We start from the raw sequence: 244851 nt of genomic DNA on the forward strand, positions 1-244851 counted from the left end.
GATTGCTGTGTAAAGAGGCCATTACAGGAATCTCAGACAAACCTATTCTATCAATAGGACGTACGTGTTCATCTCACTGATTGTTACTCTTTTGAAGGAGTCATGAATCACACCTGCTGTATAATAGTACTGTTAATATTTTCAAAGAATTAAAAAAACAACAGGGTGTGTACAAAACATATATCGATTACTTTTTCTAGTAGTGATATAAAGCAGCATTGTAAATGTCAATAGAACTACACAGTCAGTGTGCAGATCCTTGTAATGCATCGTGACTATACAATCTTTTATTTCTGGCTTCAGGAACATGCCTCTAACATACTGTAGCTGAATTCAAATGATGTTTATACCATCAGAAACAGCTTTTGTTTTCTTATACAGTACAGTATATCTGGAAAAAGGTGGATATTTTTTAATTGGTCAGATTTTCTTACTCCCTTTATTAAAGCATTTAATGAAAATTTAAACAGCACATTTCCACTGTGCTAAATAGATGTGCTAGATATTACTTTCTGAATGGTTCATATTGCTTTGATATGTTCAAAATCTTTATTCACATATAAAAAAGCATATCTTAAACAGAACATATTCAACTATTGACCTTATGAAAATAAGCCTAGCTTTTGGCACAAATTGTTGTCTTTGATATGTGAATTTTGCAGAGTGTAATGACCATGGCTGGACAAACAAATTGCAATTTTTATTGTTTCACATTCATATAAATGCTTCTACACACACATAATATATTATTTATTCTTGCTTTATAAAGAAAGTATCATTTTCTGTAAAATCTTTTTTTTTTAATTAGCAAAGTAAAGTTGGTCTACTTTAATCCAAGTGGCAAATTAAAGATGTTACTTTTAGCATGCCCTTTGTATTTACAATAATATGAAATGATAAATAGAAAAAATCTTATATTCTGTTTACTGGCATTTTGGTGAATAAAACACATTTTGTATTAAACTACTCACATTCTTTGACCCTTTTCATAAGTTGACATTTCTTCTTTGCAATATTCCGTTTTTTTACATTTTGAACAGTTAACACTTTTATCTAGACCAGCTTTTAATTCAGTTTAATTATTGAAGTAGATTTGGTGTATTAATATGTTTACTTGTTTTTGCTTAAGCTTTGTTTTATAGCACAATTCCTCAAGATGCTGTGCCATTCAAGGTGCAATATAAAATATTTTTTAAATTAAATTTTAGGAACAGCTCTCTCAAACTGTATGCTTCCCATATTCAGAGAAGGCACAAAGGGGAAATGTTGCTATTGTATTAAAAGGTGTCCTACAAGTTCAGAGAGGTTCCTTCTTAAAATAAATAAAATCATGGAAAAAAAAAACTTATTACAAATTACATGTCTTATTGGTTGTCTTTTGCAAAAAAAAAACATAGATTTTTTATTTATTTGTTGTTTGTTTATAAATAAATTATAACCTGATTGTAATGTTGATTTGTAACTCTATACACCAAGTATAGGCTGTGTCTCTCCGTTTTCATATTATGTTGATATAGCTCTACATGAACATAATCTGCCTGATGAATATTTTCCAAACACTCACATAAGAAGGGTACAGACAGTTTTGGTCCCAAATGGTTTGAGAATTATTTAGAAAATATACATTCAAACTTTCAATAAGATACGAAGGCTCACTTATGGAAAAAAAAAAATGAAAAAAACTTCATTTGACAAAGGTGATTGATTATGTACATGGAGTTTTTTTTATGGTTGTAAAGCAAAGCACTTTGTATTAGCATGTATAATAACCTGCCAACAAGTCCCATGAAACTTTGTTTTATTTACATTATTTTCCAAGCTGGCCAAATCTGGTTCCAAAAGGAACATTCCAGTGATGAGATATTTTTCAATCAGGCTATAAATATTCTGTTGCAATTTCAACAGTTTCCAGGACACACAGGACAGCACCCACAACTGCTGACATTTAACACAGCCTGCAACTTTTTCTATGCACACCAGGCAGTAGCAAAACTATATACATATTGACCAGGTTTGAAAGGCGAGCGAGTCCAGAAATATACCACTGGTGCCCAAATCTGAACAGCTCTAATTAGTTGAAAGCCCAAGTTTGTGTAAGGCCACTACCAAATGAACACCACCTAAACCTAAATACTTTGAAGTCATACACTGAGCATGTTTCAAATTATATAAAGTAATAGTTGTAAGTAGCTTCATCAGGTGTATTTAATACATTTTCCCCCTTTCTTTATTTTAACTCGGCTGTTGAATCCATGTAAACATAGGAAACACAGTAGGCTTGTTTTTGTATTGATGGTGCCATACAGTATGTCGGAGATTCAAGGAATCTGGTACAGTGTGTTGTTTTCTGTCACCTTCCTACATTTCACAAGGAGGAAGAACTCTGGCTGTAGTCCCTCAGCACCAGTTTGTCATACTTGGGGGAGGAGGGGATGCAAAGGGCCGATTCAGACACAGGGGAGGTTGGCGACGCACTCCCTGAGTCGATGGAGTCCCGGAATGGAGAGGGAGGGGTGAGTGCCACCAGCTCCTCGAGGTCTGTTTTCATTGCCGAGGACTCTGAGGTGCCGTCCTTGATGCTGGTGGAGGACGTCTTGCTGGCTGCCTGCGAGCGTCCGTTCACCTCGATGGCAGGAAGGGGCTGCACCTCCGCAAACGTGGTCATGGTGGTCGGGAGCTGAATCTCCCGCGGAATCAAGTAGGGAGGGCAGATAGTCGATGAGCTGGCAGCAGTGCCAGGAGGAGAGGTGGACAGCATCATGTTGTTGAGCTCGCTGATGTTGGCTGTGAAGCGGTTGACCACACTGCTGATCTGGTCCATTAGCGAGCCCTGGGAGGAGCTGCTCCGCTGGGGCTGCTCGGACAAATAGGAGGGAACCTCTTCCTCTTTCCGGCCCAACGATGAAGCCCTCTGGCTCACGGTGCTGATGGGCGAAGGCGTCTGAGGCCGGTACTGGACTGGGTAGTGCTCCTCAGCCTCGGAGACTTCGTAGAGCATTTTGGCACCAGTCTCTTGCATGATGTCACTACTGTAGCGGCTCTCCGAGGCCTTAGAAAAGGGCTTAATGACCGCAGTCTGGTTGGCATTCTCCCTCTTCTTGATGTGGATAGAAAGACGTTTCCAGAGATGTTGTCCTTTTGTGCTTTTTTCATTCTGGGCCCAGGTCACTGATTTGCCATTCGAGCTGCATTTAAATAATAGAAAGATAAAGACTAATAAATCATGCAACAAAAGAACTTAACTGAAGAGGCATGAGATTTGTTACACAATGATAGATTAACAACTTGTATTAGGCAGGAACACATAAAAAAGACGTCAAATCTATTAATATTTTCTTATACATTTTTTCTAGCATGGATGAAATACAATAACAGAAGGTTACTGAAAAGCCAAGATGGTGTATGCTGACAGTATACAGTACACAGTTGCTCAGCCCTCTACAGGTTTTACTGTGTGACTAATTAGGCAAGCATGATTGGGGTTAAATCCTAATGAATGTACAGTAGTAGAGAGACGAAATATCCGTAAAGTGTTTGATGTGACTTGCCTAACTGAGGAAATGGCTGCCCAACCGCCCCCCCACCACACACTATTACAAGGATTGAGCTGGGGAGTCTCCTGCAAGGGTCTATTTGGCAAGGTGGGGGTGGTGCGAGAATGATACGCTATGGAAAGACCTGGGTACGAGACTTATAGATGGAGTCTTGCAAATGTGTGAGATTAGGATCTAATCTTCCTCCCAAACTTCTATTATAAACTCTGTTACAGTTTTACAGACAAGAAAACTTTTGAGGCATTCAGTGTTGAATTCAAGGCATTCTCGAAGTAGAGAGGCAGAATATTTTGGAGAGAAAATGCAGAAGAAAATAATGCATATTAAATATTTATGTTTAATATGTTTAACTACATCTCAGAAAATATATTTAAGTTTAAATTACTCTAACTGATTAAGTATGTCAGAACGGTTTAAAATAAGACGACAACAAAGCATGTTTAAGCTGCTTAAAATTCAAAACTGGGCCTTTTTATCTGCAAAGCTGATCATCAGGTTGACTAAGGCTTGTTAATCAGGAATTTAAAATTTGAAATCAAAATTCCCAATAGAAAACAAAATAAGCCATAGCCTTGTATTTGTTCTAGGAATTGATTCACATATTTGCAGGCTGATTAGTTAAAGGTCTATTGAGAGTTTTCAAACTAAGAGTCAATAATTGTATTGATTAAGTTACAGTATAAGCAGACGTGTGTTGTCGGTTCCAAGGTAGTCTGTGCAGGAATTTGTTCTGTATCATTTAAATTAAATATTTCTGTGTAAAAATCAGTGATGGGTAGTAAGATAAATTATATTATCTTTAATTCTGTGTTGACATAAACTTTGAACTTTGCATCACGAGAAGCTGAATATTATGTCAATACCTGCTGTATGTCTATACTTAGAGTTAGATAGCTTGGGAAATATTGAGCTGAAGTAGCTTACAACTCTAAGGGTGAACTTTTGTTCTTTAATTAGAGGTTCATACACTGTGTGAAAACAAATGATGAGCTCTTTTACTTTTATGTAACTATTCTAGAAATTGAGAAGAATGAAATATTACAAGAAACAGTGGTAGTTGTCACGGATGTCGGAAGGGACAAACTGTGGAGAGACAGGAGAGCGAAAAAGACCCTATGCGAAGCGGCAGAACGGGGGGTTAGCCCGGGCTCAGCAGTGCAAAGAGTTCAGGAATGCCGTATAGAAACCTATGCCCTCAGGTAGCGGACGTGGGGCGACCTGGTGCTAGGCGGGTCACAGGACATCCGAATGTCAATGCTGAGCGAGGGCAGAGTTCAAGACCCGGAAATATATAGCCCAAGGGAAAGAGAGGGACCGGAAGGACAGCAGACCGGAAACTAGGGACAGGACAGAGAAGGAGCGCCCTCTGGCTACAGAGGGTGTGACACAGGAGAGCGGAAAAAGACCCATATGCGTAGCGGCGAGACGGGAAAAAGGCCCGGGTTCGTAGTGCAAAGAGTTCAGGAGTGCCATATAGAAACCTACTGTATGCCCTCAGGTCACGGACGGAGCAGCAACCTGGTGCTAGGTGGGTCTCAGGACATCCGAACGTCAATGCTGAGCGAAGCAGAATAAGAGACCCGGAAATATATAGCTCCAGAAAGAGAGACACCGGAAGGAGAGCAAAGTACAGGAAACTAGGGACAGGACAGAGAAGGAGTGCCCTCTGGCTGCAGAGGGCGTGACAGTAGGTTCCTTGATTTTTATGCTGAAAGGCTTTTTAATTTGAGTAAAATTCCTACATTCTCAGTAGATGCCCCCAAGCAACTGAGACCAAATTCAACTTGCCACAAAAGTAAAAGCTAAGAGTTATAATATTTACCAAAACTGATTCATTAGAACAGTGTCTTTGCAAATTAACCTCCAAATAGTTTACCAAGTCACAGAAACTTTTCTCAGGGGTCTATGACACATTCAATAATCAAATCTTGCTCTCAGACATTGGAAGGCTCATCTGCAAAAGTTTACTTCACAATTTCTATGGAATCAGATTCAAAACCCATAAAACAATTGTGATACCTCATTTATCATTAGGTTTGAGCTATACAAAGACATCTCCAAACTGAGCTTGAGTGAGAGCTAACCAGAGAATGGAATGATTTCTGCTAAGTTTAGAAATGCAATTAGGTCATTGCAATGCAATCACAACTAAAGAGACATGCCCGCAGTTTTGAGACTTGACTTCTTTGTTTGATCTTGTCTACACTAGAGGGGTACACAAAGATATGGTTACTTTTAATCTAAAATGAAATTTGAATGAAATTCCTTGTAAATGGATCTCCATTACAGTTTTATGGCTTGCAATTGAAAAATAAAACATTAAAATACATCTACAGTATGTCATACATCTGGTTTCTTCTGCTTGGAGTATAGAAATTATTTTTGTCTGTCATAAAACTGCAACTCAGGATATTGTATGCAGAATCACTTTATTTGTTCCTGCTATGAAAAATGCAAAACTCAGAAAAGGACATATTATACAAAAGGATTTGGCATACAGGATGAAATATTCCATTTTGAAGGTGTACTTTGCATTGGTAAGAAAAGAACATATGAGATGAGAAGAATTTGTGAGGGCTTGCTAAAATGTAATACTGGTGCTTGTCTGCCCAAGCGGACAGAAAAGGCAGACCTACAGTACCTCTCACCTCCATGTTTAATTATTGAGTGATAATTTGCACAATTATAACTGGATAACAGATTACTTCCAAAAGATACAGTAGATACAGTAATATCCTGTTAGAATCAATGAGAAATAATCAAAGTAAAAGAACCATTTGAACTTGAGGCAGAGAAAATGTACGGATTCAGTTAGTCTTAGCATTAGCAACGTCTCAGTAAACAGTTATCAGATCATAGCTGGTACAGTAGATTTGGTTATGATGTGCATAATTCCAATCTGTCCCCAGTAAGACAGTAGATTGACCTAAATTAAATGAGTTACTATAGAAGAGGCTTTTACACCTTTCTCCCAAGAAGCAATTAAGCTTTGGGGAAATATTCATGATTTAGCTGTTATCTAGTAAAGTATAACAAAAAATGAACACCATTCTCTGATATTTATTCATGTTCATGAAACACTTAAGTAGTGAGTTTATTTTACAATCTCACAAAAATCCCTTTTTTCTCACTGTCATCTCTGGGCTTTTTCAAAGGTAACATATCTGATTCTGTGACAGGTTTAGTTTTGTTTAGCTCAGTGCATGTAATTGAAAATGACCGGTATCTTTTGAAAGGTCTAATAAAAAAAGCCAACACTTCAGGGTACAACTCCAACTCAGGCTCACAGCTTGGAAGATATTAAGCGTGACAGCTGCTCAAAGGTTCTCAAAGTCAGTTTAAAACTTTATCCCCTCCATACAGTATACAGACAAGACAGCAGTGCACATTACAATACTTTAGATTTTAAAAAAAATAATGTCATAAATTTCTTATTTTCAAATTCAGTCATTCTGAAATCTTGAAAATTAGTTTAGAAATTATATGCTGACAGATAATAGATTTAGAGATATTTTTGATGAGTTTACCATAACATCTGATTAAATATCTCCAGCCACATTAGAAGTTTAGGCTGCTGACTTCAAGTATTCCTTAGGGTGTTTTTTTTTTTTTCAGAAAAAGTAGATGGAATAGTTGTTCTGCAAAGTGTCACACTACATTAACTGATCTATGCAGTATTTGTTTTTTCCTTTAGGGAATTAAGCTCCCCAGGAAGTTAATTCATTCCCCTTGCTAGCTTTTCATCTGTGGTGAACTTGGGTCACGTCCGTCAGAAATAAAACAGCTTGTTTGGTTTAAATTACCCCTCTGCTGAACATAAGTCATAATAATCACTTGTATACTGTGTATTTGGCAATATGTTAAGTATTGTAACTGCTGATGGAAACTGTAATGGTCCATAAACTATACAGTAGTTGGTTACTAATACAGTTGGCATTATACAGATGATCATTACAACTGCAAACACGTTACAAGAAATCAATTCAGTGTATTCAGAAATCAAACCAATGCAGTTGGTATGAGTTTTGTTCTACATAAGAATTTTGAAAACATTTAAATTCCAAAAGAAAATACTCTTATCTTCCAGTTTATGTAGATTTTTTAGCCTTGTATAGATTTATTTCTTTGTCCACAAGATAGTTGTCTACTAAAAATGTTTCTGCTTGCCATCTTCATAAAGCGATAAAGCTCTAAAAAGCAATAGCACTAAAAAAGTCACTTTCTGCTTCATTGTTGCTTTACTATAAGGCTTGAGTCCACAAGAAAATATTCAATTTAAACAACTACACAGTGTACTGTATACACATCTTAAATAACCTGCCTTCTCTATTTCTTGGAGGTAAAAAAATGTATTTAACAACTAATTAAACATATTACTTTATAATATAATGTAGTGCTCATGGTACCCAGGAGTAAGTATATTTACCAAACCTGTTTTTGCATTTTTATTTGGAAGTACAGTATGAACATAAACAATATAAGTCATAAAATATACAAGGATAACACTTTCAAAAATTCCAATCACACAGCAGTTTCTCTTTAAAGATTTCAAGAGTATTTTTAAAGAAGGTCAATGTTGCTTATCTTCACTGTTAAGGCTAATAATGGCTTGGCAGGAATGAACTAGTACACTTAATATGCCCCCATATTTCCATATTCATTCAGATTGAATACTCATCTAAGGTCGGTTTATAGCACAGCTCACATATGTTTAATCCTCCAATTATAATTCTAAAAAGTAACAGACTTTTCCAATGTATTTTATTTCACGGTCATTTTTGACGTGAATAGAATAAGTGTTAGAATGTGATACAGAAGCGTACTGCATATTATGAAAGTATTTGCCTACAAGCTGAATGTTTCTGCTGCAGCACATAAAGTCAAGTAAATATGATAGCCAGTGGCAAAGATACTGTATGATCACTGATCATGTGTCTGTCAGATGGGTTTTGGGAAGAATATTTTAGCTAGGGAGAAAGTCAAGTAAACTTTGCTTGCCACACCAATATTTGTGCTGTCTTCAACTGACAATTGTGAAATTATTCATGTTTCCTTCTGTACTACATTGATAATTTCTTATTATCGAGTCTCACTCGGGTATGGTACTGTGAGAGTGTGGTAGGTTCAGACTATTTCCATGAGAGACATGTCTGAACCATTCTCTAGAATGGTTGCCTGAATGGTTGATGCAAGACAATTGGTCGGGTAACAATTTAAAAAGCAGGAAGTGGGGGCTTTCTGGCCTGATCTACAGTATCTGACATCTGGGGACAGGGGGAAGATCCTTTGTTGTGCTAACTCACCCAGAGTAGAACCGATAAGAAAACATCTGACCCTTAGTTGAGTCTGTAATTTTTGTGACCTTTTCACAAAGTTTGGAAGAAATGTGTTATACTTTCGCAGATACTTTGTTTGGAGCTGGTAGGAAGCTTAGCTGTCTGGCTACTGTTAGAAAGAGGCCTGGAAAATCTGCTTAGAAGGTTAAAAAAAGAACTTTGTGCATTGTTAATAAAACACTTTCTCTTTACATTTCTGCTGCTTTATGTGTTTGTCGACCTACCGATCGATGTTCCCTGTTTAAACACTGTGCCAGTCTTTACAAAAGACCATTTCACTAGACACATTTCATTTGTACAATAAACAGAAAAGGTTCGCCATTAATATTGACCTGCAATCATGAAACAGTTCAGTTCAAGCACCAACTTCAGACAACTTTAGGTTGCCTCAGATAAGTGTTAACCTACATATTAAATATGTGCAATTTAAATACTTACTGTATGTGCAAATGATCACAAATTAAACACTACTGTCAAGTTTTAATATCTTTTCTGATGGCTGGAATCATAATGGACTGAAAGGATAACTATTATAAAGCCTACTTTATGACATAAACAACATGGTTTTACTTTAAAACCATGTTGTTTATGTCAACAATGAGTTATTTTTGTTTCTGCGAAGATCAGTCAAATTACCTTTCCATTAAAAGAATTAAAAAGAATTAAACAAACAAATAAATATGGAACATGTAGAAGTTAATATTAAAAAATTGGGAAAAAATAGTATAACACCGTGTTTCAGCTTTGGTGCTTTCTTTGAGTATATGGAATAATGTGTATTTAACTCTTTTCTTCTACTTTTCAGCATGGAATTAACCTTTGCTGATGATGATGCAGCTCCCCACAGAAACAAAATACTATGAACATGCAAAATGCATTATCTTACCTTTGGTTTAAACTAAGGTCTCTTAAGAAGAGTGAATGGAAAGATAAATGAAAAGTAAATCACAAATCAAGCAAAAGCTCAAACATTCCTTTAACAGATATGAAGCCTGGATTGCACCGATAATTTCTTTTCAGAGTCTAACAGAAAATGATAGAATGTACAAGAGGGACCGTTCTTACCTTAAGGTCTCCCCAGAGGAGCCCCTCCTCTTCCACAGGTTGACCAGGCTGCTGGAACGGCTGGCTGCAGAGGAGGACTTTCCATCGCCCACATGCATACGCACCACGGTGGAGGTGGTGAAAGCACTGCGCACGTTCCTCTCCGGTTTGGCCAGGATGATGTACACCTTCGGGACGAACATGCAGCCCAGCGCCACAGTGGCACTCAGGCTGACGGAGAAGCACATGGTGATGATTTTGTAATTGCTGCCAAAATAAATGGGCACAAAGGCCAGCCAGATGATGCAGGTGGTGTACATAGTGAAAGCGATGTACTTTGCCTCGTTAAAATTGGCGGGCACGTTCCGAGTTTTGAAGGCGTAGAAGGTGCAGCTCAGGATCAGCAGCCCATTGTAGCCCAGGGGAGCTACCACCCCAAGATTGGTGGTATTGCAGATCAAGTTGACCTCTTTGATACTGGGGTAGTCGTGGATGACTTTTGGAGGCTCCATGATAAAAAGAGCAACAATAATGCTCAGCTGAATGCAGATTAAGATGAATGCAATAACTAGCTGAGCACAAGCACTCATGAACCTTGGCTTCTTGGTGCAGATTTTCTTCTTGCTACCGGCTAGAATTCTGGCAATGCGGTTGGTTTTAGTTACCAGTGCAGAGTAACTCATAGCAGGTGAAAGTCCAATTCCAACTCTTTGAAGGTAGCAGTATATGACGTGGGGTTTGGCAATGAGGCAGAAAGTACATAGGTATCCCAAACAGATTCCTGCTAAAATAATGTAACACAGTTCTCTGCTGGAGGACTTCACCACCGGTGTGTCACGGTACATGATGAAGATAAAGGTCACAAAAAAAGTAGCTAGGAGACCCAGGCAGGAAAAAACAACAGCAGCGATTGGCTCAGGATCGCCCCATCTGAGATACTCTACTGGAATGGGATCACACCCTGCAGGCCAGGAGAAAATAAGCACGTCTTTGATTAGTTTTTCAGCTCTTTGTAAATTAGTTTTTAATGCAGCCTTCCAGGCTTTAGATAAGAGCAATTAATTTAAAGGACAACTCTAATTATACTGTCAGTGAAAGTGCATGATAATAAACTACTAGGAACTAGTTAAAATGATCAAATGAAGACTTATCATTAAAAAAATAAATATCAATACAAATGTTTCACTAAACTACTGATCATGTCAAAACCATCATTCTTTAGAAGTCTTCTTTCTTCATAGTGCTACTGACCACACAGATATATTATGTGAGCTTCCCTCCAACATAAATCTAGACTGACTTGAGAAAAGAGTTATTATTTTTTATGTTTTAAGAAAGATATAAACGATCACAAATCTGTATCAGTATTCTGTATCACAATCTGCAGTACATTATTCCTACAGAAAATATTCCACAGGAAAAAAACACCCCTTGTTTCAGTCACTCTAAAGTGTTATTTACAATAGGTCATTAATATTATCATATCATCAAACGTGACCACAAAAAAACTGGAAATTATGACAGTTTTACATTGAAAACACAGTTTTCTCTAATTTCAAAACCACTCATTATCTCATTAGAATGCTGCAGTCTAAAAAAACCCCCGAAATATTACAATTTCCTTAACAGTGTAGCCGTAAATGAAGCAGTAATGTCACAATTGTGAGAATCTCCTGTCTGATTGTCACATGTAAATTATCTTCCAACAATGTTTCTTGTCTGTAATCCTGTACAATGATATGTTTGTAATGAAAGCACTAAATCAAAGGTCCTGTGGTGTTTTTCATTTGCTTGCTGCTGACATTTATCCTACATTTAATTACAAACTCATTTACATGCACCTTGTAGTTGAAGAACTAATAACAGGTTAATGCTCTACTGCTTTTAATTCTTCCTTCTGTGTATGTTAATTGAAATAGGCTTGTATTTACTATTAGATAAAACCATGAACACAGAAAAGGCAGTTTGCAGAAATCAGAATCGCAATCACCTTGTTTACATGTTCTTTAAAGGCATAGAATTAGTCCTTATGAGGAAAAATGTTTTATACTATAAACTCAGTGGAATGTCACAGATAAATTGGACTTCCATTAAAACATGCTAAGTGCACCCATAACATTGTAAAGGTATTTTTTTCATAAACTCAAATCTGCTTTAACTAATAAAAAAGTCTCACAAAGGTCTGACCCACACAATACCAATTAGTGAAAATGCAGTATCATTCAGCCATAGATTATACTACAAAATAATTAAAGAAACACAGTACATTCATAAATTAACTATACAGTTGCAATTGTCTTTAAATATTAAATAAATTGGGTGAAAGCACATGTTTTTCAGTGTACTAAATTTTAAATGAAAAATTTTAGCTCCAAAACTAAAGTTAAGATGGTCAGATCAAAAGTTGTAACCAAACATTATAGAATCTAATACTTTTGCAAGATCAATGCCTTTGATTAGTTCACACTCATGTTTTTTGATATGTCAAAGTCCGATGCCCGGAGGGTTTTAGATATTGATTACGGATCAGTTGACTCCCCAGCTAGGGTTAGGGTTAACACTCACACTGTACTTTGACAAATTTTATGGTCAGCTCTGGATTTTGGAGTCGAAGTCAGCTTTAGGACAGGTGATTTTTTGCTCCTATCTGAAATTTGTATTGATCGGAACCTCTTTGGTACTTGGATGGCACGGTGCACCGCTCCGTAATTGTATGCGAAAACTGAGTCGGACACATCAAAGTTGCAACCAAACACTGTAGAATCTAATAAATTTGATTGTTTCACACTCATGCCTGGAAAGCTTCAGATATTGATTGCGGAACGGCTCAGTTGGCACCCCAGCTAGGGTTGGGGTTAGCATTCACACGCTTCTTAGACAATTTTTATGCTCAGCACTGGATTTTGGGGCCAAAGTCAGCTTTAAGACAGGTGATTTTTTGCTCCTATCTGAAAATGTTTTTGTCGGAAGCTTTTCAGTGCCTGGATGGCACCTTTTACTGCACGGTAACTTAATTTCAAAACTGAGAGGGTTGTATCAAAAGTTGTAACCAAACATTATAGAATTGAATACTTTTGCAAGACCTTTTTATCAATGCCTTTGATAGTTTGATTATTTCACAGTCATACTGTACCTTTTGGTTGGGGGAATATGTCAAAATCCGATGCCTGGAGGGCTTGATATACAGTATTTATTACGGAACTGCTCAGTTGACATCTCAGCTAGGGTTAGGGTTAACACTCGCACTCTACTTAAACAATTTTTAAGCTCAGCATTGAATTTTGGGGCTGAAGTCAGCTTTAGGATGAGTGATTTTTGCTCCTATCTGAAAATGTTTTGGTCGGAAACTTTTCGGTCACTGGATGGCACGGTGCACCGCTCCGTAATTGTATCCCAAAAATGAGTTGGTTGGATCAAACGTTGCAACCAAACATTATAGAATCTAATAGTTTTGCAAGAGCTTTTATCAATGCCTTTGATTATTTCACAATCATGCCTTTTGGTTGGGGGAATATGTCAAAATAGATTGCACATCTAGAAGACAATCCTGTCTTCTTAAAGCATCTCCTAAACAACATTTCAACAGAAAATAATATGCAGTCTTGCTAAACATTTATTTCATATTGCTGCAAATCCCTAAACATTAAAATTTAATCAGTTGCTCAATGTATAACAATCATATGATAGATGAAAGTAACACTGCAGTCTATTGCTTTGCCAAATGAATTGGGCTGTTATAAAATGATGATGAAAGACATAATGAGTTGACACAGATTGTATGAGATGTTTAAAAAGCAATATTGTCCTCAGTTGTTTTCTGTTTATTTTGCTAGTTGTGGCTTGCCAGGCCATCTTGTTCAGAACATTAAAAAAATGAATATTTGTATTATTTTGAACACAAAACAAAACAACAAAAAGTGACAAACATAAAAGGGGGAGTTCAGACAAAATGCGGAGAAAAGAAGTGAATTTTGAATAAAAAAACATTTGATCAGTCTGTTTGCACTAACCAAATGTACAGTAATCTCGCAATATTAAATTAGCAAATTAAGGAAAATGAGAAATCTACTCATCAAATCCTGCTGTTCATCAAATTACATGACATTGTTAACATTTTCCAGATTTGATCTGGTTGTTACTCATTTGCTTTATAACTATGTATAGTCAACGAACCGAATGACCCGAGCAATCGTTCAACCAGAACTGGTGCAGGGGAAGGAGGCCAAAGCCTCTCTTTTAGTGATCAGTAATGAGATGAGGAGCCCAGCCTCCCTGTTTAAGGGCTAACCCCCAGATGAAGTCAATTTAGATTTACCAGTGAAACCTGTAAATGTGAACCTCCCAGGTGGGAGAAAACCCATGCATACATGTGACGTTCCACAGCACTGAACCCAGGATGCTGAAGCACTTGCTAACTTGTAACCACTGCATACCTTTCCACACTGACCCCTGGGAAATACAAAAGCAAACTGTGAGAGTGGAGATGAAGAAAAGAAATCCATTTTATCCACTCATCTCTATACAATAATCAGGATTCTCCAAATTGATTAACCGATAATTTTTTTGAAAGCAGTGCAATTTAAAGGACTTTGCAATCAAATCTGCATGCAAAATCCTATAGAGTTGAATATTTAAAAAGTATTCTTTTTCTCTTTAAATCCTGTTTAAAACCCTTCCTTGAAAAACATTGATTTTGTATGGACTGCCGGGTCTGAAAAAAACCTTATTCAAACGATGAAAAATTAAAACCCATTGTCAGTTGTCACGGTTATTAATTTCATTGTCTACAATGAGAATAGATTGCTTTATCAGAATGTGAGTGTAATAAAAGTGTTAAATGTCCTGCCCATGATATTCGCACAATGTTTAAGATCCTCATTTTCTTCTTGAAATTTCTCAAATGGGATAGAAATAAGTTTATTCTTATTGGAACACCAACCCAGATAATGATGTCTCAGTAAGTGACATTAGCATTTCCCCTCTCATTAGACCATCTAGTGAACAGTTACTAATGTTTCTAAAAGTGCTGGAACTTATATTATTTTTTATTGGATCTTATGCAAGGTTACACTAAGAACATCAAATTTCTCTTTTTCACAAGCATCAGTGCACACACAGCATTAGAACTGCAATAGTATGAACAACACTGTATTCTTTTTCTGTATTTTGAATAGAAATAATATGTGCAAACTGCATTCGCACCCCGTTGCTTTCAATCAAGCTAATGCCATACCCCCGGCGAAAGTTACATCCCTTCATGCTATATATGCAAATGAAAAGTAGTAACACATTCTCAAAACAGCACTTTAGAAGAACCTTATGTAAAACTGACATAAAATAAAACAAGTATATGGTAAACATTAAGCAGTAGAAAATCTTTTGAATGAGATTCCAGGGTTCCTTACAGGTTGGCACAGCAGTGTGAATGGGTACATAAGGGCTTGTTTTGATAAGAGTTTTCTGGTTACAAAATAAATGTCTTTCATCTCACTGTCCATCTGCCATGATAATACTGTACTTGACACACTTAACCCAGGTTTTTCTAGGGTACATTACAATAAATGTTTAATAAAGGTACCCTGAGCAACACAGTATTTCAATTTTTTGGTAAAAAGGGTGAAAGTTCTCAAGCTGCTGGTGTATAGAATGGGCTAAATGATGAAAAGTCTTTATACAACACATCCGCTGTCCCACTGGACCTCCATGTGTCCTACAGTACAAGAAATCAAGCTGAAAAGGTCTGAAGAATCCCATATACAGTACACCCCTTTCAGGAGGATAACCTTTAAACCATGAAAAGAGTCCGGCTCTTATCTAGCCTGTTTTGTACACCTCTGACTGATATGAACATTGTGCGGCAGGGGTAATGACAATGTTGTGTGCCTCACATCATTTTTCCAATTGTAATGTTAGAGTCTTTAATACAAGACATTTCATATTAGGAGATTTATTTTATTAAGAAATCTGAAAACAAACTAATGCTTTCCACACACTTGTGGTGGCAATCTCAGAGGATTGAAATAAGGTTAGGAATTACAGTGTTTGCTTTGCCACAGACACGCTGTTTCCATCTTAATTGGATTAAATAGTATTCACTCCTGGGCTTTAAATTTAGATAATCAATTCATGTTTTATTAAATAAAACTCCCTGCTTGCAATTAGCACTCAAATGACAATCCACCTATTGGGGGATATCCACACTGCACTTACTACACATCTCTTTTGTGAAGATTACTGCTTCATGCAAGGTAAGGAGATACAGTATATAGAGAAAAAACAATAAAAAAATGAAGAAAAAATCTCACAATACAGAAAGGATCAAGAAAAGTGAAATAACAAAGTGCAAGCACAGGAGAGAAGGATATTAGAAAGTCCAGAAAATTACAATGTAGGCTAAAATAAATCATGAAATTTATGAATGATTTTTTTCAGTATTATCACAGCAAAGGATGAAATGCCAGAATACGATGAAAAGGAAAATATCAATGTATTAACATTTCACACAGGTATTTACAGTACCAAGATAAAAAAGTAAGATATTTCAATTTAAGAACAAAACAAACTTCCCTATTAAATAATATTAGCATACTGTAGAAGAGGCAGAAGTGTTCCAGTTAAGAAAATCTCCAGGACAGATGGTATTATATCAATTATACTAAAGGGAAGCAGTGATGTTATTCACTGGCCATTATCCAAACACTTCCTGCAGTCAATCAGGATGTGAGTAATATCCATTGACAAGATTGCTAATGTAGCACTCATCTATTTATAGGGTTGTCAAACCAACTAATTACAGTATATACTAATAAACCTGACTATTTTGTATCTATTTAAAGTCATGGAAATAATAATCAGAACCAAACTAAAGGTAAGATAACTCTAAGGGATAGTCAGTTTGGATTTGGGAAATGTACATCTTGCTCAATTAATTTGTCAAAGTCATTTTAACAAGCAACAAAATTAATGAACACAAACAATATGACATGATATATTCAGATTTTCAGAGGGCTTTTGAAAAAGCACAACACAAAACATGAAAATTCTGAAACTGCAAATAGTAGGCATACAAGGAAACTATGAATTAGAAACTTTTAATGACTGTAAACAGAGTAGACAAAAGGAGTAAATGCTCAAATTGTGGTGGTTAACTAAGTACCACATACAGTAGAACTATATTAGGACCACTGCTCTTTCTAATTTACATCAGTGACCTAAATTCCCATGTAGTTAGTAAACTAGTCATGTTTGTAGATGATTCCAAATTTGGAGAATTATCAAATACTGCAGAAACAACTGACATTTAGCATTGGAGAGTGGGCAAACTTCTGGCAGATGATATTTAATGTAAACAAGAGAAGGATGTTATATGGAAGAATAATAAACATAAACTATGAATGTAAAATGCAAAACTGAGTTTGAAGAAGATGGCTATGAAAAAGACAAATATCAATGGTGACATAATTTTCTTCTTTGACACAATGGGGATGCAATAAAAAGGTAAACAAGACACAAAGCTCAAAAATGTAGAATTTAAACAAAGGGATGTTGTGTTAAAATTGTACAATGTATAAGTAAGACCTCGTGCAGAACATTGTGTACCATATTGTCACAATGTTACAAAAAACAAATTGCTTCAGCAGTTTCAGTACGGATTTCATTTCATTACCTTCCTGAACCTAAAGGGATGTCCTTTACTGACAAGCTAAAAGAACTGAATGTATTAAGTCTTGAACAGCAAAAACTAGAAAGCAACCTGATTCAAGTCCTGTATGTACAGTATATTTGACCAAGCATCGACAAAGTCAAACTGCTGGAGTTCTTCAACAGTGTGACATGAACTAGAGGATGTAAATGGAAACTCAGGGAAGTACATTTAAAAGTGAGAACAGGATTCTCTTTTTTTTACACAAAGGATTGCAGGAGTCTGAAAGAAGCTATCTAGCCTTGCTAGAGAAGCCAACATAATACCCTAACATCTTTCAAGAGATGTCTGAATGAGATTCACAACCAAACTATTAGTGTCCAGCACATGAAAAAGTAATGTCGTCTTCTTTTGTGCAACTTTCTTTTCCAAGGCATCAGCATTTCAAATCAAATCAAATCAAAGTTTATTTATCAAATGCACAACAATACGGTGTGCAGCAGTATTTGCTGGCAATGAAATGTCTTTTTCTGCGAGCTCACAAAAATTACAAGAAACAGAAAAATCACGAAAATTCACAAAAATCACAAAAATTCACAAAAACACAAAAATCACAAAATTGAGGTTACATTTTTGAAATTGAATAAAACTCAATGTGAGTAGAGCTGTTATGTATCCTTGGTGTGTGCAATATATACATGTAGTGCAGTTATGCTGAATATAGTGAGAATTGTGTGTCCATGTAGCCGTTACAGGTGATTTCCTAAGGAGCTACAGGTTGGCTATTTAGTAGTCTTATTGCCTGGAGGTAGAAGCTGATCCGTAGTCTGTTGGACTTGGACCGAATGCTTTGGTACCGTTTACCGGACGGTAGGAGGGAAAACAGTTTGTGACTGGGATGACTGGGGCCCTTGAGAATGGACCTGGCCTTCTTCAGACATCTAGCTGAGTAGATCTCCTGGATGCTTGGTAGCTCACAGCTGGTGATAAGCTGCGCTGACTTCACCACCCTCTGCAATACTTTGCGATCCAGTGCGGAGCAGCTCCCATACCAGGCAGTGATGCAACCAGTCAGGATGCTCTCAATAGTGCGGTCAATTTAAGGGTCAATTTAATTTAAGGGTCACCCAACTCACAAAAAGTCATATCCATATGTCTATAAATAGTTGCTTGTTGCTAGTTGTTTGATATACTTAAAAATTAACAAAGCCATCCACAAACAAATCTCTGAGTACCACTCACTTTAAAATCTGTGTAAATCTAATCTTAATCAGTCTTCATTTGAACCTTCAGCCAACCACCAGCTTTGCTCCTTTACAGATTGAGAGTTCTCTGATCCCACCATTTTATTTCTCTGAGCAAAGCTCTGGGCTACTTAAATGCGTCAGGTTATGTTCAAGTTCTCCAGAATGTCGGTCTTGTTTGGTAAAAGCTTAGTGGGGGTCTCTCTGGAATGGCAGATGATCAAACATATGTTAATTGAGCTTCTTTCCACATAGCAGCTGTGATTTTAACCTGTGAACTACAGATTATTTGATCCTTACTAGTCATATGCCACTTAACTAGGAGTTTTAACAGAAACCTACTGTATTTATGTTTCAGTACAATAAAGGAATCAAGGTGATCGCATTACCTGAGAAATATTTTCGATGTTCTGTTTTAAAAGAATCATCAGCTTTAGGTACTGTATATGCCGCTAGGAAACAATATCGGCTTTTAAAGGCTTACTTTTAATAATAATTCCTGGCATGTATAGAATGTTTTTCATTACAAAGTGTTCCACACACACACAAGGGGATTCACTTCCTCTACCAATGAGGTGCAACACCCGCCTGGGTGATACTCAGCAGCCATATGCCCAGCTGCACAACAGATTAGGCAAGTGAGAAATTGCTTTATCAATGCAAATAAGGGAGACATTTACAACAAATAGGCAAGGTTTACCCAGGACACTAAGGCTAACACCACTAGTCTTTTGAAATGTGCCATGGGATCCTTAATGACACAGTATTTAGATCCCCGGTTTAAACATTTCATCTGAAGGACAGTCACCATACTTTGACACAGGCTTAAAAACTGTGGTCCAGAAGAAAGACTGCCACCTATTGTTCCATCAGCACCACTTAGTGCAACAACTTGGATTTCCCTGGAGGTCTCCCATCCCAGTACTGACCAGGCCCATCCTTGCATGGCATTTGAGATCAGGTTATAATTTGGTAGCAATGCTGTTTCCAACACCAAAAGTACAGTCTCAGTTATACAGAAGAATTAATTCCAATTAAACGCTCATGTTTTAACCTATATCTGAGAAGACTTCAATCACAAGTTTCCTACATTCTTGTTAAGTGGTTGTATTGTGTATAATAAAGCCCTTGACTGCTCAATGCATTACCTGTGAGATCGTAAGTGGGCCAGGAGCCTAGCTCGCATGCCCTACAGGTGTATTCATCAAAGACAAATTCATTGTCTTTACAGGGTGTACAGGTCCAGCAGCAGCTCACTTCACCCTTGCGGATCACCTAGGGGGGAAATCAAAGGCAGCTTGAGACAGCAGTGTAGCACCATGCCTTTGCCTCATTATCAGCTCACTGACTTTGCTGTGTACAGTATGTAAGAAAGAGACCAAAGCAGAAGAGCTACAGAACATACCAGTTTCTCCACCACTGGGGCAATACTGTAGAAATAAGTATTACAGGAGTCTAATAACAATAAAAGCTAGTGTTTAAACAGCATTTATATAAACAAACTTTAAATAAAGTTTAGCATGCAAAAAACTGAGAGGAAATGCATTGTGGCAATTACTCAACTTTTACAAGCCACACATGAATAAATATGCATCACCTTACCTTTATTTGACCCTTATCACAAGGCTCACTGCAGACAGACTTCATAATTGTATTTTTATTTGCCCAGATTTCAGCATCATCTATTTTCAGTCCACTATTGTCCCAGCTCCCCACATTGATGTAGTCATAGTAGTCCTTTCCCATTTTCTTAAAATTCATTATCTCATACCTATGATATGAAAGTGTGACATTAGTTTTCCTTGAAGATAATGGAGATTGATACACAAAAGATGCTATGCAAAAGATGTAGGATATTAAATTATCTTTTAACGTGCTGGTAGGTTGATACACCATCTGAATTCTTAAGACAAGAATCTGACTTATTACTCTTTACAGTATATAAAAATCATAAAGGTTATTCATACAGAAATGATAAATGTCCTTAATTTTATTAGCACATTGATTTAGATATTTAAATATTGGCATTAAATTTCCTTATAATTCATTTGAAAATCCTTTTTGCATACTTAAAAACAATATGCTAATGATATCAAAACAAGACAAGCAATGTCTGCTAGCTCAGCAAAGTGACATTCACCTTCCTGGTGAATCTCCATTCTCATCAAACAAGATGCCTTCCCCAGAGACCCCTGTGAAATTGGTTTTCATCAGGAAGTCCAACAGTTTTCTGCCATCTATGGGTTTCATGGCATCACAGAGACCAGCATAACCAGGACACAGGGCCTGCTGCATATTGTGCAGACCATAAGCCATGGAGTAGATAGCATTGATGACAAAACCCATTTTGGTGTCTTGGACGTAGTGTTGTCTTAAAGACTCTTTCTCTGTGGAGAGAAGAATAAAAACACAGCATTAGAAAGATTCCAAATGTCAGAAGACATGATGTAAAATAGATGTCTTTAGCAACACTTGAATTAACTTGCTTGTTTTACTTTCGATAGCATGAAAAAAAACTGATGAGAACACCAACAGACATTTGTTTAATTATGAATAAATTCATGTTTAAAACAATGGAGGGATAAATAAATTAGAAAGGATCCATGTTCCTCTATGGTGAATAAATATTAGCTGAAATATTAAAAAATATTTTTTCCACACATAAATGAAGATGAAAAATAGATATGACAGTAATACATTTAACATAATTATAAAACAGCTTCTTCTATCAAACACTCATAAAGTATAACAGACAAGGAAGGAAATCTAATCTTATTCAGGCTTTTGTACCAGTAGTACAGTGCATTCAATTTTCTCAATGACAGTCCAGGGAATTACCGTGTACGAATACTACACTATGTATTACTGATGAAAAAGAAAAACACAACATCTGCAAAGTTACTGATAATTTGTTCAGTATAAATTAGCCTGGAGGAACCTTTCACAATTCTGAAGGATCAAAATAGTTCCTGCATAATTTTCTATGATGTGGATTTCTAACTGTGTTTCTAACTGTGGATTTTTAAAACAATCTCTCTCCATATATAAATATTGCACATTTTTTAATTTACATCTATGTTCTTCTTTAGGAGTAGTTCAGGAGTATCTTTTTTTTAAAAAAATGTGGGGGCTCTCCTGGCTATAAAAGCAAATTGCAGCATTTCATCCCTGAAGATTCAGAGATGGTATTGCAGTCGCTAATTTTACATTAGTCACAGAAAAATACACAAATAACAATCGCAAGCAAACTTTCATGAGTGTATTTTCTTCAACAATCCATACTTTGTGGTACTGTATTTATTGAACTTAGAATTATAGTTTTACTGACAGAAATTATTTTCTTATTGCACAAAGGTTTGTGGGGGTCTGGAAAAAGCTAGCTTAGATTTTCTGTTCTTGGAAGAAATAGATGAATGAGATCCTTCGATTAATTAGCTACTAATGACCAAAAAAAGCTTGATGGGCCAAAATACCTTCACTTGTTTGTAGCTTTTTTATGTTCTTAAGTGTCTGATGGCAGATAGTCTAAAAATTAAGTTTTCTTGGGACTTAAAAATACAGTACCTGTATATAGGATAGTTGGTAGAAAAGGAATAAATAATGTGTAGAATAAAATGTTTGTCCCTGCTACAAGTTTATGTAAACCATTTCTCTAACACAACATATGTGAAAATAATGTGAACAGACACTTAAAAATGAGATATTTTCGTTTATTTAATTTTTTTTAATCTTTCAAAGACACTTGTTTTAATCTGCTGTAAGTGGAAATGTATCAGTAAAGTGTTTCCAAAGCACGGTTTCCGCAAAGGGTAAAATGAGTTCTTGTTCCTGGGCATGTTCCTGAATAATGTAACCACTAGCAAACATCATAACACGAAAAACATTTATTGTGCAATTATTTAGGCAAAAAAGTAGTTCCATTTGAATCTACTGTATGTGAGCTACCATGTGATTGCTCAAGATGATCACAGTATAAATGGATTTGCATCATAGGCTCTATTACAACAACCTGTTACCTAGATCCATTAAAAAAATGCAATATTCATATTTTTTACTTTAAAAAAGTTTCAATTACTATAATGCACTTTGTGTAGTGTTTTTAAATTAAATAAAACAAAAACATGTTCAATCTATTATTCAATTTCGGAAATTACATTTCTTTTCAAAGAGTGTCATCTGTGCAATAGCCTTTGAACCAGTGTTCATAGGTAACTTTGTAAATGAATGGTATAAGAGACACTGCATTCAGAAATAAAAGGTTTTATGTTACAATGAATGTTGGAAATATTTCTGAATAAATCAATTTGCAAAATGAGCCACCTCTATAATGGGACTTGGGGATGCTTGTAGCTCGATAACACAGTAACCTAAATGAGATGCGTCTCGTTTCAGACAATGATAAAACACAGAAGCCTCAGAAGGCTTACCTTCCATAATTAACATGAAAATAGAAAAGCAGGAGGGTTTATTGAACAGGTTTCTTGTTGGTGTTTTTAATGAAATTTAAAAATGCAAAAGCATAACAGCCCACGGGACTGAATGACCAGATGTCCTGCCTCACTAACATTTCAAACACATTCTGTCTTTAGAGATGCCGGATGCTTCCCTGAGGTTTATACGCTGTACAGAAAGTGATGTAAGACACCAGAGTCTGCCAGCTTACTGGTACAGGTGCGGTTGTATTTGGTATTCTCCTGTGGGTGACCCTTGAGGCGACACTGAAACCGATGCTGCCAGAATTCGGGAAACCAGGGGTTCCGAAGGTTTATGTCTGGCTTCAGCTTCAGGTAATAGTCATCGAACCACTTGACATCCGCAGACTGCAGCTTGATGGTTATGCCCCCAGAAGCCTCCCTGCTGTATCCATCGGTGACGTCATAGCGGTCAGCCCAGCCATCGCTGCAGGGGAAACAAGGAGGAAATCATACTCTGGAACAGTCCATTTCATAAGAAAAACACTGGACATGGCCAAGGCAAGAGGCTTAATAACATTATAAGGCAATACTGAAATAGATAAGTTTGGAAATCAGAGTAAGTGTAACTCAGGCTACATTAAAGGAGCATTTTCTCTCTTTCCAAAATCACTATTTTTTTATTTTTTATGGTGATTGAGTTACAATAACAAAGCCTGTGTCCTGTCTTAAAGCAGTGATGGAAAACAGTATGAGAGAGCATTTAATTTAAAATTCGGATGTGTATATTTTAATTTATATAACATAAATAATTGCTTTTAGAATGTCATAATCTTTGATTATGAGTGAAAACATTAGACAAAGGCGGCAGAATCATCTCGTAATTCAAGAACAAAACAACAACCACAGGAAAATAATTTATGCTACTTCAGAAATTTCATTTGCTTAACATTCTCACAGCAGACTGTAAGTCTCCATTAAAATTATAATCGTTTTCTGTCTTAATTATAAATGACTTCATAAGGCTGGAAAAAACTAATCTATATAATATTAAATGTCTTATAAATATAAATAGCATGTTTTAACTTATTTAACCTAGCAATGACATTGCAAGAGAAGATTTTAAACTGCCCTTTAAAAGGTTACAGCTATGTTTGCTCATAAAAGGGATGACATGTCAAAAGTTTTGTACTAGTCACATCAGTGGAAGACAAGGATAAAATCTCTTTGAACCAGTTACAGTATCAAACATATCTTTTTTAGTTCTTTGTTGTACTATAAACTGCTCGACCTGCAGATAATTTTGTCACTAAACTAAGTTTTCTTCTGGGTGTTATTTCATTCATCTTTTCAAGTCTCAATCATTTTAAACTCGTGAAGTCTTGAGATAAAAAAAAACAAGGAAAGGAAAAAAGGTAGTTCAGAAAACCCCCTAAAGATCTTCAAGTGCAGTTATAAAATCACTTTAAAGGACGGAAACAAAAAATGCCGCAAAAGTGATGAGCACTGTGAGTCATGATGATGCATGCTACATCAAAATGTCTTCTGTGTGTTGCCTTCTTTCATACCCCAGGGAAACAGGAAATCTTTGGTGGCATCTAGAAAGTTCGGGTGCTTCCATAAGAATTTTTGTTATATAATTTAGTATAACTAAATTTCATGCTCTTCAAATTTATGAGCACTTCACTTAAGAAAGGTATATTTATGAATTTACATGTAGATATAAGGCTGTCTAAGATATAAGATGTAATAATTTCATTGATAAGTTGAGAAAAGATTCATATTTTATAGGCAATCCATTAGATTTCTGAAAATTCTGTGTATTTTAAATCTTTGTGGCCACTTATAATGTAGTACTCTTTCTAGGTATAATATTTCCTGGTGTCATGTTGCTCTGGTGTAACACCCATAATTATTAAGAGAAAAGGAAAGATTTTAAGAAGGCAGATTAAAAAACCCCAAACGAATTGTTTTTGCTTTTCTCTGCATTTAAAATAAAAACTGGAAATGAACTGACGAATGATGAAGCTACACAAATTCACACAGGCTGAAATAAGAATAATACTTCATGATCACAAAGACAGAAAACAAAGTAAGAAAGTAAGCAGCAAGAGAACCGCTGAAAATCTAACTTTCTTCAAAATGTTGAAAATAAATTAATTTTCATTCCAAGGAATCTCATATTTTTATCATAAACCTCATGTGTCCATGACTATGATATCTAAGAAGACTTCACCAGCCAAGGGCAAAGCATGCAAAACCTGATCTATATTATTGTGAAATGATAGGACTTTTATTGGAACAATCCACTTTCTTAAAACAGCATTTGATTTGCTTATAAGAGTACAGATCCTAAATAAACTGTGAACACAAAATATATTTCTGTAATCCCTAGGGGGCCTGAATATGGCAGCAGAAGAACTTTAACAGAGAAAGCAGATGAAACACAACATGAATTATTAATTATTAAATATTACCCCTTTAAAAACTGTTCTATTTCATTTTGAGGTGTAAATTATATTAATGAAGAAATTTCACTATTATTGTTGTATTATTGCATTTTAAATAAAACAAACACTCCTGCCTAAAGGTAAGCAAGACCTCTATAGATCAATGCAAGATGCATGATTACTGTACCTTCTGTAGTAAAACAGATGCTGTTTTCTCAATATGCTTGGTTCCAGAGTCATCCTAAATGTAATATTGTTGGCAAACTATTACTCATGTACAGGATGTGGCTTTGTGCTGAGCAACATCTCTAAAAGTTTCATATCCATGAACAGAAACGTCTAATACATTTTGATCATAAAGCTACCATACAGCATATACACAAACAATGGCACTGTAAATATACCTGAATGGCATTATACTATATCAGGAATATTAGTTATATTAGTCAGAAATGGTGTTATTGTAAAGGGTATAGTTGGATAAAAGGAAGCAATGGAATGTGATTTCCAACATTTACAGTAGGCTGATAGCTGTCTTCACACAAAAGCAGGCTTATCCTTTTAAGTTTCTTCATAATTCCCCTGTGCATTAAATAGGATAGCAAGTGAACATTGTATCACCACCTCACTTTGATTCTTATAGGAAAGCTTCTACTCTCCTTTGGGACTTTCAAGGCCTATGCCTGTTTGATAACCTAATCTTTATCTGTTCCCTTGTCATAACACTGTGGATACCAACTGAAGACGTAACTGAAGTGATTTAATCTGCTGCATAAATACAGTGTATTATATAACCATAATACAGGTTGTGTCTCCAACTTTTACTTCATTCATTAATTTAAATGAAAATTAAGACCTTTAATGTTTGATACTGAAGTTTGTTCTGTTACATTTTATTTCCAAAACAGTGAATTTGTGCTTTTAATGAACCTTTGTCTTGAGAGAGATTATGATTATGATTATTTTATTATTACATTTCAAAAGTCCACTTCAGAATTTACATATGCATAAACATAAATTCAATGACTTGTAGTGATTGCTTTTGAAGTAAGTTGTGCAGTTGTGCCATGGTCATCTTTATATAAGTACATATACTGTAGATTGCACACACTATTCATATACACATACAGCACTTGCTAGCATGATTCATACCCCAAAAGAAATATGAAGGAAAAATATTGCATAACAGAAAGACATACAGATGTGTCCTGCTGAAAAAAAAATCCTACTGTGATCTTAATGGCATTACACATAGCAAAGTCATGTTTGTCATCAATAATTAATGTAAGGTCTGGAAAACATGATATAAACATGAAACTACAGTAAATACCCCTGTAGCATGCTTTAAGGTTCAGGCAGTTTTGCGGGGGGAATTTCGATCATTCCTTCAGGCAGAATTGCTCGAGGTCCTTCAGAACATTTGGTTTCTGTTTGTGAACTGCCTTCTTGAGCTCAAACCACAGATGTTCCTTTGAATTGATGTCTAAAGATGTACTGTAGCTTTGCAAAATCACATTGCCCCTTTTTTGTGGTTTGCTCTCAAAAAAAGAGGCTTTTTCTTCTTTGCAACCTGTTCATGAACGACACATTGATGCAGGCGACTTAGAATGGTAGTTTTTGACACTTATCTTGAAGTTGCCAGTTTGTGTTGGAAATCTCCAACTGTTGCCTGAGAATCAACTGTTGCCTCCAGAACCATTTGTTTTGCAGTCCATGTTGGTAAGACTTGGATCCTTTTGGTGGCAGGTCTGCCACTTTACCAGTAGTTTCGTAATCATGGGCAGTGAAAAGTGGTAAACTCAGCCTTTTGTACATTCTTTTATACTTATCTTTCACTTTGTGGAGGAAAATGACCATTTGCATGCAGTCTTCACAGAGCTGTCTGACCTTAACCGTGATGACACATGCTACTTCAAAATGTCATCTGTGTGTTTCCCCCCAAGGAAACATTTGGTGGCCAACATATAGTTCTAGATGAACTATAGTTCTTTGATTCATTTCCAAACAGCAGTATTTTATTGCAGATTTATTTTTGTTTGATTTTATTCAAAGGAATACTTACATGTTTGAATAAATGCACCTCTATCTGTATGCTGAAATTTGATTAATTATTAATCAATGCTATTGTGATTTCAGTACAGTACATTTTAGAATAGTTTTAAGCAAATTAAATTAATAAATAAATAAATTAACTAAAATTCTATTAAAACACAGTATCAAAGTATTTCATTGAGGTGTAAATACATACTGTATGGAAGGCATGGTCTTCTGAAACATTACAATTCAGTACAATTTTAAAGCTATGAATTCTCTCATAACAGAAGATCAGTCTACTGACATAGTGGAATTCTGTGCACACCAGATATACCGTATACTGTACATACTGATACACAAAATGTTTGGCAATGCATTGACCCATTTATGATATTAATCTTGTTTTTGTAATTAAACAAGATGAAGACTATCAAGAGTAGCTTCATGTGTCCCCCAGTGTAAAAAATTCTAGAATCTGATCATGACAACTGCAGTAGTATATCCTCAGTATGGAATTCTTGTCTTAAAATATGGAATTTGAGTGATCCTTGAGTAAATAATGTATACTGCTTTTAAAAAATTAAATTATATTCCTTGCAATGGTAGGGTAATAGGAAAAATGTTAAGTAATGGTTGAGGATAGTTTGATGAAAAGGTTAGAAAATGGGTGGCTGGATGGTTCAGGATAGTAAGTTGAGTTTCTATGCATTATGTGTCACAAACCGCACGCAGGCATGCAGACACTGTCGCACACACTAATTAACTTCACACACTTTATCTATTTAAACTTCCACTCTGCAACTTGTCCTTGCTCACTATTGAGATTTCCTCAGCCTGAGCTGTGAATCTAGTTAGCGATTTATCATTTGTTCTTGTGACCCCCTGGATTTCTGACCTACCTGCTTCTGATCCCCGACCTCGCTTTAGCCTAACAATTTGATTAATGTTCGCCTAGGAAATCTGTTTTCTCTCTCACTCTCCACACACTTTTCCTACTTTTTCCCTTGGAGCACGTTACATTATGATTTTGATACTTAATTGATAGTGTTTGAATTTTGAGCACAGTTTGTAAAGCTAGAAATTTGTATAACTTAGCAGTTTCTTTCTCATGCCTATAGAATATTGACACTCTCCAAAGACCTATAGACATATGCACTATAGTCCACTCCTGCTCTGACAGAGATGGTTCAGTCACATCTTCATACAATGCGTACAGCAGAAAGAACATCTTACCTTGACCTGATAATAGCAACCAGTTGACAATACAAATAAAATATTAAATTACTGCAGCATAGCTTGAGTTAAAATGGCTTGTAATTTATAATACATTTATGATACCTAGCAATCCATCCTTTAAATATATACTTCTAAAGCCTATAACTAAAAGAGACTAAATGAATTTTAAAAGAGTAAAATCAGCAGTGATTGTCTTCCCACAGAACACTGAAATATCCAAAGTCTTTGAGATATCTGGGCATTTAATTAAATGTTCATAGGCCATATGGCCACTTGGTAATAGTGCAAAATTAAATATTTCACTTTGTTGGAGAGGGAAAAAATGAAGCCCACCATTGCTTTTGATTTCTTTGCTGAAGTGTTCTAGAAAAAAAAAAATCTCAAAGCGAGACTGACAGTATTTCTTCAAACAAATATAGAATTAAACAGATGTGGAACTCTTCATTCCATAACGTTTTGTGGATTCCTGTCTATAGTATTCTAAATTTCTTTCTGCCAGTGTTTTGAGAAACAGAGTTGCAATGTCTTTTATTAAATAAATTAAAAGTGTCACCTCTTCAAAGCTGTTTTGTTGACATTGACTTCCTTGGAGATATAACATAACCTGAAACTGATTTTTTTTTCTCAAAACGGAGCTAAAAATACGTATAAAAAACACCTTTCCCGGGAGGGAAGTGTTGTCAATCCACTGAGCGTAGTATTCACTTGGTCGAAAAAATGATTTATTGGATTTACAAAACAAACCTACAGTACACAATTTAAGTTCTCTTAAGCCTGGTATTTGGCAACGGGATAAAATAGTTAACTCATAAATATGTTAATCTTCTAATCCTCGTAGAGACTAATGAAGATATGAGTGCAATAGAACTGGAGAAGAAACTTGTCAAAACTATTTTGATCTACCTTGTTAAGACATGATGCTGATAAGCCATAGAACAACTGATTCTGCTACCAATTTTTGCTTCTCTTTGGAAGGATGGTCCTGATTTGTTTGCCCTAATGCATTTTTGCAGGTGGTGCTAGCGTATACTTTTAGAAAGGTTTGGGAAGAAATAATAACAAAAAGAGCATAATTTATCCTAATATTAGTTTAATAGTTTGATTAATGTTATTAGTTTTCCTAATCGGAAAGCCAATAATTGTATTAATAATGAACTTGAACTACACAGCAGCAGTAATAGGTCTCAAGTAATCATAGATATAGATTTTTGTTACTTGCTTATTCAGCCCAGACTTTTTTTCCTGCTGCCTTACCATGTCTTCCTCATTTTTGATTTTATACAACTCTCTGCAGGGGTGCAAGGACTTAAATAATAAACAGACCTTTTATAATTCATCTACACACACGACTGGGCACTGGCATTAATCTGGGTCACTGCCCACATTATTACTTGGAGGCCTGCAGCTTCCCAAACACATGCAGTCCAGTTAGTGCCAGAAATATCACACTGATAGCACTTTCTCTGCATCTCTTGCTGTAGAGGTAAAACCATACGTGGGTTGTCTAACATGTAGTGGATCACAGATGGCGTTTGAGCATGCTTGAGCGGGTTCACCAGCACAGAGAGGCCTTGTTCTGTTCTCAATAGTTTAACAGGTTATAACCTTAGAAACGACAGATGTCTGCATCATAGCTGATGAGTGATGACAGGTTTTCGTTCTATAGTGACAACAAGCCATCACAAAGCATATTTAGATCACATTCCTCAGGACTCTAACATTAAGACTTATAGTAATGAAACAAATCCCAAATTCAAATAATGTCAAGAACATGGATACAGTACAGTATTCATGTTTACTAATGAGCTGATATATTTTGTATATGCTGCATATTGTACTGGTTTATGTAATCATAGATTCTGCAAATACATTCATTTATTTTTTTTCTAAGTTTTATTTTTTTTTTAATCAATGATTTTATGCACCAGCATTAAATAATGTCCCATAACAGCACACAATATTTTAAAATCCTGACTGACATATCAGATGACTATAACTCAACTTAACTTATAGGATATAATCAGTCCCATGGTTTGTGGGAAAAAAAAAATCAAACTCAGTCATTAGAGGCAAAGATTCCAGATCCAGGACACTGCACATTATTGTTCCGGAACATCAGACTTTACACAGCTCTATCACATAACTGTAAATTTAAAAAATATATACAGTCAGATTGTCTATTAAAGTGATCCAAAAGCAACTACAAACTGAAACTTAAGGATTTCTATATTCATAATAAAAATGTATTTTTTTATCAGAAATTGCTCATTATCTTGCATATGTACAGTATATATAAATAAAAACATTTTTTTCTTAGAATGAAGCATGGTAGCAATTTTGCAGATAAAGGTACTGATTCTAAACCACAAATTTTGGAAGCACAGCACTACAGTATATTGTTCCCCTACTGGTGCATCAAAAGTTTTTTTTTAAGGAGGTACCTGCTTGTGTTCTTTGGCAATGCCCAGCAGGGCTTAACATCTGATAGCTGTAGGATTAAAATTGGTTTTGTTTGAAATAGATCATTAAAACATGGGATCTGAATATGCAATAGTAATCTCAAGAGAACAAGAAATATATGAATTACAAAAAAGTGAGATCCTTACTAGACAGAAGACTGAAACTGTATAAAAATGCAACCAATAATTATTACATATTTCAAACTACTGTAATTCCTGAAATTAAAATTTCATGATATTATTTCTTATTTATCGGATTGTGGAATCTTCTATACTTTGAAGAAAAAATACATAAGCTTTCTAAGAAATAGAGAGATAAAATATTAAAGATAGGCTGAGTTTCCATCAGCAGTGACAATATGTCATATAATATAGGTCAACAAATTCGGTGCTAGATTTCTAGACAGGCATGAAGGAGATTATTCTGAAAAGAAATACAGTAAGAATATATTTGAATAAATGGTAATATTTTAATGTCAAAGACTGGAACTCTTATCGGGGTAATATCTAATTATCATGATATACAGTACCTTTCTCATGATAATTAGAGTTCTGTTAGAAATGAGCCCTCTGCACAGTGTTTTAGGTAGCCATTTGCAGAAACCTTGAGGATAAAGTGACATACTGCTTGGCAAAGCATGGTTTCCTTGTTGAATTTGGCCAATATCTTTGTCTTGGCATCAGTTTAGATCCAGATGATGCTTTCAGTTTCTGTTTACTTCTACAGAAAATAACTGCCTTCTGCCACTGAAGATCAGCATTGATTTAAGTTTGACCTTTTTTTTTGCTCAACATGCAGTATGACAGACATCAGTGTGATAGACTGAGAGAAAGCTGTTCATAATTTTATGGCACACACACACAACATCATCATTTTTAAAATCATTGGTTTCCAAAATACAAAAAAAAAGACTTTTACATGTTTATTGACCATAAATTCAGTATTCAAGATCTTACTTTGCCTTTCATTGATGATTACAGTGTCTTTTAATTGATGATTATAAGACTTTCCTTATTTACAGTATATTAGAAAGCTTTTTGACATATGGAACGCAAATATAAATATAAGACCAAAGAATTGGATAGTTTTATTCCTTGGCATTAAACAATACGTTTGGTCATTGGTGCTGCTCATCACTGATTTTATAGAACAGAGAAGTACCTACACAGCACATTAGCATATAATGATCATTCTCATAGTGAGTTAAAAATGTCATGCATCTTAGATTCCTGTCGTGAATAATAGTGTGGAATAAGCATTTATAAGGCCATTGTCTGCCATTCTTTTTAAATCAAATGTGTCTATTGCACTATTAAACTAGAAAAAAGCTACAGTAATCTACAAGCAACACTTTCAAAACAACTTCAGTGCCAGTTATTGATTAACAATTCACATACTGCAATCAAACAACAATGGGGCTAATGGAGTTTGATTTGTAGGAGTTCCCAGATTCAAAATTAATACATACACCGAGATCATACATCATTGTAAATAAAAAATGTCTTGAAGGATACAAAAATGAACTTTTTTTTTTTCAAGTACTTTCGCTCTCTGATCCATCACTGCACAGTGGTCCTTTCTTTGTTTAAGTGCATATTGGGTTTAATAAAACGAGACTGATTCTCTATATAACTGATAATGCACCTGATTAAGGGGACATGGCATCATCTACATTTAAAGGGTTTCAAACTGTTAGTTCTCGGTACATCGTGCTTTGGAGGGAGGCCATCAGTTTCTGAGGCTATTTGCTGAACAGAGACAAAACTGCAGGCCGTCTCCATCAGCCCTGTATTTTTTTAATTCTAATCCCGTATTCTTCATGGGCTCTCCTTGGTTCTACTCATGCTCCTCAGACCTGTTCTCCTCTTTCAATATTTGAGTCCTCTTGACCTCTGTAGTGGTGCTAATCAGTATCAACAGTAAGAGTCTTCTACGAGATATGCACCTCTGGCCACAGAAACTAATTTCCTACTAGTTAAGATCTGGAATCAGATAAAAATGACAGACGGCCACTCATAGGTTAAGAAACAATGTTTCACGCTTGATCCAGTGTGTCAGTTCATGAAATGATATGTTAAACTGTTTCAAATGGTAAACATTTTAACCTTTTTTCAGTTTTCAAATAAACTACATAGGTGTTTTGAATGTGAAACATTGTCTTACCAGAATCAGTTACGGACATATAACATGAAGACAGTAGGCGTGGGAGTGTATACAGTTTGTGATAACTGTCTTAAATTATGTGACACAAGTAATGGTACTGTAGAACAGTTACTGCTTCAGGATGGACATCCATATGGTATTATGAATAACTGATTTTGACCACTTTATTTCATCCACATTATTACATCTGTGTCATACAGTATGTGGCTAGACATGTATTACACACTGGGAAGTCTTTTAATGCCAGCACTGAGTTTCCTCTGAAATGAGGTTAGTACAGAATTAACAATGTCATTGAAATCAAAACAATTTGTTAAGAAAGAAACAAAACAAAAGCATTTAAATGTATAAATTGGTGCTGATCCTAATTATTTTTAAGATGACTGTGATGTATGTATCTACTGTAGTAAATTCATTTTTCCTCAGGACAAGTGAGTCTTTCAAGGGAAAGAATTCATAAGAGGGAACTAAATGGAGTCAAATGTCCTGATCTGATCTCTAAATAAAAACTACTGTTTATAACCCTGTTGAATGTTTTTTTCCTTGATGTTTTAAAACAGTGCTGATGAGCAGAAAACGTTTTCATATCTGAATTTTCTGTGTATATTTTTGTCACATGACATCCTTTCAAACCCGCCATTAGAATTATAATAAAAATAATCCTTACACTTATACAGGTCTTTTCTGGACATTAAATCTCTTTATAGGTAACAGGGACTCCTCTTACTACCAATGAGGGGACCCTGTTGAGGATGTCACTATCTTCATACCAGTGTGTAGTGCCCACCTGGATAACGCGACGGTAGACAAAATGTGCCTGTACACTCACCGCGCATCAGCTATCAGTGGGAAGGAGAACAGAGTGATGAAGCCAATTCATAGATGGGATTAATAGGCGATAATTGGTAAAGGCCAGGGGGGGAATTTGGCCAGGGCACTGGGGTTAACACCCCTACAAGAGTTTGTTTATTAGTTCAGAACACTTAAAATCTGATTATGAAATTATGAAACAAAGTGACCTGCTTTTCACTTTACATCTTAGCCACTGAGGGGTTTTCTTCATTCCCTCAAACACAATTTACAACTCATGCTGCTCACTAATCCCTGAACCAATTTAACTCACATTTCAGTTCTGTAGATTCCCAACTGATACTGTATGTGTGAGTATGATTGATCATTTATTTTCACCAGCTGTTGAATGATACATACTAACTACAGTATTTTTTCAACTGAAGATGCAAGTAGTTTATAATAATTACAACTACAATATTTAAAACAATAATGGTTTATAATGATAAAATGAATCCTATACACCAGAGGGTAGTAAATAACTTATGCTAAATTATGATCTATTGACTGCTATTTGCCTTTTAAAAGAGTATCTCACTACATAAAAACAGAAAACACAGAGCACTGTTCTTTCTTATACTAAAGTGTGACTTCAGTATAGAAAGCAATTCAGACATTTTTTAGCATTAAAAAGGTGAATATATTATATTTTTGCTGTAGTTTTACTTTACTCCACTCTAAGCTTGCCTTGACTCTTTCATGAAAAGCATTCATTAAACAGCTTTTATGACAACCCAGACATATCATTAGCTGTTACTACAGTGTCTTGAAAATCATCAAACTTTAAGATTTGGTTATAATCTTTTCATCATCACCAATTGGAACTGGCTTTTCAAGTATTAGAAAATAGGGTAATTATGTACAAGGGAATGGAGGCCTTGGATACTGTCAAATCTTATTATAACACCAACACTCAGCAGGGCTGGAAAAACAACAAGTAAATAATGATGTTTCAGATTCCGTCTTCCAATTTTTTACACTGTGCTCCTGTTACTGTTTGAAACAGGTCACAATTAGTTATCTATCACATATTTTGCAAAATGGTTGACATTATAAGATAAACATGCCAATATTCTTTGACTGTGCCAAGAGCAAACAGTTTGTTAACAATCTCTTGCAATGAACAATAATGAAAAATGTCTTTAAGCAGTTTACCAAAAGGTCTGAATGTTTATCTCACATGCGGTGCTCTCAGCAAGTTCTCAAAGTAAAGAGAACCAATAAAGAGTTTAAAACAACTGGACTGATTCATTTCTTATTTATTTTCCAGCAATCAATAGGTAGAGAATATGAGCTACTCATGTTACTAGAAGATACAAAAGTATCTTAAGATGTAAAGGTGTAACATATTTAGACATATTTAGACATTTGATCTTCACCTAGTCCTCACCAAGTCTACTAAGAGTAGATTTAACCAACATTTGATAAATAACATACATAAATTCTACTTTGTCAATAAAATCAGCCAGCATTCAGTGTCTTTTTGTGAAAAGTAGTTCTACCATCTCTATTAAGAGTTGATATAGAAACAGCACCTGAATGAAAAGCAAGACAAGTCAAAACTGTCCATAATGCAAAACATCATGTTTGACAAAAGCCATACTGCCTTTGACCACAGGAACTTCATACCAACTATCAGGCAGGTAAGGTTATGATGGTCCAGTCTGTTTTGCTGCCTCAGGACCTAGGTGCCTTGCTATAATTGAGTCTACCATAAATTCTACGTATACCAGATTGTTCTTGAGGAACACGTGAGACCATCTGTTTTAGAGCTTAAGCTGAACTGAAAGTGAATTGTGCAGCAAGACAAATATCCAAAACACACAAGCAAATCTACAAAAGAATGGTGGAAAAAAAGAAGAAATTCAGGATTTTAGAATGGCCAGGTCAAAGTCCAGACATAAACCCCATAGAAATGAAAGACCTAAAGAATTAGAATTGAAGCAGTTTTTTAATAAGAGTGGGCCAGAATTCCTCCCAGGAGATAAGAGAGACTGATGAAATCTTACAAAAGATTAATTTAAGTTACAGCTGCTAAAAAGGGTGCCAGAAGTTACTGAATCAAGGGGTTAACTTACTTTTTCAAATAGATATTGAATGCTGGGTTAGTTATTTCTAAATGAATAATGATAAGGTAGACTTTTTGTGTGTTATTGTCAAATGTGATTAGCTTCATCTACTATTAGTACTTGATGAGGACTATGAGAAAGTCAAATTTGTCTAAACCATAAAATCGTAAGGGGTATACTTATTTTTTTAATGCCACGTACTGTATGTAATAATTATATTTCCTTACACTTACATAATGACACCCACTCAAAGCCATTTACTGGTAATGGGGAATCTCCTCTACCACCAATGTGTAGCACCCACCTGGATGATGCAATGACAGCCAAAGTTCACCAGTGGGAAGCAGAACTGAGTGATGAAGCCAATTCACAGATGAGAATTATTAGGAGGCCATAAGTAGTAAAGACCAGGGGTAAATCACAGAAAGTTGGGACCTCAGTTTTACCTCTCATCCGAAGAAAAGTGCCTTTTTTACAGCACAGTCTCCTTATCTCTATTCTGTTTCATTAGAACCCACAGAGACTGCAGGGTGAGCTCATTTGATCACTTAAATTGATTATTTAATCAAATAAAATTGCAGTAGATAGCTCCTTCGGAAGTGAATTTTCATACACTGAATGTTCTAACCTTACTTATCTATAATGTGTTCTGAAATAGGAAAACTGTTAATGTTGTACTCATCCACGAAAGGGAAATACTTTTAATGCATATACAGTGCCTTCTAAAATACATATCCCCAATTCGAATTATAATTTCATTTCCAATTCCAGTTTCGATGTTAATTTTTGTGGAATTACAAGTAATGTATCATTCATTCAAATTAAGTAGTTATTTTGAAAATAACTTCTCAAATTGTCCACTTTAATGAGAAAATTAAGATAATAAGATAAATGCCAGCAATAACTTCATAAAATAATTAAAAATTGAAATATATTGATTGGACAAGTATTCATCCTTTGCAGTGGCAAACCATAATTAGTGTGGGTGCAACTACTTTGACAAAATTATTTTCACAAGTCACGCTATAAGTTGAATGGCTCTGTCCGTGTCCAGTAACAGTGTTTCACATAATTACAGAAAATAAAACCTATCACTGTAAGACCCTTCAGTCAGGTAGGGAATTTCAAGAAAAGATAAAAACCATAAAGACCAAAGAGCATTCAAATAAACTCAGGGATAAAGTTGTAGAAAGGCACTGATCAGGAGAAGGGCCTAAAAATGTCAAAGATCATTAATATCTTGGTGAAGTTGATTATTAAAAGGTGGAAGGCACCCAGACACCGCCTAGATCAGGCTATCCCTCTAAACTGAAATTAGTCCTTAGTAAATATCACTTAGTACCTGCTATGGAGAATGTATTAATTTTATCTTCAAGTATTGCAGGTTATAAGGGGTTTACATATAAATATATTGCAATCTATGCTGAAGTGTTTCATATCTCTGAACTAAACTGTAATATTAGGATTTTTTTATCACATTCAGATGAGTGCTGTTATAAGCTTTCTAGGATTCTACTGCTAAAGGGGACATTTTCTGAAAATTATATCTTTGAGAAATGTCTATATTTTAGTCTTCTTCCTCAAAGGCTTAAAAAACATTATTGGCAGTGACAGATAGCAATAGGGTGCTTAGAAAAGTCCTATCTATTTTGTGTCATAAAATCCATTTTTAGGAAGACCTTTTCTAAATGAACTTTGTTTTTGAGTCCTACATCAAGGCATGCAAGGAGTACATTCAAATGATATCGAAGAACCTACTACCTTTTGTATTTCTCAAGATGTTTTTTACTTCTATTAATCATAAAATATTATTAGCATAATCATTTATGTTCTATACTAATTCATGAAATTCAGCGTATCTTAAACCAAAATAGTCAGTGATCAGTACTTTAGAATCCAAATAAGGAAAACACACTTACAAATGCAAAAAAGAAAAAAACCCTCAAACAATTCAGTTCTACAACTCAAGATATAAGAAGATGCAATTCAACATTAAACAATTTTAGCCCTGAAACACAGAAGGGCATGTCTGTTATTTTAAACAAGTATTTGAAGAGCAAAATACATGAATATGTGGAGGTACAAACTAGAACATGGACATGGAACACTCTGAGCAGGTGTTTGATGACAGATTGACCCTTCATAAATTGAAGCACAAAACTGTTTTGTCTCTCTCACAAGACAGACTTTATGGCAATAATAACTTTTATGTTTGGAAAGATCAAGAACACAGCTATAATCTTTCCACTTTGTAGACCACTGTTGCTTTGCATGTCTCTCTGTGAGCATTTTTACTGACTTAAACAGTTTGTCTATGATTGTTCTGTTTTTTCTCCTGGAGCTTTCAGCAAAGTATCTAGGATTTCTGTAGCCTTTCTTCCATATTTAACTGTCAAGAGATTAGTGAAATCGAAAATGGCGCTGCTCTGTCTCAGTCTGAAACATCCTTCAGGGAGATTTAACTTTATACAAGCACCTCACTAAGGTAATGGTAAAACTATTAGATACAATGCAATCACAGCTTTTTTATTCAATAGGTTTTGATTACATTTTGTAGAGGACAATTGCATATGAATATTTTCAGATTTTAATGCATTAATACTCCACAGTAGCATGTCAGTAAAGTTCATTTTGTATTCTGCAGAGTAAAAGAGCACGTTTATCAATATTAAATGTTCAAGAAGGTAGGCAAATGGTTCTGAGTTACCATAGAAATAATTCAATTGTACCACCACTGTGAATAACGATGCTTTTTTGAGTACTCTTAAAAACCCGAGTTTTGTCATAATGCTACGTTCTACCACATGCTTCATTATTCTTCAAATCTGAAGTATGACCTATGTTAAAACACTTGCCCACCTCATAGAAAACTGTTATATAATACACAGAGTAGGCGTTTAATGCTACAGTTGGAAAAAAAATGGTTGATTATTCAGTCTGAGAATAAATGTAGTTCACATATGGTCAGTGCCTGTCTTTTAGTGACAGGATACAAGATGTTTCTATGATAAGGATTGGAAAAACATGTTACAGTACATTAACATTACTGAAACACTTTACATGAGTTAACTATCCCTCTTTTGTGAGTGATTCCAGTCTTTTGATAATGAATCTCCATTATGCCCATAAAACACTTGATAGTTTTATGTAAGTTTTTCATCAAATTGCTGAGACTATTGTTAATTCTAAAAATTGTTATTTTGATACAGTACAATGATCTTCAATTGTTTTGGCATCTTCCTTCACAACATTTAATTAATCCCATGTGAGGATTGGAATCAAATTCTACAATATGTCCCAATATTACAATAAGTAAACCAAGAAGAAGTATTAAATTAGTCGAAGAACAGAGAATAGAACAATTCCTTTGATACATCCATTTTTCTTTCATTCTCATTTTTAATTATTAAATGCTCAAACAATTGAATAGTTTTAAAGATCTGGATATCAGGTCTGGATCTGGATATTATCTGCATTTTAAATATATTATTGACAGAAACAATGAAATTAACTATAATATACAGTATAGGTTTGTACCAATTACAAGCCAATATTTTACGCTGACAAAACAATAATTAGTAAGCTGTTACATTGTTTAAATAAAACTGTAACTTTTCAAGCAGTATAAGTGTTCATGTACTTCTATACTGTGAAACAAAGATTGTAAAATTGTTATTCCTTATTTTCTTTTTTAAAAAACAAGTTAGTTACCTGCATTGAAAAAGTTCTGTCAGTAAACCAATGAAGTTTTGTAAATATTTACTGTATACAGTATATTAAAACTAATGGAATGGTTTATAGACTTTCACTAAATATATACTGTACAGTAGCTGAACCAGCAATTGCTACTGTAACTAACTGAACTCAGACATAGCCTCAGAAGAAGGATTGGGTCATCTGGGACACAGGGGAACATCTGCTGCCCTTTATAAGCCTTCCTAGACAACTTTCTTTCCAGTCTGTCAAGAGCAGTTGACAGACACATTTATTTCCTGGTGGTAGGCATTTTTCTGTTAAATTGCTACGTTTGATGTACTCTAATTATAGCTTTCTTTGAGCAGCTGGTCAAAGAATAAATGCTTCCAACGCTGCTCTTTCAAAAACCTTTTCTGTGATTCTTTATAAGATAGTCCTTTGTTTCTACTTACCTCACGAGCTAAGAATGTATCAATATGATGGCAGGGCTTGAGAAATTTACCTGATACCACACAAAACCTTCCTTTCCATCCTTAGGGGTGAGAAGGGGGTGGTAGGTGGGGCACTATTATAGATGGGCACAAGAAAAGTGACTTAGCAGTATTATCAACTATTATTGTCTTAACTACCACTAATAATGATCAGTAATACTGTATGTTTTCAACTATGTGACCATATTGAGATAGCAGCTGTTTGCCTTACAGGTGTTAGTATTCTGAAATATTCTCCTGCGTGCCAGGTGCCAGGTTCAGATCCCATGAAGCTACTTTCCCTAAAGGCAACAAGACTGACTGCAATGTTCTGCAGGCTGAGAATGTCAAAATGAAATAACCTATCCTGACAGAATTCTGGGACTTAGGCCTTCAGGAAAAACACAAACAACTTAACAGAGATAAACTGCCGAGGTTCTGGCTAAATATTGAAGTATTTGTTTATTTTTAATTCTGAAGGTGCTCTATTTCTTTTTTTAAATCTTTGATAATGGGTCTATCACAGTGTGAATGACTGTCCTGCAGGGAAAAAAAAGTTTTCTTTACATTCCTGTTTTGAATGCCATTTTGAATTTTTGGATGCAGATGCTGAAGGCTTGTTGGTGTAACTATGCTACTGTGTGTCAAATGCCAGTATTTCAGGGATGATACCAAATACATGCAAACCACTTTTCATAGTAGTCTTCTCATACATGTTTCAAAATTGAATTAAGTTTAAAATTTAATCTGTGACATTTGATTCAATCTGCACAAAGTAGTGTTAAAATGAGTAACAAAAATATATTCCCAATAAGCAGAAGTACTGTGGAAAAGAAAAAAAATCTACATTCAAAAAGTCCTTAGAATCCGCTATATTTCTACAGTGATGTGAGAGAGGAAGGGGACATGACCTTGACAATATGGCCAAGACAAAACTCATTTAGAAGATGTCGTAACTGCCAACAAGACACACACAGAGAGTAATACTTCTAAGCTGATTACACAGCAGGACTGACTGACAGGGTCAAGAACTGTGAATGTATGTACTCTACATGTCAATTCTTTCCATCAAATAAAAAAAAACCACAGACATTCAGGATTTAGGCATGCAGAACTGCAAATAGACCGTTTTCCTGACACTTAAAACCATTACATTGTGTCAATCCTAATCTCATTCACCTGTTGCATTATCCTAATGCACTATGTGAATAACATTTTGCTTCACAGAAAATTGTACACTCCTGTTCAGATAACAGCTCTGCACATAATCAAGATAATAGCTGCTGTCACTTTCAAAGCAATACATTTGTAATGGAAAACCAGATGCTGGTATCCGTTTACTTTACCAGTTACTTTTTACCTCACCTGTGGGTGACCTCTTAGTAACCATGCTGAAAATTCAGATTTCATTGCAGTACTGCGATAAGGAGTGCTGCAACACTCTCACAAAAGACAACACAAAGTGTAGCGAATATGCACCCTTTAAAGAATTTAAGGGAAAACTAAATCTAAGGCTTTTCTTTTCATATTTACTGGTATATAATAACACTAAAAAGGTCAGTGTTGTATAACTGATATATTATAAATGAGATTTATCTCTGCTTAATACTATACTTCCCATAACGAAGTTTTACTTAATTTTCATCAAATAAAGGCAGGCATATCAACTTGTATTCACCTAAGGGAAAGGGTTGATGTAAAGGTGAATTTGGCAAAAAAGCTCAAATTAAAGTGTACAGATGGAAGTCACACTGAAATCATTACAGGGCTCTGTCAGTCTTAAAATGACTTTTGTACTTTTGTCTTGACATTTACTTGTGAGGGTGAAACACCAACAAAGTTGTATCGATTAAATTAAGAGATAACCTGCAAAAAAATAAGAAAGTGTTTGAAAATCAATGTCACATTGATCTGTGATGGACACTGAACTATTTCAATAGGAAAAAATGTGAACAGTAATGCATCACTGAAAAGATCAAAAACGCTTTACAGTCTGAGATTTAAGTGGATGGCCTAATTGCTGCAGAACATGCAACAGCTCGAGCTCGAATTACAAAATCAGCTTCACAGATCACATAGGATCAGGACATGAAAAGAGGAAAAAAATCACAGCTCTTTACTGATCTTGCATTTTTTCTTAACATGGGTACATATGCCATTTTAATAGATGAGCTAATTGTACAGTATAAACCACTTCATTTTGGATATCCAGGAAAGCACCTAAAATGTAAATGTTTTTAAATAAATGGAGAAGTTTGGGTCAAATTTAAATTCTAATGTTGCACTACCGCTTCCCCGAGCATAAAAGCTGCCTGAGTAAACTCCATGCCAGCATGCTCAGCCCTTCGTCCACCCTAGCGAAACTTTTGCAGTAGTTCTCTGGCTTTAACCTACTAAGGCGGGGATGGGGAGTGATGTGATGGCGCTGATCCTTGTTCAAGGCTGTCATGTCCTCAACCAGGCAGAGCCAAAGTACTGATAACTCCATCCTTTATTCATCACTATTAAAATTAGACCCAATAACTGATCACTGGATTGCACCCATTCTCATTAGATAATCTTCAGAATGAGGTAAAAGAATCAAAAGCAAAGATGCATTTCTAAAAGTATCCTGGTACATTTTAAATAATTTAAAGTAGGGTTTTAAGCATTTTGTTCATGACAAAGGTTAAAATATGAGAGGTTACAAACAAGAGGAATTTAATTTCTATCTTGTGCCAAACAATGTATTTTGAGCTTCATATTTTACAATATAAGGTGAAATATAATGTGCAAATATATATTTCTCTGTATGTACCTCATTAAAATATCAGATTGTGTACCGTTTGTTCCACACAAGTACTTTGTGTATTGATTTTAAGTGTCGTTTATCTGAGGGATAAGAGAAATGAAAAGAGTGGATTGGATAGACAAGCATTTATAAACATCACAATCCTTTCAAGCACAAAGAAACCACAGAGGTTTCATTCACTTCTGATTGCATTGACAGAATACATGAATAAAGTCAACACTTCTCATTTTAAAGACACATTTCAAAAACTTTATCCTTTGTGTAGAAGCCGGGGGTTGTCATCCATCTAGCTGCCAGTATTCAGCCAGACGCAGATGTATCCATTCGGAGCAAGTATTTCTATGTCATGTTTGTTTCATGAGGAGCTGCACAGTAATTTGCTTTAAATTGCAGTCATTTTGCAATTCTAGGCCCATGCCTCTTAGGGAAGGGGAAACTCTGAAATGCCTTGGACTCCAGATTATTAAAACCAATTTAGAGAGGCTGCATGATGAAATTAGATTTGATTTTTTTTCTTTTCTTTGTTTGTGTAATAGGAAAACACAGAAATACCACCGGACTGATTGAAGGATCATCTGACAAGTGGCTTCTTGGAAAGGATTTATTATGTGTTTTCATAAAAATTGTATTGATTTTTTTTCTTTAAAGCCAAATTAGCAGTTCACCCTTTTTTTTCTCCTCACTGGTTCAAAGACGATTGTCATAAACTGTTGATAGGCAGGAAAATAAAAGGAACACTTGGTTTAGATCCTTAGATGATGCAAGCACACTTTCCCTGAATTTTTAACATGTATAGATTTGTTGAAGCAGTGCATTATATTGCATGCGTCCACAAGACAGTTTGGATTCCGGTCCAGCCAAAGAATCATTGGGATGAAAAAAGTACAGGCAACCAAATGGACAAGAAAGGGCTTTCTTATGATTCTGGTCTTTCTTATGGGCCTTTACTCTTACTGCCCTTTTATACTTTTAGTATAGCGCTGTCATAGTCCACTCATCTTATACCTAGACATGCCAAGAATAACAAATAAAAAATTTGCATGATGCAGGAATTAAAACAATTGTTTTGCCTTACTGGCATTAAAAGCCCCATGTGACAAAAAAGACTGGAAATTAGATGAAATGCCAGCTGCAATTTGCTGATAGGCCAATAACAGTTCATAATTACTGGTGCTATTCAAATCACTGTCTCCATCTGCCTCCGTCTCTCTGAGGTCTTGGTAAGTCTGTTCTATTTCAGGTAATGTCTTGCACCCACACACAAGGGCAGATATTGCACTACGACAGTAAGGTCAGTTGCAGCAGCAGCTGTAGATTTAATTTTCAAGTATGGCTCTCATTTTCTCCAAGACACACTTCATTACCTTGCAATTCTTCTTTTTTGGGAGAAAAAAAGGAGCCACAAGTTATGCTTCAGTTGGTTTTGACGTCTTGGTGTTACTTATACCAGACAAAGTGGAAAACAATGGATGTCACTACTTGACTGTCAAATTACAGCTCAGGGAATAATTAGCAGTGCAACAGGAGACAGAATCAGATGGATGCTTTATTCTGCTGTAATGATACATGTTCAAGGTTAAAAACCAATGGGATGGAACATATAGATAGTGCACATTCTTCAGAATCCTGTCACCATAGTCTGTACTGCTAAGAATATACAGTACTTTCAATGCAGTGTGCATTTCAGTGAAGTAATTATCCTTGTTTTATGTTGACAGTCACTTACTGGGAAGAAAATAAAGGTTAAAATACAATTTTTATTCAAATGTAAATGTAAAATTAACAAATCTTTCTGAGCGCATTCTATAAAGAACGTGACACAGAGAAGGAAACATTGGTCAGTTTTGCTTGCTTAGACTTAAAATTTCAAATGGAAATTGTAGGAAGGAGGGCAAGGAATCTTTGTAGATTTGATCAGAAAATCATCTTATTTAAGTGAACTAACAGTTTACTACTAGTAATAAAAGCCTAGTAGCAGTAATAAAAGAAAATCATGCAAAAATTGCATTCTCAACATACTACAGTCTTATGTAATATACATGAGTCTACAGACTTCTTGCCATATGAAAGGAAAAGCAACAGTATAAGAAGTCATATAGAATTCTACATATGGAAAGAGAGTTCTCAGAAATATCTACTATGTTGTCACTGAACATAATATTTAATTTTTTTTAAATTCTGAAAATATGGGGGATCTATGTTGAAACACTATGACTCGTGCATTTGCACATAAATACAAAATGCTGATATTGTTGGATTGGAAAAATAAAGCAGAGCAATAAAACCTGGCCAGTAGGCCCACCAGAAGGTGCATAATTCTTGTAATGCCATCAGTTTAATAGAAGAATCTGTAGCTAATGTTTCTTTTAACTTTCCTGCACACTCCAAACCCACAATACAGTACATCTTATCTCTTCATACATTCTGAAGATTGTCTCTGATGCTTCTTGGTTCTTGTCATATGAAAAAGCACAAATTCATTACCATTTTTAGAAACATGCACAATAGAAGGGTTAGATATCACTCAATATCTTGTTTTAAATATTTGAGTAATGTTTAAATATTACTTCATTCTTGGACATCTCAATCAATTACCTTTGATATCCATTTCGATAATATGTTTACTGTAGGTACACATTAGCTCAGAAAATCTCTGCTTTATGATGTTTAAAACCTTTTGTAAAAGTGCAGACTTCTTTATGCCATTAAAGGTGCTTGTAATAACCAGGAATTGGAAAGTCTTTGGCCACATAAGACCTGTATTTTATTATTGTAAAAAACTGACTAGGACAAAATATTGCTGTAAAAAAGGTAAAGCTGAAAGACAATATACTGTATGTGCAATGAAGCAGATTCTGCAAACTGTTTTGAGATCTGGGATTTTAAAATACAGCATCCTGTTCTTGCAGTCAGATTAATAACAATTATGGCTTTTTAACTGTCACAATAAATTACAGTGAAACAGAATAAACTTCTATCAAGGATGTAAGTAATCAGATGCACACTAGAAAGAATGGTGAAAACTCTAACAGCTACAGTACAACACTGTGACCTGGGGCAATCAGCAAGCATGCTGAAGTGAGGGAGATAACATATATTAATCCTGGTAGCAGCTGTAGCTTCATTCAGATTTAATGAACCGTAAATGAATAACTACAAATTGACATCAAGCAGCATTGAAACCGCTAGCCAGCAGGTTTTTTACTGGCACATCTAGGGTTTTTGTGTGATGTCATCAAATACAAAATAAATAAGCACATGCAGACCAGTCACCAGAACATAAGAAATACTGCAAACGAGAGGAGGCTGTTCAGTCTATCTGGCACGTTTGCTAGTTACCAGCTTATTGATCTAAGGATCTCATCTAGCCATTTCCTGAAGGAGGCCAAAGTATCTGCTTCAACCTCATGGCTGGTAGTTCTACCAGCCATGAAACTACAATCTATTGTAGATTAATGTGTTCAAATATTATTTTTATTTTTTAAAATACAATTTCTTTTTAATGTTCATACCTCCTCAAGAAACAACATACAGTAACTGAATGTTAGGCCATTCTTTGTATTTGTAAAGAAACACAAATTCTACCTTTATCCAATATGATTGTTGAAGGAAAAATCGGATCAGCAATCCGCACATAGCAGGCTCAAGAGATTAATTGAACAAAAGAACCATTACATAGCAGGAAACGGAGACAGGTTTAACTAATTAAAGCCTGCAAACAAATTGAAAGAAACTGGAGACCTGGGCTGATACTTGAGGTCCAATATGTTTATGATTCTCACAGACTTAATCCGGATCAAATACTGTATATCAAATGAATAAACATAATGATTCTCACCCATTATGCAGACAGGCCTTAGTATCCGTACAGGAGTAACAACTACATAAAATATATTGTTTTCAAGAAATAACAAAGTTTAAAGTAATATAAACTATGAGCCTTTGTCAGAAAATTAATATACTGTATCAGCAGTTTACACACAACACAAATCCCATAATTCCACAAGTGTGCATAAGTACGAAAAGTTTGCAGATTCTAGAGTTGCCATATAATTATGTAACCTTTCTCCCCCTCTGTGCTAAAAATACTTATCATTTGGATTTTGAAAGACAAATGTGAAGATTTATAGTATTATAAAATTGCGGCTAAAAATTACAATTAATAATTACAATATTAGTGTAGCATTATACAGTATATACAGCAATATACAGTATGATTCATTTTAAACTGTGAACGAGCAAATGTTTGAACTTGGTATGCCATGCACAGGTGACATTGTAGTCTCTAATTCCATTTTTCCAAATTTAAGAGGGAACGTCAGACCGTTTAGTTTAGGGAATTCTGCCTGTTTTTTGTAAGTGTCATTTTAGCTTCCTAATAATTATGCATTCTATTCTCTCTGTGGGTCCTTATTGTGGTTACATGTTGTGTTGTTTTGGTTTTATTTTCTCATTTTAATGTATTCAAAATCTATCATGTAAGCACATTTAATCAATGTCTCATTTATTTATGTCACTTGTAAGAGAAATTAAAATCTTAAATGTGCCTCTCTGACAATAACTTACAGATGAATATGCAGAAACAAAGAAGCTATAGTTTTAAAATGCAATTATAGAGTTTATAATATGCAGACTCATTATATTAACACTTGTGGCTGTTTTGTGTGAAAGCTTTGTTGTGCTGTCTAGGTTGAATAATTCATTAATTTTAGGCAATAACAGCTACAAAATACCATAGAAACTGAAAGCGTTGTACTTACATTGTATTAATTTGTCAAAAAAGGAACGACGTAACTATCCCAATCGGAGAGGAAATGTCACCATTCCCAAGCGTTAACATCTGTCACTCTAATATTTGTAGTGCTTTGTCCATAAATGATCTAGTGGTTTTCCAATTAAAAAGTGGGGTTAAAATAGAAAAATTCAAGAGAGCCATATTGCAGAAGCATAGTATGGAGTTGAGCTGTACAGACTATTAAATAAAGCCTGAGGTAAAAAAACCTGGTCTCTTCCTTCAAACCAATCTCAGACTCATTGAATGATATACTGTCATACCATTGGTGAAAGAAAGTGAGCATTTTATCAAAGTGTTTTGAACACCTTTGGCATGGTACAAATGCATTGTACTTGTTCTTTTCTATTAAACTTGAGAGTCCCTATGTGTATTAGGTGTTGGGATCAGAAATGGTTTGTGCTCTTATTGAAGAAGAAAATGCAAATTTTGTAGCTAGATGCCTCATCTTTAGGATTTAAGCAATGGTGGCTGATTGAAATCACATTAGAACACAATTATTTTTTTACATTTGGCTATATCTGACTCCCTTGATTTTCTGCCTACAAAAAAGGCTCTGCTAGCCCATGAAGTGGAGTACATTATGATGGTGTTTGCACAGTCGTGGGTGTATACAGTCACAGTCCCTAAAGGGTAAAGTCCATATAATAAAATTAAAAAGTGAAGCCTGCCAGCAGCTTCCAGTGAAGTTGACATGGATAAGCAATGGCAGAGCAGGGGCTGTCTCAGAAGTGGAGATTGATGGTCTATCTTTCCTTTTTTCCCTTTGCTGCAGGGAGCCTGCTCTGGAGACACAGTTCAATCAATTAAGTGACAGCTATGCCATATGAAGGGAAGAATAGTTTATTAGGGACATAAGGAAAAAAATGAAAGAGAAGTTCTGAGAGTGTACAGGAGAATAGCATTAATATTCTAAAGATGATTAATGGATTAACATAATTTTTACACTGGGCATGCTTCGTGATACATTTACACCATTCTTATATATATATTTTAAGATTGTTTAGCACATATGATTATTTTGATTACATTAACTTGGATTTTATACCAAGACTCTCGGTATCACATATCAAATTTATAGTATGATTATTACTAAAAGTCACCATTTGTCTCCTGCTAAACCTGAGATACTCTAGCAAAAGGTAGAGCTCTAAACATTTTTTTAGATTTTACTAGCACAACATAGGAGGTTCCTTTCTTAAGGACCTAGTAGAAAAACCATGAAATCAGAAATTTACATCACTGCCCTTGATTGACATTTTATTGTATCCTGCTTAGAATCTATTTGTATGGGCAAATTAACCATGACAGGTATCTCCCATGATACATTTTGCACATTATACTCCTTAACTGTTTGTTTTGTTTTAATCAAATTTGTTTTAATATGATCCACAATTTCAATTTTTCAAGTGCTAAAAGTGTAAATCCAATATAGAAACAAAATAAAATGTAAAACCCTATCATTTAAAGTCATACTACTTTTACTAAAAATGAATGCTGATCTCTGTGCCAACATATGAACCATAATCTTTGTATTACGTCCAAACTGCTTTGTGATAATTTAATTTAGAACTGCTATTCAGACAATTTGGGGTGAAAAGTTTCATTTTGTTTCTATGGATTCCTATTTGAGAACCACTTGACTAATTGATGTGCCAAAACAATGAAAGTATTTTCATATCACTGTCATACACTGGAATCTGTCTGAAACAGCCCAGGGCAGTTTCAGACTATATAACATTTGGCATCTTGACAAATCTGCCAGATTCCCTACGAGCAGAAACCTATCCCTTTAGATCAGATTTTCTAGACCATGACACAATTTCTCTAAAAATACAGTTTAACATTAATCAAACAGAAAAATATTCTCCAGAATAATTAAGCTGCTTGTATTAGATAAAGTCTGCAGTATTCAGGAAAAAAATGAATATCTATTGACTAATCAGCAATGTTATTATTACAGCTACTTTAATTTCAGACAAGGAACAGACATATTCTGTTTCATTAAGTGACTGGGCTTGATTTTGACCATACTTGCACAAACTTATATTCAGAAGATAAATGGATTGCTCGGTACCAGAAGGACCAAAGGGCAGAGTCACTATATGTAAACATTCTGGTTTTCATTATGCTGCACATTGAATAAATGCTTCTTGGAGAACAATTCAAAGAGACGGCTCTGCACAGATTTATGATTATTTGTCCTAGGACACTGGTCGATTAATGCTCATTTAGCAAAAAAACCCAACAAAGAGCGACAATATGAATTACAGTCTTGAGTGATAGCCTCGTTCTCTCTGGTAGTATATTAAAAGGTGATTATAGTGAAAAAGATATGTGGTCGGGCAGAGTCCTCTGCAATAATATCCTATTGCTAGCAGTGTAATGCAAGTTAGTAACAGCACAGTATGATGAAACTAGAGACAAAGCAATGATAAGACAAGGATAGGCAAGAGCCTTCATTATATCTACAATATACTGTACACATACTGTACATACTGTATTCGTTTTTAGTAGAAATATCTAGCTTCTTGCTAACTCACTAGCATGTTTCATTTTCGTATTCCACCCTCCTCCCTATCTTCACCCGCACGGCTCTTCATTCCTCATTTAAGCAGGGGGTTTCCAAAGCCATTCCCTTCCGACAGCCGAGTTACCCCAAAAGCTCACTATTGAAATGGAGCCTCTCCTCCGCCTTGATTAGGGCTCGACCAAACTACTGAATCTGTATTTGTTCCAATACAAGTTGTAATATGCAATAATTTAACATTACACATATTTGCAAATGTTGCAGACTTAACGCATTTCTCTTTTGTAGTGGCTCACAGTTTTCCTTCCTTGAAAGAATTTCATTGACAACAGACTGACTTGACAAAATCCTCTATAATACATTGAGCAATGGTATTTGTTCTGTCATTAAAATTCAAGGACATGGGCCATCATATGCTCATGTGCTCTTTAATGTGCTATATTCACCATTCTGAGGAGACAAAAACTTATTTTGTTGATAAGATTTGTTTATAATATTAAAAGGGCACCTAATGGTTTGTAAATGGAATGTCAAATTGAACATGTCCTATTTGTAAGGAGTAGTAGATATTTTTAGAATTAGAGATCTAGAAAACCGAAATCAAATGTTTAGGCACATGATGGCTTTTATTTACAGATCTCTACATTTTTCTGCAGTGCCACAAGCATTTCAGATTCAATGCACGCTTATACACTGCCTTACTTTTGTGAATTTTAAACTGTGCAAAATGAATAGAACCCATTGACATATATGTTGCCATAGCAACACATAGCATGATTGCTCGTATGCAGTAGTTGTTGGAAGGTTGTTGTTGAAATTATGCGCCACGTTCTAAAAGTATACTTTCTGCAGCTTTCTACTTCTGTGCTTCGATGAGGCTTAGTAGCATGATTAAAATTATGGAGCTTATGACAGATCAAGGTCCGCGTTTGAATTTGAAATCTGTAGCAGGAAAATCTGGGTCACAATTAGAACAAAACAACCTGACCACTGAAAATGCTGACAGGAATTAAAGGCTTCATGAGCAGAATCTACTTCTAGTCAGCCTAATACTGGCTAAATAGTTACAGTATTGCAATTTTTTTTAGAAACAAATGAATTTAGTCTAATATATATATATTACCTATATCCTTGGTCACCAGTGTTGGAACCTGATATCTACAAGCATTAGGAATAAACAATCTCAGACCACCACTTGTATCTCTCTTAAAAATGCTTGCCCCCTCCATCCATTTTCGCTTTATCCAAGGTGAGATACACACTGGACGAGATGTCAGTCCTTTGTAGGGCACACACAGACACACACTCACATCAGGGCCAATTTTACGGTAGCTATTAAACCTGCAAGTATGCCTTTGGACTGTGGGAGGAAACCAGAGCACCCAGAGGAAACCCACACAAACAGGGAGAGAACATACAGTACAAGCTTCACTCAGGAAATGCTTGATATATCATTGTTATTTCTGTCCACTGTATTCCATTGCTATTTTATTACTGTTTCCTATACCTTTAGAATCTACATTTTTTAAATTCTTTTTTGATATTACCTTTTAATAAAAAGGTAGTATTGGGGCTCATCAGCATGGTATAGCCATACTTTGACCAGTAAAGTGGGTTTATATGGATCGTACTGTACATGAAACATAATCCAGGATTATAGAATTTGTGTACGTAGTTATGAATTATGGGTTGTGTGAATTTTTAATTATCTCTGACCCTTTTTCAACATTGAAAATCACAATATTCTTAATAGACTTCTAATTCTTCTTTGTGTTGTATGACGGATGTTTCATCTGTATTAGGGCCCAAAAGTGCAGTACAGGCAGAGAGACAAACAGAGAAAGGAATACAGTAGATGCTGTAGAATATCTGAACCAGAGGATGTGACTGTCATTGAAAATGTAGTTTCAGTGCAACAGCTATTATTTATTATTTATTTATTATTTATTCATTTCAAATGAACTTAAAAGAGAGGTGCCTAATATTTTTCAATAAAGGTTGTATAAAGACAAATAGCAACGTGTTTCAATATAAAAAATGCAGTTTATAGTGAATTTAAATTCAAATTAGAAAGTGGATAGTATTTTAGTATACAGTAGATAGTAAAAGTGGACAAATACATTTCATAAAAGCACATGGCACATTTGAAAACTAAATCTAGGAGAAAAAAATATGACAAATGTGTACTAAGGGAAGCTGTAAGCCTGAGTTCTCCCTGTAGAGTCACCCATAATTCCAAAGCTTTTTATCTCAAAATGATTAAAGGGATAAAGAACATTCTCCCTAAGTGATGCAATAATCCTCCCTCATCTGGCCTACATTTTAACTATTTCTGAACTTGCGTTATGCTTCTGCTTTTTATAAGAGGTCATATATTATTATTTCATAGAATATATTTTAATTGGTGATATGTACATAGACATTCATATTGTAATCCTACACTACATGTTATATTATGTTTTAAAGAGTCAAGTTCTGTACATTGCTCAACTCCATACACATTACACTCCATCACAGCATATCCAAGTTTTAAATCAGGGGCTGTACGGCGATTTCCACAATATCAGAAAATATAAAAAACCAGAAGAAAAGATAAACAAAAAATAGACGTCAGACTGCAGAGTAATGCAGACTCACTGTAATACCACAAACAACTTGAATGGGGGGATTTTAAAGCACTTAGTAACCTTTAAAGAACTCCGCACAGCTGTGTCTGGAGTGCTTTGATCTCATATGTTGTTTTATGGCTACAGTATGTCAATACCCCTACACATATTTCATATGTTGTCAAAAACTAGGTAAACGTGAATTTTCTAAAGATGTAAGGAACTGGTCACCAGTGTTTTTTAAATGTTCTTAGAACTCAGTAGGAGGCTGTAGTGGTGCATGCGGCTCATAGTATTGCAATAAGTAATATCTAAGCAATAAGACAGTTAGTAATATAAGTCAATAATACCTGTGATAAACAATTGAACTTACTGTGTGGATACATTAAAAGACAAGGTGCCGTTTTAGTGATGTTTATTGAATTAAAATGAGAAGTAATAAGAAAGTCTATTAATTTATATAACCTATCTTGCCCTTGGAAGTCTTTAGTTTGAGCATTCAGTTTTTGAATTAAAAAATTTAGTTAAAAAAATGTGTATGCATTATTTTCTTCATAGGAACGATCTGAATACTTTTCCAAAGCACTTTCCAGTAAATCTTCAGATGAACTGGAGAAATACAGGCATAAAACATGGTTTAATCTGTTTTTTTTTTAAATCAAATCATTCTAAAATGTACAGTGTGCTTTAATGTCTATTTCTCACTGTCTTACCCAGGGTAGTATGTTATTGTAAGTTTACGCAGTGTATTTGAGGCTGTTCTAAAAGTATATTGAAATAAGCCAGAACTTGATTTCATTTTTTCAAGTGTGTGGTTCATGCAGTTATTAACATACAATACAGCATAACGTTCAGTGATGTAACTGACACATTGTGCTCATACATATGATGCACATGATTAGTGCATCACATTTACTTTCAAAGGACTGCCTTTCAAAGTGAATAAATACATAATGTAAAGCTTTGTGTGACTTCATATGGCTTCAGAACATACTGCACCACATACTGCATGATGGCAAAAAAATATTTAAAAAGTAGAGAAAAACAGTAATACAGGCTGAGATAAAACTAGAGAAGTAAAGTTTAAACTACTTTAAGTATCAGGATTCAGATATATTTTTGTTCCATGACTTTTGGGGGGATATGAGCAGAGATTCATGCAGACTGACATGTTATGCTCTCTTGGTAGTCTAACTGACACTCATACCCAAGGAAACTGAACCATTTCCACAGAGCTATGGGGCCCTGCAGTTTAAATAAGTCTCCTATTGTGAAAGTAATTTTAAAGAGCTGTAGGTGAATACTTGTCATTTTCTCAGTCAGTCAAACCAACAAGGATGGCTTATCTGTGAAAGTCAGAAAGAAATGTGCAAACAGTTATTGTAAACAATAAGCAGATTTGCAACATATGCCAGAAGGAAGAACTACACCCATAATTCTGTGCAGACAAACGAAACATTAAATCAGTAGAGACAATACACTCCATGATACAGAAAATGCATTCAGGTGCAACACTTCCTCAGTAATGCAGTAACAAATAACCTGCATAATTCCTTATGCTGTTTCACAACTTTCAACTACGAGTTCCATTTTCATTTAATGAACTCTGCCTTGTATTACCTAAATCTAAAAACAAAATATTAAAGATTTCATACTAATTTGAGATAAATTACATTAAAATTATTAAGTACGAAATGTAAGTTTAATTATTTTTTATGTTTTTAAGACTTTTTGCATTCTTGGTTTCCTCATAAAAGAAACCTTCTAAGAACTTTCATCATAAACATTCAGTAAGATCAAAACATACATATATTACATGCAATATTACTAGTACAAGCAAACTATTTCAATCAATAAAACTCAGATAATAGCACTGACATTTTATTTAGCCTCTAAATGCCTCTTACAGTATAAGATTTATGTATTTGTTATTGTGTTTATTACAAAGTACATTAATAAAGGTTCAGGTCTAGTCTTTAATGTATTATCATATTATTTGGCATATGCACTGCACATTTCCATGGAAACCAGCTCCAGATTTGCAATATTTCCTGGAGTAGAGCTACAGCTCTATTTGCTTATTGTGTGATTTAAATAACCATTTAAATTCATGATGTCAGTGTTCCGAAACATTCTTAATCCCCTCCTCCACTCAGCCTTCTTAAAGTTACACCATATCCCCTTTCTCCTTCAATAACCCTTCTTTTTGAACAAAATGACATATGAATTGAAGGTCCATGAGGCCAGAGGGCAAGACTCCTACTTTTCAATACTTTTCCATGGCAGTTATGAGATCATGTCAAGGATCTTTGAAAACTGTCTTTGAAACTTTTTCAAGTTTTTTGAAGAAATTCTGAAGACTGTCAAAATAAATTAAAAATGCCATTCTGCGCAGACCATAGTTAAACGTTATTCAGTTTATTGATACAGTATATACATAACAGAAGCCTGTCAGAGCAGCTCTAAAATAACACTGTCTAAAATCAGGTCCTATACAGTATATGAACATATAAATTCCATGGATATACAGTATATTTAATCAAACGTATTCCTAGTAACAATTCTTAGTGACAGACCTAATGTTACTATTTAACAGATGTTTGGGACGAGGTCAAATTATAATCTTGCACGTCCACTTTCCTATGTATAAATACTCACTGGATGCTCCAAACTCTGCAGGCATCTATTCTTGCATCCAGTCCCTCTACCCTTCCAGTCCCTCAGTGCTGACCTTCAGCTGGCACTGTCATTTCCTTAGCCAGGCAACAAAGTATTCGGTACTTGATTCCTTTGTATTCCACGGCCTGTTTTGTCATTTTTAGAATTTGACCAGCCTGTTCAAATATACACTGCTGTCCTGAAGCTTTGCATCTACAAAGAACTTGCCTAATAAGCCAAAAACAATGCATGGTTACAAAACTCAAAGCTCCCATTTGCTGCTGTGGCAAAGACTTAAGCAAACAAAATACTCTCAGATACCAATGTTCGAAGATACAAAGTTGGGATACAAGTGTATCTCAGATACAAAGCTCGAAGAGTAAAGCACATATTTCTTAACAAAACTGTAATGAGTCTAGGAAACAAACATCAGTAACAATTAGGCGAGGAAGGAAGGACAAAAAAACTCTTTCTGCTGTGGTATGGTACTCCACAAGTCTTTTAATGTAGTTGCTACTCATCAGAACTCTGTATTTGCTCTTTATGCCCTACAGGGATTTTGGGAACATAATCAATAACATCAGGTTTCCAGCTTGCTGTTTCAATTAAGGAAAAACAAAATTTTCTCTGCTTTCACTGCCATTGAAAAGCATTTCTTTCTTGCCAGCTTTCACAGCCTCTTTTCTACTCAATTCCAGCTGCAAAAGGCAGCATGTTGCCAGTAGAAAAAAAAGGCTTTGAGTATTTTATCCACGTTATCTGCTGCCTTCAGCTATTACCTCCAGAGATTCTGTAGCTTTGCTAACATCTATAAATTCAGTCATAGCTGATCAATGTAGTATGCAAGCTGCTTTATCATTTTAATAGATATGGGAAGAGCCAGACATTACTCTAAGTTTACAAATCAGTGGTGGTTGTTGGTTGCTATCAAGATTAAAAAAAAGAAAGGGGTGTCAGTCACAATAGGCCCTTGATGGTAATATTGATGGCTTGATAAAGCACTGAGATCCTTTTACCATAAATGTGATTTAATTCCAAAGAAGCACACATTTGTTTTCCTGTTAATTAAGTTAAGATTTGTATCTATACAAGACTCTGATATGGACACAGAAAGAAGTATTGATGTACAACAAAACATAAAAAATATACTTAAAATAGGTTTAAATGATGTCTGGAAATGTCAGCTGTTAAATATATATATAAAACTTCATGGTTCTGTTGAGATAGCATGGATGCCTGCATTTATTATTCAACACAGCTAAAGTACCATGTAAGTACAGTTCATAGAGTACAATATATACAACACATGTAAAACCAGCACAGCACAAACCTTGTCAGTTTGATTTCACAATTAAAGCCAGGTAAATGGTTTACCGTGTTGTACAATACTTCTTGATTTAGTTGAACATGCCTGTTGAAAACCATTGGACTAGGTTTTTTCTATTCGTGCCTAAATACCCTGGACATTTCTTTCATACAAAACAATATATGCTGATATTTTGAAGCAATTTGTTTCATATACAGAGCTGGGGATTACAGGAGGCTCTAATAGAAGGAGGGGAATCTGTTATGCCATGGGCCAGTGGCAGCTTGCAGCATTCCCATGAGGAATCACGGTGATCCTGTGGCTCAAGGACATGGTTGGGTCACCTTTCTGTCTGTCCCTTTTCGACACTAATCAAACACCCAATCACTAAATTTACTCACTCCCTATTTATTCCATGTGCTCCTTCAGTGATCTTTCCCTGGCAGTATTGCCCTGACCACACTCCTCTTCAGATGTGCTAAGGCACCCCTTTTTGGATAGCGGATCCCAGATCTGGTCTAAGCTACAACCTAGCAGCCAACTACTGCCTCAGCCCACTGCAATCACAACAGCTTCTATGGTCTGCTAGAAGACTGCAGCCAGTCCCCCCACCAGCCTGTTGCAATCACTTCAGCTTCATCAGTCTGCAACGGCTTCTATAGCCTCACCGCTCCACTACAAGCTGGCAGCAAGTAATTGTACCCGCCTGTTGCGATTTTACAGCTTCACTAGCTCTGCCATGACTTCTGTGGCCTCACCAGTCCTCTACAAGAGAGCAGCCAGTCCTGCTGCCATGACCACAGCCACTTCACTCTGCTACAAACCAGCATCCAGTCAGAACATCAGCCTCCTGTAGTTGTTTACGACGTTACCAGCCTGCTGTGGTTTCTGCCATCTCACCAGCTCTGCTGCGACTGCTACAGTTTCACCGGCTCGTTATATAGACCATCTCTGCTGCCACTTCACAACCACTCCAGTCTGCTAGAAGTCAGCATCGAGCCACCGCATCAGCCTGCTGTGGTCTTAGCAGCTCTACCAGCCTGCAGCGGGTTCCGAATTTCCTCTGCTGCTACAATCTGGCATCGCTTTACCTGAATCCTTTTCTTCCCTGGAAACCCGGTCCCGATCCTTAGTGGGCACGCTGCTCGGCCCAGTACATGGAGCACCTTCTGGAGTCTGTGCTGATGAGTGCAATTGCCTTGGTCCCTGCTCCTGAGAGCCCGGCTTCTGATAGACTGATATACTGCCCTGACCACAAGTGCCCTGTCCTGTCCAGCTCTAGATGCAGGCTCTCCAGTCCTCACACCAGCCTGCCACCGCTTGCACTGTCTCTCCATCGTTGCTGCAACTTCTACAGCCACTTCAGTCCACTGCAAGCTGGCAGCTCCCCATCAGCCCACAGCGATAACAGCTGTCAACCTTTGCTGTGACTTCAACAGATACCCCTGTCTGCTACAAGCCAGTCCCCAGTTCTGCACTGCTCAGTCCAGTCCGGGATGTTTGGACCGGTCTCTGAAGTATAGACCCCCTTGAGTCGACCGCCTCTACGATCCATGTTTTGCTTGCCCGGCTCCAGATGCTGATCCCTTCAACAACGTCAATCTACTCCTAGTGAGCAGCCCATCTCTGATTTGACTGTTGCCATCACTACCAGTTCTCAGCCAGTCTCAGCTATGGCTTCAACTACCACTCATCCCTGCACTCTTGCCATTCTCTGGATAGTTTAGACTCCTCCACCTTCAGGCTTCATCAAAAACCACCCAAACCATTCGATCCCTAACACGTGGATTCTGACCTGATCACCAACACTGTTGTGTCTTGAGCACAGCCGAGTCATAACAGAATCATGTTAACTTGTGTCAGTCACAAACAGGCAAACATTTAAACATTTATTGCCTCGATTAATCACTTGCAGGTGCTAAGCTATAAATTGTCCACCTCAATGAGGGGTGTTAGTGACAGAGCAAAAAAACGATTAAGACATTTCGATTATGTGACAAAACTGAACAATAAAAAGATAAATATATTTTTATTGCTGATATTAAAATGCTCCCACTCTCTTTTGTCATTTGTAAACTGCAAAGCAAGTTATATAATTTATACTGACAATCATATATCTCAACATTCCAAAAAAAACTACTTAAGCAAAACATGGACTGCATATCAAATTTGTCAATCCTGTGTCTTCAGCTCAATTTAAATTCTAAAACTATTTTCAGTTTTATTTGGGAAATGAATCCTGGGATTTTTACAGAGACTCAAACAGACTGAGCTATTACCCATACAGTAAATGGCCACAAATATTCTCATTTTATTCTCAATATTTCAAAGGATATTGCAAAGAGCTGTTTTCAATTCAGACCGTTAACATTAAAGGAAAAGCAAATTTAAAATTGCTCAGTTTCTTGTGTAAAAAACATTTCAATCGATTTAAAATTGACTTAGTTATTGGTCTCAAACAAGAATGTTTAGAACTCCAGCGAAGGAAAACAGTTTAATTACACTTTCAAAATAGAACATTTTAATCCCACAATTGTTTTTAGAACATATTGCCAAGCAGCATGGATTTAAAGAATGTGAAAGAGATTGCTGCTCATTTTGCCAGGGATACAATGAGGAATAAACAGCTTACTAGTTTGTTGGTTCCATTTTATAAAGTTTTTAATTTTCATGTTTTGTAATCACCAGGTTTGCAGCTTGGATGTCAGAATACTACAAGATCACACGCCACATTTAATAACTTGCTTGAGACACAAAATAGGAAAGTTCTTTAATTTTTGAATGGCTACCCTGTGCCTCCTTTTGGACCTATCTGAAATAATATTTACTGGATAGCAGACCCAGGATGCTATGAGCAAACCGTAAAAAAGATAGATTTGTTCTTCTGCTTTATTTCTGTCCTTGTTAAGATGAAAGATGGTAGTGTTGTGGAATAGCACATTTTCCATTCGCTTTTCAGTAGCTCTTTATTAGCAGCTGTCTGTACTCCTTGCAAAATAAGGGTAAAAAATAGCCCTGTCCAGGACAGCCCTATAATTTATTCTGATACTTCAACTTCTCTTTTAAAGCCTTATGGGCAGCAGCTGCTCTCCAATTTAGTATTAGCAGCACGAAGATTAAAATATAATAGTAACAAGATCAATGGCATACAGTGTCAGAGCTTTGTATTTTTATGGCTCCAGTTTGGCATGCCATGATTACAATGTACTTGAGCTAATGAAGTCAAGGAAAATGTGTGAAGGACAGAATAACAACACAGAAAAGAACTCTATAACCATATTACCATTCAACTCTAAAGTACTAATCATTTCATCATATTCTTCTTTCTACAAATTGTTACTAATATATGGTATTTTCCCTCTACAAAAAAAGAGGTTTCTAAATCAGTGGCATATTATTATTTTTCGCAGAGGTGCCTAGCAAGTCCTAGAGATCATGATTCTGTGGCAAGCTATGGATAACCTACTGTAGTTAATTGAAGTCCACAGCCTTTGCACAAACAGTAGTCCATTTGTATGTCACCAACTGGGAAATCCAGGTCAGAGGAGGCTAGTAACATGGCCAGGACTCAAACTGGCAAAGTGAAAATTACATTTCTTAATAAAGGAAATACATTTACCAGAATGAAAAAACAGATGAAAATAAGTAATTTTTTTATACTTAAAGATTAAGAAATGGAAAAAAGTGTATACTCAGTTCCAGCAATGAAGTAGTTGGGCATCATGAAATTTTAAAAAGCATAAGCTTTATGTTTTAAATAATGTACTACATACCTATACATCTATTTTCTAACCACGTCTTCCAATTCAGGGTCACGGGGGAACCAGAGCCTATCCCAGAAAGCAATGGGTACAAGGCAGGGTACATCCTAGATGGGATGCCAGTCAATTTCAGGGCAGAAACACAGATGCACACACTCACACCAGTTTTCCCAGAAGCCCATTAATCTACTAGTACGTTCTTGATGTCTGGGAGGAAACTGGAGCACCCAGAGGAAACCCACACAAACAAGGGTGGAACATGCAAATTTCATGCAGATAGCACCCCAGATCTGGAATTGAACCCAGGGCCCCAGTACTTCTAGGAAGCAATGCTAACCACTGTGCCACTATGCCGCCCCTACAACCCATTGTTGGCTAAACAAGAAGTAAAGAAAATAACAGAAACAGGACAACATCAGATGGGTGTGCTTTATATATAGTACTATTCCTTAAAATTTATTCTTAAACAGGAAACAAAATTTTACTTCACCCTAGCTGATTTTTGGACATTAGAAACACAAATTGGACATTATCTGCAGGCTCTTTTCCATCTTATGTATGGTCATGTTCTGTAAGAAAAATGCTACTAATTTAAAAGATGAGCAACATAATCAGGAAACCTATAAAATGAGTAACAGCCTGCATTTAAAAAAAAATGATTTTAAAAAATGATCTAATCTGGGAATTTACTAATACTAATATTAATCATAAAGATGATGATGATGACGACCATGATGATGATGAATGACAGCTATTGCTATTATTACATCTAAATAATAAAGTACATAAATAAACATCTTAATATTACATTTGGTGGTATTACCATTATTTTTATACTGTATATTGTTATCATCCTTGCATTGTGTAGTATGTACAGTATAGGTTGAAGAAAATCTACAAAAAAGGTACCTGTGTTGTACCCCTGGGATCTGCAGAGGCTTAATGTACTGAAGTGGCTGGTCAACCATTCAGTCACTATGATGAAAAAATGTATGTCTTCTCTCGCTTGGGACGATGGACAATGATGATGATGATGGTGATGACAGAAGAGAGAGGACATGGATGAGCTACCTCCTTGCAGAATTTCATGGGTGAAGACACTAAAGTGGAATAAGAGTATTTTTTAAGATCAAGATATGTTATCTGCTCAATATAACTAACAAATGGCAAATGTCTGATTAATTCCATTCTTCCACTGCACTACTGTAGTTGCCCTCTGTGGGCACTGTGGCCACTGGTATTACCCTGGAGAAAGTCTTACAGAATCTTGAATTTAAAGCTTCTTCACATACTGTATTGTACCATCATCTGTCACTGTTCTGGTGTCAAAACCACACCCCGTAACAAATCAAGTCCTAGATCAATCTTTGTCAAAGCATCTCAGTAAACCTGTTACTTCAACTCCTCATAGAAATGCTGTTGCAAGAGATGCAATTTAATCTGTCCTGCAGCCACAGGATTTCTACATTATGCATTGTATGAGGCAAGGTGTTAACCATGTAATATACTGTCAATGTTGTGTATGGTTCTTGGACAACGGTTTTTAAATAAAAACATTGGTATCTCCTTTTTGCTACTAACATAACTGCAATTGTGAAAAAAAAATTGTGTAAAAATGTAGCTTGTAGTTGTAGCCTATTGGTTTCTTTTCATTTCTATGTCCCTGTACGAAGAGAAACTTCAACACAAGTCTCACGAGGCCGCCTTATCTTGTAAGTAAACACAAAGAGGGAAAAATGGAAAAAAAAACAAAGACTAACATTATTCTGATATCAGGATGCATGCATTTAATTTACTCTTAGCTTTCTAGAGGGAGCCCACTTTGAGGCAACCTAAGCCTGAAATGTAGCCTGAATACTAAGTATGAGCAAATATAAGTAGTATGTTGACAGAAGGAGATGGGAACCATAGTGTTTCTTTCAGAGCCCACAGGAGTCAGAAAAGCTGTTGTTTCCTGCTATAATTGTGTGACCAGGATTTTGTGTTTTTTATACATTAGTGCTATGACTGGCTCATTAACACTTATTCTAAGAAACTTTTAAATGTTTACACTGTTCTTTCTGAAATAGAAGGTCACACATCAAGTCTAAAAACCACCTAGGATTTTCATTTCAATTCCACATTCTTTTGCTTTAATGATAGATTTATTTTTATCGAGAATTACATAATTGGACAAGGTGGCTTTCGAACTGCAGCTCAGAAGAAAAGGCCCAAAGCAAGAAGCAAGAAATTGTATTTTTTGCAGCCGGAGTTCTGTAACCCTCCCACAAAAACAAGGAGTGGAGTGCATTCTATACTAAAATCACATACTGTATCGTCTGGGTGTGTGAAACACATTAACATGACCTTTGTGATTACAAAAAATGCAAAGCATTTGCTTCAAGAACTGAAAAGCAATGAAAAAATAAGCAGTTTGTGTACTGACCTTCCAACAAGCAGGAACTCCCCCACTAGGTTCTGTCTCCTCATGGCCATGAGAATTCCCCTGACTGTCATCCCCTCACAGAAACAGGCCACGACTCGGGCCTTGGGCAGGTGGCTTCTCAGCTTCAGCAGCAGCTTGTCAAAGTTGTGCTCCCCAGCATTGCTATAGATCTTGTAGGAGTGAGCAATGCAGATCCCTTCTTTGGCAGCCATGTCCTTAAAAGCCCCCATTCCACTCTCCCCATAGTTGCCTGCAAAGGCACATACAGTGAATTAGAAATACTGCACTGTTTTTATCCTGTCTAGTAAGAAAATTGTATAATAAGAGCTTTTATTGTGATATTTTAAAACATCATTAACTAATTTGAACTTTAAAAGTAGACTCTAACAGACAAGATGTGAATGAGAATGCTTGCAAAAGAAAAACAGAATACATTTTATGTACACTTGATTTGAGACACTGCAAATGTGATACACCTGAAGTTCTTGACGGAACAAGAAACATTTCTGATCGTCGGAGACTGAATGAGGAATTGTATCAGAAAAGAAAAGCAATTGGTAACCACAGCAGGTGATCAATCCTCATTCAAATTAGTTTTCATAGATTGCAAAATGTAATTTCTTTAGAAAAGTAATATTTCACGAAAAAAGACTACATCACTCTGTAGTTCTTTTAGACTATGCACTGTAATTTCTGCACTCCTCACAATATTTATTGGAGCCTTCCAGATAAACTTGTAAAACTAAATCAACTTTCAGCTATGACTTACTAACATATTTACTTGAATAGACTTTGGTTTTAATAAATATTCTTACTGAAAAAATATAGTAACAAGAGTGTTGGAGCCAACAGCATGTATTGTGTCTTAATGCCCTAGTACTGTACAGCATATATGCAATTAACAATCTTATTTATGATTTTTTATTCCGTTACATCTATTTCTAACTGATGTTGAACAGAAGTACAGTAGGAACAGTGGGTAAGACTTGCTAGAATTCTGTATTAAAAGACTGTTACTCATCTAATCTCCTAGATTATCACTCTATTCCATGATGCTTCTTTTTTACAATACCCTGAACAACAATAAAATAGTACCCTGGTTTATTTCAAAAGGGTCCCTCATGTCATACACTTCAATTTGAAATAGGATTAGGACAGGATTAATAAAAAGTCCCCCTGGCTAAACAGATGTTTAAGGTTTCATGAAAACTAGATTTTTTATCTTTGGTACATTCACATATATGTAGAGATTTAGATTTAGATGTTTACTAATACCTTTACCATTAGAGATGATTTGATGTAATGTATGTGTTGTGTAATTTTTAATTTTTGCTGTTATTCCTTTGGATTTCAGAACCGAAATGCCATTTATGTAAGTGTAAAATTTCCAGCTACAAATTTTGTCACCTCCGGTAAGTAGATGAAGGTGATTTTTTATATTCCTGCCAATTTGCTAATATTTTTCCCATTAAAACAAGGTAGTTTAAAAATATAGTTTTACCATATTTAACTTGCACATCAAAGAAACATTATTCCAAGAGACTGAATGAATATTTATTTTCTTCTTTAAAAAATAGTTACTAATCTTTATGTAACTAATTTGGAGTGTTTTGATAAGCAAATTCAGTTAATCACTGATAAATATATACATGAGATACTGTAGCATCAATGACACAGTAAGACATAAACGTCTTTAATATATCATGTTAAAACTGTGAGAACTGAAAAAAAGTCAAGATTAAAGCAAGACTCCAATCAATATTCATCAAGAAATACCTTCCTGTGGTTATCATTAACCTCTAAAAATAAAGAGTAAGATAACAGCCCATCTTTGAGAGGCTTGTTTTCTCTATAAAAATGTGACAATTATTGTTTTTTTTTTGCTATTCTTTGATGTGATGTTCCCTGGTAACAAGCTTGAAAGGACTGACAAAATATGCAGCAGGTCAGCTCTAATTACAGTGTTCTCCGGTTATTAAATTAAAACAATGTTTGCTGAAACACTGACAAGGTGGTTCGCGTTATTGGTTATTAACAGGGAACAGTATTTCAGAGTAGATTTTTGAGGTGGTAAACAAATGGTTTCCATCAGACTAGAAATGTGCAAATTCAGTTTTTAATATAAAATATTTAATCATAATTAACATACAGTATGCATAGGTTTACATCACAAATACACCTATTATACGCCATATAAATTCCCCCATTTTCAGGGAATTAATTAATTGCAGCTGAAGATGAAAGCAAACACTTTGGTTAAGTCCAACAACCTTGCTAAGAAAATGGCAAGAATTTTTCAAGCAATATTGGTTCAGCTTTCCTCAACTTAAGCCACAAGTTATATAAAGTAGCAGTCATTTTAGACCAGAAATATGTGGCTTCTGTTATTTAAGTCGAACCATCAATATGGTGATAAAACAATTTCTCTGATTTTCACAGAGCTGGTGCCTAAGACTACAGATGGTGTGAAGCATTCAGTGAAATATTAGATCTTCAAATGCACTAATAAAACCTGAAGAGGAGAAACACACGGCTCAGCACTGCTCTTGATGTGGCAGAATGGCCCCTCATTATTACAAAGTGCACTTAATTCTCTTCAAATCTACCAGACACCCACACGTTGCTGTCACAAATACAAAAGGTGAAGCTCTCCCATACATACCATCCCTGTAACCCTACAAAGGTGCTTTCTCACAGCATAGAACATCAGCATCCCCATTACTCAATATTACTGTCACATTTTAAATAATATCATTATGTGTGGGGTACAATTAATTTAAAAATCAATATTGTATTACTAGCTATTTTTGGAGGCTTTGACTACAGTGGTATTAAGGTATTCATTTTGATTAACTGCGCTTCTCCCTATTTAACAAAAAATCTGTACCTAGGAAGTCTGTTGGAAACAGTCAGCAGGATCTTGTCTTAGAAACATCAAGTGTCTTGGACTCAGAGAGAAACAGAACTTGAGCCTTTGACTGCATTTGTCCATATTCCATTCTACACAATGGCCTTCTATTAATGTTGTAAGAATAGTTCACATATTGTTACAGGCTGCGGTAGGTGACAATGGAATCTACAATGAATGAATGGAATCTAGCTACAGTAGTATCAATGTTTCCTCTTCCTAGAGCATCAAACCAGGGGATGTTTATTTAGTTGTACTGGGTGTAAGACACATGATCTGCAGATTTTAGAAAACTTGGATTTCCTGAGTGAAAAATCCCTTGGTTAAAGACCGCCTCTTCTGCTTTGTGGGTGCATTTTTGAAAAGGGAGCTACAGTAGGGTACCCATTTATTTTGTGGCATCCGGATTTGTAGAGAGAGAATTCTAACCACAGGCTATATCATATTCAGTTTAGAAGGCAGCTTTACCTTTGTAACCTGTGTGTTGTATGTCTATGTTGTGTTAAGTGAGGCGTGTATTGCCATTGTTATTGTTAATAAATATTTGTGCCTGAATTATTACTCTTTTCACCAAAGCTGTGCCAGAGAACGAAGAACTCTTATGCCTCTAACTATAACAGCTTGGGTATATTATTGGTAATATTCTTACAAGATGATTATTGATGATTATTTTATTCATTGGCAAAGCTGTGCTATCAATTCATATTGTTCACCATTTTTGTAAATTCCCATTTGTAACAATATTTAGAGTATTTCTTGAAGTGATCATCTCAACTTCATTTTATGGTGATATTTATAAATGAAAAGATCCTCAGGCAATTTTAACACTGAATATCTTGATCACTCCTACAAATTATTAATCATTGATATGACATTAAGGAAACTGCTCTTTTTTAGCAGTAAATATTTTTCTACTTCTCTTTAAACTCCAAAACAGAACTAAAAAGGTCTCAAAATATTTTTTCCCTCATCCCCTCATCTCCTCTTTCAATCAGCAGTTCTATTGCAAACTCCTCCCTAAAACTGCAAAAGAGACTCCAAGAACTTGATTCAGGACATAAAAAAACAGTAAAAATTAAAATTTAACTCACAAAAATTAATACCATCTTTCAACTACAGTATAGAAACACCAGCCAAGCAAATGCATACAGTTCTAATGCAAAATGAAAGCATAAATTAATTGAATTCAGTTGGGTGACACGGTGGAACATTGGCATTTCTGGGTCCTTCAATTCCTGATTTGGGGTGCTATCTGCGTGGAGTTGCGTGGAGTTTGTGCATTCTCTCTATGTTCACATGGATTTCGTCTGGGTGATCCGGTTTTGTCCCACAAAGACATACTGGTAGGTTAACTGGCTTCTGAGAAAATTGACCCTTGTATGGATGTGTGCATGTCTGTGTCTGTATAATGGACTGGTGGCCTATCCAGGGTTTACCTGCCTTGTGCTCCCTGCCTGCCAGGATGGACTCCAGCTCCCCTGCAACCCTGAACTGGATAAAGCTGTTAGAAGATTGATAGATTAATTTAATTCAATAGTCTAGTGATGGGGCTATAAGGAGAATTGACAAAATACTCAAAATGCTAGTCAAGTCCTGACAGTCCCAGGAGCAGACGGCATCCTGGCATATAGAGCTTGCACAAAGGACTATATGGGGGTTAAATATGTTTTCTCTGCAGAATATTAAATTGGATTCATTAATGATTAGGGCTTCTGGAAGCACAAATTATATTAATATCCCTGAAGATTTCAAGATTGCAAAATCTGGACTTCTTCCAAACAGTAATAGCTTTTAGGAGTTAGGAGTTTATGGGAAGCCTTCAGGAGGTGAACATAAATTGTATGACCAATTTTTTCAGCCGACCTAAAGTTGATGAAGAAGTTCCACTGTTACAAGTGTTACAATGAGCAATGTGTGAAGACAAAAAAGAATAAAGCAACAGGTTAATTAAGCAATATTTGCAAATCTAAATGTAATTATCTATGGAAATATCAATCCCCTTATCTATCCATTGTGATAATGAAAAGGGCCATACCAGCCATTTTAACAGGAAAAAGAAGTTCAAGTAGGTAGCTGTGTCGGCATGCGTAGGCTACAAAGGAACAGGAAAAGCTTAATTCCATGCTGTCCACACCTGAAGAAGGCTGCACAGTCAAAACGATGTGTCTCTTGCCTTTTCCTTTCAGCATGGAATAAGCCTTTACCTGTTCCATTTTACTTGGGAATGAATAGATATACAGTACTGCTCTACTATCAAGGGCATTGCTCATAAGAATATTCTATTTATGAACTGTGCTATGCATACTGTATATGTTAGCGTTACAGTATGTAGACTAACTACAATCTCCACAAAGATGTATTCATTTGTCATATGTATATAAATTGCATTTCAGAAAGAAATTAAGCGAACTTTTTCTTGAAATCTCAGCCACCTGACCAGTTTCAGGAAGCCAATTGGTCAGGTAACTCTTTAAAAAACAGGAAATGGAAGCTTCTGGAAGAACTAAGAAGTTAGTCTGGGGGAGTCGCTGCTGGAGAGGGTCTGGAGGCAAAACCTCTGTGTGCATCACTCTCCAGGAGAGAAGGACTGACCAAGAAACTTGTGAGTCTTAAAGGTTGTGTGAAGAGCCTTGGAGCAAGAGACTCTAGTGTTGAAAGTATAGAAGAGTCTGAGAGACTGTTTGTTTGATGGCAAGTAAGCAGTGTAGGTACTGTACCTAGCCATCATAGTAGGAACCTGCAAGAAGTTTAGGCAGGAGCTCAAAGAAGAGCTTACTGTAGGTTTTGTGTTTTATGCTCATTGGGTTTTGTGTTTTGTTCCCTGCACTCCAAATAAACTTCACTTGGGTGTTTTAAAAACTTATACAGTATCTGCATTTTGTGGTGTGTTTGTTGGTCCAGACCCACCTACTGTATATTCTATGATCCTGGTACATCACAAATGAGAGTTGTTTTCAAGGAGATTAATTCTTGTGTAGAGCAACAAAAGAACTTATGATAACTTTTTTTGCACTTTGGAGAAACTAACAAAGAAAAGCATTTAAGATAATACACTAAACCTCTTAGCGCAATGAGGTATACTTTTAGTTCAATAAATAAACCTTGGTTTGTAATAACATGAAAGCTTTCTACATGGAACAGAATTCACCCAAGCACAAGGGCGTTTCTCTTTTCATTTATTTTACCAATGTTTGGACCATTTTCCTTTAGAATGCATTTGTTAAGCTATTGAGAACAGTTCTAAAATACCAGTAAAGACATATCATGGTTCTCCAGTTTCTAGAAGAACAAAAGCACAAAATATTTCTGGTATTTTTTTATTTTTTCAAAAATTAAATGAACTTTGTTGTAGTGGCAAAGATATGCCCTATAATAAAACAAATACCTCTGAGCTTATAAATTCCAGCTTCAATGTACATTAGTATTCAAGAATAGTTTGACTTCTATTTTCAGTGCTACTTGCACAAGGGTGAAATGTTGCACAGCTGAAGAAGGCTGTGTCTACAAAGCTAGAGCAGGCAGGACTGGCACAACTCAAAAATGGAAAGAGTTCTCATTTGTCATTTTGTGCAAGTTCTGTTCAAGTACATTTGAGATTTTATTTTCTGTCTAACATAACTGTGACAAAACAAAACATCTATTAAACAGTTATACTGTTCTTTGACATTACCTTAAAATCCATTTAGATACTTTTTACTTAATTTTAAAATTATGTAATGAAAGAGAAATTATATGTAAATTACTCTCTTTCCTAAGGTATATTTAAAGTAGGTTTTATTTTTATTAATTCAGTAACTTGCAGATACAGTATGATTTGCTCTTTAAAGACAAGTCTTTACTACAAATTGAAGACCACAATGATCTAATGAAAAAAATCTGGCATTACTAAAGTGTTTAGACAGTTCATATTGGCTTCAGATTTTACAAGCTTTAACACAAACTCTGAAAACCTGTATCTGGCTGTGATGATTTTTAATGCAGATTATTAGTGACAGATAAGAGCATTTTCTTTCCAAAGAATGCTCCTGTACTGACACAAGTGTTCTCCTTAATTACAGCAAATACATAAGTAGGCATTCAGTTTCATCATTTATGCAGGGTACAGTAATTCAACTGGTGGTGTTACAATATAAAAAGAGAACTGAAACTACCTGTGATACAACACAACCACATTTACCAGAAGTACCTTTCTTTCCTTTGTATAGACAGCTATGAAATGAGGCTAACAAAGTCTCAGAAATCTGGTGTTTAAATAGTTTTCCTATATATTGAGACATGGAAATCCCATGCCTTCTACATGCACAACTGTGAAAAAGATTGATTTATGTACAGTGCATGTTAATGAAATGTTTTATGTTAGGATTGTTCCTTATGATCTATACAATTATCTGCACAATATCCTAATTTAAATCGAATATATATATATATGCAGTACTGTATATGTTTGTCAATTAAAAACGCATTAAAGAATAATCTAAATTTCTGCAATTAACACAGAGTTCCAGAAAATCTGACGGACCACAAGAAACATTTTAGGCCCAAACTGCTCATGGTCTGGAAAGCCACTAAACTAAAACTGACAAAGTGAAATACCCTAAAATTACATATTACTATACTACAATAATATGTCACACGTAACCTGGATTAAGAAGGTGCAGGCATTGTTCTGTATCATGCTCTTTACATTAATGAGTTCATGCTCACTAAAACAGTATGTATGGCCTCTGTTAAATTCAGACTAATACCCCTGGAAATCACAATGGATTAATGTTTAAAAACAGGTGAAAAGTCAACATTCAGTGAACAGAATGGCCACAAAATTCTGGTGTTAAAATTAAACCCCCAACATTGTGTATGAGGCCATGCTTACCAGCTATGTGCAAATTCCTCTAATTAGGCTCACAGTGTGATCTGCACATGACAGATGGTATCTTCAGCCCTCTCTTCCCTAAGAGGACACTTCTCTGGAATTGCATTAAAGGAAATCTTGTGCCAATCTGCTCTCTATCACTTTGACAGAACTGATCATCAAAATTAAAATGTCAGAAACCAAATGCATTTTCAAGAAAGCCCAGTACTTAGAAACTTCAATGGAGTGAGCAGTATTAATTGCAGCAGAGTCAGTTTGGTGGAAAGATTTGAAAACAACAATGGTGTGATTACATGGGTGGCCATTTAACAGTTCCAATCCAAAGTCATATGAAATACTTCACAATGCTATATTACTAACCATGGCAACAGCATCATGCTGCAAATGGCAAACCATCAATGACAGTATAAGGGTAAAGATAAAATGATGTTAATGGTAATGGATAACAGCATGACCATAAAGCAATCCCTTCTACAATTTTGTTCTCCTATTACTAATCATTATGTGAAATCTCTGTTCTTACAAGAGCAAAGGGAATGAGAAAATTGGCATCTTATTATAAACATTATTTGTAAATAAAACAAAAGCCAATTTAAACTTAGTAAAGTAACATAGCTAACTAAGAATACATTAAGTAAAGGTACAGTAGCTTTGGAGAACTGTCATGGGAACTCCAGTTCTATCATACTAGGTATGATAAAAAATAAATTGTGCTTTCAGATATGTTCAAATTAAAGACAACAGCAGATACTGTAGATAAGTGAAAAGCACAATCACAATCTAATACATGTGAAAACACAATTTTAAAATCTAAAAATGTGCATGTTTTCGATATATAAGATACTTTACTGTATATACTGTATTGTAAAGGGTTTTCTACTTGGCATATTGATTAGGAACCTGATCTAGAATATAACGAATTTAATTTATGATTTCAACTATGATCCTCTACAGTATTGCATGTGAACATACAAAAAGCCAGATTGATAAGAAGGACCTCTTGAAACTGGCTCAATTTAGTCCATTCAAAATGGATCTGATTATACTGTCAGTGTGCTTTCTTTTAAATTGATACACAACTGAATACTGGAAATGTCCATCTTTTTTCTGAACTGTATAGCTGATGCAGTATATACTGATGTGCCACTTAAGCATTTGTACAGCTGGGAGCACTTAAGGTTGAATCTCTGTAAGTGACCACCAAAAAGAATCCTTTGCTTAGAATTGAGAGGTAATTGACATCCATACATTTCTTCACATAACTATGGTAACAAACCCAAGAAACACAGTATAGGCATAGAATTTGAAGAGGCAATGCCAGATATGCCATGCAAACTGAAGTTAGGTAATAGAAGAATCATTGCAATGATAGGAAAAACAGCACATGAATGTTTTACGTTTGAACTTGAGAAACTTAGTAAGTTAAGCCTGTCATTGTTCTGTATCACTGTAGGCTCTTACCCAATAGGAGCAAACCCACCAGGTGTGAAATCCCTTGACAAACCCCTTGGGAAAGCGGAAAGTTAGAGGAACCAATTAAACCTTACCTGCATGTTGTTGGAAGGTACAGTATAAAGCAAACCCACTCTTATACAAGGGAAACACACAAAGTTCACATATCCAGCCACCCCAAGCCATAATCAGACCTAGGACCCAGGAGCTATGAGGTACAGTAGAAGTGTTCACTACCATCATAGAGTTTTGGCACCTGTGACACATACTTTTTTTTTTGGAACAGGATTTGATAACACATCCATATGGTATTTCTTTTAAGAGCAATAATGATCCTTGTAACATGAAATAAGAGAGATTGCAATTTAGATTCAGTCTGAAAAATGAAGCTAAATATGCAGAGTCTGAATCTCTGTCATTAAAGAGAGTGATGATGTTGGTAATCTCATATCCAGAGATGAGCAGAAAGTGACCTACTTTTTCAGACTGCACAGAATTTATGCTGAATACTACCTTAGCGATCCAAAAGAGCACAATGCTTTGCTGGTTAATATTTTTTTTAATGGATGAACGTATTTATTTTGATATCAAAACCTGTACAGAATTATACAGTATAATGAAAAGATCCTTTTTTAAAAAAAAAATTAAGGGCTTAAAGCTGTACAACCTATAGAAGCAAATGTAACCTAAACACTGAAAACCTCAGCTTGGGTTTTATAATAATGTGCTGAAATATTTTTTTTCTGAGATTGGAAAAGATTGATAGATTGAGAAATGGGAATCATTTGAATGAATGGCAAGATTGCAATGCACAAGACACTAAAAGAAGTAGACTCTAGTGGTTCTAGGTCACAATGATGCCCACACAACTGTTTGGTAGAGGGCAGATAAATTGAACACGTAAAAAACAAGAACTGAAAGGTTAAAGAAACAGTTGCCTGTGACATTTGAAATGACACAATTGCCACCAAAGTCAGGCACATACAGTATAAGTAACAACAATTTATTGGAAATGGAAGACCTCAACTTTAACTAGGACCTATAACTTGGCCTATTAGGCCATTTTATATTACACTCCAGCGTAAACGTTTGTAAATTGGGAAACTTTGTACAAGTCCCCATTATATATATGCCACTTCAGACATTAGTATGTTATTCCCAGACCGACAATGAATTTTAATCATTGTGATTGATTACCACTAATGGCAGAATAATATTTCTCCACTCTCTCATTACCAGATTTGTAAAATATTTATCCTCCAACCAAAAAGATATTGCTTCTCTTCCTGTGATGACACTATCTGTTCACAGCTTTCTTCCATAACCTCACCATTCACCATTTGCACCAGCTCTCTTTTATTAGCTTGTTTTGACGAAAACTTTGAAGTGAACAATGGTGCAAAAGCAACATACTGTATCATACGAACACACACTGTAACATATGACACTCACACTTCAACCCCATATTCTCAGGGTCTTTCCCTGGAGAAGTCTTCTTGGGCATTAACATCATGGGCACCATTTTGCTTCCACTGATTCTCACTCTGGTGTAATGTTGACAGACATCTCCCTGACAATTTTTCATCTGACCAGGGAACTGACAGATATCTTCTTGCCAATTTATCACTTGACTGGCGATCCCTGCAGCTTTACTTGGTCCCACAAACTGAGGCAGAATACTCAGAACACCACTGCAATTTCCAGAGCTAGGAAATTTAATTCACAGCTGCAGTCTTAATCTGTATATTGCCAACACCTGTTTGCACCTCACTGAGCTGATTTTGAAGAGTCCTTTTGGAAAAACCGTCACGCTGCTGGCCCTCCCCGCCTTGAGAATATCTCAGGAAGATGCCTTCTTTTGTGTACAACCTTGCCAGAATAATCTCTAGATGAGCAGCACTCTTATTGCAGCTGCAGGGATTGAAGCAGAACTGGAAAAAAAGAATGCCATATAAACTCCCTTGTATCTTGTTTACTCTCCTTGGTTTTTTTCTTTGTATGAATGTGCAAACAGTTCAGTGAGATCACATTCAACTGACCTCAGTTCTGAATTCAAGCACTCAAAAAACCGTAGATGCATCTGTCGCCAAACTATAGCCTATGCCTTTTCTAGTACATTTGTGCAGCAACTGGAAATTCATTGAACATAAAAGTGTTCCATTCTCTCTTAAGAGCAAATAGAAAATATTAACACCTATCCCTTTATACTTCGTCATAATTTCTCCAACAGGTTGAAAAATAATGCTACACAATCCTCTACAATTATTGAGCCCAAGTGTCGTTTTCTCAGAAGAGACAAAAGATTTTACCTTGATGAATATGGGAAGGTTCTATTAGAAAAAAATAAATCATGCCTGTCACCCTGCAGCTTTTCACTAATAGCATCACCTTTATCAATTACCTAGCTATTTATGTTTGCAGCGTTAGATTGTGATTTTCTTTCTTAACTTTGTCAATGTCAGCTGTAAACTAATCACATTAATCTGAAACTATACAATAAATCTAAAACCACACCATATATTAAACCTAGGCAAAGTCTTGCCACAGCCATGTTCCAGATCCCTGTTCCAGCTAATTCTTTATGTGCTCATTTGTCTGATTGTCATCTATAACTAATGGCACAACTGAAACACATTTAAGCTATTAAGAAACAGTTCAACGTACTTTAGTGGCTTGTCCTGCAAATGCCTTCAAATAAGGCAGTAAATAAATCTTTTTAAGGAGCATGCATGTTAAAAAAGGACCACAATTCAAACATCTTTCAAATTTAAATCAAATTATTAAATTCTAGCATTTTTGGTTTATAATCCCTATATACACTATAAACCATGATAATTTGTAAGATTAGAAGAGTCATAAAATTAAGAGTATATTTTGAACAATCTTTTAGAAAGGACAGTTTTCTAAAACAAAGCCTTATTCTGAAGTACTAGCATACATTAATAAAGAATATTAGGGATACAAGTAACTTGGATGTGTTTTATTGTACAGATTAACGGCAAATGAATTTCACTTAAAATTCCTTTAACCCTGTAGAGCTGCTCCACTCACACTTTACCATGGCAACTGAGCTTAAACCCCGGAGAATGCACCATATACTGTACTGCCATTAATCTCCCCGAAAGAGAATGTTTAGAGTTTGGCTTGCCAGACACATTTTATGTGTTTGCTTTGTGTTTTTACAAGTATTCTTAACTGTCCAGTAAGCATTGCAAGAGCGAGAACAAAATTATTATGTTTAAGGAAATCACTAAATACTGCTCTTTGGTCATAAAGCTTTGTGATAACGGAATGAAATGATTTACCTGGACTCTTTTAAAATCAGATGACAGCCTGAACTTCAAGGTGAAAGAAATCTGAAATCAAGTATTAGGTATGGAATTTGGATTTTTTTTAGATCTAATCAGTCATATATTGGGTGTGTTTTTAACTGTATACTGTATAGCTGAATGAAAATATAGATTTAAAATACAACATTATGGGCATAAAGAACAGGCTTGTAATAGTCATTTAATTTCTGACTATAAACTATAGGAATAGACAATAGCATTAGTCTTTTAATGTCTTTTATGGTATAAGGTCATTGAATAACAAGCTGGAATTCATAGGAAGTTGCACAGGCACAGTATAGAAACTCATATAATTGACTTCATACTGGTATACATAAATTCAATAGTTAAGAAGGAACTGATTCCTAATAAAATAAATTCTTTTTTTCTTCTGAATGTGAATAATAATATTTTAGGTGAGGTGTACTGTACATATACATTCTCGTATCAAATGAGAAGGAATAAACTAAGATCAATAATATATTTTAACTGTGTTTTTTTCAGCATCATTATTCAAAACGTCAAACAAGCTATAGTGCCCCATTTCAAACCATCTGTATGCTGGGGGCAGTTCTGTGTTCTGTGTCTTAAAATAAGTAAATATTATATTCAATATGTCAAACAAAGAACACTCCCCTAAAAGGCAGGAGGAAGGAAACAAAATTTTAATTGACATACTTTGATATTGCTGAATGTCACTCACTTGCTTGAATCCACTAGTCAATCCAATTAATAAAGATGTGACCATGTGGAGCCTTTTCAATTTAAAAGGACAAATAGAAATACTATTTTCTGCATTCATAAAACATTCAATTGTCTTTTCACAAGTGCTACAAGCGCTACAAGATAATCATTTCGCTAGGGACAACAACATCCAAGGATCCAATGCTTTGTGAATGTGTGAATACTTGGTGAGTAAGGTTTAGCTTAATCTGCTTAGTTAATGAGTAGCCTCCTGGCAATAAGATGGGAAGGCTTGAACCCCATTCATAGAGGAATGAGGCAAGGGGTAGCTGAAAGGTGGAGATGGAAAGGGGGAGAATTGCTTCAGATTAATGCAAAGGATGGTGTTTGTATTCAATATAGAGTGTATAGCTACCTTCCGTAAGTATGGTGCTTAGGAACAGCTGTGTGAGCTTTACTTGTCATTGTTATTCCTCCCAAACAGATTAGTTTTTCTTTTCTAGTGAACAACCATCAGATGAGATACTGTAGTTTCTGTTCACCACTATATTACCCTTTGAACCAGGGCTAATGTCCAGCTGAGGTTAACAATACAGCCCTTGAATCAGCACGTGTGGCTATTATTTATAATGATCTTTAAAGAAAAGGGAAAACCACAAAGATATTGAAACTTAAAGGGGGCAATAATTTGTTTTCAATATTGATCAATATTTTTCAGTATTGATCTATATTTTTTCAATATTGCTCATCTGGATTCTATCAATAGATTTTTTTTCAAATGCAGGAAATATATTCATCTGCACGATCTCCAAAACTAAAAAGAGAGGTTTAAACGATTTCTAAATATTCTTTCCCTTGATCATTCTTGTTCTGTTCTTGTTTTTGCAAAAAGCTTGCTTTGTAGCTCCTTCACTCCAGTGGCTTACTTTTTGTACTGAAATATGGTGTTTAAAGTCTGATTGCTTGAAGCTGCTATTTCCATTATGTGGAGCAGTCTGGGTGCTCAGACAATCACAGTAAGAAGAACTGGCTGCATCACCAATTGATCTGATTACTAGATGTTATGCTGCAGGGTCAGGAACATTTTGGTGGCATAATCAAAATACTGATAAGAAATTAGTCAAAGGTACTTAAGGATTTTTTGTCATTGAAATACTTCTCTTTATTTGCTTTATAATGTCACTGAACTCATTAAGTCATTGCTACAAAACAATAAATGTAATTATTGTTATATAATATTTCATCCTGAAGAACAAAACCTTGAAGATAACTGTAGTGTGAGCTTTTATTATTAGTCTCCTAGCTTATTTAGACCTCAGGCTTTACAGACCAACCAGCTCTACCTAGTCTTTGATATTCAAAAACAACATTTGGAAGACAGTTTTGCCAGCTATAGAATGCAATGCAATTTTGTATTTACAACAAACAATATACCCAATGGGAAGCAAGGGAATATGGTGGGTAGTGCTGCCTCATAAGTGCCTTAGATCTCTTGGGATCTGGCTTTGATTTTGTAATGAGATGCATTGTGAGTAGAGTTTGTGTAGCCTCTCCATGTTTCTGTGGATGTGCTATACTCTAAATGCTCTTTCCTCCCACCTTCTAAAAGACAGGTTGATGGGTGGAAAATCTGCCTATTGAAAATAGGTTAATTGGTGCCACTAAATTGTCCCATTGTACTGCAATCATTGTACTCTGGCATCTTGTCCAGAGTGTAGTCCTGCTTTGAATTCCATTAATCTGAGATGCTCCAGGTTGTTGCCACATTTACCAGGGAAAAAAAAAGCTTTCTTATAATGGATCAATGGAAAGAACATACCATGTACCTTTCTGATCGCAGGAGCCAAGAGCCAAGAATCTTCAACTTGAAATATTGTTTGGTTTTTTTTTTTGGGGGGGGGGTTGGACGTTGCTCCACTGGCATGCTTTAACTACCAGTCAGTTTTATACTGATATTTCTTTATCTACTGCAGATAGATAACAGGAAACAGAAACTCACAGTGTCAAGCAGTTGTTGTATCGTCAGCTTTCCAACTGTTTTGCACCTAGTCAGGGGAAAGTCATTGTTTCTCATTAGGCTCACTTGAATTGAACTTGATTTTTTAAATCCAAACTTGAATTTAACTCAGGGTGGCAATCCTGAACAATAACAGGTAATCCTAAGCATAGCTCAGATGGCACATCCTGTATATAGTCTGAGTCAGCAGTAGGGCCAATTTTTTTTCATCATTCACAGTGTAATACGGAAATACACAATGGGACATGGATGAAGTAAAGTACCCCAGCATTGTAATTTTCAGATGTGGTTCTCTTGTCAGCATGTTCTGTTTTCATGGGTGTGAGATACAAGAAAGATACAAGTTTTTCATCAATAACAATGTCAATGATGCATGCTCAAAGTCAATATTTAAAGGTCAGAGGCTTCTGGTGTCCACAGGTATCTTCCAAAACATCACATATTACAGGATTACATACTGTATATCACTTTTCAGAGAATATTGATTACCTTTATCAAAAAAGAGGTTTCCAACTAACCATTTTAACTGAGCAACCCAAATGTATATAAAAAATGAACAGTTTACATATCATATAGTATATGTATGTACAGTATAAATCACCTCATTAATGTAATGTCTGGAAAAGTCACAATTGCCAAATCATGGACTTCCTAAAACACTTCATGCATTTTAAACACTGTGTTATTATTTGCCTACTATTTATTTCAGGTTCTGATAGCTGCAATCTCTCTAAAAACAATAATAATAAAGTTGCGTTTGGCAGTAGATTTTCACAACTGCAGCTTTTATTAAGAGAATATTTAACAGTATATCTGATGCATTATAAAAAAATACACATAATAACAAAAGAAAAAAAGAAAAAGAAAACTTTTACTAGAGGAGAATAATTATTAATTTAGTGAGCTGAAGGAAAAGTTAAGCAAATGATACATTTGTAATATGTCCAACATATGAATATCCCAGGTCTTAACTCAGCAAAAGCAGAAGGCAGCTACTTGCAGTGTGTAAGAAAACATTTGTGGCCATGCACTTCTCAAATCTAATATCAAAATCAGCAACTTATCTTTTCCTGAAAGAACAGAAGGAACAATTCTCCAGTTGGCTGTCCTTATCAACATACTGTATAAAGACAGCTAGCAGAAGGAGATGTATAAAGGATGAAAGCTTGATTATAAAAGCAGTGAGGCACCACAAACAGCAAGAAACAAACATGCAGGACACATTCAGAATAAAGACATTCACAGTGAAGGTTAAAAAAGTAGGAAAAGAGCAGTCTATATCAAATACAATTGTATTTAGCTGTCTCTTACTATGAAGAAGTTATAGAGTAAATAATGTTTCTCCTCTGTCAAACGTGGCTTTGAGCAATCATAACTTATTCAATCATTAATTAAAGTCAGGCATTAAAGACAGTCAAAAGGTTGCATTATCTATACTGACCTATCATTTCTTTGCAGTGTTTTAACATGTTTGAAGGGTTTTCATTTGAAATATTCAAATAATTTACATTGTAAATGTTTGGCTAAGAAATGAAGAATACTTTTAAGTGAAAAGTTATTTGATCTTTTTTATGACTACACTGTACGTTCTCTGAACCTCCTTCAATGAGTTCCTCCCCAGTGCCACATTGATATTCATGAGGACTGAACAATTGCTTAAATGATTATTTTAATTAGTTCTAGATTAGTCTGATGCATAGCTATATACAATTTGAAGGATAGGATATACATTATCTCTCTTAACAGGCCATCTCATAATTTTAAAAGAACACTTTGAATTAGAATTATTATTCTATTGCATAGTGTAGCATCCGTGCCATTTTTACAGCTATCATTTGTTTCTGTAATGCATTAAGCTGGTAAAGCAACAATGTGTTTTGCTTTCTATCCATTCACAATAATAAAAAATGTGATTAATAATGCAACAAGTTATTAGATGAAGAACATTAACCACATCATTCATATGATGATTTACATTTTTTATTCAAAACTAATAAAACATTAAATTTGGACAGACCCTACCTTTCGTTTCTCCAAATTCAATTCAGTTTACTGTTGTTATTGCTCCCTAGAATGTCATCCAAATGTTAAGTGATTTTAAAATGCCTTGTATTTTATAAGATAGAACAACCTTTAAAAATTCCGAAGGGAAATATACAAGGTTTTTGCTGATAAAAGGCTAAATGATCAATTTTACAGACATAAATATTAATATAAATATTTTTGATTTATAGACAAAATATTTGCAAATTATATCTTCAAACAAGATTCTGGTACTCAAAACAGAACAATAAATGTCAGAGTCATTAAGCAGTACTTCAATAAGGAAGATATGAGAAAATAAGGAATTCATATTTTCTGATATAAAATAATAACACCTTTTGGTGCGCATGGTTCAATAGCCTTAATAAGCACACAAAGAGTTAAACTATATTCCTTTGTAAACAATTTGTCCACTTACTGACAAACCTAATTATGCACCTGTGTAGATATTTATACCGTTGCTATCTTAAATGTTGGCATGCTATGTTTGAAATTAGTAATTGGAATTTGTGCTCTTCATTTGACTTTGTGACTAAATATCCTTTCCACAACTGAAAAACTGTTTTCCCACACTGTCCAGATCAGGCATAAAACCACAAACCATTTTATTTGCACATCTGGTTTTGCTTTACAACATATTGACCAGATCCATCAGCATAAATATTTGTAGAGATGTGAAACTAGAAGACCACTGATGCAAAAAGTAAATCTTAATCCTGTAAAATCATATAACCATGCAATAACATAATGTATGCTTTGTTTTTAAAACAGTTATGTATCTAATACACCCTAGGGTTTGAAAGAACTTAATATTTTATAAAATAATGACTTGACTAAGCCAGCCCTAAAGGCCTCACTCTGGGCCATTGGCAATAACTTTTTGGAGGGTGTTCTGACTGAATGAATATTAAAGCTGCAATGTATTTAGGTTTTGTACAAGCTGGTTGGGTTGTTAGTAACAAGAACACCAAAATGGTGACTCCAGATTGGCAAACCAAATGAAGATACTTGTTCTGAAAGCAAACAAAGCTTACAGTTCAGATAATACTGCATCAAGCCTGGGCAAAGACACTCAGAGGCGGTGATGGAGATTCCATCAGTGGCAGTGCACAACTATCCAAGAATTCTCTCACACTTCTCCACAAAAGGCACTTCCGTACCACGACTGAGGGTATAATGCTATCAATAAGAACTACATTTCCCAAGCAAATTGGGGCTGACTCTCCTGTAAGGCACTGAGGAGTTTGCTTGGTTACAAATGGAAAATGGTTAAACCATGGAGACTTAGGAGGTGCATCATAGTGATATGGGTATGTCCCATCTTGAGCCCGCTACTTGCTGGGGTAGGTTTTGGCTTCTCTTGGGTTCCGAAGTGGTTAAAAAATGCAATGATGGATGGAATACCAGTATGGTATTAGCAAATGAAAACAGAACTTTTACTTAGATAAATATTGGGGTCATAATATTATAATTATACTCTTATAGAAATTATTATCTTCATTTGTGGAATGGATTTTCAAAACATTGAACTTATTTTTATTTATAAGATGATATGCAAACAACAACAAAAAAATTGATGCAGGAACTAAGGCCATTCCAAATGTGTGTTTTTTTCCCAAAGACATGTTGACAAAACACATAGAAAATGCTTCATTTCCTTTTATTTCATGCAAATCTTATCTACTTCTCTTTAGTTAAGTGGGAAACATATTTCCAGAAAAAAAGATGCCAAACCAAGAGACTTGGTTTCTAGGGAATAATTAAAACTGAATTCCTTTGATAGTGTATTATAAAACTGCCTTTCTTTGCAATGATCCTTTTCCAATAGCGTTCCTGGATCCTGACTAGAGACTCTTTGTATAAAACTGGGCAGTATCCTCTAGCAAGGCCACAGTTCATTTAGAAGGCCAAGCTGAGCTTTATCTCTCTATACAGTCTGTCCTGAATATAGATTTTCTGGAGCCAACCATAGACAGAAGACTGATGTTTTTTTTTTTTAAATGCTCCCAATGTCTTTCTCACGAAGGGATTAGCATGCTCAGCCATTTAATTCGTTTTGCTCCACCCAGGATGACTAAGATTATTAGCAAGGGAGTCACTGAAGGAAAAGAGGAAAAAGATTTAATCTCATTGAAGAGCAAGAAGGAACCACACATTTCAACACAATTTAGCTTCTTAAAGTAGCCCTGCGTACTACAATACAAAATTCAGTGCAGAGTGTAAACTGGAAAAATTTAAGTCTTATACTATATACTGAGAATGATTGGTACCATTACTCATTTGTTGCATTTGTTTTACTTTCTCTCATGTATTTTAAATAGTCAGCTCTTAAAATGCTGTAATTTCTATTCCACCTAAGCCCTATCATGAACACAGTTTCATACAATAACCTGTAACCCAGCACCTAGTTGAGGGTGTCAGATATACTGTACAATATGTCTAGTCATTCATACTGTACTACTGAAAATGTTGATTTTTGTTACTGTCAACTTATACATTTGCTAATATCTAAGATCATATAGTAATTAAGAAAGTATGTTCTCTTACAACTCTATGAATAATGTAAGCGTAATTGGAAATTCACATTTCAAATATAAGCACACCATAACTTAATTTCTAAGTGACTTTAACATAAGAGACCATAAAATATCTTAAATATTTTTATTTTCAATCATAGGCTATTTTGTTTCATTCCTCCAAAATGATATACAGCATATGGAAAACATCAAAAATAAAAGTGAATGTCTGCTTCACTGATACTAGAAAGGCAGAGAATAAAATCAAAAACGTCTCTGGGAAACCATTTTAATAGTTCCCCCAAGATTAAGAGAACAATGGAATGATTTATCGTCAGAGCATGAAACATCCTCCAAAGATGAAGTTCTAATATGGCCATGGCAAACTATCTTGATTAGACAGACCAAGATTTGATAACAGGTTCTGCATGTTTGCACAGAGGCAGCAGCTGAAACTGGACAACAGCATTTGAAAGTCTGGATAATCAGTAGAGAAATATCAAGCTTACCTTCAGTGTGAATGGCTGAAACATAGGTCCAATTATACCTCTTTACAATGTCCACCATTGCCCGGGCTTGCTGAGCGTCTGAGGGAACCACTCTCATGAAATACTTGAACAGTGTTTTGTCACTTAGGTCCATGCTTGTTGCAGAATAGGCAATTTGAGGTATATTGAAAAGTTGGAGCAAATTCTGTACCTGAATGGCGACAGAACTTGAGCCAGGGCCTATTACCCCAACAATGGGCTTTTTGCCACGCATTGGTGTGCTGTTACTCTCAGAGCAGCGCATCATTCCCTCTTCTTCCTCGGTGGAGACAAGCGAATCCCTTATGAACTCAATACTCTGCTCCAGGGCCACTGCTGAATGCCAACAGGAATCGCGAATTTCACATCCCAGTGTTATATTTGGCAAGATTCTGTTATCAGAATTGATCCTGTCAAGGGTATGGAGCATGGCCTCAACCCTCTGGATGCCATATTGTTCCCTGATCTCTCCACATTTTCTCTCATGGACCTTGTCAGCAGGGGGTTGATGGTGGACAGAGAACAGAGCCCCAATGATGATGTCTCCTGGAACATGAGCAACCACCCTCCTTTCATTTGACTGCGCATTGACCAGGAATGCAAAGTTTATGAAGCCAATCTCTTCTGACAACAAAATCACAAGCAAAAGCAAGAAGCTCATTTTAAGAAAAAGAAAAATATCCCTAAGCTTGGGGAAACTTCATAACTGGAGGAGATACACCAGGACAGGAAAAAGATATTTAAAGAACCTTGTGTTCCACTCTGGACATTGTAAAGCATTCATTTGTCTGGCATTTCAACACAGTGCCTAATGAAGAAATGTTGTCTCCAAGGCAACGTTTTATCAAAAAAGAACATGTGACAGTAGGCGTCATAACCTTTGAAAGAGATAAAAAAAGAGTTAGAAACAGCAATTTTCATTATAGGTTCTACTATACAGTATATGTATTTAAAAGGAATGTAGGTTATTTTTGTGAGCACATCAAAAATGGAAATATCTTGTCCCGTCCTGTCTTGTTGTCTTTTATTAAATTGATACTGAACATACTGTATTTTGAATTATATTTAAGTCTCCTGAGAAAATTATGCAACGGTATTGTATTTTACTTAATGAATTATTATTTTGTATTCTGAAACAACAACCACTTATTTTAAATTACTCAGTAGAAATGACCAGAAATGCAAGTTTAGACAGACCAAGATTTGGTCTCCACCTTCAAGAATATTATAAAATTATATAAGTCTTTAGGCTTTGAATGTCTGAACTGAGATTGCACTATGAACACTTTTACAGTATGTCTGATATTATTCACAATACAAAACAATTGTGAATAATTTAAGTGTGTTAAGGCAATTATTTTGACAACTGAAACCAACAGATCGCCTACTTTACAATCAATGTCTAAAAATATTAATACTGTATGTATACAAACATATCCATTTCTTGTAGCATGATCCATTTACAGAAATTTGAACATTTTGGGTTATCTGATGTTACTTATGAGTTACTTCTGAAAGCATCCATTTGAAAATCTAATGATATGCACATCTCAGATGTCAATAAACTACAGGGTCTGCATGTTTTAACATTATTTCTTTCCTTAAAGGACTGACAAAAATGAAATGGTATGAGTGGTGTTTTGTGCATAGAAAATGCTGCTTATGCTCCATAACTGTCAAGACATCATCTTTAAGAATGAGAGCTCTTTAACGATGGCCAGATGGGCAGACTGATGGGTGACTGAGTAGCTGATTGTTTGGCACAGATTATATACCAAATAAAATAAGTTAAATTTATTTAAGAGTGAAAAATGCATCAAGCAGAAATGGCTTTCAAGATCATACCCTTTGATCACAAATTTTCTGAGGTTTGTCCCTTTCTTTCTGCACATTAAGAATACATTCCGAACCACAAGAAGAACGTCACACAATAAATCACAAAAATAATTCCACAACACACTTCTCATCAGAATCAAAACAGATTACTCATCATTGTATTACTCTATCTTACTAAGCTTTCTGCTGACATCTCATAGAAATGGTCATTATGTTGTACAGAGACAATATTTATGATTTATAACACCATGCAATAACTGTAGAACAATACCAAAAGTTCAAGAGTTTCTTCTTTGATGCGAAGGGCCCCTTGAGTAGGAGTGACCATTGGTGTGTTTTAAATTACCAATTTAGAACTAAAAACTAAATACAGGCTTAACAAATCACCATGAAGATTATTTTTATGTATTCTGGACATCTGTAATTTTATTTCAAAATGTCTAAAATAAAAGTACACTTAATGCAGAACAGTTAGATATATATCAACTACACACACAGGGGCACAAAGCAATGCTTTGAGTAGTAATGTCCAATGAAAGCAGTATAATAATAATAATTAATTATTTCAACAATAATGAATCACCACAATGTGTTTTCGTGACCACTCATTACTTATAAAAAGTACAGTATATGTCTATAATGTACATTTCTTTGGAAACAATTTAAGACAACTTCATAAGCTTATTCATCTTAATTGTAAAGCATATTTTTGTCTTACATTGACCAAATTGCTCTTGTAGCCACAAAAAATAATTTAATCTTTCTGATTTGTATCTGTTCAATGCAACAAATTAGCAAATGTTCTTGTTCGGTCTGTGGTCAATCGGCCGTATGAAAGTTGTAAAGGTTATTATAATGACCCATAGTCTGCATTACACAAGTTTAGCCTGAGTCCTTGGGAGCTGTTCTTGGTGCTGAAATCTGTATAGTGGGAGGAAAAGCTCATCTTCGATAACGCTAGTCTTGCTATGTGAATAACAATGTATTTATTCCCAGTGACCATTATGTAATGAAACGTACAGTAACACATCTGGTAAATTTCCCTATTTACCGCCGTATAAATATATGAAATCCAGTGAATGATAAGGATTTTAACTGTGATACAATAACCCTTACGATAAGGACTGAACACAAAAACGTCGGTTTAAAAAGTAACTATAATGTTAGCGGCATGCTTTAATACACACTGCAACATTTAAAGACATCATCTTTAATGCTAATGATTTGGTACACCTAAATAATAAGAACAAGCCAATGTCCTAAATGAAATCCAGGTGAAATGTCCTCGATTAACAAGTCCATCAACACATATCCGCGCTTATAGCAACACGTTTTCATTGTTATGCGAGAACAGCATTTTACAAAGGTGACTATTAAATCATAAAAACACAAGTTGATTATCTAAATAACAATGTTATATTGTTTTCTCTTTATAATGGAGGCGTAAAAATACAAAAACGGTCTCGCAAAGGGGCATGGATTCCTAACCTCTGAAGATTTACAGTAGAACAATTTAATTCAGCCCATTGTCTATCAATACATAAAACCGAGCTAAAATTACATCCTTACCTTCCTTGATTCTCTCATCAATTGAAACAAGCGATTGTGCAGCTAGTGTCTTTCTTTTTGATAACGACTCACTAATTTCACTGCGAGTCTGGAATCACTATCCTGGCAATGAAAGTAAAAACACCTCGTCTGGTCTTCAGTCACGCAGCATGCTGATTCTGAATGGTCACAGTTTCCCCCCCTAAATTCTATCGTAACTTGCGTCAGGTTATTGAGTAGCTTTGTCGGCATTTAAAGACGCATACGTTCCTTTTTAAATGGATATCCCCCCCCCCCCCCCCCCTTAATTTGTTAAAAATTCTCTTTGGACTCCTTTGATTTGGAGTCAATAAACCCGACTGCAAGGACAGTGTATTCTGTCAAATCAATGAAGCGCCCTGTGGCTCTCCTTGTAAACGTCTTCATATGGACTTTTAATAATAACCTATTTTTGATTTTATTCTTTCACCCCATCTATATTATGAAGTACTCCAACAGAAGTGGAAACGTCGGTTTCTATGCGATTTTGTTTTACAGGGTAGTACTGCATACTATTGTTGATCCAGTAACCTCGGGACTGTTGACAACCGGTAATGACACTGATCAATCAAAAATAGCTGCTGCTTTTTGTTACTGTTTACAGTACTGGATATTGTCTCGATGACGGGAAATTATACTTAAGATGTACTTCAGCTGTAAAGATATCTTTTTAAATATTTACATGTAACTGAGTTTTTGGAAAAATACTGTAATTCACGAGTACCACCTCGCGGCCATGTGAATGGATTGTTTTCTACCACCTCCGCGTAGCGGGCAATGTTAAGGAATTTCTGAACGCACCCGTAGAAACACTACGCTTTAACCCCACACATCATAATCAAACTTTTACAGGTCACATGTCACCGATTACTCTGGGTCTGTACAGGTCAATGTGTAAATGGCTGCTGATGTTTCTTGTAATTTTTTACATCTTTGATACTAGCAGATCCATCTATAGTGACATTCTGTCCGTGTCTGTACACTCACTACTCTTTCTGTACGCTCTGTCTTTTGCAGCACCAAAGCTGTTATAATAATTCTTAACAATTTAGCAGATGAGCGGTATGCTACACTCCTCTTCAATTTCACTAACCCTCTCCTTCTGTTATTACTGCACTCCAACTACCATCGTATGACCCCAAACTAAACTGAATTCCACGGCGGCAATTCAGTTATACACAGCATAGTCCCATATCATTTATGAAGGATGTGGTACCTGCGGGTATTCAGAGCACAAACTGTTTTTGTTCCATTTTAACCGATTGTGCTGCTATACGCTGAACGCTTTGGCTGGAAAAAGAAGGCGAAGGACCGTCTGTCTGGATTGTGCGGCGAAATGCTGTGGATTGCGTACCGAATACGGCGAAGAATAAAAATAAAAAGCATTTTGGTAAAATTAAGAACTGAAATAAAACACATTGGACAATTAAGATAAAAAAATCACGAACATGAACTGTAAGTCCTCCAAATTACAGTGATGGAGCTGACATACACATTCTGGGTATTTTGTTCATCAGTTGTACTGTATGCCGCATAACTCTTATTAGAATGAAATGAGTCTGTCCGGCATAGAAAAAAAAAAAACAAGGTCCCACACAAAACAGACGATGCTTTCATGGCTCTATTACGAATCAATGGGAACATTTTTCCTACATAATTCGCAGCATTTTGCAGAACTGTGTTCGTGTAATGTTGCTATTTGCAAATATACACATATACAACGTGTAATCACAACGTGCTCGTAAAACATGCTTTTCTCCCTTTAGCTTGTAAATTTTATTGAGCGCTGTCCGTACAGCATATTGCATTGTAGACCAAGTAAAGGTAAAACAGCGCGACTTGTCTGAATTAATTTGTCTTGTAACAGTTCACAGGAAATCAGCACTCAGTAAAACGTGCCTGACTTGTGTGCAGACCGAGAAATGTTTCCCAATATACCACATTTGTTTTAGGCAATAAACTTTACATATATTGTTTGTTTAAAAAACGGCTTAAAGGTCGAAGTAAATAAATCACTAATGTCACAATCGTAGTTTTGTTAATCAGCTGCATTTACGTAAAACATTCGCCCAATTTGATTTAATGAAACATAATTTTAGGTTTCACATCAAAAGCAGTTAAAAAAAGCTGAAATGTAATTTAATTTAACTGGTGGTAATGTTTAGAAATCAAAAATATTCTCCGAGCAGACTGCATTGCCAAGTTACGTGACATCGAATATCCTAAACGGGATCCCCGCACTTTCTCGAAGAACATTTATCACTGAAGAAAACAAAGGAAAATCATACTATATTAAGATTAAAACAAGGAAAAACTAAAAAGTTACGTTTTACATACCTGAACAGCTCTGCGCTCATGTATCCTAGATATGTGCGAATCTAGCATATTCTGCAAAGACCTCAGAACGAAAATGTGAACATCACGATTAATCCACTTTTTACCATGGCAACCGAAACATCTCTCCCTCTCTCTATTCCTCTATCGGGTCTCTGTTTCAACATGGACATCACTATTGATAAATGAACAATCATTTTACTTTGTGTGTGAACCAATAAAATGCAATTTTGGCGATTAACATAAACATAAGCATTAATTTAACTCATTTATTTCCAGTAAGCCAAGCACAAATAGACATCAATGACAACAAAATCAGGATTAATCATGTCAGATCTCAGGGCAAACTGGATACAGAATGAAAGACCAGTAAAAGAACATAAGTAACCAATCTGAAGAAATGTCTTTGTACATCAGTTTATTACTGCTGAATAAAAGTAAGTTGCTTTGAAATAATCACAGCTACGGTACATTTCATTGCACTCCACTATGAGAGGCCAGAGTGGTACTGGTTTCCCTTCCACCTAAGTCCTTAATTAGCTCATTTATTTCATAATTTGCTTAATGGTACAAGTTGGACAATTGTTATTAAGTAGCTGGAGATTTACAAAGACCTACTGTATAAAATCTGCTTCACAATGATTTCTGCGAACTGGAGTTGGCCACCCTAGTTCTTTATGGTTTTAATAGTTAAAATAATGGACCAATAAGACTAGATAATCTTGCCCAAGTCTTATTTTCCATCATAGAGAAACTACTTACTGTACAAGGTCATAGAGTGAAAATGTTTTTTCATCAGTAGAAGGCATGCTCAAAAACAGTTTTCAAAGATGAATTACTGAATCATTTGGGGGTGTTGGGTAAAGAGCATTTTATGTACCACCTAGGTCTATGGTGATGTCTGGACAGCAGAGCCCATTGTGTCAAATGTTGAGTCACTTAGTAACTACAAAAGACCACGACAATGAGCTGTCTTAACTGGTCAATAGCATAGCAATAACATTGTAGACTGGACTCAAAAGACACAAAACTTTAATAATCCAAAACTGTATGTGTGCAAAAGCAATAAATATTCACTGGGGCGTTTTCAAGTGCTACAGAATGAAAATTGCTCCCTTTTCTTATGAAAAGTAACTAGTTGTAAAGTTTTAATCTTGTAATAGATGAATGGTTATGGGAAATGTTATTTTATGTTTTCTTTTTCACTTAAATACAAAGTTGTAAAAAGAGGTAAATTTTGAGAAAACTCTTCAATGGCCAATTCAATGGACAGTTTCATCTTCAAGTCAAAATGATTCAGTCAGGTTAGTGAAATAATGTTAATTCTTGCACTTGGGATTTTTCACAAGTTACATGATGACTAATTACCAAGCCAAGTCAATGTTTCTTTGCATGTAATGATCCCACCTAATTGATCAAAACTTTGAACCCTCATTTATAACCCTCAGGTTATGCTGAAATAATAGAACCTTAGCTGGATTCACATTGGACACAATTAAAAGCACTCATTGATGTTGGAAAGTTTTTAAGAAATAGACTGCAATGAAACACGCAGAACAATGTTCACAAAAGATCAGCAATATCACTGGTGATATGATTGACTTTACCTAATGCATTATATTGTCAATTATTTCAGAAAAGCCAATATTTGACAGACTGAAAAGGTCCCAAAGTGCTGGGCTACTAAGTCACTATGGCAACCACTCACAGCTCATGGGACTGTGCCAGGAACAACATAATGGCTTTAATTGTCTTTGCGAATGCAGTTTTTTAAAAAATGATAGCAGTACATACAATTAGCAGAAGAGTTTTCTGATGTTTACTGCCCTGTTAGGTCACATAAAATGACATTATTTTATTTCACATTTTAATAGTTGTCATTCTAACTCCCACAGTGTAAGAGGAGCAGCAGCTCGACTATCAATTTATTTCAAACATAATGACTTGCAGGCAGTAGTATATTGCAATGTTTGAGTAAAGGTTAATGGCAGTGTATAGTCTTTGCATTTATCCATAGTAGTAGGTTTTGTAATATGTGGAAATACTGTGTGTATCTGAAAATTCCTTACCAAGTCAATTCTATTATTATTATATCCAACCATTATCAGAAAGCTCACACACCACAGCAACCTAGAACCTGAAGCTGTCACGCCCCACACTCTTCCTCGCAAACGTCGCATTCCCAAACCCACAGTTTCACAATCTCATTCCTGATTGAACCCATCACTTTCCCACATGCACCAGATTCCACAAATACTCACTCCCAAACCAATTATCCAACCGCATCCCTTTCCTTTCAGTATTTGAGGTTCCCTCTCACACCAACCCCTTGCTCACTATTGAGAAGCCTCTTGTAGTATTCTCCTGTGCGTGTTTCCAAGCCTTTTGACTGATCTCCCGTTACTAACTCTTTGCTCCCGCCTTTTGACCTCGCCTTTTGGATTGTCTTTTGGATATCTCTCGTTACTGGACCCTTTGCCTCTCTTTTCGACCAAGCCTCTGGATCTCCTCTTTTGGATTGTCCCTTTGCTACTCTGCGTTCTGTGGGATTCACGGTTGCGCCCAAGGATCCTCCTATTCTACCAATGGGTTCCCTGACAGAAGCATCGGGCACTAGGCAGGACTGAATTTTGGACAAGGCTGCAGTCCATCCTAGCATGTATGCACACAACTGTACAGTGTCAAGTCAGAGGCACCAATGCCATAATGTACTTGAACATGGAGAGAGCATTTAAAACTGCTCCCAGAAGAACCCCTGTTCAGATTCAGACCTATATAAACCACCACCATGTTTTTTTCGGGCTCTCCAATTTTAAAATGTGAAGCTAACATTCCAAAGGCAAGATACAAAGTATAAATCTCTGTGCGCCATATTTTTTTTTAATCCCTTGACTTGTTTCTCTCTTTAGCCTCGCACAGTAATACGGGTACAAATTTGACACCTGTAATGCCGATCTGGGAATTCTTCGGCAAACCTGGGTGACACACCAGCACTGTAATTTGCAGTCAGTGTGTTTGTGTTTCTCATATTGTTCGTAGGAGAATTTTGATAGTGCCATTAAAGAAAAAAGAAAAAAAAGCAAGATTAAATTTCTACAGCTCAACCTTTTGGTACAATGACACCCCAGGCTGTGTTCCGATTCTGAGCTGTTGCTGGGTATTGCAGATCAGTCGGAGTTTATCCTTCATCCATGCTTATCACATTCATTATCCTTGTTACACAAAATGTGCCAGAATGACTGGAGGCAAGACACAGTGAATGGGCAGGAGAGTGTATCCACAACGGATTTTTTCAAATACTCTATTGGCGCCAAGCATCATATACAGTATACATACTGCTGGAAAATGAAAATAATATTTTTGTGCTACACAGCACATTTAAATGATTTAAAAATCATTTGTTCTAGAATGTTTCATGCAAAGATCCTTACTGAGCTGTGCAGAGAGTAAACTTACAGAATACATCCACATAGAGAGTATATGTCATGTACTGTATATGTGTTTGTTTTCGAAGTAGAAATGAGAAGGTAGGTCCAGAGACTCCAAATAATGCCACAGAATTTCCACTAAGTCTCTAGAATGCTTCAAACTTTCCATAGAGCAGGCCTGCCATAGAGTTCGAAGCTATACAGTATATTAAATACATTTTAACTGGTTTTGCTGGCATATTATTTTAAAAATGTACTGAAATGGATACTTTGTGAGTTAAGTAAAATATATTTAATGGGGAATACAATATAATAAACATAATAAAGGGGTCATGATCATGTTATTACAGATAAATGCACAGAATCAACATTGGGTTTTGCTTCAACACACCACAAGATAGAGATCAACAATGACCACTAGAGATCTATTAGGCCTAGATGTAAACACTAAAAAAGCTGTACATTAGGACATAACCTAATAATAAATTATTAAATAAAACATATTATAATATATTGATATCATTTTCATATAATTTCAAATATTCTCAAATTAAATAAAAATCCCAAGTACTATACCTTCTGAATTTCATTATTCTTTTTATTACAGTCAATCTTCAGAAAATGTAGAATCAAAGTTAACCAAATCATCCATACAGTAGCTTCTCTCACAAAATAAATGTTCTTAAATGTAACTGATATTTATCATCTTCTTCAAAGCTTTGCTTTGGAACATTCACTACAATTCCTACTTTGATGGTTCAAAGAATTCACCACATAATTAAATGGCATTTTAGAATTTTGCTGTTCATAATATTTAATTGAAATTGTGACACAAAACAGAACTATAAATTATTTCAGTCTTGGTTTCAAAATGTCATTTGCAACAACCATTTCCACAGTTACAAGATTAATTTATTGTTATAATTTTGTATAAAATCCACTGTTTATTAAGTAGGAAAAGTACATGTAAATGATTATTTGACATTAGGAACCTGGTGCTTGAAAATTCAAAGAAATTATTAACTTTCATTGTTCTCTTTTGTAGAAATAAAATCTTCTACTATAGGTAAATTGTTTTCATTAAATGTTACCTTCATGTGCATTATATCACTTGCAGTCATATTGATCAGACTTGCTGCTCTAAATTAAAAATGTTAAATATTTGAATCAAACAAAATGTTCATGAAAAGGTGGACAGCGTGTATTATTAAAAAAAATACATATCTTTAATTATTTCAGATTCCAAAGAAAAATAAATTGTGAGAACTGCAAATAATTTTGGCAACATGTCTATATTCCTACTGTAGGGATAGTGTTCTATCAATTTTACATGCATCCTGTACAGTATGTAACCAGCTATGCACATAGTCTACATGAGTATAATATTGACCAAGCAAGAAGCAGGTTTATTTACTTTCTCAGCAGATGAAAGAGTCACTGTGTCTTAGGATTCATGCTCAGCAAATGACGAAGGGTTTAAGAAACACTAAATGTTAAGTTAAAAAGAAAATAGGCTGACACAAAAAGAGTGCTTGAAGAATGAATGGTAGACCCAAGAGTGAACCATACACTGGAGGCACTAGAGGCTCAGCTCAACTGTGTAGAAACGATGTGTAAGAAAAAAGAAGTCACAAAATGTACACACTTCATACAAAATAAAACATATATTTATCTATCGGATATAGAACCACAGATGTTCCAGCACAATATTGCCTTCATCAGAATGAAAAATAACATTTCGATTCTAAATTACAGTTTATCACAAAAGGTCAGGAGGGATGACAACAGCCAAGTTCAACCATACTCAGCTGTTTGTAATTCATAATTAATCATGGCATCATTTCCTCACTCAAACACCATAAACACTGTACTCCTCCTCCTCCTCTCCCTCACATTCATCATTTGTTTCCCTTCTCCACCCCATCTCCAGCTCTGCAGACGCCCCTTGGTCAAACCTCACTCTGCATGAGGGTTCTTGCCTTCTTGTTCTGTGACCAGGAGGTTAACCCTCAGCCAATTAATAAAAATAATTGCTTACACTTGTATAGTGCTTTTCTGGACACTCCACTCAAGGTGCTTTACAGGTAATGGGGACTCTCCTCCACCACCACCACTGTGCAGCATCCACCTGGATGATGCGACGGCAGCCATAGTTTGCCAGAACGCTCACCACTCATCAGCTATTAGTGGGGAGGAGAACCGAGTGATTAAGCCAATTCATAGATGGGGATTACTTATTTTATTTATAACGCTGTACTTATTTTAATTTTTAGTCTATTCTGATATCTGTTTTTGCTTGTCTTGGGCTGGGCTGCTGTAACACCTCAATTTCCCTTCAGGATCAATAAAATCTTATCTATCTATTATTAGGAGGCCATGATTGGTAAGGGCCAATGGGAAATTTGGCCAGGATGCCGGGGTTACACCCCTACTCTTTTTAAGAAAAAGAGTAACCTACTTGTTAAACCCCTTGGACATAGCAAGTAGGTTGTCAAGTTAAACTATTGTAACTTTAAAAGGTCAATAAACCTTTATATGCCTAATTCCTGGCTGTTCTCTTTCCTAGTGAATCTTGTAGAAGTAAATATGTCATGTACTTATAGCCCACAACCTCTGCCACTCAGGAAATTTCACCCATAGAAAGAGTTTTGGACCAGAATAAATGAACATGGGTTTGAACTAGTCTGAAGAGGAAAAGAGAGATTGTGCTAGAGTCACACTATATTCGGAGAAGATATTACAATTAATTTTATTTTTTCACAGGTACTGCAAACAACTTTTTATTACGACTCAAAGCACCAAAAAATATTTTGCTTGTGTATTTAGAGTGGAACATCATGTGTGACTTTTCTTTTTTGTCTTGCACAAAGAAAACCATTATCAACAGACTAGTAGCACTAAGTAGGGACCCCATTTTAGTTCATGTGCAGCGTGTATCCCATGACAGAAAGGAATGGGAAGAAGGCAGTGGTATTAAATAAAAGCCAGAGTCATCAAACACTTCTTCAATTTGTCAGATAGTGACAGCCATATACCAAAATATTTGAAATATTATTTCATGCTGTTCGGTATCTGCTTTAATATCATCTCACTGTTTCATGTTCTGAAGCTCAATTATATTTAATAAACTGAAGAACATTTTAGTTCCAAGCTTATACTGTATGCAGGCTACAAATACTGGAAAAATTAGCAGGGTGTACAAGTTGGGGAGTTTCTTCAAAACATAATTTGCTTGAATAAACTAAAAGAACTTTAAATTGTGGTTTAACAGTTCAGTAAAGCATTAATAAGCAATTAGAGAAATACATACAGAATGCCAAAGACTTTTGTCAGTGTAATACTTTTATAAAGTATCAATTACATTGAGTTCAATGCAAAATGTACCGTGCTTCTCTGATGCTTTTTAATGCCCTCAACATTACAAATGATTATTTTATGATTATTGAAAAACCTTTAGAAAAAATAATTATCATTTTCAATGTACTAAGGAAATCAGCTCCAAAACCAGTGGAAGTAGTTTTTTGAGACCACACTGGTTTAACATCATCTCAAGTGGGTAACTGAAAAGCACAGTGCACATCCTACTGCCACCTTCTGGGAGACAGAGACGAGTGCATTAAATAATGATCTGACATAAATAGGTTATTTGAAGAGGTACTTCCGAATTAATAATGAAGCTATTACCAAAAATTTAGGTGTTTAAAAAAAATTGAATTGCATTTATGCAAATACACAGAAATATTTGCAAATAAAACATCACACTACATGCAGAAAGTTGCAGTTCTATACTGTACTGTACTTACTCTTCATTTGCCCTTTCTTAAGATTTGTAGTCAAAATACTGAGGTACAGTAGGCTATATAGTGTACTACACAGTTTTTGTATTTACCTTCAGGTGTACTGCTTATATAAACGTGCAATTGAAAATAGCTGACTTAGGACACCATATTATCACAAGCTGTTCCAAAAACCAGACCCATCTGCGAGAGGTACCACAATAAAAAAAAATATCTGATTGGTTCAAATAATACTTGCATTGTGGGCCACACTGATGATGCTGCCCATCAAGAGCAGATCAATTTACTCTGTCCGCTGAATGCAGACTGTGCATATCATCTTTTTAAGCATTGCTAACCTATTCTTCCCACGCATATTTTTTAAAACAGAATAAAAACATGTCTTGTCCTCTCTTCCTACACAACGCTAGCAATCTGATATAGAAAAAAACCTGAAAGTTGGTAACTGACATGGTATTTCTGATTCTGTCTGGGAGTGTGAATCAAATTATGAGATATATGTCTAAAACTAAGATGTTTCATTTCGGTGCAGTTAAAGATAATAGGCTACAATCTTTTTTTTTTAAAAAGGAAACCTTTAGATATGAACATATAGAAATGAATCTATAAAGAGCCCATGGCACATTTAATCCTGTGACGCTCATTCCTCTGCTGGTGCTTTTACTGAAGGAGGATTAGCTGTAACTCGTGCCCCAGCACAGGGCCATGTGATAGGCTTATGATCCAGAGTTAGCACACTGCCTGTAACACTAAAAGCTCATGGCCTTTTGGAAACACGTGATAAATGGTGCCATCACATATTAACTTCAAAGAACTCATTCATTTTTGTCTCTGCTTCACTATCAGTTGTAGTCAGCAGTTAAAGTCACACACACAGAGCAGAGAAAGAAATAAAGTCACACACATAGAGAACAGAAAATGCTTTCCCAGAATTTTAAACACAGTTTGAAGGCGAACGCAGATAAAACATTTTATCGGAAAACTGTTACGAGCCCTACTATGGGTTGTCAAGAAGACCTTAAGGAAGGTCTGAGATTAGCAGTTGCAGGATAGGTCTAGCTGATGTTTATTTAATTTAAGATCACTTCATTTTAAAAAAAAGGTTTATGGTAAAACATTAATATAATCAGTGATTAAACCATATGAATAATAGAGGAGAGACACTGCTTTCCATATTACGGAAAAGCCAGTAAAATAGTAATAATTAGTAATAATAATAATTTAACAATGTTCAAATTTACAGTTTAGAAAATCTGTAAATGCAAAAGTACAGCTTGCGTCACACACACATGCTTTATATAAAATACTTTATTTTTTTCATTTCTTCGTATTTTGATTATTACATATTAAGTTACACACACATGGGAAATTATATTAAGGCAGCACACCTGTTGTTGTTAGCAACGCAGATACGTCACGTTTAGGGGTTTTACACTATTTAGAAGTACCTAAAAAGTCAATCTACGACAATGATAACCTATTCCTATATGTAGTTCAGGTGGGTAGCTGCGTCAGCATGCGTAGACTGCAAAGGAACAAGTAATAGGTTTATTCCATGCTGAAAAGAGAAGTGTGAAAACAACGTTTCGGCTGTGAAGCCTTCTTCAGTTGTGTGGGTGAAGTCCACAAACCTAATAGATTTCTATACACCTGAAGAAGGCTTCACAGCCGAAATGTTGTGTTTTCTCTCTTCTCTTTTCAGCATGGAATAAACCTACTACTTGTTCCTGTATTTAAATATGTAAAACCTTGCACTTAATGTGTACATAATTGTTGTAATTATGTAAGAATTTCTGTTCACATTCTCTTAGCTCTCCTTTATTCACTTTTATTGGTTTATTGATTTTTCTTATTAGGCGATCTTATTAAATTATGTTCACAAGACTGTCTTTTGTTTACAGTAGCAATTAGCTAATTCGAGTTCATTAGCAACAATAACAGTTTTAAAACTAACTGCATGCATATTTACTCTCTTTGGCAGATCACATAAATTCACAAATTAAAAGCATTTTCAGATAATGCTTTTCACATTAACGTCCCTTATACCAGGAGTAAAGGGGAGTTATGGATCCGAGACAAATTAGAGAAGAACTGAAAATGTTATCCAAAGCACGTGATGGAAAAAAAAAGTGAGAGGGGGGTATAAGTTGGGAATAAGTTTTTTCTTCTTCTTCTTTAACTCGTCGTGATTGTTCAAGGTGCATGAGTACTGTATATGCGAGCACTCTTTTAATGTACTAAACAGCAATGTTGCTTTTAGTCTTTTTTAGTCTTTTTCAGCTGTTGCACCCTACATACCAACAGTTTCCCCGAGCCTGTAGCACTGCAGAAGCCCTCTTGAGCAAATCATGTTGCCCGACTTGGGAAGGAGACGGGTCAATTTGCGGCGCTCTCTCCGGTAGAGGTTCCTGTCAAGATGTGTCCATCACTGACCTCCCCAACGGGCCACAGTTTCCCCATTCCGGGATCGATGACAGAGAGAGATGGCCTTTGGTGTTCTACAACCGGACATGTCAGTGTGCCGCCAACTACATGGGCTTCAACTGTGGTGACTGTAAGTTTGGCTACTCTGGGGCTAATTGTGGCCAGAGGAGAGAGCGAATCAGGAGAAACATCTTCCAGCTCACGTCCGCGGAAAAAAACAAAGTCATTGCTTACCTGAATTTAGCTAAGAATACCATCAGCAAAGATTATGTGATTTCTACAGGCACTTATGCCGAGATGAACAACGGGTCGAATCCTTTGTTTGCGGAGATCAGTGTTTATGACTTGTTTGTATGGATGCACTACTATGCGTCCCGGGATGCCTTCTTGGGGGGACCGAACAATGTCTGGACAGACATCGACTTCGCCCACGAATCGGCGGCGTTCTTGCCATGGCATCGAGTCTACCTGCTGCACTGGGAAAACGAGATCAGAAAGTTAACTGGAGACCAGGATTTCACAATTCCATACTGGGACTGGAGAGATTCTCAGGAGTGCGATGTGTGCACAGATGATTTAATGGGAAGTCGCAATCCCACCATCCCCAATATGTTAAGCCCAGCTTCAGTTTTCTCATCTTGGAAGGTAGTGCTTTCTTTTATAATGTGTTTCAGCTTTAAATTGATGTTTAATTGCTGTGTTACACCCACCCTCCACAAAAGGTATATTGTTCGGACACTGTATTATTCAATAAAATTCAAAATCCATGGAAATTTAGTTGAATAGTTTGTACAGGAGAAACAAAATCGTTAAATTAATTTAGATATTGTAAAATGTAATTAGAGTGTCAGTTACAGAAAACGACAATTGTAACATATTGCACAATCTACTGTAGCTTCTGATAATGTCGTAATTATTGCTTTAATTTGATCGTTTTGCTTTTCGTAAAGTGAGACATGCAAGAAAACCTAAGAAAACACAAGAAGATACCACAAGAAACTAAGTTTTGATCAAGTACTGTACATCTACAGCAAGGAATGCCTGAGACAATCTGACCAGGAGGCTGGGGTGAAACGGTTTGGATTGTGAAAGTTTTATTAATCACACTTAACAAGATTTGAAAGGGATGTTTACCGTTTCCGCACCCTAAATACTCCGTTCAAAATCCGTTCTTTTATAGTCTTTGCCAGTCTCTCATGCATTCATGCTGTTTGTTAGCTGAGGAGGCCAGTGATGTTACCTAATTATTACTGTAGGCGTTTGTACACTACATACATATGCGTGGGAGAAAAAAAAAACTGATTTGTTAGTAATGATTGAATTACGAGTTATGACGGGAATTTTAGAAAAAATAATTACAATAATGTTGATTTGTTCAGCAATCTTTACCTGCTTTAATATATATTCTATATGAATGTCCTTTATGTACATTTTCAAAGATTTAAATATTTTTGTTCGTACCACTTGATTCTTTTCCAGGGAATTGTGGTTGCTGTTTTCTCTACTGTTTTAATGCTAATTATATTACATAACCTGGTAGTTTTTGCCCTAGGGTTTTATGAATGGTCCTTTTATTAAGTCCCGAAAACGATTTTTCAAACACTTGTAAACCCTAACCTTGAATTCGGCCTATTAAACATTTTTTTCCGGTTTTTCCCAAGTGCTATTTGAAATTAAAAATTAACAAAATGTAATGTTCATGCAGGTAGTTTGTACAAGACCAGAGGTGTACAACAGCCTAGAGATATTATGTAACGGCACTGCTGAAGGGCCCATTCTCCGTAACCCTGGTAACCACGACAGGAACAGGATGCCCAGGCTACCTACATCTGCAGAAGTGGAATTCTGCCTGAGTCTAACAGATTATGAAACTGAACCAATGAACAGGTTTGCAAACCTGAGTTTCAGAAATACTTTGGAAGGTAAGTAGCCCCTCTTATAATCCATAATTAGCTACTTCCATTACGTTTATCTCTGTTAAGTTTCTGAAGTTCTAAGCTGGATAGAAGTATGTTAAGGTTATTATTATACACACTTTATTTTTCCATAGAAAAGGTGCATGGTTTATACTTTCAAGGATTAAACCTACATCTTTATGAGGTTTTAGTCATGAATGTGAACCATGGTTTCTATCCTTTTACCTTTGCGGGTAACAATCCTGCAAAAGGCAAATACTACATTTCTGTCTTATTCAGAGTTCAGATATGGTTTGAACTGACCAACATGTTTAGAAAACATGAAATCAGCTAATCAGCTAATTTCTACATTTTCTGGAAAATATTTGAAAGCAATAATCATAACTTTAAACATGGTTATTCTATGTGATAGGTTTGTCTTTTAAATATAATTAAATTATGAACTATACAACGGGTAAACCTGCTAAATTAGCTTAATTATAATTTCTGTACAAGATGCATCTGCAATTCTTTAACTGGTGATATACACAGTACCAGTTTATTCTTTTTCCCACCTATATAGGTTTTGCAAATCCAAGTGACGGCATAGCTACCACATTACAGAGCACCATGCATAATTCACTTCATGTGTTTATGAATGGTTCCATGTCTTCAGTTCAAGGCTCAGCTAATGATCCCATATTTCTGATCCATCACGCATTTGTTGACAGGTAAATACCCATTCTTTTTCTTTCAGTGGCATGTTTAACATAAGGGAGTATTGGGATAGAGGTGTTTGCAATTCTCTGCTTTGTGCAGCGGTTTTAAATATGCATAAACAATTAGATATATGTTCTAAGTATTTTTTTAAGAAAGGAAATATTTCTGAATGTGTAAATCTTAAAACTTCTGGTGTATCCCCCCCTTAGCTGGGCTTTACACATACAGTAGACTTAGATACACACAATTAGCTGATATCAGCTTGCACATCAAAGTAATTCAAATTATTCTCTGCCCTAATTTTAACTCAACAGACTTCTAGGGGTTTGCATAACTACCACAGCTAGTTCTTTGGAATGTAGTTAGACATCAAAGTCTGTCAGGTTTTAATATTATGAAACTTTTATGTCTTTGACCTTGACGTAGTTCCATTATTATATGCCAAGTGGCTTTGTTTCCATATTCAAATAGTGCTGTTTCCTTAGATGTGGGAAGTCATTTGTCATGTCTGGGGAATACAGTGCTTTTCTAACTGCTGCTTCTTTTATATATTTAAGAGGCCAGCTTCATTTCCACCAAATTAGACTCACTGTTTTCTCTGCTGTTAGGATGTAGTTGTATTTTCAAAGGTTAAACAGGACTTCTCCTCAGTGAAATAAGCAGCTTTGGTTAACAATAGTTTTGGAAATAAAAAATAAGACTTATGACTTTGTAGTTACTGTAATTTTACTAATTATAGAACATAATTATCAACAATAGTGAAATATTATTTGTATTATGTAATATCTCCTGTACACACTAGCAGTTGTTCACAAGATGATAACTTACTAGAATGTTTTTATTGACCAACGGATAATTTGGGAACACTTCTGGCTAACAGTTTGTTAACTTTAAGGTTCTGTTTCTCATTGCCTCATGTTTAGCATCTTTGAGCAGTGGCTGAGAAGACACAATCCACAAAAATCTGCTTACCCTACTGCCAATGCTCCAATCGGACACAATGATGGATACTACATGGTACCCTTCATGCCTCTGTACAGAAATGGAGACTATTTTCTTTCTTCAAAAGAACTGGGCTATGATTATGCCTATATGTTAGAGCCAGGTGAGTCTTTTTTTACAGTAAAATCTGAAACAATAGCAAGGCATTTTTGCATACTTATGAAATAAATGATTTCTCTTGAACAGTGTTCTGGAAAATGTGATCCATTAACCATTTCTCTATTTCACTGTGTATCCTGCACAGTACTCCCCTGAAATTATTTTTTTCTCATTCCCGAGAAAATAAAATAACTGGTTGTTCTGCTTTGTAAGCACTGTCATTCTTCTGAGATGGTGGTGAAAAGTGCATATTGTGTGTGGTACATAAAATCAGAAATGCACCTCAATGTGCTAGCATCTACCATTGCACAAGAACATTGAGCACGTCTTCCTGTTAATTAAACCCCTCAGCTACTGGCACAGAATGTATTGCATCTACAACTGAAGCTTTGGATTGTGCATTACCGATTCATTCACTTTCAATTTTGCTATTAAAATTACCCTTACTGTTTTATAAGCTGATTTCATGCGAGACTTTCAAGATTCACAAGAAGGGGATATATTGTACTGTACAGTCCAATAATGATAATTCTGCAAAGACCGTTTGTAAAGGTTAGGTAAGGTGACAGTTGTAGATTTAGGGGTTAATACAGGTAAACAATATTCTACAGTTCTGCAAATGTACTTTTTATGGTTTCAATGCATTCCAATTAACTTTCCTTAGCTTTCTTCAAAATGATTTGCTATAACAGCAGGGGGCAGTATTATTCTCACCAGCTTAAATGAATTTCTAATACCATATAGAACTTGGCGCTAGCAACCAACCAAGCTGGGTGGGCTGAATTGCCTCTCTATATTAGACTTTCTGGTGTTCTTAGATACAGTATGCTTTAAAACTTTAACCTTTCTTCATCTTTTAAAAGCAGACCATCTTTAACCAAAGTAAATGAGCCCTGATCATGAGTATCTGAAATGCTTTAAATGCAACGTCGTCTTTAATTTTAATTCTCCTCTCCCAATCTCTGTCCCTCAAGGGCAAAGGTACCTGCAGGAGTTACTGAGCCCTTACCTTGACCAAGCCCGACAAATCTGGAGATGGCTTCTGGGAGCTGGGATAATTGGCGCACTGGTGTCAGCCATTGTGGCTGTGTCAGTGGCTCTAGCTTGCCGCAAAAAGAAAAGGAGGAGAAGAAGTTCCTTTGGGGAGTCACAGCCTTTACTCAGCAGCAGTGAAGCGGACAGCACAACCACATACCAGACAAACCTGTGATGAGGAAAACTGCTGAGTACAGCCAGAGCCAACTGTGATAAACCGAAGAGCATCCTTAGGACCAGTCATCCACTGTTTACCAAGCAAGACTAAGAGGCATTTTATACATTGTTCTGACAAAACTGAATGTATACAATGCATTTATACATTAAATCATTTGGAGATCATTGACAAATAACGGTATTTTCTGTTTTCAATAGATGTACAGTATATGAACCCTTTAACTTACCTGATCCTGCTGTAGTTTTTAATTGCATCAGGAGGTTCTTCTGAGTTCAGTCTTGTTCCCACACAAAGGAGTTACAATACTTTCTGCAAAACCTCCAGACATATTCAACATTGTACAGTATTAGTTCACTGATTCCTGGAAAAGTTTGATTTCCCTTAGTTTTTCAAGCACACATTTTCTTGGTTGAGTTGTATTTTCTAAACATATTCTTGACGTGAAAAAAAAATTACGTTTCATATTTCTGCTGTTAACCAAGAGAAAAAAAAAACAAAAAAAATGAAAACGTTTAATAAAAAGATCAACTAAAGCTTTGTTTGGTCTGGGGTAAATCACGTGTTCACAGCTGACTACATAACTGGGCATTTCCATATCATATGAATGACGCTTAAAAATTATTTGAGTAACAAAATACATCAACTAGAAAACAGGGAGGAAAGAAATGATTTATTTTGTTGTGTTTTAAGTAAAATAAGAATGTATAATTTCCCTAGATAATGTATGTAGAAAAGAAATGTAAAACATACACCAGCACATTCATTGTAAGAAAAGTCATTTAATATTTTCCAAATTATGTTGCCTGATATTTTGGGTGAATTACAGGAGCATGACTTGCAAACTTATGAATGGCAACTGCCCTGTTTATGCCAACATTAAAGATTTATAATTAGAAAAAAACACTACACAATTGCTGTTACAAAAGGTTCAAACAAAAAACATCCGATAGCAAATATTATCAAAGATTAAATATAAGCAAAAATCTGAAAGGCTACAATCATTATACAGAATTCCTCCAGAAAAATGCAAGACCTTTACAGAAGTATCCACTACCTTTTCCTTGCTTTTATCATTCAGACCAGAAAGGGTAAAAATCATATGATGGAAACATTTGACTATTTTGCCCATTCCTATGGGAAAAATGGTATAAAATGAATAATATTCATTTTTTTAAATAGCAGAACATGAAACATGACCTTTCCGATATGAACCAGGTTTAGTAACAGAAGTTTCTTCCTTCTGTAACAATGAAATCTATGGCTTTTGAAATCAAGTCTTTCACAATATTATAACAATATAAAAAACAAAAACTCAAGTTAACAATTAAGTCAACAGTAGACACCAACACTACAAATGGGATACTTTTCCTAAGTATTTTACTTGAATGAATTATTTTAAAAGAAACATTTTTATTTTTTTAAAGCCTGGAAATGAGTCACAGATCTTATACTAAAAAGACCTTTAAGAACTTCAAAGATTTTCATGTTTTGGAAAAACAGCAATAGTCTACTTATTGCACTTTAAAATAAAAGTGTTTGTGAAGTCCACTTTTATTCATCTTAATATTTCCCATATGGGTGCATGCAGATTGTGGTTGATAATTTACATACAGTTGATGAGGTTAAAATGATAATTGTTTTGTTCAGAATTTGCCATTTAAGGTATAAAATTCCAGTCTTCTTCTTAACAGAATGACGTTGCTGTCCTCTTATCCTCCAATGTTTTTTTTTCTTAGCAGAGCTGAAGATAAAGAGCTTCTTATTGCCCATCTCCACATTGCACTTCAGTTTAAGAAAGGCATGTTTACAAAAAGCTTTGTTTCAGCTGAACGACTCTTTGTTGTATTCAAATATGGTCCCAAAAGCATTGCTGGCGTTACTGAGTTTGTGCAAAGTTTTAGAAATTTCTTTAGGTCCACAGCAAAACACACCAATGCATTTCCTGTGAATAGAAAACAATCAATCTGAAACAACACTGACAGAAAACAAAATAACTAACACATTAAAAAATTGCAGTGATACAATCAAGTATCAAAAACATCATGATGCTTAACACAAAAAGCCCACTTACTGCCGATTATATTTTCCAATCTCTTCAAACAGAAGCTTCCACCTGGGCCTTCCTAAGAGAAGCCTTGAGTTCAGGGCTCTGTACCTCTCCCCCCTGATATTCTATAAACAAAATAATACATTTCAGCAATGTAAAGATAATAGGCCCGATTCAAAATCTATTCAGCAAAATAACTTATACTGTTACTTACAAAAGAAGAAAACCTTGTTACTTAATTAATTTCCTATCACAACAAAATATAATCAGTTATTTTCATGTGAAAATATTTCAACAAATTAAAGGAAAGGGACATGAACATCCTTTAGTTAAAAGCATATTTATAATTCATTTAACACATTAACCATTTACAATCATGAGGACTTCCTAAAAGAAATAATATATTTAGTGCTATTCAATATTGAATACTTGATCTACTTTAAAGATGCTTCAGATTGTTTAGTTTGGGTGGTATTTAGATACTTCTGCAGCAAGAGACCTTGATAGGTCTCTTATAAGTATGACTATGAAAGTGCTTTAGAAGCAGAATAACATTGCACTAAACAATGGAGAAATAGACAATTAAATTGAAAAAGGTAGAAATAGAATCTAAAGAAAAAGCACATCAAAGAAGGGAGGGATGCATCATTTATGATATTGCCTAAAATGCTTCTACAACCTTTTTTACACCCTTCTTCTATGTACTGCAGAAGATACTGCAATGTTTTTGTGTTCCAGATGGAGATAACAAACCACAAGACAGAAGAGGATCTTCTCAATAGAAGAAATATGTAAAGTCAGCCATCTGGATACAGGAATGAGCTGGCTCATGACCCAGTTACCAGCCACGACATCTGTGGTTTTATTTTTCAAAACAACAGCAAATACAGTGATGTGAAGGATTTCACTCTTGAGATTTACACTGACCCGGATAATAAGAGAAAGCGCTTCATCAGACAGTGTTTAATAACAGAAACAGTACAGACATGACCTTATGAATAATCAAGCTGTACAAACAGTTTAGAATCCCAGAAAAACACACTCAGAATGTGAGTGTGCTTTAAAATCACAGAATCAGGTACAGTAGAGGGACACAAAATATTCCTTCCACTGGGAAATTTTGGAACAGAAGTCAAACACATAACTGAATCAAATGGTGATTCAGTAAGACCATACCACTTCCTTTGGAGTTTCTCAAAATATCATTTACAAATAAAATGACAGTGTCTGAAACATTCCACTCAAAACACCATGGTTATTTAAGATTACATGCAGATTCAAATCGTGTGAATCATACATTAATTTACTACATACTTGTATCTGAAAGAATGAAAGCTCAAATATCCTTACAAAGGATGTTAATTATATTAACAAAAGATGAATTCCTTTGCTTGCCCTTCAACTCACAAAAATGCTCACTTTCCAAGCATTACACCCATACCTGCAACCCCTCCGCTTTGCTGAGAAAAAGCTTAATGTTCAAGTAGTCAGGCCGGTTTTCTTGCCACAGCTATATTCATAACAAGAGAAAAGAGCAATGAGCACCATGTACAATGAAACCAGTGGACGGTAGTGAAAAATAACTATCTGGTCAGCGTATGACCTTTCATCTTCATGGAGGAGTGAGTCCTGTGGGGCCTCAGTTTTAATCAGCTCTAGCTCTCTGTTCTCACCTCCTCCATCTCTCTCTGCTAGATTCAGCAACTCAGCATTACGGTTTAATAAAGCATGCTAGCAAAACTACCCTGTCAATGAAAAAACAGAATACTTTTATCACCCATTACCATAAGTTCTTAAACGCTGGAGGATAATTTCACTAACCCACTCCTTTCTGCAAAAATTCACTTTTCTGCTAATAGAGGCATTTAAAGTGGAATTTAAAAGGAAAATAAGAGGTGGCAGGCTGAGCTTAAAATGCAGCAGAAGCTATTAAAGAAAACATTCGCCTACACACACACAGTGCTGTTGCAACAGAAAATATCAGCAAACAGATTGGGGGAATATAGGAAATTCAGATTGTCTCATGAAAATATCTCAAAGCAACGTCATGTCATTAGGTTTTCATAAAATAATCTGTCTGCACATACAGTATAGGGCAGTCTTTACAGAACCCGCGCGAGACGACCTAGTGGCCTTTGAAGTTAATTATCTATATAACTGTCTATTGCAAACCATGTTGACAAAATTATCAGAAAAATACAATTAAACAAACACATTTTCTAGAAAAAAAATCAAAATTAACATTTTGAACATAATAACAGAAGACTGTAGTGAGGCAAGATATGGAGTTTTCCACTAGGTGGTGCTATGTTACCATTTACCATGTAAAATGTCAGAACATTTTGTACTGTTTGTAACAATATTAAGCCTTTGTCTGCTCTAGCCGTATTTGGGAGGCGATTAACAGTTATTATTATGCATGAGAAAATACTTTGTAAGCTTAAGAAATTCTTAGTATTCTTGCTAATTGAGAATTCTTTCTATGAGCCGCAGTTAAAAGTTTTAAAGGAAAGTCAACAATGGAGACTAGAATTGAAGAACTGCATGTATTGTTTATTAGAAATAGCTGTATCAAATTCTCATAGGCAACAGACTGGTAACTGCCCAGCAAATATTGTGTTTACCGTAGAAAGTCAAATGCAAATGTTTGAAACAGGACTGCTTGACAAAACTTCAAATGAAACTTTCAAACCTTCTGATGTAAAGCACACAGCAGATCAGCAAACCAATAGAATGATTGTATCTCCCTGCAGACCCAGACAAAATACAGCCTTCTCAGTTTGTAATGCTGCCATTCATCCCTGAGAAAAACAGAATGATATTCATGTTTTAGAAAATGTCAACATGAGTATTATAATACTTGTTTATGGTATTCTTTCAATGTGGTATTTACATTTCAAAGCTGTTTAAATGTGGCCTCTGTTAAAGTGGAGTTCTTCAGATATGCAGTTTATGCATAATAAAAGTATGTACATGCTTTTACTTGCTTTAACCTGGAGTGCATGAGTCACTGTTTCCATTCTAACTCATAGGAAGTAATTCAATACAAATACTTTCATGCAGCTATGCGGAAACAGAGTAAAAGCAGGCTGACAATTTTTAGCCTAAACATAGATTTCAGAAATACTGTACATTAGAGTAGTAGGCTATCCAGCTTACAGCAGGGTGTGGAGCACCGAAGCAAATGGAGTGACTCCTATTCCTCCAGCAACACACAAGCTGACCTCATAGTTAAACACTTCTTCAGATGGACTCCCAAAAGGCCCATCTATGTACAACCTGAAGAAGAGAAGAAACAGACCACATAGGGGAGGGCTATCTAAACTTCCTCTCAGTTAAAGAGGCAGCAGAGGAACACAGTGTAAAAGGTAAAAGGAACAAGCAATGCAAGAGGTAGATTTATAAGGCTGTTTCTGGAACACAGGAATTGAAAACTGACAGAAAATATAACAGTGTTTATTCAAAAAACACCAAGAGTATTTCCACTTTAAACCAGGGATGGATGACTGAATTCAGACTTTGCTGAGAACAAATATTTCTTAATTAATTTAAGTGCTTAAGAGCTGCCTTTTGTTTATGTAGGTGACTTACTTTAAATTAAACTCAGAAACGTTCCTGAATTTTTAAATGGGATAAAGGCTGGGTTTTATTTTATTGATATAATCAACTTGTAGTTCTCTACATTTATATTTGATGTATGAACATTGCTAATACTTTAGTAAAGTTATAATGAAACTAGGCATTGCGTTGCATACGAGAGAACAGTTTATATAGGAAAATAATCTGCTCTTAATGGATATGATTATCACTGGAAGTTGACAGTAACCCTGCATCTGATATGTTTTAGAGCTGTTCCATTGTCTGTCAAGTCAGCTTTCTAAATGGTGTTCATGTGAACTTGCAGGGCACACAAATTTAAAATAAAAACTGCTCCATGTCTTTTAAAAAAGTAAAAGCACCCTCCTTTCAAATTCGAATGCCCACAAAATACCAAGAAAATTATAAGAAGAAGTTTAAAAGTAAAATAATTTAAAAAATCTTCTGGACCTATAAAACCTAGCAAAAGTTACAAAATAAATCTTGTAAAAGAGTTACATCACAACAAAACATCACAACAAAAAAACACTTGAGACCAAATGTGTATCAAGATCTAACTGGACATTTTTCACGTGATCATGCAGGTCTGTATGCATCTTGCTTCTTTGAAGACAAGCGTGTGACATTTGGCACACTACAGCATAAATAATCTGATGAGGCTAAGAACAGGTCAAGAACATCACTCATTGCTCAAGACATAACACAAGCATTGCTAAAAAGCCTAATGAGATTATGCAGGCTGCATTTAACAAACAACAGGCTTAAAAATGCTCCTTAGCAATTGGTCATTTCCGTACACAATGCATGTGTATGCAGTTTAAAGAAAGGATAATTAGCAGATTAATATAAACTGCAGTTTAATCTGGGAATCAAATAATCTGATTGACTACATCCATTAATATTTCATAATGTTCTCATCAGCAGTCAAAAACACATTTTCAGACCAGCTGTGAGCAGCTGGACAAACTGTCCTAACTGTGCTTTGCTCTTATTTAAAGCAATTAAGTGCTATGGAAAGTTTACAGCTGTTCCTGTTTTCTGCCCCAATTATTCAATGGAAGTTGTTACCATTGTGCAATTTGCCAGTACAAAGCAACTCTACAGTGTCAGCAAAACGCAACGGTGTGTTGAGGGGGGTATCCAAACACAGGTCAAAGTCTTAACCTCTGACTCTGCTCTTTTTTATTGGGGACGACCATATTCAGAACACGATTTACAAAAAGAACGGTCTTCAGTTACCTTGCTTACAAATGAAAGAATTTTGCACTTTAGTTGATGTGTAAGAGTAGACAATATTTTGAAGTCAAAATGTTTTTTCAGTCACTCTCAGGAGCTATTGAAATCCCAGGTTTAATACAGCACAGTTTGTTCACAGGACAGTAGCCACACTGGTAAATGAAAAAGTAAGTGAACACCTCAGAGCTGGTTTCTCAATTTTCAAAATAGTCATCATTTGAACAATATTAGATGGCTAAGTTTATAAAAACACATTTTTATTTTTATATAGATATTGCAATTCTGAACATCTTCTGAATTCTGAATTCTTAAACATCTAGCACCTATACTGAGGTAAACGTAATGGGTCAACATTTTAAAATTCCAATATTTTACTGATATGTTTGTAGACTAAATTATTGCTTTATCTCTGTATTACAGCCGTGACCTTATTAACTGCCAAAATGTTTCAAGATTATACTACAGTATAAGTACACTCATACATGCAGTATTGCATGCACATTATACAGTTTATCATACTACAGTGATCTGTAGACTAAAACTATTAAGTGTGTAATACAAACCTTTCACTTAATGTGCTAAAAATGGTACTTCATGCATATGTTATAATGCAAATACATAGAACACACACAGAAAAATGGATAACTTGCTGTTCAGTGAATGCCAAGCTGATAAGCAAAAACAACAGTAAGACAACTGCTGACATGTGATCTGGGCTGTATTCCAGTTCTGACTTGATTCATCACTGCTCACTACAAAAGCGTTCCTTTTGTGCTACCCAGTACAAGCTAAGCAATACCCTGCAGGCAGCTGTCACTCTCCGTTAGACATCAAAAGTTAAACTGAAGAGGAAAGGGTGGCTAATCAATTATGAAAGGAATTAAAATTTACAAATATTTTTGCTGTCTTCCCTGGACTGGTTTTTTCATTCAGCTTCTTGCGAAGAATTGGTAGACTAATTAGTTAATTTGTTCTGTATAGGTTTCAATTAGTTGCACTTTAATTCTTTATATTTATAGAAAACGTTTCTTCCCAAAGAGGGAACAGACCACTTCATCCTCCAGTGAAGTGCAGCTCTCACCTTGGTGTCAAGCAGTAGGCATCACAGCCACAACACACTGTAGATGAAGGTGGAGAAGCAAGAATTTGCTTCACCAAATGAAATAAGGAAGAACTTTAGGAATTCTAGACTGTACAAGCCAAGCACAGAATTTAGCCAAGACACTGGAATTAATACACCTAACCCTTTTAAAAACTGCCTGAGGACCTTCAGTAAAAAAAAGGAACTTAGCTTAAAAATTACTACTACTTAAGTTCCAGTTTATTGTCCTTATACTCATACACAGGTATATGGTATAATGAAATGCTATTTAGCTAGCTCTCAGACAGTAAGTAGTAAAGAAAACAACAATACAATTGTGTAAGAAAAGACAGAGACAACAATGTGCAAAATAACAACAGGTAATGGGAAATGTGCAAAACAACAGTTGTGCAAAATCAGACATCAACAGAATGAAATAAAGGATACAAAATTATGCAAAAATTAAAATGAACAGCCTTCCATTTCCGAGTCTAGAACTTTCACCCGTACACCATTGCTGCATATAAGCTTGCTAAACCTTCAAATCTTTATCCTTGCTTACTTTGAAGTTCCTTTCCACACTATGTTGACATAAGACAGAAAAACTCCCACTGCGAGTTCAGTCAGTAGTTGGTGCCTGTGCAACTCACTGTTATTAAATGGCAAGAATCTACTGTTTGTTAATGAAGTCAGTCTTGTAGTTTCAGGAAGTCAGTTTTACATCTCATCAGGGCACCTCCCATAGCAGGGTGACACAGTGTCTAGCAATGTTAAAATTGGAAGAACGGGCTCTAAATATTAGTATGACAACAAACTTTCAGAAGTAATGTTGCCCTGTACTGAACCTTAACAATTATAACCCTTGCCACAGGGACTCACTTAAGGGACTAGCAAATCCTGTCAAGTAATACATCACTGTACTTACTTAGGGAACCTTCTTTGCTGCACTATGGGCAAAATCTCCAAATCTAGATTAGATTCTGGAAGCAACAGTTCTTGAAATCTGGCTGTGAAAATACAAACACATATGATAGAAATAATTAAGATAGAGGTATGGAGAACAGGTTTTTGCGCAAAAAAAAATGTTTGAACAAATGGAATAAAACAGCAGAGGCTTGCAGCAGTTCTGTTCAGGATGTTCTCTCTAACAAACATTTCCAACGTCACTAACATATTTACAGAACACACCATTCCCCACCAGACTTTTACTGGATAACAAAACTGCCTAAGAACAAAAACTGACAAAGGGAATACAAAAGAAACATAAAAGAAATGGAAATTAAAAAGTCAGAGGATAAATTCACCTCTAGTTTTAATCTGTGGCAATGCAAAGGCAAAACAAATGTAGTATTACATTATTTATGATTCTCTTAAGTTTCTGTAGATCTTCAAAGTATTAAAGTAACCTGTTCCAAAGAGCAATAATGAAAACATTCCAGTATCTCAGCCATCATTTTCATTCAATAAAATGTAAATCAATTAATTTACATTACATATAGACTTTCTATAAACCACCCTTTCAAAAAAAGTGTTTTCTTCAAACATCTCAAAAGAATCCAGCTATACTGTTCACTGTATATGAATTGTATAATACACTAATGGCGTGTTTGTTCTAAAAGAATTCATGGTCATTTGAATCATGAAAAGACAGTAAAAGGAAAAAGGATTTTTTTTGTATACTCCGATAATATGCTTGTCCTTAGCCTCATTATGTTATGTAGACCTACAGGATTCATTATTATGGAAGCCTATATTGATTCATTTTAATTAAGATTAAGATAAAGCACAGATTAAGTTACATAAATATGTGAGAAAACTGCAATCTCTTTAATCCACTTACAAATAGATTTTTTTATTGCTTGATTTACTTCTTCCACAGTGCTAAGGAAACAACTAAAAGGTGTTCTGCAGAACAGTGATTTAGTTACTTCATCTTAAATAAACAGCCATGCAGAGGAACTCCAATACTGCAGATCATGCAATTAAGGACTATAAATACCTCCCTTTGTGAATCAATTACCGTTTAGTATTTTTTAATTTACAAAGTGAAGCAGATGCTTAATACTTTAACCAGATTTTGAAGCAGCAGAATGACTGCATGACAGTGTTATGCGTTAACATTTAAATAAAATCTCAAGACAGCATCCGATTCCAACCATGTTTATACCTACATTACGTTTATTAGGAAATCATTCCTTCAATAATAAAATACAAGCAAGCAGCCTTTCCCATACTCTTGTGAAGCTTGTAATTGGGGATACTAGTCTTAATGTCTCAGGCAGATGTGGGGGACTGCAATAAGTTCCTAGACCCCACAGAGATTTGATATATTCCAGTCCTCCCTAATCCAAATTAATTCCATGCGCTTTCAGAACGGAATCCATTCCTCTCTCCTGTCTGGGGATCTTTGTGGTTTATGACAGTGCTATACTCACCAGTCCAGTCTCCGACAACCCGAAGGTGGATGCCAAATGTTGCTTTCCTTTCTGTTGGACACTGAAATGCAAAACATGCCAAAGGTGAGTCATACAACCAGACATGACGAAGGCCTAATAAAATGAAGGAGTTGTAGAAAAGCACAATTCCTTCCAGGGTAAAATGAAAGAGAAAGTTCGGGCTAATAATAATAGAATGTCTAACACCAATAATAGGATGCCAAACAGTCACAAAAACCATAGAAGGAGCCTAACTGCTGATGAACAGCTTGCAAAAACAATAGGCGATTATTTGATTTCCAACCATTCATTTCTACAACTTGTCTCTTGGAAGTGTGTATATATAAACTTATTAATTTGGGAAATCTTCCTACTGCTTGTGGTGACAGCATGATACATACCACACTAACTTATACTACAGGGACTCATTAGCTTTGCACCAGGTCTGCAATTGGGAATTCTGCAATGTTCTGATGACATTTTGATCTCCATCTGACACATTTCCAATGACAGATGGGATTTTGAGCTTCTTTGCTGTTCTTTCCCTAATGCTGGAAGGTTTCTAGACAAATCCGAGGGTTCTGGGAACATGATGGCTAAAAAACAGTGCTGGGTTTGTACTGTAATTGGAGGCTACCTGCGGACATTGAGACTGAGTAACTGAAGGAAAGCAGACACCCCCCTAGGGGACAATAACACTGTCTGCCAACAGGAAACCGGGAAATATAGGGTTTCCTGAAATAAGGGCCTGTAAAGATAGGCAACAAGACTGTTTTATCACTTGCCTCTTTTGTATGCAGTTTCAACCACTTTTACAATGCAGAAACTCTTGCACTGTGAAGAGGTGACGAAACTGCTTCATGATTATAATTCTGGCAAATACAAACGTATTTCGTTTTTAATATAAAGAAATACAGTTATTCAAGGTTAAATACAAGGTGTAGAGAAAACCACAGAGTCAAACAAACCCAAAACCAAAAAGATCGGCTTAGACAAGGTGACTTAAGATGTGCCAAGCACGCACTAAGCTCTTTAGAATAAGATCAGTCACAACAGAAGTTGCTCAGGCATGCACTTTTGCAGTTACAGTGCCTTGCGAAAGTATTCGGCCCCCTTGAACTTTTCAACCTTTTGCCACATTTCAGGCTTCAAACATAAAGATATAAATTTTTTATTTTATGTGAAGAATCACCAACAAGTGGGACACAATTGTGAAGTGGAACGAAATCTATTGGATTTTTGAAACTTTTTTAACTAATAAAAAAATGAAAAGTGGGGCGTGCAAAATTATTCGGCCCCCTTGCGTTAATACTTTGTAGAGCCACCTTTTGCTGCGATTACAGCTGCAAGTCGCTTGGGGTATGTCTCTATCAGTTTTGCACATCGAGAGACTGAAATTCTTGCCCATTCTTCCTTGCAAAACAGCTCGAGCCCAGTGAGGTTGGATGGAGAGCGTTTGTGAACAGCAGTTTTCAGCTCTTTCCACAGATTCTCGATTGGATTCAGGTCTGGACTTTGACTTGGCCATTCAAACACCTGGATACGTTTATTTGTGAACCATTCCTTTGTAGATTTTGCTGTATGTTTGGGATCATTGTCTTGTTGGAAGATAAATCTCCGTCCCAGTTTCAGGTCTTTTGCAGACTCCAACAGGTTTTCATCCAGAATGGTCCTGTATTTGGCTGCATCCATCTTCCCCTCAATTTTAACCATCTTCCCTGTCCCTGCTGAAGAAAAGCAGGCCCAAACCATGATGCTGCCACCACCATGTTTGACAGTGGGGATGGTGTGTTGAGGGTGATGAGCTGTGTTGCTTTTACGCCAAACATATCGTTTTGCATTGTGGCCAAAAAGTTCGATTTTGGTTTCATCTGACCAGAGCACCTTCTTCCACATGTTTGGGGTGTCTCCCAGGTGGCTTGTGGCAAACTTTAGACGAGACTTTTTATGGATATCTTTGAGAAATGGCTTTCTTCTTGCCACTCTTCCATAAAGGCCAGATTTGTGCAGTCTAAGACTGATTGTTGTCCTATGGACAGACTCTCCCACCTCAGCTGTAGTTCTCTGCAGTTCATCCAGAGTGATCATGGGCCTCTTGACTGCATCTCTGATCAGTCTTCTCCTTGTCTGAGCTGAAAGTTTAGAGGGACGGCCAGGTCTTGGTAGATTTGCAGTGGTCTGATACTCCTTCCATTTCAAGATGATCGCTTGCACAGTGCTCCTTGGGATGTTTGAAGCTTGGGAAATCTTTTTGTATCCAAATCCGGCTTTAAACTTCTCCACAACAGTATTACGGACCTGCCTGGTGTGTTCCTTGGTCTTCATGATGCTCTCTGCGCTTTCAACAGAACCTTGAGACTATCACAGAGCAGGTGCATTTATACAGAGACTTGATTACACACAGGTGGATTCTATTTATCACCATCAGTCATTTAGGACAACATTGGATCATTCAGAGATCCTCGCTGAACTTCTGGAGTGAGTTTGCTGCACTGAAAGTAAAGGGGCCGAATAATTTTGCACGCCCCACTTTTCATTTTTTTATTAGTTAAAAAAGTTTCAAAAATCCAATAGATTTCGTTCCACTTCACAATTGTGTCCCACTTGTTGGTGATTCTTCACATAAAATAAAAAATTTATATCTTTATGTTTGAAGCCTGAAATGTGGCAAAAGGTTGAAAAGTTCAAGGGGGCCGACTACTTTCGCAAGGCACTGTAGCTATGGTCCTGAAAGGGTTTGGTTTCTTCCTTTTCAGAACTGACAAGACACAATAAGCTGATGGGCACCTGTAACCTAAAAATAATATAAACGGCCATAGATGCAGCACCATGTTTTTTATAGCTTTAAAGGTCATTATAAGGCAACATATCGGCAACAAGTGTTTGTCAGGCTTTATAATTAGGCTTTTTGTTGCAGTAACATATGAGACTAGAGTCTTGATGAGAGTTAAACAAGTTCTGATCATTTTCTCAGATCATAATACTGACAAATTTTAATGTTTGATGTACAACTAAGGAAATCTATTACCAAAAATCAGAAATTCATTGTATCAAATTATCTTGGTTTATGGCTGCTTTCTGATTCATATGAAACTAGTTTGAAGACTTGCTTGCCAGTTTTAGACATTGTAGATTCTCTTTGAAGTTTTCTGTGCTCCTACATAAAGAACAGGGATTAGTTCCAAAAATCCATAGTGAGGTATAACACACAGCACTTCAAATGGCTGTACAACACTCTTTTGTTTTGGAAGAAATGAAGGCAAAAGATGTTTGGCTGCTAAAACACACAGTCATTGCCCACCCAAAAGGCATTTTGTTAAAAGATGGGGAAAGCAGTTAGGATTAAATCTGCTAACAATTTAAATCACTTCCTTTCATACAATACAGCCCACGCAGTTCAGAACAATGCCAAACAAAAAACCTACATAACAGCAATGTTGGACCTAAAAATTAAACAGTGACAGTATGTATACACTAGCATTAATTCATTGGCAATGTCTGTTTTGAATTAAAAAATACTGTTAAAATCGATCAAGATCTCAGACTTTTACCTATCAGTTACAGATATTAATTGCTAGAACGAGGACCAACAACCCTACTTGCTGAGTGACAAAATAATAAGAAAAAATAAGCATACTTTGAGGAATGGAAATTAATAATAATATTGCCAGTACATGTGTTGGCTTTCTCTATTATACAGCATTGCTTAAAATGAGGCTTTATATTTATATTTAAAATCTGGTATGTAGATTTACTGAAAATGTGCTTATGTGATAGTTTTCCAGTCAAATTTAAGACAACAATTGTACAGTTACACATTAATGCTATTGGATGGAAAACAGTTCCGGTTATGCTCTATGGCTAAGACACTGTAAATAGTAAGGTCTTTATGTGCCCTGCCATGAATAAATTACTACATTCATTTTTAGGTTTTAGATAGGAAAATGTTAAATGTTAAAAGGGTTGCTTAGAATGTCCTGTATATGATGTGACAAAAACATGAAGCTTTCTAAAAGCTACATACTGTATACATATCTGAACAGGACCCTTTTCCTAGATTCTATATACAGTACAATGAAATAATTCAGTTTTCCTGAGTCAAATAGATTGTTTTGGAAAGACAACTTACCACTGTCAGAGTGAATGGGTGACTTTCAAAGGATGACACATTTGGACAGTGCACAACAATGTACTAAAAGAAAATATTGAAAATAAATTAGTACCAAGTCAAGTAAATGAAAATGTTTTACTTTTACAAAAAGCATGATGGACAAAAAAGGTACAGTACACCATCACAAAACAGAGTAGTATCTATGCTCTCCCTCTAAACTTAAATTAAAATTTAGAGTTGGAAATAGTTTTGTAACTAATTCATTAAAGAAAAAATAGTAATTTTAATGGTAATGACTTTGCACTTTATACAGAAACAAAATTGTACACACTATGTACCAGACTTTTATAGCCAGCAGCTACAATATATCACCCTGCAACTCACAACTGGCACCCACTGAAGCTAAGCAGGTGTGAGCCTGGTCAGTACCTGGATGAGAGACCTCCTGGGAAAGCTCAGGTTGCTGCTGGAAGAGGTATTAGAGGGGCCAGTATGGGGTGCTCACCCTGTGGTCTGTGTGGGTCCTAATGGCCCAGCATAGTGATGTGGATACTATACTGTAAAAAGGCCATGTCTTTTGTAGAGGAACGAGGTCCTGACTCTCTGTAGTCATTAAAAATCCCAGGGTCTTTCTCAAAAAGAGTAGGGTTGTTACCCCAGAGTCCTGGCCAAATTTCCCATTGGCATTTACCAGTCATGGCCTCCTAATAATCCCCATCTATGAATTGGCTTCATCACTCTGTTCTCCTCCCCAGTGATAGATGATGTGTGGTGAGCGTACTGGCACACTATGGCTGCCACTGCATCATCCAGGTGGTGGAGGAGAGTCCCGTTATCGGTTTTCTGTTTTCGTTTAATCGCTTTGAGTGGAGTGTCCAGAAAAGCGCTATGTAAGTGTAAAGAATTATTTATTATTATTTCTTAGTCTCTCGTGGAAAATGATTCTTTAGTAATTTGTGAAAAAAACAGATTTTCTTTTATAATTCCTTTGATGTAATTGACATTTTTTCACTCACCTGTCCAGGTCTGGCTCTGAAATTGTTCTTCACCATTCGCACCTCGATTACGTCACAGGGGTGACTTACAACAGAGACTATGGTAACAGGTGCACTGCTTCGTATGTACCGATATAGTCTTTCGGCACAGTACAAGCACAATGGGCCTGACACCCACAGCCATGTCTGAAACCACATGAAAAATGTCAAATAAAAACTGCATTCTTCTGGTAAAACAGATCAGTAGTCACAGCCTTTAATTAAGCTTTTTAAAAACTTGGATAATATTTAGTCCCCTTATAGAAAGAACTAATTTCAGCAGCCACAATATAAATGTTTCACAGTGTAGCTAAGAATTTGAGCAACACCAACGTCCCTAGACTGAGGCTGGGACACAAAAACATGTTTAACATTAGGTACATAATACACATTTTACAAATTACTTTTTGTGTATATTATTGTTCTCATTCTGTGAAGCACTTTGAGAAGCCACCTTTAAAGGTGCTGTATAAAATAAAGTTTATAATTATAATTAAAAATGGTAAAGAGCACTTTAAATCACATATTTTATGTGAAATCTTAAATATCAACTAGCCCCAAAACAACTATGAATATCATTCATGTCCTTCGCAAAGTTCAGTCTCATCAGCACAGGCACTGCCAGTCAATTTTCCTTCTTTGTGAGAAACTTAGTGTTGACACACCTCAGGGAAGTGATGTTGGAAATGGGGTTCTTCTTTACAGATTCTGTTAAAGTTATCCGTGATGGAAGATGCTGGCAAGTCATCAAAAAAGGGGTCGGGAGCAGGTTTCATCTTGGATCTTGGGTTCTGGATGGTTTTGTTAGGCCTGAAGCAACCAGGAGGATGAGCATCAACATTGGTCTGATATTTCAGTACACCCCTGAAAACAAAGAGTTGCAAGAAAACATTGTCTGTTAAAATAAGCTACTCTTTTTTTGTGCTGTTTTACTTTTTGTTTGTTCTGTGTGAGGAGTAACGCAAATGAAATATCTGCTGCAATTGATGTGAGAAAGCACCAGCATTCTTAGATGTTGCTGGAAGGGATTTAATGATTTACACTGCTGTTCACAGCTGCTTTCCAGTGCCACAGCCCCTCCAGTCCATGACCGACTGCAAGCACTCTCATCAAAGGGCAGGTTTTAACACAGTGCCTCTGACAGCTGGTCTTTCCAAAAGCTATCACTGCAGGAACTAAAATACTTCTGACAAGTGTCATGTCTATGGAAAATGTGCTATACCACCAGAGTCAAATTCGCAACTTCCTCTTGCACAATCAGTAAGTACAGTAGCTCCCATGCAGAGTGCTTCAGAAAGTAATGTTTGTTTTTATTAATTAGTGATACTTTTACCCAATATGACTTAATTGGATAACAAAAAAAACATCACAAAAATCGTTTGCAAAAGCAAGAGTATGAAATTCAAATACATTTTAACAATCCAAGCAATACATGACATTTTATAGTGTAGGAAGCTACAAAAAATGGAAAGTGTCACAAACAGCTGGCTAATGCAAGTTTTTTAAACCTAAATGATAACTCAGGTAAACTAGGTTTCATATTTTTTCTAAGATACAGTAGATAATGTGGCTTTAAAGCTTTTTGTTTTTGGCATGTTATATTTCACACACTACATACTCCTTTTGCAGCACAGTTCTGTTTTGAAGGTTTAGTTGAGTTTTAGATAACATAGTATATCTGCAAAGCTAAGAAACCCTAATGTAACTGTGACACCAATTTTCATTACCCTCAAGGTTCTGCAACAAAGATTGTATCAAGAGAGAAACAGGGAGGCAGTAGTAACAATAATAAAGATAATAATGAATCGTACCCAGCCACATGCACAAGTAGCAGAATGTAGAAGACAATGAAAAGGTTGTGGGTGTACCAGAATATTTCATAGCTGGAAACCCTGAAAAGACAACAGATCTGTATTATGTAACAAACAAAATTATATGTATATATGCATCAGTCTATATATGGAATTTATGTATTGATCTCACTTTCAAAATCAGGTCTTCTAAATATTGGTTTTCCTTAAACTTATTCTGGTGTAACTACAATTCATATAATAATCATAAAGGAAGCAACTTATATCACATCACAATTATTCAGCCTGGTGTGTTACTGTCAAAGGTTGGAAGACATTGCATTACACTTCTGATAAATGCATCACAAATATCACCACAAAATAAGACAAAATGTTCAAAGAAACTACTTCATGTAAACAAAACAAAAAATCTGATTTTCAAATGACATATTTTGTTGTTTAAAGCATCCTATTCATGTTCACTCCAAAATTAAAAAAAAGAAACATGGAATTCCAAAAAACATTCACTCAGGTGTTCTGTTGTTGAAAATGTAACAATTGTGCCCTTTCAGGTGCCCTGCTTTGGTTTTGAGTTTAGTGTCTTTAAATGAAATGCCAGGAAATAATATTCAAAACCCTCCTGCACCTGGCCTGTGTTTGTCAGATATGATGTAAATGAGCTTCAGGCCAAATAGCTAAGTAGTAGGATGAGAGACAAATGACACTATCCTCACAAGGGTAAGTCTTTTTCTACTGTTTTTTGTGTATAGCAACTGTGAATTTAGACATGGCTATTTTTTCTGAACACTTCAAACCACAAAAGTTAAGATCTTTAAATCTTTTTTTATGAAATGTCATTACATAGGACATCGATGCTGAAGAGAGCATCTCAGTGACTGAAAATAACACTAATCTCATTTTTCGAGGATACGTTTGAAAGTTTAAGAATTCAAAATTAAATCAGGTTTAATATTACCTTATACAGTATGAGGAGGCAGTAAACATCAAAAAAAGGATCACTACCAAAAGGACACCAGTTATTCCTGGAACTACAGAACAAATATAGTTAGCATATAGAAGAGATTTAAATACTGGCTTACTCTGAAGTGAAAATTACAATGAGGTGAAATAAGATAAATTTAGTATTTTGTAGGAGAAATAATGTAATTCTATGGACAGCTATCAACTCCCTGGTTACAAATAATGAATCACCTTTATCCCTAGTTATATTCAAACATTTATTAATTAATTGAGGATATAAATAAGTGCTGGTGCGTAAACTATAGTGCATTTAATGAATTTCAGTAACACATTTAGCCATCTCAATTTTTTCTATTTTGTCAAAAACATCCCCACAAGATTTAAACATACTTTAGAGTACAATTATGCAAAGGAGTAAGCTGATTACAGATGTAATTTTCAAATTCAAATTAAACGAGTTGAAATTCAGTGGACTGTAGTGGAATTGGAACATAATGTGAGAGGACATTTATTTATTTCCAATTAACTAAGCTACCCTAGACGTTGTTTTGTATTCTTCCATTAGTATTAAAAGCCTGATACCTGTTTTTTGTAAAACTTCAGTTCATAGGGCACTGTATAAAATAAAGATTGTTATTATATTATAATGGGATTAAGTAGATAACCAGTATTCATCCCTATTTTATTCCTAGTTTAGTATATCTAATCTCAGGACGCTGTCTTCTTTATCCTCCTAAACATTCCAGGATTTTTATTATTTTATATCCTGTCTGCCCTTGGTGAACTATAAGTAACCTGGAAAAAATAATCTTAATGAAAACACTCACCAGTCGTAAATATAATAACTCGAGGATCCTGGGAAAAGAGTGTAGATTAATAATTTTAGTAAATGTTTGTTAACTTTTAATATTTTTAAGTAAACAGGAGTCCTGCATTACAGTAAAAATAGGAGAAATAAGTCAAGTTTAAATTCTTACTTCCCCTCTGTAGCGTGCCATGTTCAGAGCAGGCAATTCCTCACTGTAGCGCACAGAGAAACTGAGTGTGTTACCCACATGAGCAACTACATGTACCACTAAGAAATTCAAAGACAAAAGACAAGCATTAATGAGAAATAGCTCGATGAATAAATGTTAGTCTACTTGTTTGATTCCAAATTATTTCTAACCATTTTCCAGTTCAGTTACATCTACTAAGGTGTCATTTTAAACTTACAGCATTTGTTCTTTGTGTTGTACAATACTGAAAACTAAACATACTGAAACACTCTTTGTAAATTGTCACTGTTATTCCCCATTGTGCCACTTTTTGCCAGCTCATTCAAGGTAAAAATGTTATTTGCCAAAAGGGCAGATATTTCTATGAAACGTTCCACGAATCTTTTTTTTGTTTGAACCTTGTTTAATTTAACTAAATGACTCAGTGTTTTCAAACTGTGCAATTAGAACATTCGTACAGTTCTCACAGGCAGGAAATGGACCACTTCCATTGGCCTCTGATTGGGGTTACTTGGTGCTTGTGTGAAACTAGTTGCTCCCATGATCTCAGTGTGTGATGTCAGTAAAAACAGCTGTGCGTATCACATTACCCCTTTCCGCAGAGAAAACACTGAACCCTTCAGTCTAAAAGCATTTTCTCTGCCTTGAAATTATCACATCTGATTAGAAACAATGTAAACAAAATATATATCATTGGCACAAACTGAAACATACATTACTATCTTCTCTAAACTAGTGTAGCTGATATTGTGGTAAAAACATGCTTTCTGGCACCACGTTATACTGGCAGCAACCTCATATCTTGGTTTAAAATGGTACTTTACGCTTTACATACACGTAAATATGATAAGAGAAATGAAACTAAAAACAAACTTAGCATTCCCACATACCTCTATTTTCTCATTTTAAGCCACAATCCAAACAGACTACAAACCAGATGCTTCCCAGCAGTGTACAGGATTACTCAGTGTCAGACCACTGCTTTCACCCTTCTGCCCTCTGAACTTTCTGCTTTTTCTTTAGATTTGTTCCTTGTCCATGAGATAATAACTTTTCTGCAATACTTTCTCTCCCTTCCCTCTAAACCAGAATTGTCAAAGTAATTTTTTCCCCAAACATGTTTATCTAAACAGCACTGGATGTACAGTAACTTAGGTTCTCTTACCTGAGAAAATACATATGACAAAACCACATGCCACATGGAATGTCTTACTCTTATCCATCAGTCGTCTGACTTTCCTACCAGTTACCTGTAAAGGTGATATGGAATGTTGTAAGAACACAGAAGATTCATTAATGTGTTAGGAAAGCTTAGCAGTTCACAAACATGGTCACATTTCTTACTAGCTCTAATGTACTAAATATAATGTACTTCTGTAGCGAACAGCAACATAATTTATTAAAAGCTATTATAGAATACTGTAGGTTTTTCCAGTCACTATTTTTTAATAGTGTAATTTTACACAAGAGGAAGAACTCTGTGATACAGACCTGAAAGCTTTACAGAAATGTCAAAACATGTCATTTATAAACTACAGCTGATACCTTTTTTGCTTCTGTCTCATGGAGACTGGATAGATTTGACTGAGGACAAGCCAAACAGAAATTGGTATGTACTCACTCCTACAGTTGTGTGCGAGCTTTTAGGCACCCCTCATGTCAATTGTATGTTTCAGTGAATCCCTTACGTAAAAAGAAGTTGACACAACCTCTGTGTGGTACAAACTTAAACATGGCTGAATTTAACAGATTGACTAAAATAAAAAAGTGAATGTGGCATTTGTAAATGTTTTGGGCACCCTTTCAGTTGACTGTTTTAATGCTGTAAACTTTCTGGAACAAAGTCATAACTGTAGACAATAAATCTGGAGAAAAATGGGTGAAGCATTTGAAGTAAAGAATATCTTACCAGCCACAAGGTATTGTATGGATCTATAGTATTATACTTTGGGGTTGTGTGGCAGACAGCGGCACAGGAAGTATTGTACAGGTGGAAGGAAGAATGGATTCAACTAAATATCAACAGATCCTATAAACTAATGTGCCAGAATCAATTAAGAAACTGAAGCTTAAAAGAGGCTGGATAATTCAGCATGACAACGATCCAAAACATACCTCAAAATCAACCATGCATTAATTACAGGAATGAAAGTTTAAGGTTTTGAAATGGCCTTTACACTCCCCAGACTTGAACATTATGGAAAATCTGTGGGGAGATCTCAAACATACAGTGCATGCAAGAAGACCTAAAATATTATTAAGCTAGAAGAGTTCTGCAAGGAAGAGTGCGTTTGGGGAGAATCCAAAAGCAAGAATGCAAAGACTATCAGTTAGCTACAGGAAATGTTTGGAGGCTGTGATTTCTGCCAATAGTGGTGTTACTAAGTACTGACTGACAGGGGGCCCAAACTTTGCACATGCCATATTCTCTGTATTATACAGTAATTCTGAATATCTACAAAAACATACATAAATAATAATTGTGCATTGCATTTTGCAGAAACATTTCATATTTAAGTTTGTACCATCCAAAGGTTGCGTCAAGCAGTTTTCACTTACAGATCACTGAAATTTACAATTTGGGCAGGTGTGCTTAAATGTTTGCACACAACTGTAACCCAATAGTCTCTATACAGGTTGTATAAGGAAGCTCAAAAAGCACACACAGGTCAATAGGATCTAGTTTTTTACCTTTTGGGATCCTCGAATTAAGGCCAGAAGACAGCGACACATGGGAAGGAGCACAAGGCTGCAGTTAAGATTGAGGACTGATGCAGAGGCCCTGCTAACACACAATCCTAGCTGAACAAACACAACAAGGGTCAGAAATCAAACCACAAAGTTCATGGTACCCTGTCCACCCTTGGGTGTCACATTTCTGGTGTGTACTTACTCCTGAAAAATGGCACTCTTTAGTTTTCTGTGCCTAAGGCAAGGGTTTTTCCAAAAAGGCAGACATTCCAGTCTATTGCCTTCAAGGAGCCCTAACTACTCTAATTCAGAGAACAGTTTATCGAAATAACTAAGTAAATGACTTTCTCACGGCCCTCTAAGGATTTGGATATTCCTTTTAGTCAAACACCAGTAACACCTGCACATACCGCAATCTATTATATTCTACAAACGATTAGATAATTCGAGTATTATTACATACCTCTAATATTTTTGACCCAACGAGGAATAATTAGTGGAAAGGTTCCGCATAGATTATATCTATAAAGTCGTATTCGAATGAATTATTTCCTTTTAAATAAAGATCCAGCAATTATGTTTAAGACCTACATATCATAAGTAACTTTCTTTAAGGTACTTGGCGGAAAAGACATGTATTCGCACGATCTTTCACATTGAAAATGTTTTCCAAACATCAGCTAAAATCAAATACAATTCATTGTACTATACATTAGGATTTGTTTGATAATGCTCTTTCTGTGGTCGGAACTTCAAAGACGAAAACAATACGTTCCTATAATCCTGGGCAGCCACTAAAAAGTTATCTGAATTTAGTAAACTTGTTTATAGAGCTATATTCAAATCGTTATTATTTTTTTTCTACAGAATCGTCTGGAATTTACACACATTAAAATACCCAAATATGATACCTGTCTTATTGCAGGCTTGTCGCGTTAACATGGCTCAAGCAGAAGTAGAAAAAAACACACGTGAAATTAAATTAATAAAACGCAACTGTATCATGAGCTTTGGGGGTCAGAGACCCCAACACCGGATCTACAGTAGGTAAAAATAAAACAGATGCTAGTCACAAAGATTACTTTGTGAATGTAGCATTCCACAAATGGCTGATAGTTTAAGTAATATCGTACTGTACTCTTAATGAACAGCCTTTTCTCATTTGCCTACATACAAATGCTCATTCCATTCTTCACCACCTTCTACAAGACTATCACTAGAAACAGTACACTACGAACTGTTAGTCTAAACTTACCCCAAGCATCTTATGAAGGTAAAAATATTGCGGACCACTGTAGTATAACACAAATGTTTTCCAAAATAGCCATACATTTGTTGCCAACCAGACGAGCTGAAAAAAAAAACAATCAACCACAGAGGAATGAATGCCAGTGAACGTTTTTCTATCGAGCAAGCAGTCCAATGTTTAGCATCATTTACAAAGAACATATCGCTCTTGTATATAATATATTGGCAACACATTAGAAGGGCCAACTAAACAATACAAGTAAATGTGTATGGACTATGTTATCGACAGACAAAACAAGTTTACAAGCTCAATAAATGGTTATAGGTCTGGTACATTATCCAGGGGTAATTTCACCAAGTGTTCAATAGTAAGTTCACAAGTCTCAATATAAAGTAATGTCTTACCAGAAGGAGATGTTTTCCACATTCGTTTGCAAGCCAGCTTTTGCAGGACAAAGCCATCTTCTTAACACTTTTTGCCAAAAAGTTTTCCAGTTCGGGAATTTGCAGAGATCCCCTTTCCTTCACCCCCTAACTTAAAAATACTTTGCTACAGTGTGTACGCCAAAAGCGCTATACAAGTTTTGTTAGCTTCCCTTTAATCTTCATTATTATTCTCTGGAATTTTGCTCGATTACTACAGACATACATGCTTTCTGTTATTTGTCTGAACTGGTCATTCCTTCTTTATTCGATTTCGTCGTGAATTCTCGCCAGACCACAAACCTCGGAAGAGAAGTACTTTCCCACAACCTCGGTTTAGTGTGGTCCGAATAGATGTACTGTAAGCCGAAAGATGTAGCTCTGCACCCGGAAATTAGTGTCCCCCTGGCTGCTGAAGTAAAAACAAATTAGTCATCCTCCAGACAATGGGAACTTGCACTTCTGCCTTTTCAAACATTTATTTGAAGACTGCAGAAGTTAAGGGAATAACTTAAGTTACTTCGTTTGCAGAGGCAGGATTGTGTTTTAAATTTAGGGCAAAATGCAAAGAATGTCTGTTAAGTTTCAAATCATTTATTTCCAATGAAAAGCATTTGTGCTTACGCATAAACAGCGGATCATGTCCTCGTAGACTCTGGCTTTCTATATTTAACAATAAAGTTACTGTGACATTAACAATGTTATTAAAATATGTTGATTGTTATAACATTTAACACCATCCCCTTCTATTCTGCGGATACATTTATTTTTTAAACTGTAACTCAAAACTGCAAAGAACTAAAAAGAATTGTTTGCTACCAAGTACTAATCTCAAACATAGCAAAATCATGAAAAAATATTTCATTTCCCAGGAAGATAAATGAACAGACATTTGGGTGGATTCATTTAAATGTCGTGATGACACTGCTTCTAGATTAATAAACTTTTAAAGAGACTAAATAGATTATTTGATTATTTTATGGAAAAAACTAATTTCTTGTCAAAGAAATATATTCAGCAACCAATTCATTCATTGTGTGCTATTTAAAATAGACAAGTCTCGTCTTTGTTGATGGTCCCAATAAGTTTAGAGTAAGCAGATGCAGATTGTTATATCATGGTGTTCTACCAAACAGTCAGATAAGAACAAAAAAAAACAAGAAAGATTGCATTGCAAACTTATCAGTAATACAAGAACCCCAATGGATTACATTTGTACCATTTTTTTATAAACATGTAAGAGAGAAATGGCCAAAACTGCCATACAAAAAACATCTCTTGGCACAGATTTTGCATTTCTGTCAATCAAGCAACTGGTAATGTTTAAAGAGTAGGGGGGCATATTTAAATATATACTGTACCGTATATAGAAGAGGGCTCACTTCATCCATCCCTGTCATTCAGTTCACAACTGGGTGATACACGGCAGCCATTGTTGCTCAATAATGTGCTAGATCAGAGAAGTGAGAAATTGATTCTCCAAGTGAATTAAAGTGGAGAGCTAGGCCGGCAGGAGTTTGCAAGCCAAGAATAACATTGAACACTTGTATCTGGTCTTAAGCCCCTACTGTAACTGTGCCATAGAATGTTTGCAATTTTAACAACCAAGCAGTCAGGAACTCAATTCATCACCTCAGTAATGACATCTCCTACAGGACGGGGCCTTCCAGACCGCAGCATACTGGTCTGGAAGTTTTGTTCTAGAGGAAAGCATACCATCTATTGTTCCACAAACACTACTTATAGCAGCGGCCTGGCTTTCCTTGTCGTTGGAGGTCTCCCCACCTCGTTATGACTAGGCAAATCCGTGCTTATCTTCTCAGATCAGGGTAGGAGATAGTAAGGCTTCTGTCTTTTAAGTATTTTTACTACAGAAATACCTAAAGGTCTGCCAGTGAAGCCACAAGGCCCACCAAGTCACCTTTAAGAACCAGGAAACCTTTTCTTTGTACACTATAGTTAGCATTCGCCAACTGAACAACTACAGTTGAAATTGCTTTAAGCTTAATGCAAAACATGATTATTCAATATGATGTGTGAAAGTCCATTCTTTAAAACTGTAGTTCTTATCAAACTAATGAGGTTAAACTACATTAAATCATATGTGAAATTACAATTAATCTTCTGGATAATAAGTAAAGGTAAAGGAACCGGTCATGTAAATATTCAGGAAAAAATGATCATTTATGATATCAAGAAGTAAATATGTCCTGTCAATCAGCATTCGCAAACCAATTTGCTCTTTCTGCCAACAGTAATTATAAAACATGAATGCTGTACCCTTGTCTCAAACGTAGAATAGTCATCCGTCTTACATAAAATTGTGTATGAAATGGGATGTTGGAATCTGCACACTTTTTAAACAACTGATAACCCATGTTTTGACTTTCTTTTTTCTATTGGGCAATAATAGGAAATCTTTTAGTGTTTAGATTGAAATGCAGAACTGTACTGAGAGGGAAATTTCTGAACAAAAAAAATGATACACCATAGCTTTTTAAATATCAGCTACCATATAATATAATTGATTGCACCATTTTTAATTTGTAAAAACAGTCGTTTAAAATCCATAAAGTTACACTTTTATAATCTGCTTTTCTGACTTGCACGTAATTGAAAAACCAGCCAATGTGTATGTAAACACTGTCCTCTAGTGGATTTGCCGTGAATTCCCGTGAAACCTGGAAAAAAATTACTCGAAAGCTATTATTTTCCATTTCCCGTTTAAAAGAATAATTCACTAGAATCAGTAATAGACTTTAATATAGGTATGTATTCAAGGATAGGAAGGAGAGTTGATGCCATTGTTCAGGCCTATAGTGAAATCGCTGTTTTAAGAAAGCGAAGGATGGTATTCTTTGCCCTTATTCACAAGTGCGATAATAGTAATTCCTTATGATTTATGAAGCACTTTAGAGGAAATGGGGACTCACCTCCACCACCACCAATGTGCAGCACTCACCTGGATGAGCGCCACAGTGCGCAATTACGCTCACCACACACCATGCTATCACTGACAGATGTCATATAATAATGATGGTATCAGTGGGGAGGAAAACAGGGTGATGAAACCGACTCATAGATGGGGATTATTAGGAGGACATGATTGGCAAAGGCCGATGGAAATTTGGGCAGGACGCCGAGGTTACACCCCTACTCTTTTCGAGACATACCCTGGGATTTTAAATGAGGACAGAGTCAGGGCCTCGGTTTTACGTCTCAGCCAGGGCGTTTTGACACTAAAGTGTTCCCGTCACTATACTGAGGCATTAGAGCCCGAACAGACCGCAGGGTGAGCGCCACCTACTGTCCCCTCTAATACCCCTTCCAATAGTAACCTTAGGTACTGGCCAAGCTCATACCCGCTTAGTTTCAATGGGCTGGCGGTTCTAAGTTGTAGGGTGATGTGGCTGCTAACGATAAAGCAGATTTCCAGCAAGCAAATTAAGTTGTCTGAAAAATACATGAGAAACTGGAAAATACCCTCTCAAAATTCTACTTTAGAGACGATTATATGAAAAAGAAAACAGCGAGGGTATCGCACCTTCTCTAGATTCCACAGTAGCAATCTCTGTTTGTAACCACTACTGTAAATTCAGTCATACTATGATTTTCACACAAGGGTTATTATATTAAAACGCTACAAATTGCAACTGTACATTTCAACACTGTTCCTTTTTGTTTCTTCCTCACATTGTTAATTTTATTCTATGCTATTTAATCATCCATTAGGTTATCGCCGAGTGTAGGAATAGGGTGCAGAACACACAATTTGGAAATGTCGGTGCCTGTTCGGTATGTCGCCGTTCCTGTTTGTTTCAAGACAGTGGCCTACTGTGTGTGGGTAATTTAATTAATTTAACATCCTTTATTCTTTAAGTGTTTCAGTTTTGCGAATAACTTAAGTCACACCAACAGTAAAAAAAAACGGTTCCAAACTTTCGTGGGAATTGTTTCTTATGGAACCGCCCTCCCCCCTTACCTCTCGCGTAATAACAGCAATCATCAGTGGCAGAAGCTGGGATAGCTAGAGACGAAGCTAATGGGGATCCAGAAGGAGAAGCGTTTAAAATGGTTTGGTTTACTAGTAATTATTACTGTTTTTTTCCTAATTGGATTTTTAATAGGTAAGATATTCTTTTCTTATTATTGTGAAGTAATGTGCTTTTATATCTCGCAGTAACTTAAAATATTTCGTGCCGATTTACCTTGGAATACATTTACTATTCATACCAAGCAACAGTGTTTTTTTATGATGAAACTAAAAATGCAACTTCGCAGAAGTTTGGGGGATAGCGTATGTCAGTAAATGTATTTAGTAACTGGTGATCATTAGGAAGTTTGGACTTGCATCTAACTGTTTGTAAATCATAGTAATAAAAATAACTGAGGAACTTCTTAAAAATAATTTGTTTAAATCGTTAGAAGCTCACAGGAGCTGCGACCTTCCATTGTAATATATGCATTACTCCTGTTATTTGTCTTTCTTTGCTGAAACTTTGAAGGCAAGGATTTATTGAGATTTTGGATTGACAGGTATTTATACTTAATACTTAAAAGTATTTAAAGTATGTCGAAATATTTATATACCATAAAAAGTAAACAACGTTTTGTAAACATAACAATTAAGAAGCAAAAAATTTAAGTGTTTAATAGTTCCGCTAGAAATATAAATCTAAAACAGATTGCTTGCTCAACATAAACGAAATAAGTATGAAACTGAATAGGGGCAGCATGGTGGGGTGTGGTTAATACTACTGCCTCGGTGCCTCGAGTTCAAGTCTGTACTTGGGGTGCTATATGCATGGCGTCTATAGTAGGATTTCTCCCAAGTGCTCCAGTTTATCCCTACAGTCCAAATACAGTACGTAATGGTAGGTTAATTGACTACTATCCCTGGTGAGAGTGTTAGTGTATCTGTGTTTGTGCCTGTCTGCCCTCTAATGGACTGGCGTCACGTCCAGGGTATACCCTGCCTTGCGCCCGATGCTCCGGCTGCCCTCCGAGCCTGAATTCGAAGAAGCAGTTAGAAAATAGATGGATGAATGAAATATAATTGAAATATTTATAGAAGAAGATACAAAATGAGAATTGTAATTCATAATCTCTAATTGAAAGACAGCTTTCAAGTACTACTGTTAATGCATGTGAAATTCCCAATAAAACAAGCTCTGGTGAGACGTGTCCATTCTTGAATTATGGGTCTAATTGTGTAAATTGTTTTTTTTTGTTACTTTTTTATATAAAGGATGGTTTGCTAGGCCCAAGGCATCCAATTATGAAGGACCTTCTCAGAGTTTCCTGAAGGAGTTTCTCAGTGAAATGAAAGCTGAAAACATCAAGCAGTTCCTCAGGTACCATCAATTTTCATTTCCTTTTTAGACTAAATATAGTGTTTTATGGGACAAAAAATGTTGATACCCTATAGCCAAAAAAACCCCAGAACACTTAGTACCTTGAGGTTTAGGAAAGGCTAAGATTTTAAATGTAGTAACTTTATCTAAAACATGTATATTAATGTAGAACATGATTGTAACTTTCTCTTGGAGCTTCAAACCAGAGATAGAAGCTGCCTCTTCCAATGTGCGCCAAATGTGGTGGGGTATTCAGACAAACAAACCATAAAGCTATAATAAGCAGTGTTACATCCACTGATATGGATTTCTTTCTCCCGGATGAGTTTAATGCCTATTACGCTCGGTTTGAGAAGGGAATCACGGAACTGCTGCCACTAATGTTCCCAGCTGCTGATGATAACGCAATGTCTGTCACGGAGGCTGCCATCAGGGCAACTTTCAGACGGGAGAACATACGGAAGGCATCTAGCCTGGATGGCATTCCTGGATGGGTCCTTAAGTCCTGTGCAGACCAATTAGCCAGGGATATTTTTAATCTTTCACTTTTACAATCTTCTGTTCCCGTGTGTTTTAAGTAAACTACCATTTTATCAGCAGTGAACAAAAGTACTGCGAGTTGTTTTAATGATTACAGATTGGTAGCACTCGAATCTACTGTAATGAAATGCTTTGAAAGGCTGGTAATGAGGCATACTGTATTAACACAGTGGTACCTGAGTGCTTAGATCCACTGCAGTTTGCATACCGGCGTAAAAGGTCCACTAGTGACGCTATTTCCTGGCTCTTCACACTGCCCTGGTTCATTTGGATGATAAAGACATATACTTCAGAATTCTATTAATTGATTACAGCTCTGCATTTAAGACTATAGTCCCATCAAGACTAGTCAAGAAACTTAATGACCCAGGCATCAGCACCTCTCTCTGCAGTTGGATTATGGATTTCCTGACTGGCAGATTACAGACTGTGTCAATGTGAGTGTGTCAGTGTGACTGTGAGAGTCAATGGAAAGGTTTCTTCCATGCTGTCCATCAATATAGGTGCCCCTCAGGACCGTGTGCTTAGCCCACCGCTATTTTCCACGTTTACCTACGATTGTGTGGCCAGACACAGCTCCAACGTCATCTACAAATATGCTGATGACACTACCATCATTGGTCGAATCTCCGGTAGTGATGAGACAGCCTACAGGGAGGAGGTCAGAAAGGTGGTGTAGTGGTGCCCCGACAATAATCTTTCCCTCAACGTCAGCAAAACCAGATACTTGTTCATTGACTTTAGAGAGTAGGGTGGGGACCACGTCCTTATTCACTTCAGTGGGGTGGCTGTAGAGATGGTTAGCAGCTTCAAGTTCTTGGATACCTTCATTACCAATGATTTAACATGGTCCCAGCATATAAATTGGGATACAAAGAAGGAGTATAAGGAGCTACAAAAAAGGCACAACAGGGCCTTTACTTCCTCAGACAGTTTAAAAAAAATGGTCCATCTTAAACTATCATTACTATGTTGCGCAGGTGTGCTATTGAGAGTGTGCTCACGTGTGGTATTACAGTGTGGTTTGGCAGCAGTTCGTTGTCTGACCGGAAGGAGTTATAGGGGGTGATTAGGTCAGCCAACTTCATCATTGGAGTACAGCTCCCTTGTATTGTGGACATTTTTAACTCACTGTCTCAGGAAGGCTGGAAGTATCGCTAAGGATACCATCATCCTGGTTTCTCACTTTTCTCCCCCCTTCCCTGTGGTAAGCTATATAGGAGCATAAAGGCATGAACGTCCAGAATTAGAGACAGTTTCTTCCCACAGCTGTCAGATTACTGAACTACCATTGCCTCACACTGATGTTTTTTTCTCACACTGCTTGTCTGACTTTTTTTTTAAAGTTGTATGTTACTTAACTTGTTGTGACTGCTGTGGTTCTGTTTATGTTTTTGGTGATTCCCTTTAATGTCTTTGTATTGGAGCATACATGCAAAGAAGCATTTCATTGCACTTGTGTGTATGACTTATTTGAGTTTTTTTTTTTTTTGCTGTCTCTCAGGAAATTCACACAGCTTCCTCACCTGGCAGGTACAGTTCAAAACCTCCGCCTGGCAGAAGAGATTCGGGATGATTGGCTGCAGTTTGGTCTGGATTCAGTGGAGATTGTCCCCTTTGATGTCCTCCTGTCCTATCCCAATGAAACCAGTCCAAACTACATTGCAATCATTGACAACCTAGGAAAAGAGGTACTTTACATGAATGTATTAGTAATCATGTCTTCCTTTACAGATCCCCAACTTTTAACTGCAAATTGTTATGTAAAAGCACATCTTGGGTCACTTGCCATAGTTCTCAGAAAGCTGATTTTGGCTGTCAACGGATATTGGCAATACAGTCAGCAAGGATAAAGACTCACCTGCAGTCTAAGTGCTTTGTATAGTTACATCTACAAATCAAAACTTTTAGTAGATAGACCCCTTCTTAGAACTGTAACTTAATTTGAAGTAAAGAAAATATCTTTTTTAATTTACGTAATAGGTGATGTGTGTGCGTTTTATTTCTCTTGATTTTTTTTTGCTTTGTAGCACTACATTATGTGAGGCTTATTTAGGAAACGGACATATCTAATATCTTATTCATTAAAAGATGTGAAGTTTAGGGTAAGTAAACTCAAAGATAACTTGTCTGAACCCAGGCTGTATTACGTACCATCTAGAGTTGTTGTATAAGCAGTATTGGAGTTCAAAGGTGTAAAGTCCATGCATTAGCCCATAGTAATGCTAGTACTCAGTAACTGCTCAGTGTACTGGATGAATCATCTTAAGCAGCTTGCAGAAGGATACAACAACAAGGGCTGCATTAAGGGGTTGGTCCCATGACCCTCTGATAACCTCTGGTTATCCCAGAATGCTAACCATTACTCCATGCCTGTAAATGTCATTTGTGATGTTGTTAGGCACAGCAGGAAGAAACTAAAATGTATAAGCCAAATCACTTGTGAGACTGGGATTATCACAGATGACTTCCATTACTGTTAAGCACCATCCTTATTACCTCTGCTTACTGTGTGTTAAAGCTAATGTAGAGGCCAGTTTAAACACATTAGTCATTACAGTTTAAAATGTTGATACAGCAGAACCTAAGCCTTCAACAAACCATTAAACTGTGTAAGACTGAAGTTTGCCTGTAAAGATTAGCCAGTCAAATCAAGATTGTTGACCATAATCTTAGTCAGATGACAGTCACTATGCACAGTAGAAACATCTTTCATTAACATGAATAACTGTCACTTAAAAATAAAATAAACCTTTAAGAATTATCAACACTTGATAACACAACTGTTTAAATTGAACACAACATTGGCATTTGCTCCATGCCACTAATTTATGACACATAATAAATATATTTGCTTATGAAATGGAAAAACATACTCATAATCTGTGAGTTCAAGAAAGACAATAATGTTATCTCTAATAGAGGTGCCATGTTGCAGGGTGGTTGGCCCAGTGGCCCAGTGGTTACCATTGCTGCCTCGCAGTACTGTGGCTCCGGGTGCAATTTTGGTGCTATCTGTGTGGTGTTCTCCCTGTGTTCACATGAATTTCCACCAGGTGCTCCAGTTTCCTCCCATAGTTCAAAGACATACTGGCAGGTTAATTGGCCTCTGGAAAACAATATCCCTGGTGTGAGAGTGTGTCTGCCTTGCTATGGACAGGTGTCCTGTCCAGGGATTATATCCCGCCTTGTACCTGTTGCCTGCTGGGATAGGATCTGCCTCCTCCCCGATCCTGCATTGGATTAAGTGCTTAGAAAATTAATTAATTGATGGATGGATCAGCCGTTACATAATATACAGAAGGCATTTTTGAAACATCATATTCTATTAAAGCCATTACCTTTATACTGTAGGTTTATGGTTCCTTTAAGTATTATTTTTGTGTGTGCTTGCTCATGTCTTTGTGTGTGGTTCAACTGAATTACAGGTAATGCTCAGTATAGGTTAAAGTGTAAGGAGAAAGTCAAACATCAACAAATGTTAGCAATATGTTGTTCAGAGTTGGATACTATAACAAACTGCAAGAACGTCTCCATGAAATGAAACATCTGGCTGCATGGAAAAAGTAAAAGGATCATAAGTTTATTAATCAATATTTTATTAGGGACAGAAATAGCCTTGAGTTGCTTCAGTCATTTTATTCAAACGTTCCTAGATTTCAGTGATTAGTAGTAACCTTTACGTCAATTTCTGCATTTTATTCTGAGATTTGCAAACTGCACATTATTGGACAAAATGTAATTGAGTTTGCAAATACATCTCAAAAATTGACCTGGACTGTATATGTTAACATTTTGTAGAGAATAATATTAAGAAGAATCAGAGGTTTAATTAATACTTGTATTACTATCACTTTTATTGTGACTCAACAAGGGTGTCCATAATGTAATATAGAAAATTTTTTTCTCAAGAATAATTATTGCGTTTTAAGTGGCTTTATTTATAATAATATTGTTTGAAAGCTTAAGGTGAAAGAAAACGGTATTTTCTGTAATAGCATTGATTTCTAAATATCTGAAACAGTAGACATTAATTATTTTTCATGTGCATGGAAGTACAATTAAGTTTCCTTAAGTTAAGTCAAATGTTTCCTGACGTTTATCTGAAACTGTGGAGCCCAGTATAAATTTACTAAGTTATCTTTCAGGTTTTCAATACCTCTTTATCAGAGCCTGTTCCTGAAGGGTATGAAAATATTTCCAATATTGTGCCCCCCTACAGTGCATACTCTGCACAAGGTCAACCTGAGGTAATTGTTTTCTTATCACCTGTATTCTGAGCATACAGATTTAATCAGTCATCTTTTTAATTGTGCATAACTTTTACTTGATGCATTAAATAATATATTTTTTCTTATTATATAGATTAACATTAGATAAATAGATTGTATTTGTCTAATTTGCCAGAGTCCTGTTGTATGTCTTCTTTTGTCAACAGGGAGAACTAGTTTATGTGAACTATGGCCGGACGGAGGACTTTTTTAAATTGGAACACGAAATGGGGATTAATTGTTCTGAGAAAATTGTTATTGCAAGATACGGAAAGATCTTCAGAGGCAATAAGGTGAGAGTCTCTTTTTTTAAAGTTGTCACACCTGGCCGAGCCAAGCTCGCAGTCCCTGGTCTCCGCAGCAAATGGCCGCATTCGCACGCAGACTCAAACACCTCTCGGTGCCATGAGAACATGATCAGGTAATAATAATAATAATAATAATAATAATTGCTTACACTTATATAGCGCTTTTCTGGACACTCCACTCAAAGCGCTTTACAGGTTATGACAGGGACTCCCCTCCACCACCACTAATATGCAGCATCCACCTGGATGATGCGACGGCAGCCATAGTGCGCCAGAACGCTCACCACACATCAGCTATCAGTGGGGAGGAGAGCAGAGTAATGAAGCCAATTCATAGATGGGGATTATTAGGAAGCCATGATTGGTAAGGGCCAATGGGAAATTTGGCCAGGATGCCGGGGTTACACCCCTACTCTTTTCGAGAAACACCCTGGGATTTTTAATGACCACAGAGAGTCAGGACCTCGGTTTTACATCTCATCCGAAGGACGGCGCCTGTTTACAGTACAGTGTCCCCATCACCATACTGGGGCATTAGGACCCACATGGACCGCAGGGTGAGCGCCCCCTGCTGCCCCTACTAACACCTCTTCCAGGTAGGCTGTCTGTGCTGCTTTCCCACACTTAACGGGTAAATTACCTCATCAGCACCAGATCCTTAAGCCCTGCCCTGTCCTCTGTCATTGGATTATCACCCTGAGGGTCTCGGAGTGCTTGTCTGTGTTTACTCCAGCCATCCTCCTGAAACTACCTGAACCTTTAAACCCGGGAACCCCTTCCGTATTCAGTGTGCACAGCACACAATCTCTATTTTGCCTGTCTGCGCAGCTCATCCCCCATTCTTCCTGTCTGAACTGTGTTTCCTCCACCCTGCCTGTCTGCTTGCTTTCACCCTGACTTAGCAATTGGATTCCTCAGCCTGCCTTGTATCCACGGCATAACACAAGTCATTCACACTTGCCTCCAAACCCCAGCCCTAGTGAAGTCTACTACAATGCATCAACGATCCCCACACTATAATGTCTCTCTACTGTGTTCTAGGTGAAGAATGCTATTCTTGCCGGTGCAAAGGGTATCATCCTGTTCTCAGACCCAGCAGATTACTGTGCTCCAGGGGTAGATGTTTACCCCAATGGGTGGAATCTCCCAGGGGGTGGAGCTCAGCGAGGGAATGTGTTAAACCTCAATGGAGCAGGAGACCCCTTAACCCCAGGGTACCCAGCCAAAGGTAGGTCCTGAGAAACAAGTAAAGAAGTTATAGATCTTCCTTTAATTCTGGTCTTCACAATTTTAGTGAAGAGCGGGGCCTTCAAAAGAGAGTACCCGTCCAAGTGCAGAGGACAGGCAAGAGGCTTTACCATATTATCTTAAATTTTACTTCACTTTATTTCACTTTTAGCAAAGGAGGAAGTAAACATAATTGTCATTATCACAGTGTATTGACAAACTACTATTTGATCCTCAGTTTTCTCTGGAGCAAAAATAGAATTTTGGAAAAGTCTCAAAGATACGGTGACTTTTAGATTTCAAAAGATAGCGACATAATTTAAATTTTATAAATTAAAAAAAAATTATGACAACATCAAACATTTTGTATAGGTTTGTGATGTTTTCCTTTATTCAGCACCCAGTGAAATGTGTTATTCTTATGGGAGCCTTCTCAAGTGAACATCCACTTTTCTTCACAGAATATACTTACAGATACAGTATAGATAAAGCAGTGGGTCTTCCTAAAATCCCTGTTCACCCCATTGGATACCACGATGCTGTGCATTTACTCAGGTGGGTAAAGAGAAAGAACATATTAATTTTTTTCACACTGAATATGCTACTTTTTCCATACTGGTTTTTATTTTAATAATTTGACTCCAGAGTGGTGTTTCTCAAAGTGTCGTGAAATAACAACATAAATATTTTCCTCTGGTACTATGTGTTATTCTGTATTGGCTTTTGACAGGAATATGGGTGGAGAAGTTCCCCCAAACAGCTGGAAGGGAGCCCTCAATGTTTCCTACAGAATTGGACCTGGTTTTGCTGGAGAGTTTGCCACACAGTAAGGACAGCTTTTTCTTCAAGCTTAGTAAATAAATTCTGCAGGGTAGCTTTGCCAGTCAATAAAGAATATATTTCTGCCATGTGACTTCTTACAGTACATTACCTTTTAAGTTATCTAGTCGTATGAGTAACTGTAACTGAATGATCCTAGAACTTATAGCCTTAATCACAAGATGTTTATTTATTTATTAACAAAATTCTGTAACTTTTTTGTTATAAAGAGGCAAAATATTGGATTGAAGTATGAAACTTGTCTGTGATACCTGTTCATTACTTTGAGAACAGGACTTTTATCAAGGTAAAAAGTGTTACAGATACAGTATGAGAAGTCAACTGAGACTGTGACTAGAGTACTATGACCTGTACTTATTTATTGTTGTACATGTACAGTTCAATGATACTCAAGATACAAAGCATACTGAAGTTCACTTAAGCTGAGTTATCCATTTGCAGACTTTTATTAAACTGCAAAGATAATTACAGTAAAGAGAAACTGTAAAAACATGTAACTGAAAGAGTATGATAACAACTGATGGTGCTTATCTTGCATTGTATAATGTTAATGATTTTGTTTTTGAGGGGGTGGAAAAAGGCCTGCAGAAAGTTGTATGCCTATTTACAAAAAGGTTAGATAAAACTGCATATTGTTTTCAATCTCAGAATGTGTATTTTTTATTTTGTTGTTAGGCTTCCCTATCTAAAATGATTATTTTCTTACGCAGAAAAGTGAAAATGAACGTCTTCACAAACAAGAAGGTCACAAGAATATACAATGTCATTGGGAAAATCCGTGGAGCAATGGAGCCAGGTAGTATTTTCAAGAATCTTCTTAATTCTTAATTCAGCATCTACACTTTTGGACACCTAAGTCTATTCATACATCCTGTGGCTTTGTTATCCATGCAGAACCTTGGGTCACTTGACAGTCTGATCTCTGATCTTTAAATAATGAACTGAAGTCCTACTGTCCTCCAACTTAATTTTATGGTGCAAATTAGCGTAACACAAAAATATGCAATTCTGTTGCATATTATTACATGCTTGGGCTAAGCTGGCTAGCTAAACTATTACATAACGTGACAGGTTATTCTTGTCCACCCAGGTCTAGTAGAAGGAGACTGGGACATGTCTGGACTGTGCCATCAGAGGCAAATGGAATCACTGAAAAATACTGTTTGTACAGTACCAAGGAGGTTAATTGTTCACTTATATGTTCAATAACCTTCAAAGTACTTTACCTGTGTCACAAGGACATTTGACAGTTATTTGAGTACAAAGTAGTGTAGTCTTGTATTCACAGACAGGTATGTCATCCTGGGAGGTCACCGTGACGCATGGGTATTTGGAGGAATTGATCCAACTACTGGAGCAGCAGCTGTCCATGAAACTGTAAGAAGTGCAGGAATGCTTGTCAAAAAAGGTTAGTTCAGTTTCATAAAACAAAGAGGGAAAAAAAAAACGTTATTGGATTTTGAAACCTTTTCGCCGCAGGGTCAAATGGTGGGGTAGTTCTCCAAGCTATTACGAACTTCAGGTTTTTTAACTCGAAGGGAGGGATAGGGTCCAGGGACAAAGCTCTTTCCTCTTTATGAAGCAAAACCAATGTGCCGTTGGGCGCCCAGCAAAACCTTAGGAATATCAGTCCTCCACATTTCAAGAAATATGTCTATTTTCATTTTACGTTTCAGCCTTTACTTTGTAAGTGTTCTATGAAAAAAAGTATTTTAGTATTATTACAGTGTAGTAACATTTTATGTGTTTAGGGTGGAGACCCAGAAGATCAATAATTTTTGCAAGCTGGGATGCTGAAGAATTTGGATTGCTAGGCTCCACAGAGTGGGCTGAGGTATTTTATATCAGTTCCAAGCATTTTTGAGCCAAAAACAAATACTGTAAGAGACAGGCCTGTTTGCCCCTAACATTTATGAATTGCAGCTTGGCAGACACGATTAATTTAAAATAAAGACATTAGTTACCCTGAATTGTGATTATTTAAATAAAATTCTGGAATGCCTGTAAAAAATTTACTGTAGTGTCTTAATGACATTGAAAAGGGCATAAAATTACTGTATTGTGCTTCTACTGTATACTGTATACTATAAAAAAATATTATTTGCTTCTATATAATAATGTTCATGCTAGCTGTTGTTATATCAATGTTTTCTATTTGGACAAGTCATTAAATGGGCAAAATAAAACAGTTTAATTATAAGGCTACTGTATTACTTTAAACTTGGTTTTATCAATTTCTTTCTATAACAGGAAAATGCAAAACTTTTGCAGGAAAGAGGAGTGGCTTACATTAATGCTGATTCTGCCATAGAAGGTTAGAAGGTTATGTATTGCTTTTTGATTATTTTGTTCTGTTTCTTAGTCTGAAGTTACAGGAAAGTAGTATTTGAATGTATTTAAGTATCAGCTGAAGCTTCAAAGAGATGTGTGTGTTTCAGCTAAGCTCAGTCCTCTTAAGTATTGTGGGATGATTGATGTATCTCAAGCTGTGTGTTTGTTGCTGACATGGTTGATATTTTTCAGGTAATTACACACTGAGGGTTGATTGCACACCATCATTGCACACTCTCGTGTATGACCTGACCAAACAGGTAACTCTGCACTTTTGGAGTAATTACATGTCTACCATACTTGGTATTTATTCCACTGAAAAATAGTCTGTGATTAACTTTTCCACTTTTACTTGAACTGGTTCTCAAAAACCAATGACAAGTGAATGGCCCCAAAACTTGAGGACTAAATTACAGGTTTTGGAGTAGATGTGTGGATTCCAGTTGGAGTGGTTGAAATAATTATATATAGGTTGATGTTATGTAATGTAAGATTTATTTTTAATGTAACATTAACTTGTTTGTATGTTTTTCTAAGTTTTTCTCTGTGTGTAAAACCGCTACTTTGATGCAAAAAAATTCTGAGAAGTCAGACAATAAATGTATTATCATATTTTATTGTCTTTAAGAGATCACTTCTTTTAACATACTACAGTATTTCTAAATGCTAAGTGAAGGGTTTGCATGTGGTAACCACAGAGCACATCTAATTATCTGGCAGTACAACTTTTTGGATCATGAATTTGGTTAGATCCTAATGAATGCGATAGAGGGACACATGTATTAGAAGATTTTGAGGGATAATCGTCTTGCTAAGAGAATGGCAGTCTGAACTCCCCCCTCACTTTTGCAAGGAATGAGCCAAGGAGCTGCTGCAAGAGTGTAGATTGGAGGGTTTGAGAGAAGTGCACAGAGTGAATTGCAGAAGGTGATAAATGTACTGTATAAAGGAGAGCAGAAATAGTCAAGATTAGAAACTCAATATTGGGCAAATGTTGCTGAGATGAGAATACTCAACAATTGAGTTAACCATATATTTACTAAACAAGCAATAACCTGCAGTTATTTCTATTTTAATTGTTAGAGAAAATTCTCAAGTGACATTCAGATTTCATAGTCATGATATCAAGGATATATGAAGCTGTCTCTGAGACTAATCAGTCCATTATTGGCACAACTTTGAAAACTTTTAAATTTAATTGCTCTGTTTCTGGTTGCAATAATGCTATATTTTAGTGATGTATGAATTTCTGGTTCTATACAAATATTATGTCTGAAAGTTATAGATATGTAATTCTTTTAATACTTTCAAAAGAATGTCTCCATTGTTGACTATATTATAGAGCAAAATATTTACATAGAACAAAAATCTCTGGAAGTCTGCCCTTTTATTATTTATTGGGGCAATTTCTTCAGTATATTACTTGTTCATAAAATTATTTATGATTAAGATTTACATTAATTGAAGAAGATACTTACAAAATGAATTAAAATCCATCCAGTTAGGATGTATTGTGTATCTTTTTTATATAATCATGTATGATTTCTATAGATTGCTAGTCCCGATGAGGAATATCAGGGCAAATCTCTCTATGAGAGCTGGCATAAAAAAGATAACTGGACAGAGGACCGAGATGCACCAAGGTAAAATAAGCTTTATTACTTTTACTGAGGTAATAAATCCAAAATAATTTGATTTTACTAATACTGGTTGTTAGTGAAAAAAGGTTAATGAATTATATATTAGTGACAGGATGAAACATGTCATGTTTTATTCTCTTTGTTCAGGATTAGCAAGCTTGGTTCTGGCAGTGACTTTGAAGCGTATTTTATAAGACTTGGAGTTGCTTCAGGGCGGGCAAGATACACTAAAAACAGAGTAAGAGTACTGGACTCTTATCTTTTTTTAAGGATAAGATATGCATGTAACGTATATAATGCTTCATTATAAACACAGTATTGTATGCCACCTTTTTACATTTTTAAAAAATATATAGTCCCCTTCTCCATATTTGCCTTGAACTATGTGTAAATATGTTCCCTTTTCAATATTTTCTGTATTTCAGAAAACCGAGAAGTACAGCAGTTACCCTGTGTACCACAGTGTCTATGAAACATTTGAACTGGTGAAGAGGTTTTATGATCCTTCCTTTAAGAAGCTGCTTGCTGTGGCACAGGTCCGAGGAGGCCTTGTGTTTAAGCTGGCTGATTCCCCAGTTCTTCCGATGGACTGCAAAGAGTATGCAGAAGCCTTGTGGAAATATACCAACAGCATATGTCAGCTGGCTTTGAAACACCAGGCTGAACTGTTCAAATACAAGGTTTCATTCGGTCAGTTACCAGACTCCCATAAAGAATTTTATTTGTATATGCTTGTGATTTATATGTATATTATAATATATTTATTATTATATATCTTGCATGTTCTTGTGATATGCTTTTTCTATGTTCTAGTGGCTAAATGCAAAATGACCAATTCTAATATTATACCAAAAGCCCTGATCTAATCTCTCTATTATTTCAAATAACTAAAACCACCTTTCTGTCTTTTTGGGGGGCAGGTCCTCTTTTTTCTGCAGTTGAAAACTTCACAAGAGCTGCAACAGATTTCCATGAGCGTCTCAAGGTCCTGGACATGACCAAGTAAGATTTAGCTTTTTTTGGCAGCCAGTTCTCGATCCCATCTTCACAGGCATATAATTCATAATGGGGTATTATAGTGTTGTTTGAGAAGGTAAACTGAGTAATTTTAATGATAAAGTAGTTTATATGGCTGATGTTTTAACCAAAGCAACTTAAATGTGCACCCATTTATACAATAGGATATTATACTTTCCTATGCAATACTGACAATTTGTTACCTAGATTCAGTAAACGGTCAGAGAACTTGGGACTGCATTTTCCCTTTAAGTAATTTAAACGTCACTGATACCAGTGATGTAACTAGGACTATATAGGTAAAGTGATGTTCTTAAAAGCTTTTTTATATTGTATTGCATTTTCTTTTTTAGTCCTCTTGAAATCCGGATAGTAAACGATCAATTTATGTATCTGGAAAGAGCATTTGTGGATCCTCTTGGATTGCCAGGAAGGCCATTTTACAGGTAGGAACCCTTCCTGAAAACGTTGTGTCGACAGAGGCTCCCTGCTGTTTTTCTCAGTACATTTCTTGTAATTACACTTTTGCCGGAAGCTTCAATTATCATGTGTGGTTGCAGGAAGATGATGGAATGTTCTGCATTAATATTAAAAAAAAAAAAATCGAGAGGACGTTGCCTAATTTTTACTCTTTTCATCTCCTTTGTGTTATTCATTTCATTTTGATCATAAGTGGCTCTCTCCTTTTTATAAAATGTTTCATAAACAAATGTTTGCAAGCCAACTTTATGTGAATGCATTAATGATACATTAATAGCTATTTTTTTATCCTATAGGCACATTATATTTGCTCCAAGTGCCCATAATAAATATGCAGGGGAGTCGTTCCCAGGAATCTACGATGCTATGTTTGATATCGAAAATGCTAAAGATCCACCCAGTGCCTGGGAAGAGGTCAAACGGCAAATCAGCATTGCAGCCTTCACAGTACATGCTGCAGCAATGACTCTTACTCCTGCAGCCTGAGAGGACCATAATGCAAACGGAAGTACAGCATTCTGCCAGCTGAGTCAAGAGTACTCTTGTTTTCAGTTTTCAATATTCTCCCTGTGACATCACGGATGCAGAAACCTTTTCACCAGCAAGTGATAGAAAAAATAAAATTGTATTTTATTGCTGTAACTGGGTCATTACATGATTGTGATTTAAATAGTATTTTTTAATGGAAATACATAACTTTAACCTGCATTATGACTGATGTTCCTTAAGTATTTTTAGGATTGTTTATATACTGTATGTAATTCTTGTACTTGGGGTGGTTTGGGACACCAGATGGGTTTTGGGATCTCTTGCCAAAGACAATCACTGGGTCAGCACCCCACTGTGAATATTAAGGTTGATTTCATACTATGACCTTTTCATTCCATCCAGCTGTACAAAAATGCACCAGCAAGTACTTAACTGGCCTACTGTCCCACCGAGAGGAAGATTAAGGTTGCAATGGTCCGTCACCATAGAAGACATTGGGCTTGTTGAGGGGTTTAAGGACTTTCCTTGCTTTACCTAGATCCTTTTTTAGCCATATTCACAATCATATGCTTTAAATGACTTTAGACATACAAGTATGAAACATTTTTGCATATACATTTACAATTTCCTATAATTAATTTTTCAAACAGTAAATTTATTTTATACAGAGTATTTCAATATTTCAAATTATAATCTAATATTTACACCTACATCTTCTCTTTCCAAAACCTTTCTTGGGAGATAATTTAATATTTAAAAACAAATATCCTTTCTACCCAAAACAGTATACATGCAGGCACTCGTGTTTAATACTTAAAGTGATGATGCAGACAGAAAACTGCATATCACAGCCACGATCTTAAAGCCATTACATTACAATGCCAAAAAAACCTGTGAAACAGACTAAATGAGAAATTCATAAACAGATCTGAGCCCCTTACTGTTAATAAGACCACTCTGAGGTTTTTATTCTCCACTACTGAAGGATTACTATCACCTCATTTTCTCCACCTCTGCTCCACTTTTCTCTTCTGTATTTTTTTTTACACTATAAAGGTCTCCAAACACTTTTGGTGTACATCAACATTGAAATTAATTCTTGTAAATCCTTGTAGTGCTGTCTCAATATAAATATGATGATACTTGGCAGCAGTGGCGATTTGAATTTAAGCATAATACAATTTTTCGTCTTCATGCTAATTTGTACTGTAAAAAAGTGGAAACACATAGTACAGATTACTGGTTAAATGTGTTGGTGCCATCTACACTATCTTTGATTTAGCCTGGCAAATGCTTTTTTAAAAATTGAATTCTCAGCATGCAACTGCTTCCACTATGAGGAACTTTTCTATAGTCATCTGTGCTACTGTTTCTTTTGAGGATTAATGTTCAGTTCTACTGATTAAGAGGAAAAAAACACTGAAAAAACACCACAGATTTAGTAACTTAGTAAGCAATCAAATATTCCAATATAATGATATTTTATTTGTATAAGCTGTAGGAAAAATAAACTAATCTGAAGTAGAAAGAAACAGCTTTTAAAAACCAATTGCAAGAAAATCAGGTTCTTAGGTCCATAAAATACACACAGTACATGTTTACATGCTAGAAAGGAATGAGAAACACATGAGGACATCTTCAGAGAATAACTTAGTACTTTTTGCAATATACAAATTTACCCTGATAATACATTGTGCTGAAAGCCACTGTATTCTAGGCCTTCCTGGTAATATTCTAGGTAAACCTTAAATGGGGCTTAAGTAAGACATTTAGCAATTTTCAACATATTTTGCACACAAAGAAAATACTGGCATTTGTTGTTAACCATTCCTCGTGCTTTTCAATACAGGAAAAATATAAAACTTCAAGCAAAGGTACAGCATAGAATTTTAGAATTACATTTTCCAGCAAGACTGTATTACTCGCTATTAGGGCATGCAGACCTACCACATGCACTCTCACTGACTTAACATTCAATAACTGTAATCAAACTAAGTTTGTTAAATCCAAGTTATTCAAACTCGAGAAGAAATTCTGAAATGTAAATACGACTGAAAACAAATATGCTGAAAACAAAATATATAAGACAATAGCAGATGCTTTTTGACTTTGTCTTTGCAGGTTTCTTTTTTAAATATGCAGCTTAATCTGGATTTTAATTTGAATTTTAACAATTGACAGAAGCACACCAGCAGAGAAAACCCACTTAGGTTTAAAATCTAGCTAAAGGCAGAAAAAGATGCATTAATATAAACCAGACCAATTGATGCATTTTGAGTACAAGTCTGAGAGGTCTACATTTTAAGTTAAGAGATCTGAATTCCCCAAAAGTATTGTTGGGTACAGCCTACATATCACTAATATTGTTTTAGACCCATTCATTGAAAATACAAAAAGAAAACATCTCAAAAATGTCTGATTGCAATCATTTAAGAACTTCAGTCAGTGAAAATCCACCTTAAGAAGGCATTAAACAAAATCTTAACTTGTAAGTCATGTTATTGGAAACTAAACCGTGCTGTTACACTAATAACTAAAGTAAAAAAAGGCATCAAAGGGCACAGAAAAGAAATATAAAATGCAAGTATTATGTAACAATGATGGTCAAGTAAAGACCTTTGCTCCCATGATACAACCTAGACTTATGGACCTGAACTACAGAGGTGCTGTGGTAACCTGTAGATAATGTCTCTAGTTTTCAGTTCGATGCTCTAAATGATTAAGTCTGATTTTTGAATTGCAATGTTTTCAGACTTATGAGCATCATCTAGGTTTGAACTTAGTCACTATAGCACTGCACACCATTGCTATATCTTTGTACTGCTGATGTAAGGTCTCTCTCCACCATATAGATTTAACTGGACTAATCGTCAACATCACCGTTTTCACTGTCTTTCTCCTTTTGCAAGATCTTTGCAGGAGGCAGATCCAGTCGGGCCCATGACATTGGCTCTGCTTTCTTCATGGCGATTTCAATCTTTGTAGCCGACATGTTCATAACGCATTTTTTCACGTCAATAACCTTAAAACATAACACAAAACAGCATTTGCAAAACAGAAATTAAAGGTACTTACTCTCATTCCATAGATTTCATTATCAAAGAGGTATCCATCTTCAAGTGGTTTACACATTTTTAAATAAACAGTATGGAAATAAGTGTCCAGACATTAGGTACTAATAAAACTTAAATATACTTACACCCCATAAGTTAATTTCTTGATCAAACTCCTTTTCGCCTTCAAATATGATGTGAATTTTTAGCTGTAATACAAAAAATATTTTAATTAGGAAATAAAATTAAAACACTTTAGTTTTCCGACCTCTTGAAATGCACTGTGATAACTCACAAAATGTCACTAGCCTATTAACTGTTTAAAAAAAAATTATAATTGGGTATAAGCAGCCCTTACCACAGTACTATTTCCTTCCACGTAGCTCAGCTCTGGGACAGCATTTTTGGCATAGACTGAAATTACCACTTGACTTCCAGTCTGATGCCAGTCAAATCTACAGGGCACAATTTTTTTCCCCTGAAACAAAATAATTTCTAAAGTTATGACAGAACGTTTTCTGCAAACATTCCCTTTGCCAACAAGATATCAATATTTTTCAAGATGAAAGAAAAAGCTACAATGATCTCTATTAATCTGTTTGAAATCAGTCTTTAAATTCGCCCAGAAGACCTACAGTAATTAAAATGAATGTCAGTCATTTCTCTCTTATACAAACGATTGACACCCTGTTAACAATTGGTAAGTATAAATGTAGTAATTGTTTAGCAAACAGTAAGTGATAATAGTGTGATATAACTTAAGTGTATTTCCTACCATTATCTTGTCATACAAACAGTACACAAATGTCTAACTAATATAATACTATGTAAAAAGGCAGTGAAGATCCCTGAGAAGAATACAAGCACAGAAACACTTACAGAGTCCTTTTTTCTCCAGAAGTGGTTTCCTCTTGTACAGCCTTCTTGAGACAAAAAGGTGTTAAAATCTGAGGTTTTCCTCTTGCAGCAGCTCCAGTACTTCATCCTTTCAAAGAACACCATGCATTGACTTACTTTATGTAATACATTCACAGCTATGCCCCCTGTTTTACCAAAATAAGCTATTTCAGAATTTTAATAACTGTTTTGATTTTCACCAGTAATCTGAACAGACGTAAAGTACAAGCTGTAACTTCTTCTGCTTTAGACAATATTAAAGTACTGACATCAAAAAGAAATGTTATGAAAGCAGAGGAAAGATAAACACAGTACAACTACTGAACGTTTCATGTTCATCTCTGCTTTACTACTATACTATGTTAAGAGACTGCACTTTTTTTGTGAGTACTTTCAAATAATTCAGAATTGCATAATCACCCATTTACTTTAATGTACTTACAAAATAAGCATTTTGAACAATCGTAACCAGTTAATGAAAATTTTCTGTATTTTCACAAAGAAAAACTTGTGTTTAAATTTCACTGCCCAAAGGGGGTGTCTTACCCTTCATGAAAAATAGGTACTCCGGCATGATATAGACAGGTTTCCTCATTGCTTTCCGGCCCAGCAAAAGTCTATAAAGTTGAAACCCAACACAGGAAACTTAGATATTACTAAACTACGCCTAGTGACAAAATCCTAAAGGATTTCCCACTACCCAGAGAGAAAACAAATATGTAAAGAGATGACACATGAATCAGAAAGAATTGGTTAAGTTTCTGCTTTGAATTACTTATGTTGTAATAAATGACCAGTGAACCAAAAATCCAACAGAAAAACAGAACTATATCCAATGCACAAACCAGTAACCAGTTTCCTAGGACAATTCCAGTTTTCTCTTCAAACCAATTCCTATTGCCAATTTTTCCAATAGTGAATGTATAAAATGAATTCAAAAAAGACTGAAAAATAAAAATTGTAACTGAAAAACTGGAACTGGTCTCAAAATTGATTGTTTTATATCTTAAGTTCCTCTATAGACATTATTTTTTTAATTTCTCTATTTTACAACACTTGCAAATATCAAGAAAAGTACCTTGTTACAAAGTTTTCAAAGTTATATTTTCTTCTATGTGCACATTTACCTTTGAACAGCCTCCATTTGTACACGATGTACCAATTTTCACTTCTTCTCCCTCGTTTTCTGAAAACAAAAATGTTTTTTATTTAGTTATACAGTAAATGGCAAAGTAAAAAGTGTTAATATACAAATATTTTCACAATGTTAAGAATGATTACGTTAAAAAACGTGCTACCATTTACCTGACTTTTCTTGATCATTGACTTCTGAGAGTTTTAATTTTTCTAAAGCCTGTTTCAGTGAAGGTGAAACTTTATATTGCAGCCTTACAAATGGCTCATCGGCACTGTAAAGTAAAAAATAAGAAATATTTTGTACATGACTATGTGACAACTTATAAGCAGAAAACAAAAAATATCAAAAAGTACTTAGATTTTAGGATGTAGAAACCTTTACCTTGGTCTTTGGAAACTTTCTACAGGTTTTGGGCCCTGAATCACATATTCATTGAATTTTGATTTTAGATCCTCTGTTGAATCTTTTTTATCTTCTGTCTTAACAGGCTCAGGAGGCTTCTCCTTGTTATGAGGACCCTTTGTACAACCCTTGAAAAAAATTATAAAGGGACACATTCACCTTCACAATTAATTTTTCTTGAAAGGAAAAGACTTGAAATAATTTTATTTATGAGCAAATTGTATTTTCAAGAAATTCATGGAGCTATACAACACCACAGATAATACACAGCAGAAGAAAAAGGTATAGCAAATTGACTTACTGAAAATGAAAGCAATAAATATTTCACTCAAAATCTGTCTTTAAGACAGTTTTGAATGCGTTACAAAACTGTAACATCTCTTACTGATGTGGGTTACATCAATCTTAAATCTTCCATTTCACTTTATACTAACTGCACAGATTTTGGATTGAACGTCTCAGACTATTTGGTTTAATTTTTATAATCAGAATCAAAATGATAAAATAACTGTATGTTAATACTTGATATGGCACTGTCCAACACTTTTCAAATAAGTTCTGTCACAAAGTACTGAATCAAAGACAATATACTTACTGGGATGCTCAAAAAGTCTGAAAAGTCAGTTGTCCGTCTTTTACAGCAAGACCACCCCTAGACAAAAAGAAGATGCTACAGTGAAAAATCATGCTTCAAGCTTTAAAAAGCTTAGTGCAGTCTGAAAACTTTTTTACACAAACCTTCAAGGCATCGTGAAACACTGGTACTCCAGGATGATACGTACAACCATCTAGAACAGAAATAATAAACAGTAGATAATCGGAAAACACTAGAGTACATTGATTAACATCACACGGACTGCAGTACTGCAGATGCAACATATTACCCTCATATTTTTACACTGCTGCAGTCAGGATATTAACGCACCTTTCAGGTATATTTCAACCTCATTCATTCGTTATTTCGACAATGCTACAATCAGACTTAGGTTGGTCTTTACTTGAAACATCAGGAATTACTATCCGGTCCTGAATCTGGTCGACTGACATATTAACCCTAGAAGTCCCCAGCTATATAATATAATCAGCTGGGTAATGAAAATTAAAAAGATTTGCAATGCATTCGATCCCTCCCACACACACATATTGCAAGAGTACAAAAAAATCAGATCACATTACCCAATTTTAGATTCAACCTTGACCACACGAAGGATCAGGGCATATGATCATAATGCATTGTTAAACATTTATATTACACGAGTTTCTTATAACTTTCCTTTAGAAATAACCAAGGCACATCGAAAACCGGCTTATTTTGTGCCAGTAAATGAAACTAGCTGCTGAAAATCGGGATGACCTTTCCAGAAAATTCTTCCGGTTTACCATTTTCTAACAGTATGTTTGATATACTGAACTTAATTTAAAAGACCGATAGATGTTTAATTCAAAATAATTAAATATCTCGTTAAATAACGCTACATACGCATAAAACACATTTTTAAAATAACACATGCTTGCTGCAGATGGAAACTGATGTCACCAGTAACTGTTACTAAGTAACCTAAAAGGCGAAGTCAAAATATAAAACTAATAATAATAATAATAATAATAATAGTAATTAAAACATTTGCATCCCTATCGTATTCTTGTATATTTTAACACACGTGAACTTACCATCAGGATTATCCTCGGGGTTAAAGCGCTGTCCGCAACCTTTATTATAACACAGCACAGACATCATCAAAAAACTGCGGAATTTAACAAATCCCTATTAAAAGCAGCAACGTTGTTATAAAAAGATAAAAAATACGACACCAGAACGACCCGAACTTTACGTATCAGATCACAAAAACAATCACACAACGGCCCAGGCAGAGGAGTCTGTGCTTAGAAGACACAAACAGTAGCCGCACCGCACTCCATTCGTTTGCACAGATACTTCCGGAAATTACCGGGGCCTTTCGGGAAACTTCGCGAAGTTTCTGGTATCGGAAATCTTCGAGTATCTTCGAGTACCTTCGGAGCGACGTAAAGCCACCACAGCGTCCGCTCTTCTTTTCACAAACGAGGAAACAGTGGCGTCTAGTGGAATTTATGAATATTGCATGTATCTCATTAACATCAGAAAATGAATTCCACAGAATACAAACAGTATGTTATGAATGTCATGCCTTTATGCCTGCCTGCATTTTTTTTACAATTGAATTAATTGAGCTAGGGCAGTGTATGAGCTGCAAAGAAATAAGTACAGGGCAATTCCACATTAAACGTTTAAAATAAAGAAGAAAAAACAAAAATAAATTGGCTGAGGACTGTACAGTACTTCAGGTGTTTGAGAGAATGAGAGAGAGAGCAGGAATATGAAGGAAAGGAGATCAAATTGAAGATAATATGAGCATGGGTAGTGTCAAAGTTAAAAGAGATGGAATTCTTGGGTAATAATTCCGATCAGGATTTCTATTTCTTCAGTCATGGTTCTCTTCATCATTGTGGCTTTTTTGGTCATTGTTGCAAGGTCAGCATAACCATATCAGCCTGCTTAATAAGTATCATGTTATTTTCTAAATGTGCATTTTACAATATGGTAAATTCAGTTAAAATTAAATTAATAATTTAAAAGTTACAGTGTTACATAACCATAGCTCCATACCCTAATCCAGACCTAACCTGATCCCTCACATGAAGCAGTCACAGAATTCACAGTTGTGAGTTGTACCTTCCGATAGAAGGTTAACATATTAAAACGTTTATCCCTAGAAGGGAAATCAGGAGAAAATGCATAGAAACAACACTGCTTCACTCCGTCAACACACATGTACAAACATAAGGGTACAGTCACATGGATGAGGATATTTTTCACTTAATTTTCTCTGAAATTCTATAAACGTAAATAGCTTATGTCGACTCCAGTACTTTAATTATGAGCGTTAGTGCGTGGGTAGCACTAAGGAATATTGCTAGGATTTTTTTTAAAAAGGGGCATTTGAAAGTTGTCAAGTACTGAAAAAGAAACAAGGCAAAACCATAGATTTATTTTCACCAAAATACAACTATCTTTTTTCATAAATATCTGATACATATACGTTTTTATTTTATTTCCCGACCATTCACTGGATTCTGCTCCGGCTTTTAACTTTCGTCTCGTCTCTCATGGATGGATTACCCTGCTCTGGACTTTAATTCACCCTGGATCTCCCTACGGACTCCCTTTGGACTTGTTCGCTTGGACCACGCCTCCCTCGAGCACCAGTGCACCGTCGACACGCCCTCCTGTTCGTCTACTGGCCCCGTTCCTTGTCTTCTATCCCCGCGTTTTTTCCACTCCCTTTCTGGATTCTATCGTCTGCATAGGGTCCTGAAAAAAACGTTTCGTGACAAAAACAGGGTCCATCACTCTCTAATGTGTTTTTATGATTATGATCAAACATACAGTATGTCTTGTTAGATTGCAGCCCATGCTATCTGTACCATAGCTGTGCGTCAGTGCAACCTGATTCCCAGTTCTTTAATTGATACTAAATAGGATCAACACATTAAATGAACTGCTGTCTGCAGTAAATACTGCAAAGGAAGTGTCATAGAGCAGATTGGGAAGCCTTGATCTAGGTTTTCCACAGAATGAACAAGAAAACATAACTCTTCATAAACTCTTCAGGGCAAAACAATTTTTTTTTCTTGAAACAAATAACAACAACAACCTTCAGTTATCCTGCAAATCAGCAATAGTTTGAACTCTATTTAGTAATTCCCTATTGGTTTAATTAAAATCCTCTATGCAGTCTTCATAACCGAAAACTAATAAGATAAAACTAGACAACACCTGTTAGCAGCTGTTGTTTTTCTTTTTCTTTTTTACTGTAGCCATCTGAAGATACTTATGAAAATGCCTACAATTCTGATTTGGTTAAAGGAGAAAATTTAAACAAACATACAACAACACAAATATACATAGGTAGGTACAGTAGTTCCAAGTTCAAAACAAGAGTTCATTCAGGTTTTCAAGGCATTCAGTGAACAGAGACCATAAGACTCACTTAGCCAGATGAAACACCAGTGTATTTCCTACCCCCAGCAAGCACCAATTTTACTGTACAGCTGGATAGAGTACAGCAGTCAGGGTAAAGTACCTTGCTCAAAGTATGACAACTGCGCCCGTACCTGAGATTTGAATCTACAACTAGTTCAGAGACCTATTTCTCTACTCTATCCCCTAGGTGGGTTGTACTTTTGCTAAATTCTTCCTAATGCATAGTGGTGCAAATTGTAATCAAATGGATGAGAAGATTACTCCAAAAGTCATAAATGCACTATAATTAACATACTGTATAGTAATGAGAAATGGAAATCCAAAGCCATGTTTTATTTAATTCTTATCAGGTATAATCCTCATTCTTGTTACTATAATCAGATTTGAAACAAAAAAATACATTCTTTGATTATGTCAGTTTAATATTTTGTTTTAAATAATAAAGACTATCAGAATGAAAAGAACAAGATGCCAGTTTCTGGTATCACTCCTGTTAGGCTACTTTCAAGGACTATCAAGGTCATTTTCATGTTGAAAGACACACCACCCATCAATTGGCTTGTACAATGCAATAGCAGTGTTGTCACAACACCTTCAAATACAGTATGTTATCTTCTAGCAGTACAATCAAGGGTGCATTCCTGAGTGGATAAAACACATCAGTCTCTTTTCTGTCACCTCAGATTCTGCCTGACTCACAAAAGCTGACTATTTCCATGTTTAACATCAAGACATTTCCTTACCCAGATATGTACAGAGTTTTTAAGCAGAGAGTTTGCTATGGTCAAAGCATTCTTTCTGCACTCTCTTATTCTATTACCACTGCACTCTAAAGACATGACATTTCTCAACCCTAGCGTTTTTGTGTGGTTGTTTTTTCTGGATAAGCTTCTTAATTGTCAAAGCAGTGTATCTCAGTCAATGTGTCACACAGACAGTCCACCTTTAATAGTGTTGATCATGAATTAACCACTTTTGCAAATCCTGCAATTTTCATGTAGTAAATGTCTATCACAAGAAAAGAATACAACACAGCATTACATTCAATCACATCACACCTTATTTATCACGCACAGCAGTTTTCAAATGCCACCAGTGGTTCTTTGATGTTAAATTGCACTTTTTTTGCATTTTGGTTGTGCATCAGAATGTGCAATATATGGTGAGCACAGTAAATTTTAACTCATCTGTAAATTTAATTCAACCTGACGAAGATAAAATATGCAGATTTCAAATTAAATTCAGTGGCTCCATGGCCTTGAAGAAAAGCTCAGATAGATTATGCAGTAGATACGGGAATCCTACTGTTTATATTCAGTGTTAAAACAGACATAAGAACAGACTCTGTTTAAGTTAGCCTTTACTTACATTTATTCAGTCGTAAATGCAGGAGCTAATCCTTTTACTAGAATGAAAGCCATCACCCACTGCAGTAGCATGATAAACAAGAACAAGAACTGCAAATATAGACGCGGGCCAAAATGGAAATAATGACAAGAAAAGATACATGAAAGCAAAGCACAATCTGATTGAAGGCTGGTCCAGTAGCAAGGTTGGCTGATTTTCTTTTCTGATCTGCTTTGAAGAGCTTTTTTTTCTTTACCAGGGGCTGTGTTCAGGGTTTCCTTTTTAAAAGTGCTTTTTCCAAAAACATAATTAGGTCTGTACTGTCTTTGTGTGATCCATTTAAAGCTTAGAGTTGGATATTTACTCTGATGAGTTTTCAATTTAACAATTGTGATTCATAAACAGACATCTGCAGATACCTAACATTTTGGAATCTTTATATTCTACTCACCATGCTAACCTTCAAATCTCAAAGTAGGTATAAAACCCTCAGGGAATGCTGTGTTCATACCCCAGCTTGTTAAGTCAGTCTAAAATCCCTCTGATGGCCTAGATTCCAAGGGTTCTGCAATATGAAGGAAGCCGTCAGTGGGAAAGTGTGACTAATGTTTCTTTACTAAATCGTGTACAATCATATTTCCTCGTGGTCTGTTTGCCCTTCTAAACAGCAATGCTATTTCCTAGAGCTATACTGTAAATATTATTTTTCTCATACCTGGTTTGATATGCTGCAGTTGGTCAAAGCTGGTCAAAAACTTTGAAATATTTTTTTAAATATTACTTTTTACTTGGTAGCTACTGTCACTCACTGTTGAAGGTAAAGATTGAAAGCTGTTTTTAACCAATTTTATGCTGAACACCATTGTATAACACATGAATATATTGAAATTAGAAGGGCAAAACAATTTACAGGTATTCAGGTCTTCTATAGAAGAATAGAAGTATTCCAATTTACAAGATTCAGAGAGTTTTATGCTCTTTAAACATGGCTGGCTTTCTTATTTGAAGAGGAAAGGTTCTTTTGTAGAGACAACAAGATGTTTTATAGGCTCTTGCTGGCTGGTTTCTGTTCCAGTTGAGCTCTTTGCTCCTAAAAAGTTCCTTAATTGGAAGCACTGCCAGTTTATTTTTTCTACTCCAAAGTTGGAGATCCAAAGTTGGACATGAAGAGGGATCAATAAAGTCTTATCTATCTATCTCACTTATTACTTATTGAAGTATAGAAGGTAACATATATTACTTACAGTATGTATTAAATAATATTAATGAAGAAAGATGTGAAGACGGGGGTTTGAATTTAATATTTTCTGTAGGGGGTTTAGACTTCTAAGTCACAAGCTGGGGTTTATGGCAGGAAAGGGGGTTAACTGATAAGGATTGCAGATGCAAGCTAGGAACCCCCCTGTGTGTAATGTTAAACTAGGAACCCCCCTGGGTGTAATGTTAAACTAACCATTTGCCCAGAACATCATAAACTGGCCAAATACCATGAACTCCCCTCTTTACCATCGGACCGAGTGACGTCAGAAACGGAGAAGAAAACTGTATATAACCCAAAAGTTTGTAACAGTACGGGGAACAATACTTCGGTTTTTTTGTTTCTTGCGGGAAACAAGACTTCGGCTTTATTGTTCCTTGCATGCAATAAACTCATCTGTTTCACTTCATGTCGGGATCAAGAACCTTATTTCTTCTGTTACAACATTACTGATTACTGAATATTAATGATTATATTATGTTAATTATTAAAAGCAGCAGTTTAAAAGGCAATGAACTCTCCGGATGATAAGGAACTGTAATGTTCAATTTAATCCTATTGTTAGGTAAATTGCATTATGTAACGAAATGTTCAGTCAGAGCAAAAAACAAACAGGCATGTGAGTGCACAAGAGTACAGTTGGGAACCCCTAGCCTGTGCATACCATACATTCCAAGGCATAATTTGTAGTCAGCTACAAAACATAGCAGGAATATTATACAGTTACTAATGGTAGTCTATCATGCTTCCGGGAAATTAACTATGGACAAATGTATTATGAGATGAGAAGATACAGTAAATGGGTTAATAAATAGGAGTATCAAAACACATGAGAATTATAAATTAGTTCTGCGTGTTAAAACATATTAAGCATTAAGTAACAATCAGAGCTTGTAAATTATGTTGAGTTTTTTAGGGCAGTGCTAGCTGAACAGTTTGCTCACTACATGATCAAATATTTCTCTGTATTTTTACATAGCTTAATGTGAATTTATCAGTCAAGTACATTTATAAAGACTGTTTCTGAAATTATTACAATTAAAGCTAGAGCTCTTTATGTTCTGAGATCATTTTCCAAAATATATATTTTTTTTATTTCTTGAAGGTTGGCTAGAATATAACCATTACTTTGCAGTAATCATTATTACCACTTTCACAAAAAAGGCACCCTTCTCTCTTCTTAATGTGAACATTTTATTTTACGGGAATGAGTACCGACTAATAATCAGACTTGAAATGAAGACTTTTGAATTCATCACACTGATCAGACACAGTTCTCAAATGAACAGCAGTCACACACAGTACAGTACACTTTATACCCAACATGACATTCAAGATTTCTTATCTTTTAAGTAGAAAAATGATGGATATCAGTAGCAAATAGTGTATGGAAAACTTAAGTTAGTAAATTGTTTCATTCACATTTTTTGAAAATGACATGCATGCTTCCCTTCCTACCACCACACACACACAAACACTCCAAACAGGGTAAAGGGGTCAAAGTTTATAGCTACCCAGGAAATGCTGTGCTGCCAGTGATGGCATATATGTCAAATGTTTTAAAATTCAGTTAAATGCACTTTCTTCCCCATTTCCTATTTATGCTTCAGTGGTGCACTACAGGTTTTGGTAGTGTCACTGCATTGCCACAGCTCACAAGATTGATACAGAGGGAAAAATGGGCCAGTACTCTTCTACAGTTCTATGAACCAAAACACTGAGGGATTTGAAATGAGAGCAACATATAAAAATCTGTCTTCTGAACTGACATGTTTTTTTTTTCTTTTACAATTCTGTAGCATCTCAGCTCTGATAAATATGCATTATAATATGTTGGCTCTGATATGAATGATTCTTACAGCTGCACCACAAACTGTTAAAAGATCATGTAAAAATGAAATATGGAGCAACCCACATCCTTCTTTGTGAAGATTTCATGATGAATGGGTTGATTCTGGTCTGGGATTTAAACCTCTTCTTCTTTTTCCTACAAAGGCTTCTTTCATGATAAAAGAACAATGCTCTCTTCCCCTTGGCATCTGTTTTTGTTTCTTAAGTTCTGCTGCTACAGTGTATTTGTCAGTGTTGCAGTGCTTTAAAACAGACATTTTGTATTTGGAACACTCTCACCCCATCATTTCTTGTGCCAGGCGCGCTGAAACAATGGCCCAGTTTTGAAAAGATAACAATCTCATAGCTAATTTTCCTTCATAGTTTAAATCTACGAATCGCGAAAACACTCTGGGTTTGTTACAAGAGCCACTGGCTGTAACAAAAATCAAGCAAATCTGCAGCTTGAACATTATGAAGAAAGAGGAAGCCTTTTCTGTCAATGTTAAGATGAGTAAAACTATTCTGAGGACCAGAATTTACTATAAGTAAATACAGCATATTTACAGAATAGGTTCTGCTTACGAAACCTGTGGTTTCCCATTTACTTCCAAAATCTATTAAAGAGCAGATGGGAATGAGATTGATATTAATGTGAGTGCTGCATAGTGCAGATACTGTACACAAAACTGCCTTGACATTTTGCTTAAGAAAATCACAAGGTACTGCAACACAAACCAGGATATATTTTGGCATGTTAAAATTACTATTTTATCAAGAAAATATTAAATCAAAAACATATACTCTAAATAAAGCCTTGAAGTGCTGTTATGTTGGAATATTTTGTGTTTATCAGCCTGTAAGTAAGGCTTTTAGTGTGCATCGTGTTTTAATAATTTTGTCTGGATTTGTGGGACAGCTAGTGCATTAACATTACGAGACAACATAGGTCCAGAATCCTCCAGTTTGAAAAAGTGCTTGATTATAGAGGCTAATTTCTTCAGCAAGAAGGTGTTAAATTCTAAATAAATAAAATGAGTGTGGTACAATAAAATATATACCATTTCATATTTTTAAAAATTGATTTCAGTAATTGTATGCTGAGCTACTGAATTTCCTGACTTACCCTTACTCTTCAAAGTGGACATGACCATAAAGCAATCAGATTTTGTTATTACAGGAAAGGAACTACAAAGATGTCAAGCTTTACTGTACAGTACTCTAGGGAAAGCTATTTTTCATATGGTCAAGAAGCCAGTGAGATAATGTCTTGGGCATTATACTGGATACATAACTGTCTAGCAAAAAATTATTTAAAGAAGCACTAACAAACTTTGGAAATGTTTTTTTTTCTTCCTCTGAACTGTTGCTTGACTTATTCTCTAAGCATCAAACAGATGTTGGAGGTTATTGGGCAGGCAGCCTGAGATGGGCAGGGGTGTTTTGTGAACTCACAAGCAGTGCTCTGGCAATGAGAGATCAGGATCTCCTCTTTGATGTCACCAAGATAACAAAGAGGATGACAAATTTACTTCTTAAAAAGAAACTTACATTAATTAACACGCATAATCTAAAATGTCTTTGACAAGGTTTTCTCACTTCTTATGAACCAAGGACTTGTTCCAAATAGATATTGAGGAATGTGTTGAACCAAGTTCAATTAAACAAATATTACAGCATAGGAAGTTCCTGAAAAACTTACATTACAAAATAAGTAAGCATTGTAGCTATAATAAATGCCATTTGCAAACCTTAAAGCATATCCTCTACTTTTATTTTTAATTTTTACTGTGAAGGGACAACAGGTTTGAAGCAAACATCATTTTGTTCAAACCACCAAAAGACTAAAACCTTGAGGAGATTATACTGATTATATTGGTAATTTATACCTCTCAAAAATATATATACACTCTCAAAAATACAATTAACTTTTGTTACATCATATTTTGAACGTACGTATACAGTATATAGTATATATACTGTAGATCATAATGTGTTACAAAGAGAAATCTTAAATGTTTTCTCAACGTCAATGTTTTTGTTAAGTGCTACCACTGATACCTTTACAGTATCCTCCGGATGCATGCCAGAGAAATGTGCTGAGGTTAGCTGGAATGAAAAGTAGCTCAGTCTTTATCCTGTGTTCCATTGAGAAAGCATCCTCTTAAACTGCTGAAACATCCGTTTCATCATTGCAGTTTGTAGCAGTGATAAGGAGGATTTTAGTCGCTGTTGTGGACACTGCCCTTGAGCAGAATTCTTTTACCCCAATTACTCCCTCTTCACTGTAAATGAGTACCGGCTTTTCTGTCCAAAGAATGTGGGAAGTCACACATTCCTTTATCTACTTTTAAGTTTTTAAGCTTGACAACCTCTCTTTTTATTTAATAAGCAACATAAATTGACTTTTTGATCAATAGTAATTGATTTGATTAACAGTGCAACAGGTCTGTATTTTTGTCCTTCACAATAGCAAAATAACTAAAAAGGCATCTATTGTTAAAGTAACTTACTGTAGCAGATATTCAGTTCTGACCCAGGAGAAGTGATCAGGATGATCAGGACGGACATATTGCTTATAACTTAAGCCTGATTTAACTAATTGTATTTGGCACAGCACTGGTCACAAATAATTCCATAAATATAACTCCAGGAGACTGGAGAGTCACATCAAAGGACAGATGTCTATTTCAAAAGAGCAAAGACTCTTGGGTTTTGTTTTGCTTCAAATTTAACTGCTCTTGCCTTCACCTGCACATTCATGTTTTGAACTGTGAGCCCAGAATTCAAAACTGAATGAGGGTCAGGCTGGACAAAGAAGGTACAAAAAACCATTGGGGAACGAAATTATTGTTGCCTTTTTTGATCTTGGTGGTGATAAATAGATAGTGCTATGTCTACAGTGTAACACAGCATCTTGTGCTTCATAACAGCTGAGCTGAGTTAAAATAATCAATATTGTCACATCAAGGGACACTTAGGTATTGTCCAACATCTACTTTACATCATTAAAACAACAAGTGAGGTGACAAAAAAGCATGTAAAAATAGTATACATATGAAACAAAAAAAGATATGCATTGTCATACAGAGTCTATTTTCAGTCTCTTTAACAAAACCAAGGAATGATCAGACATGGAAAAACAATCCATCTCCATCACTCTTTGTCCAGTTATGCACCCATCTTTAGGGATTCTCAGACACAGGTAATATCTGTTCTGGTCTCAGTACTGCTTTCAACACTGTTAACCATGATAACTTACTTTCTCATCCTGAGACTGTGTTAGGAGTTTCTGACACTGCTCTCAAATGGTCCAAGTCTTAACCTCACTGATCGCTGTCACTTTGTCTCTCTTGGCATATTTAGGTCTGAAATTGGACTCGTTAAGTCTTGTGTTCCTCAGGCCTTGATACTGGGCCCCTACTTTTCGGCATTTACATGTTTCACTTGATCAGGATTTAAGATCACGTGGCCTCATCTATCATTTCTATGCTGATGATACTCAAGTCTACATCCATACCAAACCTGACACTGACGTGGCTGTCTCTATTCTATCTAATTGCATCTCTGACATAAAAACATGGATGACTCAAAATGTCCTTTGTCTAAACTTTTACAAGACTGATGTCATGCTCATTGGGACCCCTCATCAACTTAGTAAAGCCAGCGGTGTAACTATCTGTGAATGGAACTGTACTTGAACTTCAGTCTAAATTGAAAAACTTGGGGGAGATATTTGATTCAGGCTTGATATTCAACGAACATGTGCAACATATTGTCAAAACATTGTTCTTTATTCTCATAAATATCACTCGACTACATCCTATGTTATCACTAACTGAGGCTGAAAAGCTGATTAACACTTTCGTCTTCTCCCAAATTGATTACTAAAACACTCTGCTTGTTGGGGTTTCTAAATTCACATTAAATAAACTCCAAAATTCGGCAGCCAGAATCCTGACCAGGTCTAGTGCAAGTAATCACATTATTCCTACCGTGGAGTCCTTGGATTGGCTTCCTGTCAAGTTCCGTGTTGACTTCAAAATCCTCACGCTCACCTACAAGGCTCTGCATGGCTTGGCACCTCAGTATCTGTCTGAGCTACTATCATCCTACTCCCCACCTTGCAACCTTTGCTTTTCTAATTCTGGTCTCCTATCTGTCCCCTAAGCCTGTCTACACACTGTGGGTTACAGGACATTCTCCAGTTATGCCCCAAAGCTCTGAAACTCTCTCCCAAAGGATATCAGAGAGTCACCTCCTCTGAACTCCTTCAAATCTAGACTCAAAACCTTCTTTAGAAGACCCTTTACTTCACTGGTTCTTTTCTTTACAACTCTGCTCCTACTGTGGTCAGTACCCCTATCTTCTGCCTTCTCTCATTGTGCATAAGCTTTTTTTTATTGTTGTTATCATTCTGTAAAATGCTTTGAGAAGCCACCTTTAAAGGCACTACAGGTATATAAAATAAAGTTTATTATAATAGCAGGCCAAATTACATCTTGTAATTGTCTCTTGTATATGCTGCATGCCAAGCCTACGTACAGTAAACTTTTATCAGTCGAGCCAAATGGGAGCCCAATAATTATTTTACACATTCTCCTCAAAATAACCAGGAATTGGACTATTACCTCATCATATTTGGATCTATATCACTATTTCTAGGTGCACACTGAATTCTATGTTGGTTTTGCAGATTAACAGCTGTAACCTGCTTTGACAACAGTTTTAAAATAGTTCCAAAATGAATGTCATTCTAAACTTTGTGTTGTATAAAAAAGCAGTTAGAAATAGTCATTTAAGACATTCTTTCAGTGCTTAGCCATAAGTGACATCACAGTCACTTCGGGGTGAAACAATAATTAGCTAAACATTTTAACAGATGATAAATACACACTATTAAATAAGAAAAAACACAATAGGTTACCTTAGTATTCTCAGGAATTAATTGGAGGATAAAATACAGTATAATGTATTGTCACCAGCCAAGTGACCAGGCTTGGCTCAAAAGAAAAGAAACTCCCAAAGAGCAGTCTTCAAATGGAAACAAAACTGGATTTATTGCCATCAAAATAGGGATAACAAAGAAAACCCTCACAGAAGCACTCTCCACACCTTTCCTCTAAGACACCCTCCTCCATATTGAGCTTCCCCAGTCCCTTTTATAGTTCCTCCTCTTCTAAGGACCATCCTCTTAAAGGGACTCACTCTCATTTTCTTAACAGAGGTGGGAGTTTGATCAAAATAAAGTATTTAACCATTAAAAAAAAAACTTATAAATTTTAAGAGTCATGCAACCGTGATATATTCGCTTAAACAAAACACCTAACCTTACATCGGTTATTTATAGATGGCTCACCAGTAACCTTTCCCTTTAAGGTCATTTGTGTGATAATACAAACAGGAAAGGTAACTGGTGGCCATCTTGATCAACACAAAACAATACTCCAACGGGGAAAAACACTGCAGTGATTTTAGGGAAACTACAAAAAGAGTAAGTATCATTCACACTTCATTCATATCACACACACTCTCTCAAACATACCAGAAGGGTAGAGGGAAGAATTGGAGTATTTCACATTGTAAAAGAAAGAAAAATAACAAGCACTCTGTCACAAGTATGTACAAAATTTAAATAACTTTAAATTAAAACTTTTTTAAATGTTTAACCTTCGATTAGAACCTGTATTGCACTTCAGAGAATATAGGAACAGGTAAAGGTTTATTCCTTGATGAAAGAAAAAGAAAAGACACTTTGTGTCTCTTTTCTTTCCATTTCGGCATGGAATAAACCTTTACTGTACCTGTTCCTTTGCAGCCTATGCATGCTGACGCTGCTACCTACTTGAACAATTAGAGAAAATAAACTACTGGCAGAGAACCACTGTGTCATTATTTTGATCAAAGTCTATTCATTTTTCTAATTTGTCTTGAATTCTAGTTATTTTGTCATTAACATGCCCATATCTTTTTAATTGCTAGTGTTTAACTGATTTAGGTCTTGTCATCTTCAGACTCCATTGTGTTTACCTTTCACTCTCATATTCTTAAATTGCCTCTTTGGGGATGAATAAAGTATTTCAAATTGAATAATCAAATTAGAAAGACTGCAAAAACATCTTTATTCCATTGTTTCTGATGATGATTACTTTAAACATCATTTTTGTTACTAAAACAAGTTTAGAATTCATTCAGAGATGCTTCAACTGGTTCAAGGACTATTACTACACCATTTTTTTTTGCTGTTCCCTGCAACTTACTCCCCAAATACAAACATGTATATAAACAATATACAGTATAGTGTCTATATATAGAATATGTACAGATACATGTAGATTCTGTAGATAGATTACATTATGAAAGTCCCTGGAACAAACTGCCCATTACTGCTGTTGCAGCTGATTTCCTATTAATCTTCCAGAAAGGGATTGATCGATAAGCTACTGGCACTACTTAAAAATCAAGCTAAATGGCCTCCTCATGGAGTACGATATCTTGTGCTGTTATGCAGCATGAATTCCATACTTCCATCTAGCAGTTCAGAAGTTTATTTGTTTCAAACCTGCCTATCTGTGACTATATGACTATCTGCCTCAGTAGATCAGGTAAAGTAAATGTGCCAAACACATACTGTCTATACAAATACTTTATACTTTTTTGGTCATGGAGTCAAAAAATGATCTTAGGTTTTCATGTTGTCAATTCATTCTGTTATTCTGTCTGTGCAAAGAGTGTGTCCACAGGTATCAGCCACGGTGGGTGTCCAGCTGTACTGTACAGTATATCCATGAGCAAATTTGATGAAGTTAGAGATGAGTTCAGATCACCAAAAACTAAAGCTACAAAGAGTACGTTTTCAGAAATTCAGTTTCTTTATTTTGAGATCTTATATTATGCCCAGTACTTTCCTGCATTGTTTAACAATATTGTGCTAAAAAATGATCTATCAATTAAAATGTGGTCCAGCTTCTGAGTGAAGAATGAACTCTCTCCCTCTCTCCATATAAGAGAGAAATAACAAAATAAAACCAGGACTCCATGAGTAATATGCTTTCCAGGGTCTTGCCTATCTAAGTTGCATTACTAAGTTACATTAGTTGTTATACTGGTATCTCAGGGAGAATAATGCATTCTAATAGCAAGGGATTCTGTAAAAAATGCACGTAAAATGATACATAGTGTGCTCAAATAAAATGGCCAAATTAGTGTGTATTTTTTATTTTATGCAAATGTGGTGCCTTCAGAAAATTGTTTTGAATATCTCCTGTGCCACCATTTGCATAATGTGCAGTTTAGTTTTGAAAAACCCATATGTGATTATAAGATTTGTACACGTTTCAGATTATCTGCAGGGTTGTCCAGTACGTGACTTAGTAGGATAATTATAGATCAGTTGTTTTATTTAGTAAACTCTCAATAACATTAAAAGAATACAGTTATTAGGACGCCCCTTAGGCCTAATAAGATGTTTCTTGACATTGTTAGTAATGTAAGCTTGTTTTATTATACAATAAAGTAATTTAGGAGGGACATTCCATACATTATTGGTAATATCCTGGACACATTACAATATTCCAATATATCAATACTAAATTCTGAAGTAAAAGGTAAGTCTGTATTTGGTTCCATTCATTTATGTTCTTTATAAAAATCTCTTATTTGTAACTAGTATGCATCTGTAAAATGGTACAAAAAACATTCATAGGTACAGACCAATAATCCTTTAACTGTGAATGTAATACTCTTTTTATCTGAATTAGTCCATAATGTAAGTTTCTCTAATGGCTTAACATTTCTTTTGAACACACTTCAATTGGAAAGGATATTTTTCTTGAAGTGTACTTAATTATTAGGAGCTAGCAGCATGGTTGTACAGGATTAAGCCTTGAAAGAAGCTATTTATTTCTTGAAGTACAGCACAGATGAACCTCATCATTGTTCTGCAGTAAATGTTCTGTATTGACATCATGTTTTCTACATTTTACACAGTTTTCATTTGTAACATGCTTGTGAAAATCAGATTTGACTAATCCAGGCAATGTCTTTATTAAAAAAGGAAAGGCAAAAGGCATTTTTATTAACTGAATTCTCTCTAGTTATTTATGATTAGAGTTGTTTACTCCTCTTCTGAGAGAACAATATAAAGTCATGTAATAACATGATAACAAACTGATAATTACAAGCTAGTTATCTTTTTGTAATGAAGAGTTTTGAATGGGAAGCTGCATCAGAATGAGACCTACAAAGGAATAAGCAGAGGTTAATATTAAAAAATAAAAACATAAATGGATTAAATTTGTAAGAATGGGTTATAGGAATTTAATTGCACGGGTGTTATCTTACTAGGTATATTTTATTCAAATGCAAAAGTAGTCTCCTAATCTGAAAATAGGATATAAGGTTATCTGAAAACAGAGGAATTCCTGTCTTCTTTCTAAAACAAAATGTTTCCATAATGTTACTTGCCCATGAGCAAATTGTCTTTTTAAAGGAGAACAAATCAAGCAACAATATACAACAAATATAAACAATGGCATCTTAAAAACATTCAAGGCTAATTGTAAAAATACTAGATTTTCCCATTTCTTTCTTCATTTAAATTTCAGTGTGAAGCCAGGATTTGCTTTCCTCACCAGTCAGACATCATTCTTATTTAAAGGCTTATCTTATTTATGGAAATGAAAATACTAATCTCCAAATTGTAAGGACAGCGTAAGCTGAAAATATAATATCTTTTTGCTGTCACTCTCATTTATTTTTCTGCATACCTGCATCTGAAATCATTAGCTACTTCATATTGATATAGCAAAGATTTCAGACACCATGATACCTTAATCCCTGATTATAAACTGGGATCAGATTGGTGGTAAAGCTAAAGGCTGCCTTGCAGTGGTGTTCATGTATAGACTGCTTTGCATTCAATGCTGAAGCTAGCATCTGTAGCAGGCATATAGTGTAAATCCCTTAAAAGGGTTTAAAATGGTTCCTATTTCGCCTTCTGCAGAGGACCAAATCATATTCACACAGCTGCAGAACTCAGATCCTTTGTGTTCTGTTTAATTCTGTCTTCACACCTCTCTCACACGCGCAGCAGCCCTTCATTTTGCATATTCTGTTTGGTGTGCCGCTTCTGAAAAAGTTTGTGCACCTTCACCAAAAAGTTTTTTTGACATGTTTTCCTCAATCACAAAATCAATCACGGATACACAGAATTCATTAGAAAAACAGACAAGGGGGAATGGGAAATTTTTAGGAGCAACAAGACGGTGAAAATAATTATCACAATAACAGGCTTAATTTAATCTAAGTTCCTACAAACAGTTTTCTCAGAGCTTGTAGTACACCTTGATTGATTCTTAGCACCATCTGTTGCCATCTGGATGGATGTTTGCTCTAAACACAATTATTAACACCCATTCTGGTCAAGGTAAGCAGCATAATTTAAGCTGTGCTGACTGCAATGTACTACGTTGTATAGCATTTTACTGGAATCAAGCCCAGACATAAAGAGGACAAATGAACCATTTCAGTGATACTCTACACAAGGCAGATGTTAATCAGGCCAAGTGAATTAAATACTGTATGAGGAGTGGGAAAAAACAGTTCACAAACAGAGTTAATAATCATCATCCTATAAGCAAAGTGCTTGATGATGGACCATACTTGTTTATTGATCATGAAATCAAGCTGTCATGTATTATACTTATATAAATGAGCAGCCTTCTGAACATATTTGTTTAAGGTAACTGTTGGACAGTTTAATTACTGTACATATCAGATTATGGGTAGCCCTTCTGTACCCATCTGACTTTCTCCCAGGTGGATATTGAAATAAATGAATCCACCTGTAGCAGGATGGTGTCTTAAAATGGGCTACATTTAGTCCCTCCTAATGGCAGGTTGTTTTTAAAAAAATAATTCAGTGAGACATAACAAATGACAGCCATGAACTATTATTCCAGAACAACTCAGGACTACAGCTAAACCAAGAATGTCAGAATTTAATTTACTTAACAGTCTTGTTTCTTTCATGTACTTGATTTCTTACAATATGTATATAATGAAATTCTCACTTTTTCTTGTAAGCTTTGAACACTCTCATACAACCCCCCTAGGGAAGAGCTCAGGCTTATTGAATATATATTAGTCTGCCAAGAATGAACACAGGCTACACAATCCTCTCTCAGTCACAGATCTGCATTAATATTTCTGAACCTTACCTATGTGAAATGCAATTAACACCTTGGGGAATACAATGCAAGATCAAAGTTCTGTTCTCTAATATTTATGAGGATGCTGAAAAGAAAAGCTTTTAAGGGTGCAAGGAATTCCATTGCCTCATTTAATACAGCAAAATAAAGAAATCCCTAAGAGACCAAGCCACAACATTATAATGCAAAGCAATCTGGCTCATTATCTACGTGCGAGCATTTAAAAGAACTGTACCACAGTCTTGACAAGGGCTTTACAATTGTAGTACTCAAGTGTTGCACTTGTTGGCCTTTGAATTGTTACATTTTAAAGCACTTAAATTCCCTTCTTGACCTCTATGCAGATTATTTTCTTTAGTAGAAGAATATTTCTGTCTGTGAAACCAGCTCTATTCTTGGTTTGAGGTGTACAGTATCTGTTGTATAGGTCTGTTAAAGGGAGGAGAGGCTATTTAAGTTGCTAAAAAGAAGTAAAAAACATAATTTCATCAGTACGGGGCTACTGTAGATATTGTAATGATCACCTTAACAAGATGAAGGTTTTGGAGAAGTCTGTCTTTCTTGTAAATTGTGGTCATGAGAAAAGATTCACCAAATACCCTTTGATACTGGAAGAAAGCATTTCATTCCATATATTATGCAATTGCCCTTTTTAAAAAAATACGTTCATAAACTTGCAAATTAAAGATCAACAGTAATAAAATGAACTAAATGGCCTCTGATTTGAAACTGCTTTTATGTTTTTACAGTATATAAATATAAAACTATAATGTAACCAATACCAAGAACTTAGAGACTACAGCAAAAATTAAAAAAATATATCTTTTTAGGCCACTTTCTTTTAAAAAATTGGGAAAAACTGCATACTTTTTCTACTCAAACCAACTTGGAGTCACCTCACTGCTACGACCCTAATACTAGCAGAGTAAGGATGATGCCTCTCCTTTTTTTTCACTGTGCAAGTCACAAGCACCTGCACAACACTGGATATTGAAAGGAACAGCAGCCACAAAAGTAGTTGTATAGCTGCAGTATGAATATGCTCATGTTAACATACCTAACATCATCATTTTATTAACCCTTTACAATTTCTTGTATTAGGAATGATCTTTTCACATATCCCAGCTTGCTCTCCATGAGACACACGGACAGGGAGGGAGCCTGGGGTCAGAGCACAGGGTCTGCCATTGTACAGCACCCCTGGAGCAGTTGGGGTTAAGGGCCTTGCTCAGGGGCTCAATGGAGTAGGATTCCTCTGCCAGCTGTGGGATTTGAACCAGCAACCTTCTAGCCACAGGTGTAGATCCTTAGCCACAGGGCCACTACTCCACCCCAATAGTTAATGGTTAAGACAAATAACTGGAAGTTCTTGGGTGTAACATTGAATGAGGAACTCAAGGCCTAAAACTGATACTCTCCAATTTGTTATTGTAAACAAGATCTTGTTCTCATTTGGTTTATCAAGTGAAATGAAGGTTTATTATTCCCTCAATCTCAGGGGCACCAGACTCCTGAAGTACTCAGCTAACTGTAGTTCGATGCTTGGTCTGACATAACATCAAAGAATCAACAAGGCTTAAATGATTACTTAAAAATTAAATATTTTAATAATGTTATCTTTTTTACCGATTTTTCTCATCTAATATTTTTCCTTGTATCCACTGAATAAGCTTCAGAAATAGACATATGTATTAAATTAATTAATCCTTTCTAAAAATCAGACTATACATTTGGCACAAATGGCCTCACATTATCAAAAGTATTATAAAAAGTAAACAATAAATACATTCTGCATTTTTCTGCAGATGGGGAAAAATCTTGCAGTGAGACCCATATGGTAGGAATATCATAGTATTTCATAAATATTTAAAAGCTCATCATTAGTCTCGGTTTGCTTACACAAGAGAAGCTTAATATTCTTATTTCTATGCCTCTTTCTCAATTGTGACAGTCTGACTACATTATTCACTCCTCGAACAAAGAGGTATCAATTTTATTCAGAATTCATCTGTCAAACAGCACTAAATTAATGAAAGGAACTCCTGCACTAACCCTGTCACAATGTTTCAAAAATGCAACGAAGAGATTATCATATTTTTCTCTACTTGTCATCTAATAGTGTCGTATTCATCTCTGAGCATTTCCACTTCACAGGATTTTTGAGCAGTTTGGGTTTGTGCCTATGCAGGACAGCACATTTTCCTTGCATTCAGAATCAAACAGATGTGCAAATAACACAGCAAGAACAGCCTAATCATGAATGGACAGATGCCTTCCAAGCCACATATTTTTTTTAATTCATTTTGAAGTTCATTAATGAAAGGTAGGTAGGTTATTTGGAAATAAAATGTTCCAAGGTCTTCAGGATCTGAGAATGCATCATATAAGACAAATGAAAGCTTGAGAAATGATAGCCTGAGAAATATTCTAGAACTGTATACAGTACCTTTCAGAAAAGGAGCTGTTTAAATTTGTTCAGTACCTGATTTGTGTATTGCAGTCATCTTGGCCTGGTGCTCACAGTCAGGGAGCACTGATTAGGACTTTGAACTTTGAGTTGGACTAATCCCTTGGCAAGACTAAGCACTTTGGCCTGCACCAAAGGCTCATGGGACTGAGGATTTTAGTGTAAATAGTTACTGGGCTGTGACTAATTAATTAATATAATTAATGGTTACTGCATGTTCAGTGTTTTGCCCTGCAAGGAAGGTACTTTTCTTTCTGTCTATGTCCAGTTATTCTTTTGAATGGGTTGCTTAGGATTGGAAGGGAGGTATTTGGTTCCTCACCCTCTTGTGTGAGACTGTCATTTTGCTGTGATTGCTGGTAAGTTGCTGGCAAGGATAAGACCTGGGTGCAGATCTTTTTTCTGTGTTGTGAGAAAAATATCCTCAATCCCCCTGCAGTACCACTTAGATCAGAACTCCCATAAAATAAGTCTACATCTACAATGTTAGTATCTGATTTTGTTTGATACTGTATATCTAAAATCTTCCTGAATTAAGAAAAGTACATTTTGGAAGAGAAAACATGAATGTAGTACACATTTAATCAGGCGCCTTACTACCTGTCACAAGCACTTGTAGAAATGACAGTGCATTTCTGTATGATATTTCACTGTTAAATACAATGGTTTAAATTTCCATTGCAATTACTTGAGTATGCAATAAACTTGCCATTAGGTTTAAATACTAGAATACTTGAGTCCTCAATCACTAACGCTTCAACTAAACATGTTTTGGCATACATCTAAATCTAAAGTAATACTATGTATTCAGTATGAAAATGGAAATTTTATGTGATCAAATGGCAAGAGCATTGTTGTCACTTTGAACTACTTCAGCTATTTTCTGTTTTCATAAACAGTCTCTTGCCACCAGAGTGCAGACTATCTTTATTGCAATGGTATCCTGGAAGCTGCCTTACACACGTGAGTCACCCTCAGATGCACCACCACAACACACAATAAACTAATGTACAAATAAAAAGGAGCAAAATGTTCTAGTTTCACAACATTATTACAGAATCTATTACATTATATAAATCATTTCATGCTTAATAATAAACTAATGTCTTTTCAACACACCTTTGTATAAACCAAAATGTAGAAAAACAGATTTCACCATCCATTACCAGTAAAGCAATAGATCTGAATTAGATATGAATAGAAGGCAGCTTTTTGCTTTTTTAAAGTGCTTTTTGTTAAGAAGTAAATAAGAATGCATAAAATGTCAAACATGTTTGACAGGAAAAAACTTCAATTACATTTCAATTATGAGATAAGAGACCTTTTATTTATATAAAACATTGCATTCTGATAAAGATGAGATACGTCTATTAAGAATGATGTTTACAACAATGTCAGAAATATATGAGCTCTGTGTTATAGTTTAACTTGCAGAAAAAAATAATTTGAATATTTTAATTTAAAAGCAATATATTTGGGCATTTAATCAGTTATTATACAACATCACCAGTGACACTTATTGATATTCATGTTACTTGAAGAGGGCACCATGTAAGTATTTTTCCATTATAACATTCATTACTGTTCACTATTGAAAAATAGAATGATTCAACCATTTGATCATTCTACTGTACATACTGTACATATTCTTAAACCATAACAAGTTCAAGGAGCCATTCATTAAGAATTAAGTACATTAATTAAGTAAATACATTAAGTCTGAAATATGCTTCTGGCTTTCTGTATGTGGGTTTTATTTACAGTAGTTTTGTTATTTCATTAGATAAATGCGAATTTTGAAGTTGTTTCACAACAAAACCAAGATGAATAAACAAAAACAGTGACCTTGATTAATTTATGATCTGCATGACAATGAATTGTACATGAATAATAAACAGTGTAATGAAAGTGTTCTATTTACACTTCAGAGAAAGAAAATCAAACATAATTGGTGTATTATGAATGAAAAACTGATTATAGTGAGAGATACCTTGTGGCACTTTAACCTTCTTCTATTTATCTTGATAACTCATAATTAAATGAGTAATTTTAGGATTTATAAGATGCTTTACACTCTAATCCATACTCATCTATGTGTCCTATATGTCTTAAATGCTGAATGATATAGGCTCTAAAAATTATAGCTAGCTTCTATAGCCTCAAAACACAAATGTCTCTTTGTTTTCTGTTATACAATCTGTTACTTACTTAGCCCAGAGGGAGAGAAGTCTGCACCCTGTTTTCTACCAGTTATCTTGGGTATATGGGAGAGAATGAAACATTCGAATGGCAACTCTATTGCTATTTCATATTTTAATATCACCTCAATATAAAACAAAAATGAAACAGTGTTGAAAAAATAATTTAATTGGAAAAAGAGAAGTTACTTCACATGTCCTGGAATTCACCTTCCATCTTTGTAAAGTACTGAAGTGCAGTTTCATCAGAACTTTGTCCATTCCTTTCAGTATAAGTCCTTCACTGCATTCCGTAACTCCTTATTTAAATAGCATTTACCATTCTGTGCTCTACTCTTCAATTCAAATAGCTTAAACCCCAAGGATTAAATATACGTATAATTTCAAATTTTATTCACAATTTCTTTTTTTCCCCAAGTTGCTAAAAAGATAATATTTGCAACAGGTCTATAGAATGTAGTTTGAGAATGTAATTAAAACTTTCAGTATCAGAACAATGTTTTGATGTGAACCAGGAAAGAGCATTGCAGGGAGCAATATTTTTTGAAAAAATAGTAATCTTTTACACTGCTTCTGTGAATGCTGAGGGCTGTAAAAACTGAACAGCTTGAAGCAGACACTGCAACGTTTCACACTGCTGAGAAAGCACAAGAGCCATGAATATGCATTGACAGTGAACAGTGTTCATGCATGCCATTAACCAAGCACTGTATCAGTAGGAACTGTAAGGGGAAAAAAAAAGAAATGCATCCATGTGCTTTTACGAATATATGAATAATTACTGGATAAACATCTGGATATATACAAAACACTTTAGGCTTTGTCCTGCCAACAGCTTCAATTGCCTATTGGCAGCAATAGACGTTCACATACTTAAGTGCCAGAGAGAGTGAATTAGCATGGGAATAGTGGACACAACAATAGGTTTTAATACCTTTGAGACATCTGCTCAGTGCATTCAATGGGTAGCAAAATTGTTTGCTAATTGTAGGTTTTATTTTCAAGTCATATGGCAGAGATTGTGTGGCACTGCCAAATCAGAGGAGCATTAGAATTAAAGTATCAATAATGAATTCCTGTGGGAAGAAGAATTTGCATGATAGCCTTTATTGGACATCTCAGTAAATATTGATACTTAGAAGTGGACATCCTGTTAAGGGACAGTTTGTTTTGTTTTCATATTGTGCTGCTCTGATTGAAACCACTGACACACCTAATTGCTCTCAGTTAATGCAAATGAAGCACTTTTTTAACTTGCCTTGTAAAGGGCGATAGCACTAGAGTGAACACAGTTTAACATTTTGCCATCAGCTTTACAGTATGTAGAGAAAACGACAGTGCTGACTGCCACCTTTGCTACCCACTGCTGTTTATTCATTTCTTCTTCACATTAACTTATTCAATTATTTTCGTCAGCCAGTTTCAGCAGGCACCATATTGGGCTCAATCAGACAAGGCCTTGGGCCAAATTCACTTTATGATTGCTCTCTATTTGTGGCTGCAGTTCAATAAACCACTAGTACTGCAAATACTTCTTTCTGAATGCCTACCTTTGGCTTTTATTATAAACTATGTATTTAAAACAACATTATGAAGAACTCAAAAATAAGTAAGTGTAGAAACATAGCATAACGGATGAAATATCTGAATGCAAAACACTTAAATAACAGATGAAGCTTGGATATGAAATGAGTTTTAATCCATCTGTAGCCTATAATTAATCATTTGTTTCCTTCTCATGGTAATACTAGTAGATATATTTTATAGCACCATATAGCGCTGTGTCATAACATACACATTGTAATTGTATGTACATCAGTCACACCATTTTTTGGCTAAAATATCATATAGGATATACTTGAGATCATAATGATTTTGAACAATAATTTATTAGATTAAATTCTGAGTCTCTGAGCCTTATAAAACGTTTTTTTAATCTAACTAACAAGGTTGATAGGCAATAGACACTCAGAATGTATAATCTAAGGGGAATTGAAACAATCCTCTATTATAAAAAAGCAACTAATAAAAAGAGGAAATACAAGATTATATTTTTAACTGTAAGCAAGGTGTTATTTTCTTTCTCTGAGATACCTATTTCTTATCTTACAAGCTCAAAGATAGGAATCTCCATCATCAAGAAACTGATGTTGGCATGAGGCCAGCTCTATTCTGATCGTATACTACAGAAACAGGAGGATTGCTTTTATTATATTAATATAAGCATGATTCTGCTGTATGAGACTTCTTTCTAAAGAGTCTTTATAACCAAGGAAAGGGCATGATCTTGTCCTAGGAGCAAATATCTGCAACTGGTTTGGAAAACTGAGTGGAATATAAATTTATGAGTTATGAGCAGCCAAGCCATCTGTGTTCAATAAACTTTGTGAGAGTTCTGTTTCTTCCACATGCCCAAGCTTTCTAATTACTGAGTTACTGTAATTAATAATTGATTAAATACATCTATCTAAAACTGTAATTGCACACTAAATTCTACAGAATGTAGTTAACTACTTCATTACTGAAGCATGATATCCTACAAAGTTCATTAGCAATCTAATGTGGATAAAATTGATGCATATTTAATACTGTTTGAATATTTTGAATTATTTTAAGCAATACCATTGTACAATATTTGCATAAAATGAACCCAATTTTTTAACCTTCAGATCCAGGGACGTGTAGCACAGTGGTTAAGATATTGGTGTCATTACTGGTGGGTGGTGGGTTTGAGTCCCAGCTGTAGACTCCGTCGTTGTATCTTGAGAGTTAGAGGTACTTTAGTCCAGTTGCTCCAGTCTAGCCAGCTGTATAAGTGGGAACCACCATTGCTGGGCACAATTCCTGTGATGAACAGGGTCCCTGGAATCCTGTAATGGGGGTGGGGGGAGAGAGTCATGTGTTCTCTCATTCACTTAACGCCATGGAAACCAGGATAAGCTCTGGCCTGACGAGTTGCTGTGGCTTAAGAAACTGTATTTACATCAGAGCACTGGATCCTAATTTACATCATTGTCAGAATCACCAGTCATTTCAGATTATTTGAGCTATTCAAGCAAAATATCACATAGGTATTCTCAAAGGTGATACTCTCTCAAAACTGTGCATAAACCTAGTATTATGAGAATATAATAATCCTGGAGACAATGGTGATTGATTTACAGTATCTGTCCTCATCATTTCAGAAGCAAACAACAAATGTATGAGGTAAATGTCATATGTAATAAAGCACTGAAGGTGGCTGTCTTGTCTTCTACAGGGCAGTATAGTAGTTAAGACTCTGGACTTGAGTCCTTTGGGGCTAAATCCATGGTGAGACGCTACTGTTGTACCCTTGATCACAGTACTGCATTCAAACTGCTCTCGTAAATTTCCTGATGTAAACATAGGTAATTTCCAGGTGGCTTGTATGGTTAAAAAAGGTTTAAAAATAGAATTTGTTTTGCATGATGGTGACAGTCCTTAAGGTGCCAAATATCAGGTGATAATTAATCCTGGATAATGGAACTGTGTGAATAATTCCTTAGTCAGTACAGATGAAAGACATTTGGTTGACCAAGCGAATAAAATAAAGAATTTATACACATGATGGTAAAGCATAGGCTGCATAGGCACAGATGAAGGATGGATAAGTGATAAAAATGAAACAGACTCCACACAGAGTGGGAGGAAGTTGTAGGTGTTCTGCTGGTATATATGGAAGAGTGATGTATTGTGTCTCGAGAGCAATCTGTCCCCTGAAACTACAGTTTAAAAAAAACATAATTTAAAGACTTCAAGGCGACATGTCTTCATTACAACACAAAGGCAGAGTGTGAAAAATCTACCTTTGAGTGATCATCATTCTTGAGCTGTAAATTGGAGTAGTTTTCAGTTTTCATGAGCATTGATGTATGTGCTAGACAGTGATTTGAAAATAATGCCTTTAAGGATTGTATAAGTCTTAAGTAACAAAACCTGAAACCAAGGGGGGCTTTATATTCTGACAATGAAGTCTCCATCTAAGCATTTTCGGACAAATTTAACTAAAGAGAAAGAGCATGTGAGAGAAGGATAGAAAATAAAGCATTTTTTCATTGCAAATACCCAACTCTACAGCTAATTTGAAAGTAGGATATAAATCCAGAATTACTGAATATAAGGAGACATACAAGCTCTCTTGTAGAAATATTTAACATTATCTTGAATAATGTTTATTCCATTTCTGTGTATGGGATTACATGTTTCAGATTTCTCTCTTCAATACTATATTAGGATACTGGTTTCCAAGGCAGACCAGTTTTCAGTTTTTGAATGTGAAGACCATTCCCTGAAGTGCAAGTTAGCTGTGTGATTTTTATTCACACAAATTGCTCTGCGGAAACAGTGTGGAAGATACAGCAAATGAGTGTGGTCTCTGTACACATTTAGATTTGGAAGATTTAAAGTACTTTAAAGCTGTTCAATATACGAGGGACAATTGCAATAGAAAATATTCAAATGCTATCGCTTGAAAGTCAATACATGTAAAAAATCACTGCACACAGAGTAGAAATCAACATAGAATAAGAAGTTCCAACTGTCATTTCACTCAATAGAGGGCACTGGCTTCCCAGTCATAATCCTGCAATGAAAGTATTTTGGCTAAGTGTTGTGTGCTTTATTTTTTTTACATTAATGCCTGTTTGCTTGTCAGTGACTTGTCGCTTATTGGCTGTGATTGATATATCTTAAAATGTCTTATCTGGCAGGTAATTACAGTTTATTCCTGTTGAAAACTAAAACTAAAAATACAATTCCACAGATGTTCTCACATTTTCTGAAACAGAAACTGGTGTGATTTGGCTGCATACAAAATAATTTTAAAGGGTGTTTTTCTGTCTTGACTAAAAATAAATGTTAAGGTGTTATTCTACATAACACAAAGTTGTATATTCACTATATGAAAAAGTACATCACCTAGTTTTTTTACTGCACAATCGTGCTTTGATGCATGTAAGAATTAAAAAACATTCTGTACCTTTTATACTATTTTGTAACTCTAGAGTCTACAATACATGTCACTTTGTCCTATATATTTGCATTGCCCAGAGTAAAACTATCTTTCATATTATTTATTCAGAACTTTTTAACTGTATTAAATCAAATGACTGAATTCTTGCTTCTCTACAAAACAAGACTTATAGTAGATTCCTCAATTTGACACAGTTATCAGAAACGTTTGCTGAAGTTTAGCTGTAATGCAATTTGAAGCAAACACTGCTGTTAACACAGAAAAGTCCATTCTCTAATGTCAACATCCTGCTCTCTTGGATACTTTCATAGGTCTGAACTGCACTGGATGTTTTCATTTTCCCCCGCAAAGAGTAGTTTGCTATCTGTGATATATACAATATATTTTATAATTTATAGAATTGAATTTATAGGCAAAAAATGACAGAGTGAGTGATATTACAGTTCGATCTCCTGTATATTTACTGTCAGACAAAGAACTAATTAATATTTATATATCATAAAACAGTATATTATACTGTATATGTGTATACTGTATATGTTTCATATTCACAACTTTTAGTTTTTAAATCTTCCTCTCCCATTTATTGAGTAAATAAACTTTTCATGAACATTAAAATTTATATTCCAAGCTTGTTAAAAAAAAACTTTCTGACATTTTCCTGTGCCTCAGGCGACAGCTATGGCGAAAAGCCTTGGGAAATTATGATCCATTCTGTCACACAGTATATGGGTTATGTATGTAAGCTGTTCATAAATAATGAGCACATTTTCTAACTGAATTCCAGTTTCTATCAATGAAGAAAATGGGAAACATGCTATATTGTAATGCACATTTTTCTGGATCTGCAAAAATGAAATATTTGCATAAATCTATCTTCTTGAAATGGAGTTTATGTATTTATCAGTGAATTCACTACTTGAAGAATGTTACTGCTAATAATGACATTGTTCCAGTCCACATTAATTATTTTGCTTCAGCTTTTCAGTCAAAAAACAGACTGGGAACATAGACTAAATACTGCTCTTAAAAGCGTCACAATATTGGGGTTTAGAATCAGTTGTTCTAGGTAAACAGGCAACATGATATGAAGGGCTGTGGAAATGTGTTTTATAATGCACATTATGAATTTCCAGACGAATTGACCATGGTTAATTTCGATTATCTGTGTCAAAATAAAAATGAAACCATGCACGTTTTATCAAAAAAAAATTACTCTCACACAACAGAATAATGCCATCTCAAGGACCTGGGAAACTAAACCCTTAGCTCTCTGCCTTGGAAATGCTATGGTCAGCGTGACTTCAAATTAAAAAAGCATGATAACAAGCATGAAAACAGCACTGTATACTAAAGCAACACTCATTTTCTCTAAAATTTATTTTTGTAAAGCCAACAAACATTTTAATGAATTCTTACATTTAATATTTTCCCATCTAAAAGTGTGAGTTACACACTGTTGTGTAAAGACCTTGATGAATCACTTCCTCTGCATACATTCTAGTACATGGTCTGGATGGAGTGTGTGCTTTCAAATCGAGTCTTCAGTGGCAGGAGAATGTAGTCCTTTCTCTTCAGATTAATTAGGTCATTAACTAGGGAGGACATCTGGGTGTCTGACAACTCCCTTTTTTCAACTCTAATACCTCTGGGGGACACAACCGATAAACACTGCCATCTCATTTCACACTTTCAGAGTTGCTTTGTGTCCTGCCAGAATATTCTTTTATGTAATTTTCTCTAAGATCAGAAAGGGGCATAGAGATATGCAGTCTGAACTAAAGTGTTGCTGCTTTTGTTCTTGGCAGTGGTTTTGATTTGTTAATTTCATTAAACAAAATGAAAAAAATAAATGTAGCACAGTAGAATATGAAATTGTATACTTTTGCTCTCTCGTAAGGTAGTGAGTTTGTCTTCTCTTTTCAGCTGATAATGTGCACACCACAATACCTTGTCTGGATACAATAGTTGGTTTTCCATCTAAATATGGCTGTCCAGATTGCATGAAATGTAGAAAGCCTTTCTTTCTAGATTTCTTTCTAGGAGTTTGCCTGGTGCTGAGACATAAACACAGAATGAGACTAGGAAAGACAAGAAAAGTGGTATATTTTTTGCTAGATAAGAGTACTCGTGCACAGTTCTGCTCCTCAGATAAATGTATGTGATTAATGCGCTGTAACACAATTCAAAGCCTATGTACAACACAAGCAATGTGGTTCAATGAAATAGAGTCACACTCTGCAGGTAAATTAGAGATCGACTAGGGAATTTGAACTAGAGTCGGTGGGGTCTGGAGGTCAGCACTTGGTGTTGAAACAGTCAGAATCTTATCAGTGCCACATATATAAATGTGACTTCATACCACTCAATTCTGTCAGCCACCAAGAGACTTCCTTACAACATAAGAGTAACAGAAGATAAGATAGAAAAGGGAAGGGGGTGAAAGAGGTTAGAAGCAGAGAAAGAGCTTTTTGCTTTGAAGAAAGAAGAGATGGATGCTTCTAGGCCAGGGTTCACAGATTATTCTTTTTTTGGAGACCACGCAGGAAAACGATGGAACCCTGCAGACTTTCCAGTAATGGATGGCAACATTGAAGTCTTTTGTTTACTTGATGAATAATTCAGCAAGATATTTGATGAAACAGAATTGTGATAGAGAATTAAGAAATGAGAGAGCAGAATTTAAAAAAATAGATTCGTTTCGAGAGGAGAGCTAGAAGTCCTTGATCACCTGAATGGCCTCTCAATTCTGAGAGGATTTGAGAAAAGGGGGGAAGGGGTATTTATGGTTGACAGGTTCTCAGACTCAGCCAGGATTTTTTCTGTATTGGATTTTCACAACAGTAATAAAACTATATTGCAGTTATTTTCACTTGTCATCTTTTTCATCTTTAGGGGAAAACATGGGGTGGAGTATGTCATCAAGCCATTAACAGCATTTCTATTTTTAACTGTTTACTGTCCTAACATGTCTACACACTGTATAATGTATACTTTGTACATTACATCATTTTCTTTTTCAAATTCCAAACAAAGCATAAAATAGTAGAGATCTCAAGGTAAATTAAATGATCAATTTATTCATCAGAGTCAAGAGATTAAATTTAGACACACTATGTCTTTTGAACTTTCATTGCTTCTGTAATCCATGCTTGTGAAATGGGAACATATACTGTACAGTAGACTCACTTCATCTCAATTCTCACGCAAAGCTTTAAAGAGCCTTTTTAAAGAAAGTACTGTTAAGCATATTTCTGGAAAAGCATTCATGACATGCATAAATCCCACCTGAACAACAGAACAGAAAAACACGCATTTCCTTTGACACTGGCTCTTAAACACATTATACAATATATTAAAACAAAACCTCCAATTTCCAATTTTCAGGTTGCTTTTGACTTCAAAATCTTGATTTGTCTAGTCAGAACATTCTCGAAGGAATCCAGTGTATCAGACTGGAGCGGAACAAATTTGTTTGGCAAAATGCCGTTCAGAGATATAGCTTAAATGGGTTGTTGACATTTTTTTGCTTACATTACCTGGGACTAGTTTTCCCAGTCATTTCCTTTGTGCTGTTCCTTCTGCAATTCAGGTTGTATAAATTCAAGGTTTTGCTAGTCTTTCAATCTCTTGAAGTCTTTAGAGTTCCTTTGGTTCCTTCTCCAGTACACTAACTTTCTATGCAGTTTTTAAGCGCTTTTTAATTTTGTGGTTACCACAGATGTAGTCCAGCTGTTGGAATTTCTCCAGAATGTTCCACATGCCACACATACTGCAGATTACTAGTTTGAAGATAATTTTTAAAAATATATATAAATATTTGTGTACCTGATACTGTATATATAGTATACCTGATGAAAATATGTTTTTTTTATTTTGTCTGGACATGAGAAACAGCTGTGCTGCTGTACTATACATGACCATGGAGTTGAAGTACAGTACATACACATGATGCAAGTTATCTCTGCATCATGTGTAGTGAGTTGTGCATAACATGATAACATGGTTATCGGAACCACGAGAGCACCATTTTATAACTATACAGAACAAACGGATTGTGAATTGGCTGATATTGATTGTGAACTGCTTGAATTTTCTGATGTGAACTGAACTAATGGACATAATTGAAACAAAACTTAAAGCAATAGCATGTCAATGTTAAGGACACTACCCAGGAGAATTTTGTATCGTAGGAAGGAAGAAATCCTAGGAGAAGGTTTCTGCTCTCTGATACTGAGCTTTTCAATGCATTCAATACCATCATGTTTAAGTGCTGAAACACCCTGCGGTCTGTGTGGGTCCTAATACCCCAGTATAGGGATGGGACACTATACTGTTGCAACACTCCATGGAAAGCGAAGGGCATGACAAGGCACAGAAAGGCATCATGGCTTTCCGCTGCAACCAAGGATATCTCCAGTTGTGACGACAACTCGTACCGCTGGACACAGGCTTCTGAGGTATGAGAGAGAGTGGGACTGCCCCAGTGCAACGGCTTTCCCGCAAAAAAAAAAAAGTTCTCCCACACATGTTTCTTCATGCAGCTAATCTTCCAAACAGATGATCGGGTAACCGTCGTCATCAAGAGCTGGAAAAAGCAGTGTTGGATATCAACATCAATAAGCAAGTAATTATGGGAAACATACAGTTGCTACTGTATGAACACATTTAGAAAACACTAAAAAGAGCTTAGGTTATCATGTGGGTGAAACACTAATGCTCTCACTGAGGGTGAGGACACTTAATTTTCACTGCTGTCCTGCTCAAATCCTGCAACTCTACTTAGACTGATGTTTGATCTTGTTTGATCTTGTTTGATCTTATTGAGTGTTGTCAATGTTAAGCTTGGTGACCTTCAATAAACATCAGCTGCTGCAGGAAGTGATGATGATGGCCTGTTAGGTGAACTTTCAACTCTGGCAGAACTAACCCAATGCCTATAAATGTTAAAATTCACTGTGCCATTGAGGGATTGTTCTCTGGGCACCTGGGAGAGGACTGAGAGTAAAAGAAATGATTTTCGAAATGGTACAGTAGCTCATACAGTTTCCGCTGCATTTTTAAATTGCCCAGAGTAATACCATAAAATCATAGACCTGCCTGGCCATGCTGAGAGAACTGTAATTTACCTTAAATTAGGCTGTATTGTGACTGCAAAATTTTCAAAGGTAATTTATTCAGCTTTAAAGACCATAGCATATTATTGCAGTGTATCAGCAAAAAGGAATATAGAGATCACTTTACTTTTATTAATTCCTTTCATTAATGCTTTCAGTAGGAAATTACCTAGCACCTGTGCACAATTATACATAATCTATGTCTATGGAGTCTAGATACAAGCCTGAAAAAATTGTAAAGGGATTTCATTTCAGTAGGTATGTCCTGTGTTACCTTATAAGCAAGGCTATAACAAATTAACTTTATTAAAACACATCAATCAAGTTATATTGTATTGAACAAAGATATTTTGGGGGGTTTTGTCCAGGATTTAGAAACATGGGTTTACCAGTGAAAATACAATGTATATCCTGTACATTTACCGTAATTATAAGCCAGTACTCCACTACATGACATGGTATAATAATAAAAATAATAATAATAATAATAATAATAATAATAATAATAATAATAATAATAATATACATTATATATTAATATTATTATATATATATAGGGTTTTTCCAGAAATTCCACTCAAATCACTTTACAGGTTAGTGGAACTCTCTTCCACCACCACCAGTGTGCAGTATCCACCTTGACGATACAATGGCAGCCATAGTAGACCAGTACACTCACCACACATCAGCTATCAGTGGGAGAAGAGCAGAGTGATGAAGCCAGTTCATAGATGTGGATTAATAGGAGGCCATGATTGGTAAATGCCAATGGGAAATTTGGCCAGGATGCTGGCCCCTACTCTTTTTGAGAAATGCCCTGGAATTTTTATGACCACAGAGAGTCAGGTCCTTGGTTTCACATTTCATCTGAAGGACAGTGCCTGTTTACACTATAGTGTTCCCATCACTATACTGGGGCATTAGGATCCACACAGACCACAGGATAAATGCGCCCCTACTGGCCCCACTAACACCTCTTCCAGCAGCAACCTGGGTTTTTCCTAGGAGGTCTCACATCCAGGTACTGACTAGGCTCACACCCGCTTAGCTTTAGTGAGTTGTCAGTTGTGAGTTGGAGGGTGAGATGGATGCTGGTATTACATATTAATAGGGCATTGAGTTTACTTAAAGCTGTCTTAGGTAGGTGAGGATAGAATTATCATTCCATCCACTCTGAGAAAGTCATAAAAGGTTTCCTCATTGTCTGTTTTTTAAAAATGTTACAATATTTGACAGAGCAGTTACATTCTCATGGGCAAGTTTTTCAATAAATGAGAGAAGATTTGAAGCCATGAAATAAATGAGAAAAAAAAAGAACCAGAAAGCTGTTCCTTAACATTATTCTCCCTGGAATATCCCTGAAAATACTACTGACAATGGAGCTAAAAAAATCTATAGCTGAAGAGAACTGGTCACCATTGGACAAATAACTGAATTTTTGTTAGAAGGTATTCTAGTCAAGATAAGTTTATTTTAATTTTGTTTTGCTGGTAATTCAAGACAGAGATGCACACAAAAAGGCCAAATTGCATTTGTATTTTTTTCCAGCATAATAACATGTTTTGAATAATATACTGTAGCTTAACCTGCTAAAATGAAGTGAAAAAATAATCTAGTATTATGAGAACTCACTTTTGTATTATCTACTGTCATTAGAGTATCAGCAATCTTATGTACTGTTATTGTATAAAATGTTTTTTTTAGGCATTTCAACCAAAGCCTATGTTCTCAACCTAAATGCAGTATTATTATATTTATAATCCACTTTCTACCAGGAGATTTCCATGACACCTGAATGGTAAACAAAGAAGTAGTCTAATAAATAGTTTGTTAGTGCTGTCAAAGTAAAATTCCACTTGTCTTATGATACCACATTAATGGCTTTTGAAATGACAAAATAGCATAATTGAATTTTTAAAACCTTTAAGATTTGCCTTTCCACCACAGCAAAAAGAACACGTACACGTTTGCTGTGGTACTTTGATATGATCAACGTGCAGGGAATTCTGAAAATGCCAGCTGCCCCCTTCGTCTTATTTGATCTGAAATATGATTCACTGGCTGTCCCTTATTAAATTGTCCTCTCCATTCAAACGTCCTGTCATATATTATTCATATTTAGGAGGACTTGGGTGATGAAAGAACTCCTAGCTGCCACCCTGGCTGGATCAAGCCCCTACAGAGAAGAGGCTCAGTAACACAGTCAATTTGTGGTAAAATATTAATATGTTATCACTTGGTGGCTCAGTGGAAAACCCTAGTGGTGCTGAGATTATTTAAGGGTAAAGGCAAGAAATACAGCTAAAGGGCATGGCTGTTAGTTTGCAGCTAGCTGAGCTTTCGACATCTCATTCATAATATACGAATGTTAGGCTACACTCGCAATAAATAATCCTATGTACAACACATAGATTGGGGTTAATATGCAATTTCAGGACACATTTCCCCAATACCTTTATCTAATGATTAATAATAGATGCAATATATACAATTGTGACATTAGATTATGTAGTAACAAACACAACGGAGAACAATATTATCTAATGAAAACAATAGAGAATATAGCTCAACTCAAAGCCACTTCTATTGTTTCGATTTTTTAATCTCTCACTTGCGAAATGTCATTTAATTTTAGAGCTAATAAGACAACAGATAAGTTAAATCGAGTTTTACAGAAATACAGTACCGTATGTGTTTCTACAGAGCGGTGCAGAGACATTAGGTCTTGGGTTTAGTTCTGAACTCAGGTACTATAGTTTTGTGTGGAGTTGGAACATTTTCCCCATGTTCATAGTGGTTTTGTCAAGTTACTTTTTTGTCAGGTTAATTCTCACCTCCTACTGTATTCACCTGGGTTGGGCACCAAACTTCCATATCCCTCAGCATGAGGAAGTGGCTTTCTGATAATAAATGGATACTGTATATGCTCAATTAAAATTAAGGCTGAATAACCAAAGACTAACCCTACAAATTCATTTCACAGACAATTAAAATACAGTATAAAGAAAAACAAATAAAATATATTTTTCTCAGGTGGTAAAAATGCAATCACTTTGGTGCAGGAAGCAGGCAGGAATGAAAAGGAAGGCAAATACTTAGGAGTCCTTACTAATCATTTGTTATGGTCTATAATTAGATACTGTACATGTCTTTAAAGTATTAACACATTGATGGACATACTGTATACCACTGTAACACTTACACTGGCTAATGATTTATTAACACAGAGACATTTGAATTTAGCACACTTTCAACTGCAATTAGTACCCACCATGTGGCAATCCTCAAAGTCTAAGACACTTTGGATGCATTGTAAAGGTCATCTAATGTATATTTAAGTAATCAAACTGTACCAGAACTTAAAAGAAACAACTGGAAATGCTTAGATTTCATAATAGAAATGCTATTCAGTCAGCAGTGTTATATGGCATTGTTACAGTCTAGCACGTTCAGAACTTGCAGATAAATACAAAACATAACAATCACAAAACATTATATTTCTGATTCGGTCTTTAATGAAACAGACTGTGCTTATGTTACATTCAAGCCATGTGATAAAACACGTTTTATCATAAAATAAAGCAGTAAAGCATTTCCATGTTGTGCACTGTTTTTTCCCATCATACAGTATATATTATAAAATAGGATTATGACTGTTCAAAGGATTTATATATGTTATTTCTAATCTCTTAAAATAAAAATGTGTCGTGTATGCTGAGTTCAAAATCCTTATTATTTCAGCCTGTTAATTTGCTTTTTGAAACTGAAAGTACTGTATACACTTTACATATTCATATTAGGTGTAGGAAGCAGGCTGCTTTATAACAAATGTGCTTCAGTGCCTCTTAAGTGAACTTCATATGATAATTACAAATAAAACACTTCTCAGTAAAGGGCCTTAAGGAAGCATTTTAATGATGCACTTGAAGTCTATTACTTGGATTGAATTTTAGATGGTTTCAGAGCACAGCTAGAGTAAAAAGATTATGGACAATTTTCCCAACTGTCTGACCAAAAACAATAGGGTTGATTTTTACATTGATTTGATAATGATGTTTTGGCTTTCTTATTAAAGAATGCAAACATGTAAGTTAAAGTGTTATTATTTGATTATTATTTATTATTATTATTATTATTATTATTATTATTATTATTATTATTATTATTATTATTATTTTAAATATATACTGTACATTTATATTTAAATTACCTTGTTACTCAGGTTTGCAAGTAAAGTGACATATTTTATGTTTTTAATGACATTGTACTACCTTTAATGATTCTTAATGAAGACTTGAAGTGTATTCTGGTGCAAAAGTAAACACATATTGAAATAAATCAAATAAGTCATAAATCAATCAACGTGAAAGCAAAAGTCAAGTTTCTAGAATAAAGCAGACATGTTTACTGCCTGTTTTTAATGGGGCATATGAAGCCAGACTGTCAGATTTACACAAGGAAGATGGTTTCTGAGTGACTGACTTAGTCACTTGTGAGACAAGAAAGCTACAAAGAAGCTTAATCTGCTAAGAGTGGTGATGAATAAAGAGACCCGAGAGGTTAAAGGAGCCAACACTGTGAAAAGCCTTGAAAGTCAGAAAAAGCAGGCTGGAAATAAGAAATGACATTGTCAGTACTGAAAAAAAGTATATCCAACCACTCAGTCCCTGTTAACGATCTTATTGTTCTTCTATCTCCAAATGGAGAGAATATAAAGATACAGTATTAAGGGAGTGGATATTAATTAGCTCTGGCCATTCACAACATGAGGAAATAGAAGCATCTAAATGGAATCCAAATTATGATGTTGTGTTGTCATTTAGATGCCTAATAAAGCTCTTTTACCCTTATTGGAGATCATTAGTATGCTGAAACTAACTTTGTCCAGTGAAATGGGTGATTTGCTAGTTCTAAAAGGTGTTTCTCATTAGTGTGGCAGGTCAAACTGTAGAGTGATTGTAATGGCAGAGGACCTACAACTAGAGTCCACAAATAGGCCTCTACTTGCAAATAGGCTCACTGGGTATCAATAAGTTAATAATTAGGTTATGTGGTGGGTTAAATTCTACATTCTGGCACGGTGTTAATTTGTGGTGTTAGTGTATAAAGAGCTTTTCTGGTGTTAGAGGTGGGTGGGGTTGGAAGTAGCTAGGGCAGACTGCTAGAGTTTGGTAGTAATGGAGAGGTAATGGGTGACTGATCTTTAAAATCATTTATGTGTTATACCTGCATAAACTTTGTAAAAGACCTCTGCACTTTAAAATCACTGCCCTTGTGGGTTTTTATGTTTTCAAATTCCTGGAGCCACCGTATCTCAGAGTTATTGTCACCGCCTTCCAATCATAGCTGTTTAACATTCTTCACCGGCATAACAAAATATTAAAAAGCAGACACTGGGAGTGTTTTCAACAAGGAACTGTTTTTCTGGTTTTTTAGCACTTAGAAAGGCTTTCAGTTAATTAGGCTCTTAGTACTGCATGGTCCCTGTAAATATTTATAGTACAGTTTGATGTGATCCTTGCCATTGAACATTACAGGCCGTCTCAGTTCCTGTTCCAGTATGTTCCATGGTACTTATCTGAGCTTGCCATCTCTTTGTTTCTTCCTCTTAATAACATGACAACCGATTCTCAATAAGGGAACTTAAATATTACTTTCTTGCAAGACATGCAATAAGTTAGCAGCTTGATTTTTATCATGAATGTTGAATAATGCATGGAATTTTATCCAGGTGACAACGCTGCCTCCCAGCTCTTGCATTTTGAATTCAAAGTCTGCCTCATGTGCTTTCTGTGTGGAGTTGCAGGCTCTCTCCATATCCATGTAGGTTTTCAGTAGGTGCTGATGTTTCCTTTCACTTCCTAAAGACATGCTCTGCCTTATGTTTACCTTCACTAAGAATAAGTGGCATTCAGAATGGATATTTCATCTATTAAAATAATGCTTTGCTCTTAAATCTCTGTCCTACTGAATGTTGAATTCAATATAGACAAAATAGTTTTCATCATGAGCAAACTAGTTCTACCATGTACTGTATCTTTTAACAGTTACTGAATGGCTTTTTATCATTTTAAGCAATTAACGCATACACAATTTAATATGCGTTTTCTATGATGTTCTCAGAAGTTTAGAAAAACCCTTCCTAGGACCCATAGAGATAAAATAATGTCTCCTGTTTCCTTGGAGGGCTGAGGACGCAATCAGTTTATTTGAAAAGCACAATTGACTGTATTTACTGTATTCACTGGAAGCCTGTTTGCTGCTTTGCCCATTTCATGGTGGGAAATTTAATAACATTACAATGGTCCTTAAGGGTGATGCTTCACTAGTGGAAGTAAATTAAACAGCAAAAGGGAAACCATTTACAAAGAAATACACCAGCACACAGTGGAAAACAAAAGAAACTACTGGGAAAAAGCCACCCAGTTGCATTTAGTGTTTTTAGTCACCTCCGCTTTGTAAAAAAGTCTAACCATGCAAGGATGTCTACTCTTGTTGTGTGTGTAAAGGATTCAGCTTCTTGTAAAACCACACAAGCTTTCTCTCTTTGTTAGGTCACTCTAACACATACTGCACTCCTCAGCCCAGAGCATGTGTGGCCCTTATTCTGGGCAATACCATTCTTTCAGTTAAGCAAGACTGCTGTGTTGTTCATTTTCATTTATACTTTATCCTGAACTGGTGGCCTGTTGCAAGATATTGACATTTTGTAAAGACGATTTAGAGCTGTCTCTGAGGGAGCCAGGGGACTTTATTTTGGCAAAGTAATTTTTTTATATCTAAACAGTGTATGTACTGTACAGTAGATAAACCAGTAGGCCTCACAGGAAATATAATTTCACCACATTTCTTTGTGGACATTTCTGAAAATGCCATGGAATTCTGTGTGCCTTAAAGGTATTAATCTTCATGATATATTGTAGTGAAATTGCTTTTTGTATTTTCATTTTTCAGACTGCACCTGTTTTGATGAATTTTTAATCACATTGTAATTTTACAGAATGCAGTGTTTTTTTTAATGTTATTATAAGGTTTGTATTATCTCTCTAGATTTTTCTACTTTTGTGTGTTTTTTTTATAGTTCTGGTATATGCTTTACTCCAACAGTAAACGTATTGTAATTTCATTAGTATAAATTAAAACATTGATTAACTTCTTGATTATACTAAGATTTGTTTTTGATGCTGCTACAATGTTAAAGCCCAAAGGGCAGAGACATTTGGAAGACTACATGCTTCCCTCAAAACTCTTGGATTTGTAAAGCTTGATTTGTAGATGGCCTATTTCTCTATTCTTTCTTGCCCAACATGAATTCTTCTTGGTTTCCTTCTTCCCCGGTGATATTTATCAGGAACAAAAGCACTTTATCATTTATTTACAAGCATAAACACAAAAATGACATTTTGAATGTGATTGAGCTCCTTCCTTCACAACACACCAGAGCTGTCCCTATCCAGAATGTATTTGAACTCCATTGGATTTCACCAGAGATCATCCTAACAAAGCACCAGTCACTTATTCATGAAAATTTAATGCACATTTTAGTTGTAAGTATTTTGTTTCCTGCAACAGAATTTTTCTCACTTGTTCTTGATCAGAGTTGAAAAAAATATTGCATTGCAACAGTAGGTTCAAGAAGAAACCTAAATTATTTCACGTAAGCATCTGTGAATAAGCCAATAATGATTATAATTTTTTCATTAGATTTGTCATAGCAAACAAGGCTATATTTTGAATTTAAAACTTTTGTTGAATTATATTGAAGAGTGTGATAAAAAAAAATCCTTTTTACTAACTCGTTTATAAAAGACATGCTAGTTGGATATGAAACTTATTAACTAATGTTCATAATAATAACAGAAACAAAAAGATGGTTTGTGTAAATGAAAATGACTTTTGGATCATAAACTGATATAGACTTCAATATCAGCAAACTACGCAATGGTTACTGCAGAGAGAAAATATTCAGGCCTTTAGGAGCAGTGTGTTATATTGGCATGGAAGAGCATAGTAGGTCTATGTGGTGATCTTTAGGGAACTTAAAGCCAGGAGAGAACGTTAAAGGATCCTTATAAGAGAGACAATACATTCCATAACCCTTTCTCATTATAAGCTGTTGAGCTGTATATCATGGCAAATAATTGTCTCTCTGTGTGTGGTGACACTAGGAAACAGAGCAAACAAGTACAGAAATGCAATTGAGACTGAATGGTAATTGTAGGACACTATGATAAATAACATTTAACCAGGGGTTCCTTTTTCCTGTCTGCTTTTAATCACCTCAGTTGTAAGAACAATTGGGTCTGTGTGTCTCTACCTATAAGAGCATCTGAGGCTAGGGTTAAAGGAACAAAGAATATAATTTGTACCCTTGCCTTAGGTGACCTCTCAATACAGTGAAGTGGTGTGGTTTTTAACAGCATTAATAAGATCAGGATTTGCTTAAGAGCCAGTGTTTTATTCTTGCCCTGTTGAATAAAATAGCACATTAATCAACAATTAAAATTCTTCCCCCGGTTCATTATGGTATAATTTAATTATTTCACACAAAACTGGAAATAATCAATGTTTCCCAATTAAATAAGACTTATCTAAATTAGAACCGAATGAGTTTTTTAATATTCTGTAATGATTCCCAGATGGATAGATATAAGCTGCCACTTCCACACCTGGTGTTCCTATTTATAAAGAAAACAAATATAATATTTATTGAACATTGTGAAATGTAGGAAGCATTTAATGTAAGCCTAACAGCTCCCTTCAAATTGTGTTCTGGCACCCTGATCATAAGATGCTTGCTAATAATTTTAATTGATGCTAATATTTCAGTAGCTTTACTTGTAAAGAGGGAACACACATACCATAATTACATGCAACAGATGAAACACAGTTCATAAAGTAATTCTTACCACAGCAATGTTATGTATGTCTTCAAAGAAATGTTATTTTTAAATCTGATTTGTCATATGACACATCAGAAATTCAAATCTGCCTTTCAAAACAGAAATCTTCAGAAATGTTAGTCTTTCAATTTTCATTTACAGGCTCATCCTAATTTGCTGGGATGTCTTCGCATTCATTCTGTTACACAAATGTGACATCACTACCATACAAAAACCCTTTCGCTTTATCAAGAACTTTGACAGCAATATTGCTTTCCTACTGTATTTTATATTTTATATAAGTGTAAGGAATTATTATTATTAATGTATTTTGCAGTATTGGAAAATAAACGTGGTTCATTCTTAATTCCTAAATAGGGTTTTAAAAAACAGTATCTTTCATTCTGATCATTGTAGGTAGATAAAATCATACTGTACATACACATACACAAAATAAAGGAAGTATGTTTCAGATCATTCCTAATCTTTTAAAAGTACAATTACAATAGGTAAGGACCCCACTATCCCTGTTTCTCTGTGAAACTGGCATTACTAGAATTGCAATGCATGTTATCACAGGTCCTCTAAGACCCTTCAAACAAACAATTTTCTGTCCCTTTATAGTACAAAGCAATCAATTTTAATAGACTATCAGTGCTTAAATTCCTGTGTGACTCTTCTGTTCCTAACTGTGTGCATCATTGGAATGTGTGTGTTTTCATGATAGGAAAGCTGTGGGAGAAATGGAACTTCTCAGTAGGTTCAAAAGAGACCAGCCTCCACATCAGGGGGACACACAGGCCACAATTTCACTAGCAAAGACTGAAAGAGTCAGAATCCTGACCAAAGAAAACCTTTATGAATGATGATATGACCACCTTTCTTTTCTTCTTTTGCATCAAATCAAACAATAATTGATCCGCTGTACTGTGCACACCCACTGTAGGAACAGCTTTATCAAAGCTGCCAGTAGTCTTCACTGACACTTGAGTGTTGATACAGCAAAGCCTTGGCCAAGAGCCAGGAATTCCACTATCAGGGGAACTGGAAAGTGTAATTGAAGCAGATATCATAGTTCACATCAGTTTGCTTGCCTTGAAGCCCAAAAAAAAGTAAAGGAGAGAAACACAAGTAAAATCTCAGCAGAAGTGCTCCCACTCAGGACGAAAAAATGGAAGTCAGGTGACAATCATACTGAAAGCAAAATGAGCATGCTTTTTCTATTTCAATAATGCTATGAAAGAGGGTACAAAACACATAAACAGATCGAGTAAATAACAGTCTTTTCCACAGTTTATTTAGACTGGGCAACATTTCTTCACTAATAACTGTTGAGTGATTAAAGAGATCCATCAAAAGTACAGTGTAAATATTGTAACGCAACGGGGGCTCAGGCGGGCGCCCTCGCCGCATCTGGTCGGCCCCTGCACCCTCCGGGGCTCGAACCCGGGACTTCCGCGTCTCTCTGCAGCGACCTAGCCCCGTGAGCCAAAGAGAGATCTCTCCACAGCCCAGTAGCTGTGGTCCTGCTATCACAGGGAAGGGCGGTGACGTCACCCGCTCTGGTACGCCGGCTCTTACACAGCGCCCTGTCGGCCGTAAGCGTTACACTCTCCCCCGCTTAAATCGCCGTCCCCGGCGAAGGGCTATCCCACCCCGCTTCTGACACCAATGTAACGCAACGGGGGCTCAGGCGGGCGCCCTCGCCGCATCTGGTCGGCCCCTGCACCCTCCGGGGCTCGAACCCGGGACTTCCGCGTCTCTCTGCAGCGACCTAGCCCCGTGAGCCAAAGAGAGATCTCTCCACAGCCCAGTAGCTGTGGTCCTGCTATCACAGGGAAGGGCGGTGACGTCACCCGCTCTGGTACGCCGGCTCTTACACAGCGCCCTGTCGGCCGTAAGCGTTACACTCTCCCCCGCTTAAATCGCCGTCCCCGGCGAAGGGCTATCCCACCCCGCTTCTGACACCAATGTAACGCAACGGGGGCTCAGGCGGGCGCCCTTGCCGCATCTGGTCGGCCCCTGCACCCTCCGGGGCTCGAACCCGGGACTTCCGCGTCTCTCTGCAGCGACCTAGCCCCGTGAGCCAAAGAGAGATCTCTCCACAGCCCAGTAGCTGTGGTCCTGCTATCACAGGGAAGGGCGGTGACGTCACCCGCTCTGGTACGCCGGCTCTTACACAGCGCCCTGTCGGCCGTAAGCGTTACACTCTCCCCCGCTTAAATCGCCGTCCCCGGCGAAGGGCTATCCCGCCCCGCTTCTGACACCAATGTAACGCAACGGGGGCTCAGGCGGGCGCCCTCGCCGCATCTGGTCGGCCCCTGCACCCTCGGGGGCTCGAACCCGGGACTTCCGCGTCTCTCTGCAGCGACCTAGCCCCGTGAGCCAAAGAGAGATCTCTCCACAGCCCAGTAGCTGTGGTCCTGCTATCACAGGGAAGGGCGGTGACGTCACCCGCTCTGGTACGCCGGCTCTTACACAGCGCCCTGTCGGCCGTAAGCGTTACACTCTCCCCCGCTTAAATCGCCGTCCCCGGCGAAGGGCTATCCCGCCCCGCTTCTGACACCAATGTAACGCAACGGGGGCTCAGGCGGGCGCCCTTGCCGCATCTGGTCGGCCCCTGCACCCTCGGGGGCTCGAACCCGGGACTTCCGCGTCTCTCTGCAGCGACCTAGCCCCGTGAGCCAAAGAGAGATCTCTCCACAGCCCAGTAGCTGTGGTCCTGCTATCACAGGGAAGGGCGGTGACGTCACCCGCTCTGGTACGCCGGCTCTTACACAGCGCCCTGTCGGCCGTAAGCGTTACACTCTCCCCCGCTTAAATCGCCGTCCCCGGCGAAGGGCTATCCCATCCCACTTCTGACACCAATGTAACGCAACGGGGGCTCAGGCGGGCGCCCTTGCCGCATCTGGTCGGCCCCTGCACCCTCGGGGGCTCGAACCCGGGACTTCCGCGTCTCTCTGCAGCGACCTAGCCCCGTGAGCCAAAGAGAGATCTCTCTTTGGCTCACGGGGCTAGGTCGCTGCAGAGAGACGCGGAAGTCCCGGGTTCGAGCCCCGGACGGTGCAGGGGCCGACCAGATGCGGCAAGGGCGCCCGCCCGAGCCCCCGTTGCGTTACAATATCTATACTTATTTTAAAGCCATAAAACAACTTTAAGAAACAAAATATTTAATTAATAATAATATTTTATAATGAATATTTAATTACACCCTACTTTTTCTACACATAAGAACAATTGAAAGTTTACAATTGAGGCAATTTTTTCACATCCCAACTGGTTTCTAGTAATCAGTGGATATGAGGATGTCCTCCTGCTTCTAAAACAAAGGCAGGGTATTAGCTTCAACAGTGTATTCGATAATTTGCTTCAGACTACCACAGGAAAACTCACCTGTTTTCAATCATACAGTAAACGCACATACCCTTGTTTTTTTATTTACTGTACATGCTCTGGTTTATGTTTCTCCATCGATCCTGAAGAATTACACTGGGTTGACTTTGTCAATCTTCTTGAGTGTTTTGAAAACGTCCCATCATAGCCTTTCAGTCCACACTAGGACTGAAATATAAAGTTCAAAACTGGGTAAAGCTTAATTACTGCAGCATGGCCTTTTTTTTAAATAACTCAGTTTACAACAACAGTTTTATTTGAACATGTGTATCTTTAAATAACTTGATTCTGGGGTCATTGGGCTCAGGGTTTCTTTAATACGATCTCCCAGTAAATATAACATGTTTCTGTTTAATTTCTTTGTAGTATATAATTGAAATATAATTGAAATGCAAATTTAATTGAACTCTGAACCTATGCTGTAAAGAGAAACAAATATGATCATGGATTTGGATTAAAACTAAAGAACAGTTGTTCTGATGTGATTACTCTATATAATATAAATTATAAAGATGTATACACTGTTTACCTATGCTGTATATTCTGTATATTGTGTATGTCTTACAAGGAACACCCTTCAGGTTATTAAATCTCGGCAACAAAATAAATTAATTGACAGTATCACAATTTTTTACAAATTCTGAATTAAACACAAAAACATGAACTTTGTACTGCATACTCGCCATGTTGTCAAGAGATTGAGAGGATTGTGACATGAGGCGGCTCTTCCTGCTCACTAGTTACTGTAATGACTAGTGTAATGCAACGTATGACTGAATGAGTACAGAATGCGTAGCAGACATTTCACAGCAGAAATGTTCCAATGTAATCTTCCAATGTAAATTGAATTAAAAGAGATGTATTTACAAGCCTGCTTGTTAACAATATAATAGGGCCACTTCAGACAATGACAGCAATATGGCACTGCAAATACCTGAAACTTTTGTCTATTTGTGATGTAAATTGGAGGTTTTACACATTATTGTGTACATTTTACTTTAATTTAGGCTTAATTGCCCTCATCAATGCTGATTCTTTCTAACCCTGAAATCTAAAATAGCATTACAGGTGCCCTTTAAATTTAAATGGTCGCTAGGAATTATGGGAATTATACATTATACTTCCTTTTTTTCATAGTGACTGTCCATAAAAGACACAAGTACTCTGATTCCTTATATTTTCCTTATATTGCACACATATATATATATATATGCCAGCACTAATTCTTATTCATTTCCATTATTTAGATTTGTATTCTAGCTAGATTATACTATACTACATTAATAGTTAATAGCTCTATTTGTCCTAGCAATTTATAACCTTGCATTTATGTAATGTAGATCAATAGTGTTTCTTTAGCACATTATCTGGAGATCACATATTTTACAACTGACATGTTGTTTAAAGAAAATGGACTACATGTAAATCATTTTTTTAAGTTATAGAATGCCCCAAGCAGCTCTATAAAGAGTGGTTTTACAATAGAGTAGATAACTTAACAAATTCAATTAAAAGCCCAAACAACTCTTAAATATGTGGCAAAAAACTAAGAAATCAGCTCTAAACCTGGACAGATGGAGAACCTGAAAAAGCTGCATTGGAGTGATCTGTGTAATATGTGTAATCCGATAGTCTATTGAGAATAACATCATACAGTACACTTTTGAGTTCCCAACCAAAGAAATAACAAGCAAAAGTATTATAATCAAATACTTCATACTGTACTGTATATCTTGTAAGTTTATTTTTCATTTTTCGCCCAGGTTCAACTTGACTCAAACTACACAATGTTTTTAAAAGGCCATACCATGTATACTGAAGCACTTCAAAAAGCAAAGACAAATTGAAGATTGGCATCAGACTTAGTTATGTTAATTCTATAAATATTGACCATGATACAATTTCATCTTTGTAAACAAAATGTCCTTTGCTTTGACTTCTTTAAAAAATTGGCACAGTATGACTGATTGTGATCCCTTTAAGAGCCTTCATAGTCTTTATGAAGATCAAAATAAAGCATGCGTTTAAGTCTACAAATTCTCTTAGCCTTAAGAGACACGTTAACATTTCATACAGAGCTTACACAAAGATAATCATATGAGTGGTAAAGGTTTGTGGAATGCTGTTTAACTCCCCAGGAGTGAACAACAGAGCAATGTGCTAAGCTGTCTGCCTGCATTTCTGCTTAACATTACCAACAGCTCTATCACCCTCCTGGAGAATAACGTTTACTATTCTACTCATATACTATATATTCAATTCCGTCCTTTGTTCCCACCAGCCTGAGTACCTTTGCAGTGTTTCAAAATGTCCAGTAATACATTCAAGCAGGTGTCATTAAATCAAAGCCTTATTTATCATAATTATTTCTTTGAAAAAAGCCTACCGCATTAGCCTTCCTGTATTATGCCCAGTTCCCTGCCATTTGTAGATTATATTGAAAGTGATTAATTATTTTATTGGTGCATATTAAAAGCAATTAGAAATGCAATCTGCACATTTCCCAGATATTTCCTGTTTCCATTTCAACTTCTCTATAAAATTATGACCTAATATAATGGACCATTGGCTCCTAAAGCATCAGTGGTATTCATATACTGGCATGTAAATTCTGAAAAGATCTTTAAGATGACAGGTCTGTTCTGTAGGCATGTAATGTTAGTTTCATTGATTTAGTAACTCAAGCTGAATATAATTAAAACCAAGTAAATTAGCAGCTTGCATTTCTCTGATGTATTTTTTCCAGCATTTCTTTTTGTATTTACCAGTGTTTCTTCATCTAGCCTCTTGCTCCATCAGACTTCGGGCTTTCTGTTTTCATGAATCATTCCATTTGATCTTGCTGTGTGCAAGCCGTTTGTTCTAAAAGGAGTGCATAATCGCAGAGTTACACTGAATGTCTCCTACAGTGGAAGGATTTTTCCAGAAAAAAGTAACTTCAAAGACAGAAGAAGGGATTAAGCCAACCCACAAAAAGCTGTTCTCCTCCATATGTGCCTAGAGATACAAGGTGTGATTAAAAACCGAATTATGTCTTTTCTGAAAAGTGACATTCATCAGTGTACATTTTCACTCTGTGAATAATTGACAATTTTAATATTGCACCTCTGTAAAAAAAAAAAAACTTTTCTTTGCTTGGGGATTATCTTATGTTGACTTTATGCATTACACAGCTTGAACAACTTCCTGCTGATGTCCACCATATTATTTTTCAAAGACAAATTTGTCGCACACAGTATCCATTTGGGTTCATGACTCTGTTGTGCTTATGTTTGGGAGTTACTGCTTTACTGCACTTACAGTAGGTGCCCTGGCAGGTTTTTGCCATTCTGGGTCAGTTCAAAAATATGCACAATAAAGAGGAGACATCTGCAAAACCTGTTCACCTCAGTTCCTGGAATTCCGCGGTGTAACAAAATGGTTTAATCCAGGCAAGGCGCATTTCAATAACCAGACTAGCCAGTAAACAATAACTAATTAATTGTTAATAACAAATACTTTCATTGAAAAATAAATTAAAGGTTATCAATAAACTTTAATCACAGCTACAATCTACTGTATCATACAATGTGTTTTATTCATTTTATTTGTGACATGAATTCCAGTATGTGAAAATAAGGATGATAGCACTGACACCAGGCTAGAATCTCAACATTTAATAAAAGTTAAGAATTGAAGATATTTTTTCCACACTGTATTTAAAATGTATTTACTGTATATATATAATTGTTTCATTCTTGTCCACTTTTATTTACTGTCATTGCATGAAACGTTCATTAATTTCCAGCTTTTAGGTTTTTATACTTATGCACAGACAATACATTACATCTTCAAAAACATTTAATTATTTCCTCTTGTAAACATAGAGTTTTAAATAAATTATCTTAATTTCCATCAGTAACCACATCTTCTGGCCTAGGTATATCTATTATTTTTAGTTGGAGAAAAACAATGACTTACAAGTTCATTTCAGTATTCTTGAAGCAATATATATTTGTATTAAAAAAAGTTATCATTGAGGCTTCATCCAGGTGGATTCTGCACATTGGTGGTGGTGGAGGGGAGTCCCCATTACCTGTAAAGCGCTTTGAGTGGAGTGTCCAGAAAAGAGCTATATAAGTGTAAGCAATTATTATTATTATTATTTTGTAGTAACTCCACAGAAATACAATATATGGTATGTTAGTGCCTGTAGAGATGTCTATATGCACTGTACTGTATGTGTGTGTTTTCTGTTTATTATTGTCTAGGGAGATGAGCTGACAGCAGGGCCAGATAATATGAATAGACAGTAGACAGGCCTGATTTCAGAATTTCCCATATAAACCAGAAATTCATTGACTTTAATCAACATGGTAAGTGTGTTAATTGTATAAGATGGCTGCCCTTATATGCCTTTTCACATAATTACAGAAGTTACTAATGATTTGTTTTCTGTGAAGATGTTTCTATATTGACAGCACATTTTACCCAATATATTGAATGTGTTTATCTGTGGGTTTTTATGTGTCCTTTGATAGTGTGCTTTTTAGGAGACTAATAGGTATATTATTATTATTATTATTATTATTATTATTATTATTATTATTTTTAATGTATCCAATATGCGTGTACTAGCTAATGGAAAACGGGAGAAACCTTGTTGTCTATGCAGATGTGCACCTACTGCAGCTGTATTTACTGTAGATAGGAGAATGCTGAGGAATTTCCCTAGTGAAACAAGTGCCTGGGATGTGCCTTTGCTACAAAGATTCAGTTGCATGACTGGCAGTTGGTTTACCATCCTGCTAGAGACACAGCACCTGCAGACATTTCTGACCAAAAATATTGAGATACTGTAATTGTTCAACAGCTTCTGACTCTCTTAAAAACAGTACACCTGGTGGTATACACCAGGAAAACTATAGGATATGGATCTAAATTGATAGAGAAAACAGGTCAAGCTGCACGTAAGGCAATTGGAACTGCAGAGGGTAGAAAAAAGTTTGGAGAATAGATAGCAGATTAAAGAAAATTATTTTCAGTTTACCTGTTTTTGTTTCTGTTTCCCTTTTAATGTTTCCTTTTATCGTCATTTAGGGTGTTAATAGTCTTCTTTCTTATCGGTCATAGGTAAATGAATGTGTAAAAAGAGCAATTGTAGCACCCAACCTGTGTCCTGATGCTTGAAATTTAGGCGGCACTGCTTCTGGTTAGTTATTTAAAGAGGTGTATAGCGTTCAGGATTTTTGATGTTCATGTTATGATATGTGTCCCTTTTAAAGTCATTCAATGGTTCTTTTCCATTGCCTTTTTAGTGGTGGAAATTTTTATAATTTGACCAAATTCATGAAAATACTGTGTTTGTGATTAGTGGATACATGTATTTTAACGAGTTGTATAGATGTAGAGCACAGCTATGCCCCTGAAAGGATTCGATCAAGAATATTCATGGGCACTTCTATCTACAGACTCACATGTACAGTAACTGCTCTCCCACCACCAGGGAATTCAGTGCTATCAAGTTCTCAAGGGGGTGACATCACCTTCTGTTACTGACTCTGTGCCACAGAACCCTTTAACATTTATATACATCAATTGGAGGATTGCAAAACTGAGTTGTGAGTTAAATGAAGTCTGGTTTTTGTGATCATTGTCACTTATAAACTGTGCTTCAGGGATTAATGAGGTAAAACACTCATTTGGAGATGTCACACACTCATTTCACTGAGATGTGAGTGAAAACCAGCTCACCTCATATAGTAATTATTAGATCTTTCGTGTTTTTTAATTGGAAAACAAAGTCATCAGAAGGTGCAGTATGTTTAAAGAGACAGAGTTAGGGTCACTACACCTAAAAATAAATAATAAAAATAAACACTGAAAATGATGAACACTGGAAGTCTAGTACTTAATCAAAATACTGATTTGCAGGCCTGGTTTAAACATGAAATTAAAGAAATGAGAAAAGGGCCTCCATTGTACTGAATTGTATAAAGTGAAATTTGTTTGACAAAAAAAGTTATGAATAACTAATACCTAAACTCCATGTCTCACTAATAAGTCATGTATTAGGAATTTGCTAGCGCTGAACAAGTAGTAATGTATACCATAGAGGTATCTAACATTTTGTAACATTAACCTTTATAAAACTTTTTTTACCCTAGCATTTTTGAAGAAGTAGTAGAAAACTTAAAGTTGACATTAAATCCAAGACAGACCACAAAGTGTTGACAGTTTGGATGTGGAAAACATTGGGATATAAAGGAATTAAAATTCTATTTCTCTTTACACTTTGAGAGTAAAGGTAGTGCCCCTGGTCAAGGCTAATTTGAGTACTTCAAAGACGATGTTCAGCAAGGGGTATAGTGTGGTTTTCTGTTTATCTCACATGAAGGACCACCAGACTTCATCTTCCACCTCTTGAACATTAATTTTAACAGCTTCACGAAATTGCACAAATGACCTTTAGAGAGAAGCAAAAGACAAGCAATTAAGACAGAATCAAGAACGTTGTCCCATTTATCAGCCAATAAAATATTTCTAATTAGTTCTGCATCTTACTGCTTGTGTGCCACATAATTGTAGTTGAATATATTTGATGAAGCTCTCATGAAAATCTTTACATAAAAACTCTGAGCTGGGGTAGATTACAAATCCATTTTTTAAGACTACAGTATATAATTCTTAAGACCAAAAAAAAAAAAAGCGATATGGAATTTTGAAAGTAAAACCTTTTTTCATTATTTAGCTATTATACATTTTACAAAATACTGTCAAATAGCCATAGTTATTAGAAAGAGACTATGTGGTATATACCAATTCAGCTGTACAGTAGGTTACAAAAACTAAATACTGGAAAATTAAAACAGGTTCGCAACAGATGCATTTAAAATGTTTTAAAACTGATACTTTCAATGTTACTAACTAATTTCTTGAGCTAGGGTTAGGGTAAGAACCACAGCTAGACATTTTCTTATGCATTAACTATCCTTTAGGATGCATGAGAAATGCAGGATAAATGCTGATTTTGTTTCATCGAGAAAGTTATTTGGCCAAATTTTGCATTTTTTGCTAAACTGCGCACCTGCAAATAAAAAATGATCAAAATCAAAAGTTTGAAAACATACTTTCTACATGATAAACTCTCTTGTTTCTTGCATTTCAAACCAGACAAAATAGTGAGTTTTATCTAAACTGTTGTGTTCATTGTAATCCCAAACTGTACACGACACAAAACATGCTGAATAAATTATTAGGGATCACAGCAGATACATTTAAAATACTGTTATACTGCTACCTACAATGTTTTTAACTAATGTGGAAGTAATCGGTGTATGGTATTGGGCACAGTGCTTTAAAGCGCTGTTTTTGACATGTTCTGCAAGTGCCCGCCCTAGGGTTAGGGTTAGGGTTTGAACAGCACCTAGACAATTTCTGATGCATTTGCTGTGCTTTAGGATGCATGTGAAATGCAGGAAAAGTGTTCTTTTGTCGTTTCCTCGAAAATGAAATTTGGCCCAATTTTGCATTTTTTGCAAAGCCGCAAGCCTGTTACGGAACAGTTCTTTCCAGACCCTATGCGGACGACACAATCCGGGGTGGAGTGAGGAAACACTAGGAAAAGGTCATGCAGAAATCGGTAATGAATACGGGGGGGCGTGTCCAAAGTGTGCAGGTGTCCAGGGGGTTGAGTCTGGGGCAAACAATCCAGAGGTAATCCAAACGGGGAAACCAAAAACGGGCAAAGTCCAAAGCCGGGCGGTCCATCTGAGAACAAACAGGCTAAAAACAGGAACCGAGTTGGAACTGGCAGGGGGAACCAGGAACAGAAACTTAAAAACAACAGAGCCAGGCGATTACAGGTCCCGGGCTCGCACGATATGGGAATCAATGCAGAACCCCAAACTGAGTGGGTGTCTGGCTTTTAAGGGGGACAGGAAGGAGGCTGGAACAAGTGGCAGGTGCACAAAATCAGGTCCGAAGTGAAAGAGCCGGAGCGCCCTTAGGGAGGAGGGACTACAATCGTGACAGCGCCTAATGATGAAAATTTTCAAAACACACTTTCAACAAGCTAAACACTCTCTTTTTTACTTTTTTACATTTTAAACCAGACAAAATGATATCTTTAGCAAAACTTCAGTGTTATTTAGGATCCCAACATGTTCATAGCACAACAAGTGCTTGTTTCATGAGCTATTTCAGCAGAAGGTTACAAAATAAGAAATATTGAACAATTATAATGAGCTTCACACGAGATACATTTAAAATATTGTATCACTGCTACTTTCAGTGCTTCTTAGGAGTTTGGAAGTCATTTGCGAACCTAGGGCACACTGATTGAACATGTTGATTTTGATATTTTCTGCAACAGCCCGAGCTACAGTAGGGTTAGGGTTAGGGTCTGAACAACACCTAGACAATTTGTAATGCATTTGCTGTGCTTTAGGATGCATGTGAAATGTAGTAAAAGTGTTCTTTTGTTGTTTCCTCGAAAACTAAACTTGGCCTAATTTAGCATTTTTTGCACCTGTTGATCAAAAATGGTCAAAAATCAAAATTTTCAAAACACACTTTCGACATACTAAACTCTCTCTTTTTTTAGTTTTTTACATTTTAAACCAAACAAAATGATATGTTTAGTTAAACTTCAGTGTTATTTAGGATCCCAACGTGTTCACGGCCAACATGTGCTTGTTTCATGGGCTATTTCAGCAGAAGGTTACAAAGTAAGAAATACTGAACAATTTTAATGAGCTTCACACTAGATACATTTAAAATATTGTAATGCTGCTACTTTCAGTGTTTCTTAGCAATTTGGAAGTCATTTGCAAATCTTATTGGGCACACTGATTGAACGTGCTGTTTTTTATATGTTCAAAAAGTGCCCGAGCTAGGGTTAAGGTTTGAACAACACCTAAACAATAAAGCTTTAATAATGCTTTATGATGCATGTGAAATCCAGGCTAGTGTTGTTTTTTTGTTTCCCCGAAAACGAGATTTGGCCAAATTTTGCTATCCTGCTGTTTTCTTTGGAATTTTAGACAAAATGGTCATTCGTCATTTCTGTTCTTTCTTTTGTTTGTCTCAAATGATTTTTTGGGGTGAATATTTTTTGCTCCTACAGTATATGATTACTTTATAATGACAATTCAACCCCGTGATTATTTGAATAAGAGGGTTACAAAACAGTAAAAAATAGTTCTCTTAAGACACCAGAACAATCATGAATGTTTAAATTTAGAAAACATTTTAAAAATAAGGTCACAATTATTTATCTTTATTAGAAATAGTCTAAGCTAAAGAGAACATTTTTACTACAGAAATAGATAAAATATCAGTTGAGATTATTTCAAGTTCTTTGAAGATTGTTTCAAGATAGTATTTCAATCAGAGTGTTGTTCTTTCCTTCGGAAGAAAACAAACTAATGTACTTGAAGCTTTCTTGTTATCATTATAATCACAAAAATACAATTATTCTTGAAACATTTCCTTGGAGATACTTATCTGTAACTCCAATATCTCAAAGCCTATCCTCTCTGAAAAGAGAATGAGAATGCACTGGATTTGGAAAAAAATGCTCCAAACCAACAAGTTTCCTCCTCTGATACACCCTCTCACATTAGCATACAGATATCAACAATTACTATATTCCTACCAGGGCATGATGCTACAATGAGCAATGTTCATTTGCATTCCTTTGTAAAAACAGCTTTCTGATCAGATTTGATGACAACTGAGACCTGCCCAAGCAGCTGAATTCTAATGAAAGTAGAATTAATTTCTACCATTATTTCAGACACTGACTCTCATCCTGGAAATGGGAGCACTGCTCAATCATGGGAGCATTACACTCCCAAATGATTGAAGCCTGAGATTTGTAATAGGGAAAAGAAAATCAGCAATGAGATCTTCAGAACTTCTGTGAAGCAGGAAAAATATTTTGCAGATCCATTGCGAAACAAGTTGTAAAAAATGACTTATGCCACCATCAGTCCAAGCTGCAAGGTTGTGATAAAGTAATATTTTTACACAGCAATAGATTTTCTGATTTCTTTTCCTGTCTCAGAATATCATAAATACACATAGAGGAAAACCAATCTGGAGATGTATATTCAAACAGTCTAGAGAGGGCTAGATGTCCCTTTTATATTACCGTTACTTATATGCTGAGCACAGGTAGTTTTTTTTTTCTCAGATGAAAATTCTGATGCATAAAGATTAAGTATGTACTGTATACAGAAATCTGAATTGTAATTAACAGATGCCTTGTTATTACAGAAAAATAAAACATTGAAAGGAAGGTTTAGCAAATATATTAAATGTTGATGTGATACCCCTGAACATATTTTTATGTGTTAAAATACAATTAGTGAAATACAAAGGGTATATTTTAGGTGTTGTCCTTTATTTTTTAAAATGCTAGGATAAATAAATAACACATTGTTCACAGGTGGCTTCAAAATAAAGAGTTTCACATTCTGTTGAAATGTGGAATAGAAATCGAAGTCAGGAATTATATTGTAGGTTTTGTTTGGCTTCTTCTTGAAAACTACTTGGAATCCAGAGAAAGTCAAAGGTCATCTACATTACATTTATTCTTATTTTATGTTTTTGTAGTAATTAATATTACTCGTGAAGTGGGACATGTATATATATATCACTTATCCAGCATCATAGTATCACCACTTAAGCACATTGTGAGAGGTGTTGATGGGGTCTGTTAGTTTAGCCTCAAACAAAAGGTACACTAAGATGCCATAAAGCTGACTTGCTTTAGCAGCCCCAGTGGCTTAATGCTACATAGTAAAAGACAGGAACAACACCCACAAACAGGACAAAGCAGACCAATGTCTGCTGCATATCAAAGGACAGAACCTAGAGCAAGACAGAGTAGGACAAGGGGTAATTTCATATCAAAGAACAGGACAAGCACTCAGATTGTGAAACAAACTTTCTTCTGACTGTATATAAGAGCTGGGAAACCCTTGCAGTTTGTCTGTTCTGTGGGCCAGACCCAGCGCGCGTTGTCGGACTTATTGAGCTCAATAAAACTGAATCTGCACAAGACTGTGTCCTGCTCCTCTGATGAAGAATTTCACACAACACTCGTAATACTGCATTTCCCATGTCACATTTCATTTCCAATTCACCCTTGTTGATTTACTATCTCTTGTTTAAACAAGATCATGCTACGGTATTTCAGTTTCAGTAGTTTTTTTTTTCAGTAGGAACTGTATTTAAGGCATTTACACAAATAGCTACCAGAGTACAATGAACTACAGAAAAGATAAACAGCCATTCAATTTAATTCTTCTTTTTAGTGCATATAAAATGTGTGTCTCAGAGTAAGAGCTGGTGGCTGAACAGGTCAATGGGCATGGATTCCTCTGTCAAGAGGACATCCCTGGACAGTACTAGCACTGATCCTACCATGTCCATTGGTTGTCTGTCAAGTAACTGTGAAGACATATAGAATCAATAAGCTGATACAGTGCTGTGCAGGTGTTGCAAATATAAATCTTCACTGTGGTGAATATGGTGTGGTCCCGCCTGCTTACCATTATCTTTTGGGATAGTAAACAGTCACTTTACATGCACTGAAAGACTTACAAAATTCATAACTTTGGAGTCTACCTGTAGGACAGGTATTATAGGACAGACATACATCTTATTACATTCGGAGGGGCATTGTGCCTACAGGTTTTTATTTCAACACAATGATCCAGTTAAAATCTTCATAGGCTGAATTGGAGCCTCTTAAAAGCTTTACACAGCTCCTAATCCATGATGATTTAAAAAGACCTTTTAAACAAGCTGGATCCTCCAGGTGTGGAGTTGGGCCCCTGTGTGTGTTTCAGTTCTATTCCCTTATATGGCAGTGCAATCAAAAAAACTAAGTTTAACAAGTAACAACATGTAAGTAATCATAGGATTTGTGATTTCGTTCATGATATTACACCATAAACATCTGTAAACAAACAGCACTAGCTAGTCTCAAAGCTATAAGACACCTCAACTGACTGAAAACTGCATAATTGTATATTCTGCACATTCAATCTGCCCAAGTGCTTTACAGTCTCAATAATTCCTTGTGTACCAGATTTTTTGCCCATTTGAAAGTATACAATGTGTCTTTTAATAATACTATCATTAACATCGAGCTTTTTTTGTTGAAGAATAGAAAATCTGAAATTAGATTTTAAACAAGCCTTTGATCCTGCTAAAGGAAACAAAATTCTAAAACAAATTTGGGATGTACTGTATGACCCAAACTGATTTAAATCAATTTAACATACTGTAGGTAGCCCAAGATGTACAATGGTTTCATTTAAACTCACTTGTGCTTTTATTGTTAACTTAAGTTCTTTTACTCTGCCTTGGCTTTCTATATTATCTCTGTAAAGTAATTTCACAGTCCGGTCTTCAAAAGATTTTAAAAACAGCAGTACAATCAGTCATCCATTTAATATTTTTCATACAAGTGCTAGTAAATATCTAAAAAGAGAAAGCTTACACATAAAAGCATTCTAAATTCAAGAGTTTACTCTTCAGTACTCTAGCAATTCTAGGGGGATATTGCGTGATTTTGAATTTGAAGTTATGTACAGTATATGTAATAATACACAAGATACAGTACATTAGCATACTCATTTCCTTTAAATAGCCAAAAACAAAATATTTCCATACACCACTCAAGGACATCTTTTACAAGAAAACAGGATATCTCCATCATTGTGTAAGACCTCTGATTGCTATCAAATGCATTCTTTAAAAGAGGCCCAGGTTTCTTCTAGATGATCTTGGACATAAAGACAACATAACAGGTTAAAATGTGAGTTAGTGGGAATTAATTATTCCTATTTGTGTGTCAACACAGGGCTTTACAATGGTACTGAAAGCAATAAAAACAGAAAAAATAAATGCCAAGATGAAATATAATTATTTTGAAGTAAAACCATTTATCACAGTGCTTGAGAACTGTCAGACTCAATAAACTATTCCATGAACAGATCCCCAATCACCGAAGCATGAGAAAAGAGTATAAAGAATAATTTAGACCAACTATATTATCTAATTTGAATGTAAAACTCTGTTGAAAGACTTTTATCTAAAAATTATATGGAAATGATTTTAATCAGTTATATTTGAAAATAGAATTTATATTGACCCCTCTTCTGTGCAATTAACAACACTTTCCAATAAGAAAACATCAGGCATTGAATCGTGTTGCTGAGCTACATTATTCATCTTATGAAAGAAACATTACACAAGTTTTTTTTTACATGTAAATATTCCTTTTCATTTCCAGTAGCACCTAAAAACTTCAAAACCTATTTGATTTAGACTGCAAATGTTAACTTAATGTCAAGTGTTGTGAAGTTAAATAAAGATCTTCAGAGCAATGACACTATAAAATATTCCTTTTCTTTGCTGGCAAGAAATTTATGTCAGCACTTGAAAAGCCAGAAATATAGTGGATTTACAGTACATCACAGGTTAATCAATTTTTAAAACCCCAAATCCTACATCTTGCTATGAAAACAGTACTGTATTTCAGAAGTCACACTCCAGTATGGAAACAGGTAGTCCAATTGCCCAACACTTTTAATAACATTACACTCTCAAAAAATACTTAAAACCCTTTGTAAGATGTATTTTCTCCTTCTGTCCATAATACTGTGGGTAGAGTAGGGGTTCAAATCCAAGCCGCAGATGTGAAAGTAGTTAGGGAGTTGCCACATTATGTGTTATTACTGAATATGCTGTATCGTTCATGCCAAAAGTCATACCTATAGATGCTACATCTTGCACCTGTTGCTTTCACTTCTTCCAGTAAATTGGTCCTCTTGCTTGTCATTTCAGCTAGAAATGTCCAGCTGTTAGCTTGCTCTTCAGAAACCATACCAAAATCAATAACAATCAGTTTCATCTTACACACTGTGTAAGAACAATATGGCAGGTTTAAAACAGGGACAGAATCCTTTCTATGAGAAGCTTTTTTTAACTGGAGCTGTTTGTGTTTATCAACCAGTGTTGCTGTTTGTTAGTTTGTTGGATTCGTCGTTTCCATTTCTGTACAGTTATTACCATGAAATTTAGCAGTCTGTGATGATAGACTGTGATGTGGTTACTGGTGACATACTTTGCCTGACATTTTCTAACTATTTAAGCATATGGCAAGGTAATTCATTTATGCAAATTTTCCTTTCTTCTGTCAGAGGCCTTTCCCTGCAAATGAAAATAAATCACCATCTTTCTTCCCATAAAAGCTGCACTGATGCAATTTTCAGCACACCAAACACAAATTGTGAGCATCTGTGCATCTACTTGAAGGCATGGTGATTTTTTTGTAGCCGTTTACAAATAAATTCAGAACAATAATCTTTTTAACACAAATATTATAATTATCAAAAAATTACTGTTACTATTTTATTGTGTAAATTGGGTTAGTGGGAGAAATATTGCTACAGATTTATTGTCAAGATAGGCTTTAAATATTTTATTTTATTTCTAAAAGTTAATATGCATTTCTAAGATTTTGCAATTATATTTAATATACCAAATTTTCATTCATTCACCCATCCATTTTCTGTAAATCCCTTTATCCTTTAGATGCAGTTAGCTGATGGCTAAATCAACAGGCATAAGGAGTACATCTACATCTACATATCCACGGTAGCTAAACAGGTGTGATCCTGGGCATTCCCTAGATGGTAGACTTCCTGGGAAAGTTAAGGCTGCTGCTGGAAGAGGTGTTAGTGGGACTCGTAGGGACCTTTCTCCCTGCAGCTTGTTTGAGTCATAATGCCCCAGTGTAGTGATGGGAATACTATACTGTAAAAAGGTACCATCCTTCAGGTGAGACCTAAAACTAATGTCCTGACTCTCTGTGGTCATTAGAAATCCCAGGGCGTTTGTCAGAAAGAGTGGGGGTGTTATTCCAATGTCTTGCCCAAATTTTCCCCTGGACTGTACCAATCATGGCTTCCTAATAATCCCCATCTATGAATTGGTTTTCATCACTCTGTTTTACTCCCCACTGATAGCTGATGTGTGGCGAGCATACCGGCACACTTTGGCTGCAGTTGCATCATCCAGGTGAGGCTACACATTGGTGGTGGTAGTGAACCATCTTCAGTAGATACAACATAGATACAGATATATGGATACAGTAGATTGAGCAAACATGGCGCTGGAGAGTGGCAACACGTTGCATGTTGCTCCTCATCTGTACATCTTTATCTTTTTTGTGTTGTGGGCATTTGGTATCCAGTCTGCTTCTCCAGCGATTATATATGATCAACAAGTGCTTGTGGACATTTGATTGAGAATCATTGACATAATTGAACATTGTTGTAAGCACTTTAAAGTTAAAGTACCATAGTTAATATTCACAATTAAAATTTAATATCTTCTCTGTGGAGTGTTCCTTTATTAACCCCTTTGATGAGGAACAGAAAATAATCACAGATTTTAATCTTTACTGATTTAAGAAATAAGAAACAGACAAATGTGTTAACAATGTACTATTTAGTGACATTAGACAATTTCACTTGTCTCAAAATGCAGTGAACACCTAAATCTAAGGTTTGCAACTGCTATAAATATCAGAAAAGAGAGGATTCTTCTTGAAGAAAAAAAATCAAATATTATTTTTAAAAGAATACATTTCTTTTCTATAAATAGGATAATTTAGACTTTTATCCAGATGTCAAACTATTCGGATTGGTCTTGTTTGAGATAACGTCCCTTACAGTATTTAAAAATAAAATTCTACATCCAGAAAGTCAAACTGTTTGACTAGACCTATGAAAAAATAAATAAGTTAAAAATAAATAACTCTTAAAATTAAGTTGCAAATATATAATAGATAAAGAAATTCTGTTTAGTACTCCTGTCATTAAGAATAAAAAATGGTTTGAAATTATTTTTTCTTATCAGTGATAGCAATGATACTTTTTAAAATAAATTTAAAATAATGAAAAATGAAGACAATGCCATTAAAATGCCTTAGTGATATAAAGGAAAGGCAAGGGTCTGATTGACAACTTCAAAAGTGTAGAAACACAGGTTGCTGACCTTGACATCTTGAAAGGTAAGGCCAGTATTTTCCAATCAGAATCGATAAACCTCAAAGTTCAGTGGTTTGCACTCGTGAAGTACATCTGGTGAAGTAGCTGGGCTGCAAGTTTCTATAGCAGCCCCAGGGAACTCTTGAAGAAGGAGAAAACCGCAGCCACAGCAAAGTCAATCAGAGAATGTTGCTTAGGGACTGAAGATTCCTTTGATGTCACTTCTAATTAATGCTCTCCAATCCGGATCTGGCCAGGGGATAGAAGGGCACAAGAGAAGTATGCATTTTGCCAAGGAATACAAACATTGGGCTTAGCATTTTACAGGTGGCTGGTGCCACTCCAATTAAAGAAGCTTTAACATCATTTTTCATCCATGTCATGGACAAACACTACATGTTTCTGAGATCCAAACTAATATCACCTTTTTTTCCAAGCAACAACAACATTTCCTTTAATTTCAACTCAATTTCTAACTAAAATATGATATAGTGACAAATAATTTAAACTGACAAGTGTTTGTGATTGAAAGATTAGGATTAAGATTAGATTATGCTCACTTCATTTTAAGCAAAGAATGCTAAAAATCGATAGTAAACCAATACAGATTCTTAAAATAGCCACTGTCAAAGAGAAATAAAACCCTGAAACAAATGTGCAAAATTAGCCATACTTGTGAGTTGATTTTGGTAAGGCCTGCTTTGGTACTAAGTATTTACAGTAACTGATCCAGCTGTTTCCTGAAAGAATGGTATCATCTTCAACAACACATCCCCCTCCCACCTTGAAATGTAAACTGCTTTATATGTGATAATTTTTGATGTATCAGGATTTATATATTCAATATTTTGATTTAATTTTAACTAATACTGTAGCATGGGTGACCCAACATGGCTGAGTAGCTTGTTTCATTGTCCCACAGCTATGTTTTCTATAGCGAATGAAAAAGTTAAATGTAACTTTTAATATAAATTATCATATGTTTCTACCCACTGATATAAATATATATTGAAATTGGAGTTTTTTTTAATAATACTGTATTTTAAATACTGTAAATTGATTGTGTCAGCTCTAAAATTAATTGTGGCTTTATATTTTTAAGTGTAGTGTCCTTTTATCCTCAAATCATGATTCCAAGGGTTTTCCTTGCTTTAAAAATGATTACAAACAGCAGAGAAAGCCAGCTGCTTTGTGTTTCCCATCTCAGGATTTGTAAGACTGGAAAAGTACACTTTCTTGGCTTTTTGAAATCCTAATAGTTTTTTAAGCCTTTTAATCCTGCTGAGATTGGTCTTCAAATATTTTGAAAACCTGGACTTGGGACTATCTCTAAATTTGTAAAGCGATGAATTGTAGCCTTGCTTCAAACCCCACATTTAAAATAAATACATAAGTAAAATCACATCCTGACTTTCTCCTGGCTCTATTCATGCTAAATTATAGCCTTTCCAAACACTTGGCAGTTTTGTTAATATTCTAATTTGTCTTGAGAAAGTGAACATTCAGAACAATAACCCAGATGCCATTAAAGTCAGTTCATGACAATAGGCTATTTTAAGACTTTATAAATTCTGTCTGAGAAGCCAAAGCAGTTCATTTCTTAACAACCCTTTCCAATTTTTTGTCACCTTTGACACCTCTTTGGAGCTCAAGAGGTGTAACACATCACATGCTTTTCTAAACAGCTACTATATATTTATATAGTGATTCTTACTAAAGCAGAAAATATAACAGACTACAGCTTTTGTTCTTTTTGCTTAAATGTACCCAACATAAAAGCTGTATAATGTAGGTAGTTATCCATGCATATTTGCAATATTACTTTGAAAAGAAAGTGAATTTAATAGTCTAGAAATAGAATTTAATAGAATTTAATGTGGTAGGTTGAAATATTACTCAGGATGACTGTAATAGATAACAGGGTAGTACTCCAGCATTATGACTAGAAGCCCCATTTAAAAACCTGAAGTTACTTGATTTTGATTTAATTTTCTAGCTCTGCTATTGTACATTCTATATAGTAAAATTACTAATTGTGAACCTTTTCGTGGTGGTGATCACCATTAAAAGCATCTTATTTTTTTAAGATGAGAGCCAAGAATAGGTAAATATAACCCGATGAACGATACTGATATTAAGTCTTTGTTCTTATCAAAGGGATTAAAATTCCAGTATTGCTGCCTCCTGAATTTTATTATTGTTCTTCCACATCCAATTTTTCCACATCTCTGGAGTTAAAGGATGCCAGATCTAGCTGTAAAATATCTCCCTGACTGCGTGAGCTAACAGCATGTTTCTCAGGTTTACAGTGGAGTCGCAGCAGGCTAAACTTCCCTAATCACTAAGGCAACCTGCCTGATGCCTGCTGCACCATAGATAGTCCCTTATGTTTCTTTTCTTGTGTTTCTTTTTTTTGGAGAAAAGGAATGTTTGGAAAAACACAAAACACTGGGTATCTACAGTATTGTAGTTCCAAATTAAGATGGTTTGGCAAGTTAAATGAAGTTTAGAAGTATATTAACATTCAACTCGTGCTAAGTACAGTTTTCCTTTCTGGTAAGGCAGAAATGTGTGCACACTTGAATGTTTTCAAGGGCTTCTGAACCAGCAATGAGTGTTCTTATCACATAAAAGGTTTCTTGAGCTACAGTAAATAATGGCACCAAACCATTTTAAAAGATCTGAAAGCGTAACTTTGAGCTTTGCTTTCCTTCTAAAGGTGTTAAAAGTGAACACTTTTTTATGAATAGGATGCTCTGTTCAATAAAACAAATGCTAAAATGTTATAAACTCAGAGCATAACAGGTGTAGCGGCCATATTATTAATTTAGTGAAAGTACATTTTGCAAAGTGCTAACATTGTCTAAAATAAACATTTTTTGTGGACCAATTACATTAGTTTTTGGTAAGATTACATTTTAAGAGTCAATAATTTCGCTTTAACTAAACATAAAACAGTTTAATAAACATGTTCAATGCATGCGTAATTTTGCACAAACACTGATTACTAAGATATACCTAATTTGACATTAATTAATCATTCATGTTTATTGATATACTTTTCAGTTTTCAAATTTTATTTTGATGTATTACATTTGTGGTGAAATATCATAAAAATCTTTTCTTATTAACATCAATGATTTAGTGCTGTATTTATTATCAGTTTTATGGTTCCTAAAACCGTGTGCTTCATGTATTGCCAAGATATATTTTTACACTATTTTTAAAACAGTGCAAGTAGGTAGCTGCATCAACATGCGTAGGCTGCAAAGGAACAAGTAAACATTTATTCCATGCTGAAAAGAGAAGAACAGAAACGCAACGTTTTGGCACTGGAGAATTCCTCAGGCGTGACATAACGTTTGGAGCCTTCATCTGGCGTGACACCCGAAGAAGGTTTCACAGCCGAAACGTTGTGATTCTTTTCTTCTCTTTTCAGCTGGAATAAACCTTTACTTGTTCCTTTGCAGCCTACGCATGCTGATGCAGCTACCTACTTGAACTACTTCAGCCTGCTTCTGCTGTGACCAACTATGCCTAAATATTTTTCTAGATCTCTTCGTCATTCCTTCTCCTCCTCCCCGGGCCACTTGGCCCCTTCTCTCACCAAGCATTCTGACACCAGCATTCTGTCTCTTCACAGCGATTTTTTCTAAGACCAGGCTTTCTAACCACCCCCTATTCCTTTACAGATGTCGTCGTTATAATATCATTCCTAAAGGATTTAGTCTGAAATGTAACACTTTTTCCTTTGACTCTGATACCACCCAGAATTACACTCAGAGACGTCTACAACAATTTTTAAGGAAACTAATGCTTTCTACCATTTTCTCCCTCAAACAATAGATTACCCTTTTTGACAACAACATCAGAGAACCTAAGGAATTTTTACGGCTCACATCTCCACATCACACCAGAAGAAGGCTCCATAGCCGAAACATTGTGTTTCTTTTCTGCTCTTTTCAGCATGAAATAAACCTTTACTTGTTTTAATTTTAAAATACACCCTACCAATACAAGGAGCACATCTCAAGGAGTGTATTTATATTGCTTTTATTTCATGCACATAACTCTTAAAACAAAACCCTCCATTTGTCAAACTGCATTCCCTGGAAAATACCCTTGTGGTGAGTGAAATATCTCATTAGACAATAACAGCATGGCTCAGAAACTTGTGTAAATGACACAGTTAAAAAGATTTTATAAAATCATATTTCTGAATTGCCGTTCATTTTGCATTGACTCCATTATGCTACAAATGATTTTATGCCTGGAATATTTATGACTCCATGGAAAATTATGCTGTGGATAATTACGCTGTGGTGTGATGATAACATGAAGCTAAAGGACAATTACAATATTTTCCATTCCTTGTTGAGCCAATGATGTTTGTAAAATAATCAAATGTAAAAATCAAGGTACCGACCTCAGATTGTAAATACCTGCCTCTCTAATTCTAATAAATTAATATTGAAGAGTTTATCAAGTAAGCACAATGTCACAATTTGTCTACAGAAGCATGCTCAAAAAAGGTTAGTCATCAGGTTTTTATACAAAGCACAGAGATACAGTTTTGTTTTGCCAAACAAATGGCTATTTTTGGAACGTAATGCTTCCTATTATTTATTATTCCTTGTGCAATTGTGAACTTAAGATGCCTAGGACACAGACAGGCATACCCCATTGCTGACATTTACTTATTTTATTTGATTTTATTTATGTTTCAGAGCTCATGAAACTGGAAGTGAAATACTAGTAAAGAGTAAAATAAGCAGACTTCCGTGGAAGATGGTTCTTGTATTTCCTGGTCTTCACAAATGTAGTGTTCTCTTTGGCAGCTCAGGGTCCCCCTTAATTCCTACTTTTCAAACTCATTTGTACACTTCACTCTCTAGCTGCACTAAACTGATCTGTATCTTCTGGATGTGCCAGTTCCTTTCTGTAGAAGCCACGTTCACTACTCACTACCAAGCTACTAAAACCAATAACAATAACTATGAAACTGAACTTGTGACTAAAGAGATAAAAATATTAACATGTCGGTTTCATTGATGGAGGGACTAAGCTTTCCTTTGGAAGTGCCTTATATGGACTCAGCTACAGTATATCTGCTACAGCAGGGCTACTCAACTTGCAGCTCCACCAATTCAATCCCTTGCTTACATTGATGTAACCCACTCTTGTATTGCTACATTGTTCCTACTACTTCTCAATTAAATTAATATTTGAAAACTTGCAAGAATGCCACGTGCAATACCGTTTGCCTCAGATTTCATATCTAACATTAAAAGCAAAGCCGGCGATATGCTAAGCTTATGAACAGGTGGCCAGTAATTTCAAAATAAATATTTTACTGTATACAGTATATGAGCTAACAATGTTCAGACAGGCTGTCATATACATACTCCTATATTTTTATCTATAGAATATGTAGAATTTGAGTAATGTTTCTCATTAAGTAATCTCTATAGTTCTTTTCTGTTCCCTTCTATTATTATTAACTTATAATAATAATAACTTATATAATAATAAGCCTGATTGAACATGGGGCTGAGAATGCTAGCTTCTAAACAGTATCCAGCTGATATCAAGGTTATGAATGAGCTCCCTGTGCCACCTCTATTCTTTATGCACTGATATCTTGGTCAGATGCTCTCCTACTGTGAGTGGACTTTAAGAGACACTTTTAATTGATTTTTTTGCAGAGATTTAGTCTGGACATATATTGAATATGAATATATTTCAAATGCTAATTGGTTTCCAATATTACGAAAAAAGTTCCATTTTTTATCATTTCACTACATGAGCAAAACAGGAGTGTTAATACAGTATGCACCTGCTCTTGGCTTGTGCACCAATGTCTTTTGATTGTATTTACAAGCTCCATAAATATTGAGAGAGAGATAGAGAGTAAAAGCAGTTAATAAAATATGATTCAATTTCTGGCTCTGCAAGATTACATTTAAACAGGTTTTTGGTTTATTACTGTGAGGACCTAGGCAAGGACTTTAACAAACATTTTTTTTTCTGCTTGCTTTAAGAGCATTTTTTATTTCTTTGCACAGAGAATAGGCATAGATAAACATAGGTAGAGCTTATAAAAGAAGAACATATTAATCAACGTCTTTGTTTCATGATCACATTAAAGTCAAAGGGCAGACTAATGGGAGAATTCCATTGACAGGCACTTGCCTTACAAGAATAGAAAATGACTACTGCTACGTTTACTGCCAGCCCTTTTTATCAAAATGAATTAGCATTTGGTTTTATTAAGTGCAATTTTTTTTGCCTCTAATAGTTAAGTTCTTATCTCCACATCTTTGAGCATTGTTGTCAGTGTTTCATGGAAGAGGTGGCATGCTGTTCATCATGCATCTTTTTTTGGGTTTAGTTTCATTTCAATTGGGTGACAGCAAGTTTAATTCTTACTGACTGGAATAGGTCAGGTGAAGCCAACAGTCAGCTCTAAAGGCTAATTACAGCCAACAAACCTGGTGATACGAGACATATAAAACTTAATGAAGTTTGAAGTCTCAAGTAAAATGCTATTGAGACAGACAATGAAAAACAAAAAACCTTGAAAGTACATTTTTATTTTTTAACCAGAAAATAGAAAACTGCTTTAGACAAAGAAATATACATATTCTCAATCATTAAAATATCCCTGATGTTTTATATTAATGTTCCTTATTATAACTACTAAATTGGTCCTTGGTTTAATCTATTATTTTCCACATAAAATCCTCAATACATTCTAACAAATTATATGTGTCATGATGTATACACACATCAGTCTCATATTATTTGCTAATGGTTTTCATACATTGAAATTTTACATATTTCTAGAGGTTGGTAATGATTTGTATGCATATAGCATGTATAAATAATCATATACAGATTTTCATTATAATTTGTGTACAGTATATTTAAAGAAACTGTAGTTGTATAACCACTCAGATTCTTCATATAATGAAGGTAGACTCACAAATACATATACAGTACATATTAATAAAATTAAATAAAATGTACATTATGTGGTCAGTGTTTTTCTATTGGCAAACCTATTGATAAAGTGACTTTTATTCTTAGCTACTTGAATGCTGTACAGTAGTTGTTTTTCTGCTGTGTCCCCTGAGTTAATTGGTTGATTCTACTATAGTTGATTAGCTGACTTATAGGGTAGCATGACAGGTTTACATTGCTCTTAAGAATTTTGTGTAGCTTTGAACTGTGAGGCTAACAAAGTGTGACTTGTGCTCTGAAATGTGTTTTGTGAATATTTTGTGAAAATCTTCCAATTAACTTCTGTCAATTAGAAGTACATTACCTCATTTCTATCTCTGACATTCATGGAAGGTTTATACTGCAATTGTCACACCTAACTGAATTAAGGTTTGGCATTATACACTTTTTAAATAGACATTTTGGAGGTCAAATTCTTAATCTTATGTATAAATCTTTGCCTGCTAAGCATCCATTTTGCACTTCTTTCTCGCACTCCTCTGTCCCTGGTCTTTTTGTGTGAAGAGAGGGGGTTCCTGACAGCTTTATCCTCACTACCAGACAGGTGTTCCCTCAGCCGTGTGAATTGCACCAAAAAAAAAAACATGGTGTTTTAAAAGCAGGTCAAAGATTAATACAAGACTCCATGTCGTGCTTTTCAACAACTACTTGCAAGAAACATTTTGGTAAACTGCTGGGCAACAAAACCTTCCAATCTGTTCCTTAAAGATTTAAGTGCACTCAATAGTTGTTCAGTTTCGGTTAAGGACACAAAATGAATTGACATGCTTTCAGAAAAACATTTTTTTTAAATATATTGTTTACAGTGACTATCATGTTTAACTTATTAAGTTCAGTTACTTCTTCGATCTTCATTTTGCATTAGCAGTTTTGATATACTGTAGTCTTAGTCATGCTAACTGCCCTTTCCATTTAAATACTTTAGGAAGATTTTATGTGTTTTTATTTAAACTGTGAAATCAAATAAATCAAATCATAGAAACCTACTGGGCATTTTAATTTCACTATTAAGGATGTACAGTACAGTTATAGGGCCATTGGCTTTGTAATACTTTGTTCTAATTTAAATAACTAATATATAAAATAGTAATAGCACATTTGTCTTCACTAACAAAATATAATTCAAATATTATTTTTTAGTCATCCCTACCACTCAGCTTATAACTATCAATATTCGTTTTATACTGGAGAATTGTAGAAATAAAACAAAAATATATTTGCAGCAGCATTTACACTCTTCATAGGTACATACCCTTGTAGTAGAGGTACATGCTGTCTTTGATGTGTTCATCAAAAACCCATGTTTAATGAATTATAAGATTGTCTCTAAAGAATTACAGAGATTACAGTTCTCTGTGGGTTTTTTTTATTACTGTACATGACAGCAAATACTGTAGACTTTTATTTAATTACTAGATTTTGGGCAGCTAATAAAATTTCAATCTACATTAAAGGCTTCAGAATGTCTTCCAAGGATGAACTTTTAATTCCACTTTAGGATGCACAACAACTCACTAATGTAACAAATCTCAAAATTTAACCTAATTGTCAACCATGCACACCACCATGTTCTTTAGTTTTCATAGCAGTATCACCTATAAACAGAAATAGAAATACCCTGAGTATATTTCTACTTAAACAGTGACCCTTGTTTTGTTCTAACAAGATCTTTTGCACTTTTTATGGGTCCTTTTTTTAATCAAACACCTCAAAGAGTGGAAAATTCAAGCATAAAATTGATTGGTAAGTAAATAGCTAGAAAAACTGGCAAAGCTCACACTGCAGTTATGCTGATTCACTAGAACTGTGAGTCCACAAGGCAAGTCCTGGCATCAAAATGAAAACAGTGTAAAGCTTTGGGCACAGTTTCACGGCAAGTAGTACAGCTTTATCTGAGTGTCTGTCCACCCCTGATAAAGAAAAACACCAAACTACCACTACTGCCAGCTTCTGTCTGTCTTGTGTTTCCTATTTACTAGCACACTTTACTACGTATGACCACACAGGGCCAGGACATAAGAGAATGCTACAGTGAATTTGTTCAAAAGTTGCATTACATTTTCCAGTGTTTCAAGGCTATACATCTTCATTTGTGTTTCACCTTCAGTTAAAGCAAAGAATACTGTAAAGTATAAACCACAGATCATTTATTTGACAGTGACTCAAATATTGCAGTACATCTGCTCTTGATGACTTCAGTGCTTTTTTAATCAATACAGTTTCATTTGTTTGATTGTAGACATTATTGACTCCACAACAACACGTTCTTTTTCTTATTTCTGGATACAGACCAAAAGTGTGAAGATAGAGTTTTGGCTAATTTTCACTCAATCAATGAGGCACTGACACTCTGTATTTCTCACAGTTTTTTTTTATTTCAGTCCCTTGGTAGTCAGATAGAACTCTCTGAGGTTCTATATGTGAAAAGAATGGACCGGCGGAGATGAAACTGCAGTTTATAAAAATAAGAATAAATTTAGTCTACCGAAGTAGAGCTATAATGGAGAAATGTATATTTACGTATCTTTTCGTACCTTTTTTTGACAAGTTGTTTAAACAATTAAATCTGCAAGAAGGTGACACCTTAATCTCACCCACTTCTACCTGTCTGCATCCTGTGTATATTATATGTACAGTATATCACTCCTTTTGCTTACTATCTTGCATGTTTTGTTTTTGCTTTCCTCTTTCCCTTTAAAAAGATGAGGGGGTTTTAACAGCCACATCTTTATGAAAGACTTCTCATTCTCCTTAGCCGGTTGAGTTGCTGTAATAAAACTCACTACTTACAGTAAATCACGCTTCCACTCCACCTTAATAAGGGTTTGACATCCACTATTTTTTTGGTTTCAGAGAATATAGAATGATCATAGTAGTCATTCTAGTACTTTAATAGACAAAAATGTTTGTGGGGGAAAATAATGAATAATTTATATAATTTGTATGCTGTTCTTTAAAATTTTGTAAGGTTTATTGTTGGATTGGCCTCACACAAAGCACTCTCAGTTGCATTAAAATCCAATTCATTTGATGTTTCCATTGTTTCATTTTGCAATGTTTTCAGAATTGTATGTAAAATATATAATAATAAGTATCTCAAGGTTTTCATAATGAAGTTTGAACAGTGTTATACAGTTCTGAGGAATACATTGTGCTTATGAAGATTATTTAAAAGTAATAATTGTCTTGCTGTTCTCTAACAGGAGTTTTATTTAATTTAGTATTTAACACATTTTACATTCTCTTGTCTCAAAGCACTTTACATATCATGCTTTCTTGCACTTTATCTGTTGCCATGGTGCTAATTATGCCAATGTTGAATGAAAAAATGTGATTCTAGCAAAGTTTCAAATATCAAATTATTTTTAGACCAGTGGAAGAACTTTGTCCTGAATGTTTATGTCATCCTTTGAAGCTATGCAACATGCGGCATTAAAAAAAATTCAGAATTTAAGAGAGATTATAGATTATAAAAGAGACATGATAGAGAAAAATAAAGTCTCTAAATGACCATATATTGAATAAACAATATCAGTAATATTATATCTCTGTGTTTTAAAGCAATATTTTAAAAAAACATTTTGTTACCAAAATGCCTGATTACTGTATGCCAAAAAATAGATTTATTTTTTATCTTGTCAATAGCATGACAGCCTTGGAACACAGACCCTACCTATCACTCATTTAACATCACAAGCTTGATTGTCTTTTTTTGTGAGCAGTAATCTATACTCCCCTGTGTTTGGTAATGTGGCACAACTGTGCCATTGCTATTACGCTAACTTAACGTGGCGAGATTTAAATTGCAGATGACAAAAGATGAGGGAGGAAGAGATAGCAGGGTCACCTTGAGGTAGCTGTCCTATAATTTCAATGCCCCTCTGTGTCTAAATTAGAGTTAAATGAGGGAGGAGAGCGAATGCAAATTGGAGAATATTCTATATCACTCTGCAGGGGACACGGAAATACCCTGGGACACTTACAGAGACAGCCTGTGCATTCACCAAATATTAAATGGTTTCTAATATGGTAAACATCTGCATTGCTTAAGGCACTAGCACACTAATGTGGTGTGAGACTGTTGCTTCAAGGGTGTTCGGAGATGTGTTAAAAGTAGCAGTGCAGGGAAACAGAATTACAAAAATACACATAGGAAAGTAAAGAACAACAATATTTTTTATTTCAGATCATTTTTAATAATCAGACAAAATGCAAAACATCATAAAATATATTTTAACAGTACCATGGAACTCATCAACACTAAAGCAAAACTACTGTATGTCTGCTTCGCAGCAACAGTCGGACTGTAGGTGAAATAATATATTTGGTTTTTGAAGTAGGAGTGGGTACAGGAGATGATTACAAAGATTGCATTACAAATTTAAACTGTAGGAGACATTAGTTAAATAGTTAAAATAGGTTATGAGTTCATACAGTTCGACAGTTATTCAATAAACATCAAGAGCAATGCATACAAATAGCAATTTCACAGTTTTGTAAATCATGTGAAAAAATCCTGTTACATTAGCATAGTTACTTTGTATTCTGCTGCTATCTGGGGACAGCATGCAGGATTCTATCAGTGAAAAGTGCAAATAATTGAAGAAAACTGGAATCAGTAATTATCAGCCCTAATTAAACAATATTGATTACATTCTGTACAGAGCACAGAGGACTATATGATAAACCATGTGCTTAATTAATTGCAAACAGCTTGCAAAAGGTCAGTTTTAAAACAAGATAAAATGTTCTATTTATGACCTTCAGTATATTGTACACAAATTTACCAAATTACTTTTAATTTTGTTATAACTATAAAACTTTCCCTAACTGACAGCAAAAGGGCTCTCTATTTACAACCAAAACCCTGAATCAAGTGAAAGAAAATATGTAGTCTGGCACACTCATCAAGATGAAACACATACTGAGATACAGTTTGTGGTATCATCCTTGTAGGATGATTGAATTTTGAAAGCCCGAAACCGGAAAACATTGTTAGACAATCAATAAAATTGATTACAAGTCTTTCGAAGCTTTTATATTGCTTAAACCATGCTTTTAAGCTTCATGTACTGTCTCTCTAACAATGAGCATAAATTACAGCTTTCCACAAACAGTGTGCAACATGTCAGTCTTTTCAATCCATATTTTTTAACACTTATTTTCATTCTGCTTCCACACCTAAATGTAATCGTGATCTTTAAAAAATATCTTTCTTCACCAATATTTTGATTCTTAATTGGTATTTGTTTATTTGATGGGGAGAGTTATTTTATTGGAACAATAATCAGGTTCTGTAATGTTTTGGTCTTATAAAAAAAAACAGAACTGAATTTCCACCAGCAGTCATCATTTTCATAAAATCCCCCCAAAAAGAAAATATACACAATGCAGTCAACACAATCATTTATGTTTAACGATTGTGATACAGTATACAACAAACTTGTGGTTTCTAAGCAAGTTAAATTATTTTAAGATTAGAGTGCTTATGTCATGTGCTGGAGTTTAAAATACAGCTTTTCCCCCATTTTCATTATGTATAAAAATTATATCTAGATACAGTACAGGAGATATTTTACGTTTAACAGATCTGCATATGTTCTGCAAAAGATGATCCAAAAGAGACCCAAGGAAGCATTGTTTTTTAAATAAAGGAACTAGAGAGACTCCAATAGTTCATGTTACACTATATCAATGTGCTACATTCATTCTTTTATAGATTCAAATATTAGATGATAAATTGTTTTGATAGGCAGTTCTCTCTTTTAATTCATGTTTTCTCCACTAAAGTGAAAGGTGCAAGTAAAGAGTATGCAATTTTAATGACTAAACTGTAAATCAAGAGAATAATTCCAGTAGATGTACAGTATGTACATTAATAATTTAATGTACCAGAAGGTCTTTTAATGCACCATCTGTAATTTGTAGGACTAGCAATCCAATATACACAAAACTAAAGTTTAACATTAAACCTCTTACTATCAAGACACTAATTTCGTATTCTGTTCCCAGAGCCATATTCAGCTCAATGGAGGACATGCTGTGCCTGCTGTAACTTACAACCTTCTTAATGTTACCTGCAGTTGAACATTTTGGAGTCATGGAGTCCATTAAAAGTGCTCTAAGCATTAGAGCAGCAGGGTTGTATGAATTGTATTGGGAAGTGCTAATAGAATCGTCTGTATCATTTCCAGGTGATTTTGCAGACTGATCGCCTGAAACAATATAAAAAAAAATAAAAACTAAAGGGTGCCTTGCACTGGCAACTGAACACCTTGTTGAGTTAATTTGCTGCCAGAGTTGAGATTTCCTGAGAGAGAGCTCAGCTCTCTTTGTAATTCATGAGATCTCTATCCAAAAGGACTAATGTGGAAATACAGATAGAGAAGATACTGTATGTCAGGGAGTTTTACTCAAAAGCCAAATGCCATTTTTTAAACACTTTTTATTCTGTTTCATTCTTAAAGGAAAAATAAGACTTTAGAAGATAAATGTTATGAAGAACATAATCAATTTAACCATATTCACAGAGCTAGTAGAATTGTAGAATTAAATGACATAGTTGAGAATTATGAAGATTTACCATGTAGGAAAATTTGTATTGCATTTGAGTAATAAACCTACTGTCCAATACCAGTAGGGCCGATTCGGACCCTGTGCGGGGCTGGAGTGAAAAGTCGAGTTCGAGAGTGAGTTCCGTTACCGAAGTCCAAATCGTAAGGCAGTACCGTGGTCAGGAAGGAGGGCAGAGATCCGTAATCCAGTGAGCAGAGTCTGAAATCCAAATCCGATCCGTGAGGCAGGTCCGTAGTGGGTGGGAAGGCAAAATCTGTTAACCAAGAGTCGGGAGAGATTTCCAAGTCCAATTTGTAAGGCAGGTCCGTAGTCGATGGGAAGGCGGAATCCATAATCCAAAAGGTAGCGAGACAAACAGGCGGCGAAAGGTATAGCTCAGGTGAGTAGAACTCAATAGTGAGCATGGAGAGGTGAGGTAGAAAAGCTTAAGTAGAACAAAAGGGGAGAAATGGTTGGATAATAGGTTAATTGCAGCGTTGGGAGCATTGAGAATGTGTTGGAATGTGGCGGCGAGTGTGTCGATGCATGGAAACTCTGACACCTCCAGGACCTCTTCATGGAAATATAGTAGCTCACAGTGGCTTTATACCAGAGATACTGTATGAGGTAAATATAAGATAAAGAAATTTTACCCTATTGCTCAACAATTTGAGGAGTTATTTTCTATTACTTTCCTTTTCCGTACAGCTTCTAAAGATTAAAAGTTGAAGTTGTGGTGCTTCCCCATATATTCCCTCTGGGATATTATGTAAAAGCGTGGATGTTTTTCTCAATTTTGAAAGTTTGACATTGACTGTTTGTCAGTCATGTTCCAGTGGAACAGCAACCACTTATTTGGCTCATGCCTAGTGTTCGTGAACTGAGGCTGTTATATCTTGATACAAATGTTGTCACTTGTATCTGCATCTCTCAGCATATGGTTTAAAAATTGGTATTGGTGAGCTTCTTTAAGAAGTACTGCATAAACATTTCAGACTCTCCTTTTCTTCAGAGATTAGGCAGATAAAATAGTTGGGCGCCTAAGATAATTAGGTCAATTTAGGTTTGGTAAATACATTTTATTACTGTTGTTTCTAAGGGGTCTTGCAGTATTGTTAGAGTTATATACTGTAACTTATCTGGCTGTTCATTTCCTTTATAAAAGTAGGAAAGGGAACTGTGGCCAAAACTAAAGCTCCAAAACTATCCACTGCTTTTCAGGATTTCTGTATTAGTATAGTAACACTGGATTTGCAAAGAAAGACTACTGTGGATACCTCAGTATCTGCAATACGCATTTGTGGAATCCGAAGTATAATCAATGCAAAAGAAAATATGAAGAGGCAGAAACCACTTTCAGAACCATAAACTAGGGACACCCCTGTCTAAAACAGTCAGTTGTTCTCAGAATACCATTTTTACATGGTATTATTTCTAATACATCTGGAATAGTAATAAGTGAAATACTGTATTGTATGTGAACCATTAGCTATGTGTAGCAAGCCATTCTCAAAAACTGCCTTAAGAATGATGATACAATATTAATGCACATAAACATCAGAGCCTTATTTTATGATACCAGCCAGACACACTGTCTACTCAGAGTTATTGAATTACTGTATATTATACTGGGATGTAGGACAGGCAGTGATTACTCAGAATACCAAGCCCCCATTAATGACTTCTTATATGTCATTACTGTTCTAAGTGCACTGAATATTTCACAAATGAATTTGCCTGCTCCAGGTTCTTGGTGTGAAGTTTCACCTTTTAGTCAATACTATTACAGGTAACCTTCTTCACGTGTAAACTTTAATTTTGAAAATCATATTAAATGTCTTAGATTAAAGTAAATAATGCAATTATTTATATATAACAGTCCACTTTGCTATTTTATTTATGTAATTTCTTAGACCTGTTAATGTATTTATGCAATGGCTCATTGTCTGGGGAAAGACAGAAAAATCACATTTTTCTGTGAGATAGCTTGAAACCTCTGCACATAATTTAACAGCCAAGTGAACATGTAGTGGGTATAAATTGGAAATCTGATTGCCAATTTAACCTGGGCACACATGTAAGGAATGTTCAGTAGTCAGTACTGTGAACTCAAGTTAGTTTGGAAAACTACTTTCAAAGAATTGTTTCTTTTCATTATATATTATTCTGAGATGTTGTGCCATAATTTGCTAGTACTTCTTTTTTATTTCTGCCTTAAGGGGCCAGCATACACTTGTTGTTACAATAATGGTTTTATTCTTGAATTCATGGCCTCCCTCATTCCATGTCAGTGTACTTTGTAATACAGTATTACTATTAAGCCTTTACAGAACATGCAACCATTTAGCATAACACAAATGATGGGAAAAATGAGCAGGGGACATTGATATAGGCCTTGTACTCCCATTAGAAAACCCATATTGTTTGATGGTATTATTTCTTTTAAAAAACAGAATGTATCATTATTTATACCAGTACTAATGACTTAGGAAGAACTTAAAGGACTTTTGAAGGATATAAAGTACTTTATACTTTTCTTTTCTCACTCTTAAAATCTTACAACATGCCTTAATTGGGATTGTATGTCTATTTATTTTTGATAAATTAATAACTGGTTGAATTTCATTCCAGGAAGAGAAAGAGCCTCAGAAACTCCCACTCCCACTGCCAATACTCCCACATACACTTATCTTGTGAGGGTGGCATGATCCCCAGACCTACACTTAGGATAAATATAGATCCTGAACAGAATAACAATTCAATAGAGATCTGTAGTTAATGCTCCTTTTTCCCTCTGATTTGTGTGAAAACTTTTTACGGCTGAGTGGTGGCAAAAAGGACTACAGTATATGTCGAATCCCAGATTAATGACCTTATTGATTACATTGTGTTACCACTGGGACAGGAGTTTAAATATAGCCTGAGGAAGAGCAAGCCCTTGAGTTTCATATGGAATGAATTTCTTTGTGTGGAATCCTGAGGAAAGGAGGTTTCAAAACGGGTCATGGCGCAATGAAAATTGGATGAAAGAACAATCTTTCAGTTGTAACAAAATAATTAAGAGAAAAAAACCCTTGGAGGAAAACCTGAACTCTGCAATACAGCTATTAGCCCTCAGATGTTTCTAACTGTTCTTTTTGTAAAGCATAGCTGTTTTATATGAATTTGATTCGCTTTACCTTCAAGCATGTTACAGAAATCTTTATATTAGTTTTTCATCTCACTCCTGACTTCCATTAAAGCCTTAATTGTAGCATAGGGTGATACTGTAGGTCAGGAGGTCCAGGCAAGATGACAGCACTTGTCTGAAATATCCAGCAAAAAGCTGTGGAGAATGACCTGCCACCCCCAGTCACCTAAGCAATTGGAAGAAGACAATTGGTTTTGCGTCATTTGAAAGGTGAGAAGTGGAGACTTCTAGTGTTTTGAATCTAGAGCCAGAGGGCATCTTCACTGTAGTGCATGGCAGATGTGGGAGAAGGAACCGAGTGAGAGAAAGAGAAGGAAGCAAATGATAAATACTGGGCCCATGGTATTTGTGAGTTTTGGAGAACAGGTTTGGATTTTTTCGTGTTATTGGAGAAAGTTCTTTTTTTAATTTTAGTCACGTGGACTTTGGATTTCTGTACTGGCAAGCTCCTTAGCTGCCTTAGTATGTTTAGAGAGGGACAGGAGACGTGCAGTTGGGACATTCAGTTTGTTTGGTTTTCATATTTGTGTAATATGCACTGTGAAAAAGAACGTTCTTTTTACAGTACAGCAGCATTTATATGTCTGTACTGTAAGACCCACCTATACAAAATCACCACTGTGGCACTCTGTACCCAGCTATATCACGATAGTCCATAGCAACTTTACAAGATGCAATACAGTATGTACAGTACATGTTGCCAAGGTGTCACAGTTTTTGCATTACAAAAATAAAATTGGTTGTAATTTTCTCATTAAGATCAACTGCTGTAAATTAATGGATGCATCCGAGTGGTAAGGTTATCTTGGTATCCATGCAACCATATGAAATATATTTTTGGCTGTAGTTAGACCTAATGATAATGGGAATCATCATTGAAAAGACAGAGACATCGTCTTTCTTTTAGATCAGGGTGGATAGGTCAAGGACTCAGTAAGTGGAAGTTATTCTAAATTGGTAGAAACCTGTGAAATTTTAGGGGGGTGCCAAGAAGTGGTTGGTTTTCTTCCAAATGTCCAATGAGTGGGCAATAACTGGGACCATTAAAAAGTAACCAGTTTTGCCCTTGGGAACAGAAAATTCTAACTGGCTTAATTAAAGATTCTTCAACTAGGCATCACAGGGCCAAGGTTCCATAACTCATTCATTTCCTAAACACTTTCAGTTTTCAAATGAAAACCCCAACCGGACTACCATACTTACCCCTCTAAATTGAAAAAATGAAATTATTATAGGCTTTTGGGTGATTTAGGCTTTATTTAGACATTTTGGTGAGAATGAAATGTGAATAATACAAAATAAATTTAAAAAAATACTACAAGGAACTCTTTTCATTTTTGTAGTGGAAGATATGCAAAACTGGATTAGTAATATCAGAACAATAGGGGGAAGCATCTTATGTTTGCACTCATATATTTCAATGAAAGTGATGCCGATACTTCATTTTATAACCTGTGCCAGTGGCTCTGATGAGCCTTGGCCAAGTGTGAAGCGAGGATGTCACTGACCTAGTCTGCACACAAGCTGTTGGACTATTGAATAGAGTATAGATCATATTGTTAAATAAATGATATTGCTGTTATTCAGTACTTATTCTTTATGTGTATGTCATTAGGTTTTCATTATAGCTCTGTGATTCATGGTGTAGGAGGAACGGAATCGATAACTCTGTAAAAAACTGTTAAACACTGGAAAACAACTGTGTTACAGTTTCCAAACTGTAACAAAGAAAATGTTTTGCCAGTGCCCTTGTTTCACTCTTCTTTTTTTGCAGACCCCCAAAAGAGTTTTATTTTATGATTGGATACTTTAGAACAAAAAAAAATACCATTCGACAGCAGTCAAACATTTCACCAAACGCTTTTCTCAGTTTTCCCCCTAACTGCTCCATTCCATCTGGTAGATATATTGGATGATGACAGAAAAACAGGGTGAAACATGAATACATTTCTTCACACTCTGGGGGGCTGTATAATGTTCAGATAAACTCACGTGCTGTGTCTTATAAGCTGTATCATGGCTTTGACCAGAGGTGAAGATGTTGAGATGCTGCATATCATGTTTTTAGCTTTTTATGTTTTGATTTTTTAAGCAGACTGTAAAGAGTCAAGCAAAAGTAAGCCTTTGCCAAAACTTCTCTGTACTTGCTGTATAAAAGGGGGTCAGGTTTCGCAGCTTTGTCTAAGATGGTGGAATGCCAGGACTACTCTTGTCACACAGAGAGGATCTTGATGTGCAGAAGACTGTTAGAGGAACCAATAAAAGGCCTGAAAGGACAGAGCAGCTGGGATATAGCAATGTCAGGACTGGCATACCAGTCAGTAGCCAGGAATGAACGCCAGGGCCCCCTCTTGAAAACATTACGAGGCAACAGTGTCAACACAGCCTCTCCAGGAGAGAGGATATAATGCAGGCCAGCTGTTACTTCTTGTCAGGTCCCAGAGAAATGAAAATCCAGACCAAGTTCTTATACTACACACTGTATGGTCCTGAAAACAATACAGGATAAAGGGGATTAGACAAGCCTTCGGGTAAAAAAACAATACAGACAAAAACAAAAGAAAGTTATTAAGTAACTTAATACATCAATATTGGTGGGTTCTCTTTTAACCCTGTATTTACCATAGAGTGGTAAATTTGTCATGAAAATAACTACAAGAATTTCAACAGTTTTATGGAAATCCATCTTGTGAAACATCACTTAGTTGAGCATTCCATCTCTTAAATTTGTCAATCAGAGACACAATTTCAGTTTTCTAAAATAATACTGCAGAAGTTGACAATGCTGAAAGGATGTTATGCATTTCAGATACAGAACGTTTTGAAGTAATGTTTAAAGTGAATCAACAGTACTGTATATCTCAGTCTTTATCACATGATTCCTATACCATAATTGCACAAAGATTATATCAAATTTTTATAGATAAAAGCAGAGACAGGTTTTATTGAAGAATTTTGAAACAATTAATTATAGTGTTCAGAAACATTAATTCTGAACACTATAATTAAACAATAAACATTATTGTTTAATCTAAATAGTAATTCAAAACAAAATATCTATATATGACACAGACAAAAACTTTTCATTGCTGTAATGGGATTGGTCTCTTACATCATTTACAGGTACCTAGTAGTTCAAGTAGTAGCTGCGTCAGCATGCGTAGGCTGCAAAGGAACAGGTAACGGGTTTATTCCATTCTGAAAAGAAAAGAAAGGAAACACACCCGAAGAAGGCTCCACAGCTAAAACTTTGTGTTTCTTTTCTTTTCAGCATGGAATAAACCCGTTACCTGTTCATTTATAGGTACTTGCCAGGCTTTTCTGCTTAAATATTCACGGAGCCATTGTTTCTCTGTATAATTATTTGCTTCCAAAAATCATATTTATATCCGTAATAAAAATCAGGACAATATGGAAAACTGGCCTAATAATAAAATGATTTAACAATGTCTTCCCTTTACCTTCATTTTTTGGTTTTACTCATAAATGCCAGGTAGAAAGGCAGATTTCCACAATAGGATTGGATGAAATTCTCTCAACATGGAACTAAGGAGATAAAGTTCTGTTTTGCATCCTTACAACATATTTAGAAGGGTGGTTTTCCTGTTTTACACTTTTCTGATTTAACTGAACTATGCTGGGATCAAAATAAATGCTATGATATATCTGGATTATCACCCTTTAATGTCTTTGTCTGAGCTGTGCAAGAAATCGTAATGTTATTAATTGACTCCTTAAGCCAGCAATTTCCAACAAGGGAGATGTTTCATAGATATACCGTATGCTGTACAATACAGTATCTTTACTTTTTATTATTTCTTCAATACGCTAGACTGAGGGAATTCAGTGAAAATTCCATGCTGCAGCCACCTTCCAGAACACAAAAGATGGAACGAGGTAGGAATATTTTTGCATGGCAGCACATGCAGGGAAATGAGGCCAGAATCATTAAAGAGTCGCAGGCAGTGATAATCAGTCATTTATAATCAGTCACACAGATGGCAAAATGCATGTCTTCAGACACTGGGGGGTCACATTATGGTGTATGTTTGTTTGATACCTGTAGACAGTTTTAATGGTGGTACAGCTATGGTGTAATCTTTGTAAATCACTGCAAATATATCTATAACTGGAGAGAACCCAATACATATCTTCTTCCACAAAATAAAGAGATATATAATTTCCATACAAATATTTCAGAATAGAGTCAAATTTTGGCCAGTTTGTGTCCAGACATGTCTTGCACAGAGATTGTCAGGCACCATCTGGAGAAAACTGTGGTTGACAGACCTCGTCTCCATTATAACCAGACAAAACCTGGCACCAGCAACAGTGAAAGAGATACATTTCCACATTTAGGAGTGTATACAATAAATAATAGTAAAGACCAGTGTAAAATCTACTGTGTCAGTGCCAGGGGTGGTATAAAAATTCACATGAACAGTAAAACAACATGATTTACTAACACGTTCTCCACGGTGATTCTCTTCACCTTTTCTGAAGGGATGATTCATAAATTACATCTTTCTAAAACAAAATCTAGAATCTACAGCTGAAATTTAGCTGAAAAGACTTTTTTTCTGAGTATTTCTTATTAACTTCAGAAATAAATTGGATGATAAAATATTAATTTTACAAATGGATATAATAAGCAATCATATAATCTCTGGTGGACTTTATGTACTTTTGTTTTGTTTTTTCAGAAAAAGGATTGAAAGATTCTAAGAGCTCATTGGATACCTATTTTCAACTAAATTAAAACTTTATACATGTAGTGTTTATTGAAGTATGATTCAATAGGTATGCATAATGTCTTTGGGAGTTTTTGTCCAAGTAAAGTTTAAAGCTATTGAATATTTTGTATGCTAACTTTATTTAGAAGTATTGTTTCAAAGGTCAATGGTAAAAATTGTTCTCTGAGTTATAGTCAAACGAGTCTTGTTTAAAAGGCAGGAGCAATCTTTTCATGCTATCTAAGCCAGTAACTCCCTAACCACCACCAGCTGTCTAAAAAAGTTGCAAACAGTATGGTTTCAAAACGTCTTTTTCTCTATGTAAAAATGACACAGCACTGATAACGATAATAAGATAATTTTATTATCAGAAGCAACTGCTGTTAATATGAGCCCAGCCTTTGAGAACTTGAGATCAAAGGCAAAAAATGGAGAGATTATGGAGTAAACTACTGTGAAGTACATTCTGCCCCCACTGTGAGGGTTGCAATCTGTTTCAAATAGAGCTCTTGCTGCTTTTACAATCATAGCCACCTCAACCCACTGGGACATCTTATGACTGGTGTTTTTAGTTTCTCTATAAAAGGATCAGGTTTCAGACTTTATTTTATTAATAACTGACAAAAATGAATATTAGATCATCACTGAAGAGTATATGATGTACGAGTATGAGTTTTAAAATAAAAACATGGTGCATGAGCTTATAAAGAAATTAGGAAGAAATGAAAGAAAAGAAAATAAAGGAATTAATCTGTAAATTTAGAATGAAAATACTGGAAGCAAATAGCCTAGCCTGTTTATCACCCACTCAGAATTCATCTGGCAAACAATTAAAAAAAAACTTTCAACTGTTTACTTTTTTTAATTTAGAAAATACAGACACAGGTGAATCAAAGAATTCTGAAAAGAATTAGAGCTGGTATTTTGGGCTTTTTTTTGGAGGGATATCCATATGGATATATGGACAGTCAGAACCACCTCCTACTACTCTAATAAACTAAGAGGCTGCTGGATTGGTGGTAAAGATGGGAATGGTGATCATAGCAGAACAAACACTGAGAACAATTAATGATTGGTGGGACCTTCCTGTGAACATTCCTGTGAACACAGTATATATCTGTATATCATAGAAATAGTTCAAGTATGTGCATCAGCATGCATAGGCTGCAAAAGAACAAAGGTTTATTCCAGCTGAAAAGAGAAGAAATGATACATTTCAGCTGTTGAGCCTTCTTGAGCACCTGAAGAAGGCTCTACAGGCAAAACTTTGTGTTTCTATTCTTGTCATTTCAGCATGGAATGATTGTTTATTTGTTCTTTTGTATCATAGAAATATGTGTTGAGGTGTGTAATTCTTTGATTTCAAAGTTGTTTATCTGCATATCCAGCCCTGATGGGCTTTTCATTTTTATTTTATAAAAAACACGTTTTATACAGTACTATTGCATGTCTTACTGTTGTGTATTATTATACTGTATCATTACTGTATTTAACCAAGACCAGAACAATCTTTTTTTTTAAATAGCTTTATAAAGTAAGTCATTTCTGGAGTCAGTAATGAAAGTATTTTATGACTGTTCTGATACTCAAGACCATATACAGTTACAACAGAATGCCAGCTTCATCTGTCACGTTCATTATACTTGGTAACTTTCACAAAAAAAGTGTTACTTTGATGACCTACTTTCCAGCAGTGCTAGATACATACGGAGTGAGAGGAGGACAATGTTTCTGTTAGTTGTAAAAGAATGAGGAGTACAGCTCAGAGAGTGTATACGTCTAAGAAAGGTAATTACACAAATAATGACAAGGACAGCCTGTGTGGGATATTTGCACAAACATGAATTAAAATAAGGGGAAAACGAAGGGGTAGATTGACTTTGAATTAAAAAAAACTTTGAAACCATCAGGCGCAAAAAAGAATAAAAGAAGAAATAAGGACTTTCATAATAACAAGAAACCAAGAGATACTAATGAGAACACATAACAGACATGTTCAAACAGTAATAGTGACATTTAAAAGGGAATGAGAGGCTTTCATAAGATAGATGGAGACAGTGTCGCTAGGCAAAAGCGAATATCATATGAAAGAAAGGGGAGGAAAAATGACAACATCTTTGAAAATCAGTGGTAATGTGCATAAAGGAAGAAGCTTAGATATATGAAGGATTAAGATATTCCAAACACAACAAATAAAAATACTAAATCAAAAAGCAGCCTGAATATTACATAAAAATATGTTTTTTTCATTGAATAAAAGTCACCAGTCAGAATTCAAGGGGATATCTCTTATGGTGGCAGAAAGCAGTGTCCAAAAACAATTAAACACACACCAAATAAACTGCCTTTCCCTGCAATTGGTGGAAGAAGACTGCTACTTTCTACCATGCCAAAAGCATTATAAGAGCACTCTATGCGGCATGTAGTCACACTGAGCGGCTGCCTTAAACGTTATATATCAAAAGCTCAATTTCAACAAAATTAGGACAGAGGCTAGAAGCAGTTTAACTCTAGGCAGAAAAATACTAGAATAAACTGTATTTTATTTGTACATTATGAAGCATAGGTTATGTTTTTATTTCCTGTATTCAGGTATTAATGTCTACTGTACACCTTATAGTTTCTACTTCTACATCCATCGGGGTAGTCATATGTTCTGTATTTGTTTAACACCATGGAAACAAGGATATGCTGTGGCCTAATGAGCCATGGCTGCTCAAATACAGAAATTACCTACCTACTTAAAGAAGGGAAGAAACCAAATCTTCCTACATTTGAAGAATTTATATAGGCCTTGTATATGTACATCTACTAAAAGCTTGAGTCTGTTGCAGACAGTAAGGTCACGGAAATCATCCTAGAAAATTTCTTGCCATCCATTGTCCCATCATCAATATATCTTCTACATCATGGTCTAAGCTGTATGGATATCAAACCATTTTTAGTAATTCTTTCAGTGGTTCTAAAGGTGCACACAACAACAATCATTTAGAATAGTCTTTATGTTCTTCCTGATATCTGTTAAATATGACGCAGAGCTTTCAAAAAACTGAAGTCCCAGAACAGCTTTATAGCATCAGTGGTTTGGCAATAACCTGGTATCTTGTTGACAAAGAATACCGTTCTACTTCATGTCTGCAAAAGTCTGTGATCAACAGCAAATGTTTCCAAAATCTCTGGGTCAAGATTTGACCGATGTTCGTTCACACTGAGCAGTGCAACATTTTTGTTTAGTATTCAAAATGTCAGCATTTCACAAGGCATTGAATTCTGTGAAAATCAGATCTCATTTTCTTAAAGTGACATCTTCTTACACCCTTCACTTCTCAGCAGGATGTGTTATTAACGAAATGAAGCACATTAGACATGGATGAAGTCTTGATATTTGGTCACAGTGTGCATTACTTAAATCACAATCTAAGTTACCCCACTTCATAAAAATGTCTTTGTCCTACTGGCCCTTTTAAATATTTTGGATGCATGTACTGTATTAGTGTATGGTTAATTAATTTTTAGCAACAAATTTGTAGTAAAAGAATCAGATTGAAGGTATTAGTGGAGGATGGTGGATAGCAGAAAAAAAGTAAAATAATAAGAGCAGTGCAGAGCAGTGGTGAAGTAGTGTGATCTGAAACCTAGAGGAGAAATATTCTATGTGGAAGAATTACTGTGAATAAAGCACTCAAGCATGACAGAGCAGTTAGAAGGAACAGGCGGTAGTGAGGGAAATCATTAGCACCTGTGCTTTTATTGGTGACAGAGCTGTAAAATTAAAAAGGAACAGACTCTGAATATTCTATTAGACGTAACAGCATACTGTTAGCTTGTAGTTACAACCTCTTTCTTATTTTAGCTCCATGTATCATTTTATCACTTTCCCATATACAATTTAGGGTGCCATACAAGGTGGCGTACAGTTGACTCACAGCACATTTTTGAAAGAGAATCGAAGAGGTTCAGATCCCAATTGTTGAAAAAAATATGAGGTGGTTAAGAGATATCGTTTTAGAAGCTTCTATTGTATCAGCCAGATGCCTACTTCAACCATTTCCCTGATAGTGTCTTAATGTAGCACTTGTGGCATCACTATAATTGCCATCTTTTTCTGTTAATAAACTTTACTGAGAGGCATTAAAGACAAAATAGAAGAGTTGCATTTTGTTGCAATTTAATTGCTCTCGGTATACAAGATTAAAAAACAGTATAAAAGATTCAAAATATAAAAAATAAAGGTAATGAACATAAATAATGAAAATGGCAACAATAATAGAATGGATTGAGAAATGAACGGCAAAATCCAGCCAGCATAAAAAATGTGCTGTCAAAATTGATGAAGAAACCTAAAATACAGTACATGAAATGTGAAATTATTTTATAACAACAAAATTATATTTTTGGGCTAGGTTTCCAAAACATTCATCGTTGACAATTACTCTTCTGTCCTATCACTAGTCTAAACATGTATAAAAGAAGTCAGTTATTTGTAAAGAAATAAAGGTACAAGCTTATATAAATGCACAGAATTGTATAATACTATGCTTTGCTGGAGAGGTAGAGAAAATTATTGAAGGATCCCATAAGTATTGAAGGAGTCTATGCTTCGCTTCTACCCTGACTTAAGCTTTTCCTCTCTCCCCTCTATGTTTCTGTGTCTCTTTCAAACCATTTTTATACATTGACATATCTTACAAGTAATTGTTAATATACTGTCATTTAGGAAAATTTTTAAAATTATTTTGATCAGAAACATACTACAGTAAAAACGTTTCCAAAATAACCACATGTAAGACTTTGATGCTTAAAATGTTTAGGGAGAAAGTGGAATACTGGTGTCTATGTTTTCTTTAAAATACCAATACCAGCCGTATACAGTTTACATGATATGTGTATGTTCCTAAATTAATATCACTTATGAGCATGTGAAAGGCATGGTGAATCCGGAGATTCTCAAAACTTACTTTGTATGATTGGAAACGAGTATGTGATTGGATCAACGAAATGCTGTGGTGGTTTTGGCAATTAAAAAATAGTCATTTCGTTTACAAAGACAATTACAAAGAAAGTGGACCAGGGCAATACTTTGAGCTTACAGCTTGTCCAAGGTCATTCATTATTAATACTATTAGTAATATCTTCAGTAAAGACTTTGATGCATACAATATTTCCACATAATTAAAATATTTATGATAAAGGTGTTAGGTTGTGTACTTTTGTCCAACTGAGCAATATTGCTTTTATAAAATATACCAACGTTTTTATGTTTAATGATTAACATGCTGTAATACACAGTTGAAAATTAAAACTGAGGGATAAAGATTGTCCCTCAGAGATTCGAAACTGGGTGTTTTCTGGTGACAGCTCAAATGCTGTACATGAAAGGTTAAGCTTTATTAGCTCCACCTGGCGGTTTTACAAGGTGATTCCGGATACTATTAACATAATCTAATTTGCATGCGGTAAATGCGGTATGACGTGATAAGCAAGTTAGGATGTGACACACCCACCGTGATGTACCGCAGCGTACCTCGCTCGTTTTGAATAGCTGCATCTGTATATTACCCTTTTTGATATGCTTGTTAGTATTTTGTGCAGCAGAAGCAGAAAACAAACAATATTAGTGGTTGTGGAATAAAGAAGAAGAGCCATAGTATGGTCTATAGAGGTTAATGTCATTGGAGGTAAAACTGTGCAAATAATTACAATTTAAGATAATAAATGACGAATGTCATGGTGTTTGTTTTCTGAATAATTATCACCTGTAGGCATTATAAATATTTTATTCTTCATTTAGCATCTCTTCTTATACTCAGAACATTTTTCACATCTTGGTCCCCAAGGAAGAGAATGGCCTCAGCAGGGACTGTTCTCTTGTTAGTAATCAAATGTGATTTTTGCCTTCCTGGTGTGTAATTCATAGGCTGTTGACATTGTCTTCCTGGTGAGCCTGAGAAATATCCTTTGGCTCTCAAGGGCACACTAACAAGTTTACTAGCAGCTCGCAGCTCCTCACTCAGTGCCCCAACCAAAAAAAAAGGGATTTTTCACTAGCTTATAGAATATTGAGGGCCTACCCAAGTGTGAAATTACCAGAGAGAAATCTCTGCCTCTGACATAAATCAAAATACATTCTGAAAGTACCCCCCACAAAAATGTAATAAAATGTTATGTTCTTTGTATTTGATTCAGTGTATTTTATTTGTATTCCTTGCTCGTGGTCTCCTTTGTGAAATGCATTGTAACCTTTGTTTTCTAATTTGTCAGTTTCAATAAAAAACCATTGTCTCAAACTAATAGTGCATTTTGTTCTGCTGATTGCGAATTAAATTTCCTCCAAGGGCAAAACATACAACTCCATTAAATATTTTTTTTTTGCTTTAACTTTACAACACATTTCGGAGTGTTTACCTCATGTTACCTCATGCTTCCTATATGATTTCTTTTTATAGGATGTTATACAAACTTTGTTGCTGCCTATGTCAAGAAGACTATACTCTACATAGTCCGATGTGTAGGCCCCTGCCATTATGCCATTATATCTGTAAGCAATTTCTTGATGTTTTGCTTGAAATTGAGAAATTGAGTGTTTTTGCATGGAGTTGGTAAGTTAAATTTTCATAAAAAGGATTTTTGTTTTGTTCTGTACTATAAAGCATCAACTTCTGTTTTGTCACTGGTAATATAACAAGCAAGTGCAATACAGTAATCCCCCGGTTAAATGAAAAAATAGGGGGGAAGGTGTGTCTCTTGTTGTGACATGCCTGTACTTTATATTGGAACAAGTAAAGGTTTATTCCATGCTGAAAAGAGAAGAAAGGAAGCACAGTTTTGGCTGTGGAGCCTTCTTCAGGTGTGAGTATTGTACATTGTATTGCATAATAGTACAGTATACCCTCTCTTTAGAAGACTAAAAGGGGATATCGGTATCTAATATCTAATATCTAATATCTAATATCTAATATCTAATATCTAATATCTAATATATCTAATATATCTAATATCATATCTAATTCAGTATCTCCACGAAATTTGTATCCCCCTCTGAAATGCATATGCCCGCTGAAAAAACTTTACAGGATACCTTAAGTAATGATATATACAAGAACTGCATGCATGTTTGCACCTTTGCTTATTTCAGTATGGATAAAAAACAGCCAATTATGAGTGCATGTTTATGTTGGTTTCTGGGTATATTTCATTCGTTTGCTGGGGACTGGAGTTATGTAAAAAAAGTTCCATGCTGAAAAGAAAGAAAACACAACATTTCTTTCTTCTCTTTTCAGCATGGAATAAACCTATTATTTGTTACAGTACTTTGCAGCCTACGCATGCTAACGCCGCTACCCACCTGAACTATGTAAAAAAGTTTACTGCCTCCACACCACATTAATGAAACCTTAAGTTATTTTTACATAAGAAAGGGAACCTGAAAGAAAGCACACAAAATCTATGTGCATCTTTTGTCAATTGTGCTACATATAAATCCTTTTACAGTACATCTAGATGATGAGAAAAATCATGCATCCCCTAGGACAGGAGGGCACAGAGCGTGCAGAATTCAGAAGGGGATACAGATTTCATGGGATACTAAATTGGATACGACACTGGCTGTCCATATACAGTAATTACCAAGAAGATATTTCAAGCTCCAAAAGTACAGTCATATTGTATATGAGAAAATAGGTCAATGGAATGGTTTTTGGAACGGTAATAGACTACTGGAAGCTTGTTCATTATATCTTTGAGAAGCCCTGGTCTCTATGACATGCAAACAACTATAAGTGTCATTCTGTGTAAGCCATCAGCTTTTGCGCACAGCAATGCTGAGATCCTTTCCTTGCTGATTTGACAACCTGGTGTAGACGTCTAGTGCTTTTATGCTTGGGTATTTTCTGGGAGCAAACACCAGAATAAACCAGTTGGGATAATATGATGCCTTCACTCTGTATCTCTTCAGTGGGTGCACTCAAAGCTTCACCATAGGTTCTTTTATTCACTGTACAGTGACGTTTACAAAACCACCCACTCCATCTGTCACTACATTTGAAATTCAGTTTTGAGTGTATTGGCTGGAATTGTATTGGTATTTTTATTGGCTAGTGTACTGACTGCAGATCGCAATTCAACACGTATGTACCTTTTGACAAGAAAACCCATAGTTTTACCAGAGTTTCTCCATTAAATATAAAGTCTGTTAAAGTGAAGTCTGTTAAAGCAAGGGTTTACTGTACAAGAATGTTAAAAGAACCCAAATCCAGGTCTCAGAAGCTCAACAAGATTGCCATGGTCAGTAATGGGATGGAACAGTCCAAAGGAAATTGATGTAGCTAAGCTATGTACCAGATAAGAAAATAAAGTTACTATGTTTTTTACCCAATTTCCATATATTTATTTTGTGTTCTTAGGGAACTGTCAAAAATGAAAACAGAATACTGCTTGCTGCTCTAGTGGTGGTAGACCAGTAGGTCATGCAGTTCCCTCTATACCAGTATTTTCAGACTCACACCCCAGTATCGTGATCAGGAACACCATGCTGTAGAAGGTGCTGTCCTCTGGATAAGATATTAAACCAAATCTTGACTACTTCCTTAAAGGTGCTGTGAACCTCAAAATCCTGGCTAACGTCTACTCTGGCCTTATATAATTTTGCACACATAAATAAATTCAATTTATGAAACAAATTCTTTCCTTTATGGTCACCTGTATGGTGGGGCTTCTGGTACATCATGGCTACCATATGTCACCAAGCTGGGAGCTGCACTACAGTATATACAGTTTATATATTTAATAATAATATTTAATAATAATCATTACATATACAGTATATAGCACTATTCTGGACATTCCACTCAAAGTGCTTTACAGGTCATTGGGACTGCCCTCCACCACCACCACCAATGTGTAACACCCACATGAATGATACTGAGGCAGACAAAATGCAACATTACGCTCACCACACATCAGCTAGGGGAGGAAAATAGAGTTATTAAGCCAATTCATACATGGGTACTATTACCAGGCCACGACCGGTAAAAGCCAAGAAGAAATTTGGTCAAGACATTGGGATAACACCCCTACTCTTTTCGAGAAATGCCCTGGGATTTTTAATGACCAGGACATCAGTTTTACATCTCACCCAAAAGATGATACCTTTTTACAGTACAGTGTTCCCACCACTACAATGGGGCATTAGGACCCAAACAAACTGCAGGGAGAGGGCTCCTTACTAGTCCCAGTAACACCTCTTCCACCAGCAACCTTTCTTAGGAGGTCTCCCATCCTGGTACCAGCCAGGCTCACACCTGCTGAGCTTCAGTAGGTTGCCAGTTGTGAGTTACAGGATGATATAGTTTCTGACATTTTAAAACACTTACAGATCTTTTGGAGTGAACAGTACTATATAAATACGAATAATTCTTAATTATTATTTCAATGAGTGACTGCAGATAAAAATGTAAATTGAATGTAAATTCAAAACTTTAACTAATCTTTAAAGTGCGTTTCTGATGGAATTTAACAAAAGGGTCTGACCGCTTTCTTTTTTTCTGAATGCAAGCATTATCCATCTTAGTTAAGCGAACAGAGTATAACTCTGCCACAACGCAGAAGGGAAATGTACAGTTTTTGAAAAGAGTAAGAAAACAAAGGAAGGATTGAGATAAATGACTGGAATTACCAACGAAGGATATCCTGGTTAGGCTGCTCTTTTG

General features: G+C 35.7%; 5 protein-coding genes across 8 annotated transcripts; 2 read left to right on the forward strand and 3 right to left on the reverse strand.

Annotated features, from left to right (window-relative positions):
• Nucleotides 1-206: 206 nt before the first annotated feature.
• On the reverse strand, nucleotides 207-89768 carry grm5b (glutamate receptor, metabotropic 5b). Of its 2 annotated transcripts, none has more exons than XM_088639222.1 (9): nucleotides 89635-89768; nucleotides 83857-84752; nucleotides 63529-63778; nucleotides 23484-23719; nucleotides 20961-21207; nucleotides 20423-20591; nucleotides 19969-20095; nucleotides 9956-10895; nucleotides 207-3185 (listed from the first exon to the last, which is right to left on the reverse strand). In XM_088639222.1, exons 2-9 carry the CDS (start codon nucleotides 84533-84535, stop codon nucleotides 2366-2368), a joined length of 3468 nt encoding a protein of 1155 aa, XP_088495348.1. In that variant the 5' UTR covers nucleotides 84536-84752; nucleotides 89635-89768; the 3' UTR covers nucleotides 207-2365. The 2 variants fall into 2 exon arrangements, with proteins under 2 accessions (XP_088495348.1, XP_088495349.1); XM_088639223.1 differs by lacking the exon at nucleotides 89635-89768 and adding an exon at nucleotides 87280-87670.
• Nucleotides 89769-99010: 9242 nt separating this feature from the next.
• On the forward strand, nucleotides 99011-104384 carry tyr (tyrosinase). The gene is made up of 5 exons (XM_088639224.1): nucleotides 99011-99925; nucleotides 100986-101202; nucleotides 101759-101906; nucleotides 102819-103000; nucleotides 103971-104384. Exons 1-5 carry the CDS (start codon nucleotides 99104-99106, stop codon nucleotides 104204-104206), a joined length of 1605 nt encoding a protein of 534 aa, XP_088495350.1. The 5' UTR covers nucleotides 99011-99103; the 3' UTR covers nucleotides 104207-104384.
• Nucleotides 104385-104968: 584 nt separating this feature from the next.
• On the reverse strand, nucleotides 104969-128261 carry nox4 (NADPH oxidase 4). Of its 3 annotated transcripts, none has more exons than XM_088639226.1 (18): nucleotides 127864-128260; nucleotides 127466-127561; nucleotides 126211-126321; nucleotides 124685-124769; nucleotides 123499-123596; nucleotides 123349-123376; nucleotides 122517-122589; nucleotides 121562-121642; nucleotides 120416-120614; nucleotides 119733-119897; nucleotides 118735-118797; nucleotides 114606-114666; nucleotides 113096-113177; nucleotides 109416-109535; nucleotides 108949-109057; nucleotides 107698-107766; nucleotides 106281-106381; nucleotides 104969-106151 (listed from the first exon to the last, which is right to left on the reverse strand). In XM_088639226.1, the coding sequence occupies exons 1-18, from the start codon at nucleotides 127918-127920 to the stop codon at nucleotides 106031-106033; spliced, it is 1719 nt and encodes a 572-aa protein (XP_088495352.1). In that variant the 5' UTR covers nucleotides 127921-128260; the 3' UTR covers nucleotides 104969-106030. The 3 variants fall into 3 exon arrangements, with proteins under 3 accessions (XP_088495352.1, XP_088495354.1, XP_088495353.1); XM_088639228.1 differs by having other exon boundaries at nucleotides 126211-126317; nucleotides 127864-127907; XM_088639227.1 differs by lacking the exon at nucleotides 109416-109535 and having other exon boundaries at nucleotides 127864-128261.
• A 3597-nt stretch (nucleotides 128262-131858) lies between these two features.
• Nucleotides 131859-146597, forward strand: naalad2 (N-acetylated alpha-linked acidic dipeptidase 2). Its single transcript, XM_088639229.1, has 19 exons — nucleotides 131859-132008; nucleotides 133130-133235; nucleotides 135280-135466; nucleotides 137924-138025; nucleotides 138214-138339; nucleotides 139396-139582; nucleotides 140043-140136; nucleotides 140312-140407; nucleotides 141132-141217; nucleotides 141710-141829; nucleotides 142173-142255; nucleotides 142672-142735; nucleotides 142945-143012; nucleotides 144304-144395; nucleotides 144540-144630; nucleotides 144818-145082; nucleotides 145313-145394; nucleotides 145763-145855; nucleotides 146186-146597. The coding sequence occupies exons 1-19, from the start codon at nucleotides 131924-131926 to the stop codon at nucleotides 146373-146375; spliced, it is 2217 nt and encodes a 738-aa protein (XP_088495355.1). The 5' UTR covers nucleotides 131859-131923; the 3' UTR covers nucleotides 146376-146597.
• A 1245-nt stretch (nucleotides 146598-147842) lies between these two features.
• chordc1a (cysteine and histidine-rich domain (CHORD) containing 1a) lies at nucleotides 147843-153819 on the reverse strand. Its single transcript, XM_088639230.1, has 11 exons — nucleotides 153540-153819; nucleotides 152607-152656; nucleotides 152464-152520; nucleotides 151848-151996; nucleotides 151634-151737; nucleotides 151456-151514; nucleotides 150875-150945; nucleotides 150311-150416; nucleotides 149790-149909; nucleotides 149578-149640; nucleotides 147843-149400 (listed from the first exon to the last, which is right to left on the reverse strand). Exons 1-11 carry the CDS (start codon nucleotides 153604-153606, stop codon nucleotides 149242-149244), a joined length of 1005 nt encoding a protein of 334 aa, XP_088495356.1. The 5' UTR covers nucleotides 153607-153819; the 3' UTR covers nucleotides 147843-149241.
• Nucleotides 153820-244851: the final 91032 nt, after the last annotated feature.

This window comes from Lepisosteus platostomus, chromosome 7, assembly GCF_059453375.1.
Source record: "Lepisosteus platostomus isolate fLepPlt1 chromosome 7, fLepPlt1.hap1, whole genome shotgun sequence".
NCBI lineage: Eukaryota > Metazoa > Chordata > Actinopteri > Semionotiformes > Lepisosteidae > Lepisosteus > Lepisosteus platostomus.

Bases quoted from the DNA above. Each gene is read 5' to 3' on its own strand.
- grm5b (XM_088639222.1), bottom strand. From the start codon at position 84,535: ATGAGCTTCTTGCTTTTGCTTGTGATTTTGTTGTCAGAAGAGATTGGC. The intron at 20,096-20,422 runs GTAAGGTGATGC...TTTCCCCCCTAG, and splicing joins GTGATAAGGGTCAAATAAAG to GTGATCCGCAAGGGTGAAGT. The intron at 3,186-9,955 runs GTAAGAACGGTC...ATTTAAATGCAG, and splicing joins TCCTCTGGGGAGACCTTAAG to CTCGAATGGCAAATCAGTGA.
- tyr (XM_088639224.1), top strand. From the start codon at position 99,104: ATGTTGCTTTTAGTCTTTTTTAGTCTTTTTCAGCTGTTGCACCCTACA. The intron at 99,926-100,985 runs GTAGTGCTTTCT...ATGTTCATGCAG, and splicing joins CAGTTTTCTCATCTTGGAAG to GTAGTTTGTACAAGACCAGA. The intron at 101,203-101,758 runs GTAAGTAGCCCC...CCACCTATATAG, and splicing joins TTTCAGAAATACTTTGGAAG to GTTTTGCAAATCCAAGTGAC.
- nox4 (XM_088639226.1), bottom strand. From the start codon at position 127,920: ATGGCTTTGTCCTGCAAAAGCTGGCTTGCAAACGAATGTGGAAAACAT. The intron at 124,770-126,210 runs GTAAAAAACTAG...TCACCTTTACAG, and splicing joins TAATTCGAGGATCCCAAAAG to GTAACTGGTAGGAAAGTCAG. The intron at 121,643-122,516 runs GTAATATTAAAC...TTGTCTTTTCAG, and splicing joins GCCTCCTCATACTGTATAAG to GGTTTCCAGCTATGAAATAT.
- naalad2 (XM_088639229.1), top strand. From the start codon at position 131,924: ATGGGGATCCAGAAGGAGAAGCGTTTAAAATGGTTTGGTTTACTAGTA. The intron at 138,340-139,395 runs GTGAGAGTCTCT...ACTGTGTTCTAG, and splicing joins AGATCTTCAGAGGCAATAAG to GTGAAGAATGCTATTCTTGC. The intron at 145,083-145,312 runs GTCAGTTACCAG...TTTGGGGGGCAG, and splicing joins CAAATACAAGGTTTCATTCG to GTCCTCTTTTTTCTGCAGTT.
- chordc1a (XM_088639230.1), bottom strand. From the start codon at position 153,606: ATGATGTCTGTGCTGTGTTATAATAAAGGTTGCGGACAGCGCTTTAAC. The intron at 149,910-150,310 runs GTAAGTGTTTCT...ATTTTGTTTCAG, and splicing joins TCTGGAGAAAAAAGGACTCT to GGGAAAAAAATTGTGCCCTG. The intron at 149,401-149,577 runs GTAAGTATATTT...TTATGTTTTAAG, and splicing joins AAGAAATTAACTTATGGGGT to GTTATTGACGTGAAAAAATG.